Below are 250,195 nucleotides of genomic sequence, written 5' to 3' on the forward strand. Positions count from 1 at the left end.
CAGGAGCCTCTCCTTGGGGTGCTCCAGACAAGGACCACGCAGCCAAAGCCAGCCACACCGACCCAGACACTGCCGAGCACATCTGGGAGCCCAGCTAGCAGGAGCAAAGCAGCTAAAAACAGCTGGATCAGGAAATTAAAAGGGGGAAAAAAGATCAAGCTGCCACACTGGAGCGCTCCGTCAGGCTCGGGAAGCTTGCAGAACGCAACTAAAAATGCAAAAGGTTTTGTTTGCTGCGATTTGGAGACAAAACACGCCTAGCCTTATCTGAAAGGATTGCTGCAAACCCAAAGCAGAGCCTGTGCCTTCCTAAGCAAACACCGAGGAGACCAAGAAAACAGAACCAGAGACAGTTCATCGCAGCATTAGCTTCTCACAATTAAATCCGCGTGTGTTTGTCCAGAGCAGCTCGCTGAAATTTAAGCAAATAGAGGCAAACCTCAAAGAACAGGAGAAATCTCACTGCATCCCCGAAGTATGCAGCAGCGGAGATGTTGCAAGGATGCCAACTGGCAGGAAATGAGGAGGGAACACAGTATTCCTAAGAAACCTCCTCATTTTTCCCATTGATGATCTGCGCCAATCTAAAGGAGCAAGGGGAGGAGGGGGGGAGCTCAAACCTTTCCCCTAAATCAGGGTAAGAGGGAAAGAAAACACTGTAATTTCAAAATGAGCAGACCACACAGTAAAGGAGAAATAAAAATAGTAACGGAGAAAGAGAGCTTATATTCCCTCAGTCTTTATTCCCCCGGTCTTTCCTCATTTAACCGTTTGTTCAAAGCCGACCGGAGGAGAAGCACCAAGCTCCACTTGACAGCAGTTTTCTGCTCATGGCCTTGCCACGCTGGGGGAGCGAGGACAGCCAGGCGGCGATGAAAACTCACCTCCAGACCAAATCCCTGAGCTTTGGGATGAAGGAAACGCAGACGGGTGGTCTGCTGCTTTGTGCAGAGGAGGAACCGCAGAGGTGTGCCAGAAATTGGTGACATTTTAGGTAGAAGTACACTGTCCTCCAGAGGAAGCAGGAGCAGGTGTAATTAGTTTTCTCCAAGGCTGCCCCGAGCCCTGAGACAGTTTTTTGGGTAAGCCACAGTCCCACTAGTGACAAAACCCAGCAGCCGAGCCTGTTGTCCTCTCATCAAGGCTTCTGCCCTCGCGGGACTGCGTGGGAAAACATTTATTTAGCTATTGTTGGCCACGGGGAGAAGCGTGAGTAAGGAAGAATTCGCTGGAGCTGCTGCACCAGAGGTATGGACCAAAATCCAAGGAGAGATTAAAGTCTCCCAGGTGGCCTGGAGAAGACAACCGGGAGAAATGCCACGGCCTCGGCTGAAAGCTTTGAGAGGACTCCCCTGGAGGATGCAGTAAGGTGCTGGCTCACCAGGACAGGCAAATTTCCTCCAAAAAACCCCACTGAGAACAAGCTGCCCCAGCAAACCAACATCAGCTGTGAAGGGCAGCTTCCCTGGGAACAATAGGTGGAGGCAGCTAAAGCCAAAGCGATGAGGCAGCTCACCCCTCGGTAGCCCAAGGGCTGGTTTGGATCACCAGCAGCTCCGAGGTTTGGTGTTTTTATCGGCTTTCCCCATCACCCACTGGAGGGGTCCCCCAAACTCGTGGTGGATCTGGTGGGGAAGGGCTCTGCTGCAGCAGGGCAGAGCTGGGGGAGCTCAGAGAGCTCCAGGAAAGCACCAACCTCCCCCACAGGGTGCCACGGAGAGCTCGGTCCGGAGATCTCCTTCTGCAAATCCCATTTCACAAGCAGATGTTGCTCAAAACCCCTGGGGCAGCCAAGTGACTCCGAGCACTTACGCTGGGGCAGCCTCTGGTCCGGGCTGCCTGCTCGGAGAAGGAGCTTGGAAAATAGCCTCAGGGCCAGGCCAAAGAGTTTCGCTGACACGAGAAGAGCTCCAGCAGCTTTCCTCAGGAGAGCCTGAGCTCACCCAGCATGCCAGAGCCTCGCGCTGCTGCCACAGTAGGTGGTGGGGTCACCTCCTGCCACCTCCCCAGCTGCGTCCCTTCAGCAGATCCACAAACGCCCCTCACCAGCTGCACTGCTGACTCAGCTAGAGCAGCTGAACCCTCGCCAGAGGTGCTTCGAGCTCATTCACACCCCCTGCTTAGCTCGGGGAAGAGCAACCCACCAGGGACATCTCAAACACCAGCTGCCAGTTGTGCACCAAGCTTCTGCCCGTGCCCCATTTAGGTGCCCGCCCTGGTACCACGGGCACCTTCCCCTGAATTCCTGGCACGTTTCTTCCACGCCAAAAAAAATAAGCTATTTTTTTTTCAGAACTGTCAAATATCCTTAAAAACAAATCCCTCCTGGGAGCTAACCAGGAGGCACTCACGTGGCAGCAACCCCTACGACTCCGAACCCCGCTGCGACCGCGGCTGTCAGAGGCAGTCCCGGCACAGCTTGTCTGTTTGGTGCTACCAGCGCCAGCTTTGCAGTGGGGGGAATAAAAACAACAAAACGCTTTGTATACAGAAGCGTTCCAGAGTCGGACGAACACGCACTGGCCCGCTTTCCTGAATCCCAGCCCTCGCTCTTGTCACCCTTTGCGTGCGTTTATCCCCGCGGCCGCGGGACCGCGAGCCAGGCCCCAGGCTGGCGCGTGCCTCGGCAGCAGGGATCGCAGGACGGGGCTGATACTGCTGCTGCTGTCAGGCCCAGCAGGATTCTCATCTCCCAGAGGGAGTTGTCTTAGCAGTTAGCATTTTTTTTTCCCCCCGTTCTAGTATTTTATTGGAAATCAGCTGAAGCCAAAGCTCTGGCCGCGGCGCTAGCTCAAGCGCTCGGGCTGAGTGCTGGTGAGCGCCATGGGGAGCCCTCGGGGGGTTCTGCAGGGCCCCCAGCCCCATGGGGACACACCGCCGAGCTCCCCCAGGTGCCGTACCCCTGCTGCAAGAGGGTGAAACAGCTGCATGGAGGCCCACCGTGAAAGGAGCTATGCCATTGCAGCAAGGGATGCATCCTGCACATACCTTCAGCAGTTAATTAGGCCAGCTCCACCGACAAGCACCACAGGAGCTGTGGCAATGGCTTTCTGCAGGACAAGATAAGCCATTGGATTCATCCCAGTCCCCCTTTAAAAGCTCATTTCTAGCTGCTCTGCAAGCCATGGCTTTCCAGAAATCCCCCATCCCAATTCACCCCCCAAAATGCTTGTTCTCATGAAGGGGATCCCAAAGGAGCCCCACACCTGGCTGCTCTCTCTTTGCTCGGCTGTCTAAAGCTGAAAACTGCCCCAAAATCCTCTCCAGCTCCCTTCAACTCAGCCAGGGGAGCTGGCACACGCTGAACCACCACCTCCTCCTGGTGTGCCACCGGGCAAACCCAACACAACGCTGCCCTTATCCAGGCTGGCATCAGCCCCACTCACACTGGGAAAACCCAGCCACGGGCACTGCTCGATCCCTTTTCTCTGGGGTCTGCTCGCCCTTTGGCGGAGCCCCCAGGCTGGCGGTTTTGGCCGCCTGCAGCATCCTTTGCTTAGCTGCAGGCAAACTGCAGCAGCTGAAGGCAGCAAAGGGAGGCACAGCGTGGTTTGATGGGGGACACACTCAAAGAAACCTTTCTGCAGGAACACAGGCTGCTTGTAGACAAACAGATTTTAATGGACAGATCCCCTTTGCTTCTCGGTTTATGTTCACAGCTTGACTTGACCTCTGTGTACAGAAGTGGTCTGAAAGCTTCCCCAAGCCATTTATTTACACCTACAAACCACGACTTTCTCTCTTCCACTTAAAACACCGGAGCACTGCCAGCAGTGCCTTATTTTGCTGTTCCCCAAGACTGAAATGTTTGTTGGGTTTCGGGAACATTTGGGACTGGAAATACGGCCACCAGACAGAACCGAGCTGGGACTAGCCTTGAGGATGTGCCCTTCCTACAGCTGCATCCGAGCCAGGAAAAAAGGGAAAGACCTGAAGCCTGCTGGAAGATGGTGCCACGCAGTGCTTTCTCCTACAACTTTGCCTTCTCCTCCTCACCCTGTAGCTCTCCTTCACCCCATTTGCACTTTGCTCTGCTCGCACTCTGCTTCTTGTTCTGTGTAGGTGCCACACTCAGCATGACAGATCCCAGCTGTGGCCTCCAGGCACTTCCGCGACAGCATCGAATCACGTTTTTAATCATACCAAGCACATCTAAAAAGCCGTCACGGGAAGTTTTAGCACTCCATCTCCTAAGCCACTTTCCCCTCTGCTATCTAAGATATCCAGTACTGAATGGAGCTCCCGGAAAGCGTCTCACCAGGATGCAGGGTTGAAGATGAAAGTTTTCTTTTTCAGCATCTAACATCTGCACAGAATGCCCTTTTTGGCTAAAAACCTTACAGCTTATTCTCATCTCATAAGGGACTGAGATGTGGGGAAGGTCTGGAGGAAGCCAGACAGCCCGCACCAGAGGCAGAGCAGAACCAGAACCATCTCCCCAGCCCCCCTCCATCACTTCTCCCCACTCTCCTACCAAAAACTCGGGCAAATAACGAGGAATTTCTTACCACCCCTGCATTACACACGTGCACCTCTTGCTTTGCTCACCTCTCTAACTTCATGGGCTCCCTTTGTACATAGCTTAGCTGCTTTCTGATCACGTTACCTGCAAGTATCCTCACTCTTCACATACCTTCATGCTATCCCTGTCACATCCAGCCAGTTACTGCAGCAGTACTGACCGTGGCTCTGCTCAGGCTTTGCACCCACCTGCGAATACACCAGGATTAACCCACCGTATGGCCTGGGGTCCTCCCCGAGGGGAACATTTTGTCCCACACCTGCCTACGTGCCACGTCCCTGTGCCACCCTTCCCACGGGAGCTGCCAGATGAGCGAGGAGAGCCCAAGCCCCTGGTGTCACAGCACCCGTGTTCACATCACGCACCCAAACACGCTCACGCTGCCCCAAACCATCTCCTTTTGGTGCTCTCGTGCACACGAGGGTGACAGCTGTCAAGCCGGGCACGTGCACGCACACAACCCGGGGCTCATGGAGTAATAAGCACGGAGCACATTGCTGTGAAAAATTAGCCCTCGGAAATTCCTCGCTGCGGGGAATTCAGCTGGACACGGAGACCTTTCTCTGACATGAAATACTCAGCGCTCCCGCGGACAGGATGTGGTAAGGCTCTCTTCCCCCTCTCCTCCTCATCCGAGGAGCTGGCTGCAGATCCTGGCTTTCATTGCAACACCTTTATTCCCCCTGCGTCCTTTCCCAGACAGCGGCGCTCCCTTATGTCACAGCTCCGACCACGGGATGCTAATGCGATGGAACAGCTCCTAAAAGGTCAAGGCAATTAGCTGATGCTCTCAAAACGTCTGGATTCCTTCAGGATCCCCCCTGCTCTCTCTCCCGCTGCAGCAAGGTTGGAATGAAGGAGAGGGGGGGCAGCCGAACGCCCGGCTCCAGGTGCAGCCCACCCCAAACCCCTCTCAGGCAGCTGAGCTCCCCTGCGGGCATCTGCTAAAGCCCCCCATGAAAGCAGGAGCAATCAGGTGGTCATGACACATGGAACCGCTGTCAGGAAATTTCTCCACCGTGGTTTGAGGTTATGTATTTCAATATTATTTTCTTCAGGCTCCCTCTTCGTTTCTTGAAAATAATCAGTTTGCTCGGATTCTTGTGGTGAAAAGCTTCCAGTAAGTTCCAGCGTGGAATCCAGGCAGAGGGACAGATTATCTGCTTGCAGTAGGACACCTCACTTAGAGCAGCCTAATAACATAAAAATGATATATTTTAAGTCCTGCTCCCTCAATAATACCTTTTAATGTACTCAACTTATTTTAACATTATAAATAAAAGTGCTGGCACACACCGAGGTTTCTTTTGGAAGGGGGAGCGCCGCGCTCTCCAGCTCCTTAGCCTCTCCGAGGTTTGGTTGCCAACCTCAGAGCTGGAACTCCAAGTTACTTTAATAAGCAAAATATTCCATTTTCCATGTATTGTTGCTCTTCAGCATGGATCCAGTTCTTTGGGAGTGACGATGAGAAGCTGCAGATTTCTTCAGAGCAGAAGGCGAAGCTCATCAAAACCACACGGCAGCTCTGACTGTCGCCCGGGCAGCTGGCTCCGTCCTTCCCCAGGAGAAGGGGACCAGCTCCAGGGTGCTGTGCTGGTCTCTCATCTCCATCAGCTGCTGCTGAAGGGTTGGTCACTCCTTCCACACTAGCCTCCGTGCCACAGAAGCCAAAAGATAATTTCGAGCCCACATCCCTCTGCTGTTTGGAGTCCCAAAACTCTGGAAAACTGGAAATCCAAGCCCAAAACTTGGTACTTTGAGCTCATCTTTTAACGTGGGAGGTTGGAAATAGCCCTGAAAAGATACTATCAGTGGTGTTTTCCAGAGCTTCGTGAACGAAACTTTCTCTAGTTTTTGTTTTTAATAAATCTAGTGAAGATTGGAAGCTCCAGGGGATTTTTCCACAAGCACTAACACATCGCCTACATCCCCCTTGGATGCAGGTCTGTTGCTGCAGGGATGGCTCACGCGGTGCTGACAGAGCTAAGCACCTCGTTCTCCAGGAAAGAAGAGCCGAGAGCCTTCTGCTGGAGGGAAAGGAGAGAAAAGAGAAAAAAAAAAAGAAAACTTGGCAACTTTGAGCCGATTGGGGAGAACGAGGCAGTATCACTAGCACCCGTATCCACAGATGGCCGAGAATACAAATACCTACTCATAGCATGGCCCCAGGTGGACCAGCAACTCACGATTGCCTTCAGGCCTTCTGGAAGCAGGTTGGCTCCCCGGATAAATCGTTCTGCTGCTTCCAATGACTTCATCACGAAGAAGGGTGGCCCATGGGCTTGCGGGGATTGCTGGCAGCCGCGCAGAGCCGCTCTCCAATATTCCCTGGCTCAACCATCTCCCCAAGCCCCATTATCTCCAGTCGTGCACAGAGCTCATCTCGCTGCTCCATGTAGATTCCCCAGGCACCAGCTTCCATACGATAGGTTTTTCTTTTGCCAAAAAAACACTGAACAACATTGACCTCCACGTTCTGGCATCACCGCTTCTCATGGAACACGCGTCTACTTTCACATCCAACTAGGATAACTGAGGTTGTTTTTGTTGTAATTCTGATACAGCTGCATGAGTGAGGAGTCATAGACGGAGCTGTTATGGAGTAATTGACCTGGTCCGCTGCTCCCCAGAACGATGATCGCTAGCAGACCAGCTGAAGAGTGGGTGTGGAACTGGCGGAGCTAAACCAAGGGGTCCCCACCCCATCAACTGCTCCTTTCCCAAGGGCCCCGCGTTAATAAAACAGGGTGTGTCGGTATTACGCCAAGAAACCAGAGCGGGATGTCAGTTGCATAAAGCGGGCGAGCTGCTCCCGTCCTCGCAAGGGCTCGGGGTCTGATCCCAATGAGAGCAATGGAAAGATGCCCTGGGATGATGCTCTTCCAGCATCCACACAGCAACCCCATTTCAAACAAGCCCATTCAGGTGTGTCCACTCATTCCTTACCTTATCATATTGCTTGTGGCCTTGTGCTTTCCAACCAGGCTTACTTACCCAAAGGTCCTACACCGATCAGACTCACAAAGCACACAGCATACCCACCAGCGAGGGAACCGAGTTCACGATCAGCATTCCTTGGTGGGACCATAATATAAAAGCCACTCATCATCTGTAGTGTCCACCCCTGGAGCTGAAAGCAGAGACTTTTGGAACGGGCTCAGTGCAGCCGTCTGAGCGGGTGCAGCTGCAAGCCCCTGTAAGCTTCCCAGCCGTGCCGGTGACGGCCAGCTGTGGGCTGCTCTACTGAAAGCTGGGTCTGAGCAGAAGTCCAGCACTGTGGAGAAGGTAAGGTCCATCTCAGCAAACATTCATGTTTTGAAATGTGGCTTCGATCCAGATCAGGGAAAAAAAAAAAAACACACACACACACAAAAAAAAACAACCGAAAATCTTGAGCTTTCTGCAAAGATACAGCAAAGTCTAGAGGAAAAAAAAAACTTCAAGTGAAATGAAATATTTCACTTTACACTCCACATACGTGTAGAGTTGGGTACTTTCTTTTCACTGATACTGAAATAAAGAGAGCATAGAGCAAGGGTAGACCTGTGCGGTGCCAGGAGTTGGACTTGATCCTTATGGGTCCCTTCCAACTCGAGATATTTTATGATTCTATGATTCAATACCATTAGAAAAATACCGTACCGTTTCATTTTCAAATGAAATGTAACATTTTCAAACCAAGATGTCTCTCCTCATTCTCAAGACCTTCTTTTCCCACAAAAAGCAGCAGATTCCACTTCCCAAATCACGCTGAGGGTGCCTTACAACTGCTATATCTCGGCCAGCCCTCCAAGCTAACAAACACATCCTGATCCTATCAATCCTTGCGAGACTTCTGGAATGGTTTTTGTTTACAGAGGCAAGACCTACAGCAGGACACTCAAAATATTTCATATTCCGCTATGCTGCAGTGCCTTCTTGACTGGCATGTTCAAAAACATTTGGAATAGATATGACTGGGATCGCGAGCCTTGTCCTGTCTTGGGGAATCCGCACACAAAGCCAGGAGCGATAAGAAAAGGAAGGAAGGATGGTGAAGAGAAGATATTCTCAAGAAAAGCACTGGCATTGTCCAGAAACAGGAAAGCCTCACTGTGGGAACTCTTATCCTGTTTCATACACGTATTTGAACTTAACACTTCGCTGAAATCTCTGTGCAGGAAGGCTGAGCTCTACAGCAGCAGAACTAACATCAAAGAGTAACTCCAAGTGCCCTAGGAAAAAATAAACAATAAAAAACCCACACCATCAAGCAGAAATGCTCTCAAGTTCTGCTCTTCATTCATTCCTGCAGGCAAAACCAAATATACTCTGGTCTCACAAGCATCTTGCCCAACAAAAGTGAGGGGAGAAGGATGCCGGTGGCTGTATTTCATCACAGGAGATTTACAATATTTCCTTCTGGAGGCCCTCGCCTACATTTGTGCTACACTTACCAGCCTAGGATTTCCCATGGGAGTGTACCCCCACAAAATTGTCATTTTTACACTCAGCCCAACAACAAACATTTGCAGTAGGGAGTGGTTGTCCTGTCAAAGCCATCAGCAGTACTTGCAGCATCTCCTTATCTCAAAAATAAAGGCAGTGGAAGCCAAAACCAAGCAGGGGAGATGCGGGGCTAGCTGGCTATCTACCAGCCAGATACATTGCAAGGAAAGGTAAGGAAAGTCAACAAGTCATGCTAGCACCTAGAAGTTACCTGTCTTACAAGTATCCATATTGCTCTGGATTCTGGAGAGTCTGGAAGTCAAACTCATGTCAGTCCATTAAACAGAAAATGTCAAAGCAACACAGCAAAACTCAGTAATCTAGGTTCAGTTTGGTAGCAGATGATGATGCTGGTTTTAGTTTCCCCTCTTCGGAGGAAAGCAAGAACAGGGAAAGCCCAGAATAGATAGCTTTCTAAAAATTAAACCACTTGGGCACACAGTTATTTGACTACACATCTTTTGTTATTTATCCCCCGGCTGCTGCATGGCCTTTATAGCCACCAGTAACACACTGATGTACATGTAGACATCCACACACGGTGCTTTTCAAAATTAACTGTTGGGAAAACATCTGCAGCCACAGACTCCTATGCACGATCACACCACGCTCTGAAACTCCAAGCTCAGTAAAACAGATGGACGGACCTCCAGAATAAGAAGGAGGTTGAAGATACGCATACACATAACCCACACCTAAACTAGATATCGAGTTGCCCATGGTGATCTTGTATAATTCTTTCTGGAAGACTCACAAAAGAATAAACAGATCCTAGCTGGGTTGAAGTCAAGGGCATCTTTTGGACAACAGCAAATGGGACGCAACAGAGGACATTTGTGGCAAACAAAGGGGACAAAACCTATAGTCTCAATCCTTCCTCCCCTCCAAAAGCTTCCAAGAACATCAATCCCAGATCAGGCTCAGAGGGCACAGACTTGTTGACCTTCAAGATCATAAAAACTGAACTTCTCTTTGGGTAAATTGGCTCAGGGTAAAAAAAAATCTCTGAGTATTAAATTAATGGAGACTTGGGACAGCAGGTTGGAAGCCCTGACTTCACAAGCAATCAGCACCAGACTTTGAGGGAGAATTAAACCCTCCCCATCTCCTGCCCCGGCTTGGAGATGAACATCACCAGGGACTTCTTCCTTGGCTCAGGAGAAGAGTATGATAAGGAAAGATTTGCTCACGTGCACATTTTTGAGATCTCAGTGTGTTCAAACTTGGCTATACTTCGGCACTTAAATACGCTCCAGACCTGGATGGCTCAAAGGGACAGCATTGTTTGAAATCTCCAGACCTCCTGGAAATAAATGGAAAACTTTTCTACTTAGCATGCAGAAGGGTCAAGAGTGGAGCATGTGTGCAGTGCGTGAGTGTTGAGATGTACATTTAGGAAAATCGATTTGTGCATCGAAGTTGGAAGGGTCGGGGCCTGTCTAATCGCTGAGGGACCAGCTCCTCCACCCCCATCGCATAGCGGGGAGGGAAAACGGGGGGACTGCAATGTTCCACACGTGGTCCAGGAAAACCAAAGTCATCCAGTTGCCCTTTCCAATGCAAGATGATGGATGTGAAGTAACGCGTGAAGCCAGCACAGGATACGTCCCTCCTTGCAGCGAAGGGGAAAGGGGGAATTTGACTGACTCAGAAGTTTGCAGCCTGCTCTGCCATCTGCTCCTGGAACAGCAGGATCGTACAGCGGCCATCACACAGGGCTTGTGGAAAAGTTACAGCGTGGTGCCAATCCTCGCTGGCTGGAGTTTTTTGGGACTATATTTAGCCCTTTTGGAGAGAAAAGGGGGTGTTATTGGTTGTTACTAGTAGAAAAACATGTGATTCAATCAGTAATGGCATTCGGTTCCACTGGACCACAGCATCATGTGATTCCTTGCAACATCCACAGCTCCCCGCTTCTAACTTCCCAAGCAATTTTTAGCCTTATTTTTCTTATTCATTGCATGCTCCATAAAACACCGAACAAAAAAAAAAAAAAAAAAAAAAAAAAAAAAAAAAGACTCGCTGCATACCGAAATTTAGATCCACCATGCCCCATGCAGATCAGAGCGGAACAGCTTGGGATTGGAAAATACGATCTGCTGCACAACAGGATTTAACCCATAAATCTATGATTTCACTGGCACAGCTGCTGTTTTGTAACATCAGACCAGACATCAATAAGGAAAGAGTTTGCTGGCACTGCGAAGGCCTATCATGTGGCTCAGCTAATTAAAAACTGACCTAGTCCATGATCATTAAAATGTTGTAATCACATGCCTGCAAGAGATTAGATGTAGAAACAGACCTCCCCTTGCTCCCAGAGATCAGCAGCTGAGTAAGTCTAGCTGAAGGGCCTGATGCTCAACCCTTTTTCTAAAGGCACGGGCTTGGCTTTTCTCATAGACAAGGACCAAAAAGTTGAATGTTCCTTGCTTCCTCTTGCTCCAAGACTATGCTTTTACCAGACACGGAGTCAGTATCGCCTTCAGATCCTCTGCTCTCACAAAAAGAGGCCGCTTCCTATATCACCAAAAGCTTTTTACTTGAACTGGATCGCAGCCAGGGTGCTAAGGCTAATATATCTTAAGCAGTGCTAGAAAGGTGATTTAGGTAGGGGCGATAGCATCAGCTATAGGAGGACAGATTCCAGCCTTGGCACTCAATCCCTGACAGGTACCTGAAGACAGAGAAATTGATTTTCAATTCTCTTGAAAACTTTGCACTCCTTCTTACATTAATCTCTGAAGTACGTACACTCAGCAGAATGGGAAAAGTTAATTAAGGGCAGATGAAAGATGATGGAAGCAGAAGAATGGATAAGAGGGGACAGATAAGAGACAGCAGGCTCCTCAGAGGATGGTGAGAAGTTGCACTGGGAACCCACTGGCTTATGGGATTCCTCAATCCCCCCAAATCCCTGAGTCTGTCCGCTGCTTGAAACCGTGGCTCACAGAAGAAATTCCAAAGGTAAAAATATCTTCTCCTCAAATTGCTCGGATATGCCAAAACATTACAGCCATACCTCCTGTACTGGCTTTTTGGGGCTCTCTGCCTGCATTCACATTGTGAAGAGGAGGAAAACTCTCCAAATCACGAAAGTAAACAAAAAAAAATCATGCTCAGACACAGAGGTAACAGTTTATTTACCTAATTGGCTAATAGCAAGAAATACAAAAATATATTTCTTGAATTTGTTAGATTTTGATCATCATACTCTTCAATGTTAGGGTATTGGGTTGCTGTTTTCTGAGCCTCATTAAACTCACATCTCAGGGGCAACCTGTGGAGCTCACAGTCACACTGTGACCCTGCAAGGTACACAAGGCCTTCAAACAACCCAGCTCGCTGATTCAGTTTAACTGGGCATGTATTCTGTTGCACGCTCTGAGGAAGAACATTTAGTCAACTTGTCTCCTTGCTTTATACCCCTTCCAATGATTTTAAAATTCATTCTGGGGAAACCGCTCCAAAATATTAAAACGCTAACCCTTTTTCATTTCTCTTGCCTCTGGATTCCTTCTTATTTTGCTATGTCCCTTATGGGATGAACTTAATAGAATGGAAGACAATATTTCAGGCAAAGGCATTCAGCCGATTTATATAATGGCAAGATATTTTTCCATGTGTTTTGTATGCCTCTTAACACTTCTGTTTGCTTTTTTTAACCACTGTTGTGTAGGGAGCCAAAGGCTACATTGAGCAACCACAAAGAAGTTTAAGTACTTCTTCCCGATTAACATAATAAACTTAGAACAGAAAAATTGTAGAAGCAGCTCCAATTATTCCCTCTACTGTGGCTTACTTGGCATTTGTCAGTGAAGAATTCATTTCTTATTAGCTCCTTTCAGCTTCCTCCTAGCACCCAAACAGCGCTCCCTTCCAATGCCACGTTGAAGCTGAAAAGGTGCCAACAACGAAACCATGTGGCCAAAAGGCTACTGCATCTCCCAGTCCTGCTGGCCTACTGCTGGAGGCAGCACCGAGGAGGAAATGGATGATCCACTTAGAAGGTAGTGTAAAATTAAGCACAGTGCACTTATCCAGGACTTACTGGGTGGGAAAGAGGGAGTAAACACTGGGACAAGAGACTCTACATGTACTCAGTACTTTCACGTTATCTTAAATTCTTAAGATACTCCAAGTCTTTTCTTAAGAAGTTATTTGGAAGTCTGCATTCATAAATGTGAAGACTTGGACTACAGACCAGCATAGTCACCAGCAACACACTGCAAAAGCAGATGCACTAAAACTGTTTTGAATTTGTTCGTTCCCCTTAAATAAGGGCTCAAGGCCTTTCACATATTTCTATGGAATCAAAAAAAAACCCAACCACTACAGACATTTAATTGGATAATGGGAAATCCAGGTTCAAATCACACCCAGGGCAGTCAATCTTCAGAAAGCTAGAGCACACCAGGGCAAAAGGCAATGCTCAAAGATTTATGCAAAGAAGAGCACACAGGAAAGCAGGAACTGGCATGCCTATGTTGTGTGACAAGTTCTAAAAATTGGTCTTAATGAAGCTTTATCTTACATGTATGAGCTACAATACTGAAACATTATTGTCAATTTTAGACAGAAACCCATTGTTTTCTTTACAAAACTTGATAATTCTTTTAAATTAACATCAACTCAGCTGAGGCAGACGATGCCTTCTGTGGCCTGGTTTATGAAAAAACTGTTTGACTTGGGATGTAACTTGTATGGCTCTTTCCTCCGTTGCTGTACAACAGAGAATAATATTGTGGTACCTTCAGTTACCTGAAAGTGGTAGAAAAATCTCTATTGATAAATATAATCACCAGGGCATCCAAACTGAGTTGTGGGGCTAGACCACTTTTAAGTATACAAATTAGTATTGCATTCTTGTTTTGTTCTCTAAAGCCTGTTAAAAGCTGTAGTTCTCAGCTCAGTGCCAACGTGAGTGACATTATTTCTTGGAGAGACACGCATATAGACTGGCATCAAGTCAATATTTACCCTGGATCACAAGCATTTTATGTCAGGATTTCAACATATCACTCACAGGCAGTTCACAAACCTCCCAGAGTGTCTACTGAAGGAAGTGTCAGCTCCACGCCAGGACACTTCTACCCCACCGTGTGCCAGTCACAAGTGGAAATATTGCATCTTGCAACTGGGAAACTGGTTAGGGTAATGTTTCCTACCTCATCCTTGGATTATTTCTAGTCACGTCTCTCTGGACATACTCCATCTACTGCCTTGGCCATCCTTTCCTCTGTTAGCTCCATATGTAACCCACAGATCTTCTGCTCCCCACCCTCACGCACCCCAATCCCCTCTCCTGGAGGGGCAGCTTCCTCCTTCTCTCTCTCTTCCAATATCAAAAGGAATTTTAGATTTCTTCGCTTGGCTGGCTAGTCACACGTCTTCAAAGCTTGCCAGAAAGCTCCTTTCAAACCTCACCCAAGCAAAGTGTTTTTTTTTTTTGTTTGTTTGTTTGTTTTTTCCTCCTATTGCTCTTCTCTGCTATTTCCATGCTCTATGCAACGGACACATTGCAGAAAGCTACCTTACTGTTCTTGCACTCTTCTCCTTTCTTATTAAATGCAGTCCTTCCATCGTTCTTAAAGCAGAAAAGCACTTTAATAGAAAGACCAACTCCCAGGAGGCTGCTGGATTTACTGAGCATTGACAGGGCTCTTGGTGCTCTGCTAATACAGAAAAGAAAGAGGAGCTCCTTCTCTGAAACGCACATGATCTAAACTGGAGATGACAGGATTATGGCTGTGTTAAGCAGTGATCTGGCTCCGCACAACCCCCAGAAGATGACATGTTCCCAACCCTTACAGCACTTAGAGGCCAAATAGATGTACAGTATAAAACAAGCTCCAAAGGAAAGGTTTCTTGGAGAATGTTTTTTTTCTTAGATATTTAGGCTCCGGTTCAGCGTGTTATTTCAGCATCAGACCAGTCTCGCTGGACGCACCGAAGTTCGCCCCATGCCTTAACCTAGGAATGTGCTTCAGATGCACTGCTGAACCGTGACCTCCTGGATTATGTGGGGTCAGAAAACACACTTACAGCAGGGAAGACTCTTGAATCAGACTGATAGAGCACAAACCAAGATCCAACCTCCCAGCTGTGTTGGGCGTTTATTTTCATTTTACTCTTTAACATCTCATCACTGAATGGTGTCATGCAAGAACTGCGTGCGTACATCCAAGAGGCTCGCTCTGAGAAGACCCAAATGTGCAAAACAAGCAACTGAATTTAAGAGCTGTTTTTACACGGAGGACAAGCAGCCAGATCTGGAAGCCTCATTCAGTCTGACTTGTAGGCATTAAGGAGCTCCAAAGCTGCTATTACGTGACTGTGCCGAGATCTCCCTGTGTTCAGTCCCACTTTCGGCAGTGCTGACCTCTGCATTTGGCTGACCATTAGGTACAGACCAAATCAGCATCACAGGCACCGTGGAGATTGCATTCAGTGAGATGCAGCTCATCAAAAACAAGAGTCAAGAAGAAAGATTTACGTATCCTTTTTTATACTTGCAGAGTTCCTAACACCAGGAGCCATATACCAGTCCAGTGATATTTCTTAAGGCTTTTAATTCTAAATCCAGAACTATTGCAGACCCCAGTCACACCACAGTGCAACAACCTTCACCGTGCTCTTAAGGCAAAGGAAGTTCCCAAAGACAGAGCAACAAATAGCACTGAGAGCTCCTGATCTAAATAATTACCTGCTTTGAAGACCTCAAACACGAGAGAGGTTTGGTAAGGGGTCCAGTCCTTCAGTGCTCTAGATAACCATGTTATAAAGAGCTATTTACAAGTTTAGTGCAACCTCTATATTAAAATCAACACGTTTTGTCCCTCTGCATGTCTATTAAACAGCACTAAACCCACCCCTTACTAAAGGAGAAAAATCACTTCCATTTGTTCCTAGTACAAGTCACTGCTGCTTATTTTTAAGAACCTAGCCCCTTATTTGAGATTTTTAAAAATTTTCTTTTTAAAACCAAAAAGTTATATATATGAGACTAAAGGAAGTACACCCAGAATCCATACCGCTTCTGGGACCAAAAGGCAGGGAAAAAGCACCCAGCAATGCTTGAAAAGACTGGCACTTTCCCTGCTAAGTTGTTCTCATGTTTCTTTAGCTCTGCAAATAGCAATGCTGTTGCACAATACGCAAAATAGATGTGCTTAGAGACTTTTTATCTTCGAAAAGAATAAATGCGTTGCTTTCTGATAAGATCAAAAATCCACAGAATGGGAAAACTCTAGGAAGAAACTAAATGCTATAAAATCCTGGAAAATAATTAATAGATTTTTCTGTGCTTTCATAATAGCATTCACTTGGGTAACCATAAAAAGCGATTATTATGGTAATAAAAAAGGATGAATAATTTATTATAAATCACAGACAAACCATTCCCTTCCAGAATTCTAAGATGACTGCATGCATATGAAAATAATCTCTTAAATGTGCATGCTTGCTGTAACTGTTGGGACAGAAATCATCTGCCGATCTCTATAGTTTTATCGGATTTCTTTTCTCTTTCCCAAAGTTTTCCTAGGGAATTCAATTAAAGTGGAAGCATAAAACTGATCATATTGGCACCCCAACTGTATCTGCAAGATTTTTTAACCTACTTCTTATCATTTATTTAGCACAAGGTTCTGTTTTGTTGTCTGGGGCTTTTTAAAACACCTGGAAAAGGTTGGGGGAACTGCACACTGAGACCCTCCCCTAATACCAGCATCTCCTTCAGAGATGAAACCGATCCCCAGCATACATTTGCTTGTAAATCTCATCAGCAACAAGTGCTCAGAACCTCAGGCATCTTTTTATATGGACTCACCATCACAGCGACTGTAACCTGTGAAAATGCAGGGAATAAAGCAGCTCCTCTCCCCATCTCAGGTCCCGAGAGGGATGTGCAATACCCCCGTGGTTAGTAGTGTAGGGCAGATGTTCCTCGTTACAAAAGCCACCCTCTCTCCATATCTGCTACAGCAGTAGGCTCAACAGGAGCCCTGAATTATCATAACACAGGGATTACCACCGAGTACAAACAAGAGAAAAATAAGTGAAGGTCCTTCCAAAACAAACAGCCGTAATTCAGTGTTTGAGACCTAACAAATTACCTATCGAGAAAAGTAGAAGCTAAATCTTAATAAAGCGTAACTGCCTGGTTTGGATTTCACAGATGCTAAAAATGTTTGCAATCTGGAATTAAACTAGGCTAATCTGAACCGTAAATATGAACCATAATTTGGACTATATCTGTAACCCACTGGTTCAATTCACAGCTCATTTTTCTAGAGTTCAACAAGCTACACATAAACCTTAGAGAACGAAAAAGAATTTGGTTAGCGTCTAATGTAATCTATTAAGTCCTCACACACAGGCCATAATAAAATTCAATTTATTATAGTTTGTAAAATGTGATTCCCCCCGTGATAATTAAAAAGATATTGTAATAAAAGTCTTTAGTCCTCATGTGCTCACATTTGTCAAGATGCGATTTTTATCGGAGCAGGATTATAAGGACACGGAATCGCTCTTACAGCCTTTACGTGCGGACGCAGCGGGCGGGGAGCTGGTTCTGGTGTTACATCAAAAGCAGGAAATTGAGAGCTCGGTGCCCTCTGCGTGCTGCTGGACCTCCTCGGGCCACCACGGACCATCCGTGCTCCAGGGGCACGAGCCCAGCCTCTGGGTGAGGACAGCAGGGCATCATTCAGCGACGCTGCTGCCACCTGGAGATCTCTGCACCCCTTCCAACGCACACAGGTCCTCCGGCTGAACAGCAGGATTAATGCCAGTGCTCTGCTTTGGATTCAATAGCAAGCTCAGAGCAGAGCCCCTGGTGTGTAAGCAATGGGCAGAAGGATCGGAGGCGCAGTATTGGCCCTTTCAACCTGCACAGTTGGGTTTATTCAGGATCTTCTTGCCCGGTTTCCAAAAGAAAGAGTCTAGCAGCTTCCTGCTTAACTGAAGAGACGTGCATGCCAAGTCATCTTTCCCTGACTCAAGCAGGAACAGAAGGAGAGTTTCCTTGCACACGTTTCCAAGCCTACCTTCGTAGCCAGCACTCTGCCTGAGAAACCTCTCATCCTCTTGGCATCTTCCTGGGGCACAGCACCGCTGCTCCCGGGGCTTTTTCCTGGCCCATTTTCCCGTTCTGACACATACAGACCCAGCCCAGCCAGGGCTCCAGCCCCACGCTCACGCTGGGAAAACCCTGCAAGCTATCCCATCAGCTCCACGAGGCTGCTGCTCTGCGGGGTGCTTTGTTGTGCCTGTTCTCTGAGCCTAAAAAGAGCTTCGTTGCTTTTCCCATGGAGCCAGCGTGGATTTCCCTTACCGTGAGAAGAGAAGCAACAGACCACAGATGGCAAGGCTCACGCTGGAAGCTGCATCCTCATAAATATAAGCAGGGGCTGATGCAAGGAGTAAAACAGGACCGAATGTGGGGAATGCCATCATTGCAGTTTACTGCTTCCAGAAGGGAAGATGCTGCACCTCGCACACAGCCCTGCTGAACAGAGCCTTGCTGCCAGGGGTGACAGCCCCAGCTTCACTTCTTCTGAGCATCCTGGAGCTGAACATCAAATCTCAGCCGTACGAGGAAGCTCAAAGGGAACCAGGCTGCAAGGATACAATGCCTTGTCTAAAACACATCACTCTTCCTAAAAATCAGGCAAAACCAGCCAATTCCAGGAAGTACCTAAATTTAGCATGTTGTATTTAACATGCATTCCTCCACTTTGTGAGGGATTTAATAGATCCAGACATAACACATGACAAAAAAAAACAAAACAAAAAAAAAAAAACAGCTCTATTCTCTCCTTCCACAGCACCAGCAAAATATGGTTATAATCTCCTACAAGGTTTCTAAGTCTTATCCCTAGATTATTTCTAAATATGCTGAGAAAGCAATCACTGCCCTACCCATGCTGATCCCAGGACAGGTTTTCCTATACCAGCACTCTGCACATTGCTGCAGCCAACCTGCATGCCAAACCGCAACACAGACTGCTCCATAAGTTTCTGTTCATATCTAACTATATACAAAAATATAAAATCTCTATGTGAAGTATTTCAGTGCTTGAGGCAGGATACCTTTACTCAGACAAGTGACTGGAGAAGCAGAAGATGGATCAGAAGAACCGTTAACTATTTGGAAGAGCACCCAAGGAATCCAAATGACTGATTTATTTCTTTTTTACATAGCACCAGGAAAGGAAAATCATGCTAAGAGCTGCACAGGGGACAGCGTAAAGGTTCATCTAATTTGTGGAATCTACGGCAAACCAAGCACTACAACTTCACTGTGCATTTAAAACAGCCCTGCTATGATCTCAAGTGATAATGAAAAAAACGTGTAATACATCTATTAATGTTCAATCTTTCCCTTTGGCACTACTCTGAAATCATGTTCTACACCTTAATCTCCAGCTCCTCACACATTAGCACCGTTGCTGCAATCTGGATGCAAATCAGTGCTAGCCATAGCAAGTGAGCCAGAAGAAAGCAGGTGAAACCTTCGGGCATTTCACCCCCCTACTAGAGGGAATCAAGTCACTCCGTGCATTGAGTTATCAGATGAGAAAAATTTAAAGGAACGCGGTTGCTTACATAGTTCAAATTATCACTACTCCAAAGCCTCTACGGCCATCACACCACACAAAACCAGGGAGAAATGAGCGGAGCAATGCATGGTGACAGGGGGGACGTCATTTCTCACCGACACTGCGAGAAAACAGCTAGTTTGGAGCAGGATTTGTATCTCCAGCTCATCTCCGTGCTGCACACGAGAGGGCACTGTTCTGTAGGCTCAGGGGATGGAGGAGCACACGTTCATCGTGCGCTGCAGATGAGATTTGTTGTGCTTGCGCCAAGCAATTAGACCTTCTCTGGAGAATTAGCTGCGGAGCTGGAAGCAGACCTGCCAATTAATTCAGCATCTTCAAACACCTGAGGTGATTTGCAGACACCTTTGCTGACCAGCAATACCCATTTCCCAACAAAAATGCAAAAAACTTAAGCCATTTATCTTACCACATTTATCACTGTTAACACTTTTTGGAGGTTACAAGATCAGAGCCAACTCCACAAAGACACCAGCTCAGTGCTTATCAGCACGGAGATCACACATGGCATGAAGAGCTTCAAAAGCCCAAAAGGTCCAACCCAGGCTGGATAAGCAATGCAAGCTTGGCTGCGTATTTGAGGCTGAATCAATCTCTAATTGAATCCAGGGGTAAAACAACTGGCCAGAAATCAGTGTGACACCACAGGGCCTCAAACTTGTACATCAGGCAGAAAGGAGGTGTCAACACCCCGAGCGTCTTGGTCTGCTATCAAGTGCTCGCAGAAGTGGAAGGGACAGAAGCAACTGCTGGAGTCAAAGAGGCGAAGCACAGAGCAGGTGTAGGGGAGGTTACAAAGCCCACAGAGCTGTAGTTCCTCTAGACTAAATGCTGCTGAATTCATTTTAGGAAAATCATTCCAGCTTTACCTTGGCACAGCCCACATGAGCCATGCTTTTGCCTTTGTCCCCAGGCTGCCACCTTTCTGTTAGCTGCTGCCTTTGTGACAGCCTCTCCCCCCCGAGTGCAGGAGCACAACATTTCCTACAGCCCTCCCTCCCCTGCAGCTCACCCAAGCCGAATTAAGAGGAAAGACGTTTTTATTATTTAAACACAGGCATCCACCCGCCTCCTGTCAGGACCCAGTTTTAGGCTTCTTTATTTCTCCCGCAGCCCGCTGACAGATGCTGCATTCCTCCCGCTGCCGTGAATCTCTGCAACAGGGGAAAGGCAGAGGCAGACTGGGGCCTTGAAACATAAGCGAGGCAGGAAATTGCTATCTGATCATTTGGTATAAAAATAAATGCAAGTGCAGCTTCTCTGAAGACAATAACATTGTTCTCACTGAGGAACTGGGACCAGTGCCTTCATATCCAATTACCTGCACCCCAGAGCATTTTATTACCCCCTTCCTCACATTATAGCTTTCTAAATCTTATAGTTAAGAGGCCAAAAAGCCTATTTATCTAGTCATCGGGGCTATTTTTCTACAGATTTCCTCCTCGCTGTGTGCCAGAGGAAGAAGAGCCCCTCCCCATACAGAGGGTGCTGGTGGAGTTGGATGCCCCGGCCGCATGCTGCCGGGCTGGCAGGCGCTGGGGAGCACAGGGAGCCCAGCACATCCACATCCCCCCGTCCTATTTACTGAAGGGACTTCCCAGCAGAAGTGTTGTATAAAGCTTCTGGATTAGAGGCATCCTGCGAGTGCCAAGTCGATCGTCCAGTGGAGGCTGTTCTTCTCTTAAGTAACCTGAAGACGTTCTCCGTCCAGCAGCGCTGCGAGTTACCAAGGACAAAGTGCATGCCTGGAACAAATCTTTTGTCCTTAGGTAGCCTCTGAACTTCCTGAACTCATCCGAGCCTACGAATCGGGAGTTCATCTCTACATGCCACACTGAGGGATATTCATGTCTCCCTTGCCAATGCTCTGTATTACTATGGAGTCATTATATCATCAACTGCGTTTCTGAAAGATGTTTCAAACATCTGGTTAGCTTTAAATGCACAAAACCACATGCACGCATCAGTATTTTTCACGTTAATCTGCTTCTCCCGTGGTTATGAGGGAACGCTCCAGCAGATGAACCCCGATGACTCCTGATTGATGATGGACGTTCTGTTTACATTTCAGCTGACAACACCAAGGTATTTCCTCTCCAGCTGCAGCCAAAAACAACAGCGGAGAAGAACGAGCACCACCAAACCCCCTAATCACGAGTCACGGAGCCTGAGCCCGCTGTCTCTGGGCCACATGAGCTCCAGGGGTAATAACATCACAGCAGCAAACACCCAGCATCCTTCATCCCCACTCCGGAGGGATGCAGATGGATAACATTTTACCTATTGCTTAGAGGCACTTACCTCTGATCTGGAAACCATTTAAACCAATGGCCAAGATTAAACCAGAAAGCAAAGAATCTCCTGCTTACTCAATTCTGTTTTGCTTCTATTATCACAGAACTTGGCCACAAAGCAAGGTGGGCACCTTGCGGTCTGCCAAAAATGCACTGCAAGTTTAAGGGTCTCCAGGGATCATCGCTGGGATCAATTCCCCAGCTACACCACAATATAGTTCTAATCTGGTACTACACAAGAAGTCATCACAAATCCCTTATCTGACCTGAAAGTGTTTTTCCATATTTTTGCTATAAAAGGTCTAAAATATTTGCTTTCTCTAAAGGAAGTGTTTCTTTTGGTAAATGAAATAATGGGCATTGGGGGAGTGGAGAAGGGGGAAGATTCATTACCACTATGCCTCAGAAGCATCTCTTCTGATAAGAACTGAGAAATAAAATGGTACCTGCAATGTAGATGTCTTGAGGATCAGACAGATGTGAGAGGAAGGAAAAATCCATCAACAGTTTCCCTTGCCTTGGAAGAAAGAAAAGCTTGCCTGTGCTTCAGAGCTCCTGGAGCAAGGTACGAAACTGCCACAGGCTACACAAAATTCATTTTTTAATGACATCTCAGCATACCTAATAACAAACTATTTTACTTAGCCAGTCTTTGATCTGGTTATTAATTACCATGCTCTCTGACAAGAGAAAAACCCCAAGCCCTGTGGCTGGTACCACAATTTGCACCACCTGCTTCAGTCCTTTGGTGAAGGTACAAGAGAAGAGATGAGGCAGGCTGCACCGATGCTCCAGCCAACAAGGACACAGTCACATTTGCAAGTCAGTTTCCCCTTTTAGCATCAAGAAACACCAGCCCTTTCCACTGGAACACAACGGTATTTTCTAAGCTTTATGAACAAATGCATTCGAGTCCTGCAGGGACCATGATATCATCACACCAGCCATTACATTTCACCCAAGCACCGGCTGTGTAAAGTCCAGGAACTAAAGCCCTACAATTACAGCTTCATTTGGGTTCTGGCTAAAGCACCTGAGCATGCAGGCTTGATTTGACGAGCATCAGGAGACAGTAAATCCTCTGTGGTACTCATATTCAGAAACACGTGCTTTGTATCTAAGTCTGAATGTGTTGGTTTTAGCTTCCAGCTAGGATTTACATTATAATTTTTCCTTTTGTTCCCAAAGTTTTCTCCCACAAAATTATCCCAGTGCATAAGTACCAAATCACTTCATCTTTTTTTCCACAAATTCAGTAGATTAAGAGCTCTTAAACATCTCACTTTCCCCAGCTCTCAAATCATTTGCCTAGCTCTTTTCCAAATTGACTTTGTTTTTTAAAAGGGCTGTCAACAAATAAAGACGACCAAACCCACAGAGCTCGGTGGGAGAGCACAGGGCCCTCCTGCACACACAACCCAGCATCACTGCAGCCTCTGCTTTGCCAGCCCGGGACATGGGGAGCTCATTCAGTTACTGTCCTGTCCCCTTCACCAAGACATATATTTCTGCAGCAGAGTCACAAGTGCCATAGGTGCCCCTTGGATGTAGAGCTACAACCACATCAAAGCGCATTTTATGTCCATGGCCTGGGTTTGCCAAGCCTTCCAGACCGTGTGGCATTACTTCTTTGCTCACCACTGCACCCTTCCCAGCCAAAGCGTGAGCTGTACAAAAGCTTTATCAGCAGTAATTTTATCTTGACTTTAGGTTGCTGATGAGACGATGGAATAACAACGTGCCAAACTCCACAAAGCCCAGCTAGCAACCTCTTATTTCATAAGGGTTCCCTGATGATGACTTTTTTAATGTATCAGCCAATTCTTAATCCACTTGGTATGTGCGCTTGATGCTGTAAAAATGCTAATTGCTTTCTTCAGCTTCAAGTCCAGCACTTCCAAAAAACTATCTAAATGTATTTCACCTACCTTTGTCAACCAAATCTTAAAAGAACGGGACAGGTTCTGTTTGACAGTTGGCTTCCATTTATGAGGTGTCCACCAAAACCCACATTTGTTTAAGGAACCACAACTGGAACAGTTTATTAGTGCTTTCTTCTCCTCTACAGGGAAACTCTCAGGAAAACAGAGCAACCAGTCAAGCAGTACTGGTTGAGTCAATTGGGAAGCCCAATCTATCTAGGTAGAGAGGCAAGAGCTGCTTTTCCTCGTGCTTTGCAAGAAGAGAAGCAGAAAAGCAGATAAAAGCATCAATCAGTGCAGGGCACTCGGAGCAGAGAATTTGGGAATCCCACGAGATAATCATCACTCAATACCATCTCTCCAGAAGCACAGCCATTAACTGGTAATTACTTCAAGAACACTCAAAACCGAAAGGTAAATAAAGTCTTCATGTTTCCCTAATGTTGGGCTGTTCTCTGCTCATTTATCCAGCAAATCCAGCTCTTAGTTTAAGTCATAACAATCTATAAACAGACCGTGATTCTTCCCCAAGTTTCTCCACCGTTTAGCTCTGATGAATAACTTGCACAGGCAAAGCCAAGCTGCTACGGACAGCAACGAGTTGCTCCGAGCCTGGACTACCAGTGCCACTCAATTCATCACCCAGCCCAGATGCTTTCATTTCTGTCCCAAACTGGACGATGAAAGGCGTAGATAAATTACAAGTCCTCCCAATTTGCTCGCCAGTTGCCCACCAAGCAGCTATAAACATTCGACAAGTCCCTTTGGTGAGTAATCGAAAGAGAATTTGCAAATGGCCGTGCGAGCGCTTCAGACGTGGATTCTCTTGTGAATATTTACTCGCACAAGTATGCAACGTGATGTTGCTTTCCCACAAGTGTTCCTGCCAACGCAATTTTGCTCATCTGAAGCGGTTGGGGAATAAACAAAGAAGCGTGGTCAAAAAATACCAGCAAAGCAGATCAGCGAATTATAGATGGAAAAAAGTTCACGGAGAACGGTCCTGACGAGGAGTGGCTCGGTGCCTACGCGCCGCGTTACTTGCCCAGCTCTTCTGATTTCCCTCTGCACAGGAAGAGCACAAATTTGACTCCCTTTCTTCTCCCCTCCACGCTTTTGCAGCCAAACACGCGTTTTCCAAGTGGAAATGGTTAAATGTAACATATAGTAGTAAAAACCAATAAGAAGACATATGAAAACTATCACATAAATGGGTGAAGCACTTCGTGCAATTTAATTGTGTAGCCAGAACTCAGCAGTGCCTTGGTCTCTGCGGTCACCAGGGAATACCATAACTCTAAAGTGATGAAAAGAGTTTGACAATCAGTTTGACAAAAATGTATTGCAGTATTTCAGGCACTTCAAGAAGTGGGGGATGTCTCAGGTCACGCTTGGGGCTTTCCTCCTGCCACACTGCATCTGCAACAAGCTGCAGCTGGAAGTCAGCGCAAGCCCTCTTCACAGGCACGGTACTGAAGCTTGCGAGAGCGCAACTGAGATCAGCAGGGCCCTTTATCCAGCCCTAATCTCATGCTCCTCAAAAACATACATTGTTAATAAGATAAGGGCTCCATCTGAGACATTTTGCAAGACCTCCTTGTACCATCCAGTTCAGCCAGAACACCACAATATCCAGTCCCTATTTCCATGAGTCCCATCAACTCTCTGGTTCCCATATGCAGAAGCATCTTGGGGCAATTTAAAGATCTGGGACCTTTCTAAAGTGGTATTAAACGTGAAGAAATATCAGAAAAATCTTGCAACCTAAAGCACTTGTGATGAAAGAAAAGGAGCACCTGGTGCAGGTGTTCAGGAGAAGAATTCACAGTGGACAGAATCAGTGCATTGAATCAATATTCCTGCCCAGAAAGAAACAAAGAAAAATCTGTATTTTTCAGAATATAAAATAAAAACCTCTTAGGTCATTAAAAACTTTCAACAGAATAGCTTTTGAGCACACTTATTAAGAAGCACAGGCAGTTTTTTGTTTGCTTTTCTTTAAAGCAGCCATGAGCCTTACTCTGCCCTATAAAGGAACAGCTATTAAGTTCTGCATTGATATTGATCATTCAGCTTTCTTCTATCCTCCAAACATAACAAATTTGTCTTAACAAATAGAACGCTTGGAAGAAAAATCTGAAGCTTTTAAAAAGACTTGAACGTGGAAGTTTCATAAGCAAGCTTCTTCAGCAGCTGGTTCCTTTATGTCAGCATCAAGCCCGTCAGATAACTTCTTGATAGCGCAAACCCTAGCAGCAACCACACATTCCATTCACCCCACAGAAATTTGTAAAAACCTTCATGAAAGACTATTTTATTATTATTTTGTTTTAATCATTTCAGCACTAAAAAAAAAATAAATCAGAGACAGTAAAAGTGTTTAAGCAAACACGTGAAGCTTCAGGGACAGGGTTGGGATTTCCATTAACAGCATCCTCCAGAAGCACAAGTGGCTTTGCAACCAACCCATTTCATTTGAGCAGAGAGAACAGGGTTTGAAATTCCAGAGCAACTACAAGCCAGGTAAGCTGCTCATCTGTTGGAGATCAGAAGGTTTTTTCTTGCCCCTGCAGCGTGCAGACAAGCAACAGCCTCTACATGCTCAGCTGGCCAAGGCACACTCACCCCATGCTGCTCACCCAAGGCCACCTTGAGTCATCTCATCCACAAGTTTCCAAACATCAGACGCATCATGTCTCAACACCCAAAGGCTCACATGACAGCAAAAGTTTTATCTATTTCCTTAAAATTAAAGGATAAATCCCAAGCCACTGGGACAGCAGAGAAATCCAGAGCACAGCTATCGATTTAACCCAGAACCTCTGTCAGAAGGCAAAGTGAAGTACCCCTCCGTTTATTTATTTATTGTAAATCTCGGGATTTGTAGCAACTGACTCATGATTTCTAAGTGTGCGGGGCTGGCGGAGCCGCAAATCCTTTTGACTCATAACCTCAGTGGGGGAATCCCCAACTGGCCTTCCCTCCCGCCCCGCAGGGCTGATGCAGAGGCAGCTTTTACCAGGTTTATAAACACGTCTGGGAGAGAACGTGCCTCCCCATTCATTATGGCCATCGGAGACTGCTCTGAAACGTATCTATGGCAAACAGAAAGCTATTGCACAATAAACAACGCCGAGTGTCCCGCTCTAATACGGCCAGCGTTTTGAAATCGTACAAAGAATGCTGAAAAGATAAATATTTATGGGGTTTGATGAACTGCAGCACTGTGCTAATGAAATCAAGACTTAATTGTGCTTGGACCGTCCTCTGCCCAAAAGGAGAGAGACCTCACTGTAAATATTACTATTCAAAAGGAACAATTTATAGGCTGCCTCAATAGCAGGGAGAGATCAAAGGCAGATAGGGGAACCTTTTAACGGAGCTACAGCAAGAATTGGTGGAACAGCCACACTGACCCCTTCCTCCTCCTCACCGGTACCCTGCTACCAGCACCGACCTGCAGAGGAGCACCGGGGCTGTGCTGACCCCAACACCACACTCATTTCAACTCCATCTCCCCGACCACAGGAGTCGAGCCAAGGAAGTTCTCCTGCATTTGGCGACGGGGGATCGATTCCTTCCTGAATCTGCGATGGTTCAAATCCATGGGATTGCAGCAACGCCTGGTTTTCAGGCTCAGGTTAAGGACGGGGCGGCCGGTAGCACTGGGAATTTGGTCTCACCAAGGCACCGAAAGGGCTTTGGGATTCTGCAGCACAAGAGTTACAACCGCAGAGCAGCACCGAGGCGCAGCTCGTTTCCAGCGAGCCCTTACTGCGAATTCACGGGCTGGACTCTTTTGCAGACATCCTGCTTTTCCCACCCTATAAAAAGCTCTTCCAGAAATTCCATATAAACGCCTTTCACATTGCATTATATTCCCCCAGCAAAAACAGCCGGATAAGAAATGCCTGCCTACGAGCGTTATGATCATGCTTTTAACACGTCTGAACTTCAAAGAGACCAAACAGCAAAAAGCTGCTCATCCCAGCAAATATTTGCTCCGGCTCCTACCTCCAAGTGTCTTTCAGGTGTCTGATAATCAAGTTATGCCATGAAAAATGTGCAAATTAAAGGATTCCCCAACCGTTCTTAGGTGGCTGATAAGCTTCTTAACCACTGACCTTCTAAACCCCCGAAATGATCAGCAAGTGAGATTAAAAAAAAAAAAGAAACAACATATGGTAGCACACCCGAACACAACGGTCTTAAAAGGAAATAAAAGCTCTCTGTAGACTCCACATCCTCTAACTCCATTCTGCGAACAGATAAAAGCCACATTGTAGTCCAGTCTCCACCTAAACAGCGAAAGCAAAATCTAGGTCAGCGTCCTCTCCTAGGAACTGATATATTAATCAGTGGCGCTTCCAAAGGGGTTTTTGACTAATGCAGCGTTTTATATAGGAACTGGCAGCCACCACCTTTTGCAACTCAATACTCTCTCAAAGACTCCGAGAGCCAAGAGTTACACTCGGAAAGCACTTTTAAGCTGGTTGGAAAAACAAGGCTGGTTTCGCCTTTATTCAAAGGAAAAAAAGAAAAGAAAAAAAGACGAAAAGAAAAGGAAGAAAGATTACGCCATAGGTTGGTAACGGCAGCTCCAACGCAGATTTCCCTACCCTGCTCTTCCAAAGGGAGAGGTGACCTTTGGAGGTCCTCGAGGTCCTGCAGCGAGCAGCAGCAGACCCAGGAGCACAGCCACCAGCCCAGGACCTGCACCGTAAGCTGCAACCGTCCTGAGTGTGATGGGAACTGTGCAAAATGGGAACCAGCCACGGGAAGCTTGCTGGGGCACTAGATTTAAGCAGGACCATCTCTGCTGGCTGGAAACTCAGTTTCTCATCCCAGCTTTTCAGGACTAGGACTCAGGACATGGTTCCTCTTGGCTGCAATGAAGGAACTTCAATTTTCCTGCCCAAACAGTCCACAGAGACGTCTATTAGTTTTAACATTATTTGGTGGAAAAGAATCCGAGGTCCAGCGTGAGCCATTCGCTGCCTCCAGAGAGGCAGGGGGAGGCAAAGTGGTGGGAGGGGAGCCTTTGCTATCCAAAAAGAAAATGTTTTGTCTCCATTCCATTCAAAAGAGAAAAAAAAAATTAAAAACTCATTCTGAAGTCTTGTTTTCATTCCTCCGTGAAACTAAACCACATTTCAAACCCCTGCGTTTCTACAGAGCAGGAGTTTGCTCGCTGGCCATTGATAACTTCCACTCCATCATCAGCTCGTGCTGCTGTGAGCCAGGGCACCAAGGTTTGTCCCCAGCACGTTGGAAGCCACCACAAGGGAGAAAAAGCAGGGACAGCCCGGCCCTCTAGTCAAAAGCACAGATTCTCTTATCCATCACGTCTGAGCCTTCCACACCCCAAAACCTTTTGGCCTTAGAGGATGCAGGTTTTGACCCTGGCTGAGCTCCTGCATGTGCTGCAGCAACAGCAGCTGCATGATTTAGGGCAGAGAAATGCAAGAAACTGAGGGTCAAAGGAAGCAGGTTGACATTGCCACCCAAAATGAGCAACACTACAGCATCTGGGCAGGCAGATTTGGTGCCAAGTTCTGCATTCCCAGGCTGGGCAGGACATGTGCCATCTGTGCCTCCATTTTCACTCCTGTTTATGCAGTGGAAGCAACATTCAGGGTTTCCCTTGTTGAGGGCTTGCCTTGCCACATGCCACAGAGCAGATAAATCATGCTGCCTTCAGGGCAACAGGAGCCATCGGGGCTCTGCATAACCCCAGCTTCTGTTTGGTGAGGAACCCTCCTGGGACACCTGCACGGTGCTGAGAGGAGACACCAGGAAAGAGCTGCAGGCATGAGCTGAGTCCTGCATGTCCAATTGCAGCCATTTAAGGAAAAAAAATAAAAATATATGATCCAATTGGTTGCACTGTGTCTCCACACATGCCTGATATTGCTCCTGCTAACCAACACAGGTGCTGCTTTCTAGAGCTACAGCTTCAGCCACAGGAGATGCAGTAGGGGGAGGACAAGACTGGGGGGCCAGCCCATGGGGATGTATTCCTTCTCAGGCAAGCATCCTTCCTGCCCCATTTTATTTTTAGGGCATTAGAGGAGGAGTTTCTTGCCACATCAGGCTACACTACAGAACATATCCAACACCCAAATAGCCACAGCCACTTCTGACCTGCTATCACCCATGTGCATGGGCAGGAAAAAAGCCCTGATGGGGAACGTGCCTACCAAAAGCAGCAATGAAGCAGTTGCACCCAGCTTCCCGTCCTGGATTTTGCAAAGGGTTTTATTTTGTTTTTCTATTTGCATCAGTTTTATGTCCACGGTGCTGGTTTTATTACATGCGTCTCCCTCACTCTTCTGACCCAGTATCTCTTCCAGAGATTGCAATCTCACTGTATGAGCTATTTATCTAAAAAAAAACAAATAAGGAACATTTTCAGGCTGTGCCATTGCTTGGGAAAGATGTACTTTAAGTTAACAGCTTGAATTAATAAGCCAGTGAAACTTCAGATGACCTTCTTTGTTGTTCTTGGCACTAGAGGAAACATCAAGTCTTGCCTTTTCCTTTTCTTTGTTGTGAGCATGGCAGAAGACAGGTGAGCAGAGAGCTGCTTGCAGCATCATGTTCCATTTCAGTTGTGATCTCTAACAAAGAGAAGAAAAACCCCTCTCCTTCCCTAAAAAGGCTGCTCTCAGAGACAGGCTTTTACTGAACGATCAGCAGTATAATTATATTTTAACTGGGCTGCCCACAAAGGATCAGGGTACAAACCATCCACCGCATCCTTTGCCACAAAAGAGACTTAGCATAGAGCATCAGGGACAACCGAGGCACTATCAAAGTCACGTTTCAACAGGCTCCCAGTATTTTCTCCCAGCACAACAAGCTTTTTTTTTTTTTTTTTTTAAATTAATTTATTTTTCTCCTCCTCCTCTTGGTCAGCTCTCTGCAGACCCTGCCACTGGCTTGTGTAGGAACTCACAGACGAGCAAGGCTTTGGGATTTGGCTATTTTTCCACCTTCCTTTTATTATGTGCTGGAAACGCTCACTTTCAAACAGAAAGGACACTGATAACAGTGCTTAATCCTCCCTATCTGGGAAGGAACATGCCAATTCTTATCCTTAGTTAGGCCACAAAGGTTAAGGCATCTGTTTAGGACGTTTATGTGCACAGCCTGAGGAGATTTACTGTTTATTTTTCTATACATGTTTGGTGGCAGAGCTCTCCACTTATTGCAGCTGCAACGAGACGACACTGCTGGGTAAAGGAAAGCAAGAGACTTTTAGACAAAAGCGAGGCAAACATCACAACCTACTCCAAAGAACATTAAATCCGAGGAAGTCTTCTCTCAAACAATTTCCAAGGGGTTTGGAGCAGCCCCAGAAGCTGCTTTTCATCCGCAGCTCACAATGATTTTACTAGAGAGAACAAAAAGCCTTTTTGTTCCCATTTTCCAGATGTGGAGAGCGAGGAAGAGAGAAAGCTGATGCAGAGCAGATCGCAGTTACAAAAAAAAAAAATAAAATAAAATACAGCAATGCAGAGGGGAGACAAACAAAACTCATCCTTTTCACAAGGAGCAGCAAGGGCTTGCACTTGTTTCATTATTGCAACATCGAGAAGTCAATTTTCAGTGGGAGAAGGTTGCTGCTCTCTCCACGTGTAGAAGGTACCAAATAATCACGTAATTATTTAAAACGGCAAGGTGCAATTGTCCTCAATCGAGTGTACAGGAGTGCAAGGAGAGGGACAGAAGAGGCTAATAATAACATCTAGCAATAAAATAAAAAAAAAGAGACCCTCAATACAGCCACCTGCCAGCATTTGGAAGCTATAAGAGGCTTGCAAGCAACCCCACGCAGACGTACCTTTCGATGACACCGAGGAGCACTACACCAAGAGGGACGAGGTGTTGGGAGAAACAGAAAGGAAAACTGAGAGCTACGTTGCTACCAGGGAATAGCCCTCTGAAACCACGGCAGTTTCTACACTCTGAGATTTCACAGACCCAGGGCTGAGGGGCTGGCACCAAACATCGCTCAAACAAGAGGGGAAGGAGCAGGATGAGCTTCCCACCCGAGGCAGCCGCGATCCCTCCTAACCCGGAGCGTGCAGCACAGTAGCACCACTGAACCGAGAGGGAGTTAACCCAAACCACAGCTCAGCCTCCCACCCACACACACGCACACCAGGAAATCACAAACCATTAGCATCAAATTGAGGCGGTTTCGGGACACCGAGGGGAAAGACACCTCACTGACCTGCCGGGCTCACGCTGCTGCTCCAGAAGCCAAGGAGAGAGCTGGAAGGTGCCAAGAGCTCCAGCCAGGTCACCGAAAAGATGGCAAACTTCTCAAGGTCAGCACTAATCTAAGCACAGCACCTTGCAACCCAAAATCCTGGGTGCCAGGAGAGACCTTTGCAGCCTCCTAGGAGGAGGGAATTCACTGCATATCATCCCAGTCCCTCACTAGTCCTGGTGAGCTATGAAATGAGAAATAAAGAGGCAGCTCCAGCAGCTTCTGCCCTATTAAAGCCACCTGGCAGGGGGGAGGGCAGCCAGCACTCATCTCCAGCCTGGTGCCAGGTGGGGAAGCTGGGCTGGGCTCTCCCACCCCGTTTATCTCTTTCAGCTGCCCCTCTTGCCCACCTGGGAGCTCCGGGCCACCTCTGCAGACCAAGGGCAGTGCCAGGGTGAGGGCTGCTCTCATGCCTATGGGTGCCTCTGCCTAGAGTCACGCCAGGACCTGGTTTTCAGCCCTGCTCCCCGTCTATCCATAATATGGATGTTGTCCTCCCCAGCACATCTGCTCTGAGAGCCCAAGCAACATCAGAGCAGCTCCTGCAGCCCCTCACACGCAGCACAAGCAAGGTGCTCTTGCAAATGCTTCTACAAGCCTTGGCTAAGAGGAGCCGGGGTCTTCATCACACGCTGCAAGGAGCTACCCCAGCCCTTCCAGAGCACGCACGGGAGGCTGTGCATCCGTACACGGACCCCAACAGTGACCAGGATGCAAGAAGCTCAGACCTATGCTTGGCTTTTCAGTTGTGGGCCAGCAATTCTGTGAGCAAACACAAGATACAGACCCTAAAATGTGCTGATCAACTATCCGCAGCTGTGCTAAATCCTCCCCTTCCTCCTTCAGTCCATCCCTGTGCTAAAAGTGAGGCTGGACACACACCAGTGCCCGTCCACCCCACAACACTTTTCCTATTGCACCCCATGGAGCTGGGCTCCCCCAAGCCAGGCATCAGCTCCCCTTGCCCAGCTCAAGTTTTTGATATTGTTTTTCTCCAAGTAGTAATTAAAACAAACAAAAACCTGATCGTTAGTGAGTGAAGAACTGCATCTGAAGCATTTCCCAGCAGGGGCAGGCAGGTGCTTTCGGACAAGCACCACTGCCCACCTCCCAGACCAGCAGCTCCTGAAACTCCCTGGGTTTATCCCCCAGGCAGAGCACGGCCACGTGCTGTAAAGCTGCCTGATGTGGCCCCTCCAGCAGCTGTAACCACGCATGCCCACCTGCACCTCGGTGCAAACTGCTCTGCTTCAACGAGCAATTTTGCTGCTCATCACTTGTAAAATCCCTTACGACCAGCAGCTGTGAGTGTGTGCTGCAGCTGAAGCGTGTCCTTCTCTGCCAAGCTACCCCGTGGGGAACAGGCATGTTTCTCCTCTGCCTTCTTCCATCCAGTCTTCTTCATTTTTGCCCATTTTTTGCCTGTTTCTGTGTCCTCAGGAGTGAACGGGAGAGTGCTGCTCCCTGAGCAGGGCTGCGAGGCTGAAGCTCATGCCATGACAGCATGGGATGGAAGTTATCAAACACAGCTGCCTTAATCCTCTCCCAAAGGCAGCCTTGGAGTTTCTCAGAGCCTCCCTGAAATCCAGGAGGTGCCCTCACCAACGACCTACGGAGTTTGGGAGCAGCACCAGAGCCAGGAATGCTGCTCGGAGGAGTCCCTGCGGCTCCAACCGGGCTCCCTCTGCCTCATGGGTGCTCCCGATCCTCTCCTGTCCAAGCTTCCCCCTTTCACAGCCTCCTTTTTCTTTCCTCCCCTCCTTTTTGTCCATTCCTTCCTTCTTCCAAAGGCGGTCCTTGATGCCACCAGACCCCTTGCTGCGCTCACAGGTCCCTCACCCCTTGCTGCTACCCAGGACCTGCTCCCGCAGCTCCCTGCTCCCTGATAATTCATCAAGTCCCTGAATCACACCAGTACCAGGATGCTTGACTGGAATCCCAACCATTCCTAACAGAGACAGCCTCTGTAGCTGGGTCCTTACTTTTGAAACGTGCTTTCTTGTGTCCCAGAGCAGGGCCAGGCCATCCAAACACCTCCCTGTGGGCACTCTGCATGGCCCCGTTTGGCTTTAATGCCTAATCCCATTGCGAGAAACCTTTGTTATGCTCTGCTCTTCCCAAACCTTGCACGTTTTGCTGACTTTGACGAGTTCGTGGACGTGCAGAAACTGCAGAAGGACCCTGAGCAATCAGGCAGGAAAGTTTCTGGCAGGCAGGGACCCGCAGCTCTTCTCCAGCCTGGCATTTGCAGGCTGACTTCTGGGATCTAGTTCCTATGGAGAAACCTTTCACCGCGCGGTAACGGTGTCAATTCTGCTTCTGGAAAAGCAAAAAAAGGTTCAGAATTGCCAAGATTCCTCGTTCCCCAGCAAAATACGGCCAAGAGAAAGCCAGCTGTGACACCCCTACAAATATGCTCTATATGAATGCTGGAGGGTTGTATGGAAACTGGATAGCACACCTCTGGTATTTGCAGCGTATGCATTTTTTTCCGAGACCGAAGCCCATTTCAGGGGGTTATAAATCAGCCATAATAAAAATTATTTCTCAGCACAAAGCACTGCCCAGCAGTAAATTAAAAAACTTGTCTTTTAAAAATCATTTCGGGTCGTGCTTCCACAGGTTCCCCTCCTGAAGTTTTGTCCCCCACCTGCCTGGTGCTGCAGAGCGGGACCACGCTCCCGATTTTGAATGAAATTTTGCAGAAAATGGGCTCAGATTCAACTGCCTGGGCTTGACCCCCGGGAAAACAGCAAAGGGAATGCCTGCCCTTGGCAGGTCAGCTGTAATCACGCTGCTAAACCCTGCAGAGTGTTTGCATACCACCGAGATAGGTGTGCTGAGTAAATACTTAGGAAGAGCTATCTCTGCAAGCATTAATTGAATTTCCCAATCATTCCAGGCTCAGCCGTGGTGGAGAGCAGATTTTCAAAAACGCCCGGGGGATCTGGGAGCACAAACTACTGCGGGTTGGCGGAATCTGCATTTCTCACCCTGTTGGTGCCTTCAAATGACAGTTTTAGGAATCGGCACGGCTTTTTGTCCTCCTTTTCCCTGCTCAGAGATAGCAGCCGAGGTCCCCAGCCACCTTTCTTGTGAGGAAGAGGCCGGTTTTGCACTCCTGTAGGGGGGTTTGTAACACAGGGCCTCTTTCTGCTTACAGTTATATGAATTTCTAGGTTGCACGTCAGGCCATCCATTACATCTCCCATGCAGAGGGGAATCTTTGGGGCTACACTTTTCTTCCATGTGTTTTTTTAAAAATTGTGCTTTTATGAGGATAAACCAACACTCAGCCCTGTTAACTGTCGGGGAGGATTTCCTTCTCCATTCTCCTTCTGCCCACGTAGGCAGCGTTTTTGCAATGTCAATAGCCAGGTCCTGCAATCCCAACCCGCTCCTGACTCAGAAAGCAGCAGACGCAGGCTGCTGCGGGGTGAGTGCTGAAACAATCTCTAAATGCAGATATAAATTCCATGGGAGAGAGGACACTGAACGGGGACAGGGGTGGTGGCCCAGAGCATGATGGCAGCGAAGCAGCTGAGCTGCAAATGAAGGGACCCTGCTGAGGCTGCGGGCATGGTGCAAGGTCTCACAGCAAAAAACGAAGCAGAAACCTTGCACAAAGTGTGCAAAATGCCATATAACATAAATAAATACATAAATAAATAAATAAGAGGAGACAGACAGCAACCACAGCTGCACACCGAGCCATCCATCCACTAACAGGGGACCCCGGCCAGCCTGGCAAGCACTAGCTAACAATATTTTCCCTGTCCAGGTTTGCACGTCAGCCATGCTAGCTCTAAATCAGTGCATTCCAATTAAATTCCAATTAAAAGCCACCTAAAATAAGGAACTGCCATCCGCTTGATGGAAAGTGATAACAGGAGAGCTGCTGGGGCCAGGAGCCTGCAGGATGCTGCTCAGTCACCCTAAAGCGAGACGACGGCTGGAAGGATGGATGCTTCCAAAATCAGCCGTGCACGTGCCAGGCAGGTCCCCAGGCACGGCGCACTGGGAATTATTAAAAGTGCAGCCCTTGGCAGTCATCAGCAACGGGCAATTTTCAGCCAGAAACACCAGGAATCTGCAAAGGCACCTCTTCATGAACCACAATGACCTGCAAATTCCTCCTTTTCGTTTGGGCTTCCCATCACCATTTGTCTGCCCCGACATCGTTTTCTCTGCTCCTTGCTTTCCTTTCATGGCACACGACAACTTTGTCCTCGGCTTTGTCACATCCTTCCCACCTCTCCAAAAATAGTCTGATTTTTTCTGCTTTAGGTTTATTTTTAGCCATTTCAGTCCTGTCATCAAAGCAGAGGCAGCAACCATTTTAAAAGATGTTTATCTTGATTTAGGGGCCCAACTCTGACCTCACATAGCATGGAATAAACTGGGAGTAAACTGCCTGAAGTCCAAGAGGTATCGAATGTGTGTAAAAGCAGCACCATTCTTCCCAGCAGGAAATGTTGCCATAAATTGTCCCGGTTTCAGTCTTAACCTTACCGAGAAGGAGCTAAGCCCATCACATGCCTGGAAGCCGATTCGGTTTTGTAAAATCTGGCAAATCCGATGGAAACGTCATTTGCAGTCAACCAGCTAGCTCTGATTGTCTATTAGGAAAATCAGTGGGCACGGTTAAAAAATACAACGTGCTCTGCAGTACAGCATCGTTTGCAGAAAATGCTTCAGACACGTGAAATATATCACAACGTTTGTGTCTCTGGTAGCTGAGCAGCTTTATCTTGCAGGGCGAGTGCCACACATGTGCGCTAATTGCTTGACAAGACGAATTCAATCTCTTCCAAGCAAATAGCAGGGAGTTTGCAGCATCCAACCCCCCCCTGAAGTGGCCAGGAGGGACGGAAGGGAGCACGCCTGAGCTTTGTGTCTGCTCCTTTGCCTCTCGCCCATCAGCAAGAAGAGCAAACACTCATTTTCAACACGCTGCCTCTTCCTCGTCGTGAGCTCCGAGCAATTTCCAAAGCGCCCCGGCTCCGCGAAGAGGAAAAGGAAAGGATGTGCTGCAGGCTCAGCCGCCGAGGAACTATCCGGACTGAGCAAGCAGCTGGTCCGAGAGGCACAAGACCACACGAGGCTGAGCAGAAGGAAATGACAGCACTAGGAGCTGTCATTTCTGCAGCTCGCGGGACCACACTCCACGGCATATGTGCGGGGTGCTGCCCTGCGCGAGGCACCCATCTGCAGCGCTATCGGCACCAGATGTGCAGCGCAGGCAGCTCGTAGGCTCGCCCTCGGTTCAACAGCAGCAGCAGCTAGCACCTGAGGTGGGGTGGATTCGTGTGCGGAGCAAACATCTGCCAGCCTGCCAACGGGGGAGCCAAGAAGCAGCGGGGGAAAGGTTGAAATTCAAATAAAACTCAATCGCCAGCAAATGGGAAAGGTCAGACGGTGCCACTGCAGCGCTGTGTTTCATTTAGTTTTGGACGCGGTGCAAGCCGGTCTTTAAGGCAGGAACGTAATGCTGGTGTCATCGGATTTTTCTTACACCACACTTTTGCAACTGGCAGTGGAAATCGGGCCGGTCCAGGTCCCCTGCACAGGGAGCTGGTGCGTGGCGAGGCTGCTCGGCACATCCCCTCACAGGGCTGCACAGCACAGGCACGTTCTGCAGGCAGCTCCGGAGCAAGCCACATTTCTAAATAAATACAAACCTCTGAACAACAGAGGTTGGGAAAGCAGCTCCCGGAGAGCTACGCTCCTCATTTGGCTGCAGGAGCTGGGGAGCCCAGGAGAGGATGCTGCCCGTTAACCCCCAAATCCCTGCCCTGCCCGTCCTCACCTCTGCAGCTGCAGGGACCCCCACCTTCAGGGACCCCCACCAAAGCCCAGGCGTTTCTCAGCTCGCACGGTCAGCAACTTTGGGGCTCTCGGAACTTTTAAGCAGTGCCCTAAGCTTCAGAGCCTTTTTTTTCTAGGGGAAAACAGGCAAATTTGCCTTCTCCCGGGGATTTCTGGTCCCAAAAGAAGCAGTCCCAACACCTGCCTGAGGGGTCTTGCAAGGGTTTCCCTCGGATGAGCTGCAGAAAAAAATGAAAGAACAAGAAGGGAAAACAGAGCTGGAGAAGGAGGAAAAAAGCCATTTTCAGTCCCCAGCCCAGGGGAATTTCACGAGGCTCAGTCTGCACCAAAGCTCTGTCACATCTACAGCCCAGCACCTTCCCCCAGCCCTCCAGCCCATCACCAGTTTTAACAGCCTGGGCAAGCCTCGCAGATGCCCAGGATACTCTGCCCTGTTCCCTGACGCTTTTCAGCTGAAATCCACTTTGCAGCACTATAAAATTCCCACACGGGTCCATCCTTCCCACCCGGTGGCACGACGGAGCGGTGCTGCCCGTGGCCGTCAGCAGTGGCAGCAAGCAGATAAGGGGCGTGCTTGAGATGCAGGAGGCTTGGCGGGGTGCAGGGGGGGCAGTAATTGATGTGGATTTCTTCCAGCTCTGGAGTTTGCAAAGGTGAGAAAGCAGAACAAACAAACAAGCAGCAAAGAAAGGATCTCTGCGATCTTGGAATAAAATTAAGCCGGGGAAGATTTCAAAATTTCGGTGCTTGCATCACCCCTTTCTCATCTGCCCTTGAACAAAGACAGATAGTGCAACACCTCTGAAATAAGAAAAAATATTTAAAGTGTGATATAAGTGCTGCTAGCGTGGGGCAGTAGCACAAGATGTTTTATCTCGCTCACCAGGACCGAGGGCTCATTAATCATGCTGCACTATTCTGCGCACCGTATCTTATCTGCGGCGTGCTCCCTGTGCTCTCTGTTACAGGACATTTGTGAGCAGGAGTGACAGCACTAAAATATCGATTAATATGATTATATATTAAGGTTCGTCACTGAAATTGGTTTATTACTTACAACGATGTGAACACAGGCACTGCTCTGCCCCAGGAGGCAGCCACCTCCTGGGTGGGATCTGTCTGCGGAAGAGCATTTAGGATACGGAACAGAAAATCCTGCAACAAGGAGTAATTTAAGCCCGTAAGGGAGGTGGAGTACGAGGGCACAAGCAGGAATTAAGACAGAAGAGCACAACATCCCTTCTCTCTTGGGACAACGCTTACAGATCTTTGGAGAGCATGACTGATAGAAGACCCTAATTCTTCATCAGAGGCAGAAGAAATGTCATTTGCATGCTTTATGGCTCCCAACCATCTATTATTGTGCTTTATGTTTTGTTTTTTTTTTTTCCTAACTGAATCTCTCAGCAGGTGTTTCCATTCTCCAACACGTTAACTGTTGTGTGTGCTTATGATTCTTAGTAGTCTACGGAAGGAGAAAACCCAAATTCCTATCTCCCATCCAAAAACACATCAACAAATCGTCCAGAACAGGGCTTCTGATCCAGCAGGAGAAGTCCAGCTGACATCAACCTCGTGTGACACAAAGCCTGAAAGGAAGGAGCCAGCCAACCTCGTTACTCCTGGCGCATAGACACGGCCACAAAAGGAGAGAAGGGGTGGCAATGAGCTGAACGGGGCTGAGGATCAGTCTGGGGGGGCTTTGGCAGGGAGGTGACACGAGCTCTGCCAAGTTCTTGAGCACGGCTCTGGGAGGAGTTGAAGCTTTTTGCACCTGCACTGTGGAGAGCCGCCTGCTGCACCCACGGGTGCTGCACCCACGCCAGTCGCCACCGCTCCTATGGCACAGCAGAGCTCTCCGTGGATGACCCAGAGCATTTGAATAATGCAAACCAGGGGTTCGTGGGCAGAGAAACAGCGTGTTGGTGAAGTAATGACCTTCGAAGAGGTGGAGACTTATGAGTTATGAACCTATCACTGCTCCCCCCGCTGCCTCGCTCATGTATACACTTACGCAATGATTTATTTGCATCCTGCACGAAAACAAATGGATGTTTTACATATTTATATCATAAGATAAACCGATATTTAAACTGATCAAAGACAGCGGCAGATCTGGAGGCGATTACAGCAAGTGTTTTCTTAACTGAGGTCACGCTGCACTTGGTGCGGGCGAGGCTGCGGATCTGCTGAGCACATGTGAGCGCGCGAGGAAGGTCAGCAGATAGAGGCGCGCACGGAGCCCCGGCTTTCCAAGAGCGCTGACAGTTCAAGCAAAACTGAACCTGGCTCCCCGCGTCAGGCCTCGGTAATTACAACAGTGGTCAAGGGGATGAATACCGTACTGCTTGCAAAATTAAAAATTGAGTCCTTATGGAGCTTAAAGCCCTTCGTCTCCCAACGGGTGGCAGATCTGTCCAGCGGTTTTGGAGATCTCTCGGGGGATGCGCGGATTACTGGAGCCCCGGGACTATGATTTCATCAGTTCTCATCCCTCAGCTGAGCTGCGGTAACGGGCTGGACACGTCCTCTTGAGCTGCTGGAAGTGGAAAGAAACACCGTAGGCTGCAGGCGAGTGGTCTCCAGCCCAGCTGACAGGCGGTGACTTGTCAGCCCGCACCGCCGCGGTCGCCTGCAATCAGCCATGGAGCATGATAGATCTGATGGGTGGAAAAAGTAATTGCCAGATTGCGAGGCACAATGGCTTCTTTCGGTCCCAGATAATGCTCCTGCGGTTTTTCCAGGTGCGCATTCAAAATCCTCATAGCCAGGGCTCTGATTTGAAAAACTGCAAGCTGTCTGCGGCAGCAGAGACGGATTTAATCCTGCAGACCGAACCTGGCACGCCGCAGGCTGGCCTTGGAGGGATTTTCCTCTTCCACGTCTCAGGTTACGCACCGCTTAACCGCAGCGTTGGGCAGGTGCCCCCGTGGAAACGGGCAGAGGATAAAATGGATGTCACACTTCCACTTGCAAAGCCTTGCAAAGGCTGGGCAGAGGCTGCAAGACCCAGGGAGGACCGGCTTGCTGCAGCTTGGTGTCTCGCCATCGGCGTGCCGGGGGCGCACAGCCCCTCGGAGAGGCTGGGATCCCGCTCCCGGAGACATCTGGGTCCCCGCTGGGCCGTGCTGCTGCTCGGAGGGGAACGCTTCTCCTTCCGTTTAACGTGATGTGGAACTGGAAGCAGCGCAGTTATCTTCCACCCCCTTGTCAGCCATTTCCTCTGCCCTCTCTCCTTTCGGCACGGGGGTCACGGCAGGGAGGGCAGCGCCTGCAGCTCGCGGTGTCTGCGCAGGGCACGTGGCAGTCCCCAGGCTGCAGCACCCAAGCAAGGACATCCCTAATGAAGATCTGTAATGAATCTTGGGGCACGAGAGGGTCCTTTGCCCTTCTGCTCGCTCCCACCAGCAGCCTGAGCATCCCTCCCTCCAGCGTTGGTGGCTGCGATGAGAACACGCTCGCCGAGCCCCCAGAGAGCTGGTTATCAGCCTGTCTGAGGCGGGATGGGAAAATCAGCCACAGCTGGCTCCAAGGGGCGCGTGTAACCCCTGCTGCTGTGAGGTCTGGTTTAAAGCACAGAGCAAACAGCCTCGCTGCACATGGAAAAGTCCTCCAGACGCTGAGAGTTCAGCAACTGCAGGAATTTTTTGCAAGTCTTTCCCTTTGGTACCTCTGAAGGTGACTGCAAGGCCATGGACTCGATGGCCGAACACCTCGGTGACACTCCTGGGTGGATGGAGCCAGGTGCCAGGCAGAGAGCTAAGAGCCGTCTCCTCTCCCCTGCAGTCTCATCATCCCTGAAAAATGGTGAGGCCTGAGGATTTAACAGAAAAGCTTCAGACTTGTCTTTTCACTTCCTTTCAGCAGCATGAACAGGTTGGAGCAATCTGTCTCGCTGCGCATAGGTCAGCGTGACTGCATGTTTGCAGTCTCTTCACCACAGAAAAGCAATTATTTGGTCTATAAAGGGATTTTGATACAAAATATGTGAAAGAGCTAAGACTTCCTGCAGCCAAATTCCTGCATAATGCAGAGAAGAGCAGACTTCAAACAGCATTTCTCAGGAAATCTCATGTTTCCCGCCACCTACGATCACCAAAAAGGGCTCCCTACGAGTCTTCTTGCAGCACAATCCCAGCGTTGGCTCTGTGCATGTCCGTCTGCACCTCTCTCTACCCTAAATCCTGTTCTTGGGGAAAAACCCACTCCAGGTGAATGCTCAGGTCAGGCTCATTGCTTGGCCATACCTTGACCTGTTTGCTGAGGCTTTTGGAAAAGGTGTGCAGTAGCACGGACAGTTTTGGTGGGGTTTGGTGAGGTGGACACCAGCCCTGTGTGACGTGGCTGGAGGCCAGCAGGCTCCGCTCCCCATCAGCCAGGGAAAGCCCCTCGTATGCTCCATCCTTGTGTTTCCAAGACTTATTATCTCCAGACTACATAGGAACAGCCTGTGCATAACCGATCCTACAGAAACACGGCTTGGCTGCAGTGGAAGGAGGGTGGAAATACACCAACGACCCGGTAACGAAGGGTTTTCAGCCACCCAGCCACCATGGTTCCCCTCTCGTGTGTTCTTGTTCAGCCTCCGTGCTCTTGGCAAGTCTGGTCCCGTCTTCCCATCTGCATCCCCCCCAAACCACCGCAAAGCCCTCGGAAAAGGACAGATCTCATCCTTCTTATCTCAGCTTTGTAGACAACATTTATCTTCCCTGACAGAAATCAACTTGGTTTGCGAGCGGGGAGACAAATTAAAAGGCCGCGAGACCCAGGAGGGCCTGGAGTGTTGGAGCTCGAGCTTTTTTTTGGGGTGGAAGGCTCTGGGATCAGCATTTGTTTCCTGTTTGTCCCTTCACATGCGGTGCACTGTGGCCCTTCAACGTGTCAGTGTTTGGGGTAGACGAAGCAGAGCCAACGTTCACGTGGAGCGCAGACCTTTTGGGGCACAACCGTGCCGTTTGTAGGACGGGGGCCGCTCTGTCCCCACAGTCCCCCGCCCTCCCCGGGCCGCTGTGGCTGTCCTGCAGCCACGTTTCTGTTGGCTCCCGTGCCGGCTGGGCTGCGGTACAGGGATGAAATAATATTTGGACACGCTTAGTGTTAACAGCGAGGGCTCGCTCGCAGTAGCGTTGCGTGCCGGCAGGTTGCGCAGGGTTTCAGAAAGATGAAAGGCCGATTGGTTTGTCCTGCTTCACGGGTGGAGAAGGGTTTTGCAGTCCAAAATTCGATCTGGTAAGCCAGGATAGGATCCTCTGCCATACAGTGCCCTGCTCAAATTGGGAAACGCCACTAAAATGGTGGGTCAGGTCCTTAAAGCCTCGCACCTGTGGAGCAAGAGGGGTTTTGGTGGAAACCCAAATTGCTGGGCTGCCAGAATTGACCCCAAACTGATGAAAGAATGAAGGCATCCTGGGCATCTCAAGGTCCAGCACGTCTATCAGCTGGGACAATTCAATGGGTGCCAGGATTCAGACAGAGCTGAACTCCCCCCCTTCTGTGGAAGAAGTGTGGCAGCAGCTTCAGTGATGGCAAGTGAATCAAAGCAAATTCTTGCCCGAGACAGAGATCCTGGTTTTGTAGACTTGGCCCATTACTTTAGGAAAAACTCTGTCCTCCCACACCCTGCACAGCCTGGATTTGGAGTAGAAAGGGAGTGAGCATCTGTCTATAATGACAAGAGACATCTGACGTGCTGCCTCTGTGCACTGGTGAGCAACTGTGCTTGCATCAAATACCTCGTCTTGGTTCACCCACGGTCTGCACGGCTTCCTTCAGCACGAACGGACACAACACCCGGCTCAACAAACGAGCCCACTGCACGCTCAGCGCTGTGCCAGAGATCTCCAGCCAGGCAAAGCAGCCCAGGCTCAAAAAAACACAGTGTCCTGCCACGGAGAGGGTGTCTCCGCTGACCTTACTCTATCAAAGCTTCCAGGTTTTGTTTGCTTAAACTCTAAGTTCCTTCTTTATGGTTCCCTCGAGCTGACAGACTCATCGCCGCCTGTGCTCCAGAAGTGACCCAGCGCACCGAGATCAAATGGCCAGACAGACTCTGCGGAGGCCAAGCCAGCAACGCACAAAACAGGTCCTAGGAGGTGGTGAAACCAATTCGCAAGGAAACAGCCGAGAAGGCGGCTCCGGTTGTAAAAAGCCCCCGGGGAGAAGTTTCTGAGCGCGTTCCTTCAAGCCGAGCAGAGCCAGCTGAGCGGTGCAAGGAGCCCAGGGCTGGGTTTATCCCAGCAGCAGGTGCAGCGGCACGGCTCCGCCAGCCAGATCCGCCCGCATGGAGCACGGCGAGGCAGCTGGAGCCTTGGCACGGGCGGCCCAGCGGCACCAACGTGCTCCTGCACGCGGCTGAGCTCAGCCTCCAAAGCCACTCATCCGTGGGGCCTTCCGGCAAGGAGCTGCTCCCTGCCAAACGGAGCCATTTGCGCTTTTCCCTGCAATTAAATTAACATTTGCAGCACCGATCTGTGAGATCAGTTCTTTTTTTTTTTCCTACCATGCCCGTATCCATGGTGCACCGGCTACATTTCGAGTAGCACAGCGTTTTGCTTACAGGACAATTTGGCTGGTGGACTTTGGCAGCAGTTTTCCAAAGACTTGAAGAGGAGCAGGCACCAAACAGTCATAAATTGCAAGGGGAATTACGTGCACAAGTGCCTCAAGCTCCACGGAAAATCCCAGCTGCCTTTAGGAAGGGATTGATCTGAGACACTGCTCCGAGTTACCGCACACATCCCGCTGAGCTCAGGTCCAGCAGAGCCCAAGGTCCAACCTCTACGGAGACCTTCAGGGTCCTCAGAGATGTGGGTTTGTTCTCCACCGCCCTTTGAAGGCTGCCATCACACGTTTCACCTGCTGAAGCTGGGGTACAAAATTTTTCCCCGAGCAGCCTCTGGTCTTATGGCATTAAATTCACAGCTCGAGGGCTTGTCCTTTAAAACGTTTCCAAGAAGCCAACTCCGAGCAGTGGGAGTTCAGCAACTCTGCAAACGAAGCTGCTGGAGCCTGACTTCACTCCTGAAATTAGAAACGATTTCTTTGCAAGCGGTGACCTTAAACGACACGCACAGGGCAACGCGCTGAACCCGTCCCGGAGCCAAGACGAGGCTCCAGCTCTTCTGGTTTCCGTTCCTCTCCCCGATCCTGCCGTCCTTCTCGTGCTCGCTCCCTTATGCACTGGTGGAGCACGAAGCCAAGGGCTGACACCTCCAGCCCTGACAAGCTCCGTGCGCTCCCTTCCCACCCCACCTGCTCCCGCAGCGCCGGCCACATCCCAGCCTGGCCCCGACACCGTGAAAATCCTACAAGCCGACCCGAGTTCAGCTCCTGTAGGGGCTTCCACGGGCACATCTGCACAGAGGGAATGAATTAGCTGCTTCCCTGAAATAACTGGTGCACAAGACAAAACAACCCGCTAGAAAAGGAGGCGGTTGCCACCCGCTATTGCACAAGCCCAGCTAAAAAGAGGAACCAGCTCCAAGGCAGAACAGGACGGAGGGAGGCTGACGAGGATGAGGGTTGGGGTTGAGGGGCAGGGACCCCAAAAAGAACCAGCGGTCCCCTCCCTCGACCTTGCCAAGGGGGAGAGAGCACCGCTACCTCCCAGCAGACAGCAAATTGGGGAGGTGACAGAGCTGCTCCTCGGTGCCAGCCCCGTCCCCGTGTGCCCCGCGTTAGCTGCTGGGGAGGGAGCTGAGATCGCAGCCCGGCTGGATGCAGGCTGGGGACGCCTCGAACGCTCCTGGGAAGAGCAGCCCCGCTGTGCTGAACGCGGAGCTGCCATCAATTTTAGTGCTATTTTTCAGAAATTCCCACTGCTGATGGGAACGAAACCCACATCCTCTCATGGCAAGGTCTCCGTCCATTAGAGCAGCAGGAAATGATGAGGCACGCTTTTGAGGAACAGAGGCACTGTTTACATAAAGGGCCAGGGTAGAACAGAGAGAATAGTCACCACAGGGTTGGAAAAGAGGCTTTGGGGTGTGGGTTGGCCATTGAAGTGCTCAGGCATGGCAAAGCTGAGAGGGATACAGCTTCCCTTTAGGTAGGGAACACGCAGCGCTTCCCACTCACTGCTCTCTGATGCTTTTTAGGAGGCAAAGCTGTGGAGTGATGCTTTAGACCTGGTCCTGTTTCTTACAAGGGTCTCCACAAATGTCTGAGAGACAAAGCAAGAAGGATTTGAGTCTTCTCTACTGGTCTGAACCAAGAAAAAAGTAACACTGGGTAAAAATTATCCAAAAAATCTGTATTACAAAAAAATCATCCCCTGTTCACCAACCTCAACGGCACCACCAGCAACTTCCATCCCCGTTCCCCATCCACCTCCCTCAATCCCTGCGGACGGACCCATCACTCCCTGCCCTGCCATCCCTTTCCCCAGGCCCCTGTAATTTCCACCCTAATCCCCATCCCACTGCACCCTCTTGCCAGGGCTGCTCTGCACCCTCCCCGGTGTCCAGGGGTGGATTTACCCACGGCAGTAGCTCCAGGACACATGTGGGTGCTGGGCTTCCCTCCCTCCTCCTCTGCAATCACTTCCCAAGCACTTGAAGAGCCCCAAAATCACACTGCAGGGGTCAGCCAGCAGCACGCACGTCTGGAGGTCCCCCAGTCTTATTCCAGCAGCGTGGATGAGGAATAGGAGATGCATTTCCCCCTCCCTGCCCCAAGAACTTAATGCCTGGAGCAAAAGAAGAAGAAAACTTGGGGCCAGTGCGGTCATCAATACCCTTTGGCACCCAGCGCAGGATTCCTCAGCTCAGACCAAGCCCAATCCTGCAGCAAACCATTCCCAGCCTCACAGAGGCACAGTTCAGCCCCGTGCAAGGACACCCAAGGTGTGTGTGTGAAACTTTTCCATCACCTGGGCTCTGAGCAAGGATGCCGAGGCTGGAAGCAGGGACTGTCTCGCCGAGGCTGGGCAGGACTCTGCCTCACTTTTCCTTTGGAAGGGCTTTTCTTGTGTTGTCTGAAACCTTGGTTTGTTTATCCATCTGGTTGTAATTCTGCTGAGGTTTGGGTGTTTTATAGTTAATGAGAAATTGTTTTCTGCACCCCGAGCTATTGCGAGTGGGAGAAAGGGTGGGGGCTCTTGGAAGCTCACGGACAGCTGAGCAAAGCCCGTGAGGCCATTGAAGTTTTGAGTCACGGCACTGGGGTCCTCCGAGGGGCCTAGAAGAAGCCTCTGCTCAGCCCAGATGCCATTTTCTTGCTCCTTTTGCTCCACCAGGCTTCCAGCAGGGAGCCTGCTGTCCCACACAGACACGTGCCATCCGTCCCTCCCACTTGGCTGGGGATGCTCTCAGGTCGTGCATCACCAGTCCCCAAATCGCCCCGGGTTTGTTACAGACCCCAAAATGACTCAACGCTGGACCTGTGCTACAGTGAAAGTGAAGAATTCCTTCATTTACCAGAACATGAAGATTAATAAAACCATTACTGTGCTTTAAGACGGGCTCATAGGAACTGAAACACATCCTCGGCAACCCACGCATCGCTTTGGCTCCCTTTGGCTTCTCCCTCTGGGCCTTACCCAGCAGAAAAGTTGCCTGGTAGCACACGCAGCTCTCACAAGAGTACTGGAGCTTACTCAAAGCCTTATCCTGGGTGTTGTATCAGCACAGCCTGTCCTTTTCTAACCATTTTCTCCTCCCCATGGGTCTCCTCCTGATTCATATCTCCCTGCCTGTGGTTTCCTCTAGTTCATGAGCTCAGTGCTGCATCAAGATATCAGCTTCTAACTATTTGCTGAAGGATTCATTCCTCTCGCTGCCTGGCTTTAGAAATGCTCGTGCCCCTTGGTCATGGCTAGACTGAGTCATTTTCTGGCCAGACACAGCAAAACTCTGCTGAATGGACAGGCGAAGCCTAAGGACCAGCTTGGTCCTTAATCTGACTACAAACAAATCATTCATCCGCTGTGAATGAAGTGTTCCCAGCAGAGAGAGGGGAAAAGGTCCAGACTTTATTGCACGGCCTTTATGCACTGAAAACTCTTTCTCAGCAATGCATGCACTTCTTATGGTTGTCCCCCTCCTGTTTTATACAGCCCTGTAAGATGGCAATGTCTTTGGCTCGCTGGTTGCTCAGGAGAGACGCTGAATACAGCAGCAACACAGGTTGTGTAACCTCAGGTTTGGGGTCCTGAGATTGAGTGGCTTTGGAGAATTTTAATAAAACTGGCAAAATGCTGGAATATAACCCACTGGGAGCAACTCCCTGGGAGGTGCTCACTGCTGGAAGGGGCTGGGGAGGATGCTGGTGGGTCTGTAATCCTCCCTCAGCACCTTGTGCCACTGCCAAAGGTGGAGGAAGAGGGGACGGAGCAGGTGGCATCACCTTGCCACTCTTTGTGCTCATGAAAAATGTGTTGGTTTCAACCCTTGCCCAAACTGCAAGGAGTTTCAAATCCTCAGCATCTGCTCCCTTGCTGGTGAGCTCTTCCGAGACCTTCCTCCAAGAGCACTTTTGGCTCTCTCCTCCCCAGGGTCTGACTCCCACAGGACCCAGATTCACCAGTCCAGAAGAACCAGAAGGGAATACCAACAGACAAACACTGACCCGGCTTCATTTTGGCCGCCACTTCTTTTAAAACTACATAGGGCATCTGGGTATAGCAGAGTTATCACAGGAACAGAGTTAAGTCATAAATAACAGCAAAAGCAGAAAGAAATTAAGACGTGTGGGCAAAGAAGAACAGGCGTGTTTACAGCTGAGATCTGGAAGGAGATAAGGAGATGAAGGCAGACGCTGCTCCAGATGGCAGGAGCAGCAGGGAAGAAATGCTGGCACACGCAGCCCTGGGGCTGCTTTAAGCTGAGCATGTGGTGACCTGCTGTCTAGTTCTTTTTGGGGGTGGATCGTTGGTTTTTTTTTTGGCCAGGACAAAAGCAGAACCCACAGCAATGCAGCAGCGAAGAGGCACTTTACCCCAAAAGTGGGAAGGAGACAAAGCCCAAGGCAAAACCCACAGTAGTGCCTGAACTGTTTCTTGAATGCTCCTGGCAAACATTCCCCTGGTTCTGCTTCACACCTTCAAGGCAGTACCGGTGGGTGGAAGCCAAGGTGGGCTCTAGATGTTTTGGAGATAGTTTTTCATGTTTTATTGTTTTCTGGGGGATCGAAACAAACCTTCCATTCCTTATGCCTCTGGGAGCTCGAGCAATACGGCAGGGTGCTGCTAGACCTCTGGAGCTAATTAAATCCAAGCACCGAGCCCCGGCAGCCGGAGCAGGCTTGCTGAGCTTCACTGATTATGTCAGCGCTGCCTAGGTATCTGCTCAGCAGGCTTTCTGGCTCACAGCACGTCCTGCAAAACCCCCTGAGGGTCCGTCTCTGGATATGAAGAAGCCCAGGGCAGAGAGGCAGTGGGTTTGTGGGTTTTCCATACCAGCAGTGCCTCGATGGCATGCCCAGGCTCCAAGCCCCACGGTGCTGTCACCGTAAGGACAGGAGCAGGACACCATCCCCAGCGCAGGGCGGGCAGGGATGGAAGGAGCTGAGCCAGGCAGATCGCAGCCACAACCCCGAGCTCGCAGCAGGGAGAGGGAAGGCTCCTGGGAGAGCACCGGGATGCTTTTAAGGAACTGGCCTCAGTGACTTGCCAAAGGGAGGTTTACATCAGAGCCTGGACTGGGCCCATCCTCCTCCAAGCCCTTTCCCAAGCGACTGCTCTGCCTTACGCAGAGCAGGGACATGTGCAGAGCTCGAAGCTGTTCCACAAAGCGCATCCATGCCAAGTGTCCCAGTGCACCCCATTTGATCCGGCAGATCTCACCCACGTTTCCACTCACACTGAGCAAATGGTTTTCCAGATGGCACCACGGAGGGAGACAAACCCGGACGAGGCGGAGGAGCCGCGTGAGGACTTGTGCACGTGAACGGGGGCAGCTACCAAGTCTGCAACCGAGAGCAAGCGGCTTGGAGAGGAAAAAACCAACAGAATTAATAAACCTCCTTTTGTTCTGCTGGGACCAGCTGAAGGAGGTTGATATAAAAACGCGCAGAGAACTGACATGGAGGGAGAAGGCTCGCTTGCCTGCCAGTTGTGTTGTTCAAATCCAGATCGCTCTGGGTAAGAAAACAAAACCCAAAGCCAAGACCAGCCCCGCGCGGAGCTCCACGCTCACATCCTCATTTGCATTTCCCAAAAAAAACGCTGCAGTGCAGCGCCTCAAGGCCTTGAGAGCTCACACCCACCCCTAGGAGCCACTGGTGGAGCCTAGGTGGCCCGGCTTGGCCACCGGCACCCGGCCTGGCCACCGGCACCTGGCGCCTCAAGCCTGCCCCGCGCCCTCGGGTGAGCGCAGCTCCCGCAGGGTGGAAACTCATCAGCGTCCTCCGCGGCTCCCCGCTGATTGTTATTAATGATTTTTAATCTCACGCTAAAGAGGTGAGGCCGCCAGCGCCGCGGGTAACAGCTGTCTCTGATTAACTCCGCATCACGGAGTCGTTTTCGTTTGGAAGCCCACAGCCAACTATAAACTCCCTTTGGAAGGCCTTGGTGCCATTGTGTGAAAGGAAAAAAAAAAATGTAGAAATCTCAAGAGGAGATTAATTTATCATCTGCTTCTTGCTAACGTGTGTCCACAGGATGAACCCCTGTCACAAGACAGGGGAAAAACCAGCCTTTGTCAAAGCCAATCTGGAGATTTCCTCAATCCCCGAGGAAAACAAATATCTGCTAATCTCAGAGTCTCTGGGCCAGAGCTGAATATCCATTAGCCTGGGCTAAAGCCAAAACTTCAACTCTAGCCCTCCGCTTTTCCTTGTTTTTGTTGTTTTTTTCTGTCTTTCAGTGAAGGGGCGAAGGCGGTGCCTGCACAGCACCAAACGTGAGCCTCTCCAGCCCGCCTCCCTGCGGCACAGCACCAGGGCACTGTGCTTGGTGGTGGTCCCCTCCTGGGGACCTCCTGGCTCTGCCAGACCCCCCTGGGGACCTCCTGGCTCTGCCGGAGCTTGGACACGGTGCCACCATCCCGACACGGCCACTGCTGCCACCTCCCCTCGCCTGGGATCCCAAGATCCTCATATCCAGCCCCCTTGGCCCCGCTGTGCCAAGCTGCCCGGTTGCATGGGTAAAAACCGCTGTGGTTTGGGCCAAATTTTAACAAGGATCTTTAGAAGAGAGAAGGTGGTGATCGACCCCTCCAACACATCCTCCTTGGCCCTCTGAGAGCCAGGGAGAACTTCCAAAGAAGCAACTCTGCAGCGGAGCAGACCACACAGACGTAACCAGCTGGGAGAGAGGGCTGTCATTTCTTTTATGGCTTAGTTTTAACCTGCAGATGATAATTCTAGGAGGGGTGATAATTCATCTCCTTACCCTTCCTTCTGCCCAACCTTAAACAATATTCTCAGAGACAGAGAAAACAGTCCCCCGGGTAACTCCTGAGTCTGTACGCCTGCTTCCTACATCCCAGGACAGAGCCTTCAGGTGCAAGCAAAACCACCACCAAGAAAAAAAAAATAATAAAAAAATAAAAAACGAACGAACCAGAGATTTTCCTCTCCAAAGCTGTCACTTGTCCAGCCGACGCCAGACTCCAAGATGCTACCATGGCTCTGATATGTAAAACCTCCACAAGGAGACAGTAAAGGGTGACATAACGTGCCAGGACCCCTCTTCTCTTCTCACACCCACGACAGAGCCAGCTGGTAAGCACATGTGCGTGTCGCCAGCCCCTGGTGAACAGCACCACGCCAACCGTGCCGCCAATTTGGCGTTATTTTGTTAAAACCACAGGAGAGCTTCTCGTAACTCAGCGAGGGAGGATGGGCACCCACAACGGGGCTGCTGCTCCCGCTCTTGCTACTGCCACGAACCACAGAGCCCGAGGCACGGAGCCCACAGCCAGCCCCAGCACCGTGAGACCAGGCTGATAAAACCTCATCCACTCATCGCGTTTGTCGGGGAACTGACATTTTTTTGCATGAAATTTCAGTTCGTTTTGAACACAGCGGTTGAATAAGCATTTTTGTGTGATTATCTGTAAAGAAAGGCTCGAGGTTTCCTTCAAAATGATTAAAGTCTGATTTTAAGGGGGTGAGAGGGCTGTACACGTTGAAGAGTACAGACCTATACAAGCTTCAAGTCTGTTTTGGTCTTGCAGGCTAAAATTATTGGAGTTCAAATCACTACTATTTTTTGGAATAGCATCTGGGAGGAGGTTTAACCCCATGTATAAGCATAAGTAATTTAAAAAAGGGAATTTTAGTAGTTCTATTCTTCCAAGGAATATAACTCCTGTATTATTAACAGAATCTGGGATTACTAAAATGGTGACAGCAAAGTAGAATTTAATTCTGTTCTCACCATTTCCTGACTTCTGATGCTTTTCCTACCCTGGAGCATGAGATGTTGCAGAAGACTGGAGGGACGGATGGAGCAGAGGATGGGACGGGGACACAAGGCAGGGAACTTGCCTTCAGATGGCTTCCCTGCCACCACCAACTGATCCGCATTTTCCAGTTCTGCTTGTTCTCACTTTTTGGTCCGCACACGCTGGGAACAGAAACACTGGGAGTTCCCAGAGCCACAGCAAAGGGGCTTGGATTTTTTCCCCTCACCTCATAATTTGCATTTTTATTTTCTTTTTGCATTGCATTTTATAGAATTGTTTCCATCAAATAGCAAAGGAAACATTGGCTGCTGATACCTGGATATAGCCATAGTGCCTAAGGAAAGCTGGACGCTGAAGGGACCCAGCAAATTAACTCGTTCCTGTTTGAGCAGAAAGCTGGCACTGTTAGATGCATCATTGTTAAACACGAGGGGCCTAATGCGAAACAGCAGCAGGAGAAGAATTAACAGCCAGTTCCTCGCAAGCTTTCACTGGTGTTCCTGTTTGATCCTTAATTTATGCTAGGGCCAAGCCATGCGAATTGCAACAACCATTTGTAAGGCACCAATTACTTGGCTCCCGAGATGCAATCAAACAAATGCTCATCTTCCATCTAGAACTACAGAGAGGTAGGAAATAAAAGAGATTCATCTGCTTACCTTGCTTTCTGAAACATCCCTGCCTATCCCTGCGAACGCTCACGTGCAGGTGATGTTTATTCTCTAGCAGGTGATCTCACAGGCTGGTGCGCTTCCAAAAGTTTTCTCAGAGGGACGTGACAAAATCGCCTGATCTTGAACTACCAGGGGTTCAGAGTGCAGGGCTCCCTGCAGATTGCTCACTTGTGAACCAAACCTGTTCTCCAGGGGGAGAGCAAAACTGCCTGGTGAGGACGACTGGAATCAGCTTTTGTGTCAACGTGCTTTTTCTGGCCATAGCTCCGCCTCAGAGGTGAAAATAAAATAAATAAAAGCAGTTAAGAAACAATTGGAAACAGTTGATTTCTATTAAATTCCACGGGACTTTTCCTGAGCCATTGTTTTCAAGATGTGTCCCGTCTTACAAGATCAGACGCACAAACAGGTGCCCAGAGTTTGGTGAGCACACAAAACCCCTTTAATAAATCACACGTGCACGCGCTCGATTATCTACACACGACTGGTTTTCATCTTTGTGCATTTGTCAAAACAAGAATGTTTTCCAGGGCAAATATCATTCCTTTTTCGAAACGTCCCATCTGTGGATTGCTGCGGAGCACGGGAGAGGTTTGCTTTTCCCGGTTACCTCCCCAGACCCCGTGACAGCAGCCCGTAAACACCTGAAAGCCTGCTGCTGGCAGACTGATCCGAAGCTCCAGACAGCAAATCCACACCAGCATCACGTGTCCTCAGGGTATGAGGGCAAGTGAGAGAGGATGCAAACTTCATGCTCTTGTGGACGTGGCTAAGGAGTCTCTGAGTGATGCAGGGAACAGACCGGGAGGACTCCGTGTATGGCTGTGCGGGTGTTGAGCATTTCTCTGAAACCTCAGATTAAATTTGTAAGGAAAACCTCTCTATTAGGCAGAAAGGTGCAGCCCCACCTGCCCCTGAGTTTCTGTGCCAAGGAACATTTTCCAGACTAAGATGTTATAGCTGGTCATTTTGGGCTTATGTCCTGTTTATCTAAAACCCCAAAGAAAACCATAAAACCTGGTGAAAATAAATCTATACTATAAAGCAGATGATATATTTAAAAATAAATAAAAAAATCCATGCTGTCCTCATTCTGATCTACCCAGGATGTCAGATCTACCCGAGGCGCTTTGAGGCACACGTGTAGGAGCACTCTGGGTTAGGAAAACGTCTGCCAAAGAACTTGTCCAGCAAAAAGAAACCCTTCAGCCTGATGTACCACAATCAGCATCGTAACTGTCCCCATGAGAAGCATAACTGGGGTGCAGTGAGAACAGAGAAGGGATTCAGTGCTCGCTGTCTCAGTCTAAGCTTGTGTATCTGTGCCAGAGGAAGCACATGGGTGCTGCTAGGACTAGGGCAAAATGTCCCCACGTGGATGGGAACAGACCCAGAACACAGGAGCTGTCCCAAGAGTCCCTGACAATCCTTCTGAAGGGGCATTTTGCTCTAGACATGTGATTTTCCTTAATTCCCCCTCCTGAGCCATTCTCAGCCCCCGGGCTGTAACAGGAAAACACGTTCCTCCACAAGCACTTGTGGGTTATTCCCAGTCTCACACCTTCTGCTTTATTTACTAAATCTGCTCACCCTCTCAGGGAAGTGAAAATCACCGCAGGCGCTTTGCTGCCGTCTGGAAAAGGATGCAGGGAAGAAAGGGAAGGATTTGCTCTGTGTCCAGCTAAGCATAAGGTCCCTGCATCCTCAGGAAATAACTGCTATTACCTAAATTTCCTAGGGAGGCAACAATGGGCTCTCCCAAGTCCTCCATCCCTCTCCTCCTCCTCCCACGTGCCACTTGCCTTTCTCCCTCGTAGACTTTTTGAGGCAGGGTGCCAGGACAGACCACAGCGGCAGCACGAGATGTTAAACAGGGTGGGCTCTCGCTGCCTTGTTTTCTGGCCTGAGGCCACCGAAGCAGCTGGAAAGGAGCAAGCTGTTTATTTACCACGATGACTCTGTTAAGGTAAGAAGAAAAGGCGAGGAGCCCAGCCAGGGAGCGAGACCCTCGGCTGTCACAGCACTGAGCCCGGGCTGCTGGCAGCTGACATGGGGGAATCTGCTGCCAAGCACAGCCTTTGTGACAAAGGCTATAGGAAGCAAAGGTACAGTGCAGTTAGGGCACACTTTGGGAAAACAGAAAGCTCTGCTGGGGGGTACTGAGAGAGCAACCAGGAAAAGCCAGGGCTAGAAGTGTAGGAGACTGCCAGGAAAAAACTAAGTAGTATTTTGTAGTCAAAGAAGTCTGTTCCTTTATTTTCTGTGCTTATAAAGATTATGAAAAACAAAATCCACTGAGTGCTGTGGAGGACAGAGCATTAAGGTTGCTGCTTGCTCTTGCTGTGTATTCACACAGTAACACACAAATCTTGGCACGAAGCATGGCTTGCCATGAAAACCTCTTGCCACAACGTCAGGGGCAGATGAGAAGCAGGGTCCCCACATCCAGTGTTTGCAGAGCATAAACAGAAACAACAGAAAGTGCCACTTCCACGGCTTCTTTTGCTCAAGAAGTGAAGGTTGAGCCCCGAGAGCTCAGCCCCAGAGTGAGCTGAACACAAATTGGTTTCCGTATTACCGAGGCTCTGAGAAAGCTGGAGAAGAACTGGACAAAAGGCACGTACAACTCCTTTGTCCTGGTAAATGCAAGCAGTTACTAACAAGCTCTGCTGAAAGAAATGCCATTTAGCCTGCAGTGCGACTTCATCCAGGGACAAAATGAAAAAAAATGGCAAAATTGGTGCCGAGTCTGTATCTCCTGACACTACAATCCATTTTCCTTTCCATTCAGCACGCACATCGCTGTGTGGCATCTGCTCTGATCGCTCACTTTTTTACTGTGTAATCACCAATAATCATTTCTATGTGCTAGGACTATTAGGCACGGTTGTAAAATGATTTCCTACCCCTGTGAGACCATGCAATCGGATACCTTGTGTGCTAACCCATGAATTTTATCTACTTCAACATATACAGGGGCCCGAGGCCTCGAGGAAATTAACAATCCAAACAAATTCTGCTGAGGTTTAAAAGATGAATTATTTTAATAATACCGAACTTACATTAGGTTCTGGTTTGGAGACAGCTCTCTGTAAAATCAGGCAAAATGTTTCATACAAAGAGGGATTTGACTGAATTTCAGCTCAATTGTCACATGGTTTTCTGTCTCCTTTCCCTGCATTGCTGATTAACAAGATTATTTATGTCTAAGCACAAGTTTAGCCTCTTTTCCTCATCCAGCAGCCTGTTCTTTCCACAGAAAAATGAAAGTTAGTGGCTTAAAAATATAGATAAAAAAACAAACCGTTATCACAAGTGACTTTTGCTTCTGGCACTTCAAAAGCTGTTCCTCATTTTGTTTGCTTTGCTTGCTTTCTTGCTTTTTTTGTCTCCCTCTTCTTAACAGAAGACTGCAAAGGTCAGACCCTACCATGATCTATATGCCTTCTGCAGCACTTGGCAGCCAGAAGCAGCAGACAGTTCCTTAAGAGAGGTCGCAGTCCAGCCTTGGTACGATCTGTGGTGTAAACAAGGCAGGGGAGCCCTGACTCACAGCCTGAGTGCAAGGGAGCAGGCGTCGCTCCCACGCAGATCCCGGAGGCAGAGCAGCAGGGGAAGGTGCACAACGCCTCATAAATAGCAAAGAAGTGAACCGAGCAAAGGGTGGGCGTCGGATCATGCAGGCCACAAAGGTAAGGAGGAACTCGGCTCTCTCACACTTTTAGAGAAAAAATCAAATAAAATAGCTCACAGGCAAGAAACATTCCTATGGGTGACAACCCTCTCAAGCTCCTATAAGCCCTATAAGCCCTACCAGGTGGCTCGTGCTCCTCAGATGCCTGCCCAGACCATGCACACGTGTGCATTTGCCTGTGAGCAAGTGAATATGAGTCCTGCAACCAAATCTAGAGAGCAGCAGCTCTGAAAGGACAACACAGACAGTGCAGAAAGCTCTTCTCTGTTGCTGTTGGACAGATCTGGTGACCTCCATAATCGCCGTGATCTCATGGAAGTCAGGCTGGGGGTGAAAGGCAGTGTTCGTGCAGGAACTACCCAGCAGCTAAAGCCCAGCCACAGTAACAGCAGCAAATCCCCTGGCTCAGGATTACTTTAGGAGTTTCCGAAGGTAAATACACCACAAAACAACACCAGGGGAAGAAAGGGAAGGACTCTGGCTTGCAGGAAGAACAGCACCACTTTGGTGTGAAGAAGTTGGTTTTCTCCCTAGCAATTCACTATCATCACCAACACAGTTACTTCATGGTTAAAAGCGTGGGTCACAGTATTTGCCTGCAAACAGGGCCATGTCCCTTTCCCAGTTACACGATGCGAGCTCCAGCTAATCCAGTAGAGGTTTGTTCTCAGCTGGCGGTGGTGCTGTGGGTGAAGCACGGCTCCAACCTGGCTCCCAAATGAGAGCAGACGGTCACTGCAGGGAGCCTGGCCACCCTGCCTCTCTCTTTTGCCCAAAAGCACTTCCCCTCGCCTCGGCTCCCAGACAAAGCTCCAAAAACTAAAAGAAACCAGCTCCCCCTGCCCCAGGCTTTCTGCTTTGGTTTCAGTCTGGCAGTAGCTTTTTAGGTTCCTTCTAGGAAAAGAAAAAGCCACCAGTGGTAAATCCAGCTCCTTCCAGGCTCTCTGTGATGAAGCAGCAGCTGCCTACACGCGGTGGTCCTCCCTGCTGTGTCCTGAAGTTACCAGAAAACTCTCACACTGCCCACTGCTCCTAAAAGCTCTGTGAATATGAGGACACTGGCATATCCACTCTGGATTATCAGCATTTCAGCTCTTCTTGGAGAAAAAATCTGTTTCAAAAGCCCCATGCTGCAAAGCACGACTGAGGTGCACTAGTGCACATGTGATGCACTCTGTGATGTGGACTCTGCACAGGACAGGACGGGGAGATGTGCAGCATCTCTGAGATTCAGGCTTTAAATTATCCACATCAGTGATTCAGTTTTCCTACCTATCAGCCAAGCTAAGACCTATCTCCTTGGCAGAAAGGAGATCCCAAATTCAGTCCCTCAATCACCATCTCTTTTCTGATGACACTCAAACCTGAATAGAACCAACGACAGGACTTACACCTGAGGACACCAACATCCACGTGGCTGTAAGCACTGCACCTTCATGTGGCCAAGAGCCTCATGGGGTACACCCCAAATGCTGGAGAGGAGGAACAGGACAGAAGGGCTGGGAACCGTGCTGCATGTGAAGGGGTCGGTGCTTTCGGTGGTCCTCACGCTGCACCCTCACACTGGTGTGATGAGGCAGGGCAGGGGGAATTCCGTGCTTCGTGAAGGTGACGAAGGCAGCCATCAGTCCCGTGAACTCTGGGAAGGACAAGTCTCCGCAGGACAGCTGTGCGTGTCTGATGTCCTGCCAAAGGCGTGTTGGCGTTCGTGATGGAAAAAGATCTTCAGCACTAGCTGAAATCCAAACTGCGGTGTTGATGAATTACAACAATATATATCTGCAAGACCCTGTTTTATTCATGTATAAACCAGGATCACAGAACAAAGATAAAGGGAACTCAGCTGAATTCAGTCAGCTGTTTCACTGAGTGGCTGTTTGCATAGCTTGAAGTGGAAGCCTCATTTCTGGGAACACACGAAGCTAAATCAAAGGAAAAATTTGCAAGTGGATTGCAGGAAGCAACTCTATACTATTGAGAGAATGGACTAGGTAAAACCTAGAAGGGCATGGATGATCTATTCATGATGAGAACAGACACAATAGCCATATAATGATGGTGTTGGACAATGAAGTAGGTGATCTGCATTTAGTCTTTTGTCCAGCTGAAAACTGCACATGGTGAGATATTGCTTCAAGCAGCTAAAGGACTGGGCTTAAAATACTGGGAGGAGTTGAATGACTTACTTAAGTTGGTCTTGGCTTCATCTCCCTACCATAAAAACAAGTGAATTTAAGATGCAGGATAAAAAGAGGTAGCAACAAGTGCAAAAGAAATAGAAAGTTTATGTACGTTAGCTGTTTATAGCAGGAGAATGAGTCAGTCTATCCCAGCAGTTTTCATTATGACCCAGATTAAGCCTTCAGTGAATCTCCACCTTGAAAATGGAAAAAGCCTCTGTATGTGATATATAAATAGAATTTTTCCAGACACATGAGGACAAGAGCTCAGACTAACTGGGCAGACATCACCCACAATGTAAAACTACTGTCAGGTTTTCTTCTTATTATTATTACTTAGAAACTGACCTTATTTATGGCAAATGTTAAGAAGTAGAATCACGGTTGAAAGGGAAAAGTTGTATATGTTTACTTGCTGCAGGATTCTTTATTTCATACACTCCAACGTGGTGCAGATTGCTGGTTCCCCCTCTGGGATCGATAAGGCTGTACAAAAGGAGAGTTCATCTGTCATGTGGCCGACTCTGCTTGATGTAAATCCCCAAAGAATTAGTAACCCAGGCAAGGATGACAGCCAGGACACACTGAATCGATGGTGACTACACTATTCCGAATCCGGGCTTCTCCCATGGGGGCCTGCGTGGGCATTATGGACGATTGCCTTTTATCCCAAGCCTTGTGTCCCTTCCACAATCAGTACAGCTCCAGCCTGCTACTTCCACGTTCCTTTCGTCCTATGGCTGACTTGCCTAGAGGATTATTGCTTCCCTGGATCCAAGAAAACATCAGTGAGGGAAAGGGAAGACAGCTGCTAACGCACACCAAAAAGGAGCCAAGCGTGGAAATACTTCCTGCACTCTCAAGAACCCCCTCGGCTACAGCCTGCTTGCAAAGGGACTCATTACCTATAAAACTGAACTTCATTAAAGACAGCTAAAGGAGCTCTGGGCTTTCCCTATAAAAATGCATTGGATTCCAGGGGTGTCTGTGATCCCTACCAAAGCCCAGCAGCTGTCCACAGCTGCTCCCTCCATCAGCCATGCTTTGAGAAGGTCGTGCACAGACGAGTTGGAGTAGGGTTGGTGTGCTAGAAGAAGGCCTCTGCTAAACAGCACTGAGTAGCTGGAAGCAGATTTATGGAACTTGCCATAAGAACTGCAAATGGAAGGCAGCACTGCATGGCCTTGATACCTTCGATCAGTCTTCAGATGGGGGTGTTGATTTTTTTTTAATTTTTTTTTTTTACTTCTTTGTTTTTAGTGCCCTGGCTCTAAGCAACTGCTGAAAAATTGAGGCCAATAGTAAAAGAGAAAAAAACAAGTAGTAAAAAGTCTCACCAGAGCTGAAATCCATGACACATGAATCAAACACAAAGTTGACCGTAGTAGCAGACAATAGTGTTAGCTCAGTGAAGGCTTCATAGAAACAAGAGACAGTGCTGCAATGGGAAACACAAGCATGGAGAAGAAAAGGGGAAACGGTAACTGAAAAGCAGAGGTGCACAAAGCAGTAAGGAGCCAGGAAAAGCAACAGAAGCACTCAGCAGAAAGTAACTGGGAAAAACTCACAGATTGGTGCAGAAAGCTTGGTGTTACTAATGGCAGCTGGAACTGGCAAAGATGAAAGTTATTATGGACTAACATCACGGTGAGTGAAAATGTGCAAAGAAATGTAATCAGCAGGCACTACTGCATGAACCGTATCGGCCTGGGTAGAGAGAACAGCTCCTGAAAGTGCAGAATGAAGCAGAAAGTTATTGTCACCTTAATTCAGAAACTGGGAGGTTGGAAGTATTCGCCATTTGGGGAACAACAGAGCAAGGAAAAGAATCAACAGATTTGTTATACTCACAGGTTACTGCAAGAAAAAATAATGCATACACAAAAAATTACAAGAATACATTAAAAAGGCACATTTTCCATTAGCTACAAAGAAGGATTTTTATAGAGATGTCTGATGCCAAATGTATTTCTGTGCTTGATGCATCAGCAGTGTTCTGGCAGGTGCCCCTAGAAAAATAAAGTGCATGTTTGTGGGTATTCAACACTCTCTTCGAGACACTTTCCTCAGCCTGTCACTTGGGTTGAGTTCAGCACCAGAGGTGTTTCACTGGAAAATACAACATATTTTTGTTGGTGTATCCAGGAGAGTTCCAAAGTCTACAGAGCTGATGCTTACATCTGGGGAAAATCTGCAGAAAAAGCATGACAGAAGCTCCAATTCACTTTGGAAAGAGCTGGAGCTGCTAGGCTGAAGCTAAATTCCAAGTACTGGAAATAACGAGAAGATATCAGGCAGAGCAGAGCTTGGCTAGAGGTACCCGGCTGCCACAACAGACGAGGAGGAGAGTCAAGGATTTCCTGGAATGACAATGTGCAAACAATGCTGCCCTACTTCAGCTGCTCAAATTAGCAGCCTGAGAGCGCTACTGTACAAAAAGCTGTCCCAGGGAACAAAGGATGCTCATCCTTGCCTGAAAAGGCAAGGCTTCAGTCCTTCTGTGCCGAGAGATGCCTCCGGAGAGGGTATTGGCACGGTCCCTTGTCACCAGTGCAGGCAAAACCAAGACCTGTGTATGCATACCTTGGTTCCATAGAACTAGCACGCCCAAAGTGTGATGGAGATTTTGGCCACAGTAGGTTTTTATATGTTTAAAACCAGAAATCCCTCCTTGAGGACAGGCCAAGAAGGACCGCAGAAGCACAGACATGTATTTGATGTGATAGGGAAGAAAAAGCCAAACGAGAGGAAGTTTTCTGAATGGATAGGGTTTGGGCAAAAGTCAGTGTTCATCAAAGCCAAGAGAAAAGGATGTTGCATTAATCGAGACATGATGAGATAACAACTTGGACAAGAGTTTGAGCTGTGAGGAAGAAAAGGTTGAATAGTTATGGCTGAAAACACTTAGTATAAAAACAGGAAAACAAAAAGATGTTTATTGGCCAGAAATAGAAGGAAAATCAATCCACCACCTGAGTTGTATCAGCTAAGACAAGTCCTCCCAGGAGACCTTCCTTCCCCTCCTACTTTGTGCAGCTTCCTCCTTCCCTTCCCAGCTTTCTGTTATCATTTGGATGTGTATCTTTTCTTATGCAAAGGACTTGAACAAGGAAAACAGAGGGCTTGTAAATCCGCCTGCCCGAATGTGGCTTTTTGATGTCTGGAGTACAGAGACATGCTGCTGAAATTTATGGTTTCCAAGGAGGACTGAGAAATTTATGTTAGGAAAATGTGACTGTCATCTTAGTTTATCTCCCAGTTTTGTAATGGAAAACAGGCTTTCTACAAACACATACACACAAAGCCCAGCATGAAACTGTTTATGAACTGGAGTGCATTAACCAAGAACCATTCCATAAAGACTGGCAATAATAATATTAATAATGCAATAAATCACACACCATCTCCAACATCACCAACCACCTAGCAGAGGAGAAGGCACCCCGTTGAGAAGCAAAGCAGGAGCACCTCCTCTTCCATCCTTTATTCTGCCTGTATCAATTCAAAGAATTTGGATCCTTCGGGCCAGCAGACTGACCACAAACACCCTGCAGTCCGTACAGAAGCTGTTGTACATTACACAGGCAGCAAATAAAAATGCAGAGCAACACCAGACTTACTGAGGACGCTTCAAAGCCTTAAAGTGACAGCTCCAAGAAAGCCAACCCCAGGCACGTGGATTACCTGAATATGTTCAGTCCATTGCACTGAAACAGGCAGATAACTAGAGCAACTCAAACAATTAGCTGGAAGGAGTTAAGCCATGAAAACAGAAATGTCCTAATTTGTATATTAAAGAACAGACAAATTTGCATTCTTTCTAAATGAGTGTGCTTTTCAGTCCTTGGCAGTTCATTTGGAGTTTTGAATTTACGGCAGGAAACAATATAGATTATGCTTCAGACAGCCACAGTTTATTTCTTGAGACCATTTGCAAAGAAACCTAAAACTTGCATTAAGATAAAGAGCATCTAATTGATCTGGTACCGAATAATTTGAATTCAATGCTACCTCAATTTCTGAAGCTTACACCAAGCCATTTCAAAGTATTTAAACCATTCTGCAAGCATTTAGACAGGAAGCTTTTCTATACTCACCCTGGAGGAAGTGATGGCATTATTGATATATGTCCTGCACTATATTAAATGTGGCTGTGGAGTTATTTATGTGCTTTTCCTGACTTCTTTTGACACAGGAGTTGATTGCAGTGCTGTATGATTACGTCTGCATCTCTGAATCTTTCTTTCTCAGCTGGAAAGTCTCAAGTTCCAAGCTGGGATTCCCTCTCCACCCCCTTCTCATATACTTAACTCTCCTTCTGCTGGAAGTGTCTAGTAAACATCCACAAAAAACCTCTTAGGTTCCACAACAGCAGAGAGGGAGGAAGTGGGCAGGCTGCATTTTAAGAGAAAAAAACACATTTTCTTAGATGCTCCCTGATTTTTTAACTGTGCACTGGAAGAAAACACTTTTAAATTATGGTCTTTTTAACTATGGACCCTTAGAAATCGATCCCAAAGGACTGGGTATTTCAAGTCTTCTTTATTTTTATTTTTTAATTGTTTTTGTCTTGAATACTCTTTCTTATGATCTTTATCAGCCCTCCTCTCCTCCCTCAGCTCCCAGACCACCTACAGACAGAAGCATTGTTCATTAGTAAGACATTTGCTGTCGGCTAAAAACAAGCATCTGTGTACTAGAACCTATCTCATTTCTGGTTTAGGGGTTGCATCTAATCCAGCACAACCCTCATATGTTGGGAACTATGGAGCAGACAGGGGAATATGTGCTCCTCCAGCCACAGACACTTAGGCAGAATGAAAGAGCTGCCACTGGCACCTGATTTCTAAGCCAAAGGCTATCTACAAGACAGTCCTGTGACCTCTTGCAGCCAGGCATGCCTGCCACTACCCATTCCCTATTCAGGATTTTTGCAGATCAACAGAAAGATTAGAAAACAGCACCCTACAGCAGAGCTCAGGTGGCCGAGAAGGTTTTGAGTGACCCTGGCACAATGTGCTAGTGCTTGGACGGATACTAAAAACCCTCTGGTGACTGGCTTGTGTGTTTTATTCTTGGGTTTAATTTTGAACAAATCACCAGATTTAGATTCAAAAAGGAGTGTTTTTGTTTGTTTGTTTTGTTTTTTCCCCAAAGATCTTGGCTATAAGCAGTTAGGTGTCTCCCTGCTGACTGCATAGAGCAGTCCCATTGCTAAGACTATTTGGATATCTCCTCACTGCAGGTTTCAGACACTGCAGGAAACCAGGCCATCAGCAAAGCCCTCAATCTTTTCCACTTTTAACTCGTACATTTTAATTTTCTGGCTTTTGAATTTAGGATATTTCAGACATCATTGGGCTGTGCTTTATAGCATGTGTGTGTTGGGAGAGAAGACAGGCAATGTCCTCAGAAGTTTCAGAGTCCAGAGAATGGGTTTAATGACTATGTCCTTTACTGTGTAGATACATTTTTGTGAGAATGGTCACGCTGCAGACTGTAGGAACCATGGGCATCCCCTGGGATAACCCTTGTACACTTATCACTGAGTCCAGGCTTCTGGAGATCAATGTGTGCTCCCACTATCGCCATTAGGCATGCCACAGCATCGTGTGGCTGCGTTTGGTGATAGCCTACCTTCTCAGTGGCAGCCCATCAAGAACAGAAGATACCTAAAGATGAGGAATCCGCCTCTCTTGACAGTCTGTTCCAGTCATTAATCTTCTTTCACACTTATTGTCAAACACTGTGCCACATTTCCCACCTGAATTCAACCGGCTTGTGGTTCTTGCAATTCCCTCCCTGCCCAAACCGAAGAGCTCATCACTAGTCAGTGTTTTCTCCCCATGAGGAACACTCTCATTAAGAGCTTTTAAATCTTACCCTCTATTTGCCCAAGTCTGTGCACTGATTAAAGCAGCAAAGATTTAGGGGACTCAAAGCCAAGTCTGCAACTGTGAGGGAGCTCAAATCCAAGCACATGCTTCTCCATCAGGTTCATTCCTGCAGAGCACAGAGAACTCCATACAGTGAATCTGATCAGAGAAAGGGTGCAGGTAAAGATAAAATAAAAGCAAAACCACACAGAGAAAACCTTCCTCAAAACACCCAGCCACTTATTACCTATGAAGCTTTGTTAGGCCCAAGTGAGCCACATTTGCTGAAAGAAAGGAATCAGAGTGGAAAAGCGTGACAGTCTGTGCAAAGACATTCCCAGGGGGCAGTTTCATGCATGTAAATATTCCTACAAAAGTTGATTTTCTGACAGAAAAGATTAATGCCTTCCATCTTTTACAAAAGGGGAAGAAAAAAAAAAAAAAGAAGAAAAAAAGGAAAAATAAGATTTTCACAAAAACTAAGGAGCTACAAAAACTAAGGACTTTTGACACAGAAGAAATCTGCATCAAAATGAATGAAAATGTCAGAGGTGGAAAGTGGGGAGATGCACTCTTCTTTTTGCTGGATGTCTGAAATTCCGAGAAGAAAAGTGCTAGAGGAGCTCCAAGTTTCATTATAAAAGTCAGCTTAATGAAACACAAAAGAATTTCAGGCAGAGCCCAAAACCGATGGGATACCCTCAGATGCTTACAAGCTATTTAAAAACATAGTAAGGCATAGTAAGATGTTTAGAAACAAGGCAAAAGGCTTACACAAATTACAAAAATTAAAAGAGAAAAAAACAAAAGCAGAACTTGTAAGTCTCCTTCTACCCTCCACCCTGCCCCTGCCTACCTCCAAAGCTGCTGTTCCTGCGATAAAAGGAGGATTTTTGGTCAATACTGTATTTCAAAAAAATGAAGGACTTCTCTCTGTGGACCACCTCCCTGGGCTGCACGTTTAGCTGCTGAAAGACAACCTGGATGAATGGAAAGGGAGGAAGGGATTCAAACCAGATCAACAAACAGTTCGTTTCTCAGCTGTTCCTTGATTCCTCCCACCTCCTCTTTTATGAACATTTGGGCTTTTTTGTTTTTCTTCTGGTTTTGCTGAAAAGAGCTGGGAGCCCATTAGAGCAAGGGGATTAAGAGAGTTGAAGTAGGATTGAGTAATAAAATTGCTGTTAAATAACAGCAATTATGCAAGGCAGATGGCCCCAACGAGAGAGCACAGTTTCAAGCGAGCAGGGACAGGAAGCAGAAGTAAACTCGCTCTGCTTTAGAAGCCTCATTTGTGTCCGATTAAATCATCCCAGCCGCCGATTGCTAGAGAAGAGCTGCCCCAGGAGGGTTAGGACAGGGGGCAGAGAGATGTAGGCATGCATTTGGGGAAAAAAAGGCACTAAATGGCAAGTTTAGTTGATGTTTAGCGTAGGCTGGAAGTTTGAGCTGAGCTCTCTGTGCAGCCCACGGTACCACCTACTTGGGTATTAACCTGAGTGCCTGCAAAGGAAGTTTTAACTTTGCTGCCACCTGGGAACACCAGGGCAAAATCTGGTTATTAAACTGAAAACGTTAATAATTAATGGCAGTCACAATTTCCAATTGTGGCTTTTTTTTTTTTTAACCTCTGAAATAAGGCAAGGAAGGGAGCTACTTCTCTGTGCACAAGGTAATGTCTACAACTGCTTTTTCTGTTAAATGCAGTACAGAATCCAGCAGCCCGAGGGTGTATGATTTATTATTTTTTAATTGAAGGTAGCTGGCCAACCTCCTCTGGTATGATCGATGTAGCAAAATGAATATTTTTCTTCTTGAGATTAAAAATAAACGCTGTAGAAGTGGGGGAAATAAAAAACATCAAAACAAAGTAGAAAGAGGGGAGAGGGAACTTTTAGCCCTAAAGTAGTAAGAGGTGAGCCAACCCCTGGCAAACTTAAGCAACAAGATACCCAGATAGATATGAGTGTATACACACATATTTCACACACACATACACACCCACCCACACAAAGTCAGCTAAATACCCTTTTTTATTAGTCAAATGGTGTTGGCCAGCTCCCCATTTTTCCCTGCTTTACCAAGAAAGCCTATGGCAAATTTAATAGTTTAGCAATTAAAAATTAAAATAATTTAAATATACATACAGGAGATTTATAGATTTATTTTCCCTGTGATAAAAACATAAGAGTAAAGTCCCTTTTATTTCATTTGGCTTGCTTTAATTCTCAGATCCTGATTTAATGCACTGAACAGTTTGGCAAGCAAACCCCAGTGCATCTTGAACACAAATCCCAAAGACTCCTTAAGGAAAGCAGAGAACCAGTGTGGACAACAGGGGGTTTTACTGTTTTCAAATTAAATACCATAAATATCCGCGGCACAGTGAGGGACAATGAACAGACTGTCCTTAGAGCTGGCATCACAGTGTAGGATGGAGAGATGTCAGGCTAAGTTAGCTTTCCATCCAGGTTTTTGTCAATCTGTTTCAGAACTGGATAAAGTTTCCATTAAATAGTATGAAAAATCTGGAAAAAAAAGAATGTTTACTGGAAGATTATATAGCACACATTAACTTATGCTCAACCCAAGCTATTGGACAGAGATGAAACTGGATAGTTTGCTTACACATTCAAAACCACAGATTAACCTGAGGGACTAGCAGAAGCACAGAACTTTTCCCTGTCTGCTAGTTAAATGAAAATACTCATACTGATGAAAAAATCCTAAAAATGTCATTTTTTGCACCAAATATAAAATTGTATAAAGTTTAATTAAAGGACATTTTTCCTTTGCCAAATATAAATTTTACAAGTTTTTAATAAAAAAAAAAATTGAGAAAGCTTTCAAAACCAGAATTCACTTAAGTTTAATAAAATGGCAAAAAGGCCAAGAAAGGAGACATACACTCTTGAATGAAACGTCCCATGTGAAGCTGTAGATGTGGAAAAAAAGAGGTTTTCTTCCAGTTTATCACACTACAGAAGACTCGATTAGAAGTCCCCAGCCCCTTTTGAAGGAGGATGAGTGTTAACCCCTTGCCCTGTGTTTCCCATCACATCCTGCCCACTTTGTCTTAATTCCAGCTCTGTACAACTCCTCGCCACCCTTCCATGGGCTCCTGCCTCCACTTGCTGGGCAGTTAGTCATACTTTTATGGGGTATAAAACAAGCTCTAAATACATCAAACCTTGTTTTAAAAACAAGGAAATTAAAAGAAATTAAGTATGTCAGTTCGTAGCAGCACATAAAAGAGCAATCTCAGTTTACCCCAAACACCACTCTAACTGATTGACTTTCTTATTCCTGGCTTCATTCAAGGAAATGAGGTTTGACTGTCGAGTACTCATCTAAACCAGCAGGGCTTACAGAAGTGCTCTGGGACTGCAGTGGGTGAAAGAAACCGTCTTACTTCGTATAATGGGAAACAGTTTTTGCTGAGTTATAGCTATGGCTCCAAATTTTTCAATGTCTAGGTAATTAGGAATTCAGAAGGAAAACTGATTACCAATAGAAGGTTGTGCAAAGTGAGATTCTACAGCAATTCTTTTTTCTTTAGATATTGGTTTCCTCACTCTATTTTCTAACATGAAACTCCAGAGCAGTTCTCTGAAGCCAATAATAAAGTACACAGCCACCAGAGCATACCAGACACATGCCAGGTTCTCCATGATGGAGACAAGCACTAGAACAACGTCTTGGCCAGCATTCTGTGCTTTGTAGGCAAACCATCAACACTGAAATGCCTAAAAATATGCCTAATGAAGGCATTACAGTTTATTTGGGTCGCAGAAGGGTGCTCATTTTTATAGTTTTGTTTTTGCAAAGACAAAACATGTAAAATTAACATGGAATAAAAGAAAGAAAGAAAAAAAAGAACCCACATCCTTACTTTTTTTAGACCACTTTCTAGTTCTACAACCCATCAAAACACAACACTTCGATTAATTTTTAGATCAGGACCACATAAGTCCATAAAAAAAGGTGGATGCTCCCTCTTTTACGTGGGATTCAAGTTGAACAGATCTGAAAGATGATTGCAGTGGTACTGTACTGCACATGCAGCCACAACCACACGCTGGGAATTTTAGTACATCAAGATAAATGATGAGATACTGGCGATACTGAAAATAACCAATGGGACCACCAGGGTAACCAGATGCTCTCTTCCCCCAGAGGCTGCACGCCTAAACACCATTACACTAAACAAAACCCATCAAAATAGCATTGTACAGGTCACAAGATGAATTAAACTACCCAGCTGATTGTACTCTAACCTTACAAGAAATGTCCTCCTGAAGACTTGTGGTCATGTGTTCTCAATAGCTGCCTTCTGAATAAAAGTAGTATGAGGAGAGAGAAAAAAAAAAAAAAAAAAAAAGAAAATGGTTAAAAGCAGCAGAGGCTGTGAATAACAAAAGGAGACACAATGAGAACTCATTTCTAGCTGACCTACCAGAATGGTCAAACAGTCTTCGTGGGCAGAACTACCTCCATGGTGACCCAGCACTGATTCAGGGAATGGAGAGCCAAGAAAAACCCTCACTGCTGCTGCAAGACTTTCGCTCTTTGTCTTAAATACTTTTAGGGTTTCTTATTGTTGGCGTGTTTTTGTTACAAAGATCTCCGTATGAACATGCTATTCACACTTGCACAGAACCTCAGATTTTTCATAGTTACAAGGATGTCCCAGAAAGGAATTCAGTGCTGAATTTCTCTTCTCGGGAATGACTTATTTGTACATGACACAACCTGTGATGTCTAGAAAACACATAAAACATTCTTGAAAAGAAGTCATTTCCTCCCTGGACAAAGCCGTAAATCCTCTGACAACATAAAATCTACAAAAACAGAACAGGGACAGGGATTACGCATAGGAATACCTGGCTTGGTGTTGAAGTCTCTTTTCTTTGAACTATGAACACAGCTTAGACTACTGTAAACATTGACATAACCGAGAAAAACTCATGTCTCTAGGAACATGCGGTCTGAACATCTGAATGCACAGGAGGGCCTTAACGAGGTGCTCTCCTTACCTATTGATTTCAATTGATTTGTACACTCTCCATTCCACACTGGTGAAGATTTCCTTCTCCTGAAATCTACTGAGTGCTATTTCACTGCATGGCATGCATCTACAATCACTTTTTTTTCGCAGAAGAGACTTGAGCATGCATCAGTCTAATGGCTAAAGGAAACCTCTCCTGAACTCAAGCTGTTCCTCATATGCTTGATCTTCTATGTGAGCTGAAAACGCAAAGAGAAGAAAATTCTCAATCACAACACAAAACAAAGACAAATATCCCTACGGCTTCTATTAAGTGTATGTGTGGAAAGGCACTGTAGCTAATATGAGTGGAGCAAGACAGTGGTATGGGGCAGCATGCAGCAGATTTGCCATCTCAATCCTTTCTCAATGTCATTTCCAAGTGATAAATTATTACTGAACAACCATGCTAAAATGTACAGGCCTTGCTTTATTTTTAGGCTTCCATTTGGATGCCAAACTCTTTAAACATCACCCAAGTCTGGGAAACACTATTAAAAAAGAAACTGAAGCGTAGCCAAATTCTTAGCCTGTCACAAACATTGTATTCAATAGCTGTGGTTCGGTTTGCATTGTACTTGTGCGTCAACAAATACCCTAGAGAAAAGTGTGAATTTACATAAAGTGCAGTACTTACCAGGGATAACATTCCCAGAAATTGGGTGTGCACAACCCTTCTTTTCAGAAAAATGTTACCCCGAATTCAATCATGTAGGATAGCTACATCCCATTCATTAATACATTAAATTATGAACCATATATTGACAATAACCATAAATCAACTCAGTTGAAAAAAACAAACACAAAACAACCCCTCCCCCAGTAAATTTCATACTTTTCTAAGGCATGCATGCATTATTACGATAATCAGGTTCTAGCAAACACGTATCCTTTCTGTGCTATCTTAGCAAATTTGAAAAGGCATTTTTTGTTGAAATCAGTATCACATTTCCCATAAGTTTCGATGGAGAGAGGCTTTCACCTTGCTGTTGCAGGTTGGATAACAAGACAGATATCACGAGTTTTGCAACCCAGCTTTTTATGGTTGAATTCCAAACTGAGGTATTGCCACAAATAGCTGGACAAAGACGACAGGAAGTACTAAAATGGAGAGAGCTCAAAAGAATTGTTCACATTTGTTTAAAAAAAATGATTTCATAAATTCATCGTACAAAATAGGATTTGCAGACTCAAAAGCTTAACTATCACATTTTCCTTGTACTGGAAATTCAGATAATAACATTATCTACGATTGATATCTTCCTTACAGACTTAATCTTACTTCTCGGTTGACAGCAGGGCTTGCCAGATAGCATCTGTCTTCAAATACTTCAGAACTACACTGTCACACCACAGTCCGGTCAAACTGTACTCGTTCCTAAAGTAGAGAGCAACTTAGAGCTGCACTATTCATAAATACACATTTATTTTTCATTAGAAATGCATAATTACAGCATTTAAAAGCATTTTCCCCTAGAAAAGTAGTTAAGCAACAGTACAAACAAAATTGTTAGTCTTCTGCAAATACATTTGTCATTACACTGAACAGAAAACAACAGCAAATCGCTAATACTTGCAGTTATGGGATTTTTCTTTCTTTTTTTTTTTTTAAATATTTTCCATTTTTGTTATAAACACCATAGCAAATAAAAAAGCTGTTTAAACAGTGAAAAATATTTGAGCTCTTGATCTTCTATATGTGGTAAAGCAAGTATTGCAAAGCAGCAATACACTTCCTAAGATATTTGCAGACATTCAAATGGCGTATTTCACAGAAGAAATGACAGGATGAAACATTTAGTCTCACTGTTTCGTAATTAGTTCTCTTTCCAAAATTATCTTTTTTTTTTTCCTCTTTAAATATACCTAAGAGCAGGCCGTGTAATTTTTCTGAAGGGCACATTCTCAACAGCTGCAGTGACGTAGCTCCAATTGCAGTAAATGGGTCTGACTTATTCCAGGTGAGCACGAACAGATCATCAGAAACCCGTGATTTGCAGGAGATGTACGAGGTGTGACCAGTAGTCTACCAGGCATTTCCATTTTCCCGTTGCTGCATGAGGACTACAGCACTTAACTTCCCGCTGGGGTTCACTGGCATCTCGGTTCACACAGCTTGTCACAATTTTCTTATTGAATTTGGATTGCTCCGTGTTCTATCTGCATTTCTGGTTGGATTGCTGATTGAAGGGTATCGGCGCCCTGTAAAAGGAAACACGAGATCAGGAAATCAATATCAAAATATTTTTCACTGACGCAGCCAAAGGAACACGAATGGATTATACTAATACAAAGTTTCTGTGTGTACCAGTACAAAATCATCATGAGTAGCAACTCTGTGCCAGAGTTGAAGTGGGAACGTGCTTCAAAAGGCACCAGAATGACCAGAAGAACAGAATGGCTTCGTACAAAGACTAAGGAGACCAATGTCTTTCAGGCTGGAAAAAAGAGGGCTGAAATAATGAAATCATTAGGACCTATAAAATCACGAGTTGCACGGAGAGAGCAAATAGAAAAAGTTATTTAAAATTCTCTTCTCGGAAAGGATCCACCTCTTAAAAGAAACAAAAAGAAAGCTGTTTCTTGCCCAACAGGTGCTGATGCCATGGACGGTCTTCTCCCAGTACACCCCATGTGCTGGCAGCTCAGGGGCTACGAGCTGGAGCTGAACAGTGCCAGGGAAGAAAAGTCCATCAAGGACACTCACAGAAAGGCCTGAAGGAAGTCCCTGAGTGACAAAACCGTGGTAGGGAAGGACAGTACAATAATCTGTTTGCCCCATGCTTGTAATTTTCCCTGCTGGTGGAGGATACGGTCTAACAAACTGCTGACCTTACCCCTGCAGTCACTCCTGCTCTGTGTGAAATGGGAATACTGCTACCAAACTGACTTTTTTCCTCAAAATTCTTCCTAGAGGCCTCAGATTCTACTCGCTTTCCAAGCAAAAGCAGTCCTTCATGGAAGAATTTAAAGACAATGAAACAGCTTGAAGAAGTCTCATTAAGGATGAAATTGCCATGTACTTTGAAAGTATAATCCTGTAGCAAACTGTATTTTTAACCAAGTTAGTCAGAGTACAAAAAAATGGATTATCGAGCACGTCCCTCCTGTACAGCTATAAAATGAAGAGCATTTAAGAACAGCTGTATTGGCTTGGATAAAGTCCATCACACCCAATAATCCTTCCCCTGATAGCAGCCAATACCACGAGCATAGATAAACTACAAGAAAAGGGCAAGCACTTAATGATATTTTCCTGCACACTCCCACGGATTCCAGAGATCTGCCCTTGATGGATTTTCCCTCCATAAATTCACCTAATCGATGCTTTATATAATGTCCTGGATACAGAAGTGTTTCTGGGGAGATAGTTTTTTTTACAATTAAGTCTTGCCCGAAGCCTAGTATTGAAACCTGATGAACCACAAAAAAAAACAGGGATGGAAACTCAGCTGGATTTTCTGTCCTTTAGCTTTTATTATACCATCACTACTTATTTATTCAAACAAAACCGTTGGAGGTTCAAAGTTATAAAGCATTGCTTCTAAACTAAGATTTTGTTGTGAAATTTTTGCCCCATCTTTTTCCTTTGCTGCCAGTAATTGCACAGCACAATAATTTTTCCTATTCAACTTTATAGGTAATTTGGCATTTATTTACACATCCAATAAATTAGTGAGTAATTATGATTGCTAAATTTGTTAGCAGGTAAGTTTTAAAGTGGCCATCAAAGTTTTCTTTCATATTAGAAGGAAACTTTACTGAAGTAAAATAATTCCCAAATAATAGTCATAACAGCAATACTGAATATTTATCCAAAGTTCAGGCCAGAAGTAGAAGACAGCCCAAAGAGATTAGAAGAACAATTGAGGTTTGGAGTTGTGCTTTTTCCAAAGCTAATGAAATCTAACACCAATATATGAAATTTGAGCACAGAATTAATCCAAATATTCTCTGCTGTCATCACATTTTGTACTTCTAAATTCAGCAAGTTGGTATAAGCAAGTATACTGCTGAGACACAAAACCAAGCTAAATCTAAGTCTCGAAAAATAAATCTGGTCTCAAACTATGCCTCTGTATATGCATTTGCAATTGTATGCCTGCAAAAAAATGCTGTTATATTTATAGTTTGTGTTTATATATGCGCTTTAAGGGCATGAAGAGACTTTTGGAATACCAGCTATTAATAATTCTGTCTACAGTTAATTTGCAAATGCAAAAATCATGCTTCATATACTAAATTGAAGTGTGCATCACTATCTGCTTCAGCTGAAGTCAGAGAAGGGATTCATTTCAAATAGCCTCACTTTTACCTTCAGGCAGAGCTTTCAAGAAAAAGAGGTGCGAAAACTGGCGTCTTGTTTCAGACATTCAATAAAATTCATATTTGTGGTGTTTCAAGCATGGAATTTGCATAGGGCATGGCATCCAACTCAAGCAGATAATTAACTCCTCTTTACAAAGGATGAATTGATAAATAGATTCAAAATCACTGAGAACATCTCAGTACCTTGGCAAAGAAGCGTATGAAAACAGATAAAATCGTTTCTACAACCTGAGAGATCCATTTAAGACTTTTGCCTTCTGATAAAAGATCTTTCTAAAATGATGTACGACTATTTCAGCCAAAAACCCTACTGGGTTATTCATATAGCTCAGGGTAACGCAAATACCAAGTTGGTTTCTCCAATTCATTAACAGACCCTTGGTTTTCAGTTTGTGTAAACTGAGGAAATATTTATGGTAACCTTATTTTTAGTCTGTTTTTCCTTTCATACTCTTCTTATTTCACATTCCTTTTCTGTTTCTCTCCAGCTTTGTATAAATCTGTGGTTAACCACGATTTTAAAACCTAACACGGTGCAAAGTGTCTCTGAAGAGAAAAGTAGCTCCTTTGGTGGCTGCCAGCTGTGTGGGAGACGGATGCTGATGTTTACAACCCTAACCTCCTGCCCATCAGAGGTGGGAGGCAAGGAGGGAGGACAGGCCCAAGGAACAGACCCAGTCTGTGGACATTAAATTTGAGAATTTCCAAGGCCTGGGGTGAGGATAGCAGCATGTCAGGAGAGAAACACCTTGCTAGCTGATGCCTGTGTGCATTATTAATTGTGTGGGACCAGCAATGCATTTGGTACTTGAGGACTTTACCAAATTAGGCACAACCCCTGCAGCAACACTCTGGTTGTGTGACAACACAAGTGACTATGAATAAATTACTGAGGAGGCTTGAGGATACTGGTAACAGAGACAAACGTAGGTAAGGGGGAAAAGTGTCTGTTAAGGACTCACCTACACGAGGAGATTAGTGTATCACATGCTCGCGTGCCAGGCAGCCTACTCCTTTTTGGCAGGCAGCATCATTTTTCTGAAGAGCACTTTCTAGCATCCATGTGGGGAGTCAGCATGGACTGGGGCAACTCAGCAATATGTCAAGCAGCAGCATCTTTTGTTTGAGGGTGTAATTTGCTATTGGAATAGCTAATGTGCTCTAACTTCATACACCAAACTGACCTGTGGATTACCCTTCCCGTGGAAGAAGCACTCGGCACCTTAGTTTTGTGCACAGAAACTTTGGGCATGATTCCCTTGATTTCTTTTGCGATTTTTTTTTCCTTGAGAGACTGAATATCCAAAAGTTTGCATCCAGATCTGAATTCTCTACAGAACTGGGAATGTATCAGACAAAAATCCACTCTAAAATTGTCTGTTGAGGACAGCATTATATTCTGGCTAGCAGGCAAAAGTATTTTTCAAAACCACTAGGCATTCTCTAGAAAAGGAGCCCACTGCAGTTGGGCTCATGGAAGAATGAGTAACCATCTTCAGAAAAACTTCAGACAACTGTTTTAAGTCAGCATTCTCGTACTGTCACCAGACATGGCTTCAAGCTGATAGGAAGCTTTTTCTAGGCTCTGATACATGACAATTCAAACTGATTTTTTTTTTTTAAATACACCTCCTCCACCTTAAGTGAGACAATCAAGTGTTCACTTACAATTGCAAACATTGCAGCTCCTGTGGGAAATCCAGGCTGTGGATCAAAATAGCTGGAAAACTGCTGTCAGAAAGGGAATAACATTTTTAAAAGAAACCTTAGTCTGAAAAATACTTTTTGGAGAGATTCCGAGTAAGTTTTTCTCCATGTGCTGTAAACATAGTTCTCAGCCTTCAAGGGTGCAGAAAAACAGTGATGGCCAAAATAACTATTATCTTAGGGGCATTGAGCAAAAACATTGAAGCAGGAATAGTCAAAGACCATTTCATACCTTTAGGAAAATTATGTCTGTTATACATCGTTATTTTATTTTCTATGGGTTGGAAATAAGATCATAAACTTATTCGACACCATTCATGCCTTTAAGAAAATGATGTTTCTTACTGCAAAAGATTTTACAATTTTAGTTTGGAAACAGGATCATAAACTTATTTGGACTGCAGCATTTGTAAATAGGTATATAGCTCATCTGCCAGACATTTCAACCAAAGTAAGTACTTTGAATGATAAATATATAGATATATATAGTATATACATACATACACACACTCATACATACTTGACTAGTTGCAGAGTGGTCTGTCACTGGTGTGAGCTGCACATATTGGACTTGGATATCGCTGCCTTGGAGTGGGGATCCATCAACACCTCCTGACGCAGGCTCCGCAGACGCAACCGCTATCAGCTGAGCGCCCTGCAACACCTGCGAGCAAAGCAGTGGAGAAAGCAGCTTGTAAACAGCCATGATCAGTAACGCGTTATGAAACATCTAACTTAAAACAGATGCAAAATCAAAGACGACTAAAGAGAAACACAAGGAAACTTATCTATCAGTAAGAGTTACTTTAAAGCACATGGGTTTCCCAGAAGGACGTGGGACACACACGGAAAGATTCTCGTACAAGATGCTCGCTGCACTTTGCCTTACGAGACCTGGATTCTTGCAGCTCTTTACTGGAAGGATTAATAAGCACCGCACCCAGAAATGTTGAACTCTCAGATGATCCCTAGCACGAAACAGTCTGTATTCTACACGTACCAGCACTAGCAAAGAAATAAATCATCCTGGAGGCCTACGCTAAATATGTCAATTTTAATATTAATATATATTTTTTAAACACTAGAGTAATTTCATTTATTACCACATACAGAATGAGACAATTTTAACAACTAAGAACAATTAGCGTGCTAATCCCCCAGGCTAATTGCTATTATTCTCTGGCAGCACCCAATTCCCCTGGTTTTATTGTGAGTCCTACCTAAGGAAAAACATGACTTGTAGACTTAAAAAGCCCTGTGGGGGGGAAAAAATAAGGAAGCACTGCTTTTACTACATGATGTTGTAGTTGGGAAAACCGGTCTGCTTGTTCTCATCAGCCTCAGATGGACACAGGCAGCACCATGGGCTCAGGACCTTCGGTGCTCTGGTTCCTCGTATGAGCAGGCGGTGGGAAGGCAGCAAAGCTTTGCAGGCAGGGACCACTGGAGGAAGGTGGTTTAGAAACCTTTCTGCTTGGTTTTACGATGGTAGAAAGCAAGGGGGAAAAAAAACAGGCACATTTGGCTTCATTTTTATCCTCCTTGCACCTTCAGGTTATCAAGATCAAAGGGCAGAAGGCAGGTTTGTTGGGGGGAAAAAAGAGCTTCTTGCTCAGTTTTGCTTGCTTAGGCATGTGCTGCCTCCTTGCCTGGAAATGCCGTGCTCCTACGGCTGGGAAACATTTCAAAAGATTTCTCAAATCATTTTGGGATATTTTTATGGCAAACTGCTCACATCTAGGAACTCTGGCTTTCAAAAGGCTTAATAGTTACTGCCCTCGTGATAAATGACATCTTCGTAGGTGTTGAAAAAGATAACTGATGAAGGATTAACAATTCTGTTAATGATTATTGCAAATACCAAGTGGGATAGACCGAGCAGGTTGCACTAAGTGTGTGATAATGTCAATAGCACACAACCATCTTCCTGAATAATATTTTTACTGTTACATAAATACAGACTCGGAGCCAAGATACTTACTCTCACAGCCAAACGCATTCAACTTTTGACAATTTATTACGGCAGTGTTTATATTCCTATTGCACATGAAGGTGTAGATGTATGAATTACTGCTAATTAGCGCTCATGGTCTCTGTGAGCTCATGTGCTCTCCACATCTGCATTTGGACTGGTCAGGACTGAAAGTCCCCTGTGACCTCCAGCAAGCAAAGAACAGTTGATTCATCTAAAACCACTTGCTTAAAAACGTTATTGTTATCAGATTAATTTTAATTTATTCCTAAAAATGCAAATCAGAATGAAACTCATGTATGTAAACAACATTAAGTCCCCAAACTCATTTTGAAAATGCAGCTGAAATACACAAATTCAGTTTCCATATGCTGTGAACAGCGTATTTTTTTTTTTAACTAAGGTATTCAAACCACAGCAATAAAAAGATGTCTTTCAAACGAAGGGAAGAGAACAAAGAACAAAAATAACATACTTAACAAAAGTTTTTCTTAAAAGTATGATTTCTCAGCTGATCGGAGGGTGGGTGGCCATGAAGGAGTGGGCAGACCAGAACTTCTCCTGGGAGTGTGGGAGGCAGAAAAAGGTGACCTCTATAAACGACCTTTGGGGTGTTGTCAGCATTTTATAGGGATCTTGGGTGTTCTGAGATACAGCAGCACCAAGCTGCAGAAGGATGCTACGTTTTGTTTTCACAGGAGTAAGCAAAATTCTCGTGTCCTACAGTGTTTACTTTGGAACTGCATGGTACATATTGTCAGAACCACATCACGGTCTGTCCCATTGACCAGGTTTAAAATGTGTTTTATCTCATTAATTTCTGAAGCACAAACCTCAGAAAGGCTATGAACAACTGAACCAGCCCATCATTCTTGTATACAAACTGTTTTACAACAGTGAGGGGTAAAACTTATAACCAGCTTCTGCACTTTTTATGCTCTGCACTTTTTAAAAGACCTCACTTTTATAGTATAAAATCTGACTGTATTCAAGAATAGAGCAGGGATAGATACATGCACTGTGCTTGCCTTCCAGCTGTATAGCTTGAGAAAAACAGGTTGATAAATTAGAGAAAGGACAAAAAACAATTTGCAGCTGTTCAGTATTCAAGAATGGGAGGCAAGTGGGCACGTAAGACAGACTCATTGCCAAACTGATTGGGGTTGGCAAACCAGGTGATGGGATCTGCGTCGGATGTTGCACTATGTTTATCCTCCACCAAATGTCTTCTTCATTTATTTATTGTTTCCTACAGCTACAAAACATCCGGCTGTGGAACCGGATCTCGGTTTTTAGGGAGCAATGAAAAAAGAAGCACGATGACAGCACAATGCATGTTGTGAAGAAGAGACAACAAACTCCATCTAAAGAGCTTTTTAATGCTGGATTCACATAAAGCAATCAACTGTGGAAGACACACCAAGCAGTGCGGTTACTTTGGGGTTTAGGGAAAGTCATTCTTCTACCAGCATATTAGTTACAGAAAGAAAGCATGATAGGATGCTTGGATGCCAGCAAAAGAACATTTTTTCAAAAATGAGAACCATTTTGCTTCTTCAGGCTGCTCTTTGTTTATTTGTCATGCCCAGTCTACTTCTTGTATGTTTAAAATCGCTTCCAAAAAAAAAAAAAAAAAAATCAGTCTGGACTTCAAAAATTAAAAGCAGAAATATCTAATGCTGAAAAAGCCTTCTTCGTGTTCTCCGCCTCACACATGCTAACATTAATAGTTGTCTTATGTTCCCTTAAATACCACCTAGCTTGTGTTTGTGGCATAACCTGCACAGCTCCTGAAAATAAGATACAAGTGGATGAGAGCAGAAGGGAAGAACTGTCATCTTGATCAATCCTCTTTTTTATATATATAATTTATTTTTTTGTAAGAGTTTCGGAAATAAAGCTGGGTCTGTGATCACAATGGCACAGCACCTTGTGTTTAATCTGCTGAGCCAAAGAGGGATCAAACCAAGCTGAGGCTCAGCCTGCACATTTGATCCCTCTCCATGTGGCTGAGCACCTCTGTGTCGAACGTGACACAGTGACCTACAGCATGCTAAAGATACCACTTCACTAATCACTTTGTATTCATAAGATAACACAATTTACAAAGAATCCCAAGTGTACTCGGACAGGAAAACCCAACTGAACTGACATTAAAGACAACAATAAATTACATTTTCTCTAGGCGCTACTGGCAATTAAGATAAATTTATGATATTTCTCTCTTAACTTCAACATAAGCTAGAAGTTTATTTTGCTGCAGAACTAAGACTGAAGTCACACTTCCTAGTTCCCACACACAGAAGTATTGAGAAATGTTTTGTCCAGAAAAAGCCTAGCTCTGCTTGCATTTGTAAAACATCCTTCTTTCACAGTATGCAAAGTGCTTTATAAAAACAGATATCCCCATTTCTTTAACATAGAATGGTCCAAGAGGAAGAAATTCTCTCAAAATCACATGTTGACAGGCGGAGAGACAAACAAATGTGAAAAAGGACAGAGTCCATAGAGAGGTTTCACGTGGATCCAAACAAACTCCTCTAATCTGCAAGCCCATGCTTACCCTGATAAAAACAGGATTTAACTTCAGCCCGATAACTTCGGTCAGCCTCATTTAATAGTTTTGTTCTGGTTGCAAATGCCACAGATTTTATATGAAACTATAGCAAGGCTGCAAAAATTAAAGACATAAATGGATCGACAGCTGTATGTAACAGCATGAGTGGAGGAGCAGGGAACAGAGCCTTTAGCAAAAGGGGCAGGTGCAAGTATATGGCTTTTCTTTGGCTGCTCACTCAGCTCCCAGACCAATACTTTGTAATTAACTTTGTAATTCCTACCTGCCCTTGACCTTAAAATAAAGGAATTGTGCCACAACAATTAGCAATCTGCCCTGAAGATGAACTTCTCGTCCCAACTCCACTGGGCTTCCCTAACATCCTGCCTCCCTGCTCCAAAGCAGGTAACAGAATACAGTTAAACTGAGAAATAATAAACTTCACTTCCAACAGAAGCCATTAATTCACGCTCTGAAACACACAGAACAAGAAGCTTGATGGCAGCCCTCCCTTTCCCACAGGCACAAAACTGACATCCAGTTTCCCTCAAGCTAACTTGGGCAGGTGAGAGCTCAATCAACAGTAAGTCCTTACAATTAAGGAGCCTTTTTCCTTAAAAAAAATATATATGTATTTTTTTAAAGTAATTCAGGAGAATATTTGGAGAAAGGACGTGTTTGGTAATTTGTCTGATCTGATCTTCACAACCCTTCGTGTCCCAAGCCTTGCTTCCTAAAAGCTTGCCATGCTCCCTGGTGAAGACAACCTGCCCAAATTACAAGCACGGAAGAGCCCCTTCCCTCACTATATCCACCAGCTTTCAGAGTAAGCAAATGTTCCCTAACACCTTCAGAAAGAAATTTAAGTGTATTTCTGTTAGTTTTGATTTTAAATGGCCCTAGAAATGCCAGAAGGAAAAGTCTTTTGCTCAGATGTTCAAAATGAAGTGTGAACTCCTGGCATCGCTAGCGACTAACAGAACCGCAGTCTCTTTGACCACAAATTTATTTTCCTTCAAGTTCTATGGCTGTCGATAATACAGAAGAGCTGACAGGTTGGATAAAATGAGCTAAGGGACAGACAGATCCCTCCCATGCACTCAGTGCATGCCATGCCCACACACACGTTACCTGTCCCTCCTTACAACAGTTTTAACTCCCACCTATCCAACTGTGCTCCCACTGATCTGAACCTCTGTGTTGCTTTTCTGCTTCCCCCCTTTATTTTTTTTCTATCATTCTCTTTTCAAAGCCTTGATGGTGAGGAACATGCGAGACACTGAGCCTGGAGGTCCCAGCTTTCTATTTTTGGTTCCCTTTTCAGTGAGTTGCTTGCCATGTAAAACGTGGTAATAATAAAATTAGTAGTAATAATGAAAACCAGCGAGTTTCTCTGCTCTCCTCCTTTCCATTTTTGCCCATAACTAATAGTTCCATTCAACATTCAACTGCCAGGGCAGGAAATAATATTACTACTAATAAAAAAAGATTAAAATATAATAGGTTTTCCTTCAGTTTCTTCCAAAATCTTTCAAGCATAGTTTCCAACCATGGTTTAATTCGTATCACATCCTCTCCTGATTTTACTTATCATTGACAATTATTCTTCTAGATGCCCAAAACTTTTAAATTCATTCTCTAGACCCCAACCTGCAAAACCAGAAAGTAATTGGTTTGGGATAGCTGAAGTTTGTTTACAAAAATGAAAAATAAAAAGACATTCCTCAGGCTGGTCCTTGCCAGACTGAGCTTGCTAAAACACATTCTTGCTACTGTTGTCGTGTGCTTTTTTATTAATTTAGGCAGGCACATATGTTTGCCTACCTATAAAAATCTCAAAAACAAGACTCGCTGGGATTTTGGTGTCTTTTTGCCGTAGTTTCTTTCCATTGCTGCTTCAGGAATGCAATAAAAGTGGTCATTTCTTTAAAAAATGAGACTTTGAGTCACTGAAAGGGTGGTTGTTTATAGAAGGTTCACATCTGAAAATCCCGTAACATTTACAGACAGCAAGCACCATTTCAGCAAACCTTGAACAAAAGAAAAGAGTTGTGCATAGGAAAAAGGAAGGCCTTTGATGGCATTTGCTAGCTAAAACATTGATAAAAGGACAGTTTGGGCATAAAAGTGTATGGATAGCAATGGTTTTAAATGATTCCTAGAAAATAAAAAATAAAAACCTGTCTATCATCCTCCTACACTGTCATCATTGATGGTAATACCATGTGAATATATTCAAAGAGCAAGCACAGCTCCTTCCTCCAAATGCTAGGAAGCTCTGCTGATTAATATGTTCACTTAACTAAGATTCTTTTAAAGAATCTGATTCTTTTAAAGATTTCTTTCTGGAGCCTTAAGGCTAAGAACATCCACTGTACAGAGTGCCAATAAAGCATTTCTTTAGTAGGTTTACAGGTTTATAGATGTGTTTACCTGGGGAAACTGGGCTCTATTTAGCTGCAGGACATATATCTTTGTTATCAGAAAATCAGTGAGCTCCTTGAAAACTCAGAGGTTTGGTCTAATCAAAGGCTCAGTCACCTTGGCGTTTAATAAGGACTCCGGAACAGATGATGCAGAACGCCAAAAGACTGGAGCTGATGGAATAAAAGCTTGCTTCCTTTCACAAAGGCTTTTTTGGTTCCTAATTCCACTTGATGAGTCAGAGAAAGACCCAACACTAGGAAACAAATCCAGTATGGAATACACTACAGTCTAATGGAAATTTGGTAATCTGTCTCTTTAGGCTATTGGTTCAATTTAACCAAGGCCAACTGTATCAAAAGGCTCTTACCTGACAGTGGCTGCTGCTGTTATTTTGGTGATTTTACAGTCCAGTTCCAGTAAAATCAGCTTTAATGTATTAACACAACAAAAAGGAGTGGCAGCACGAGAAGGGATGACCTAACCTGTTGTCAAAGAAGCACTCACCTCCAAGTTAAGATCAAGCAGTATTACCCGAAGACCATAGCTACATTTGCACTGCATTTGCCTATCCCACACATACAGAAAATCAGAATGTGTATGGTCTGATAATGTATTATCTTCCCAGAACAATAAATTCCCGTTGAACTTTTAATCCTTCAGAACACGGAGTTGACAATCTGGACCCAAGGATCGCTACATCCTGCTGCATACTTTCCGTTCTATATTTAAAATTAAACAGTATTTTGATAGAATTATAAGACAGTTTTAGGACTAAGTTTTATCTTCCAAACTTTAAAAAAATATATTAACAGCAATAAAAGGCTGGAAGTTCCTCTTCCAAGAAGATAAGGAAGACAGATGGCCCCCAGTGTCTCAGAGAATAGCTGCAGCTTTTCTCTTTCAGTAACTAGTGATGAGAAGCACACAGAGGTATAAGTCAGTGCAGGGAAAACGCAAACCTTCCTTTAGATCACTTACTGGCAACCCTTTCTTAAGGGGAAGCCTCTAAATACATGGCCTCTAGCCTTCTTAAGGTGTATTCTTACTTGTGGTGTATGTCTGACTTTGAAGTACTGAGATAATAATAAGGCGAAGGAGAAGGCCAAAATATATACCACTGATGTTTTCTGTAAATCATTACGTATTTTAATTTCTTATTTTTCAAGCCAAAGTTACTCTAATTATCATTTCATTATTAGCAGCCTCACCACAAGAAAAGAAAGCCTCTGGGCTGCCATGTGCACTCCAATACTGTTTCATATCCAGCCACCAGAGAGCTTCCAGAAATTCACAGGTTTTTTACTGTCACAGAGGGCTGAGTCATTGTCTAGTTTGTCTTACATAGCTTAAACTAAAGATTTTTACATAAAGCAATCTCCATGAAAAGCACAACTGCTTTTCAGGCTACATCTCATTTAGAGGACACCCCATCTTTATTCTAAATGCTTCAATTAACTGAATACCTCGTAGCATCTTACAAACTGCCCCATCTTCTATGCCTTCCCTATATTCCTTGCAGGGAAAGACATGGGAGGTGAAAGAATATATTGCATCCTAGCAAGCAGGCCATCGAACCTCCAACATTATCACTTCTGCAGTATTTGTTCTTAGCAAAGCACATTGCTTTGCATCTGGCTTTATTAAAAGGCAGCTTGAGTCAATCATATCTGGTAATCTAGGTCAGAGTGCAAAGATGACCTGTTACTTTCATTACTTAGCATTTAATTACACTGCCATTACATATCGCTAATTATTAATTTTCTTTTATACCTTTCATTAAAATACTGAATAGCATTAATCAAAGATATTTGTGCGAAAACACTAGAAAATACAAATTGGAAGGTTTAAAATTACTTTTGCAATGTATCAACTAAATTATTTTGAATAAATTTAACCCTGACTACAACCGCTTGTGATAGAGCTACATTTTCAAATGATCACAAAGAATTACGCTGTCAGTCAAGCTCACAGAAACAAATAAAGTCTATTTTAAATGAAATAATGCTAATTTACATGAAGTATGCTAACATGTTTTAATTCTTTACCATGTTCTAAATTCTAAACACTTTCTTGCAACTGGGAATATTTATTGAACTAAAAACGCACCCATCATAATGTCTGTGCCCAGATGGGCTACATCAAGAGATCAAAGTGACTGATGCCAAATAATCACGGATTGGGCTACACCGAGAAGAAAAGAAAAAAAAATACAAGTTCTGATAGAGCCACTGGTAATGAAGTGATGACCAAAGTCAGAGTCCCTGAATCAAGTATTTGCATATTTGCATTTTCCACCCCCCCCACGCCACCCCAAAATCAAATTGCCCCAGTTACCTGTCCTCAACCACTGCAGTGTGTATGATAAGGGCTTTGCAGAAAATTGCACTGCAAGAACTTCAGTTAAAGTAATAAATTTGCTTTAACATCCCTATTTCTTTTAAAATAAAAGCATGTTTGATCTAATGTAACTGGAAATGATATAAAAAGGATTCGCTGCTCCTAAAGATTGTGATAGCATTCTGAAGGTAAAGATCTAGTTCATAAAGCTTAACTCTGAGTCATTCTTTACCCCAACAACCACCTGTACCTAAATTTGCTATTTATTTCCTACATAAAATGTGCCAATACAAAAATAAATTCAGCATATATAAAAGTCTAACATATAACCGCTCAGAGAGAGAGAGGAACACTCCCTGCTGTGTATTTCTAAGTGTGCTGAATTGAACCATGCAAAATGTGACCTTAAATCTGTCAAAACTTCATTAACTAACACCCCTGCAGAGCCATATAACCCAAAAGCACCTCCTTTAAATTCCCCAAACTAAAAGCCATGAAAACTGAAACTGATTTCAGCTCTACCAAGTGTGGAGAAATGAGGAGAATAATTCCAGCCTACATTTTTATCAGTGGCATTATTTCCTTGCGTAACAAATAATAAACCATCTCATCTGCTTGTGCTTTGAGCACATAGTACAGCGCAGCTTTACCCAGTAATGTCTACTCTGAGATTCCCTTAATGTGCCTGTGCAAATCCAGGAGAAATGCACAAACGCAAACTGCAGCTATTGTGGTTAGTTAAACAAACTTGACAGAAATCTCCGTCTTTTTGGTTAAAGTGGTTAGATTGGGCTAGGTAGGTGATGGCAAGCTGCAGCTCTGATAAGCACAGAGGGCTGAGATGCACAGAACTGGATCGAGTTTTTGAAGGGAAAAATGTGCAAGAGGTCCATCATCTTTATTAATATTCCCTGTGCAACTTTCTCTCTCTGTAATAATTTACCATAATTTACAAATAAATAATCTGGAGCCTTTGGAAAGTGTTCACATATAATTTGTTATATAAACTGGAGATACATAAGGGGCAGGGAAAAAAAACAAACAAACAATAAAAACAGTTCACATTGTCTTTTTTTTTTTCCCAAAAAAAAATGAACACCTGCTCTCACCAGCACACTCCCCTCAGCCATTTCCAAAGCATGGTCCAACTCCTGTAAGTGATCTGCATGCAGACTCTCCACAGACTAACAGCTCCTCTGAGAAGTGGGTGGTAATGAAGAAAAAAGGTAATCAGAGTAATTAAAGCTTTATCTTTGAACTATTACGCTGGTTGAAAGGGATGCAAATTTAATTACTATGAAATAAAAGCCTAAATCAAGCTTTGTATCATGCGATCTAAGTACAATGAGATTGTATGAAGTCTTATGTAAGTAGTTCAAATTTACACCAGCTTTTTTTTTTTTTAATTCATTGAACAATCAATTCCAAAGGTAAAATGACAATACCATACCCGCCAGCATCAGAAAATGGATACCAAAGCAAAGAAACGGGTATAGTCTCAAATGCTTTGGGGTCACATCTCACTGACATCAAGTGGGGTCCTTCTGTTCATTTTATGTAGAGCTAAACCCAGGCCCCATAAAATGATGTAAAATAAACCAAACCAAACCAGAGACTTTCACTGGAAATACACTTCAAAACTAGCACATGTGTAAAACTTGATTATAATTAATTGGCAGTTCAGCTGCAGATGTAATTTCAGTAAAAACTGCCTGGATACGGAAAGAAGAGTTACCTCATCTCAATGCACTGTATCGAACTGAAGAGGGTTGTAAGGAAATCTGTGTTGTACGTGACTCATCCTTTGTATGAAGATGCTCTCAGGAAATCACCCACCGAGGGAAGCTTCTCAAAACAACCCTGTGGTTAACTAGCAGCGCTCTTCAGATGGTGAACTTCCCAAACTGCAATCTACAATCTTATTTCAGCTGTTATAAAAAGACATTTTTGTGTATATTTACCTGCTGGAGTTCCCTCAGTCACAAAGTCTGGGTATTTCTTGCTCACCTTCTCCTCTAAAGGTGAGGCTCTGGTTACTCAATCTCTATTCTGAATCTCTTTTTAGGTTAATCAGCATGTTCCTTTATTCAAGCTACACAAGTGCGTATGGAAATGGGACTGCCAGATTATCAACCCACCAAGAATTATTTCCTACATCTCAACCACCTTTTGGCAAAAAAAGAGAAAAGGCAGAAATACATAACCAAGCATTTCTGCTCAGCTCAGCCTTTTACGTTCTGCTACAGCTTGCACAATCTTTTGAGTTAATTCACTCTAAGAATGGTAAAAATTATTCAAATCTATACAATTGCGACATTTTGCAATGAAATGACTTACTATCAGTAGTAAGTACATTCAAATCGATGGAACTACTTCCAAAAATAAGATTTTTCAAGAGCAGACAATTATGTGTCCCTCCAATAATTCACTATTTTGAGAATAGTAAAGAAGCTTTTGGCGTAATTTTTTTTTTCCAATAGAATGTTATTTTTGGGCTTTAGTCAACATACAACTGAGTGCTATTAAGAAACGGTTGGACAGTTCAGAGAAAAATACTACAGTGTCAAAGAAATCTTACTAAGCTGTAGCTGCCGAGTGCAAAAGCTCAAGAAAAGTCAGACGGGGGTGACCCAGACTCCCTCCGACTGACCGGCACTGATAAAGGTTATTCAAGTGAATAATAAATGGTGACTCACACAGCATCTGGCCGGTGGGAAATTTTTTGTTGTGACATAACCTAGCCAAGAGGGAGAGGATCACTTAGTCCTCCAGGGCTGTCTTCCTTTACATTCTTGTGTGACAAGTCCCCGCTAGCCTGTAAACGTAAATATGGCTTTAAATGTCACCCCGCTGGTCTCGTCCGCCAGCCCCAAATTCCTGCTGGGATTAGTTATGCTTAAAACAGAAGGTCAAGATAAATGCTGAAGTACTTAGCTTTAAGACAAACGTATACCACGAAATTCTGCTAAAGTCTTCAGCCAGCTTCAGCAGAAATAACATCCAATCCTTTCATAAATAACTTCAGAGCAGAATTTGGGCTCTCGGTGCTGCTGAGAAGGTACATCCCCACCAATGAGACCAGTAGTAAATATGCCACTTAAAAATAACACGACCGGATCGCTGAGGATCTACCAGAATCGCAGACATCTGTTATTTTGCTTGAAAACGTCTAAAACAATTTATCGGTTTCCACTCGGAACAGGGACTTTGCTTTGATTCCAGAAAGAAAAGACATTCGGGGGGGAACTGCAAATGTTTACATCATAACTGGCAGCGACTTTTTTTTTTTTATATTTTTTGGTAAGTACTAGCAAAATAACATCTGAAAGTTTGGCTTTTGTTGCTCGGGTAACAAAACACTGCTCCTACCATACACTGCAGCTCCTATGAAGTCGGAGAACTGTGGATGGGGGAAAAAAAAGCACATGTGACAATGGCACAAAGCCTTTTATCCTCGGAGGAACAGAAGAGCTATAGTATTGCAACGTTCAGCAAAAAGTCCTAAGGAGAAGAAAATGAATGTGCTACCTCCTACACTTTAATTACGAAATGATGTAATCAGCTCCATTTGTATCAATCAGAATCAGAGGCGCACAATGGCTTCGGAGGAGAAAAAGGGCAGGAGCAGCCACGGGAGGAGTTAACTGTAACCCTGCCTGAGCCATAAATCAGGACTTGGAGACAGGTATAAGCAAGTAGCTGTCAATTAAAGAACGCTCAAGAAAGAAAGTGGCACTCGTGGGAATTGCCGGAATTACATTAATAAGTTTCTCACAGAAGACACAACGCCGCAGCTATAACGAGCCCCTCGATGAGCCCGGGACGGAAGGGAAGACGTTTCCCATTTGCATAGGCAAGAAGGGGAGATGGAACTTGAAAGTCTCGTGGCCTTGGGTTTTGCTTTTTCACCCCAATCTCAAGGAATGCCAGAGCTGTAGGACACAACTACCAGGAGTTCTGCTCGTGTTATAGCAGGGTGTAAATGTGCATGGGCAGTGCAGAGCCCAGAGCCACGGTTTAGGGACACGGACACTGAGAGAGAAATGGATATGCAGGTCATAAAATTGCAATTACTTTCTTAGCAAGTGTCAAGTGTCTTAGTTAGTAACACGTGCGTACTTACGTGCTCATCAGCTTATGTTTTGAATTAAAGTCACATCAGGTTGGCTGTTAAAGGCAGCTGCTCGCCCCGACGGCTCAGCGCGAGGAGGAGGAGGGAGGGAGGCAGGCTGTGCCGCCGCGCTTGACAGAAGACCTCAATTTCTATCCCACAGCCTCAAAGATAAGTGCTCTATGCAAACGTGCTGCAGTCAAATCATTTCCATGCACGACACCCTTCCAGTTATTTAAAAAAGAAAAGGATGACCAAGAATGAATACATTCAAATACAAGGCCCTAATCTACCCACGTACACAGAAAGATTAAAAAGAAAATCTTTTTGAAAGTCCCCAAACTGTAATACAGAAATGTTAAGCTTGTAAAAGTGGATGCTTGCAAGCTCCCAATTCTCTTCTGACACAGAAACGCATGAGATTAAGCTACTTCTCCACACCCAGAATTTAGGCTACAAACAAACAGGAGGTGGTTATTTTAGAATGAAAACCATACAAAACACCTGGACTTCTCACAATACCTGTACAGAAGATTACAGGATAATGGTAAGATGAGAATTAACATACCCAGCTGGAGCTCTAATCTTGGCTTTTATCTAACTGTAAAGCTCACGTAAAGAGAATCCAAAATAACAGGAACTCCATCTACATCACTGAAATTATTAGCACTGAAAAAGACAGCGTCACGGTAAACAGCTCGGTTTGTTCCAAGGAAGACCAAAAGTAAAAGCAGATGTAATATGTATGGTATAAGCTCTGTATCATGTTTCATCTCCCCCCCCCACAAAAAAAAATAAAAAAAATTTCATGTCAAAAATATTTTCAGACAATAGCTCTCAAACAAAAACAATTAGGAAAAGATGATTGATTCCTTTTATTAAGCTGGACGTTCTTTCTTATAAGCACTGTCATTTTTAAAACTCCAATCTTTTTGACAAATCGAATAATATGTTCGAGGAACACAAATCGCCCTCCTCTGATTTCAATCGCAGCTCACAGATAAGACATCAGCTCTATGGACTCCACGGGAAGCCTTATCGTTTCTGCTCAGCTCGTCCATCAGAAGCGCCCTGCTCAGCCAGGCAGCCTCACATGTGCTTTCTCTTCAGCCGGAGCACTAAGTGGACAAATGTTTATAATACCCTGGAGAAGAGCCTGGGAACTGGTGCTTCTTTCACACCAGCCTTCGCAAGGCTGGAAACATGTTTTTTCTAATTGAAAGTCATAAAATGAAAATGAATCCTAACAGAGTGGCAGTTTGTTTGAGTAAGCTGCGTACTACATGTTACGGTAATGCAGATGAGACTTTCTCAATTTTGCAAATGAATTCTTGGTTCCTGAATTAATTTCCTCCTTTATTTATTTTGCTCAAGTTGGAGCCAGTAACCTGACATTTAAGAATTATACAAATTCTTTAAAATGTGAATTGCCAGCTACATTCCAGGTTGAGAACACAAGGGAAATCCTTTTTTTTTTTTTTCATTTCCCTGATAGTGATTTTCAAAATTAATTTTTTTGCTTGCATGTATTAGCCCTCGGCATGAAGTTCTGCAACGCTGGGAAAGCATTTTCAGAGAAACTAATGCTACAGATGATAACCAAGACTCAGCTGTTTAAATTCTGAACAAAGAAGAATAAAAAGCGGTTGTTTATCCACTTCACTTCCTGCACTGCTTAGAAAACTATATCAAGTCATTCTAAACACATTAGGTAACACACACACACTGTTCTGCTATAAATCATTAAAATCGCTTTGTTTGGGGGGAGGAAAACAATTGGCACAGTAGTTGAGTGCCTGTTTTCCCTTGTGAGTTAAACTTCAACCATATGTCTACTGTCAGGGCAATTTTACCCTTCACGAACACCAGGCCCGGGACTTCTCCAAGGTTTTGTGCTCTTATCTGTGTCCGCTGTCGTTTATTTGCCCATTCTTTCCCATTGTTTGCGTTCGTTTTCCACTCCAGCGCTACCCGTGGCAGGTGATTACCGCGGGATGTAATTACAGCAGCCACCCATCGGTATCGCAGCCCCCAAATCCTTCCCCGCTTCGCTGTAGGGCCGAGGGTTTCACCCAGGTGGAGCTCCCAGACATTAATGGCCCGTGGCTGAACTTGAATCGGGGTCTCGCACACGGCAACGAATTTTGCTACCAGCTGAGCCTCCAGGCCAGCCAAAGGTCTCTTCTGTCTGAAGGGATATCCAGAGAGCATTTGCATACATGTTCAATTTTCCGATCATCGTTGGGATTTTTTTTTTTTTTTTAAATACATTTTTTGAGCATCTCTCAATTTGATTTTTTCTATTTTTTGGTGAGAAAAGGGAGAGGAAGATGGAGTGTGAATTTGAAGCAGACTTCAATGAAAGCTCTGGACCCAAAGCTATTGTTTTCTTAGAGCACACATCTGGTTTTCCCCAGCATACTGCCAGTTCTGTAACTCCCTTTAATACCCAGCTGGGATAATGTAAAACTAGCATATAACCTAAAATAAATGCTAGAAGCACATTTTTTCGTTCGGTAATACTTGTATGCATTAAGTTCAACTTGCCTAGTGTTCTGCCCACATACCGAAAAGTTTGTCTCAATGAAGGGGGAAGAGGGAGGGGAAAATCGCGCCCCGACCCAGGCACTGTGCGTGTGGCCACGCAACTGGAAACGACAAGGAAAGCTCACCAGAGCGGTATAAAATCTTGCTTTTAAAAGGTTAAAATTACTTCTTTTTTTACAATCGAAAGGCGAGGTTTTAAAGCACAGACATTTAAAATGCGGTTTGCTCATAACATCAGAAAGAAATTATCAAAGAGTCTAGCACTAGCATGCTGCAGGAATGTTCCCCGGGCTGTTGACAATCTTTTCCCTGACCAGCTTGAAACTTTCTTCTTTCTAGTCCATGGGAAGTAAAACGTCTGGTTCGAAATTTTTTTTTATTCTTAGGAAACTAAGCATGCTGCCGCGCATGGAGGAAATTGCTGAACAAAGAGTGCTGAACCTACAGACCACTCTTTTATATAAAAGCATCTTCTTTTGGTGACTTTGATGGCCAAAACATAAATCAAAAGGCAGGCAGCAATAAAAGTGACAGCCTGATAATGTTCTCCCGAAGGCTGCTGGTAGGTAAGAATGAAGCAGGTATCGCAGCGAGCTCAGTTTGAAAGCAATTGGTAAAATGGAACTAAAGGAGCTTAAAGAAGGGTCCGTAAAAGTTATTCGCTCCCCCAGTCCATTAATGCATGAATTATTTTGATTTAGACTCTCAGATTTTTATTCAAACAATAATTTTACATCCTACAGCCTAAGTCTGACTCTGTATGGCTGGCTGTTCTTATGGAAATGAATAAAGGGCTTAAAATGAATTCAGCATTTTAGAAAAAAAAAACATTTGGACTTGATCAAATCTGGTCCTGATACAAATTACAGTACTTACAAACCAGATCTGCAGTCCTCACGTGGTTTCGGAGACTGTCTTGGGAACATGAAACGCCAAGATGCTATTAATACAAAGATTCCATATAGCATGCACTCTAAAAAGCATTATTTTCATGTCTCATACAGAGCAAGCTTTTTTTTTTTTTTTCTGAAAAAATCAACATTAGGCAAACAGACCCAGACCATTAAGGCAGCCATCCTGAATGACCCCGCTGCCGTGTACCAGGCAGGGGGACTGCCGGCACCCACTGAGCTGCTCCCGCTGAGCAACAAGCACAGGCTCGGGCCCTAAAAGCACGGCTAGTAAGGGAATTTTGGAAATATTTCCTCTTACATTTGTAAATCCTTCCCAACCACCGATACGTTCTTGGGAACCTATTTTCTTCCCAGGCACCAGCTTTTGCTTTAGAAAAATCCTTGCATCTAGCTGCAATCACAACAAAGTGCGAGGACTCCAAGTGGCATACCACAAAAGTTGTCTCGTGACCTCCATTACATTCATGTTTCATGCTTTGAGTTGCTTTTATGGGGGAACGGGAGGAAATAGGGGTTAAGGAGAAGGAGGTAGCAAGTGCTGCTTAAGTACTTTCCACAGCAAGAAGATAAAAGCTTAGGAAAGAATAAAGGGGTAAAACAGAACCTCCAAGTGGGCAGAGTATTTATAGCTTACAAGTGATTCCCTCTGATGCTCTACTTATTTATTTACCTACCGATGTGCCTACTGCATTTTCCCACATGTACAATTCAGAAATTACATCACACAAAACACAAAGAAACCCGTTATATAGGAAAAATAAGCCACAGAGGAGATGAGCAACGAAATGCCTCTGGAAAAGACTCAGTTAAAAATGTCTTCTCCTTTCAACCACAGTCAGCTCAAGAAAACTCTTTAGTAATTATCCATCTTAGCATTTGAGATAAATAATTAACTATTACACGTTACAGTATGTGAGAAGCCAGTGTTATAAAACAGCAATAATGGTTAATAATTCGATTTTAAAATTTCAGTATTGGCAGCCAGGATCTAACAGGCACATGGTGAACAGCTAAACTTTAACAGTTCAGAGAGTCTACGCTTTGTGAAGAATGTAATCTTCAAAATACAGGCAAATGAACATTTCTAGCCATGTTCATAACAACGACAGCCTCCTATATATGACCAACCAGGGATTTCATTTAATTGCCCGAGTGTGCAGACAGACAGCTGGAAATAATGAGAAGAAGATGGCTCCGAAGTCGAACGCACGAGCTACGCGTGGCGAACGCACAGCACCTTGCGCCAGCAGGTTTGCCACGTGCAGATCACACTCAGCATCTTCCCCCTGCTAACACAGAGAAGAAAACTTCTGCATCACCCAGGGGTGAGCCTCTGCCTGCAGTCCCCAGATTTTTTTATTAGGGCTCAATGATACAGCGCTTTGCTTCTCTGCACAGCTGGGGAGCAGCCCTGAGCAGAACAGCGAATTCGGATTTAGTTTTTGCCTCTAAAAACCAGACAAATCTCACTTGCCCTTTCAGCCTGCAGCTTATCTGCAGAGTTTTCAGCTCTTCTGCCCTTCTGAAGCTCTGTGCATCTCCAGAAGAGCCGTGGCAAACATGAGCACTCTTCTGGCTAATGACCTCCTGGATTGCTGGCCACGGGTCCACGCCAGACTTTTGCTAAATACTGTACGAATGCCAAAATGTCAAGAGGTAGCTCAAGGAAAAAAGCAACAGCTTTTTTGGTGAGATACCCATAAATAACACTTACAAAAGAAATACTATAATTTGAACCTTTGACAACCTCTGGTATTTCTATACTAGGTTCAAAATGTGTCGCAGTGCTGATTCCTGCCATTGTAAAAATGCTCTGCCTTTGTGAACCAAGCTGCTGGTGACATTTGCTGTGGTCTTTTCTGAGAGCCCCACAGCCAGTCCTACAAAGAGCTCCTTTGAGAGCACGAGCAAGCTCCGCACAGATTGATGCACGTCTTCGAACCGTTGCAGATCTCATTACATAAAACACAGCTCCAGTTGCTGACATTCATAAATGAATTTCTAGTGCATTAGGGCACAGGAAAACAGTTACATTACACAGTTCCCTTTGGGCTTTTCAGGGTGTGTAACGAGCAAGGGGGTGAGACAGCAGCCACCTACCGAAACAGAGCAGCTCTGTCGCTTTCCTCATGCAATATACGATGCTGTCCTGAACAAATCCCTTTCTACTTCTCAACAATAAGCAAAACTATAAATTAGAACCCTTATTAACATTACCACTGCCACTGGTTACTTCTTCAAGACAGGTAACAAGTGCTAATCTTCATGAAGGCGAAGGTTAAATTAAAAAAAAAAAAAAAAAACAAACAGTTAACATTGCAAAAAATGTCTGAAATTTCTTATCTTGTTAATTACAAGGAAATCAGGAGTACTTGGACACTGCAAACAACAAAATGGCTCTGTACTGAAAAGGGATAACATGAAAATTACGTAGTGTGGACACAGGTACAATGATGGCCCAAAATGAATCTGAAAACGTTCATTCATATGCAGGGAATGTGTATCTCAGCCTTCATACACATTTCAGCTATCTATCTATCTAAAGAATCTGAAGTAAGGATGCAAAGAGACACAAATTCCATTAAAAAGATTAAAAGAAAGTTCAAAGCGACCCAATCTATTTGATTCTCAACAGACTACCTTCAGGATAAAAATTATGGTGGAATATTGATGACAGTCAATAAAAAATAATAAAAAATCCAGCTGCTAAGCACTGCTGTTACTCTAGTTATATGAAACATGGTAAAAATGTATTACTGTATACTAAGATAAATATAGGGCACAGTGGATAAGATTTGTATCTTGAAAAATAGCTGAAAAATTGGTAGACGTGTTGATGAAATATTAGATTCCAAGATAATTCAGCAGCAGATAGATCTGCAATTATTTTTTGGTGCCAGATTCATTAAAAACTTAGAGGGGTGAGGGAAGTTCTGCATTGAGAAACAATTTGAAATAGTTAAAATCTGAGAAATTACCCTCATTTCTACACGAGTTATAAAGTACATCAGCAACTGATGTACTTACAAGCAGCAAGAACTTCTCCTCAGACATACAGCTTGAAACACTTGACCAGGAGCTGGTGGTGCAGTTAAAGCAATGCTATCTTTCAAAACCTTCCATAGGAATATTTTAGATAGATAAAATTCAACATACATCATATTCATCACTAGAGAGGGAAAAAAGGAAAAGCAAACATTAGCTTTATTGTTTTTACTGGGGCTGGAAATTAGATTTTGGATTGAAAGGAAAGGACAAACAGTATTGGGGTCTTATGTCTAAATCTCTTTGCTCGTTGGTGGATAACCGTGAAGGGTCCCGTCCAAGGAAAATAACGAGCCCGACCCAACAAACCAAAGGGTGAGAGAGGCTTCAGTCTGCGTGATATTAAGGACACAAATCATGTTAAATTACGTGCTAATAAAGAGGCAGCTCCGAGCTTCACAGTCCACAAATTTCTCAGGCTGATCCAGCGCTCTCGATGCTTCTGGCCCTGATCCTGCCCTGGGCTCATGCTGAAGCACCAGCAGGTTTTGGCCACCGAGTGAGCACAGCCAGGTTCACACCCACTGCAGCACAAACCCCATGCCACGGATCCTCCGTTCCCCGTCCAGGCACCCCATCTGAGCAGCTCCCTCGAGCATTTTTTTTTTGCAGACCTGGACTCGTAAAGCCCAAGCAGCCCGAGCACACGCACAAATGTGACTGCAGCTGGGCACATCCCTCTTGATCCCCCAAGTCTTTTGCTGCTCGCATCGCTTTGCCAAAGCTCGTCCCTTCCTCAGATGGGTTTGCCAGCAGCAGCAAACCTCCAGAGCCCGACAAGGCTCCTGCTGCTCCTGAGGACACAGAATTTGTGTGAGAGGCAGAATTTACCTCTGCAACCGCCTGCTTAGCCAGAAAAGGCATTTTTCGACTTAATTTAGCAGGCCTGCCATGCAGACCACGATGGAGAAGAGCAAGAGAAAGAAAAGCTTGTTCTGTTTTTTTAGAGAGCGTAATAAAACCTTCAGCAAATTGATTTACAAAACATGCCATGCTACTTGGAAAGCCAAACCAGTTTTAATATCGTGATGATTGAGTGTATTTAAAAGGCAAATGAAAGGGAAGAAGAGTTTGCTTCAATATGTAATTAGATAAAATCTATCTGAGACCACAAAAGTACAAAAGCAAATGAGTAATAAGCTGCTAATCTCCCAGACATTTCCAAGATTTTACTCACTCAATGGTAACAGAAGTGAATGGTCCCAAAATCTCTTTAATAGGATATAGTTACTGTTGGTCAACTATGACTAACACTGCTAAAAGCATTGGATTAATAATTTTTTGGAATTAGACAAATTTTCCTGCCTTTAAAAGTTATGCTTTAAATTTCTTTAAAAGCAGCATTGTCTATTTTTATAAAAAGCCAAGAACCCAAAAGGGAGAATTTTTATTTAATACCTACGTCGCTGTTACTTTCTTGATTTACGGGGCGGCACCATTACCAAAAAATGTATTTGAAAAACTTCAGGATTTTGAAATATCTGGCTAATGGGTGAATAATTGCTGAGGAAGTCGATGACCTAAGTCCCTGGTATCCCAGGTAAATAGGAACTGCCCAGATACACAATGTTCCCAGCAGAGAGGCCAAGACTATGGAAACTGGCTCCGGACAAGCTGCGTGTTTTCGGGAACGCGATGCAGAGGAAGGACGGGTGGAAGGACTCCTATGGGACGTGCTGAACTGAGGGAACGTTCAAAGCCTATGAAAGATTTATTATCTAACGAAACCACCTGATTTTTTTCTGTGTAGAACGCAACGCGTTTCCAATTTAAAGAGATACCTAAAGGGTGTTAGCTTCTCTTCAGAAATATTGAGAGGGCTGTCATCAGAGTGAAGATTTTTGCAGCAAACTGGGAAAGCCTTGCAGACACAAGAATGAGAAAATACCATGCAAATAAAATGACAGATCCATATAAAAGCCTTGACCAAATACTCTGAAGGACAGACCACCGAGCCCAATTCCTAAAATTGCTTAGAGAAGAAGTGAAGAGAGAACAAGCCACTTTTTCCCCCATAAACGGGAAAAACCTTCAAATTTAGGTACTTGACCTAAACACTCCTGTTTTACAGGGCATCCACAGCTACAGTATCAGGTTTTGCCAATATTTATCTTTGCAATTGAAAAAAAATATATGTTTTTCTTCCCTGCATTAGCAAGAAACCCAACACTTCACCACATCAGCTCTCCCAGTGGCCAAGCACTGTGGGCAACCCAGGAGCCCCCAAAATCCCCCCAAGATGGGCACTCGGGGGCTGGCTCAGCACAGACCCCTGGGGACCCAAAGCCAAAACTCCAGGTGGGTCCCTGGTCCTCTCACCTCGTTTCCAGAGCAGCAAACAAAGCCCTCTTACCCAGTATCTAACTAAATGCTGCCAAGGATTTTATTTTATTTTTATTTTTATTTTTATTTTTTACAAACTTTGTAATTTATTGCTCTGCGTTGTTTTATTGTAATCGTAATCTTTTTCATTAGCTTGTAAATTAACGACGTGAAAAAAAAAAAAAAAAAAAGAATAAAAAGCAAGGATGAAGAAGAGATTCCAAAGTTGTCATGGATATTTCTGTAATGAGAATGTTTTGAAAGCAAGTATTTATTTTAGCCAAAAACAAATTGCTCTATGTTCCCCTGCCTCTTTTACATGCAGATGTAGGCAACTGCTAGATGAATGGAACATTCTGCAGCTACCTAACGAGAAACAAATATTTCTATTGCAGTTACGAAAATTAAACCCAAACTCATTAGAAGACACAAATAGCTGACTTCAGGCTATTCCTGCTAGGGTTTGGTCAACATTTTCAGCAGGGATGCGAAGAATCTGTGGAGTACTTCTACAGCCTTTGGACTTCAGCTGGCCACAAACAAGTTTTTCTCATGGAGGAGTGGATTTACTGTACAGGGACGTGTGCCTTAGCTAGAATCTTCATTTAGGAATTTGCACATCAAAAAATACCATCGAAAGACTACATGAAAAATAATAGCTTGTGCAGACTGTAAAGCAAGCCCACAGAAATCATGGAGTGCCGAATTTGCCATCACCAGGGCAAATTTAAATTCTGCCCTCATGGGTGGGCATCCTATTAAATAAATGAGGAGCCTCCTTGGATGAAGATTTTGCATTCCTGCTCCTCAGGCACGCTGAACCTACAGCCCATTGCTGGTGCACAGCCTGCCAGGACAGTTCAGTATTAATGGAGAAAATCCTAAAAAGGACACTTCCTAGCCTATCAGTCCTTATTTTTGTGGCACACTGAAGACAAGAGGGGCTCTGAATGAGGTAGCAAAAATGAGACATGGGATAAATATCAGGGGAGTTCCAGTGACGATGTTAGCAACTGATAAAGCTTCCCCCTTTTCTTTCTTTTACAAAACAGGTGACAATCTTGAAATAGATTGACGTGCTGTTTTACATCACTTGTTATGTTACGTAGAGCAATATGCAATGCAAATACTTTTACAAAACATTCAACAATGGCTGTGGGTAAAAATATCACAACAAAAATAGTAAAGACACACATAGTATAATGTTAAAAAAAAGCCTGTCTGTTTTCATTGGATTTTATCCCCTTTTAGGCTCTCCTAAAAATCCCAACCGTCATAAACCAGCCATTGTATTTCAGACAACCATGTATTTTGCTGAGCATTGCTGTTTACTACATTACACACATCTGTGTGTGCGTGTGTGTGAATAATTGAAAATAAACAAGCGACTTTGTCAGCTAAATGAAAAGTCGCCCGAAACGACTGCGTTTGCAACATAGCAAAGGAGAATCTGAAACATAAGAGGGAAATCAAATGCATCCCAAAGGCTTTGGAACAGAACTGCCACAGCCGTGTCAAGGCCTTCTGTGCACCCAGAAGCACGCGACGTGAACACGGAGAAGCCCATGGTGACCTGTGCCACGTGTCTGAGTACTCTGAGGTTACACGTGAGCGTGCAAAGCTGTGACCTTCCCTCAGCTGGCTCAGACTGATACGGGCACGGGACCGAAGACTTCAAAAGAATTTTCCCTATGTTGTTCTGTGCATAGCAAAATGCATTTTTGCTAATTGCCCGCAGAAGAACTGGAGGGGTTTTCTGTTATTAGTCATAAGCTCCTCTGCAAAGGAGGAGGGCTCAGATGTGATCTGAAACACAGCAGAAAGGAACCAAGCCATTTTCCTCCAAGAGCAGGAAAGCTTCTTTTTGGCTTCTTCCCCAGTAAAAGCAGTACAAAATCTATCATGAATAAGAGCAAAGGCTCAAAAATGCAAACAAGAAATCCAGAATTCGTAAGTTCTTATCTTTGTTCCCTGTTTTAGGCGATCTTGGGCAAATAATTGCTTCCATCTCCTTGCCTGTACAATAAAGTTGTTACTGCTTCCTCATGGAGACTTTTGGAGAATTGGCTGACATAAAGGCTCGAAAGATGTAAAACAAGGGCATGAGCTGCTACCAGCAGCTACAGACATCTGGCAGCAACTCCACTGTCAGAACTGCACTTAAAAACAGATTTAAAATGGGGAAAAAATCCCTTTCTCTCCTGGAAGTAGCTAACTAATTCATGTATGCCCCCGAATTTCCTCTGTGCATTGTTTTTCTCCATTTTCATAGGATCCTATGAGTCTGTGCGGCATCTGAGATTTGTCCGTGGCTATGTACTTAGCTATTGTTGGAAATATTCATATAATTACTGCCTGGGATTTCAGGTTTGCCATTAACCACGCTGCTGATTTGTATGGCAGTAGTCAAAATTCTACTGCTACACCGTAGGTGCACACAAATTTGGGTGTTTTTGTACTGTAACTGATTGCCATTAAGGAGAAATAGCAAAGAGCTGTATGTAGAAAGGGTAATGTGCAAAGAAAACGCCCTCACTAATTTGTGCACTTTTGAAATTATAACACTAGGACCCTGTAACACTGCATGCTACCTGCAGGCAGTCCCTCGAGATTCTTCCTGATACCTGCTAAAATGCTGAAGGTGGAGTAACATCAAGTAACATTAACAAGATGCACTGCAACGATGGCTGAAATGCAACATCTATGGCTTTTAAATCACACACCACTGGGTAAAAATAGTTTTGCTTTAAACCTGATAATATCTCATAGACTATTTCCAAGCTGATTTGTTAGTCCTACTTCATTCAGCAGAAGGCAATTCCGATGTGCTAATTATGAATATTTGCACAGCACTTAGCTCAAAACTGTACTGAAAAATGAAACCAACACAAAATCTGTGCAGACAGAAAAACAAAAAGCTGACACACATGCATATATCTATATATACACACATAACAAAAAGATTTTCTACTGTTTTTGATGCTCTTACATCCATTATATTTGCTGAATATTTTGTGGTACATTACTGTCTGCACAGTGGTACCTTCAAAAGCTTGCTTCTAGGAAATTTTTTTTCTAGGAAGTTTCTAAAAAGCACAGAACTTTTACCTTAAAGTAATTAAGCCCAAGGAAAGAGCCCAAGATTTTGAAAACAAAAGATCCGTTTCGTTTGTGGAATCTTTGCTTAATTTAGCATATTTTGTGGTCTGAAACTTAATTTTCTCTCCTCACTGCTCTGCTTACAACACCTGGTCTGTACAAATTCTTCTTTTCATCGTCTTTATTTTGTTTAGCCTTTTCTCTCATTTTCCCATAGTTTGAGAGTCTTCATGCCTTTTTCCACAACAACTCTCCGAGAGCAAATATGTCAAGGTTTATAAAGCATTAGCTCTAGCCAACACCCAGTTCATATGTGTTTTATGGCACTGTGTAGAAAATACTTTGTAAGAAAAAAAAAAAAAATGGGAGTTTTATCTCCTGCTTGATTTCGTTCTTTGATATTATTTTCCTTGTTATAGGTGACTTGCAAGAATAGCAAATAGAAGGGCAAAACTCCAGCAAAAGATGTTCTTTTCGTGACAACAAAACCCTCTCCTCTCCCTCGGCTCTCCCAGCCCCGGGAGCACTGCTTAGCACGGCTCCAACCTATGAAAAATTAGTAACAAATGCTTACGTTTGTCAGAGTGAAAATATTTCCAATAGTCCGTGTTTTATAGGATAAATGTATATATATGCATACTTAGATGTATTTCACTAGCTTGCCCAATTAGGGAAAGTGGTTCAATATGCTCTTAATTTCTCCAAAAAAAACCCGTTTAATATATATATATTTGTTAAGTCCTCCTGTTGTCAGCCATGCAGATTTTTGCCAATTTGAACCAATTTCTGCCTCTTTGCAAACCCCCTGGGGCACTTCACACACATTTCATTTCTGGACGCCGAATGCCGAGCGGACACAGAGCGGACTTGAAGGGATTTCAGGGCGTATTTGGGATCGCTTAAACTTTGAACTGATAAGGCAGAGAGAAGGCAGCAGCCTGGAGCGTGAGTACTGCAGGATTTTGTCAATGCCATGGAAAACAAGACAAGGTAATCCACCTTTAAGCACACCTAATTTCAAATTTGCATTGCTTGACGTGCCACACAATAGTTTCAGGGAAAACCACTGCAGCAATATGTACGTACCTCGGTAATACATCACCCCGAGCTGACATATCGCACAGTGACAAGCAGTAACCAGATCCTGGATTCGGCTACTAACAACTACTGAGCCTCCAAAGTACAAAATATTAAGAGATTACAGTAACGAAATTTTTGTAGCTGGAGCTGAAAATTCCAAGGGCTGATCCAGCTCCTGTCAAATCAGTGGCAAAATTCCCAATTGTTTGAAATGGAGTAGCATGAAACAAAAGCATGAAGAGCAAGATAACTGATATTCACAGATCAATTTACTCTGAAAAGCAGTTTGGCTGAGAATACGAGTATCAGACGCACAAGTTGGGCCACTTGAGACGAGCTGGGGAAAGCCACGATGCCCTCCCCAGCAGTTGCGGGAGTGTGATGCAAGCCCCAGAATTACGGGGCAACAAAGGAAGTTGTGTCCTGCCCGAGTCCAGGGAACCCATGCTGCAAGTGCGTAACTAAATGCTTCTGCTTTGCTATCTGCACCTCCTGATCGCCTGTCTTCAGAGAACATTAGGAGAGCTGCAGCCCCGGGTGAGTTAAGGCAAAATATGTACATGCGTGCACACACACAAAAGCTTGGACCTGTTTTTTTAACTGCAGAGTGACACATCCCGCAAACAGTGGGTTTACATCAAGGGTTTTGTTGCTGTCCCATTGCCTACAGAGACTAAGCAAACCGAGTGGCACTTCAGGTCGGCTGGAATTAGTCAGTCATGGCTCAAAAATGCCTCCTCTTCCCGTGCAGAGCACGTTGTCCTGTGTTTGGAAATATAAACACTTACGAGTATCTATAACAGGACACAGAACAAAAAAATTTAAGTGAATAAACGACATAAGTCCCTCAGCATATTTCAAATAGCTTTTATTAAATCCAATCTAATTAGACTCAAAAGTGAATCGAGATATATGAATTAAATCCACTTGTATTCTGTAAAATACTGTCCACACATGGGCTTATTACAGTTCAAAATAATCCACCAAACATCTAACTTTGGGTTAATTTAGATAAGCTTTTAGAAGTATCTTGTAGCGAGAAGCCACGCACAAAGGTTCTCTCTAAAGGATGAGTTCAGTAGAATTATCAAAGGTATTCTCATACGCAAATCCACAGTTTTGGGATTCTGCTTGTAAAACATAATATAAAAACGAATCTATTCACATTTTTAACACAGACTGAAACACACCACCATCACCTGCTACAGCCACGTCCTTACTGCTGGCAACGTTTACTAAATACTTGGTGCAGGCACCCCCGGACATAACATCCACCCAAGCAATCTTCATTAAATGTAATGAATCTCACACTTGCCCTGTTATTGTTCAGTCTTCCAAGCCAGCAAAGGAGTGCCAACATTTGTAAAAATTACATGGGAAAGTTTTGTGTGTTTTTTTTTTCTCCCCTGTAATAAATCTGACCTTCCAGAGCATCATCACAAATGTGACTGCAATCAAGGTCCACAGCAGGCATTTTTCTCTCTAATGCCATCGCATTTCCCTCTTAATTAGAGAGCTGTATTTGTTGTATATAGTAAACCCGTGTCCACTGGCTGTAATCCTCTACTTTTGCTCTGTCCCCCTCGGAGACTGCCACAGAGAAGGCCTCCCTCACATCGCCAGCCTTTTGTAATAACGCCTGGACCATGCTGTGCTTTGATACTTTGGAAGCCGGCCAGTTCCAGCTGTAACTCTATTAGTCCTGTATATTACCTCCATCCAAACAAATCTCTCGGGGTATTCCCCTCGCTCCGGGAGGCGAATGTTCCTGGAATGTGGAAACCGATGCCAAAAAAAAGCCCAGGTCTGGAGTTAAAACCAGCACTGTCCATTTTATGAGAAAGAGATTGACTGTGCCCCCGAGATAGCAGCGTGGGTGACACACGGAACCGCAGGGGACCTACTGCTTTCTTCCTCCGTCCTTCACACCTCCAAAATGTGAGGTTCAATAAAAGAGGGAAGGGAAAGTCTTGAGGCTGTGTCCTGGAGTGTCACTAAACCACAAGTACGCAGCCCACTGCTCTATAAATCATCCGATGTCAGGGGTGCACAAATTGTTAACGCTATGGCGATGCGCAGTAACGCAGAATTAGCATGCGGATCTCCAACATCTTGAATTGATACCATCTAAAGCACAACACAGCCTTCCAAGTGTTAAAAGCAGAGGGAGCCAAGAGCACTTATGTCTCACGTTTTCCATTTATCAGCTTACATTCTCTTTTGAAACGCTGCCAAAACAAAATCTAAAAAAACTCTGGCTACCTAAAAACCTCCTACAGTGAATATCCTAACATAACCATCAAGTACGTCTACACATTTTCAACAGTCTGAGAAATTACTGAAAATTTAATTAATAAAGTCATTAAATGTTTAAGCTTTCCTTTTCTCTGAGGAAGTTGATGCCTGTCCCTAATGAAGAATTATTTTCTAGGAGATTCCTGGGCTCTGTTTCTGGTTACAAACACTTGTAGCTAATGGCAGTAAGAAATAATTACACAAAAAAATGTTCAAAAGAAAGGCTTCGTTTAAATACATTATGGTCTCATGTCAACATGTTTTGTTACACAAAAACTGGAACAAAACCGACCTCGTCTTTCAATGCATCGGTGTACACAAACACACCGGCTGAAGTCAGGCAGGGAAAACACGCAGGTTTTGTGTAGGTTGCGTACTGCTGATACCCGTACTCACTTTGACAGCTGTGTCTTAGGGATTTTCATTCACTAAAAGGCAAAGGCTAGACCCCAAAGCACAGGGCTGAGCCGCAGCTCTCATTTATCTTCCTCTCTCTGAAGCTGTAAGATCACTCGCCTTCCTAGGCACAATCCCCACCTTTTAACTTCCACCTTTTAAAAGAAACTTTCAATGTCATCGTCAATATTTTTTACAAGGAAAACATTAACATAATTTTAAATATTCAAGGAATACGAGTGCAAAAGCAATCAGAAACATTCCTTGTCCACTATGCAGAAAACCACAGGACAGACAAAGCACAATTGCCTGCTGAGATCGTTGCTGGAAGAGGAGATTTGTCCTGCTCTTGCTGTCCTGGGCCTCTTTTGGCCAAGTTTCACCTTTGCCAGACTTGCAAGTGATGTACAGTTGTTTTCTGAGACTTTACTAGGGTGTTTCTCGGAACTAATAAACACCAAACCCATTTTCTTGACTCATTATGGCTTAAATTTTATTTTCCACTAATTCTGGTAGGGATGGGTTTCCATAAGGGATTAATTCCCTGTGCTACCTAGGCTCTCCAAGATTTCTGTTTCTGTTTTAGCATGCAATAAAGGAATACTTTTGCTTGCAAGGCACACTGTCATTAGAAGAGAAGCTACAAATTACGCTGTCTATTGCAGTTGGTATCATTCCACTTTGAATGGCAGATTATTACCAATAGATACTTCTGGAAGTTGCAAAGCAGAACATTTTTTCCTATAGGATTTTTTTTTAATGCATACAAAATAAAACATTCCCATTTATTTTAGTCCTTTGTTATCCTGCTTTTCAAAAGAACCACTTCGTGGAAAAGATGGAAGTTATTAGAATTTCTTTTTTTGTTAAATTTTCAAGAACACAAGGTTAAAGTTGAAAGATGCCACTGCTATTGTTGGCTAGCTGTTTGTGAGTTGTCTGAAACAATATATGGAGAGATCGTTCTATAAAAATGGCCTTTCATTTGGATAACTGTAATACAGACTTGTTTGGCAAGTGCTTTCACGGGAAAACATTTAACAAATATGATTTTTTCCATAAAAAGACACAGACTGAAAACAGAGATAAGAGTATCCATGTCTATGTGTAAAAAATATATATTGTAAAAACAGAAAAACAAACAAAAAATGCCACTAAAGTCCCTTTAGCTCCTCTGTAGCCCTCCTTAACAATAAGTACCTTTGAGGAGGTGCTTGGCTTCTTCAAAGCCTGAACCCAGTGACTTTGGTGACTCTGGATACGGTCCAAAGCTCATCTTTTCATTTAATGCCAAGTTTTGAACTGTCGCTTCAGTACAGCAGACAGACACAAAATACCAAAGAAAAAACTTTAGCAGTTCTCTAGCACCCTGCTACTGTTATTTTGCCCTTTTAAATCCAGCTGCAATAAATCTCCAAGCCCCTACAGATATTGGTTAATTGGACCTTAAAATTTGGACACAAAATCACTGCTTGTTTGGATCGGTTTTCTTTGTGTTACTGCGGTGATGTTTCAGGCAAATGGTGATTTAATTGGTAAGTAAATTTATTTGAGCTGAAATTGTATCACGCTGAAAACAAAAATTTAAAAGGGAAAGGGGCTTCAGCCAAAGGGAATCTTTAACTCCCCAAATTTTACCTGTTTGTGAGGGCTAGCGTTCCCATCAAATGGAAACCCTCTCCAATTCCCTCAAGGACTGATGGACTAAGGATGACGAGGAATGACAAGTGTTGTTCTTAAGGATGCGAGGATAGCTTAAAGATAGGGTCTGAACTCTCTTAGCCTCCCCTTCTCCCAGCTGTAAATCCACAATATCGCAAGCAAAGGCAGTGATTTTTTTTTCTTTAAGCAGGCTCAGTATTTTCAGCTAGTAACACATACTACTCTGAAAGCATTCGGTCACAGTTGTGTACCAACAAACCATGCATAGCAAGACTTCATGTTCAGTTGTAGATCAAGGAACTGAATTTTGTTTCAACTTTATTTCACATAAACTGTGTTAGGCAAATCTTGTCTATGCTTCTATTCCTGTCCTAACAGAGTACAGGAATAATTACAGACACAATTAGAACTTAAGACTCCTTACTCTGAATTCTCTGTCCTCAGTTATTAGCTCGTACATCACCTGTACATAATTGCACACATTACCATCCACACATAATTGAAAATGAGTTGATAACCTATTTTTATCTGCAGAGATAAACAACACTTACAAAAATAATTCTCTTCATTCCCCTGAAACCTAGTAGCTACGGAAATACACAACATCCAAAATAAGCATCTCCACTTTGAAATGAATTACTTTTAAAATTTTTGTTATGTATTTGAATATGGGAGGAGGAAAGTTTATAGTCTGAGCTCTCTTTTGGGTAAAATCTACCCCTAGTCTGCAAGTGCAAGTTTGGCTGCTATGGGTTTGCTCACAAGCTTGTTATTGTCTGCCTGAGGTCTGTGATAAAACAGTATAAAAGGAAGACCTGAGCACAAGGGTCCTAAGCACAGCTGATAAATTAAGCTGTGGTATACAAGGTTACTACCCAAATCTACAGAGACCCCGAGCGTCTGCTCCAAACCGTACAGCTTCACCTTTGGTGTCCTGCCTGAGGCAGCTGGACGTTGAATGCTTCTTGCCTGAGAGCATTTAATACAACTTACAAAGAGGGAACTATCTAGGCAGATGTATCCAATTCCCCTCAAGTGATTTAACAAAATTAATTTAATTCGTCATGAGTGTTTTGAATGATTCCCCCCACCCCCCAGAAAAAAAATAATAAAATAAAATACCAGAAATCCAGAACTTACACACAAGTTAATAGCAACAGACCATATCTACAAACAACTTATAAGGGGGAAAACAGTCCTCAGTTCAGCTGATGTCATATTTACTAGTGAAAAAAAAAGAATATGTTACAGCAATTCACAATACTTTCAAAGCGTACTGTTTACAGAACATATTTCTTCTCAAGTGTATCTAAATACAAGTATAAAGATAACTTCTGTTGAGAATGGTAGCTAGTCAGAATACTTGCAAAAGGGTAAATCTGTAGCCACGAAGTCCTTATCATCCTAATATTAAGAAAAACACTCTGGGATTTTAAAATAAATTTCCAGGATCTATTTATTTTTAATTTAAACTCAAAGAGATGGATGGCATAGAGCAGAAACTTCTGTAAGACAGTCCAAACCAACTTAGCAATACTTAAGAGAAGCTCAGCAGCAGGTGAAATTCATCCCAACAAGTGTGAATTAACACCACCCAGGCTTACAAGTTAACTATGCTCATTCAGGGAAAAGAAATGCAGATGAACAGAGGTTGTAATGCCAAACTAAACAGATGTGGAAGGCGTGGGAAAGGAGGAAATTACAAATATTATGCCATTTTTCAAAATGGTGTTTAGTACACTGCCTTTATGTATGCGTTCAATTTTAGCTTCCCCATCTTAGCAACAAAACAGGAGAATAATAAAGAAAGTGGCCCAGTGAAAAGTGATAAAATATACCATAGACCTAACGGCTCTTTCATGTGGAACAGAGGGTGGAAAGTTTACAATCCCCAATAAGACAAATGGGCACGACAGGCTGCATTTGCTGCACTCTGGCACTGACCAAAAAAGCTCACCTTACATTTTAGTGACTTAGGTCAGCATCGTAAGACACTTTTGCTTTTTTGCAGCACTTTAATTAGCTTCCAAAAGCAACCTGACAGTTCTGCCAGCTCTTGTAGCAGGCTTGTTTTATGTACCCAGTACCATCAGCTCCAGTTATCAAAGATTAACTTGGACCCTGCAGAGCCGAGAGATGCTGCTGGAGCCTGCTCATTATAAAGGAACTGCTGCTGTAACGCCTGAGCACAGTAGGGCGAGCTTTGGATAAAGAGCACGAAACTGCTAAAGGGAAAAAAAGTTGTTTGGATAAAAAAAAGAATATTCTTTACATAAAGCCACACTTGAAATTCACATAAAAGGTTTCCGTAACATTTAACTTTCAATTTTGTTCATTGCTTTTGCAAATTAAGAAAAATTCCAAACTGAATTTGAGCCACAGATTTATATTTTTTTTTTAAATTAAAGACTTCATCAGAGAATTCAAAGCCATGTTTAAGTGCTGTAATTGAAAGTTAAATTCATATGCGACAAGTACATTGGAACGCACTAAAGAGTGTTGCATATCTTTAGCAAAAGAATGTATGCTGACAGCTAAAATAGCTAAGAACAATATTTGTTAATTTTGGTCGATATCAAAACTTTTTAAAAAAGCAGTATTATAAACTTCAGAGCCTGTCAGATGAATGCGCAGCACCCCCAACAAGAAAATGGGAAAACTAAAAGGCAGTTACTGGACAGTAGAAAAGTATGTAAATTCTTACCAATTTCAGGCTCCCCACTATCTCAGGGCGTGATGCACAATCTAAACTAAGTGTCAGGAAGAATTCCTCACTCTAAAATGGCTCATCTATAACATTCCTCCTGAAACGTGAGCACTCTCTTTACAGCAATTCACTATCTGCTAGCTAAAATTTTCAAGATGCTCATTCCAAATACATATTTTTTTAGTACTTTGCTGAACGGACTTAAACATTGTCAACAGAAATAAAGCAGACACAGCTGGAAATGCAGCTTGGACAAAGAAAACAAACACATGATATACTCGAGCTTTTAACATGCAAAATTCTTAATTCAATCAGCCTCTCCTTGCCAGGCAGGTATAAGACAAAATGCAGTTTTATAATGTCCGTCTAAAACTGATAAAAACTAGAAAACTTTCATCTTGAAGTTTAAAAAAATCTCATTCTTCCTATATACAGTATGTATTTTTACACTAACATCTAAATAATGCTTTTTCAAAACCCTGTAACTTCGCATCCTACAAACATCAATAATCAGACTAAAACCACCAAGACAGTCCATGGAAAAAAAATCCTCATCTATCAGTAAAATCTGCAGAAAGTGATTAAAAAATCTGTTGCTTTTTTTTTTTCTTTTTACCCATCTGTTTCATATCAGTATCTTTTTCAAAATCCTATAGCCTAGACTAAGACCAGCAGTAGTAAATTAGAGTATATTTAATGTAAGCTCATATATTTTACTAAACAGACAAATCCTACCTCCACCCATATAGGTTTAATTTAATTTTATTTTTTTTACAAGGTAATAATAAATAGGAAAATACTAACAGAGAGTATATATTCAGCAGGGTATTTTTGCATTATTTCCTTTAATCCATTATCCTGTGGACAGTTTTTGGAGCATTCTTCAAAATAAAAAATGTACGTTATTAATGTAGAACGTTGCCCAGGGAATATATTACATAAGGGAGCAGAAAAATAGTCAGCATACATTTTTGCAGGTGTTTTCTACTATTCCTTAACAAAAAAAAAAGAACATCCAATCTGTTCTTCTCTTTGTCAGGAACATGTTAAGCTTTGCAGCGATCAGCGTTAGGGAGGATATAACCAGGTGTTCCCTTTCTGCATTTAGGCAGGTGGCTCTAGGATATTCTTCCCAGCATAATGGACAGCTAATACAGAAAATTAAACTAAAAAAAAAAAAAAAATCACTTACAAATTACAGACTAAACCCCAGTGATATCTTTTGCCAGGATACTTTTGGAACAGAAAATGCTTCCCTGCAATTGAGATCTGTAAGCCACAGGGCACTTTATGTGTCTGATGCACCCTCAGGGCCATGCGTGGTGGCACGGCTCCACGTGTACCACGCTGCTGTGGAGAGGCAGGGAGCACTCATCAGGGCAGTTTCGTCATCCTCAAAACCCCCCAGGAATGCCAGCTTCTGAAGGAGAGGGCTTGGAATACGCACACCTACAATTTATCTCGAGTTAACCTAATTCCTGCAAGGCGAGGTCTGTCTCTGCAGGAATGGTGCAGGTGCTGTAAAAAGCAGCGACATTTGTTCTTCAGTTCTTGGAGTTGCAAAAAAGAGCAATTCTACCCCAATTAACTGAACGCAGCCTTACACGTGTTGAACTAGACGAGCTTTTCAGTAATACAGATGCTCTGTGCCCTAGCGTATTCTAGTAGCTGACAGAGAGGCTAACCTTAATTAAGAGATTACTTTAGGAATTGCTAAATGACTTTTCAGCACCCTGCTTTTTCAGACACCTGAGCCTTGCCAAGAGCAGTCACTTAAAGGCCTTCTGGGTCATAAACGAGCACAGCAGCTCTAGAGCTGCACACCTCAGCCAGGAGGCTCACACTGCTTTTTTGCTGCTTTTTTGTGTTTTGTTTTGTTTTTTTTTTTTTTTCCCCCTTCTGGAAAAGCTCAACACAAGCAGCCAGGCTGACTGCGAACACATACAGGGCAACATGCAAACCGACCTTCCAACAGCACCAAAGGAGCTCCACCCCATCAGCAAGGAATAATGTGCCGATAAAAAATATGATCTGCTTCTTTGCCTGCTATGGCTCTTCACAAAGGGCTTGGTCATTAGTGACCTTAAATCACTGGCATGAAATAATATGCTTATTAACTAGCTAATCCAATCTTCTGGGTTCCTGATCTTTTGGCATTTTGCTTCTGTAGCTAGCAAAGATGGCCCAGCTGGTAGAAAGATTTTGCCCATTGTTAGGCTTTTTTCCTCATGTAAATATTCTGTACTTTTTTTTTTTTTTTGATGTTTAATAAGACTTGCAATGACCAAGCCCTTCTTCATTGCCGCTCAAGTCAAAAGGACGCATGTGCACTGTTTGTATTTTGCTCCTGCAGAACATCTTGGAACTTTGGCAGTTCTCAATGTGCAGAGGAGCTCCTGCTTTCTCAGATGTGCTGGGGAAAAAAAAGAGAAGGTGAAAACATCTGAATATTTCTTGATCTGTACAGCTACATGTTCTGAATCGTAGACTTTTACTGGAACAGGCACCAAGCAAAGCTGCTGAGGGCTGCTAGTGGAGTTGGAGCAGTTGCTGTCACTGAGCTCCTCTCATGTTTTACGATCCAGCTCGGCGTTACAACTGTTACTAAGATCCAAGGCCAACACAATCCCCAGAGGCAGAACGCATTGGAAGTGTAGCTGCTATCCAAACGTCTCCCTCGGGGTGAACTTCTCTGGGCCTTGAAAAATAACTGAGAAGAAACTCAAAGGCCCATGCAATGCTCTAAACGTTATCAGAAGACAATCACCAATGAAGAGGCAGATACTGACAAACCCATTATAACCGCTGGTAGTAACAAATGATGCTGACACTGGAATTGATTGGGAACTGATTCCAAAGATGCTGAGATTTCAGGGCTTTCAGTAACTTTGGTCAACCAGGTTTATACAGCAAAAAAATGATTCTGTAAACCTGCTGCAAATTCTTTGCTGCTTTACTCTGCCGTACCATCGTTGTACGGTCAAGGATGTCTGCATCATACGTCGCTGGTGCTCTTAGATTGGCAAGGAAGGGATAAAAGCATAGGAGAAAGCAGCTGGGCTTTGCAGGATTGTATACATTGGTTTTCTGACACAATCCTTTGCTGTTATCTCTCTGGAACCCTGCTTATGTTTAATGAGAGGAAGAGGACTACACAGCTGGAAGGAAGCAAATCTGCTTCTTGAGCTCCTTGATCTCACTGAATAACGTTCCCTTGCCTCATGTTAACTCTGAAGAACAGCATGAAGGTGGCCCACCCTACGTTTCCTAGGCTGCCTGAACTCTTTTCAGGAAGTCATGGAAATTTGGGTTTGAAGTCAGTGTCAGAACTTGTTCAAGAGACCTATACTAGTGTAGCATCTCATTGTTGCAGGTTTGGCAAATGAAATATCTGTGGACAGAGGTCTTGCTGCAGTACAAGGCTCTCTCCAGAAGAATAAAGGTACTCACCACCCTTACCTATCGCTTGGCTTTTCCATGCTCAAGGCAGTACTTGGAAACCACGAGACAGTAATTTTGCCCCACTTTAAAAGGACCTTAGAGGTTGGCAGTGACAATTGCAAGCCTGATTTCCTTGTCCTAGTGGATAAAAGAACCTAAAGTGATGTAAACAGCAGAAAAATCTCAATGCATTACATCTTCATAGGAGAGGTAAAAAGAAGTAGATGTTGCCCGTTAAGCCCCTGGCATGTGGCACAGGCAATGACAGAGCTGACACCAAATACAACCCCACTGTTTTGCAGTATGAGGTACATGGACCACAGGGGAATAGACATACAGATGGATTTTCATGACATTAAGAATAACATGTTTTACAAGGGAAAGTAAAAACAAAACTGCTGTGCAAAAGCAAAGGCCAAATTAAGGAGGTATTTTGGTTTCAGGCCTGGGCACAGAAGAAGAGGGGCCAAATACTTTTTCTGAAATTAAAAGAAAACTTTCTTCCTTTTCTAGAACCATTAACTACGTTCTTTTCCATGTAAATTAAGTCCAACATTTACAAGAAAAACATTCAGAAAATGAAATACAAATTTGTTAAAATAAATCATCTAGAATTATTTGTAATAAGAATTTCTGCATAGGAAGTTACTCATTTATAAAAAGCGACTCTTCTAGAACCCTAAGAAGTTTATTTTTAATACATATTTTTCAAAAAAAACCATACCTGGTACACCTGGCACGCAACCAAGTCTGTAAGAGCGTCCAATCAAGGGGCCCAACAGAGAGACAGAGGCACAAGGATGGGAGCTGGAATGTGCCTGGATCTTATGAACTTCCTAACCCCAGCATGGATGTCTAAGGTTTGCTGGCTTTGTTTCGTCTATCTCACCGGATGCTTTCCTTGGCACCGATACAGGTGAGTTTTTTTGCAGTCAACCAGACCGGTCTTCAACTATAAAATTTTGAACGCTTGTGTTGACGTTAAAGAGAAGAGCTCTGACTAAAGCTTTGGCTGGGTTATTAAATTCTATATCTTAAGAACCTAATAAAAGACAAAAATAGCCTTATAAATATTTATAATTTATTCTTATTACATTTTATTTATTACTGCAGAAAGTAGGAACCATGGAAAATTGCACTGAAGTCATCAAGCTCAGCATATTATATGTGAAGGGCCATTTTTTACATTCTGGAAACCGATAAACAGAAAGAATTCTAAGTAAATCTTTTAAAGCTCCTAATCCAAGACAAACATGATGATTATGATTGCAGAAAGCTCCTGCAGGGCATTTGTAGGGTACTCTAATAGTTTCATGTGGTAGAAATAACCCATCTCGATAGGACAGCAGCTGTAGTTAAGAGCTCGAGCACATCTGGTTATTTTACACATCCAAAAAATGGCTTCTTGTTCAGACATGCAATGACCACTTAAAAAAAAAAGCAAAACAAAGTATTTTCCCTGTAAAAATGTTTTCACGCTGGAACTCTGAGCAGTACCATTGCTTTTTACAGTGGAAGTAATGGTTTTCATTGGCGCACGCTGCTACTACACCCCGCAGAATTACGGGGCTTGCTGCGCCTCCTCCTGTGCCAGCAGCTCTGGGGAGGATTCAAAGCTGCTGCGAGCTGCATTTACTGCAAGGACTCTAACCAACAAGTGAAATGTCAGATCTGCAATGTTTGTCACTATTTGTAACACAAAACTAAGCTTAAATACATTCAAGAAGGTTATTTGCCACTTGGTCTTAAGCCCCACAGAGAGGACCAACTTCCTCGAAATTCACAGTGGAATTTGAATCATGGCCAAATTTTGCCCTCCAATGCCTGCTTTCATGGTAACTGGTTTAGGTTCCTCTTGCTGAGCAAGAAATAGAAACTCAGATCATGATGCTGTTTAGTAAATTTTGATTTCAGTCAGGAGATTCCTTCATTTTCTATAACCTGGAGCTCTTTGCTACAGGCACCATTATCCCTTCCAGATTAAGCTGATTTTGAAGCTGCTGAAATAAACCAGAAGTGGCCAGCAAATGAAACAACAATGAGAAAGCAACAAGCTTAGACTTCTCTCCTCTGACTTCTATGTACTTAACCTGAGTTATACTCTGCATACTTGAAGAAGGAAGAGGCTTTTTTTGTGAACCACCTTCGTTCTGAACTTTTTGGTCTTAGCCTCCTCATAACCTTGAAAACCAATAATGATAAAATTCCAGAAATACTACAGAGACCACAAGGGCACTTAACTGAAGTGTACTGTTACAGATATGACATTTAGAATCAGGCCTGGAGTTGGCTGGACAGATTCTCTAATATAATAAAAATAGCCTTTTCTTTCCCACATTTTACTATCTGTCTTTGTTTATTCAACCATTCAGCAAACCCAGCTGGATCACAGACATTGTCATCAAAGAAACATTCTAGGTCAGCCAGAAGTGGATGCCAATTGTCTAAAAATAAATAAAGGCTTTGTCACTGGAGTATAATTTTAAGGCCCTTGTAATGAATAATGGAGAAGAAAATCTTTCCAAGGAAGTGGGATACACTGATTTTAAGCAGAAAGATTTCAGAGTTAATCTGAAATTCACAGTTTTTATGCATTCCAGATAACCTAATTTTATTTTACTTCAATAAAAACGGTACATAGAAGACCTTATTAAGAGGTTTGATATTGGTTTTAAATACTTAAACAGCTGCAGAATACCTTAGAAGAGAGATGAGACTAGCAATTACCTACCACATAGACAGGAAAACAAACACTGCGGTGCACCAGTTTTCTAAGGGTCATGACACAGCAGCACTGGGATAGATTTTACACTTTCTAGCTTTTCAAAGATGCTCTAACAACTACTTCAGCCCTGTAAGCATAGTAATTTACTTGAAAGCAAGTACTTCTCATCTAAAAATAAATTTCTCTACAAATTGTTTTCAAAGCTAGCTCCTCTCTGGAGAAATACAAAAGTTTTCCAGCTTACATTTATCCAAGTCTGATCAGCAGAGACAAGATTTTGTCTCAAATGTCTATCGATGAAGACAGACACTACTAAGGGATGTGGAAACTCACTGTAAAATTAGAATTTTTGCTCTATTTATTGTCTTCATTAATTCCTACATAAAGCATTTTCCAACCAAGCATTTTCAGCTCAAGGTGCCTTAAGGGACAGGGGTGCTGAGAAGATACATTTGAGGTTTGCTTCCACCCCGTGGAATTGTGACATTACTTTTTATATTGGGCAGCTTGAGATGTCAAACAAAATTCCTGTAAACATGAGAGCAACATGCTACAGGTATGTACTCACTCTTCCTTGGATCAGACCAAGCTGGCTTTGGATAATCTCAAGTTACCTTTTCACTACTGCATTAACCCACTGGAGAATCCTGAAGAGTTAAAAAGTGGTGCTGGACACATCGAGAACTGAAAAAAAAATGCACTCAAAAAGAAGTGGCATTCAGATGAACAATTTCCAGATTATTGTTAAGTCAATCTGTCAATTCACCAAAGTTAGAAAAACCAAGAAAGCCTATAGGCTTGATGTTGGGTGCTGCAGTGTCAGGATCACTTACAAAGAATTAGAAATGTTGCCGTTTCAATTTTTATTTTTATTAGAAATGAATGGGTTTGCCTCCAAATCTTTCAGCTTGTTAGAATCAATTCCATCTGGCAAAATTAATACAAGTTTTACTACGAACACAATATAAGATGATAATTTATAAGGCTGCAATTTTAAAATCATTAAGCCAGATTCTAGACATGAATTCTAGATTCTCTTTGTTTATCTCCCTTTCACACACAACAAAGGAAGAACGGGAAGGTAAACTTTCCAAGTCCAGCAACGAAAAAAGATTGCAGGTTAATGTGAACCCTTGCCCTGTGATGGAACTGACTGCACATTGTATGAATCCACGTTGTGTGAAGCATTTTGTATGCAAAATCTTTGGACTGGCTCAGTTATTATGGCAATAAAATCCTACACATTCAACTTTATAATGCAGAAATGTCACATTTTTTTGCAAACTGTTAGTGGCTATACTCACTCCTTCATACTACCAGTGACGGTACATTTTCTAAAGTTACGCTTAGCAATAGCAGGCACAGGATTTGAGGAGTAGTTTTGGCTTTCAGTTCAGCACTCAATAGATTATATGACATTAAGGGATGGACTAGATCCCCAAGAACCATAAATCCAAGTCCTAAAACAACAAAGTATGTCAATATTTCTTTTAGGAATGAGAGTCCCTAAATTGATCTCCACCGAGATGTTTTTCTCTTGTTCAGTATTTTGAAATCATCAAGATAAAATGTCCAAAGAATGACATAGGAACTGAGCAAGATTCAAGTGAATATAATCCACTGCTTCTTATAAAACCGGGGAATTACTGAACACTTTGCTATACTTTTGGCATTGCCTCTGTGAGATATAAGTTCTCTTATGGTTCTGACATCTGATATTGCTGTAACATGCATTAGAAATGATGTTACATCTCTTCAGGAGGAAATCCAACCAATTTCTAACCTTCCAAATGTTGCAGAAATTGTTCATAATCTAATGCAAACTATCCTGGACAAATCTTTTTTTTTTTTTTTTTTTCTAATTGGTTGGAACTCTACAGTTCCTTAAAATAAGCTTCCTAACAAAATACCTCTTTACAGTGCTCTAATTCTGCAAGTGTTACTACAACTCAAAGTTTCTTACATTTCTGAAAGCATTCACGATAAAAATAGTCTGAAGAGAAAAAAATTAAACGGGGGGAAAAAAAAGAAAAAAAAAAAAAAAAGGTTTTGCACGTTTTTCTCATCAGGTTGGATCCTAGTTTTCTATTTAAGCTATTCCAAGAAAGAAATGATTCACACTCCCCAAGTTTAAATGCTGAGAAATTTATGGTATCTTCCATCCTCACCCTGCCTGATCCAAAGAGCCTGCAAGCAATGGGAATTAAAAGCCACAGCAATGACAAGAACGTGAAACCAATGCTTCCCAGCCTCTCTGGGAGAACACGTCGGATACTTGTGACCACAAACTTGCCTTTGTTTACTCTGTTGTGAAATACTTCATATTCTGATCAGTTCTGTGGTTGCAAGAGGCTTAATGAATACAATCTGCTTTAGCGATAATACACAGACTGCTGTGAAGACAATTCCCTGTAAACATTGATATATAAACAACACCATAAAGATATAAAAGATAAAGGCTGTCTGAAGCTACTCTAAGAACAATATCATAGTATTGACACAAAACAAGTGAAAATATTTATCAACAGACCTATCCCTTCAGAAGGAAGAAATGAAAGCAGTAAGGACTCGGCAATCATCATTTTCTCCTGCTGATGAGATCCAACCAGGCAGCACTCAAAGTGAAAGGTGACAAGATCACGCCGGTTGTTCTGCACAGCTGCTATGTCCCTTAAATTAACAGAGAAGCTGAAGAGGAAAATGTAAGGATCTGGATCAACCTGGCATTGTGTGTGGGGCAGCCGGACTTCCACCGCCTTGCTGCTGGCCTGGGAAGCTCAGCAACGTAGAAACACATTAAAAGATTTAAAGAACAACTTTAACACAACACGCAATAGTTACAGCCAATCTTGTGTTTAGCAGTTAAACATTGTTCTGTTAGTGTAACGTGCCAATGCTTGAACCTAATGGGCTCTCTTAAAGCACTGGTGTTGCTCACGTAATGGGGCTTGCTCACTTGTTCCTTGCCTTGACATTCATAGTTTCATCCTCCAGCACTCGCCTATTTGAAATATTTTCTGGCAAAATCACTTTTTTTCCTCCCAGGAATGGTGCATCTATCTTCTGCTACTGTATACTGTGCCTGCGTGGGTCGGCTCTCACGCACGAGCACCAAGCATGCTCATGAGACATCCCTGCTGCTTGCAACTGCTCCTTCCCATTGCAGACCCAGTGTCATTTTCATGAGACAAAAACAAAAATATTATTAATGCATTAGTCTCCTATCCTTCAGTCCAATGCTGACATCACTTTCTGTACAGTGCAGGCATTCTTGTTTTCATTATTCCCTTGAACAAAATGTCAAGAGGTGACATTCAGTGCTTCATCACTGCTATTCTGCAACTTTACAGTATCTCGCACAGCTCAGGGTGCGAGGTTTTTTTTCATTGATCTGAGGCTACCGTAAACTTTCTAGTGCTCTCTGAAGATTTGTTTTAATCCTCGGACAGCCATAATGCATCTTTTTTAATACTTGTTTTTGAGCAGAAGAAATGAAACCCCAAGTTTGCTACCTCTAAATAAAATCTCTAGTCACTAAAAGGCCTACTGAATTCACACGCTGACACTGGAGATAAGTTGCCTCAAGCCTTCTGCTGTAATTAATAGCTTTTACTACTTTCTGCAAGATCCCATCCTCTGTGGTAGCTCTGGCAACTACAGGCCACATTGTGTCTGAATCTGGACGGGGGTTTGTTTGTGTAGAGTTGTTTTTGATCAGGTTGACATGTACTAAATTTAACTCTGGTCTTTGTTCCACTGTGCTTTTGGCTAAAACTCCAGAAATAATGTCTGCAAACAAAATGTCTAAGAGTTTTCTGTTTCATTGGCTAATCATATATCTGCAGTCAAAAAAATAATCTTTGTATTCTAGTGGGATATCACCCATTTGCTCTATTTGGCAATACCAGTTAGTGGCTGATGGTCAGCTGGCCTCTCAGAGACAACTCATGAAAACTTTTCACATGGCTGTATTAAGGCCAAAACCTCCTCCTCTGTCTGACGGTACCAGTGCATAATTTATTTAGCAACTACTACCTACTGGTTCCTGGCCTTCAGTCCCAATTACACAGAGGTAAAAGAAGTGCACAAAGGCTTAGGTCAGCTCTGTACTATCACAGTCCTGGGGCTCCCTATGGTGTGTTGTTTTTTTTTTTCTTTTTCTTGTGTTTTTGTTGTTGTTGCCTTTTTGTTTGTTTTGGTGTGGAGGGGCTAGGGAAAGATTTTCAATCAAGTCCATAAGTCATTTTTACCCATCAGCATTCACAGCCTGCTGGTTCAGACTATTTCTTACGTAGGAACCTCCTGCTTCGGACTAAAAGCCTTGTTGTTAACATGACCTTTTCTCCACACCCCTTGTTCTTCTCTAATTGTGTGACCCTGCAGGATCTGACACACTACATTACCATTTCTTTCTCTCTTTTTAAACTCATGTGTTGCCTCTTCTTCAATCTGCTCCTCCAGACACCCAGACACAGCCCCCCGTTCCCACACTCACTAGGCCAGCACCTGCCCAGCCCAAGCCACGCTGTGAGCCCAAAGCCCACAGGAACTCCTTTGTGGCTTCTCCTCACCCTTGTGCCCCAGTTCACCCGGCCTCCAGACATCTTCCCCTCATCCTCCCAGTCCTCCCCCAGTGCAGGAGCTGACCTCCACCCCGAGCATCTCCTCAGCTTCAAGCACACGCCATCTTCGGCCTACTCCGCGGGGCCCTCTCCTCCACACAAGCTCTGGTGTCCATGAGTCAGTCAGTCCAACTCCGGCATATTATTTATCTCCTTTCCTCCCTGCTGAGGACATATCCAAATATAGTGACAGTGCTGCTGAGACTCAGAAGAGATTTTTCTAGCACATGAATGCAGCCGACACTGCTGCAATGACCGTGCGCCCAGTCAGTAAATTCTTCTGGCAGGCCAAATTGCCCCCCTGGGCTGTCCGTTGGCCATCACTGCTATCAAAATCACGCTGTAATTTTCAACAGAGCATCTCCAGCACTGAGCTGGACTCAGATGATAATCTGAGAAAACCGTCACTTTTAAAAAGATTAAAATCCATATAAAAGTGGAATTTTGCTTTTTATGGGCCCTCGTTACAGGCCTCCCATCTTTGTGAGGAGGCAGAGTTGCTGGATTAAACAAAACAAAATGTTTAACACACACAGAGCTGGGCTCCAGCTCTATGATCCATGTGCTTCGTGGCTTCAGGTCTCTCCTCCTGTGGCGTTTTGTATTCCAAACCACGCCTGCAGCACCAGACCCGTGCAGTTTCTGCTACAAACTGAGCGCCTTGCTTTGATGGACAAATTCTACTGCTTTGAAAAGCATTTTGCTGCTGAGTTTTTTTTCCATCAGATTACAATCGCGATCTCATCTCTTATCATGCTAAATCACACTAACAATAAAAAACCTTCAAAATTGAAAAAACGGCTCTTGAAAGTTTGATTAGTCACAGGATTTTCTATGATTTCAACCTCTTTTACTACATTCTGCCCATGAAGGTAAAAATAAATCTCTCCCCTGTATTTCAGATCTTCCTGGAATGCAGCACTGCTCTAATTTCTTCAATCCAATTTCACAGTTACATTTTTTTTCCCTTTCAGTTGAAAGAAAATTGCTAAGTGCATCAAGTGTGTCAAAACCAGCTACTGCTGCCCAACTGCATTCCTTTTTGTTGTACTCAGTCCATTCGGGCTTAAACGTTCCTGAACACCTAGCACATTTCAGCTCCAATGCATGTTGGTTTAAATCCTCCATTCTCCCACTGAGGATATCCTCCGTTTCCTTTTTATGCCTGGTACAACATGGAATTCAATGATCCCATGAGATTTCTGAAAGACTGTATGTGTTCATTTGTGTGTTTTGATATATATATATATTTATTTATTTTATGTTCTGTTCCAAGTTGGCAGCCCAAAATAACAGCATACGGTTGATAACCCTCTACACATATCTTGCCTTGAAAACTCAGCTCGTAAAGGAGCTGTCCCTAATGCCATACCGTGCTGGTCAAGGAACATTTCAGTTCTGCTGGCTGAAATTAAGCATAATCATTAACTCTAAATCCATCACCTTTTTTTTTTTTTTCTGAGATATGTACAACTGGATCACATTTTAAGGTTTATTTTTTTACACATTGCACAGTGATATAAAGCTATAGGATTCGATATGCAAGAGCACGATAGTGGTCTGTTACTTGGAAAGCGCAATGATCTGGCACAATTAAGTTTGTTTTAGAATATAAATATTTTAGAACTCCCACATTGCTATCAGGAAAGGCTGTGCAGGAAGGATTGACTATATAACATGGGACTGACTTATAATGAATAAAGATGGTATCAACAAGGACTGATTCAACAGAGACGATGGTAACACAAAAATAACAAACCACCAAGCAGGAAATGAAAACAAAAAAGTGATGCTCCCTTATGTTTTCTGATCTCAATTACCACTCGCTCTCAAATGTTGTAATTTTTACATGAAGTCATAACTTGAGATCACATTTATGGTGTTGTGCCAGAACCTTTGTGTTCCTGCCCACATTGGGATAAAAGAGCCGAAAGCCTGGCAGAGAGCAAGCTGCTGAAATTATACCTGGCAGTCACGAAGGAACCCGAGGGACTGAGTTGCCCAAATCACTCTGAATTTGAGAAAGGCTGCTAGGCTTTTGAAACCAGTTGAACAAAAGTGGCACGAGCATACTTCAAAGGCGCTAGTGCAGTATATTCATGAAGTTTCAGCAAAAAGCACAACCAAGAAGGAATGTCAGGCCAGGAAGGAGCCAGAAAAGCAGCCTTTGATGGGGCTATGAGAACCGAGACCAGGGGAAACCAAAGCAAAGCCAAAATAAGAAGATCCTTAAAGAGCCAAACTTTTCCTGGAGCAACTGAAGAAAAAAGATGCCAAAGACTATCCTGAGGGAGAAACAAGTCCCTGATTAGACATATGGAGACACATGGGGAGTAGAGAAAGTCTACTTTTTGACCTAAAAGAAACAGTTCAAAAAGGCTTCAAAGAACGGCACATAAATGATGTTTTTATTTAAGCTAATTCTTAAGATGTTGCCACATAATCCTGAGAATAGAAGATCCATGCTGTTTTTCGTAGAAAATAAACCTCCAGAATCAAAATAATTCTAAAGCAACTTCAAATTTCCAGCTAAGATGCAATTAATATTCCAATATAAGAGAAGTCTGTGGAAAACTGCAAGTCAAGAGCTGGCTTCTGTCAAGCTTCTGCCCTCAAAAACAAAGCTTCCTTGCTTCCTATCAAAATAAGAAATAGATGCTTTCAAAATAGAAAAATAAGGTTTATGCTACTTTTAGTGGATACATCTAATACAACTATTTAAAAAAAAAGATCTGGGAACTCCTGTCCATCTGTATTTTTCCCCCCCTTTAAAGTATCTTTCTCAAAACAAGTCTCTTAGCTACAAAACTTCAATCTTTGCATTATCTGTAACAATCACAGATAGGAAGTAAACAGCATAAGGTTCGAGTAACTTTCTCTCAGAGTGCATCACACGCTCAATGCTTCTAAGGGACACAGAACTGTGCTGAGCATGGTCATAGCTGAGAAGTCATCTTTATTTCTTTTTAAAATTCATCTCCCATGGCACCTGCAGCACAGCTACGTAGGCTACATGCTTGGGAAGACAGATTTATATGCGTTTATTCTTCATTTCACAGGCAGAGGGACCACATATGTTATTAAATCTAACAGACAACTTCAAAAAGTCAAGATCTTGCTGCTTACAGAGCTGGGCACAAATCATTCCTTCTGCTAAGACACTATCCACAACAATACAGATAGTGTCACTTGAACCATAAAATGTAATGGCCCATAAAACTAAATACATCAAAGGCACACAGAAGACAGCTACCATTATTATTTCTATCATTGTGCAAGTTCACACTTTTAAAAAAGATTATTCTAAAACAGACTGGATTTTTTTTTAAACAATACAAAATAATTTTGACTTTCATTTTTCCCCTTTGATATATTTTGTTTTAAGTATTGAAAAATTAAATCATTTTTGTGCATATGTATATGTTTTCACCCCCATATATTCAACACGTTTACTTATTATTCTGCAGCTTTTCTCAGTGAAGCAAAAACAGAAAGAACTTTCTGAATCGGGAAAGCGAGGAAGTCAGGGAACTTTTTAGCTTTCAGCTTTTGCACTCTGTCAGGTTGAAAAAAGCGAGGTTTTTTATTCCATTCAAACATTTTGCACCAATTTCTGCTCTAATAATAATTACAGTAAAAATGCAAACAGATGACAAATCAATTTATCATCTTCATAAAATGTTTTACTTGAAATGGAAAATACAATTCTCAATAAATCCAACATTTGGAATTAATATACCATTTGTATGAATTTAGAAAAATTTCAAAATAAATGTCAGTTGTTGTACTGACATCAAGATCTGACTTTAATAAAAAACAAACCAATTAATTGCAATGGCTGAAGTTTGGGACATAAGTTCTTTTCTTGATCAGTACTGTTTGCAAATGCTTGGAATAACAGCTGCTGGATGCCATGTGTCATTACAGAATTTCATCAGGGGAAAACCACCAACTTGTTAGTTGCATTTTCCTGGTCTGAGGAAAACAAATTTAAGGAGACATTGTTCACTTTCAAGGGATAATTTAAATAGCATGGATTTTTTATTTTATTTTATTTTTTTTTTAAGGAAATATACTTTCGGCTTTTACAGTTATGCATTACTCTCAATTAAAAGGTTTTTCATTACAGGAAATTCTTAGGACAGAAAAATACTGATTTGTCTGAAAATTTAAAGTAGTTAAGGAGAGAAACAATCAGGTAGGTCAAAAGCTTTCTCAGTCAGTATTGACATTTGAGAAGCTCAATTCCACTGTTATAATTTCACAATTTTTATAGACTTTAGATAGAGGCTGAAAGGAAAGGCTCTTCTACTTAATATTTCAGGCTGGGAAAAGTTATAAAATGAGCAATAAATGAACCTATAAAACAATCTGTCCTAGTCTGATGTAATAGAACTGGAAATAAGATTAAAACTGGGTTAATAAGCATGGAATGTCCTTAATTTACTCTTGAAGATGCTGGCTTCCAACACAACACAGAAGTCATCAGCCTTCACCAAAGCTAACAAACCCTTAATTTACTTATTGTTCACTATAGTGTGATTGCACACTGAAAGTGCTACAGGAAACAAGGACTGATACCCAGGCACTAGTGCTGCTACTGCTGGCAACAAGATCAAGAGCTGTAACATCGTCCCTTTGGTCAACTACTTTGCAGCATTCCACAAATTTTTTTTGTTCCTCTGACTCTTAGATTCGCTGCAAGTTTCCATCACAGCTTTCTAGAAAAACAAGGGATACTGAATTGTTGTACAGCGCAGAAGGAATTTACAATTCAGTGATACTGCAGCTTCTAGCAGTGTAGCAAGCTATTAAATGTGCTGCTCTACTATAAAAACATATGTCCAGAGAAAAAGAGGGGCCAATTCTGAATTCAGATGTTCTGATTTTATAATGGCGTCATTCCTTTTTTGTTAACAGTCTGTCTCGATCTGAACTATCATCGGTGGCCAAAACTCTGCTCTGGTAAAGGTCAGTGACAGATTTTTTTTAAAATCAAGTTTGACAGCAGCCTCAAAATATATTCCACTACACTCCCGTAATAGTGAAAAGTACTCTACTCAACACATGGAAAACTACAGCATGCGTGTATCATCAATAAAAAAACTCCAGAAAGTCACTGGGTACATCAAGACCTGTATTCTTCAAAGCAAATGATGTAAATTAAGCTTTCCCAAAGGAAAGGAGAATTTCTAATGAAGACATTTGCAGCTGATGTACCTAGTAAATGCTTTTACATAATCGTATTTTCTAAAAGAACAGATCAAAGTGTCCCTGAACAGTTTTACCTACCCATTTCTGGTTCAATCATTCAGAATCCTGAATTTCCTCAACTACTGCTAATCTACTCCAACAGCATACACAGACCCAGATGAAGGCCATCGTAATTTGGAGAATCTATGGAAGAAGGATCTGTTCCTCAGGTTTTGGGCTTCATTAACTTCACGAGTGATTTTTTTTGTTGTTAAGAGTCCAGTGTTGAACTTATTGGACACCAAATAATAGTAAAACTCTTAGCATCACTTGGAAAAGAATTCAGCCAGTGCAAATGTTCCTGACAGTTCCATTCCCATTATTCAGGATTAAGTCATATTTCGTTTAACTCGGAACAGATGATTCACTGATCACTCCTTTCCCCATGTTTCTGATAGAATCTCTGAGGTATCACCACTGACAACGAAAAATACACACCAAAAGCTAAAATTATTTGGTATTTTCCTATACACCTTTGAAGATCAATGTCCCATTCCCAGGTACTACACAGATACACAGATAGAACAGATACTTTTTTTAGGAGACCTGCAGTCTGGGTTCATACCAAAATGCAACCCAGTAGCACACAGGTGGGTGAGACATACACAGAGGGAACTTTGTTGACAAAAACTTTATCTTTGCTAATGAGTTTTGGCATATTTCTGTTTGCAACTCCTTTCCATCTCCATACAAGCCCTTTTACCAATCAATACGGTCTCTTTTGTATATTGAGCTATTATAAAATATATTAACCTTGAAGGAAAACACAATCCCACCACCAAAGCCAACAACAGAAGTCACTGTGCCGTTGGTGAAACAATCTCATTCATTTTTCAGAGCATGGTCTCTGGTTTGGTGTTTCTTACAGCCTTCTGCTCTCTACATGCATACCTCCTTTGCTCACACATCCAGCACAGCAGATATCCTACCCTTGACACACACACTACAGTCTTCCTACTGCTATTCATGCAAAATGCTTTAATATGTGCCTTTCTGTTAATAAATTCTCCCCCAAAATTGCACAACACACCTGGAAATGAAAAGTACCGATTCGTATCTTTTTCAGTGCTAGTTGTTTCCTCTCCTTACCTACTGGCACCATCGACATTTTGCCTCTATCTGAGCCTGATGCATTAAAGCAACTTATACAACCCTCATTCTCTTGACCATTGAAACCGAGGAACTGACAGCTTTGGAGTCGACACCGCAGTACCAGCTCTGCAGCAAAACACAGGTTGTGTTTTATTTCCAGGACTAAGTGAGATGGGCTGGATTTGAAGACAGCACCTCCTTCTGTGTTACTGCTGCGGGACAGGTACCTCATTTCAGTGTCATTACCAGCCACTTGTAACAAACCAGTAAGTAAAAAATCACACTAACATGATAAATAACTTGATTATAACACTTGCTGCTGGTGAACTCTGCAAAGCTTGTAGGGTTTAACACAAATATTTAGCACCATTCCAGAAGTATGGAATGATATGTTTCAAAACAGTTGTAATAATAATAATAAATGAAGCAATATATAAAACAGACTCATTCATAGGTCCTGGTTGGAGCCCAGGGTTTCTATCAAAGAAAAAGAGTATCTGTGCGTGAAGCACAACTACTGCTTTTTGCTTCCAGACCAGTCAGAAACTGATAGCTCTAGATGAGTAATTGATGGAGCCTGTATACAACAATTAATCCCAGCAGACTGGATCAAATAAAATCAATCAAGTTAATAATTTAAAGTACTTATTCCAGAAAGAAGACTTCTGTTCACAGAACACAAAAGAAACGTCTAAAGCATGCTGCTGTGGATGATTTTCCAAATACACTTTTTTCCAAATGTTACTCTCAGTAATACAGAAAGATTTTCAATACACTAAATATATTTCAGATAATTAAAATAGCATCTGAGCTCAGAACTGAAAGCTGTGCTGTTGATGCGGGATTTCGGTCTCTCAAATAAGCCACAAATTGGTCATTTTGTAGTTTTTTAATGTTAGAATCTGCATGAAACGAACATTAACTGTTAAAAATATCCAACTGTAGAACTAAATGGTTTGTTCTAAGTCAGCATACAAATCACAAAGGGATGCTCTCTGATCATCCTTCTTCAATTAGGTATTTGCTCAGCTGCTTGAAAAAATTTTAAGAATTTAAGAACTCTGAAAAAGTGGACTGAAAATATATTGGAACTATGGAAAGGATTAAAACCAAACAACAGACATGCAAAGTCTATCAGCTGGTGAAATCTCACTGTTTAACATTATCTTGCAAAAGCGCTGGAAAGTCCATGTAAGCCACACAGGTTTTTGTCTAAAAGATAAGCTTGCTCTTCATTTGCAAACGAGTCACTGTGGTTTAATTTTAAAAAGGGATGGCTGTTGTGGCCATACCCTTCAAAAAAGTAAACGTTTTAAAAGAGAGAACACAGAACAGGGAAGCTGTTTCACTTTTTCACACATTTCAATTGGTCACAAAAGATGTAATAAGTCATGACCACCATTTGTGAAACACCAAAAAAAATCCCACAGATCATTTAACGTAGGCAGACAATACAGAAATCTGGAGACAGGTCTAAATCATCAAGATTTACTGTTGTACTTAACGCGGTGCAAAGTTTAACTGTGTTTTAATGGCCTGAACTCTATACCTGCCATTTAGCAAGCTGACAACACATACACATGCACGCAAGTATTTTGTTTTTCATCGGGATGAAATGAGATCTCTCCGTGCCGAGCAGATAAGCAATCATCAGGGTCAGCCAGCAGCAAGCAAGTAGTTGCTATCCAGCTAAGGATATATAAAATATATGATGTCAACCCATCACGGGCACTGACAATCCAATTGTACCGTTCATCCCCCAAATTTTTCTTGGGCTGAAATCTGGAACGTGGGACAGTGATTTCTGAAAACACACATGATGCTAGGGGCATCCCTCCTACTTCAAATAACTGAGCAGGGAACTATTACAACATGCAAAGTGATGGGATAAGGACCTATTTGCAGCATAAAGACGGGGCTCATATGACATGATGAGAAAAATCATAAATGAAGAGCATTAAAAAATAAACAAAACAAAAAAGAAATGATTTCTGTAGATTAGCACAGCAAGATAGCTTTGTGATGACTGCTATTCTACAAGCAGAGATTTTTATTACCAAAATCTCTAATAAGAGACAGCTTAGACCTATGCCTTCTATGAAGGTAGAGAAAATTATTTTTCCTTATATTTAAAAGATTATCGCTTCATATCTCATCTCTTCTTATTAAGTTTACAGCAATATTAAAACAAGATTTGGGTGAATAAAGAACATAATATACTCCAAAATAGAGAACATATTCTTTGGAGCATTATAAATGCTCCTGTCTGCTTGAAAGGAATTTTAATGGAACAACCCACCCTCTTAGGAGAAAAATAAAAAAAGATGACAGAAAATATTATCCTTTTCCAAAACCTTCATTAAACAGCCTTGCTTTACAACCACCAGATCACTCTACGGACTCTCGTTCAGGGACGGTATCAAAGTACCTATAAGTGATCCACAAATCATCTTTATTAATTTTTCCACCAACCAGAACACTTACACAAAAAGAAACAAATAATTTGGAAAAAAAAAAAAAAGTAATATTTTTCAGTATTAAAATAAGCCAGTTTTAACACATCCCTGCACACTTTACTACTTTTGATCAGTAAGCCAAAGAAAAGCAACTAAGTTTGTGATGTGAGAAAGGTAGGAGTGCAAGACTCGATAGGTCATTAAGATATTGTATTGGGAGCTGGGACTTCTGAACAGAAGACGAAAATAGTTGTGTGACATAATGTCTAAATCTCGAGAAGCGCTAGGGAAAAGCTCTATGTTTAAAACACAGACATTATATTCTGCTCTTAGAGCCAACTATCTGCTGGAATTTACTATTTGCTCCCAAAACAAATCTTTACCTGCGTCACTGAAATGAAGCATGAAAGCAGGGTCAAATTTGAATCTTCTATTATTAATGGAAAGCTATTTCCTTCATGTTGCACTTTGCCAAAAGCTGAACTGACTAAAAAAAATGCCATAAATACATTAGAGATTTTGCTGCTCAAGATTTTGTTTACTTTGCCTTGAACAGAGGATTTTTTTTTTTTTTTCAGCATATGAAGGTAGGCTGGGTCCCAAATTAGAAAAGACCAAAAAAAGCAAGGCAAAGCACTGTGCGGCTGCTGAAGTGTAGTAATTACTGATCATCAAAACATGGGAAAACGTCTTAAATAAGCTGACTTGAAAGGTTCCTTACCTGAGCCGCATCCTTCTGCTGCTTTGGCTTTGCACGGCCAGCCTCCTACTTTCTGATTAGGGAGACTCACTTTGTAATAAGACTTTTTGTTGCAGCTTGCCTAAATTACACTTGTAGATTAAAGCAGAAGGAAATGGTTAGATTTGAAATGAGAAATAGCAATTTGAAATGTTTACATTCGTCCTACATACGCAGTTGAATTAGTTCAGAGCAGCCCAGCGCTGCATCATGCGGAAGAAATTTCTCAGTCTGCTGGACTAGGCCCACACTCCTTAAATCTGACAGGACAATCTCGAGGCAAGATTTGAAGTTTACATTTAGACTTTATCTTGTTCGTAATTCAACTGCTAAAACAAGAAGGGCTTTCGAAATCTCAGGCAAGTATTGTGGTACCCAGGGAGCATTAGTGGACTTCAGAGGAGACCCCGAGCAGAGGGCAGGCCTGCCCAAGTTTTCCTGAGCCCACATCTTAAAAGAGATGCTGAGCAGCAGAATGACAACAATTAATGACCTTTAACAGACTGCAGCACATGAATAGCTGCACACCAAACCCGAAGTGCACTGTAACAGCAGCTTAATACGTGGTTTATCTCCAAAGTAGCAGTTCCTTTCTTCCATTCCCGATAAACTTGGTTAAGCCTGTTTCTTTCTTCCATGTTTCCTTCCTTTTCAACATGTAAAATCTACTTGGATATGTACTGGCACAACAAAGCACTATTTCCACTATTACATTTAGAGGAAAATGTCACCACACATAGATCAGTTCGTTCATGCACTAAGGGGACTGACTGCAATAGCTACTGCTTGTGTCATCCCACACGTGTGCAGTGAGCTTATCTTTTATGATTACTTCATCACCACATAATAACTGCTTTAAAGTCGAGGGAAGAAAATGCAAATATATGTTAATTTTCAAAAAAATCATCTGATCAATCCCAACCCAATGTGAATTTAAAAAAAAAAGTTAAGCCAGCATTCAGGATCAGCAACCACCCAATGAAAAATTATTTTCCTTAGCTGGGGATATCATAACGGTAAATAAATTCATGTAAGTTGTTGTTATTAATAGTATTAATTTAGCTGGGTAATGGTGCCACTCCTCCCAAGCAAAACTCCAATGAAACAAAACCAAAACCAAACAGAGCGGTTGTATATTTTCTGCACGTCATCACAGAGATTCATCTTGTCTTGTCTGCTCTCCCACTGGCTTAATGTAAATTTGAATAATAAATGGAAAACAGGCAAAGACTCTAGAAGTCCTTGCTAAGCACTCTGAAAGCACTCTGAAAAGGAGGGAATATTTATCCATCATGATGAATGAAATCGGGTTCAATTTCACGAATACCAAACTGCTCCAGGGACTGCCAATGTATAGCCGTTACATCTTGGAACAGAAAAATGTAGTAATGAACATGTCTTAGAGTGGAAAATGGAACACCTGACTGCCATCAGGGCTTCAAAGATGACTACATTTGAGAATGGGCCATGCTGCTGGAAAAACAGTTTTCCTCTTGACCCAGTTCAGGATAGTGTTCCTGGGGATGCATCAGGCCAGCACGAACATCGCCGGCTTTCTCTGTAAAATAAAGCAGTACCTTCTGGCACAAAAAAGCACAGACAAAACCAAATACAGCCAGTTTACTAATGAAACTTGTGACCCAATAAAGTCAGCAGGGATGTGATACTGCTGACTCTCTGGTATAAAAGATATTTTTTTACTGCCTTCCCAGCAGAACGCATAATTAATCAGTAAGAAGTTGGGGACAGAACAACGGGAAGAAAAAGAACTTAAATCTCAACAAGGTGAAGGAGACAACAAAATTATATCAGCGACTAGTTACCCTTTTTGTACACTGCTTAAAATTTGCCAGGGTTGCCCTCCTACCCCCTTTTAAAAAAATATTTGTATAGGAAAGGAGTTACAAAGCAACTTTTAGCAGTAAAAGTCATGAGAATTGCTATATGTGGGCAGGTTAATGCACTGACACTCCTACTGAAATGAAAAAAAGAAAAAAGATTTCTGCCTTTTCTTTACTTTGAATCTATGAATAATAAATAAAAAAAAATAGCAATCACTTTTTTGTAACAGAACATTAAGGATCTTTACAGAGAAAAATAAAATACTTTACATGTTTTGACATTTAAAACCATAAGAATAAAAACTGAAGCAACTTTCCAGTCATTGTGGCTTTCAATATCTGCTACAGCTTTCTGCAATGTCTGCAGAACTTAGCCATTCAATAACTCATTTCTGAAATTCCACATAATTATCCAGGAGAGAAATACAATTATACGCAACAAGTAAGTACACGTGCTCATCGTGTTTGAAAAAGTACACTCACTTCCAGGCTCTCCAAGGCAGCTGAAAGGCAGAAGGATCGCTTAACTCAGTGACACAGACGTGGACAGAAACGGTCCCCTCCTCACTGGATTAGAGTTTAAATCTTACCAAAACAGAATCCCTGGATTTACAACACAAGTGGTTTTCAAAAATGGTACCTCATCTATAGAGCAAGGCCTCATTGACTTTCAGTGAGCTTCTAAATCACTCAGCATTTTCTCTGAAAGTGGATAAATTATGTTATGTAGTAAAACATATTTGGCGTTTTCAGTGAAAGATCAGAATTATTTTTGCATTCTGCAACTACAGAGAATGTATTTTTCCATTAACGTATCGTAAGTAGCAGATCCCTTTCTGCAATTTGGCTCATAGTTTCTTATATTTTCTTGATTGCCATTATGGAACTGCATTTTCCCCAGTATCATCTCCTATTATTGAGTAAAGAAATTCATTGTTCTGTTGTCAAATATAACAATGTGCAGTAAGCTACTTGTAACAGAGCCACGATGACAAGGACCATGGAAGATCAGCTGCTATGCCAATGGACAGCATCATACCCTGGTTTACAATTACAAAAGAGGTGCAAACCTTCTACAAATGCATGTTAAATTCTATAAATTCAGTACCTAAAATCCTCAAAGTTTTTTTTTTTTTTTAATTTTTTTTTTTTTTAATCCATACAGATCTGTAAATCTTAATATACTTAACTGTTTTAAGATTATTTTTCTTGATTTTCATTTCCTAAAATACCTGTTTAACTAAAGTACTACCTTCTCTAGAAGACTAAGTTTTCAGAACTTAGAAGTCTGGAAGTCTGGCATGTATTTTGGTTTATCTGCTAGCAAGAAAAGAATTTAAAGTGGAGAACAGCTCTTCTGTAGGCTGCCAAAGGAGTGTATGTGCAACAAAGGACAATCCTCATGAAGAAAAAAAAAAAAAAAAAAAAAAGGAAACATTGCAATTAAAACGCTCGTGCTAAAGTTTAAGTAATCTTACTTTATCCACAAGTACATAGTGCTTCTACATCAAATTTGCATAAAGCACGTTTTGTTCATTTTGTTTCAAAATCATTCTGTTCATTTTTGCTCCTAAAAATACAGCCGACCTGCAAGACTTCAGTACAACCTATTACCAAAGAGTCACTTAGAAATAACCAGTTACTTTTTCAAAACCATACAGGCAGTGTCTGAGTTCCAGCTGCACTATATTGGGTCTTTAATTTTGTTGTTTTTCTTCTAACAATCCTGTTTGTTTCTCTGTGCATATTATTCAAAGCAGATGTGCTGAAACAGGACAAAGCTTTTTCAATCTACTACTACAGCTGGTGCAGAACGTAAGGTCTTCTTCCTCTCCCTCCTTCGCACACAAGCACACACGCGTGCACACACAGACCCTATGTCAGCAATGCATGCAGAAAGACTCACGCTGTGAATGTGTCTCTGTCCCCATGGTACGACAGTTTACAAGGTTGATGTCGGAGCAGCACATTCCCTGCACTTCAAATTTCCTCCTCATTTCTTAGTTTTTGCTGAGAAGGTAGCTGACAATCATCTTAATACTACTGCCCTCTACTGCTTAAAAATTAGGGCCAGGAAAAAACACTCCTACATTATAATCATTCTTGACCAAAGAATCCCAATAACAATTCTTAGTATTTTTAAATCCAGAACTTTTTAATTAGATCCATTATATGAGAATTGAGAACTGTGAAATACGGTTCTTTTCTCTCTTTCAGATAATTTGGTATTATTGAAGTTGGTAATATTGATAGAAAGTGCAGTATCTATTTCCAAAGGCAATCAGAATGCATATTCAGAAAATACTTTAGACGGTTTCTCTCCCAATGAAATAACATCTGCAAAACGCATAGAAGTGAGCAGAAGCCGAGTTAATATTTCAACACATTTTTGTTTGTATAACTGAAAATCACGCCCAAGTTACGGACTAAATTGGACGTTAAAAAACCATGGTGCCCTCGCTAAAAGCCAAGCGTGAGCATCTCAGTAATTATCAGGGAGGTCAAAAGAGGCTTAACGTAAGCTCCTAAGTTATTTCTTCTACAAACAAGCCTATTCTCATTTAGTTTGATCTGATCGCAAGTAACAGTCCCTGGATTTTACGTGGAATTATTAGAATGAGCAGGGTTTCTTCTGAACATTTGGAACCATTTCTCTCCCTTTTCCATCACTCGAAGATTTAACAGCTTGCCCTTCGCTTCAGACTACAGCAGAGTACAGAAGTAGGACAGATGTTTCAAACATAGGTGGTGAGGTCATATCTCCTCCTGCGCTGTATTACAGGGTGTGCTGCGTGTATTGAAACCAGATCTGAACAAGACATCAGATTCATTCTCCTCCTGAGGACATTAAAGACAAGCCTTCGCTGATCTGTTTCTCATACCCGTGTATATCCTAACTTTTAAGGCCCAACAGCAGCTAGCTGCTACTCTGCAGCACTGGAGTCTGCTGTATTTTCTCCATCACAATGCAATTTTGCAAGAATCTCATTTCTGATCGTGGATTCATGAACTCTCTTAACAATCATCACGCATATATTGAGGATGCTTTTCTAAAGCTTACTTGGTGAGCCACCTCCACAGCCCTGCACCTGAACTCTCCCAGATCTCAAAGCTGCCCCAAAGCCCACAGCAGCAAGGTCAGAGACAAAGTTCAGTAGGAGATAACATCCAAATGCCTCATGGAGCAGCAGAGAAATGTGTTAGTGTTATTAAGGTGACCCCCTCGCTCTCTAGGTATACGTAACTCAACTGTTGTGGATCCATCTCAGTGCACCACTGATTACAAATTTATCTAGAAGAGACTGTGTCTACAACTATTTAAGATGTCAAGTTTCTTTCTGAAAACGGTAATGAATCAAGAAGCAATTCTACGTGTTTATTTCATACACACAGGAGGAAGAATGAGAGTACAAAAGCAATTTACATTTGCTAGCTTTTTGCTGCTAAACCCTAGGTACTGTTTGTTCTGGATTCTCCTCATTATTCTAACTTACCTACAGATACTGATACTTGAGATTAAGTGAACTAATGCTGCTACTCTTATTAATTATTTGTTCATTGAGCAGAACAAATTATCAGCTCTCCAGTAATATATATGATCTTATTTTAGATTTTAAAGTGCATTAAATTTTTAATTTAAAAACTAAGGCTGTTAGTTGAAGATCATTTGCCTGGTGTCATTTTAATTAATTTCTACAATGGAGAAACACTGGCTGTGCAGATGTAAAAAAAAAAATGAGTGTCTAAAACATGATATCAAGGACTGTCAAACTGCTGAAGTCGGCCTCTTCTACCCCTCCACACCCCAATAGATTTCCAAACCGTGTGGCACCACGTCAGCACAGCTTCTGCAGGATGCACACTCAGCACCTCCTGGGATGCAGAACATGGAAGTTCACAAAGGAAGAAAATGATGAAGTTCAGGAAAAAGGAGGCCAGGTGATCAGAGGAAAGAGAGAGACACATCAGAAAACTTCTCCTAATTCACAAGTATAAAATGCCAAGCCCACAGAAATCCCCACTGGTCAAAGGCTTCAAGTGTTAGTTAATACGAAGTCTAATTATTTTTGCAGTTTGGTATTTTTATTAAACGTGCATTGAAATATGAAGCTTTCAGCTAATAGAACACATGTGTAGGTAGAGAGTTTTTCTTTTTGGCATGATTTCATTAGTTCCATGAACAATGATGCCAGAAAAACAAGATCTAAATTCAGTGCAACTACCAGGACGGACGATTCAGAGTGGGGTTGGGGGGGAGAAAAAGAAATCAACAACTGCAACACTCTGCAGAGAAGCTACCATTTACTGCCAGCATCACAAGGCGTAAAACATATCTATCACCTTGGAGGGTTTACTGATAACATTTCACAGCCAATTTATGCCATTTTTTACCTCTGTTCTTATGAAGTTAACAGCTCCATGCTTTGCAGCCCCGGCTTCTTGTAAACCTTTAAGTTGTGGTTCAGAGCAAAAACCTGCATCAAGAGGCAGACCTAAACCTCGTCTGAACAGGCAGAATATTTGAAGGCTGGGAAGTGTACGATAATATATGGGAAACAGAAGAATAAGATGAATTTTCAAAGGGAACATTATGAAGCCAAGCTGAGACCTAGTACTATTAATAAGTACATATTGGTCAGCTAAGAATATTTGATAGCTGACTAAGGTCTCAAATGTGACACATTACTCACTTTCCCTATTATCAATATTTTTTGGTGTCCCCTGGCAGAGTGCACTGGATTTCCTAACGAGGAAAAAAAAGACCGTCTCCTGAAAAGTAATGGACAGGTGGGAAAACCACAGAAGTCCTTTTGATCACAGGTCATGTACAGATGACTGCAAGCTACTGGATTGTTTGACTTCCATTACCACCAAACCGTATCATATGACAGGTTTTTGTGCTCTTATCCCACTGTGAGTGCCAAGGAAAATGTATTAGTTTCAACTTCCATTCTTAAACCACAAACAGAATTTAGTTTAACTCATTTTCCTTTGCACTTTTTTTATGAGCTAATAGCTCAAAAAAAGGTCGCTCGGCACAGATCAGCTGATCAGCAGAAGCCAGTCGAGCCACAGAGCTCCCCTCTACCCCCTGGCATAAAGCGCACGCAGCTGCTGCAAGGAATCATGTGAGTGCTACTCATCCACTTCACTGCAAAACAGCCCCACAGGGCTCCAACTGCTGCTGAAGGTTTCAATGTCAAGCAAAGAAAGGAGATAAAATCCCCTAAATAGTTGCTTGCTCCTATTTTTTTTTGGTCCACTGGAAAAGCGTTAAGCAGCAAGTGCTTTTGGAGGTGCTTAAAGGTTGCTGTGGATTAGTGCAGATGCCAGCTGAAGCGTGACAACGCCAGGCTGCCAAGTCCCACGGGACAGCAGGTACTCTTCTGCACTAAAATGCGGCTGAGAGCATGATGAAAAAAATAAAAGGTTCCTTAGAAAAGCTGGATTCGAACTTCACTTCCTACATCTACAGCCACAACCACTTAGTACCAAATTATCTCTATCGTATACACGGTATGTAATAGCACTGATGCCTTCATACAGATAACCTACTGACGTTGATTTCAACAGAAATCAATTAAATCCTGCTCTTCTTCCCTATCTTGTGTATACTGTCACACACTTCAATGAACAATGCACCCATATAGATATACCCACATGTGCACACACATTTACAACCAAGCCCTTTGAGAACACCGTTTTTCCAGTGCAGCTTTATTTTCCAGGTACTAATGCAACTTGGTCAGATGATCACCAAAACCCACAATTTATGCGCATTTGGGTTTTGTAAGCTTTTTTAACTTCATAAGTATTTTAGCATGAGACACAGCCGAATGTTATTGTTGTATGAGAGGACTCACAGGTCCCTGCCTAGCAAGGGGGATTTCCAGGAAAACATTTATCATCCAAGCATTTCTCTCAAAAACAGCCTGGATTTGCAACAATTTTCTAGACTACATTATTTGTTTTTATGTGAGAGATGCAATTTGTGGCATACTTGTTATGAATATGTATTATTTAATACACCAAATTCAAATTAATCCATACATGTCATTGTCAGAGATATATACCATCACCCAATATTAATTTTCTAAGACAACATAATTTAGATAGCAGTATTTTACTCAGAAGGAAAAGTGAAGATTAAGTTCTAAAGCAAAGGTTCTGACATGTCTCCAAAAAATCACCTTTCTTAGTCTCACTTCTGCAAATGTATTCTTGATTAAATTCTCAATAACAAGCATTTGAAGTGCAGGGGTTTTTTAATCTTGATTTTTTTAAATACAGATTAGATTGCTTCCCCATATAAAACACTGTATGCGGTCAAAAGTTCAGAGTACCAATAACTTTTCAAGGCCTTAGAGTTCAAGAACCTTTGTGGTCTAAGCCTTTTCAATTCAGTGCAGTACTCAAGTTCTAGCCATATGTCTCACAGCTTATTATTATTCAACACGAACAAGAAGAAACATAACAAAATTTTTCAAGTGGCCTGGCTAGAAAGCTTCCTACCAGAATATTCTTGTGCTGTGGGTATTGTAATAATTCAGCATTTAGTAAAGCATGTCTGAGATCAGATGTTAACAATTTTGCCAACACCTGACATGGAAATTCTGCTAATTTAAACATTTACTGACTCATCACTCAAAGCAAAAACTTTTTTCTTACCTCATGTATACATAAGCACCTAATAAAGCCATGTTATCAAAAAGAACAAAAGCAGATGTGAAAGATCAGTTTCTCCCAAGACAGCCATATAATGAAAAAATAGCTGCTTAAAACTCAGCAATAAATGTTCTTAGGTTTGCACAGACTGCAGTCCACATCTGGCCACAGTGACAGTTGATAACACGGAAAAGAACATACTGTACGTAATATAATCAATCCCGTTAGTAAACATACGAGTGAAGAGGCCAAAGAAAGTATAAAACACAGGGATAAATTATATTGCAGGAGGAATGATATAAGTTTGGTCAAATACTTTTAGTCCACAGACAAAATACTAAGTTTGTTGTCTCATTTTGCAAGTTTTTATTTAAACAAAGGCCAGAACAGATTTTGTTCTCTAAAACAGACACCAGTAATGCCAAATCATTCCAATTGCAACAATTATAAAGTAAAATGCTGCTTAAAACTCAGCTCTGTTCCTACCTGCCCGTCTTGACCAACATGAACTTGATGTATCTGTAGGTTTCCCTGTAAAACAAGAGCATTGACAATAAATACAAGTTGGGAATTCAGAAAGTTCTCTATCCTGAAAAAGGCCTGTTTCTCATCTCATTATTAAACAACTTCAATATTAAGGAAACCTATTAATTTAGGAAATTCTTCTGAGGGCTATTTTGGCAATTCAGCTACACTTCAATGCTTGGCACTTTAACCACAGAGGATAAACAGACTTTTAAAAAAGCGAGGAGGTTTTTCAGCACCCGCATGTTTTCATTTTTGAAAGATAGTGTGTAATGTACAGCACTTTCATGCAAAGTCTGATTGTATGGCCTTTGAGGTAAGATTTTCATTTTTACTTATTTATATAAAACTGAAAATGTAAGTCAAAGCCTTACTAAACTAGAATTAGCAGTGTAGTATTTATTTGTATGGAGTGCTAGTCACTGCCTATGCTAACATGTTTTTGATATCGAGTTTTGATAAAATAAAGGCAAATATAGTTCTACTACAGGCATTACATCTACTACAAAAAACTCTGAATCATGTACTTTAAAGGAAACTGTAGCTACAAAATCTAAAAATGAAAGCAGTGTCATTACAAACTGAGTTTTTATTCGTATGCTCAGAGATGCCTTTTTAAAAGCACACAGATTAAGAAAAAACAGTTACTCTAACACCAAGACTTGCAGTGAAATACAACATTCCAGGAAAGAATTTTAGTTCTTTGATTTGCATATTTTCTACATTTTCTTTTACTGGCAACACATTGTCCTTTTTGAAGCTGTGTACATTGCAATAAATTCAAAACCAGATGTCTTCATCTGTCACAGACAAATGTAGTGCTTAAAATTCTTACATACAAGAAACTCCCAACCAATGGACGCTGGTGTTTAAACCTCAGGATCATTTACAACTAGTAGCTGATGAATCCGATATTTTTTTTCCAGGGGCTTTTTAAACTGCTTCAACTTCATTATAGCACACTATGCATTCCCAAAACAGTCTGATCCTTCCTTTCTTCTGTAGGTCTGACAAGCTCTGTCAAGACTACTGCCTTTAGCTGTAATATTTATATAATATTTATTATATTTACTCTGCAGTACCTCCCCCTGTGTCATCAGTATTCCTCCTCACCATAAGTGGTTTTATGAGATGTTATTTAGGGTACTTTGGAAATGGATTAAACTAACCCACAAGCAGATATGCTTAATGTTGAGTTAAAAAAACTCTACAGGGAAATCATACAGAGTAAATATTGTGGTCTGTATTTATGCTTAACTTTATTTTGCTATTCCTTTTTCATATAAACAAACTCTAAGAGCAAAAGACATCTGACAGCAGCCTTTGCCATTAGGAGTCTCTTTACATTCCTAAATAACCAACAAGACCCTCAACTCAGGTAAATTAAGATGGCTTCAGTTGTTCTGCCTGAGTGGGAAAAAAAAAAGTTGAAATTGGGGGGTTCAGTATTGGATTTATCCATTTCTATTCTCCTGTACTATTTTTACGGAAAAAAAAAATATGAAGTGCAAATACTGCACTGCCAGAATACTTGATCCATAATGAAAGTAAATTCACTTCAATACAGAATTTATCTTAATACATGTAGTTATCTTAATAGATGTAGCAAACAGATTTATCTTAAAAGATGTAGTTTGACTGTAACACACTTATAGTTTTTCTGTAACACTCTGGAAGCACTAAAGGAAAAAAGGTCAAGGGAAAAAAAAAAAAAAAAAAAGACAAATAGCATATTGCATTTACTGCTGGTGCACACATTTTATCCTGGCTCCAGCTCACTTCTACCCTTGCAGTCCATGTAGCATGCTGCAAGAGTTCCCAGAGGTGCAGTTTTAGAACTGGGACCCTACGTCCAGGCCACTGCCTGCTCCATAGGTACCCACGTTTTTGGCTCACCTCACTGTCCTGCGTGATCTGGACTTGCTCGCCTTGAGGAACTTGGGCTATGTGGAGATGTCCCTGCGGGATCCACAACAAAAAAAAGACACCAGGAAGCATCAGAAGAAAACCAAAACTAGAGGAAGAAACTAATAACTTGGATTCAATACAGCTTAACATATTCTCAGTTGTAGATGTAAGCAAAATACTTACTAAATGAAAAACATTAAAAATTGCTTTCAAAAAGTGTAACCACATTTCACCATATTTTCATGCAAAGTATAACTGAAATGAGTTTTGAAGAGAAAATCGTTCATTTTCATGTAGGAGGAAAAGGAAATAGACACAATAAATAACATTTATGTAATTAAATAATATTTCTCTACAAAAGAAGCATCTCCAATTTTTGACTGATACACAAAATATAGGACTAACTTGCTTTGGTAGATTAGCTCTCCTAAACCTGTGTGTTCAAAACAAGAAACCCATTTAAAGAACTTAGAAACTCAGTTCTCAAAACAGATGTGACAAAACTACTCACAAATAGTTACTCTTAGAAGGTATCTGTAAGAATCTATAACTCTTTATAAATTCACAAAGTTATGGTGAGGTACAGTTCCATGCTAACAACCATCTCCCAGGCTGTTATAAATTGGCACAAAGTTATTAATTTGAATGCAGTTCCACTGGCTTATATTAGCTGAGAATCTGCCCTAACGGTTTTAATAAGGTTAATGCTTTGTGTTGCTGGCCATACCCGCCACTTCAGAATGGTATCATGCCTATCATTTGATCAAAACGTGGATAAGAAAGTGGAAGGAATTCCTCATGCACCCTGACCAGCCTTGAGAAGTCATTGCTACTATGATGTACCTGAAGGGAGATTGGATTCTAAATAACCTCCTTCAGGGTTTATAAGGCTTTGTGTTCATTTTAATATGCTTGCATGAGACAGAGATTAAAGATAATCATTTGGAATTCTGTCAAAAGCTCTTCTTATTTTATAACGCAAGAACAATTGCATGTGATTTTCAAAGAAACACAGATCCCTCTATTTCAAACAGTTTCATTTCCTTTGGAAGGAAACTGTCTATTTATAGGGAGAAAAAACATACTGAAAGTATCACTCTGACAATAGAGACTGTATATAAAATTAGAGCACAGCCCAGTCCATGTTGAGATTAGAATCACTTTCCCTCCTTAACATCAAGCTCTCAGGGCTCCCAGGAAAAAAACACTGAACATCTAAAAGATCCATTTATAGTATTTCCAAATAAGTGATTTATTTTTTTTTTTTTGTCTGGGGAAAGGGGGGAAGAAGGTGACTTTCTTCACCTTTGTATCATGCAGCATTCCAAAAAAGAACTGCTCACTCATCGTTTGCAGATACATTGCTGGCCTTCAAGGACAGCGTGTTTAGTTTGTCCACAAATTCCAACAAAATCTTTTTGAATCGTAACTCTTGAAGCCTATAGCTATTCAGCAAATCCTTGGCATTCAATTCAACAGTATAGATGACTACTCCCCTACTAATTGCTCAGACTGACCTATACACATCATTCCCTTGAATTGAAAAAGCAGTACCACTTTCTTCTGCTTCAGGGACATCCCCATATTTAAGACAAATGATGACAACACTTAGGCCATGGGTTGCAGTGGATAAAGAGTCTTTGATAAAGACTCTCGTGGTCAACAAATGTCAATATTTATAATTTTCACTTATATATGCGTATCTGAATGGATACACATGTAAAGGGCTCAGCTAACAGATGTTCAAAAATACTTTAAAATGCAGTTATTTTTAAAAATGAAAATAAATGAATCTGACGCTACGTATCAAATGTGGTTTTGTTTTGAAAGTCACTGTCAGAACTACTTCTTACATGTAACTTGTACACTTTGTAGGTCTGCTATTATTATAGTAACTGTGCAAGCAAATGGCCAAGTAGAGACTTGACTACTTAATTCTAGTCAGAGTAATCAATATGCATTTATCTGTAACAATTTTGTGAGCAAAGCCCGCACTGAGATTTTTGCCAAAAAAAACTTTAAAAGTTGTGGGTTTTTTTATAAGCCTTCAATGTTTATTTTCTGAAAATCATGCTTAAGAACTGACGATAGGTCCTTTCTTAAAAATAAAATAAATAAATTTCAACTGCAGCAAAGTCTGCAGTAACACAGATTGTTTAAATAGAATAATGTAGAAAAGGTTGAGTACATACTACTTGGACTTGTCCATCTTCTCCTATTTGGTGGATCTGGACCTGCTGAGCATTGGCTAGTGCATAATGTAGTGCCTGGGGCTGGTTCTGTTGGATCTCATTAGAAGCTGAAACTGCACTCTGAGAACCCTCTGAAAGAGACAAAAATGCAGCTCTATTATATTTGCAGATCTCGTGCCAGCAGCCATGCAACAATGCATACTTAAAAACCGTGGAAAACAAACGCAGTCAGTAAGCAGATGCAGCTCATTTATACCTTAATATTCTTTATGCATGGTCACTGCTCACCCACAGATTTGCTACAAGTTCCAGTGGAGTCCCAAAGGTTATTTCGTCTCCAAGAAAGCAAACATCTAAAAGCTATCTTTTGAATCTAGATTAAGGGTTCTGCAAATGTAAAAGTAGTACCACAGGAAAAACACACGCATTTCGTAGGCAGTTTAACACTTTCTTATGTGCACCTGTGTAGCTGAGAAATATTACTGCTTATTTCACTATAATACCGTGCTCTACTACTAGTAAAAAAAAAAAAAAAAAGTGCAAAAATCACCCTCTAAATCATCTCACAGCTGACTCCCACAAAGTCAAATTCTATGATAATGTCTCAGTTTCCAAAATCCCCGATCTTTTTCGCGTTGACACATACAGACTTTCTCTCCCTCTCCAAATACCGAGGACAGAACATGAGATGTCCCAGACAGAGAGAAGCCTCAGCACTGCAGGCACGCTGTCTCAAGGGAGAAAAAAACAAAACAAGCAGGTCAATTAACAAAAAAAAAAAAAAAAAAAAAAAAAAGCAGGTCAATTTCTGGAGTTGGATGAAATTTAAACACTACCTCAAACTGGAAATTAAAGGGTTCTGAAAGTGCTCCTAGTGAAAATGTATGCAGAGGATAAGACCAAAGGACCTGACCACTTTCTTCTGGTCACTGTGTCTCTCACCAGGAAAATCATCGCATGATTTCAAGAGGAAAACAACTTGCATTAGAAGTTGACATACTGCATATTTATTTATAGGCAAAATATTTATTTATGTAAGAGGCAAAATGCAAGTAAAAAGAACTAAAATTGTTTTCTAATATACAACCAAACTTTTTTTTTTTTTTTTTTTGAAACCTGGAGTTTTTATGCATTTGGGGGTCAACGATATTGAGACTAATAATGTCTGTACTAAGAGGTTGAACTGGAATAGGAGGGAGAAGAGGCTGATTGTGTGGAATCCACCACCAGCAGGTGACCACCGCGGGATACCCCTTTTCCTTTTAAGGGTCAGGAAAGGCAGCGGAGCTTACAGGACAATGACACTTCGGCAGCATGTGACAAGTTCAAGTACATACTGCTGGGAAAATCCTTGAAACATCCCAGTATCATGCAGATTAGTAAAATTCAGCATGAGTCCCAGTTTTGTTGTTTGTTTTTAATCTGAGACAACTGGGAGAACAGGACGGTCGTAACAGTCTTTTAGAGTAAGGAATATGAAGCAAGGCTTTTTATATACAGTATTTCTGTAATCAGTTTAATGGTTTTCTTTTGCTATGCTACGAAAATATATCATACGAAATCTTTGAAGTGTTACATTTGTTTTACAATTTTTCGAGAGTATTTATTGCTCTGACCATGACTTATGCTGCATGGTAACATAAAACACATTAAGATCTAACACGCAGTAGCATTCAATACTACAGGGCTTTCAAACTGTCCAAATACAGGAAACTGTAATGAAAATATTTAAGAAACAGTGTCACTCTACTTCCATTGTAGATAATTTTCTTACAAGATGTTATGTATTGTTTAAATAAAGACTACAAGGGCCTCATCCTGCTCAGAGATGATTGATGGCTGACGTGTTGTTTTTTTTAAATGCGATGGATGGTTACTGAACCAACACACCAGGTTCTGGTTTTCATAAATTTTTAATACCTCTACTTAATACCCTAAAATTTATTCTGGAAACAGAATGTTACTTTCAAAAGACTGAGCTTTATCCAATCATACAAATATTTTACTGGAAATGTTCTTTAATAAAATTATCCATTTGTGCTTTTTTTTTTCATCATGTCTGCAAATGTTTGTGGAAAAACACAATTCTGAGTTTAAGTCTGACCATGGGAATTGGACACTAATTCAATACCACTGAGCTAGTATTTACTTATTTGTTGAAAAGTTGAGTCGCCTAAGAATTCAACTAAACAGCTGTAATTATGTCAACAATCTGCAAATATGTAACTACAACCAGAGCGCTAATGCACTAACTCAGTAAAACATAACAAGTCCATGTTTTTGCTATCTATTTAATACCTTACATTTGACTAGTAGGTAACTCCAAAAAAATACATCATTTCTTAAATATAGCCCAGTCGGTTACTGTACAATCCTGGTATTTCCTGCACTGTTGTACGGTATTGCTGTGAAGAATTCAGGACTGGATTAACAAATCACGACTGGTACAAAAGTCCTGGCTGCGGTATGAAAAACTGCAGTGGCAGCCAAAGAAAAATGTGATTTGTTCAAATTCTGATACTAGATCATTCTGCAAGTTTCCTTATGCAATTAATGCTTATTTTTTATTTCATAAAATAGCATTTTGCAAGGATCCTAAATGGCTAAGAATGCCCACTGTAACTCATCTTGCTACTAAGAGGCTACTGCTAGTCCGTACAGCTGTGATTTCATCCTCCCAGTCTCTACTAAGTAACTCAACAGCTGAGCTGCAATTCACCATCTGGTCAAACCACGGTGTCCAAATACATCATCCTTCATTTAGATGTGTGTGTGTACATACATAACTTCAGATATTTGAGTGTATGTATAGATATGCATATACATCACTAACCGCAAAAGTGGACTTGGGACACAAGGCAGGTTAGATACTTGCTTCACTTCCAGATTTAATAACTTTTTTCACAGTACTTTTCCTGTAGCCTCAGCTACCACTACACAAACTGCAACGCTGTACTTCTGAGCACACGCTAAGATGCATTTATAATTAGTATTCATTTTCTGATTGGGAAAGTGATGCAATGGAGTGAAATCAAAGAAATAAGCACCAGCAGGGAAAACATGTATATATTTACATATGTATTATATGCACATATTGAAATGCATTTTAAACTTTATTTAAAAACCATCTTTTGCTTCACAGATGCCAGAAATTATTAAGCTGTTCTGAACTGGGAAGAGAAGATATGCACTGAATACAGTCATACTGTACATCTTACCTAACCTACTAGGGTTACCTACAAATAGTTTTCCAGTTTGATTTCAGTGCAACAGCCACAGTCTTCCCTTCCTCCTCCCCCCCGCTTTTTTTTTCTTTTTAGGAATAAAGAAGAGGATTGAGCAGTGTCTAAAAACACATCTTTTATATTTGTTTTTCTCTAGATATCTGACCAGACAAAAATAATATTTATCCATTTTTAAACAATCTTCATTAAAAATAAACACAAACATGAATAGCACACAGCTTGAATAAAGGATACGTCAACAGTTATAAATCACTCTCATGTAAACTATCTGGCTTCACATTTACAACTTTGATATATTAGAGAATCCCTGGCACTCAGAAACTGCACAGCTGAACTCTTGCTGTGAAGTCTTCCATTGCACTACTCAGGGGTACTTCAACATCAGCCGAATGGTGTATATAGTGCCAAGACCAAGCTCCAGACCTGGGGCATCCCCAAAGCACCCTCCGTGAGAGGGAAGAGCTTTGGGAGCTACCCAGACAACAGAAAATGCTGCACTGACCACTTCACAGGTGGATAAGTTGCGATACAGGAGATAAAGAGAAAAAAGTAACTGCTGAAATATTCCTTCCTCAGAAACTGAAATTGGACTTTTCACATTTTCCATTTATTTACTGCGTCTGCTTGTGAGTCAAAGAAAATTTAGCCTCAGTAAGTCTGTCTTGTCAGACAAACGCTCGGGAGTTGGCAAAATCACCCTCCGTAAAAGTTACTCGTCACATTTTTCAAAGCTAATCTTTCTCAAACATTTCAGAACAAGATTAGATTTGTCAGACAAATGTAATTTGTAACTGTTTCAAGAGTATGTGTTTAACTTTCAGCTCAGATCAATTTTAAAAATTCCTCACTTCAAAGACAAAACCTTTGGCATTTTATAATTCCTTCCTATTCTCGTTATGCTTCATATTTATCAGTTGAGCATCTGGCTTCTCATTTTGGAAGGAAACGTAGGAGGTACGGATTCTGCAGCAGACAGGATTCAAGTTTAGTCTCCTTTCTTACGTCCTGTTACTCAAACTGGGTTTACTACAGGCCTCGCAGCTCCATGCTTCTGCGTACAACCTACCTTGTGTTTTCTCACTTGCTTGATATCATTTCCTAACAAGGAAAGGTTAAGGGGTAGACAGAAGTAGTCTTCAAAAACATGAAGTAGGATAAAGCCCCACTACTGAGCAATTCACAGAAATAAATCTGTATCCTGTAAGCCATTATCGCAGCCTGACTCAGGAGTGCTCCAGCACTCCAATTTTGCAGAGCAGCGTTGAAGATTTGGCTGCAATACCCATTTTCGCGTGTGACATCTTGGCAGAGCTGAGCCCTTCAGCCCAAATCTACATGTAAATCCCAAAGTCATAGACCTAATTAATAATTCCAACATGGAAAATTGCGATAACAGCTTTAACAATCTTAAGAGAAATTAAAAGAAAGGGAGAGATGGCACTCTTCAATTAATCCTCCTCTCAAAAAACTCATTTTTCCTCCCTTCCCTCCGCAGACTGCTAACATTTTTAAAAAGAATATCTAGCTAAATTATCATGGCAGCCATGTGTACAACTCCTATCAGAAAAAACGAGGGACAAAAGCACACATTAAAGACTAACACGTTGGCTCTGAGAGGAGCAACTCACTGCAGTTAATACCTCAAGTCCGACAAAAGGCAATGGCTTTGAATGAAAAAGACAGGAAAAAAACAGGAAACAAATTCTGCCTGAATTTAACCGTCTGCTACAACAACTTTATGCAACCCATAAATCTTGTGGCTACTGTAAATCTGCATAGTCAATTAAATGTAGAACAATCTTAATGGATGTCTTTGAGGGTGAAGGACAGAAGAGGCATTCATTCATCTTTTCCCACCAGCTTCCTTAGACATGTTTTTTGTCTGCAGATCACTTCCTCTTCAGCTCTTAACACTCGAACAGTATCACAGAAGTACAGTGCTAAAAACTTGTCAGGTCTATGTAAGGACGATGTGCTCAGCCTCTTGCTTTCCATGGCATTTCCACAGCTAATTTTTCCTTATGATAAACAGAAGAGGGAGGAAATCTGTTATCATTTTTAACTGCACAATGCAAATCAAAGCCACACGCTACATAAGACTTTTACGCACAACGAGCATAAAAAGCCTCAAAGTTTTGACATGTCCGACAAGTGCAGAAGAAGAGCAACCCTTTTTAGATGTAAACATTTCAGAATTATTTATTGTGTGTGCAATAACTCAATGCTTCTAAGAACCACAAAATCACAGAACAGATGAGGTTGTTAAGGACCCCTGGAGGTCACCTAGTCCAACCTCCCTGTTCAGCTAGCACAGGTTGCTCGGGACTGTGGCCAGCTGCAGATGGAGTCTCTGCAACCTCTCTGGGCAACCTGTTCCCATGTTCAACCAACCTTAAAATTCCTCAGAGCCAGAGAAGCAGAAGTCAGGTTGCAGAAGGGGAGTTTCAGACTGTTGTTTTTTTTCTTTTAATTGCTTCTGAAGAGCAGCTCTGTAAAATCAAGTCCCCTAACTCACAGGAGAAGTCCAGCAGAGCAGTGAGCATGCTGATTTGACACTATTTCAAGAACACAAATACTATTTAAAATGATACGTAGAGATGTTCAACAATTTTTCGCTGCCAAACAGAAAAGTATGAAGCTATTTGAGACTTTTAGCACAACATTTAAGGAAATATTCTGGTACACACCAAGTTGGACTCGATGATCCTTGTGGGTCCCTTCCAACTCAGGATATTCTATTATTCTATGATTCTACATAGGAGAACAGCGTTTCTTTACAACATTTGAAGAAAGTGCCAATAACTTCCTGCTGATTTAAACATGCATTTTTACAGTAAGGTATAATAGAAAGCTACCTTGAAAAAATATTGAAAAAAATATTACTTCAAGCCAAATAACTGTCTTGGGTTGGAGTCTTTTCTGGTCCACCTTTTGGTCCCAACTTTAACACAAGCTACAATATATTACAAGTTCATAATCAGAAAAACACTACCAAACTAAGGAAAAGGTTCATGCAGGGAATGTGGTGTTCATTTATTCACACTCAGGCCCTCAAAATTATATTTAAACATCCCAATGATGTTTTCAGAATAGCTCAAATGAATGGCAGACACCATAATACTATGAACTTACTCAGGGCATCTGTTGATGGCAACAGAGCATCTTTAAAAAAAGTGCTTTGTAAAGGCTATGGGAAAATCTTCTAGAGTATGCCCTAAACCCTCCCTGGGAAATTATCAACATTTTGTAAATCAGAGGGCTTAAGTACTCCTACAAATAGGTGAGGTTTATCATATTTAATCTGGGGGTGCAATGTGTTCCTTAGAGCCCACGAAGATGTTATACCAGAATCTGTGCTGCACATCCGTGCATCCTTTGCAGCCTTGCATCTTTTTGTGTAAGCACAACACAGGAATCGTTCACAATAACTTATTTGTTCGACTTTAAGTCCTACCTTTTGAGAGAGCTGCTGTATTTCGCCAAACAGATGAACAACCAAAAAGCCTGTTCGGTACGTACCGACTCGGTGGACCCAAGCACGGGTATTCTGCTGGAGGGTGCAGCACCCAGGAGCTGACCTTAACAGCTACAACTAACAATAGTGGGAAAGACAGATTCTCAAGTAGCTGAATTCCAGACCATTCAAGGCTCACCTTAACTTGCCCCCTGAAACAAACGCTACCATAAAAACTGTCTGGGTTCATATGTAACACTTTAAAAAGCCATATTTGACAGCTATGTTGTCATAACTGTGAAATACAGACCTCCTTTACTTCAGAGCTGTGAAATATTACTTCTCTTTCCTGCTAGCTGGCAGCAGGAATTCTGCTATATCCACTATACAGTGGATATAATAAAGAACAGATGCCTGTGAATTATGATGCTGTAATTCCATCGAGGGCTTCCAGAGATGTCAAACCACAAAGGCAAAGTCTGAGAGGTTCACAAAGTTACCTGAACAGAGCAGTGGAATTACAGCCTTGTCATGCAAAAGTTACCTCCTCAGACAGTGTGTGAACCCCTGTGGTTGCCTTTTATCTTTTCTTCTTTTCCCTCATTCAGCCCTTAATCCCAACCCTCCTCCTTTTCCTCATACTTCTTTCTTCAGGTGAAATTCCTTTCCCACCTGATTTTGGAATGCTAATTAGTTTTTAAAGGACCGCCCGGTTCGGAGAAGTGGGCTGTTTTTCTACTTTTTCACAGTGGGTGTGAAAGCAGTGGTGAATTCAGCTAACATCTTTATAGCCTCCCAGAAAACGACGCCAACGACATTCTGAGTAAGAGCAATATTTTAAAGAAAATTAACAAAAAACTCTGAATCCATGGAACATTTTCATGTACCATTACCAAAGGCAGCTGTTAATGCTATTGCCAGTACTCTACTTTTGGCTGCACAGCTTATGTATATATATATATATAGTCCTGCAAATGACATGTCAAGATGCCTTAGCTGACCTTCATCAGATTTAGGACCAAAGACGTAATCCTAAGGACCTGCAGTCACCAATGTGCTATCCTGGGGACTGGGGAGCTGAGATGGGTGAGTGAGAGGCCCAGGTGGCAGAAAACCTGGGTGTACAACCCAAAACACCACGGTGACTTTTGCAGAACCACCTCCTGCATGTCTGTACCATGCTGCTCCTGCCTGCTCAGACAGCACGGGTATCTGTACCCATGACAATTCATTCACAAATTGGGTTTGTGAAACTGCGACCAGTCTACAATGAAAACAACTGCAGTTTTCAGCTTAGCAGAAAACAAAACAAAACAAAAAAACCACCACCTTACAGCCTTCTAAAGTCAAGAACTCACTAAGCCTGATTCTGTGTTTTACGTCTCTATAACGGTCTCCCCAAATCTCCAAACCAGGAGATTAAAGACAGGAGATTAAAGATCAACATTTTTTAATAATAAATCTCAACAAAAGTCAATGGGTACAGCCTAATGAGCTCAGGCCTATAATATCAACTTACTACTGCATTTTTATTCTAAAGAGACTGAAAATAAAAATCCCATCAACATATATAGCTTATGGTTATCATTAGGTTGATTAGTTGTTTTAATTTGAGGATTTTGGATATGATTCCCAGTTCCAGCACATAAAATTTTCCATTGAAAGCAGATTTTGGCATTCTTTGCATGAGATACAGTGGTTAGTGTTAACATGCAACCAAAAATTTTATGCAGGCAAATAAACTTACTTCCTTTTCTTTGGGCTCACTTCCAAAACACTGTTTTTAATATATGCTGTACAAATGTCCCATAACACTGCTTTATATTAAAAGCATGAGCCAGAAATGTCCTATGAGAACACTTCTTAGGTCAGTATTTTTCATTTGTTATTATTATTCATGCCTACGCACCTATGTGGAAATATAGAATCAGCTACAACATATTTAATTTCTTCAGAGGAAAATATTTTATGAACAAAATTTAGCACGTCCTACTAAATAGTGTTAGCACACCGAGGAAGATTTATTCACTAGACTCCACTTATGAACATCAGTTGCAGATAAATATTTTGACCTTCTACCCAAAGATTAACATGGTAAGATATATATATGATGCTGCACTTTGTGAATTCTTTCAGTTAGCGCGTGGGGAGGGACAGTCCCAACCACACTAGTGAAGCCAGGAGCTCAGAGTATGTACAAATCAACAAAGCTAAAATCTCACGCACACCAGAACATACTACACTTTAATTTCTGACAAATCGCTATTTTACTACTGTTTTAGTGACAGTCTCCCTTCTCCCTCTTCTCTTTATGAGCAAAGACAAACCTCTGACTTCCCTTCTTGGATCAACAGTGCACCTCAGCCAGGAGAGTGACTGCAATTTGTAGGTGAAACAGTATGGTATGTTCATGCTGCAAGGGACCGACTATGGTACAAGCCCCAGGAGGCTATCAAAGATTCTGAACGTACCAGAAGGTGGCTGGCTTGCACTGAAGCCCGCAGTGATTTAACTATGAGTGGCTGGCTTCAATTAGAAAACGAATACTGCAGTCACTGCTTGAGGAGCACTGCAGACATATGTTCATACTGTAACGGAGAGGCCTTCTTGCCAATGATAAATGGTACTTCAAGAAACATATGCAATAATACAAAATTCACTGAAAAAAAAAAACGAATTGAAAGCGTGGGTTTCTCTATTTATATTCTTTACATAAAAATACTTGAATTTGTCAGCAAAACATGCACCTGTTGTAACTATAGCTTAAGAAAAAAATTGTTGCAAGGTATATTAAAAAACAAATCGCATTATTACTATAAGTTTCCATGTCTCTGGAAACTTTTTTATTTTTTTTACCTGAACCACCGTAAGATGATGACGAAGGTGTTCGCCTAGAGAAGCTTTTCACGGCAAGACTCTGGCCTCGCTGCTTCCGCCTCCAGGCTGTTCGGCATTTGGAGTCTATGCTTTGCTTGATTCGATACCAGTCGGATTCTGTGATTCCAAATTTATAAAATAGATGACCTATAATTAGAGAGAAACACAAAGGGATGGAAACTAGCACAGATTTATATGTATTATTATGTATTTTCAGGAAAAGGCATGGATGACACACACTGTCATACACACAAGGTTAACAAAATAACAGAGCAGCTCTGCCTAAAGAAATACAACGACATTAAGAAATATGCCACAGCTATATAGTGGTGAGATTTCAACAGCTATTCACAACATTAAGTAATCATACATATGTACACAATTGTGTATTTAGAAGTGTCACCACCACGAAACTTCCCAATCTACTCTATCCAAGGAAACTACTTTTATATTTCAGATAAGCAACACTGAAACAGAAGGATCCAGCCCTCCTAAACCAAAACTGGATAAAGTTTTATTGATTGCTGATAGTGCCCATGATATTTATGCACAAGTACGACGCCACATAGAGCTTCACGTAAAACAAGCTCTTAAAGCTCAGTGCAAGATTCATCAGAATCCAACAAAAACACAGCACAAAATTCAAATCTTCTGAAAATGTTGCTACTACTCTTCAGTCATGTAAAGAGCCACATTCTGCACTTTCCAGCAGTTAGTGCTAAGTTGCCAAACTGTTATAAAAAATAATGTTGACTTGTGAGTTGAACTGCTTGAGTATTTTGAAATGAAGCTCATGCAGATCGAGTCCCGCTGCCAACTCAAACCCGGTTCATTAGTGTCTGCAACCTCTGCAATCGAAGTGGAAGCCTAATTGTACAAGAAATGGAGGAAAGCTATGTTTTTGGGTCCAAAAATACTCACTTCAACATCTGGACAAATGGTTTAAAATTGAGAAGGAAATATGTCGTACATCGATAGCTTTTTCAAGGCACTCCTCATACTGCTAGAGACTTTTACCGTTTTATTGTAAGCCTTACAGTGGCTTCTATTTTGCTTAAAGCATTTTGAGTTGAGGACATTTGACAGTATTAAGAGAAATTTGTGATTCTCACAACTACAGAAAAAACACACACAAAAAATTAAATCCAAAGGTTCAAACTGTGAAGTAAACTAGAACTATCCAAACATTCAACAGTCTTTACAGTTCCATTACTTTTAAGCTTTTTGGATTTAGATCTGCGATAAAGCAGTTAAAAATCAATCCAAAGCTGTAATATTTGTTTTTATTCATTGTGGCTCTGCTTGAAGGACCCCTTAAGATTCTTGTATTCCTTTTGGTATCAAATGTTTTCCGTACGCTGCAAAATAAAACCATCTTCTCAACCTACTGGGTTTGCAAATTTACTCTCAAAGAGGATCCTGAAGTACTTGAGTGAAGCAGTTAAATGCATGCTTAAGCTGTCGTATAGCCCTCTGAATGGGATACAGGCTGTTCACGTAGGACAACAGATTTGAAGCTTAGGGCAGCAGAATGCCAGGTTTCCACTAACTAGGAGCTCTGCACTTTAACTGAGCTGAGAGTCCTCAGAATCGGAAATTCACAGGTAACGGACCTAACATAGGCAAGAGGAATGCTGCGTCTCTCAATCGTTTTTCAATCACCTATTTTTTCATGCTCAAAGTTATTTCACTAGAGATTTGTTCCAAGAGCAATTAGAACATAGAGGAGGAAAGCACTGGCATCAAAAAGCCAATTCAAAAACTCTTTTAAAAGCCCAAGATTCCTCACTGGCAAGTGACGGCAGGCACGTTATTTAGAGATTGCTTTGCAACCCCTGCATTATGTCTCCAAAAGGAGGGTGGGAGTAGGGAAGGAGGAAAACCAACCGAAATTATCATCTGCTGCTGTGCAACAGTTTCCTTTCCATGGGTGTCAGCAAAAGGAAAGCACATACTGTACTGTAAATACTGCGACCACATTTCTCCGAGTGCAATCTATTACTAATATGCACTACACAGAGAAATGGGTTTATAAATCTTTGCAGTAATGTCCAATAAAAATAGTTGTGTTTTAACTCTTTCTATGATTGCAGCTGTCAGTACATACGCAGTACTTGTGGAGTCCTACATAACCACAGAGCATATGACTGTGTTATTTTGAACAAGTGTCCATATTTTATTCATAAATACATTTTAATGGCTTTCATCTTGCAGGCTGCTGTTAGAAAAGTGACTGAATTGACTGCAGGTCCAAGAAAACTCTCACAGTAAAGCAGACTAGCTAGGAATTTTAACTATTACAGTGTAATCCAGGGGATGTTCCAGGGGATGTCACTTTATTCAAACAGAAATTAATAGCGGTATAAATTATTTAGGACATGACAGCCTCGTGTGCAGTGAGCTCCTCATACTAGGAGACCCAATGCCTATAGGACAAGAGCTCGAGAAAGATGATGTGTGCCTGGTGAGACATAAAATGATCCAAAAATTGCTCTATAGATGGAAGACAAGAAAAGGCACTCTACTTATTGACCACAAAAGCTGTAATTTAATTAACGTGGACAGAGAGACCACCACCTTCATGGAGAGACTGCAGAGGGGATAACAGACGACAAGCTAAATGGGGCAGAGTCAGAGAAGTCAATTTTAGACTAAAGAGAGCCAAGGCATCAGGCACAGACTGTCAAAGCCAGGCGTATTTCTTTTCCCTTATTCATGAAATTCCTACTTAGCTGTTCCTGGGGTCACAGGCAGAAAACTGGTACAGACGACAGGGCTGCTGTCTGCACAGACCTTCCCCAAACTGCATGCTCCGTCACAGCAACTGCATGTGCAAATCAGGCATGAAAAATTAGCACTTAAATACAATGATAGTTGACACAGAGGTTAAATGAATTTCAGATGTCGAGATCTATCTAGCCGATACTGTAATCTACAGCGTTACTCTATTAACGGGTTTTTAGCGGCTACGTTTCACAACAGTCCACTGAGAGCTGATGGAAAACCTCATGCTATTGACAGCAGGGTGTTTTTGAAGTACATACACGTCCTGAGAACAAGCTTCACCATACCATTAGAAATATGAGTTACCTAGGGTAGAGAGATCCATCCCAAAAACATGTGCAAACAATATTTGCAAACGTAAGGGTGCTGACTTTCTGTTTTCTCCCCATAACTGATCACATGCACGAGAGCTTTCAGCTTGGGGGCTCGTTCTGAGTCTGTCAAATGCCAAAAAAGAAGTCTGAAAGGCAGGAATAAGGGAAGATACTGCCAAGGAGACTTTTAACTTGGGGAAGTCCTTATTGGAAAAGACAGCAGTGCTTCAGTGAGGAGAGATTTGACTTTTTCAGAACATTTACTAGTCAAAAGCAGCATGAAGCGTTGTAATTTGTGAGCAGCACAGTATCCGTGAGCCACATAACAACCCTGATAAAAACACATTAAAATACGTTCAGCAATATAATCCAGCACTTTGGCAAAAAGACAACAGTGCTTGGGAAGACAGATGCACATATACAAGAGTGAAGCAAAGGATTTAGATCGCCTAAGGATGGCTGGTTATGTTTTTAGAGATCTTTTTATTTAAGACAATGGCTGGTTGCTGGTCACATCCAAAACAAAGGATGTGCTTGTTTTTAAATACTCAATCTCCGAACCTTGCTTTCTTTGGGAACCTCTCTTCCTGGAAAAAAAAAGAAAAAAAAAAAAAAAAAGCTTTCTATGAAAACACACCAGAGACTTAAAATAGTTCGGTTATTTTAATAGATTGCAAGAGCTTGAGCAACTTCTATGAGCAACATAAATACCAGCAGCAGCTTGGGAGACAAAAAGGTCTGCACGAGGAATTCACAGAGACACGGAGCATCCAAAATGCACAGAGGAAATCGCTTTGGATTGCAAGAACCAACACTCAATCTTGCTGAGCAAAACCTGAGGAGGAAAGCACGTGTGCATCAGGAAAATTAAATAAATCAGCGTTAAAAGTAGCAGGTGCATCGTGCTAAATGTAGACCCTAGATTAGAAACACAGCACTAGTTCTGGCTAGGTTTTTGCTGCAGTTCATATAAAGCTAAAAGAAACAATAACGCTAAGTTCTAGAATGCTCCTTGTGCACCACAGAATAAATCTTTTTGTGGTTTGTAGAAAAACAAGCTGGGAAAGACAGTGAAGACGAGTTAGTGTAAACACAGAGATCATCAGCAATGATGTTTGAAATGACCGTGCCTCCCCAAACTTTGGGGCAGCTAATGTACAAAATGTTTGTTTCTCAATTTTCACTATTTATTTTTTTTTAAGAGAAAAGAACAGGACTAATTAAGGAAAAAGTGAAAACAATGTTCCTGAGAAAGTAATCCTCTCTTTCTTAAAGGTCAAAAGTCAGGCAGCAGACAAAGCAATCCGCAGAAACCATTAACTTGTAAAGAAATTTAATTAAGAACAAATTGAGGAGGAAGAGAAGGCATTTGTAATATCAAAACCAGACAAGAAATATTCTATCTTGATACCACACTCAATATCAGCCTGCTAAAAAAACAAGCTTCAGTTAACAGCTTGCAATTAGATATTGCCGTGTCCCACTGCTTCCCATTCTCCAGGAAAAACATTTTTTTTTAGGAAAATTAAAAGGTAAATCGTTCTATTCCTGGACTTGGCAGAATTCCCTTTGCTGCCCTTTGTACTGAGATGGCAGAGATTCTTCCTCGTCTATTGTTACGTTTTGAAAGAATAGGGAAAGTGTTACCCACAAGGGTTACCCCTGGAGAACCTACAAAATGTGTAAAATACAGACTTCTACATTAATGTGCAATCCGAACAGACTTGGTTAACTGTTCTTTCCACTTTCAACTTCAACATTATTTTTAAAGTCTACAGAAAAAGCAAGAGGGTGTCACATTCAAAATTCAAATTCAAGCGATTAAACTGATAAAGGGAATCATTTTTTTAATTGGCAAGAATAAGATGGATATCGTGAAAAATAAGGGCTTCGGATTTTGCCTGCACTTAATCATGAAAAGGGGTGATTATTTGGGGTTTTGGCTAATAAAACACATTTTTTCACATAAGGCTCATACATTTGGAGTTCTTTTTATTAAACAAATAGCGTATGACAATGAAATCTGCTATACTAAATACTTGAACAGCGGAGAAAAAATTAAGCACCTCTGAAGTTCCTTCTTGCGCCTTCGGGCTTCAATTCCTCATATATAATTATGGTCATGCATTGGCCATATTGAAACAATTTTAAACGAGTCATTGTTTACTCCTCTGACAGCTGGGAGGAGGCAGGGGGCCATACGATCCCCACGGCTGGGAGGTGGCTCCTCTCTGAAACCCAAAAGTGCTTGGGGCTGGACAAAGGGATGGAGAAGTGGAGGGCATCCTCATTCATAGAAAACTGGTCCCATTTCACCTGGTGGATGGAAGAATTTCGGCAGCTTTTCCAGTGCCATGTGCTTGGTGACCATCAGTCAGGTCCCCAAACGAGCCCTTTGCTCTGTTCTCTGTTTCCACTGTTCTCAGCCACAGGCTAAATGACATCCAAAAAGAGATGAGGGTGTCAGTTAAAAAAAAAAAGGGGAGAGGGAGGAGGGAAAAACAATTCAGCTACCAAACAGTGCCTGTTTTCCATTTCACTTCTACAGTTCCTTTAACTATTAAATTCAAACCTTTCAAACAGCTCTAAGTATATAGACTATCTGCGACTACAGCATGCACCCTTTACAATACAAATTATATCCACGGGGTACACATGAGAAGTCTCAAATACAACTGAAATCCTATTCTACTACACAGCTAAGGAAGGGTTTACTAAACCTTCATTACCAACCACTGTAATTTAAACAGTCAAATATTGAAATATAACTGCTAGGTGCTGGTGAAATCTGAGCTTTTTAAAGAAAATTCCAATCGTCAGCTTTTAAGGAGAACATGCCCCGTTTTCCTAGGTGCAGAAGATATGCTTTAAGAGGATTTGTGTAAATAAGATCCCGTGCAAAGTGGATTATTCTACCGTACACTTCAACTAAGTTAAAATAATATATACACCTCAAAATTGCATGTTAATCAAATCCCTTTCCACCTGGACAACAGAAACTCAACTCTATACTAGAGATCATAGGAGGAGTCTCATCTTCAGTAATTTTAGGACAAAATGTGTTAAGTGCTAATCTTACAACAAATACCCACAAATGTTTACCTACGGTACGAAAATTAAATCTGTCATGGCAAGAAAGTAAGGAAATTCCTAAATACCATTAAGGATATAATTTAAAGAGCAGGCATGTACAAGGTAAACACTCCAGATGTAAAAAGTCTCGGTGAAGTCACTGGTTTGCAATGTAAGCCTGTGATTATACAATTTAGGGAGTAAGGACTAACATTAGGGACACCGAAATATACGGTCTTTGGAGGAGCGTATTGCTCAGCATAATTCTGCTGGCTTCCAGATGCCATCATGATGTGGGGTTATATAAATATATATGTCAGCCCATTAAGGAACCAGATTCTAAGTATTGTATTTCCGTAGCTTTTACGAGATAACTGGAATAGAAGCAGAACTACACTACAAAGCTCTGTAAACTGAACTGACATCAGCCTTACAACGTCCCCTTCCCACTCCCCAAAACCACAGTAACAGAGGTCTTACAATTACCCAAAATGTATCGGACCAAATTCTTCAAGCAATGGGTTCGGGTGCCTTTTAGGATATTTTTATATATATATATATATATATGTATATATATGTATATATATATATTTTTTTTTTTTCTAGTGTAAGTGGAAGCAGCATGTTTTAGTTATTTCAGGAAAACTAACAACTTATGAGTTTTTGATAATAAAAAATGAGCTTTTCTCATCTCAGCTGCTAAAACAAATCCAAGTTCAAATTCAGTATCTGGCAGGTAGGAACACATTCTGTGATGAAAAGGGTGCATTTTAATGCACCACCATTAGAGAAAGAAAGAGGAATTGTTAAACTACAATCAGCAACTATTTATAAAATACTAATTACGGTGTTTAGACAATCTACTGATTACAATTCTGTGCAGCTAGACACTAAACCATTTGGAGGAACAGGCAAGAAAGTTTTCAGAAATAATGTCAAATTAGTCTATCACGTTTGAAGAACCATTTCAGAAATCAACTTGTTTAAATAACTACCAAACAGTGTAAGAGGTGTTTGTACATAGAGGCTGGTGTCTCAAATAACACATTAAAGTGAAAGTGGACTGTTCCCTGCCTCGATCATTATAACTTTGCTCCATCAATCTGTCGCTGCATATCCGACAACTTGTTGGATGCAGACAGAGCTGAAACCACATTTAATTTTTGCATGTCTCAAGCATACCAGTTTAAAGGCTTTCTGCGGACAAGACACCTTTTGGAAGTGCTTGCTACAGGTCTTTCTGCTTCAGCAAAATACACTGCCTTCAACATACAGATTGGTGCTGGGTGTGTTTTGTTTGCTTTTCTTTTTAATCAGTACAACCCAAAAGGCACGAGATTTCTTCCTCTGTTCTTACTCTGTAAAAATGCAGATAGAATATCTTATTTTAAGAAAATTTAGGGCATTTTGAAACCTGAATCTCACATGAGAAAAGGCAGCACCCTCTCCATGCTAACATGCAGCTCTGGCTCATATTTTAACACACTGTGTTCCTCTAAAGAGCTAATAACTAATTTAAGCCTGAATGCTATCTACTAACATCCAATTATCAAAATAGTTAATCTTAATTTATTAAAAGATAATTTGTCAGAATATTTCACTAATATTTGTTTAGAAAATTTAGCTGAGTTTTTTTTTAACGAATTCCAGAACAAGTAAAAATATTAAATTAAAAACTGTTTTAAATGCCCTTTGCTCTACAAATTACAAAGAACCATCCAAGTCCATATTCCCTATCAGAAGTTTCAAGAACAAAAATATGTATTTTTTTAAGCATTTAACATCTCCAAATTCCACCAATTCCTTTGCTAAAGCAGAAGAGGTCCTACAATTGGACACCTTTCCACCTTCCTGCAAAACCAACCGGTCTATTTCTATTTATTTTGCCAACTGCAGAACCTGTCTTACTTTGACTCTCCAAAACAAGCCTGACTCTTTGCCATAAGCATGCAAATAATGCCATCTAGTGGAGCATCAAACTTACCACTCTGGCATGAGACGGCAGCGTTTTTATCCGTGCCTGTGTATGTTTGCTCAATCTCTGACTCCCCTGCAGCAGCGCCAAGTGCTACAAAAGGTTAGCAGAGCTGCAGAAGCAGAGGTCTGCTGTGAAATGGAAGGGAGCGAATTAGTCGCTGCAGGAACCGAGCATTTTTGATGTTCCTGGTTGCATGCTGGATCACACTGCATGCAATTTCCAAGCAGTGTTACAGCGGTGGCCATAAGGCATTCCCATAGGGATCTTCTGATTACGTTTCTCTGCTGGTGACAGCATATTAACAGCTGTATATACGTAACCATTTCATAACTAGTGCAATTATCAAGGATATGAAATGCTTATAACTCCTTAAATGAATTAACAAACTCCGTAAGAAAATAATTCTGGACCAAATCAGAGGGTTTATACTCTGAGAATAGAAAAATCTTTATGTTATCTACTACAGACTTGCTACAGCTCACAAGTTGCATGGAAGGTACTCCAGTGTGATAATAGATACACGACACTCACTTCTATTTTTCTTTTCTCATTTTTAAAAGGAAACACATTTCTTGCTCCGAAAAAGATTTTGCAAATCCAAAGACAGAGCAAATAAAACAAAATACCTTGAAAAAAAGACAGAAGATCTATGTTTCATTTCCTCCCAAAATATATATATATTCATGCAACATTTGGGTCCCAGTATGAAACTGAAATCACATACTTCATATATCTATAGCAGTACAGCTAAAAATTGCAATGGCAGCATTCCATACAGACTACACAAGCATTTTCATCTGCAATGGCTTTTCATAACGATTAGGACCTTAAAGACGCCAACACTTGTTCAATTACCCTGCCACTAACAATCTCCTTCCAAATAAAAAGCCTCATGCGCTCACGATGACTATTACCTTCCTTCCGCATGTTAAAAATGCACATATGGGATACCGTGCTTTGGAGACTTCAAAAAGAATTTACCTTCTAGTTTTGCACGTTCAAAATCTCAGAGCATTCATTTATGATCAGACTGAGCGAGCAAAGATCTTACTTTTTCTTTTACTTGCTCCTGGGGAGAACCACTCCTGTAAGGTTTATCAGCCACCATTTGGCTTTGGAAGGGAACGTACCCAGGTAAATGATGTGTTTATTGCCAAGGGATCAACTTACTGCTCGAAATCAAAGGCTGATGCTGAAAACAAATGGAATCACCCAATTTGAAGCAATAATGCTTCGTAGAAATAAATGTTTCTGATGTTAAGGAGCCACTGCCAACAATCACACGTCGGGTCATTTTTGATATCCACACAGCGTTAAGGAGAAATTGATGAAACAGCTGTTTATCTTTTACACAGCAGCACAGTATAATCTGACAGAACCCAGGGCAAAACCCAGGGAAAAAGGAGGGTTGTTGCTTTAAAATCCCCCTTCCCGAGACATCCCGTTACATAAGCCCTCGCCACAGTGCCTCAGGATCCCATCTGGATGGCAAACGCCACCACACGTGCCGCCAAGAAAAACTCACTTATGAATCAACAACGAAAATTTCTCCCCTTCCGAAGGAGCTTGTGGGTTTGGAAAGGCCTGGCACCACAGAAACCTGAACGCTGCGGGAATTTATTTACATTTTACTTGCAGGCGGATCGAGGCATCTCCCCACTTCACTTTTTAACCCTTATGCAATGAAGAAAAGAGTTCAAAGCAGGAAAGGAAAAGCTATGCAACTTTCTGGCGTTCCGTTTACGAGCCTTTGTGAAATCACAGCTCTCCTTGAACGCGGCAATGAGCTTTCCAGACGAATGTACATTATTCTTGCACTGATCAATCCGCGTTTGGTGGCTGAGCTGCTTTTCCTCTCAAAATGTCAGGGATCAAATACTTTCTTCGACTCTTCGCGTCTTCTAAAACCACACCATAAAAATTCACTGTTGTCATTTATAGGCCTTCAATAGTAAAGAAACTACTTCTTGACTGGAGCTTACTGAGAGTTCATTGGGACATTTTATTTACACAGGGACTGAGCCTGAGTGGTAGTGGGTAACCACCAGCCTCCAGTACAAACGGGGACACCAAAGAAACTCCACATCCTTCTGAATCAGACCCCAAGGGACACCACCACTGCACGCTGCAGCAACTGTCCTGCAGACAGCTGTAACCCTGGAGGAGTTCCAGTGTGGAGAAATTAGTCCAAAGCTAACAGTGATTAGTACAACTGCGATGCGAAGACTCTTCCTTCTCACTTGTAGCTTCATAGCTGGGATGGATCCACAGTGGTGGTGAGGAAGATCCCTGGACATCACACTAAACGCTAATTACAAATGGTCCAACATCATAATCCTTGCTGACATCAGGGTTTGAGGATTTTTATTATGAATCTACAACAGCTTTTGAAATCCACATAAACTCCCTTGATTTTCATTAGGAAAAGCACAGCTCTCATTTGACTAACTTATCATATTTGTAGCAAGAACTTTTGCAGTGGGCACATCTTTTTACTAATTACACAGTTTGGCCCTTTTTACAGTACACCCTCCTGAAGCAACGTTTAATATGACTGAGGAAAGTTTTTATGTTCGTAGACCGCTCCGAATGTTTTTAGCTGCCTCTCAAGAAGTGAGGAGCAGGGCACTTCAGCACGTACTTGAAACGAGTCTGGCCAAAGTGGAAAAGCATTGACAGGATGGAACAATCGTGCTTCGGCCATAAAGAGATGGTCCAAGTGACCTCATGTGTTAGTTTTCTTCTTTCTCTAGAGCCTATGAACTCACAAGTGCTTGACAGCACATTACGCACAATCAAGTTCTATGCAGTCACAGTTGCAACTGACAGACTAAGCAGCTGCTTACGTTCAAGAATGGAAAATTAAATTCATTGTTTTTACAATGCAAGAACAACAAGAGAAGTGTGAGAGGGGGATAGGAAACACCCTGCCAACAATTTATTTCTTTTTCCCCCAAAATCGCCACCTTTGCTTCAGTTTATTAAAAAGTAACTGGCCAGGAAAGTAATCGAAATCTACATAAGTACCCAGGAAAGAAGAAAACAACAGCCAGCTTTAAATTATAGCGCTTACATAAAGTCAGTAAGCAAGTGCCAGCATTGATGCCATTTATGAGAACTGCGGTGCCGAGATAAACTCAATGGGTTCTCATATTATCTTCTTGCCTAGCCTCAAAAGAGGTTATCACTTCCCTCCATGTGGCAGCATTTAATTGATTCACAAAGCAGCAGCTATTTGGAACTGAAGCCAGACTTTTGCAGCTCTCAGGAAGACAATGCGTTTGCAAAAAGCGGCACTGCTGCATCAAGGCCTCTCCTAAGGGTTCTGTACAAAAAAAATAATGCTTTTTGGATATAAGAAAAGCATAACAGAACTGATTTCTTTCACCTCTTCTCAATTAGAGATGTGCTGAACTCTCAGACTCTGCTTCTCGCTCTCTGCTTGAGGTATGAGATGGTTCAACACAACTGCAAACTCCTCCTCTCTTCCGAAGTTCTCACCATAACACAGCCACCACTACCACACAATTCTGAACGAGCCATGAGACAGCTTTTCCAACATGTCAGATGGATATTGTCCACTTGGTGAGGATCAGGGTAGAGGTTTTGCATAGCGCTTAGCTCAGGAGAACCTGCTTCAGCTTCCCCATTTGCCGCAGGCATGATGCTGCAGATTTGGGCAAATCCTTGTTTGCATATATTCAACCCTTTGAACTGTAAGATGAAGTTTGTCCTACCTCTAAGCCGTGATCTGGCAGTTGAGAAATGCACTATAGCATCTAATAACACCACAGTCCTCAAAGGAACAGGCTGAAGCGAATTTATATTTCCAGACTGCTGCAGCCCACGGTATTTATTACTAGGAGAAGAAAATGTTGGCAAAAAGTATTTCCAGGGACCACAGGATTAGCTCATCCATGTGGATACAAACCACACAACTTCTCTTCAGAATACTATAACTTGGAAGATTAATGTGCTCTATAATGAAGAAACAGAGGCACGGGTTAAACAGAAAACATCAGCAATCCTCAGCAAATTACTAGCTTGAGTACTACCACTAACCCATTCCTCTTACCCCCAACCTCCAGGGAATTCAGAGCATGACGGATTCTTGAGTGAGCTGCTCTGTCAAAGGAGATCGATTGAAAGTACAATTAGCTACGTAGTCACAACCATCCAAGTTAAAAAAAAAAAAAAAAATCAGTTTCTGGTGCTGATAAAATATTATAGATAGGACAAAATGGCAATTTTTAAAAGTTTGAAGTTTTCTTGAAGTTCTCCAGCTGCCTCTTGATGGAATTCAAGATCTAGCGGTGTCAACGACTGCTGATAACCAAGGCTTGTGGCTATCTCTGTTGCAGCGACACGCAACAGCGTTTTAAGCCACTGTATATATACTATATATTCTGGCAGGTAGCAACTAGTACGATGTTCATAAGTCAGACACATGTGAAGCCAGAATTATAAACAAGTAATGAAAGGAAGACAGAGAGCAAAATAAGTATTATAGAGATTATGAAGGGCTAAGGGGGGATAAAAGAATGGGCATAATTTAGAAAAAAAAAAAAAAAATGCCTTTTGCATTGCTGTAAGTGGAAAAATTAAAAAAAAAAAAAAAAAGAAAATGCTAAAGACATTCTGTACTTATAGTATACACTTTCAGTAACTGCAATGTTTATTTATATAAAACATCCTATAATAATGACAAGAGTCTGCAGTATCTCATAAAACAGATCGACTGGTGAGAAATATTAGAGCTAACAGCTTGTCTACGAGTTGCAATTTATTACCTTTCCTCCAATACTTAAAAGCATGAGGATGTTTATGGAAGATGGAACAGAAGTGTGGTATATTTGTTCTTTACCCTGCACTGTTATTAAGATCAAAATCTTCATTATAAGCAAATGAGAAGCTGAAACAGTAGTGAATTCCTGTGATGAGGGGATTTTACATGACAAGTTACAAGTTGCTTAAACTGACCCAACGTGCATCATGTTTGGGTTATGGGCATGGATATATATATACAAATATACATACGCTGATTTAAGCAGCATACTCCACACAATCAAGCAGGACTCAAATGTGTTTCCTATTAAACAAACGTGGGTGGTCTGCCTCTCCATCTTAAGCAGTGTTGTGTCAATGACTTTCGTAAAGCAACACAGTGCTTAACTCTATTTGAACAGCTTTCTGAAGAGGACGGAGCTGTATTTCATTCTTCTGTCAAAGTGTATTAACATCTCTTTCAGCTAGTAAAATAGAGAGATGGTACCGTCTTTACTGGAAGCAATATTACAATACAACAGAAATAACAAGCTTCCGTTACCAATTTCTTTATATTCTATGATTTAAAATGCATTCGAAAAAATGTAAGTTGAGCCACATGAAACAGAATATGCATCATTTACTTTGTAGTTAAAATTGAGATTTTGTCATGAAATATTTTCAGATAATACTTTTGTCCTATGCGATTTAAATAACAGGGGTTTATTCTGGATGAAATAAATGTTAACTCATGAACTGAAGTCTGCAAAAATTCACTCTACAAAGTAGTCCTGGAAGCAGACAGGAAAATTCAGCAGAATAGTACTAACTTGGCTATAACACTACTCATATATCTTTCCGTCCTTTACCACAGTGCCCTCTCCTTTGTGGGTACTAGTCTTTCTTCTTTTTTCCCATTAAAAAAAAAAAAAAAAAATATGTCCCTATCATGAGAGTTATTTCAATATTCCTAAATACTTCCCTGAGCAACAGAGTGTATGGAGCCAACAGAGGATCTCTGGTGCCCAATAACACAACAGAACCACGGGCACAGCCTTCCCTAACACGATTACTGAATGTATATCTCTTTCCCCCACCCAACTACTCATTTTGCATTTAATTTCTAGATACCGAGCTTCTCTCCTCTCGTCGAATTTGGCCAAAACTGACAGATATGTTAAAAAATGATGAGGGAGAGCCTGCAAAATAAATAAATGCAGATGCAAGAGGCCTTCACAGAAATGATGTACGAACAGCAAAGTTACACAGGGAATAACTAACATCATTTTCTTTTCATTTTATTATTTATATTTTAAAAAATAAGGATGGGTGATTGTTTTTTTTCAGACTCATTTGTGGAGATTGCTATAAAATCTCAAAAGGGCTAAACCTGTATTTTTTGCTATACAATGAAAAAAAAAATTGCTGATGTTCTTATATTTCACCAGAAAATGTCTACATTTTTAGTAGGGCTGAAATAATGAGCTACTTAATGACATATAGTGTGTTTAAGTCATTTTGGTTTCTTGCCTAAAAACTTTCAATACCACTACCACCCCACAAGCAAATTTATACCACAAATGAAAACTTTTACTTCAAAAGATAAACTTTCATCTCTCCTGCGGTAAACCCTACGCAGTACATCAAGGATTTTTCATAAACATACATCTCTTCATTCTCTTAGCTTGTGCATATTATTCAAAATATTTTCTATTAAATATAGATTTGGGTTGGTGTTTTCCTTCTAGAGAAAGAACAAATACCCTTCCACTGACAAACTTAAAGAAACCTGAAACAAAAGAAAAAAAATCCTTTACATTGGTTTGTGCTTTGCTAGCTATGATTGGCAAAGGCAAGGCTGATGACATTAGATTCTTATTTCAGCTTATAATTAAATTGCTACTTTGATGCAACTTAAGCTAAATTTATTTAAGTTTAAAATAATGCAAAGTATGACTGCTCAGTGCAAAAGGAAACCACATTGTTAGGACAACAACATAATTTAGTTCCCATTCTAGCGCTGCACTTGGTTTTTGGTATAATTTATGGAGGAATGATCACCAATAAAAACCAGATGGTCCGGGGACTGATAAAGCAAAGCGGACACAACATGGCAGGGCTCCTCTCACTACCTCTCTGACAAATGTTAAAGGATAAAATCATGGCACAGAGTTCTGCCACTGAACTGAGCACAGCCAGAAGCTCCTCCTTGACAGTCAGGAGGCATCCACTTGCATGGCAGCAAATTCCTAACAGGGCCTCTGCAACCAAGTGTTATTTTAACTTAATTAGTCGGAGTGATAACATAATACACATATGTTACTACAGCCTGGTCTTCTGCTGCAGGTATGTAACGACAAAAAATGGCCTAATGCAGCAGACTGCATGGCTTACTACCTGTTAGTGTCCCTGAAATAGCAAACCACCAGAAATGAAAACAGGTCAATAGGACTCTATTTCTGCAGCTCACTTCAGTGTAAAGAAAGCAGAGCAGTATCATCATCAAATATTCTTCCATGTAACTATCAAACACATTGCCCTAACAGAAGCATAAAAACAAAGCATCAGATTCTTCAAACACCAATCAAAATAAGCTCTCTGGCTATGTTCTTAAGCCTTAATTGGCATTTCAAATTGGCAATTGCATACAAAACACTTCAGTATAACAAATTATTCCCTCTCTACTAATCCATTGGTGACCTACATAAGATGTGACTATAAAGAGCAAGATTTACTGGCATATAAAAATCTAGTTCAAGTAGTAACGTTGGTCATTTTTAGACACTCTCAATTCTACGCTAACATTTCAAGTTCTGTTTCCTCTACACAGCACGCATAATAAAGGTTTCACACAAGCTGAAGATTTGTGTCAGATACTTGGATGTCTGGGAGGCCTTCGCTTACCTCCTGTGCTGTGAAATATTTACACCATAACACAGGGAAGGGACTTGGCTGTCCTCATTAATGTATTCACTGAGTAATCCCCTACATCAGAGCGAGATGCATACATCCAGATTCTTCTTCACTCCTAACTAGGGGCTATGCCTACCACATTCTATATGCAAAACACATTTAATTCCTTTCAAATTGCCAAAAATTGCATCTGCAATGTAAGTAATATCTGTTCATTACTGCATAATAGCTTTAATAAGCAAAAAACTCAAGCACACTGGAACTACATTAGCACTGTGTGCTATCAACATGCACTATCAATTAGCACTGTGTGCTAATGTGGTTATGAATCCGCAGACTATGATACTTAATCTCTCCTTTAGAAGAGACTGCAAATTTCCTCCATCTCAACGTCAGCAAGTCTTCTGAAATAATACACAGAAATTAAAAGAAACTGAGATGCAGGACCATATTATTCTGAATACTTGAGCAATATTTAAAAATAATATAATTTTGTGGTTTTTTTTTTTCTTTTAAGACCTGTTCCATTTTAGCCGAAGTAATATTTGTCAGCTAGATTATTTGCTACACTTGGTGTGCTTGCAGCTGGTAGTTGCAAATAAATCTGAATTCAGATTTCAAGATCGAGGAATTTCTGGCCCACACCAAGCTAAAATAAAGCAGTCCATTAGGACTCCTTCATAAATAAAAGCTAAAAAAACATCTGTTTGGCAGCAGCGACAACAATACATGTCCCATTCTCACAAATCGTAGCGTAACTGCAAGTAGCCAAGTTTGTCTTACCTATGCAGAATAACCTCAGAAGTTTCAGTATTATACTCACAGCGAATTCCGTAAATCATGAGAGGATCAAGCTGCTTCTTCCCATGCTTCCCCTGGCCCGAAAGGTTGGAGATGGCCTGGATTTCCCGATGGAAGAGGTAATCGAGCAACGTCAGTGCCATCTTCTCGGCTGTGCGGCAGTTCGTGCTGATGTGCAGCATGTCAGCAGGGGTGATGGGGCAGCGGACCCGCATCTCAGGATTATTTTCATCTCCGAGCCATGTCCCGTTGGGGTAATCCTCTAGAAACAGAGATTGTGGAAATTCTAATTGTGGCACAGAATGAAAATGTCGAGTTCAAGTTAACATTTTGTAAGTTATCACGAACTCTTTCAATTTTCTTCATAGTCACCACAAGCTTCTTTCAAACCTATGGCAACTGATAGGTTCACAAGATTAGCTGCGGGTAAAAAGTTATTCTCAACTCCACATCAACAGTGACCAAAAGCAATTGCCATTAACATTCTGGCCTACAGAAGGAACTGGTGCAATTAGCCCCGATGTCTAACTCATTCTCAGATATCTTTTTAAAGTGTCTCATATTAGAAGCTAGCAGCTAAAGGAGCACGTTGTATTCACAATGTTCTCATTCTTTAACAAGTTAGTCATCTCCTAAATCTTAAGATTACCGTAACCCATAACATTCTCAAAGTATAGCTAATTTCAACAAGCTAGAAGCTTTGAACCACATTTCTCCCCCAAAAGAATCAGATAGAAGTCAGCTTAACCGAGATTAGAAATTAAAGACATTACAATCAATGGCGTGCAGTAACTTTTTTGATCACTTACAAAAAGAGTATTTTAAGCTAAAGCAATCATTCAAAACACAGCCAGAGATCCCAATCACAATTTTGTTTTTCATTTAAATTTACTGGCCAGTAGTCTATATTATTTCCAAAACACACAGCTTACCATGGAACAGTCCCAGCATAAAGATAATGAATCAATCACTAGTCATCTCCCAAGTGCATCTTTCCTTCTAGTCAACGATGAGATCATTAGCAGCACAATATATTTAATTTTTACTCATTGCCAGAACTACACTTCTCTCTGGGTGTACACACATACACACTTATCTATATATATCTCTCCAGAAGATTTTTGAGTTTGCCCCAGTGACTCAGTTTGGGGCGGGGGGGAATCTATTTATTTCCTGAGAAATAAACTTACTAATTTTTGGTGGCAATGCCAAAAGTTAGTGGATTCAAGACTAACCAGGAACTAGAACAGAGCTCATAAAGATAATCCATCACTAATGGAGTGCAGGATGCAACACACAACACAGGATGATACGCTTATTCCAAATAAAAGCAGAATTTTCCATACAAATCTTGACAATGCTAATAGGAACTGGGAAGAACAACATCCAGGATGCTATTTCAGTGTTCAGTGACACAGACCATTTGGATTTGATTTATACGTTTGCTCTTTGTGGAGTAAAACACAAAACTTCCCAACTTTGGAGTCACTCAGTCCTTCCACACCAGAGCTTTATAGAATTTTCTTGCCATTTCACTACCTTTAGAATGGTAAAAATGTGAAAAGAAAAAAAAAAACACACACACACACACATTCGATTCCATGACTAACCGTTCACAAAATGGCTTTAAAGTGGAGTTTTAGGGTATATACAAAGTCACAAGTTCCCATTTTCCATAACCTTTCTAGTCACTTAGAAGCGACACGATTCCAACAGATGAGCCCTTTCCATACTGAACAGGACTCCCAAGTAATCAGCATCTTGGTTTCCAAGAGCATGTAAAAGTTAAGTAGCCTACATTTTACTAGACTACAAGCCAAAAATGTGCAGTAACAGATAACGTAAAAGCAACTCAAACACAAGGAACACTTTTTCAACATGACCTTCAGGTGGGGTCATACCACATGTCAGATGCAAGTTTATTGCAATGAATAATGACAGCATGAAGCAAATGTTGGATTATGCAATACCAACATAGCATTGAAAATAACAGATTGTCAACTACAATAATGTGTAAGAAAAAAAAACATTTATCACTGATACATGTAGCAGCTAGTCCCTCAAACTTTTTTGTTGTTGAAATCAGGACTTAATGCTGTTCTGAATATATTTTTATACATTTGCACTTTTATATATACGTGTGCGTATATGTATATAAAAACCTTGTACCACCCTTTTTATTCTCAGATATGCGATAGGGCACGCTAGTGGTTTTCTGTTCACAGTATCAGGTGCCATCAAAAAAAAAAAGGTGGTTCCCATTAATTACGATTTGTTTTGAATGCCACTGTCTGGCCTCACCACAAGTCTGGTTAACATTATCAGGGAAAATAACATTCTGTTCCTGAAGACAAATTGACTGTTTGATAAAAGTTTGGACAGAACTGGCAAGCAAAGATGTCACTGGTTAGAAGTGAAAGTTTTTCCAAAAAAAAATCTGGGAAGCCTGCATAAAAGATTGTACTTGCCATCAAAATCTTATTACCTTACCAATTCACGCACTTCCTATTAGATATAAGCTAGTAATACTTACGGAACATTTTTATCTGCAATTGTGTTTAACGAATGCTCTCAACCTACATGAACCAAAGATTTTGCTAAATAAATCAGTGGGGTTTTATTGTTTTGTTGTGTTTTTTACTGGCGCCAAGTTCAGAACATACTGTTTTTACCACATGCAACCATCCTTTTTTTTTGCTAGCAGCCTGGAAAAAAAGACACTACCTTGGTATTCTGACCTATGAACCCAAGCTCCATGTGAAATTCTCTCCTGTATTTCAGTCCTGCTTCAAAAGCCTCACCTGAAAGCTCCCTTTTGTCTCTATATCCTGAAGCAGAAATACAAGTAATCTTTAAAAAAGAAAAAAAAAAGCAGCTTGTGTGAAATTACCAGTGGTCATTACACATATCTAGTCAATGTTTACTCCAACTCTTCAATTCATTACAAACTAAATCAGTTTGAATGCCATGTTAATTCATTTCCCTATGTTAGAGTGCAGTCTTCTAAATGAAATTCTTCCTGTCAAACTGACCTGTGAAACAATAGCAAAATGCTGATGGTAAAGACATGATTCAGAAGAGCGTGGTAACATAACAAAAGATTCTGACTACTACATGTATGCACACAGTCTTCTCCCCACCTCTCTCCTTCATATACATTTTAGGTGACATAAAAATATCTAAGGTACCATTGCTCAAGCCTTAAAAGCTGAGATTCAGACCGCTTTACAATCTTTTTTTACTAGGGGAACTTGCATGTAAAGTTAAACGTTGTTCTGCTTTCTCATTGCAGCTACCTGAGGGCACAAAAGCTAAAATACTCCTTACCACAGAAGATGATCTTATTCATACTAAGCTGTCAATACATCTGGCACTTTGCATACAGCAAATACGATGATATTGACACCAAAAATAATGGTGAGAAGAGGAAGCATGGGGCCAGTTATGAGGAAGGCAGAACTGCAATGGCATTTGAAGTTTCTAGCTCTCAAACCTCCTTTTATGTCTACTATCACGATTCTTTACGTGAATTATCAGGCATTATATATAATATCTAGATAGAACCTAGACAAGTCAGGTTATTTAGTACATGCATTGTAATAGTCAGATACTAAGTGAGGACTCCACAAGGCACTGTACAACCACACACAGCAGTACAGCTGCTTCTAGTCTTTAGAGACTACCGAGAGACAAATAACATATGAAGGGCTGGGGAGGAAGAATACAATCAAAGAACACACTTTTCTTAAAAATCATCACATGTTCATCTGCACACCAGTGTAAACACACCCCTTTTTGTTTTGCCCTGCAGGATTTTTCTTTCATTTATTTTCCTAATGGCCTCATTATCCCACTTAAACTCTGGAAAGGAGCTACACTTTGTGCCTATGTGCTTTGAGGAAAGGTACCTCCTTGCATTTCTGTATGCCACATATTGTACCATCTGAGAAGTGGCTCTTGATCATTTCTACTTCAAGTGTTAAAAGTCCTGATGTTTCTATCTGATTTGCTCTCTGTTCTCAGAAACTCATTTCAATGACAGACAATCTAAGTTTCTAACTCCTTTTCACTGTTTTTCCAAGATCTGAAAATTTGCCTTTATCTCCATTCCGCCAAATCCAGACTAGTTTGCTTTTCAATGCCATTTTCAAATTATTTTTTTTACCGTATTAAGTCCATTTCTTTTATCTCACAAAACAGCTGACCATTCCTGTAGTTTCAGCAAGCACTTGCGAGGAGATGAGAGGGAGGAGGCTGGGGCTGCTACGCAAAGAAGCGCCATTACGGAAACAGTACAATGGAGCTTTAAGGTTAGTATCAAAAACCCTATATCCAAAGAACAATAGCCAGACAAGAGTTACTGTGGATTTCAGGCTTGCTTTTGATGCATGTGTGTGTTTTCCCATGTCAGGAGGTGGCAGACCTTTCACTGTTGCTCACGCCTTTCCCCTGGGACACATTCCCCTAGTCCAACACAGGAGCACCAGCAGTAAGACAAGAAGCAAAGCTAGGCTCTCTCCGCTCACTAGGTGTTGTCAATCATTCCTTTAAAACAAAGAAAGACAAAATAAAACACCTGCCCACATAAATATTTGAATTAACACGTTCCATTCTTCGGTGTAGCTGCATTTATTTGACTAGCAAGGCCGGGTGCAAGCCTCGCATTTGCAGCAGAGAAAAAATGACTCTGCTACAGAAGAAAGAAAAATGACTTAACCTCAAAACAAAAATAAATCCCTGTTTCTAGAGAAATTAAGTAATATTTTGGCTGATGTGCAGGAGATTCAGCATCTTTTTAAATAAACTTTTGTCAATTAGACTGAGTCATTTGCCCCGCAAGAGTTCATGGGCTAGTGATTAACGGAGAGAATACGGCACACGGACTTTATTAACTAACGATCATTAAATAGTTAAAAGCAGGTTTAAGCAACAGAGTGACTACATGGTAACATGCTATATGGTAACATCCAAAGCTAGCTCTGTGACTTAAAGCTTGTATTAAAAAAAGGTAAAAGAGCTAACTTTAAGGCTATGTTCACCAAAATCTCAGCACAAAGAGCAGCTGAGACACTAGGCTGTGGTAATAAGCAGGGTACAGCACATGCATCCATGTTACATCTGTCACATAGTGGTAAGCTATGCCATGACAGACTCTGAAAATATATCCTGCACTCATGTTTTCTTCTGTTTGCTTTGAAACACAACACACAGCAAGGAAGAACATACCTGTGCATGTAATACCAAAGCATACTTGTGGAAGTAAGTGCTATGGCGTGCACAGAAGCCTCAGCCTAACATCATTGATATTACTCTTTTGTTATAAACAAGGTCTCAATTTTAGTATATGGTTAAATCTGAGCGAAAAATAGGAGATAAATTCTCTGGCCTTCCATGAACTATACAGTAAGTTTATTTAACAGAAGTAGAAAGTAAGGACTATGTGATCACCTGTCCTTTAAAATGACCAGCTAAAAAAATGCGATAAAATTGAGGAAATTAAAACCCATGGATTTAGAATTTGCTTTTTAAACCCCTAGAGAAAGAGTTTCATGTCAGCAAATCACATCTAATTTAGTTTCCTCACTTTGTTTGTTGCCTCTTTGCTATATTTAACTTCACAGAGGGGACCAGAGTGTTAATGGCAAACATCACCAAGAGAGACACCTGAAAGAAACCATGATTCATGTGGTTGCTCCCAATAATCCTAAATATCAACACAAACCAATTTCTGTATTTTTCTTCGGCTTTAAAAAGTCACTGAAGTTCTGGAGGCCTGATCAGTGTATTCACATCAGCAATATATAATATTGTTTTATGGTGTTAAAGGTTTGCTCTGAAAACTCATTCACATTGTCTGTATCTGGTCATAAGGAGCCCAGCAGGAAGAGCAGAAGTGCTGCAAGTGATACTATAAAATGCAGGATTTGATCTTAACAGTGAACTGAAAATCCTGTAGGCAGATAAGTCTTGGCCACTTAGAAGTAGCTGTTTGGAATCACACTTGGAAATTTGTGAGCTCTATTTAATACTACTATTGTAAAACGACTGTTCCACATGCAAAGTTGAAGAGACAGATTGTGACTAAGCCATTTTCTTTGGAAAAAAAATATTCATCCTTTAATTAACATGCTGTGTAGACCAGTTTTCTTTCTCCAAAAATATGTTTACATTCTACTTCTAATTTTTGGATAGTCTTGAAATGCACTAAGAAGAATGTCAAGAAAGCAGATATGATACAAAACTATCACATACGGTGCCAAACATCTTATGTCCGTTTACCACATGCAAAGTTCACTGAACCGAATGCTAAATGAATGGATCTTGCTGTTTTATTTATATCAGTTAAAAAACAGCTTTCAAGGAGCTGCTTAAGAGCTTTTTACATATTTGGACAGTGTGTTGCACATACTAAGGACAGTATGTTTCTTTCTTAGTAATTTCAAAGCCTTGGCTTTAGCTTAGACATTTCAAATAAGATTTGCTTTTAAGGCAGCACAGTAATGCTGAATGGGGCATTCTTATGCTACAAAGATGAGAGGTCCTACTTTCTTTCATATTAAAAATAGGACAGTAACTCTATTGTCAAAGGAACAGATTTAAAAGGCTAACATAATGCGAATTGATGTTTCAGCAACAGATGCTCCACTTGTCTGTACAGTAGGTCACAGACCAGATATTTTAAATGTAACCATACTCCAAATATGTAAAAAATACTATTATAATACTCCTTATATCTTGAAATCCCTTCTATCTTGAAAGCAATATATAGCATTAACCAAAATAATGCTCTCATCCTAACTCTTAGAGATAGGTGTGCAAGTATAGAATAATCAGTGCCTTCAGATAACTTGTTATCAGAATTATTTAACATTTGACCTTTGTTCCTAGACTGACACAGCTGTTTAAGTTACCATTTTTCTCCACATAAACTGCAAAAAAAATATAAAATATTATAATTTCTGTTTATACCGGTATTCTAATGGGAAATTTTGAATAGCAAGTTCTTGCAATGTTTGCCAAAATAAAATTCAAAGCATTCAGAGGAAACAGAAAACCATCCAACCACCACAAAACTAATTTATTGAAAAAATAAGTAAATACTTCTGGACATTATCTATTATTTGCTTTCTGCTGTTTGCACACGTTTAGTAAAATAGTAAAACTATTTAGCACAAGCTCAAGACTTATCAGAAAGAGCTCTTCACAAAGTGCTAAGTGTGATCTTTTATCTGTGAATACCATGCAGTTCAAATGAGAAATCACAAGTAAGCAATGACCACACTTCGACTGTTTCCTATAAATCCAAGTGCACAATACTCTTAAATGACAAACAGTTGCTGTGGAAGGTGTTATGTAAGTATAAAAAAATAAAATAAATAAAGGAACACCTTAACCCTGAAATTTTATAATCCCAAAGTAAGGCAGGAGAAATGGGGAGATTACAGAGAAGCAACTGTTATTTCCATCTCAGATGTTACCTATTGAAAGGACATGAAAGGTTCCATTTAAGTGTTGATCATTTGAAAAATCTACCCACCGTTCTTTACAAAGCTTACTTGCTCATAGTCACTCAATCTTGCTTTTCTTCACCTAATGTTAACAGTCTGCAGTTAAAAACTTCAGACAAACATATTTGAGAATGTTAGAATATTTTTTAACAGATTTGTGGTGAGTATGAAGTGCACATGGCTGCCAGGTTATAGCTTAGTCAACTGAAAACCAACCCTTGACAGGATTACTGCCACATACCAGTACTAGAAAATTTATTAAAATCAGAAAATAACATAGGTACTTAATATCAGAGGTTTAAAACTTCTGTAATTTAAAACTACTGTGGATCTAACGTTCTTCTTGGTATTAGTTTCTGCGGTAGAAGACAAAAATCCAGAAGAACGCAACAGTATTGGAACCAAAGTTTTCATGAAGAGAGACGACACATGAGGCCTTACTTACCACGTAATCACCAGTACTGATACCTTCAAGAAATACAAAGACCTAGAGAATCAATTCACAACATAAGTTCTGTGAAAGAACACGAAATATCAGCTGTAGCATTTTAGGTTGGTGGAATCCAATCCAGAGTCTCTACAGACCTATATAAATGTACAAGAAATCTAGAAAGCACAGAAAAATAGTCTCTCTCAAAATAACTAACACTTTGACCTGTTTCCTTCTATTCACCACCCTCAATATGTAGGAAATACAACATCTGAAAACTGACTAGGGAAATAGGAAAATAGTGTCAGCTTGTCATTAAGTCACACGACAAACTCCCACCCAAGCATTCCAAAAAATCAGCATGTTTAGTGTATAAAACTTAATGGCTCTCCCACTCCAAAACCTCATCAATGAACCTAATGAAATGACTTCCTCTATTTTCACTTTTCATAATTCATAGTAAATTGGAGGGTGTCTATTTCCTAAGTCACACAATTTGGCCTGCCTGAGAAGCATCACCTCCATTCCAATCAGAGGAAAACAGATGGATAAACTATTTAACACACACAACTAAATGATTATAAACACAAATGGACAAATGCGTTTGCTTTGTGTTTTTTTTAAAAAACTGTTCCTTAAGATCTACAACAGCTGATTACCAAAACAGCACACACAGAGACACAAAGCCCAAATGATGATGTTTTAAAAATGTTCTTCATTAATCAGTCGCTCATTGTTTTTAAGCCTAATTAGAAAACTCTAGATACAAAGAGCATGACTTTGTTTAAACTGGGAATAAGCTGTAGCAAAAACTACAGGGAAAACATTCATGTCAAAATTCACTGCACTTTCAAGAAGAGCAAAAAACACATCCATCAGTTGCTGACAGTTCCTTGAAACAAATCTTAGTGATACATGTTTGTTTCTTATTCCATTAAACGTGAAAGATGTTTAATCCATGCTGGGAACAAAAAGTTAGGACAATGAACAAGAAAACTTCCCTAAATTTTCAAACAAAGGTTTCCTCCAGATTGAAGAAAAACCCTACAGTACCTCAGGAAACACAGAATGAAAATGATTGTTTTTGTTATTTACATTGTTTTCACCTATGAAGTCTTTTCAGAAAGCCAACCTCTGTCCAAGTTGTTAGAAGATACTTGCACGGTAAAGTATTTTGTTTAGAAGTTTGATGTGTCATGCTATAACTCATATTTGGTTTTATTTTTTCCCCCAGAAAATATTTATGCTAAAGCAGAAATGTTCATATATTTAGAAAATGGCTATTACACAAGTGACTCCTAAAAAACGTGGGAACAACACCAAGAATTGGGCCCCATACTTTTGTATTAATTGGTTATATTGCCTTTCTATTCCTGAAAAAATAAGACCTTCTAAACTACCATACAGGATTAAATGCTTTTTGAGAACAGCCAGCAGAGAGCAAATGATGCATGTATATAAATCTCTTAACTAAATTCAGAAAATACCCAGACGTTAATGCCACGTTCAAGGTCAGCTAAAGACAGCTATAGGTATGGCTTCGTTTTGCTTTCTAGACACAAGACAACAGGTGGGATTCCTACTGAGAAAAGGGCTGAAGTACGCCGTTCTTATCCCCTTGCATTTTAGGACCAATTGAGATTCCTTTGAGCAACCCAAAGGCATTCAGAATTCTTTTCCAGACAACGAAAGCAAACTGATGGGTGCTGTAACTTTTACCTTTTACTGCTGAAGAAAACAAGTCTGCACAACAGACCTATTATTCTTCATCACTTCCTTTATTAATAATTTAATTTGTGACATACTGCAGGCTAGTTTGCTTAGCATTCCTTCTGTGCAAGCGGTCCTCTCTCATCTTCGTGAGGGCAAGAAGAGGTAAGTGTGGGGGATTACTAATCTGATTTCTCAAAGCATTCATCAATCTCGGAGAGATTTCTAATGGATGACTGTTCTAAAGGTCTGAAGAAAAATCAGATCTGAAGACTTTAATGGATTGGCTGTTTCTGCAAAATTTACATATACAACAATTGTATAAAACGCTAACATCACATTTGTCTGTGCAAATCTGTGCCAAACAACCAAGTCAAAAAGGGCATTATAAAACAAATACTCTCCTAATGTTAGAAACTTTGCTCCTGACATAGCTGACGCAGAGCTGTATGAAATATTAACAGACTCCACAAAGAGTTTATTGTCATATAGGAGTCCTGCCATTCCAGGCACGATGGTACCAAGAACACTCAGTTTCCACTTGGGATATTCACTTGCTGATTAAAATTATATAAATATTCTTCAAATTTTCCTGATTTTAAATTTAAGTCAACACAGGCAGTGTAAAGTCTGATTATCCACCATAAAAGTTTCAAAGTACTTTCCCTCTCTAGAAGCATATGGTTTTCTACCTCACACAGCTTTAAAGCTACAGAAATAAACCTTAAAGAACAGTTCTGCTATAAATACTGAGCTATACGTATGCTTTATAGTGTTACAAATACAGCATATTCTGATGTTGGTGTTACTATCAGATTTCTCTCAGAAATCCATCAGATTTCATTAAAATTCCACAAAGTACATTTCCAGGAAAACAAAAATCTTGATAAATAAATACTTCAATTTCCATTAAAATAATACAGGATAATAATTTGCATTACCTTGAGCAGTATCTGCACCATAATAATTTCATCATTTATATTTGTGCTATTCATCCTATCAGTCATATTAAAGCAGCAAAAAATAAAAAATTTGAAAGCCTGCTTATTCATCCTTCTCTTTGCCTCCTCCATAGAAATATATAACGTGCTTTACTGGTCCCATTACTGGTACTCAAGCACAGAAAGCAACATCTACTTCCAAAGATCTCAGTGAGCATGCCTTGCATTCAGCCAGCTCCTATAACCAGAGTGTTCTGAATTTACATTCCACAAACTAGGGAACAATGCAAGGAATACAGTTAGATAAATTAGACAAAACAGAGAGGGTCAAAGAGCCAAAAATATTACTAGAAACGTCTTCTGACTGCTGCTTCCACTTGACCAATACAACTCACACCTTCCCCATACTGATTTCACCAATTTGGGAGACAATAGGTAACTAGAAACCAGCTTGTAAAAATGAACATCTTAGGATTTCCTAGTTATCAGACATTGATCGAAACTTGAGCAGAGAAGTTCCAACTATTCCCTAATCCTATGAAGCAGATAATTTAGACTAGATCCTTCAGATTGCAGAAAGCATAGAATAAATTTCCTCATGTGATATGTTCAAATTTATTGTAAAACAATTTATCGTAAGTTATCTTCATCTAAAATTGAGAGTCTCTTATCCCATCTTATTTGTGATTGAAATATACCAAGTAATATTCATTTTGATATTTCCAACCACATATATTGAAATATCTTTATAAGGCTAATTTAAAATTCACAGATTTCACTAAATGTGATTTCTGTGTCCAAAGTCCTACAGTAGAAGTTTCAGAAAAAATGGACACTACACACTATCCTGTTGAGTGTTCATACGAATATCCTTACAAAAATTGTTTACAGTTGCTAAAATAACTGCTTTACATTAATAAGCATTAGAAGAGTGGACTTAATTAGAGAAAAAGAGTCTTAATTAAAAGTGTTTAAGATACAAAGCTATACTGCTATAGCGAGGCAAACTTTTTTAAATTTTACAAGTGATTTTAATTAACTATTCTGCCTGTAAAGGTGGTATAAATATATATATAATAATTCAGTTTATTAATCAGTCCTAACTGATCTTGTTGTACTGCCTACCCATGCAAGGTTGGACTTGCGATGCAATCTCTGAAGCTCCCACTTAAATCTTAGTTCATTCCCCATCACATTGACTTTGCTCAAGTAGCCTTGTACTTAGATAAGCATACCTTCAGAGTTCAGCGTAATAAGTGTCACATTGTTCCCGATACTTTGGCTTCCTAATTGTCCACTGTTGGAAACTGAGTCACTGGCCTCAGAGCCACTCTCTCCGTCTTCGTTGTGACTGTCGTCATGCCCTGGGACTTTCACCACTATCGTGTTCTGCCTACGTCCAGGAACAGCACTATGGAAAAGAAAAAAAAAAAGTATGTAACTTTGGGAAAACATAATCCTTGATCAGGAAAAAAAAAACACATTATAAGGGAATTAAAACACTATCTGACAAAATTAAAAGCATTATAAAAGAGTACTCCTTTAGCAAGCCTTCTCCTGTTTATACCTATGGGCTATCAAGCAAAATAAAATTGAAGGAAAATAACAGAAAAGTTTTAGGTGCACCATCAATAGAAATTGATGCAAATTGATGCAAATTGTCCCAGTCCCATGTGCAAAAGTTATTTCAATAGTTAGTAGAAACATATTATTTAAGAAAATTGTCTAACCAGAATCTCCAGTTCCACTTAATTGAAAATTTCCTTTAGATAGTACAAAATTTAACAAGCCTCACTGGGCTCCTGTGTATTCTTTATTCAGTTGGTTAAAAAAAAAAAGAATATTGGCACATCCTCAAGTGATTATGCGTCCATGTAAAAAAATATGTAGCTATAGGCACTCTTTCAGTTGTCAGCTCTTAACTAACACTGAACTAATCCCAGATCCTCCAAAAATGTTCTCTGCACATCAACAGTGAAGCATTGCTGTGTACCTTTACTGCTGATATGGGGTTTCCCCAGGCAGCACTGTCAGCAGGACGCATTCAATTAGTACCTGAATTTATTCTACTTCCACCACCACCATTACTTAAAACATTCTTCATTTTCCCTTAGAGTTGCTGCAGACTACCACTTACCTGTCAAAGGAGGGAGTGAAGGGGGAGGATTCCTATAACTCCTCCCTACGTGGAGCAGTAGAGGGAAATGGGGTTATTTAGCCTCGAGAAAAGGAGGCATGGAGGGCACCTTATCACTCTCTACAACCACCTCATCCACAACACTTGGCAGTGCTAGGTTAAGGGCTGGACCTGATGATCTTGGAGGTCTTTTCCAAGTTATGATACTAACTTGCTAAGGATGTCCAGAGAATCTGTTGCTCTGCTCAATGGCTCTTCCTGCCCGACCATCTTGGCTACGATTGAATTCTGCCGGTCGTTGTTCAGTATTACTGTGGTCTGGGGGACAACACTACAAGACAAAAATCAGAGAGGAAAATGGAATGTGAAGGAGAAAACCTTTTAAATAATACATTAACACAGTCTTATTGTTCACACAGCCTACTTAAAGAACAAGGTTTAGAGGCAGTCTCTGTTTTTCTCCCAGCATCGTGGTTATGTATCAAATGCAAAAGCTGGTAATCCATCGCATTTGACATCTGTATCACTTTAAGTACTCATAATTCTTTCGGAGGACGGACAGCTTCAATGGAATTATATAAAAGTCCATGACCCCTGGAAAAGCGATAAAGAATTCATCAACTTGAGATACACAGGAGGAAGGCTGCAAACCACAGCTTCAAAGAGCCACCAAATTCTTTTGAAAAGTCTGAAAGTGAGCATTTTTAGATATACTACAGCCAACTTACACAGTAATGCAGCATTTTTAGTGGGATAATTCCTAGAAAAAAAATGGGAAAGTATTTATTGCATAATCAGATAACGAGCTTAGTGTAAAAGCAGTATTGTTTGCCAGGGCTGAGGGCTTTGGGGGCTTGGGAGGGAGGGTGGTACGGGGGGTATCAGAGCAGAACATGAACAGACTAACTTGAAATAATAACAAGACTAAATATTTCTTGTGTGCATTTCACATACAAAAAAAAAAATCTAAAACAATAGAAAAGCAGTTAGTGTGTGAAGCAGGGAGAAACCAAAATGCCTTCCCTATCACAGGTGATGACAATGCAAAATAAAATAACCAGAGAAGTGCTGCACGCAGAAAGTGCACTAAGTCTACAATATATATATTTAAAAAAAAAAAAAAGTAAATACCAAGTAAATAATTGTCTTCATCATGCAGTTTACCATTTAATTTGGTTTCAGGGATTACCACCATTATTCCCACACCACTACTCTAAGTAAGACATCATTTTGATATTTAAGACTGTTTTTACTGTGGTCATGGTAAACTTACAGAGAGAAAGAACTTAGAAGAAAAATTTGCATTTTAGTGACAGAGGCAGCTTTCTTCTTTCTCTTTGCTTCACATGGTAAATATTCCGCTAGTGTTTTTGCTGGTCCAACATCTCAAACACAACCGATGGGCATTTATTTTTCTTAACTGTATTCCTTGGCTAATTGTCAAAACGCAAATACGAAAGACAAATTGAACAAATCTGATGACAGCAACTCTGTTTATTTCAGCTGCAACAGAGCGCCTGCTTGCGTGAATATTCATGGGTCTACATAGGACTAAGAGCTACAATATCCAACACTATGGACCTACAGAAAATAAACTATCATAAGAGCTAACAATTAATGGATCTCAACTTTGGCTCAGCTAAAATGGCTAACCATGGTTTTTATGGATACAAAAAGTCCAAGGGCCTTAATGCTCTGCTCCCCTCTTCCAGAAATTCTATCTGTTGCTAGTAACAAATGGGATTCCTTACGGAGTGCCAATGATCTGTTGGCCTGCAAACCTCGTGAAGCTCTGGAAGATGTTTGTCTAATCATGGACAAGTACAGAGTGTACTATAGCTTTTCATGTGTATGTGAAGTTCAAATTCTTAAGCAATAAATTGGTTGTTTTTGTTGGTTTTTTTTGGTTTATTTTAGTTGCTATCTGCAGTATAAGGGCTTATGATGCTTTACTAGTCACCTTTCAACATGAATTTTTATTAAGAGAAAATATGTACGTTACTAGAGACGGAATTCTCCTACTTAAAAAAAGGCAACTTCTATCTATTTTCCCAGTATCAGCACCAAACATTTAAAGAAAGAAACACACCAAATACTTGATAATATGCCGATATGTGGCAGTGTTGGCAGTTCCCCCAGCCTAGCAGCAATCTGTGTTTTCGTCACATTTCCCAAATCGCCCAAATAGCTTTAAGTTTTTACAGGCCAGTTTAAAATGTTCAAAAATTTTATACTTCCTTTTAGACATTGTTCTTTATCACCATCTTTCTCCCGATCATTTCTGAGTGCCTTTTTAAAATGTCACTCACCAAAGCTCATTTTTAATGAGCGCACTGAATAATTAATTGCAGCTGTAGAAATAAATTCAATAAAATTCCATTTACAAACTCCCTCGGCTTTTGCTCATATTAAGTTTATATTTGGGGAAAAAAAAAGTCTTAGCACTTAAAATTGACATAAAAATAAGAAAAAGGTGTTTTTCTTGTTGTTGTTGTTTTTAAATAGCGTTCATTTTTTAAGGAACACAATCTGGAGAGTTAAGCCAGATGGCATATAGCTAATTTAGACTAATTTAGAATGAGGAAATGTTTTACTATAAGCCACCAGCACAGATTTACGCGCTCTTCAATGCATCAATGTATGTTTCAAGATTGCTTACTTAAATTCATAACCTTTTTTTGTTTTAGGGGTAAATTTGAAGAGAAAAACATCCATGAAAACATCGGCTCCCCTCTAAGCATTAACCTTTCCTAGTTAGTAGAATAGATTGAGAGCACAAACCCACCACCACAGTTGTTTGGGGAGGAGCCACTAACAAAACATACCATTTTACTGACACTTATTTTCCTGGCTAAACAGCACAAAGGCAAAAACAGACACCACAAACACAAGGAAAAATCTCTGTAACAGGACACAGCAACTGCCAACTTGTCCATCAATTGTTTTACATTTGGAAATGAACAGAAACGAGCAAGTTGTAAGGATTCGGAGAATCCATAAACCAGTTTGGAGAGAAAACTGAGTCACACAAAGCACAGTGGTAGAGAATAGCTAAAATAAACATCCATTTGGAGATGTTCAACACAGCACAATGCATCTACAAGCTCTAACTAATCTTTCTCAGGGATTAACCTGAGTAGGAACTCTACATCTGGTTTCAAAATAACTGAATGAAGTTTCTTGTCTATTACCAGGAATCGTTACGGGGTGGATAAAACATCTCCTGTGCTCTGTATCTACTAACACACAGGCTCTAGTAAAAAAAATAAAAAATAAAAATTGATTCCATTTTGATCCCAAAGGAGAATTAATTTATGTTTAATGCTTAATTCTGAAAAATGATGCTTCCTCCAGGAGCGTGCACAAGGAGGATGCAGCAGCCTTTTTGTTCAGATCCTAAGCGTTAACCAAGGAACCATCTTTCTGGTCCCCGTTCTGCACACAACAAGAAGGGCCACAGGAGCTGCTGACCAGTTCTGGCAATGAGGCATCACCAGGCCAAAATTTTGCAGAGCTGATGCTGTGAAACTTGAGCAGCTACTCCTCTGGAAGAAAAAGAAAGTAACAGTTGGGACCAATACAAAAAGGGGGCCAGTATGCTTGCAAAAATGAGAGTTTCACAGTACTCCTTAGACTCCAATTTCTACACAGACAAAATGAATATCCACAAGATTCCCTGCAGATACGGGAATGTGCTTCCCAGTAATTTTCCTGTTAGGTTTTCTATTCTCTGTTTTCAGATTTGTTTATTTTAAAGAGACAGCAACAAGAAATCTGCTGAACGTACACGGCTTTAAACAAGGAGTTCTATGTTAAGTCAAAACCCTGGGCCAACCTTAAACGATCCGGTAGAGGAAATCATTAAAACTTATTACAGCCTAATGTATCCTCATATTGGATTACTCTAATTTATTTTCTCAGAGCCCATACTGCAGATAAATCAACTGTAATCATTACTTATGTACTAAAACACAGATAACGAAAATCATGGAGAAGGGGGAGGACAGCTTCTGATACTCAACCCGATCCCAAATGAAGCAATTCTTTCTATCAGTGCTGCCAGTACTATATTCATGAAGATGATGGAAAGAAAATATTAAAAGGGGTCACAGGGAGTGCTTCAGAAACCCAGTGTTGTTGCATAGGCTTCAGTAGTTTCCATTTATGTTCACATATTCCTTTCCCCATAAGCATTAGAACTTGGAGAGACTGTTCTTGGACACAACTGAGTAAAAAATTTAAAAGGCATGATACTTGTAGATAGATTTATATTTGGGGATTTTTTTTTTTTTAATGCCATTAAATAATCTGTTCAATTACTGGAGAAAATATTCCTAAAAGAATATATATGCCAGATAAGGATTTTCAAGTGTGTATATTTAACCTCTGGCTTTTCTTTTTTTTTTTTTTTCTTTTTTCTTTTTTTAATATAAAAGAACTTTCAATCTTTTCTATAAGAGCACTCTTGCCAAAGGTAATTCTCAATATGGAAAAAACGTGTGAGTCAGATATGATCATTAGTCTTAACTCTTGGCATTTTTATTGCCAATAACCCATCAATCACATAGAGCGCAGCCAATGACATAAAAGAACTTGCAGCAGTACCAAGATGACGATCTGCTCCTCTTCCCAGACGAGGCTCTCACTTAGCAGGAGAGAAAAATAAAACAGAAGGAACTCATTGGCATTTCTATGTTCCACAAGGTACAAGATAAAAAGGGCTTCTCCAAATGGATGTGAATGAGTTTCGGAAAAACAGACTGAATTTCTCGGATGAGAAGTTACTGTTCTTGTATCTCTGCACACACTACTATAGCCAGTTAACAGAGTATTTATAGCAGTCCTCAGGCAGTTCAAGAAAAGAAAGAGAAGAGCCCTCTGCTCAGACCATTTCTGTGTCTCCTTTGAGTATGTGAACATCTGCAAACAGGTAAAGACAACCTTGGAGACAGAGCTCAGCTCACGGACATTCAACCAGCCACATCCACCTGAACTGCTCTTTCCTGTCTGTCCGTATCAAAACGCTCTGCAGGTACTCCAACACCCACACCGTGCGCGCTGCGTATCTGTAAGGCAAGGCTCACGAGGGTATAATTCTCACCTTCCTCTGGCGTATATATTAAAAGGAGATGCAGAAGGAAAGGAGATTAGGCAGAAGGTGGAGTTACTGCTGGCAAACTGCTTGTTCCAAACACAGCCTCAAGGAAAGCAAGTCTGGGAAAGAGACCTTGAACACTAATATTTTCCATTTTACGGCTGGAGACTGCCCTGTTCTGTTTGTTTGTTTTTTCCCCTCTTATTAACACTTGTGTTCATCAAGAACACCCACCCTGGATCTTTTCATCACTATTAGGAAGATAATGTTACAATGGTCCTTCCTCTTCCACCTGCTGCCTTTGCCTTCTGCACATAACAGTTACGACTCTCTACCCAAATAGGAATGAGAAAACTGACTTATTAATTTACAGTATAGTATACATGAAAAAAGGGAAAGAAAAAAAAAAAAAAACAAAACACAAAGCAGCAAAGCATACACAAAATTACGCTGGATTTACACACACAAAAAAAAAAAAAAAAAAAAAAAAAAAAAAGAGGAATGCAGCTCCTAATGTCCTAGAAGAGAGCCACAGAATCACAGAATCACAGAATCACAGAATTTCTAGGTTGGAAGAGACCTCAGGATCATCGAGTCCAACCTCATACCTAACACTAACCAGTCCTCCACTAAACCATACCCCTAAGCTCTACATCTAAACGTCTTTTGAAGACCTCCAGGGATGGTGACTCAACCACTTCCCTGGGCAGCCCGTCCCAATCCCTCACAACCCTTTCAGTAAAGAAGTTCTTCCTAACATCCAGCCTAAAGCTCCCCTGGCACAACTTTAGCCCGTTCCCCCTCGTCCTGTCACCAGGCACGTGGGACAACAGACCAACCCCCACCTCACTACAGCCTCCTTTAAGGTACCTGTAGAGTATGATAAGGTCGCCCCTGAGCCTCCTCTTCTCCAGACTGAACAAGCCCAGCTCCCTCAGCCGCTCCTTGTAAGCCTTGTTCTCCAGGCCCCTCACCAGCTTCGTTGCCCTTCTCTGGACTCGCTCGAGTGCCTCGATGTCCTTCTTGTAGCGAGGGGCCCAAAACTGAGCACAGTACTCGAGGTGCGGCCTCACCAGAGCCGAGTACAGGGGGACGATCACTTCCCTAGCCCTGCTGGCCACAGTGCTTCTTATAACTCAGTCATTGCTGATATGTATTTGGTACAATACTTTTACAATGTGTTCCAGAAGCAGGAGCAGTCTGATTCTAACTTCAGTCCAAATTTCTTCATACAGTTTTTATGAACTACAGCTCATATCATTCTAGATGTCCAAAGTGGTTACGAGTTTTAAAAAACAAGTCCTATTTCAGTATGATACATTGTCAAAAAGCACTCAAAATGACTAGTGATTTTCACAGAATCACAGAATTTTCTAGGTTGGAAGAGACCTCAAGCCAGCAACTAAATCATTCACCAAGCTGAAGAACAGTAAGATATCTACTATAGGATAGAGCACACTATGGGGGCACTTGAACAGTTAAAGTTTTAATGTCCCTAAACCATCCAGTCACCTAGCCATAGCCAACTCCCAGAAAAGCAGCAGCATTATCCATCATTTTCAGTAACAGCCCAGTCGTCCAAAATTATCTTTGGATTCTATGCATCTGGAATATCACATAAGAGCAGACATTATAAAGATAGCATTAATGATTAGGTCACATACAAACACAAGCCAAAGTACACCAACCATCACAGGAGAGAGATTTGTGTATCTGAAAACCAAGAAGGCTGTAATCAATTTATAATAAAGACAAAGCAAATGCAGCATTCACTAAAACATACTGTTAACATTTTAAGATTTAACACAATGAATTTCCAGCTCAAACATACGAGCTAGATGTTTTCCAAGTTACAAAACATGTCTCTGCAGAGCTTATGGTACTCAACCCTACCTACAGAGACAGCCTCTGAATTGGCTGACAGGCTGAAAGATGAATTACTGGCTTTAAGACCAATTTCATCGACCAATTTAAAAAGCTGTTAAAATGTGTTGTGGATTATTCTGCTCTGAGAAAAGCCACGCTTGTATGACCAACTGTCATCATTCATAAACGCAAACATCCATTCCCACAGGCTCACCAGCTAACCAACAGCCAGGCAGTGCTACAAGAGACCCGAAGAACCTACCTGCCACTTCCAAGCCCAGCTTGGTACTTTGCAGGTGTCGTACAATCTGCATGCACATAGAAGCAACTCACACTTTTTTTTTTAAACCAATTTCTCTTATTCTGAACAAAGACTGTAAAAATTAAATGCACAGTGAAAGACAGGCTATGAAGCATCTTTGGACTAAGCAGATACAGAAAAGCAGCAAAAACCAGTGCAGCCAGGCCATCTTGCAACCAGCATAGATGGGACTGAAAAATCCTGTCACCAGAAACGGCATTAGACTTCTACTTTTAAACACGGACTGGAAAAGGACAGGTCATGACTTTTAATTAACAGGTTCATACGAGGCTCTTAAGAGATAAATGTACTCAAAAACATAAGAGCAAAGATTTTTTCTTCAGATAATTTAGAAGGAAATTTACAGCTGTTACCCTTCTTTGAGCCTTTATGTCCTGAACCACAGCTAGATTATGCAACCTGCTGGGGATTGTATTAAACGTGAAACAAAACAGGGTGATCTCTAAGCAAAGAAGCAGTCGTATTCGGTAACAAAGTCTGTGAGCCATATTGACTGATCTTCAGCAGAGACACTGTGAAAGAAATGATTTACTGCAGCCGTAGTACTAAAACAGAATTTACTACCTGGTTAGAAATCACGGCATGAAACTAACGCAAAGGTTGAACTGACAGTCCACACAGAAGCAAGAGAAAGCAATGAAAAGGCAGAAAGACTGAGAGCTTTTAGCTCTGTGTTAGATATACGCTTAGTGGGATTTTTAGATGTCACTAGGCAGGCTGGGCTTTTTGCTATCTGCACACTTCAACACAAATACCTTCATGAATTTGGCCCAAGATCAAGAATAATTCCAGGAATCTCTAAACCAAAGCAAAGTGCACTGCCTAAATACAAGAATTTCTTCAGTAACCTTCCATGCCCAATTAGGAGTAGAAAGGTTGGCAAAAGATAACAAGGATACATCAATAATTTATCACAGTTCATTAAAAATGTGCAGAACGTGAGACTTGTGAAAAAAATTATGAGATTTATGAAAAGGAGATTGTGGTGGCTTAATACTTTAGGAAAAGTTTACTTTTCCTTAGTAAACACACACCTAGTCTGTGATGCTGCCTGTACTAGGTACGTTCCAAACAGAGTAAAAAGCACGTTTTTTCTGCAATTGCAAATGCGCAAAGTACTGAAAGTGAAATAAGAACTAATCTAACACACATCTTATAACCAACACATCAAATGGCTCTATTCCTATATTCCTACAAGCAGAAAAGAGGAAAAAAATAACTCATCCATATATATATTATAGAAAACACCTGCAATGCTAACACAAAGTGCAGCTAAATAAGGATGTGTCAGCAAGGTTCTTTGTGTAGAAGGGCAAGAAAGGAAACCCCCGAGCAGTCAAAAACCTGCCCATCCACTGAGAGTGCCAGCATGTGCAATCAAAATAGTTTAGACCAATTTGTTAATTAAGCTCTGTTAAGCACCCTTCTATAAACTTTTATAAACTACAAACAATTGTGCAGATGTTATGGTCCAAAATCAAACTCCAACTATCCTGGTATGATCCATTATTACACAGATGGCTACATTTACATTTCTTTTTCCAAGTTGTCTTACAATTTCTAATATCTGCATTAGAATAATCACACTAAATGGGCAATTTCAGTCTTCAGCTTCATGATTGTGCTGCTTGGCTTCACATTTAAATCATATATTATTTTTTTTCCCTCTTTGATAGAGACTGCTGCATTAAACAACAGCAAAGACAGGGGAGAGAAAAACCAAGGGCCAAGCAGAGCAAAGCTCACTGCATTAGAGATGAAGTTCAGTAAAAGTTTGCAAGACACCTTCGTGAACAAAAGACATTAAGAAGGCCCAGTGAGCACTGCATTTTCAATGATGTACAACCATGAGGGACTACATTGCTATTTTCACTTCTGCAGAAGAGGATTTAAACCAACACCGCTGTTTCCAGCGTCAGAGGCCACCTAGAATAAGCCTGACTTGTGTGGCTCGAGAAGTTTGGGGGTGAAGGCAACAGTGTTATAAACTGGCTTTCAAGAGAGCAGTTACAGTGAGTGAAGCCTCCACAGTCATCAGATAAACTGCAAAAAATTACATTAGGTTCCTGCAAACAGAACTAAAACACAGAGAGACAGTTCAAAAATAATTTTTAGTGTATATTTCTGTTTTTCTTGCTTTCTGTAATTACCCCACTAGTTATATCCACTTGTTACTACACACATTTTTATAGAAAGGCCAAGGATGCTGCTACTCTGCGAGCTGGTACTGAATCTTCAAATTCCATATACGCTAGATGGCTGTCAAAGAAACACCACTCTTTACTTTTATAAATAATATAACTTTTAAAAGATATTAGGAGCAGATTTCCTGTCTCAAACTCCACCCTTAAATATGGAACAAAGAGACTGAGCTAAAGATATGCAAAAATGTACAGTTCCCCAGAAAGGAAAAATTCTGTTTGGAAAGACATTCAGATTCCAAACTGTTTTTTACGTTTGGAAATGTATCAGTTAAATAACATCTGCTGCCAAGTAAGGCAGATGGAAGACTGGCTCCTCGCCACCTCACCAACCTCACCGAGACCTTGCGAGATGTACGGCTGTTTCATCCTGCTGAGGCTCTGAATCCATCTACAGCTCTTTTCCACCTTGCTTAAAGCAAAACTAGGGACTCTCCAAAAAACACTGTGGGTTATTCTTTTTAAAACTATACTGATGTATCATTTTCCGTAAGTAAGAAGACGGGTCGTTCTTGCCAGCTTTTTAAAATAGCACTACCGGTACATTAATCTGGTGTGAACAGGGATGCAAAGTACTTTGAATCACATCTTGGAAATGAAATTTGTCCTTCCAAAGGAGGAAGGAAATTCGCCCCCTGCGATCACAGATTGATGAGGTGCTCCCCTCTTAATTTGTTCTTTTCGTTCTACTCTTGGAAGCAAATACCCGAAGTTACAGCAAAAATTTCAAGGGAGAGTGCTCCTAAGCACTGGATTTTTGAACCCTAAGCACCTCCAGACACTAACGTGAAAAATATTTCAACTCTCAAAACTGGAGTCCACGTGAATATATAAGGCTTTTCTGCCCCCTTCTGTTTGTTACGTTTGATATATTACTTTGTAAAATGTATAGTATGCAACATATGCTTCCATAATCTGGTGTGCTGTGTCAAATGCATTAAAATTTACAGAGCTTCACTAAATAAAATCCTAATAATCTTTTTCACCCATTTTACAGCAGTCATGGAGTAAAGACTAGTCCCTTTCATTAAAAACAATAATTCTTTGCAAATGTTTATTTAAAAAAAAGGAGCAGCGTGAGCCATACAAAGGCATTTGTCCTGAAGCAAACTGCAACTGATGTACTCTCTGCCTTTATTTCTTCAATGCAATAGCTGGCTGTGTTCACAGAACCGTAGAATTAAGGTAAATGTTCTGCTCTCCGCAGCAGTTATCTAATATGACCTTATGGGATTTGGCAACGGCGTAGGTCAGCCTACCTTTTAATACTTCTATAATTGGTTTTAAATGTTCTTAGATGTTAATTACACTAGTAAATGTCCCCCCTAATCCATATAAATAACTCAAAGCCTTTTTGATCTCCATGTACGCCTCCCTTTTTCATTCTCAGATACTCTTACAATTAAAGGGTGCTGATTTCTAAAATGTCTTGACACGAGGGGCAAATTCCCTGTGCATTCAGCACTCTCATTTCTTAGCTTGCTCTTAAGAATAGTGATATATTGCACCACGAGGGGCTCCATGCAACTGATTTTCTGTTTTTGCGCCATAAATTTCACTGAAGTCTGGGATGCAGAACGAAGTTGCTGTATATTAGCTAAGTGGGAATAAATGCTTACCCACATGTGGCTCAGAACACACAAATTATTTCAGATGTTTCAAAACTCCCCTGTTTAAAGGATTTCACATCTGTCACGTGCTAAGAGCAACAACCAAGAAGTTTAAGATATGATAACACTGCAAATTGTCAAATACTAAGCTTCCCAACACATCTGCAAGATCGAAACCCTTGTCTAAAACAAGAAGAAAGCTTATTACCTAAATTTATCACCTTTATTTTAAGTGCATATTGCTGAAAATCTTAGTTATTGTATTTTTTTAAGAATTCAAAATCATACCCTTAGTTTTGTTTTGTTTTAACCTCATAGGCATATTTTAATCACCATCATAATTTCAGAAAATCCGCATACTTTGCATCTATTTCTCACACAGAAATTATCAGTCGCTACTTGCTAAACTATCATCTGAATCACTGGACCATTACAAACAACATTTCATCAGAAACCATTAAGTTAAGAATATATGGACTGGGAAAAACAAATCAACACAGTTCAAATCTTGGTCACTTCAAAAAGTTTTTATAGATTAAGTCTATATCCATGAATTATTGAACTCTCCAAAACACAGCTGAAATGTTACTATTAAATTGTTATTTTAATTCTATAACTGACCTTGTATTCTCAACCTAAAGGCTATCTGAAAGTTATATACTGTTTCTGAACTTATCAAATCCCACCAACAAATTACTAAACACTTGGCTCCTCAGTATCTTAGTGCAACAATAATGGAATGTGAAATTCCAATGAGAACACTGCTGTACAAACTTCTTAAATACAAGACACCACTTCTCCCTAGTCCTGCATGAATTTTAACTCCCAATAGTGGAGGGATTAAATGTAAGATACACTGAAACCAATGATACATGGAATTTGGAGCACTTGTTAATGCTCTGTAACAAAACTCCAGACAGGCTCAACCAACAGACGAGCTTAATTTCCAAATAGCTAAGTCTCTAGCACACGCATCCAAAACAAGAATGATGATTGTTTGCAGCACTGCTGCTGTAGATCGTACCCAGATAAAGCAAATAGCAATAAAAATCAGAGTCATGAGAGTCCTAAAACTATTTTTAATATAATCATGTAGTGGTCCTAACTGCAACGAATCACCGAAGTTCACTGAATTTGTAGTGAGTACTTGTACCTGAAATGCAGGTCTCAATGCAGGTAAAAAGATGTTGATCAGTATTATTACAACTGACGACCAGAATCAATCTAAAGATGCTGAGGCTAAGAAGTTCTTTTGAGAAATTAGGAGACTTTGGAAAGCATTATAGTATTTTTCAGGGAATCAAACATTTAAGTATTTTGTTCAAACTGCAGAAGAAGAAACTAACACTATGCAGCTCTGGATAAAAAGATGTCAGGAAAGATGGGCTGCCATCTAATTGCAGAATTCCATTATTTGATTAGTTCAGTTTTATCATCCAAACTGATTTTAAGAGAGAACTGCGGTTTTCAGATAAACATGTCTACTATACCTCCAGCAGTTATGTGGGGTTTTCAGCCATTCTTTTACAAATTTCAAGCCACAATTCTTCCAGGCTAAAATACAGCTAAGCATTGGCTGGCATTGTAAGGAAGCAGTAGCTAATTTTCGTCTTTTAAGAAAAACATAGAGATTGCATTTCATGCATTCAGCTTGAAAACACACACAAACGCACGTGTAAGCAACCCTTCTATCACCTGGCTTTGCAGTGAGAGATTTAAAATAATAATAATAATAATAGGTGGCAGAACTGAAAACAAAAGCCACAAAAGGAAGGAAAATAACAGCATTTTGAGCCAATCAGTGCAATTATGAATGGCAGTTCAAGTCCTAACTCCCTTAGTCAAACTTCAACTTAGTCTAAAATGCTATTTTTAAGCTTATTTGCTTATATTTATGTGCAATCTTAAAAAAAAAAAATCGAGATTCTAAACAAAATCTTAAAGAATAAATATGCTCTAAAGTCTTGATTTAAAAAAAAAAAATTATGATCTTTAGATATTGTTATTGTTAACTTTGTTCCCTAACCGGGAGCGCGCCTGAGATGACCATGGTGACAACAGGTCGCAGACAATCCCAGACAATTCCCCACAACCAGGCAGGACCCACACAAAAGCCGTTCAATGCGAGGGCAGCACGCTCATCCCCAGCTCTTGATGACACAATCCCATTAATTATAACCAGAACCCTCACTGGCTGAAGCTCCAGATATGACACTCCAGCCGTTAATTTAAAACAAGTTTGTTTGCACACAATACCATTGACTGACAACAGAAAGTGGCAGGGAAAGTTTGGTAATTTATTGATACCGCAGGGTCCAGTCCAAAACAATGACAGAAGTTCATCTGTGTTTTTGTCAGCCACTCCCAGACTTCAAGGCCTGTGCTGAAGACTCCGCTGGAAAGCGCTCGAACACAAGATATTCCGAAGGATAAGTAAACACTGCTTGCTTACAGAAAGTGACAGGAATTTCTGAAGACCTGATGAACTCCAGAATGTTTCCAGAGAGCCTCCTAACACATTCTGATTACCACCCCAAATAACTGACTGTTTTCAAGATATTATCAATAACAACTGTTTGTCTTTTTTTTAAACCTGGCTTAATTTTACTTTTTTTTTTTTTTTTTTTTCAGGCTGACTGTTGAGCTGTCTTGGGGGCTGAATAAGCTACCAGACAAATATTTTTCCAGGCCTAAGTTCAGTGCATGAGATCAGGCTCACGGCAGGCAGAATAATGTACCTGCAACTTGAAAAATAAACCATCTGCCATACATCTTGCAGGGTACTATAGCCCTCAATAGCCCTTTGTTTCAAGCCGTAGTAACCTTAAAAAAATCCTTTCTGCAAATTGAGTATCTTCAGACTTGAAGCAAGCATACTTCCACTAAGGGAGAGTTAGCTTCTAACTTTACTTGAAGGTATTAACAATTCAAGAGGTTTATAATGCTAATCTATTTATCAATGAGTTTAAAAGGGAATGAAATAATAGCCATGAATTAAATTCAGAGAGTAGTTTACATTGCCTAATGAGTTGTAGAATCAACCAAAGAAAATGTGGAAAAGAGGTTAACTACATATCCCAGAGCCTCAACAGCCACCATTTAATAAAGGAACTTAAGAATGACTATTCTTGTTAAAAGCCAGGAGTAGCACAGTTTTGCCATAAGGATTTTTATTCATTTTAACAAAATGCAACAAAAATGAAAAAGCTATTCAACACCTGACAGCATGAAATTAGATTGGTTAAGAGGGTTGCAATTCCTAGGAAAAAAAAAAAAATATATATATATATATGCACAAGAAAAATTCCGGCATTTGTTTTTTATACTTATACTTGGAATAGATTATTTTTCCCTTTTCCCCTAAAGGCTCTATGCAGGGGGCAACAATACTTTTGGGAAATTCAAAACGAATGTCATACTGTAATTTTTCTCCCTACTCCCACGCTGCTTTACAACTTCATTTAAAATCATCTCACTTTTCAGTTTTGTATTACTCACCTGCAGAACCACTTGTAAACAACGATACACCAGAAATACAAATCTGGAACTGCAAGCAGAGTGGATGAACAAACCGCATTCATCAAACCTTACTACGCCCTGTTGATTAATCTTAATCATAAAGCAAACACGTTAACAAACTACATCTACAAAAATTAAGCAAGTTCTTACATCCCATCTGGTACACAACTGCATCAAAAGCCTTCTCCTGTAAAAGAGATGTAAAAACCTTGGTTTGCACCTTAAGACAAAAAAAGACAAATGCTGTTTTCCAGAAGCAGCTGACTTAAACTACCAACACTGCATTTAAATGCAGTCAGGTCTATCCGAAGCAGCTTTATTTTAAGAAAGCGTCCAACCCGTTACCAAGTCATGCCCAAGAATACCGTATCAGGCCCTTGCACAAATACTGAGTGTATTAAACTCTGCAATTCCATTTAACTCTCCAGTTCCCATTAAAGACAAAAATATATGAAATTCTATCTCTATGCTTAGTGATCGGTATCCTTAATCGGTCAGCCACAAATGCATGTAGTAAAGAACCAGATGTATGTGGTCTGTATTTCAACTTTACCATAACAAAGGATCAAAGAAAATATTGGAACTAAAGAAACTCTATTTACATACGAATTTCCATATTTCATCAGAAACATTTTTATCTTGAAGAAAATAGCAATTTAAAATTTAAATCCTCTCCAAAATCAATACATTTCTAAAACTGTTACTCTCAGTTACATAACGATAAAAAAAAAAACACTTAAAAGTACAGTAGAATTGCACAATGTAACTTTTGCAGAAAATATCCAGAAAAACAAATGATGGAAGGTTCTGTGAAACCAAAACAAATTCCTGTGTTATCTAAAGCAATCAACCTGAACCATTTATACTTGGGCTTACCCACGCAGAAAAATGATTAATGGAAAGATGCTGACAAAAATAACAGTTTCTGGACTGAAGTCTTTCAGATGAAATATTTTCTTTAAAATGCGGATAAAAGATTTTAGCTGCACTGTCACACGCTGCGTTCATCAACTTATAAATCTCAGGACCTGGGCACATGCTCCGTTTCAGACTTATCATTTGGGGCTGCCATTCCGACAGGCAGCCGGCACTGCACCAGCTGTGCTATCGAAGAAGCTTTCGGCAGCTACTGGAATTTCTGACCATGGCAATACCTCATAAAGAAAAGTAATTAGATATTTTTAATAGCCGTATTGCCAGGAAATGTTGCAGACGGAGGACGAGAGACAATCACTTCCTGGACAGGGAAGCGGGGCCGTACAAATGCTTCACGAAGCTGGAAAAGCTGGGATCACTGGGACAAGGCACTTACTCCCCGCACCGACTCATTAACTTACGTTGCTACTGTTCTTGGCTCTTTTCAAGCTCCAAGTTTAACACGACCCTGTGCAATCTAAGGATTTGTGTTTTGAAACCTTCCGATGGTCTTTCTAAATAATCGTGGAGAAACTAGGCTTATTTAGTTCTGCTCTTCATGTAATAACTCACGGAAATACAGCACATCACATCTCCAATTCTGCACGACTTTCTTTAAAATGTTTTCTCCTGTTAATTTTTGCTGTAGCTTAAGCTTCTTTCTAGGAGATCTAAAAATTAGCCTGCTGTTCCTGAGTATCCCAACTGCTCACAGAAATTACTCTTTACACAGGCCCATATATCCTTTACTTTCCTGCATACCTGCACTGCAAGTAGCTGGAATATAACGAAGTACCGTAACTGCAGATCAGCATCAAAAACAGGAATGAAAGAACTGAGCACGGTCCAGCATAAGTACACCTTCACGGACACAAAAAATCAAGAGCAGTAGACAGTACTCTAATTTCTGAATACAGCATTTCATAATTTTCCAAGAAACATCAACAAGCCTTCAAAGTACACATACCCAGAAAAGGATGCTGGAAGATTTCCACACAAATCAAGCCTCGCGTGCGTAATAGACAGAAAGCAGAGTAAGACTAAAACGTACTGCACTTCTGTCCTGGGAGCTAAAAACATGGGGTGGTTCCAGATTTATTGCAAGTCTCCTTGAAAACTTCTGCTTCATTTCCCTAACAAGAGTTTGTAAAACTTGGAAACAATAGCTTGGCACCAAAAAAAGGTACAAGTTATCCCTGTAAGTCAACATATTAAGCTTTCTAGAAAAGGCCATTTATCATTGAACGCAAGTCTGACAACCATTACCAAAGTTACACTGCTGCCTCCATAACACAACTGGATGGTCAGATGATATTTTATCGACTCCAGCTCATCAGCAGCCAATATATAACAGCACCACACACATTTTAAGACCCCACATCATAGTCACAGTGCTCAGATGTGAATTTACCTGTTGCACTGCAACTACACAACTCCCCCACAAGGTGAGCCAGAAAAAAGCCCCTCTGTCTGAGTTGTCCTGGTTTTCATCACTTGCTGACCTGCACATATTTCCAGCTGACAAGCCTTAAGAAATTCATTGAATTTTAAAAGCACAAACACAATAGAGCAATCAAACTGCATGAATTTATAATGCACAGTCCACATGCTTCACTGTGTGCACTGCTGTAACACACATTTTGATCGTATTAAATCTGCACTAAATTAATGCAAGCAACTAAAACACCAGAAAAAAAAAGTTTAAAAAAAATCACTCTAGAGTGGAAGGAAAGAGATCACAAATCTAAAGGTATTTCTTGAAAAAAGGTAAGAGTCTGATGTACTGGCATCTGCTTGACCTATCTTAAGTACCTACAGCATTTTTGTTTGTATTATTGTGGCAGAAAAAGGAGATGGGGGTTGATGAATCTCATTCAGATGCAGAATCTATTATCCAAAACACTAACTGTGGCTGGCAGCTCTCCACTGCCATCTGCAATGGAAGGGGAAGAGGAAACAACACGGAGTTGATACAACATAACAATCCACATAGGTTGTGAATCAGAAACAATGAACAAGACATGGAGGCTTTTATGAATGAATGAGAGACAGGAAATTCAGTGAAACATTCCATCCCTTTGAAATTGAAGTGTTATTAACGCCAAAAAGACCTGCAAGTTAAACACATACACCCCTGTTTTCTTTTGAGTCACATTGTCTGCTACAAGAACAAAAAGCTTAGTGAAAACGCTTGTGTAATATTTCAGTTACTTGCTCTATGAGCCAAACAGTTATTATAGGTACTTAATCTCTTTTGATATGGAACTTAGCTGTAATTGACCTTTTTCACATATCACAGGGAAACTCCAAAAGCATGAGGTAATGTAGACACGGGACCTGTTTAAAGAAAAATTAAATGGAAGAAGGGAAAAGGAAAATATCCAGTGATCAAAATGATCATGGACAGCATAAGAAAAAAGGCCAATAAAGGAATTCTGGAGTACCAACACTGTATGTGGACATCTAAAAAGGAAATTACTTTTGGAAAAGTATGAAAAACGTGAAGTGTTCCTAACTAGGCAGGTGTCTGTTACAGCAAAATAAGCAGACTTCAAATCTACACTGAAAATAAGAGATATTTTAACTTTTAAAAAGAGATCAAGAACCACATCAAGTTCTTTATCCTTTCAGATTTTTCAATACTGATTTGGTACATTTCTGAAAACTAGACTCTGTTCATCACAAGTAATCACTTTCGGTTGTGGGGTAACAGGCAGTCTGCATTATACAACAGGTACAACTGCACGAGCAAAGTGTTCCCTCTGAATGTAAAATCTCCAACTTTGAACTTCTTGTGGTAGCAAGATTATACTCCATCCTGTTTCATAAATGCATGAACTGCAAGATACCATAAAATGTGACTATGAGCTAAGATGCACTCTTTAACTTAGAATACCTATTATACAAATAGCAATACGAGAAGTAAATATATATATATATGTGCAGCAGTTAAGTGTATGGTGGTATAACAGAAAAAGGATAGTGTTTGTGGTTTGTTTTCTTACCTCACATGGATGCAACTCAACATAAAGGAACTAATTTTTTCTATAGAGATGTAGAGTAGTGCACCTGGAACAGTGCACTGAGCAAAACGTATCAAAAATACATACAAAATATTTTTCAGCTATTAACAAAGTTCAGAGTGAGTGATGAAATATCAGAAGATTGAAAAACAGACTGACAAAAAGCATATTAAGTTCATGTATGTTGACTAGAATGGTATGATGTGAAAGTTGTCTATGAATATTATGCAGTTGTAATGGAAAATAAAAAGTCATTATTTAAAGAAGTATTAAGTTTTTCCTAGCTGTAGAAATATGAATGATGGAAAAGTTGTAACACAAAAAAAGTCTCTTGATCATCATATTCCTCTGGCTGGAATAATACCCATGGTAAAACGATAGGCACATCAGTATTTAAGATATTTAGAACCATATTAGGCAACTCATAAAGGTACTCCAGGTCAAACCTTCCCTTTCATCACAGTGGATTAGATTATTTAACAGATTTTCCATCTCCTACTTCTAACCCCAAAATAAACATAAGTCCTATTCTACCAGGAGTCTTTAGAAAATAAGCACATATAATACTCTGCTGTATTTCTGTCTGATAAAAGTAAAATGAGAAGCAATCAGAATGACGAACTCACCAATTCAAAACAACCACATAAATAAAAGTAAAGCAAGTCTACAAAACCCATCTAAAACAGATGATGTGACTTTTCCAGAGATGGATGAATCTGTCTAGTTTAATTCAAAACTAAATGTGGAAATAGTTGCAAACTGTCCGTGGACTGGTGCGACATGATCAGTCTTATTCTAAGTAGAAGTAACATCATGAAACTGGTACAAAAATTACCTCTGAGAAAATAATTCTACATTCATAAGCAGCACACCAAGTTCCTGACAGCTATAAAGAAAGCTGCAGAGCCTGACGCCAGGGAAAAGGATTTAGGTTATTTTAAAAAGCACACTGATGAGTAATCTATTCTTTTCTTACCATCGTACTTTATTGCAGGTCTGCGTAGCGCCAAGAGGAGAACCTGCCACCATGGGGACTTGGATGGGGCTGTGCTGTTTGTTCATGACAAGATCCAACTTCTCTTCCAGTGATTTACAGGTAGCCTCTAGTGCCAGCAACTTTGCCTCAATGCTATCCAGTCGCAGGCATATTGTCTGATTAATGGAATACAGGAATGACTAGAAAGGGGAGAATACAAGAGAAACTGCTTTTAAAGACTTACACGTTTATCTTCAGCAACATACACGTAAGGAAGCTCCAGATAAATGTGACTGGAAAACAATTCTAAAGGAACTAGCAATGTGCCTAGTGACTAAATTCAGCCACATACAGAACCGATGACATTCAGGAGCATTTTAATATTCTCATAGTCTTTCAGATCTTTATTTAGAAGCCAAAAGCACCCAAGCCAAACACATTTTCACCTAAGCACTTTGTTACTATGATTCCTTACACCACAAAATCATTTTAAATCACATGCCAAAGCTTTTCATTCAATATATTTAAAAACAAAAGTATATAAATCAATGAAAGCATCCTTCTGGATAAAATTAAATAAGAATTTCTTTCCTTGTCCAAACAGATACATTTGGATAATTACAGTGGAATTGTATCAACACAAATCACTTCAGGGACAATAAATGCCACTCACTTCAGTTTTCTCCTGAACAGCAAATCAAGAAAAGCAAATAAACAAGCTTTGTTTTCCTAAGCAATTTTATTTAAAAGAAAGCACATTCCACTTGGTTCCCCTTGGGAAAAAACAGGCTATTGAAGGGTAATGGTACACACACTCTCCTCTGCAAACAGCAACTGTGCCATCTTGTGGCCCTCAACTACAAATTACACCCCATCGAGCTGCTTTGCAGTGCTGCTTCCCCCCTGCTGTCTTAATGCAGAGCTTTAGTTTCTATGGCAGAATTTCTAGACAAAATTACATACTGCTTAATGTGCATGGCAGTAAAATACAACTCACGCGCCTATGCTCCAAGACAAAAACATTACTAAAACACAAGAGAGAGCAGCATGGGAAGTTCTGCAAGTACAGAAGAGCCTGAACCAAATATAGCTCAACTCTTAGGGGAACATTCTTAGCTTAAAATAATAATCTTAAACATGCTGAAAGTACCTGCATAGTGTAATAAAAATATATTCAATGTATTTAAAATATACTTACTACAATACCTGGGTATTGTCATTCAATATATCAAATTTATTCTTAAGGGTTGAGATTATTCACTTCATCAAAGAAGATGGAGCGATGTTTGAGCTACTAGAATTATTTCTGATTAAATTTTATATTGCATATGAAATTTTTGCTAATGATTTTCTACCAGGAGATTAGCCAACTATGCAGATTTTAAAATTTATGCAGAAAATAAACACACAAACATTTACAGGGATACATTTCCAGTACTATGTACGAGCATTAGTTCATTTGATATCATTTCCCCAAGAAAGCTAATTCAATTGGCATTATAAGTAAAAACAGAAAAGGGTATTATTTTAACCTTAATAGAGGGATCCTGGCAGTTAATTTCTATCCGCTGACGTTTCAGAGTAGGCTCTACGTCATCGTCTGTCACTTCATGATTCTCCAACACAACTGCAAAGAAAAATAAGCATGGGCATAGCTTATAATACAAGAGGTAAAACTTGGATTAAAAATATATTAAATGGACAAATCAAAAAATATGAAAGGAGTTTAGTTAACATATTGTATATTTCTATTTTTTTTTAATGCTTTCTCTTAAATATATATGATAACTTACTTCTGGCTTCTGAACCCTCACACTCTGCAAAACTGTAAGCAGTTCTAATTCTGCATGAACGCAGGATTTCTCCCACAGAATCATAGAATCATTAAAGTTGGAAAAGACTTCTAAGATCATCTGGTCCAAGCTTTACCCTAGCACTGCCAAGTCCACCACTAAACCATTAATTTCTCTCCAGTAGCGATTAACTAAACCCTGAAAATTTTCCAAAATAAGTACTTGGTTATGCAGACCTATTGATCCCAAACGCTTTTAATCTAGAGGTAAACACTCTGAAGAAACAGTAACAGAAGTGTTCTGAACTTAGAACTGGAAAACCTCACTGGTAAAAGGAGGACGTACAGCCCTGAACAGTGTCAAAGTCAGAGCATCACCTGAAATGAGCCCAGGTTCAAGGTCCTTTATGAAATCGAGCAAAGGAAAGCTTGTTTAAGGTTGACCACACTACAGGTGATAATCCTTGGATGCCCACCAAGTTATGAACTAGGCTGGGATAGGTAAGTCTCACGTTCTCCTCCATCTCTTTGGGTACATTTCTGAAAGAACTTTTCTGTTCTGCATCAGAAAAGTATTTTTAAATGTGTTTGTGTTTTCTGTACCTGCAGTTACTGTTCTTTCTGTCAACGCTTACTCACTTTTACATGACAGCATTGGATTAATGCCTGCAGTTGATTTCAACATGTTTTCCCTTAGATCAAATTCTAAGTAAAGGAAATCACCATGCTTGCTTTCAGAAGTGTTTTTCAAATTTACTGTCATTTTGCTATAAATCCAAAGAATTTTAACAATGTTTGAGAGAAGATATTTTACAAGTAAAACAATGATTCATAATAGACGGGTGATAGTTCATATTCAAGGAAAAGTCTCAAACATGGATTTGGTCTGAAATAAAAAAAAAAATTCATTTTGGCATATAGAGTTTTGGCAGTAGTCTACCTTTGAAGAAAAAAGTCTCTAAAAGAAAAGTAAAAAAAAAAAAAATAATTAACTTGATCCAAAGGGTACTAGAAATACATAAGTAAAGATGTCCAAATTCAGTAGGAAGTCTTAACAAGTGGCTCTTGAAGTAAGTGCAGCAGCACTTTATATTTTTTTTAAGAAGCATCTCAGCAGTGATTTCCACCTTGTAAATGGGTAATCCTAAACATTATCTTTCTCACGCCATAGCTACCACCCCTACTGTACCTGGGTTATCTGGAGTCAGGTCTTCAACAGCAATCTGAACAACATCTGCCAAGTCCTGTTCTGACATCATTCAGAAGCAGGCTGCGATGTCCCGTCACACACCACCGCAGGCCCCCAAAGAAGTGATTTTACGAGACATGCAATCCTGAAAAACAGCAGCAAGAGGAGCGTTAAGACCTGATATAGCCATTTGGCATTTATTTTTTCATCTTTCCTCTACAAAAGGAGAGAGAATTCTTAAGGAAAGTGACCGACATATAGAACGAATCATACAATGGTGTGAACTGCTACTTTAATACGGGCATCACCCATCTCCATAAACTTTCTACATGATGAGTAGGCTGAGAGCAGGAGCTTTCCTTTCTCATTCACCTTGCTGCACTTTCCCAGTGGACAAGGAGACCAAGTAGCATCAGAGACTGGGCAGCTCATCAGTGTAAAACACAAAAGAAAACATTTTCTTTTAAAATGATTAAAAAAAAATAAAAATTAAATGTCTACAAGAACATTCAAAAATTGCAGGGGTTTAGTTTGCAAATTATTCCTTAGCTCTGGGGAGTGATCAGACCTAAGTGTTGATGTTGCAATAGCATATGAAGTTCCCAGACCACACTGGCTACTGCAGTCTGTACAGATGCATATGAACACAAAGTCCTACCATGAGGAAATTTTAACGGGCACCTAAAATTCAGGGAGAACAGAAAGCTTCTTTGCAGCTAGTTACAAGCAGACTTGAAACAAAACTTCTTTTTTTGGGTACTGAACCCGCCTGTTTTTTCCACAATTCAATTCTGATGAAAGGATTTTCAGAATACGGCCCTGATTTCTCAGCCCTGCTCCCCTGGAACCCTCTGTCAAGGTTATTTATTAGTGTTTTAAGAGAAACCTTCACCCTGTAAAATTGAATTAAAATCACTGGAACCATTTGTACCTCTGCTTTCCCACAGTCATAAAAGGATGGACAACGAATACAAGGAGATCAGTCCTTTTTTTTCCTTTCTAACCTGAAGCAAAAAAACCACTAGAACAATAATTTAAGGTTGACCAGTGGAAATGGTAACTCATCCCTTAACATCGACGCTGAATCACCTCCAGCTATGCATAAAGATTTTCCTCTTTCCCTCTTCCACTCGAGCACAAGAAAGCCATTAAGCCAGACAGGTGGAGCACGAACTTTGGAAGAGGGGGACAGGAGGTGGAGAAGGGTCTGCGTGTTGTAAGAGCCCAGCTCCGGAGGACTCCCCACGCATCGCAGTTGTTTACTCCAAATCCCAGTGCTGCCAACACTGAGTCATCTGAAATTGGGATCGTGGTGAAAAGCTGTCGGGGCCGCGCAGAGCGTGGCAGCCCGCCCGAGAAAGCTGGCAAGGCGTGCGTGCACATGGATGCCATTTTGGCAAATCGCATTTGCCATTTCTGAGAAATCCTGGTAGGCGGCCAGCCCTAACATAATAAAACAGCTGTGCTGGAGTTACTGTTTCATAATGGCACACACTGCAAGGAACACTGCCCTGCCCTCCATGTGAAGAGGGCCACCACTCCAAACAATTAAAATGGACAAAGTAGAACAAAACCCAACTTTTAACACTTTGTCTATTTACACCATGCTAGGCTTCCCTGATGCTTCACGCGTTGCTTTTTAACCAGCTTTATCCACAATCACACCACTACCTAATAAGTCATTCCAAAGGATTTTTGATTTTCTTTTTCTTTAAATCTATTCTAATACATATTTAGCCTTTCAAATCTCATTCTATAAAGTAGTGAAATGAATTAAACCTTTCTGCAACACACAAACTAATAATTTCACACTTGTGACCTCTGTTCTCCATCTCTTATGGGTCATAGTCTGACAGTATTCGACCACAGATCAGAAAATAAGTCCTGAAAGATTCTGTCAGTCTTTAAACAACAGCACACCAACCAAACTGGGACTAGGAAGAGAGCTATTACACATACACAGCAACAATTCTTCGTAACAACAGTATTTATTTCCATTTCAACAAATTTTATTACAATTTCAGGAAACCATACACAGCAATGAGCCGACACTGGGACAGAACACAGTTCTGCAGTCACTCCAGGCTGAACACAATATCCTTCTGCTGTCACCAGAGTCAGTGAGCTCCTGGATCCAAAAATGAGGAGAAAAGAGGTATTTGTTGTTAATGCTAGACGGGAGGGTCCTGAAAGCAATGCCCAACTGAGCTCTGCTGGGTACCGCGACCACAGCAGCTACCACAACTTGAAAACGTTCCTCTGAAAACTTCAGAATTTCAATTCACAACAGAAAATGTCAGCAGCGGGCTATTCTGATAAAATTTAACAGGATTAAAGTTACAGTTAGAATTATATTAATACCTTTAAAATGCCTCAGTCAACAAATTCAGAATAACAACTTCTCCAATACATTTTCCACATATTTTACTCAATGAAGTATTTACCAGCATTTCCTGAAGCAGAACACTTCCTTTCTCAAAATTTATCTTTTTTTTTTTCCTTTTTTTTTTTTTTTTTAACCCCCTCCCCTTTCATTCTCGTGGCTGCAACCCCAGTCCCCATTAATTCTACACTAAATGCCTGTACATTGGCATTGAGAACCCAGTGCTGAAATATTACCTGGACCAAATACTAAGGTATAAGAAAAATAAATGCAAACAAAGCCGGGAAGCTCGGGATAAACCCAAGAGGAATGGCCAAACTCCCCGTTTCCAAAAGCCTGGAGCGGTGCTGCAGCCTCCTGCTGCACTACAGCACTCAGGCACCCTCATACCTTGAGCCGTGTGTGATACAGCTGGGGTAGGTCAGATAAAGCGCTCCAAATATCTCCGTGAGTGCTCTTACTCAGAACTGATAGACCCAAGACAGATTTAAGATAGCCTCTGTTTAATTAAGGAAATATTTGTAAGCAGCCAAATGAAATTCAGGGCACCTGGATTCTAGATGAGTTTATCCACGCGTGAGTTTAATGCAATTTAATTAATCCGTTTTAAAACATTCATTTAGAGTAATTCTTCCGAGCATTCCCTTGTAAACAAACCTATTTGCTGGAGTATCTGATGGCTTTACAAAATTGTAGGGCACCAGTCCAAGGTGTACCATCAAAATCAGCCAGTGACTTGTTAACATACGAAAACGTGCACCAAGCAGAAATCTCCCTCATACTCACTAGTGAGGGCAAACACTGTATTTAAAGCTAACAATCAGTATTTCTCCAACGCCCTGCTCTGCACAGTGTTTACTTGAACTCCTCTTCTTTGAGCAGATAACTCGTGCCTGCCTGGTATTTCTCAGTGTTATTGATAAATGAAGAAAATTCTGTCTTGCTCAGCAGGTGAGGAATAACCTAATAAAAAGCGATAATATAACAGCACGTAGGGTCAAATGCAGGAGCTCCCAGCCTCCTTTACACCCCAGTTCTCTGAAGCTACAGGCTGTCAAAATATGAAGTCAAAAACTATTTTCGACAACAACCAAAAAAAACACATTTTACACTTCTTTACTACCACTAAAAACGATGCAGGCGAACTCTAATCATTCTTAGCTTCTGTTTAGCTTTTGTCCTTAAAAGGGAAGTAAAAACAGTGTTTTATGTAAATTTTAGAGTAAAACTATGCCACAAGCACAGCAGGTTAACAGCTTAAAATTGAGTGTAATATACGTGCATATTTGGTTCAGCCAGAGATGGGAGAAATTCGGCCCTCCCGAGACATGACAAAGTCATCCCCTACCTAGGAAAGCAAGGACAGGGGCCATAACAATCTGCAGGTAGATACCTAAAATAAGTACCAATAACAACTACGCTATGCTGATGGACTCCAGGACCAGCTTAAAATGGAGACAGCAACATACAGAAGGGAAGAGCTGCTTCAGAAACGAAGGATCTTGAAATTTCTTTGGAGAGCAAAATCTCACAGGGAGGCAGAAATTCTTGAACATTGTTGTGAACACATGGTAATTATTATTGGTTGTATGTATATATGCACCTGTATACATCATTCCACCTGGTACAAGGCACTGGTTTGCCAGGACGTCTGTTTCTAACTCTGCTGATGCGCTGCCCTTGGCCACAACCCCAGCACGACCCAAGCAGAACACAACCACCACGATGCTGTGTGCTCAGCCCCACTCGGCACGATCCAGCTCAAAAAACCCAGCAGTGGCTGTGTGGTCAGATCCACCAGAAATTCAAACACAAGCTCCCCGTGGACCTTGTACAAACACCACACTGGCACAGCTTTGATGGAATTATTCCCGAAGGAGCTAGGAAGGATGTGTTAACACCTATGGCAAGTGCACTTTCAGGTGCTTCGACACGTAAAGAAGCCTGAATCCAATTTTACCGACATACGATCCCGTTGAACTTAGCGAGCCTGCCCATATGGGCTGGATATACTTAAGTGCTTGCAGATTCGGGGCCCTAAAGCAGAGGTCAGTTTCCTGCATCACTGTGAAATTACTCAGGATATTGGTCGTTAATGCGAGGCACGACTTGTACGGCTCGAAACCCAGCGAGCATGAAACGAGAGCCACTCAAACAGCGCAGGCAGTATGCAGAACCAGATGTCCCACGTTTTATTGCTTGCGCCCAGAGATGGAGAATCTTTATTGATAACATCCCTCCAGAAACAAACACTTTGGTTTAAAGACCAGGCTTCTAGAGCCCTTTTCCTATGACCTACATAAACGTCCCTCCCATTCTCAAAGAGCTTCTACCCGTGAGTGGAGGGGGGTGAGATAGGCAGCCCAGGTGTCCTTTTAATTTTGTCTGTACCCATTTGAGATTAGCAACTTCTCCCCCAGTAACCTCTTCATGCATCTGTCTTCCTGCAATACTTCAGGCTGACTTCGGGAATGCCAAACAAATGCCTAACGCAACCTGAACTATTTGGGGCAGATCTCAGCTCTCTACGACAACTACAACACTGATCAAAGTATTTTGCTTCTGTGCCACAGCAAGATCCAAAACATCGTGTGGATGTTAGAAATGGATGTGGTTTTGGTGAGATTACCAGCACGCCTTGAATGCCTGCAGAGTGCTCTCTGACTAACGAAGGCAGCTCCAAAGCACACCTGAACTCCTCCCGACCCGTGCAGCCATGGACCTTCCGACAACAAAACCAGCCTGAGAAAGACAGTCCAAGTTTGGTCCTGTAAATTTGCTGTTCTGAAGTACCACTCAGTAGTCCTAGAAACTGGCAATTTAATAATTTCTAAACATCTCGAAGGGCCTTTATTGAGAAGTGACTAGGAGCTGGGGAAGGGGGTGGGAAATGAGGACTTCCTCTGGAAAGATGACGTTCCAGAAGTCACTGGTATCTGAAACATCACCAGCTACAACACGAATGAGCCTAGCACTCATTCAGAGCAGGCAGCACCCCAAGCTCTTGCACCACGCTCGTTTCCACAAGCAGCAGGGCAGAGCAGGACAGCAAACCAGCTTCACCCACTGCTACTTGAAAATCTGCAGAGGCAGCCGAGAAGCTGGCTGAGAAAAGCCGCGGGGTCCTCTTCCAGTCCCAGGAATCCAGCTTGGAGGATGGGTACAAGCAGTACAAATGCCTGTTTTATTTTACAGACATACAAACACAGTCTTGGTCAGGTGAGTCTCCTCCGCAGCACAGGGATCTGTGTGATGGTCATGAAACTCGGGTTCTTGCACGAAGGACCACGGGACCACGTTATCCCCCAGCAAAGACCCAGAGACTGAAGCGAAGTTCATCACCAAATCTTTCACCATAAACTTGCTCAAGAGACGATTTTGGAAAACACAATTTCTATCAACATTGAGTTTCATTACTTCAAGAAAAAAAGTGCACTGATAACAAAACATTTTGAAATTTCATCAGCACAGACAAAAATCATTTTGAGAAACTTTAATTTTTTTTCCCCATATGAAGTGGAAGCCAAAAAGCTAAAGATCTTTAAGACCACACAACCCATTTATAGGTGCTTCCAAGCTAATGCTACTGTGTATTTGTCTAATATTTGAGACACTTCCTGTATAACTACTGGTTCAACTCAAAATGATTTATTTTTTTCCTAAGAAATACAACTATGGGCAGACTAACAGATCTAGATAGCAGCTATTGACACATACAGACCATTAAGGGACGCCCCCAGATCTTTATTCTGCAGGTTTAGGTTTGATTCCTGCAGACTGAACCTTGAGGACCATCCCTAACAACAGCTAGAGAAGTACATCGAGTGCAAAGAAGGAACACGCCATCAAACGGGGCTAAAAAGGACATTCATCCACTCCTGAGAGTAACTCTAACTATGCTTTGAGGCTGAGGACAATTCAGCCCAACCAGCAGGAACCTGCTCATGTGTCTGAAGAAGCTAAACTTGCCTAATTCACCAGAAGATGGAGAAAAATATGCTGTGTGCATTATCCAAATAAAATGTACTGGTTTAAAATTCAAGTTCTCTCAAATGTCAGGAAATAGCAGTGAAACTTCACTCTGGAGGTTCCTAATGCCTAGAACTATAAGGAATACACCCCAAAGATCAAAAAGAGGACCTACAGCTGCAGTGACAGCCCGTAGGTCTATAAATACTTACATACTTGTAAGAGTAGCAATCAAATGGTAAACTAACAACATTAAAAAAAAAAAAAGACTTAAAAAAAAAATGTATAGCCCTGTAAAGCAACCCAGTGAAATAAAATAAAGCAATTACTATCTGTTGAGCAAACAGCCCCGAAGAGGCATAGCTGGGCTTTTAACAAGGGAATATAATCACACGCACAAGACAGGACTGATCTCGATCTCTGGTCTTCAAAACTGAAGATTTTTTCCTGTTATTTAGGAATCGAAGCACATCGCCATGCTCCAGCCGAAAGCTTAAAGCATTATTTGTTATCAAGGAACAGCAAGGAGCTTATTGAGGAATATTTCAACAGAACATATGGTAATTTAATATTTGCATCCCCTTTGGAAAGTGGAAAATAAGTAACATAACAAAAGGGTTGCAACTAAAAATAACAATTTTTAAAAGCTATCAGATGCTGCCGGAAGAGAGGAGGAGGTGAAAAAAATTACAATATTACAACACTTGCTAAAATTTGCTGAACAAAATGACAGCTTCTGAATATTGACCACCTACATGGTGACTTACACCTGACAAAAAGCATTTGCGTGTGTTTCTAAGACAATTTCATTAACTATTTCAGTAGTAAGGAGCAATCCCTGAAGTTTACCTCCTGCTTCATACCTTAATTCTCTCTATTCTACTACAATTGTTTGCCTAGATTTTTTTCCGCATATCTGTCAACCTGTGTTATTTTAAACTGATTTTCCTTTTGCAGTGCAAAGTATACAGCTGAGATCGAAGGATGGGAAACAGATTTTAAGGAAATTAGCACAGCTTTCAATTTATACCTCTGAAAGCCCCATTTTTCCATTATGTTCTCCAATTATTTCCGCATCACAAAGTCATTTTTTCTCATTAAAAATAATTCTCTGTTCCCAAGCAAACAGCTTAACAAACAGCATCTCAGCATATTAAATTTTAAACGACCACTGGAATAACAAGGCTTATTTCATTCGATGGAATTACCTGAGTTATTTTCGAGAAACCTTGGAGAATATTATTTGCTCTAAATAGTTAAAGACATCGGTAAAGTCAGAGTGTTTCAAACTGAAATCACAGCAGTAGGCAGATCAAACTAGGCACTGGCTGGCACTCATCTTCTCCGGTTTAACAACATCCATGCTTCTCCAGCATAAAGAATCAGAGAGTTCTGTACTTAAAGCCACGTAAAAGATCGCTGAGAGGCTTTAGGTAGCGCACAAATGGCTTTTATGTTCCTGGAAGCAGACAGGCTGCAGAAGTGACCTGTCGTTGCCTAGATAAAACAAAAGCAACAGCAACCAAGCCCTGCCCCTTGGCCGGCAGCCTGGTGCTCGAGCCACGCACAAGCCTTGAGGAACACATGTGCAGCTCCCGCATCGTGGCCACATCACGTTCCTGACAGCATGCTACGCCAGCATGGCTTGCTGAAAAGCCCCACTGGTGGAATTCAAACCCAAAGAGGTCACTGAAGGAATCATCCCATCCCCTGCTGCTCTGCAAAGGAACGGCGCTGCTGAGGCCACTTCCATCTGGCTGACCCGCTCCGCGTCCAAGGCTGCTGCCGCCCTCCTGCCAAGAGGCTGGGCGCACATCTGCTGGCAGATCTGCGTGGTGGAGCACAGATGCTAAGCCACAATTCTCTCCTCTCATCGCCACATCCACTCACCGTTGTAGAACCAGCTCTTTAGAGAGGGAAAATGAACGTGGAGCAGGCTGTGGGAACGAGACACGCACCTGGCCCTGACCCTGTCCCACATACTGTGAGATACCCAGCTTGGCGCTGCCTTTTTGCAGGCAGAGACGCTTAAAACTGGAAGATTACAGGATTATTACGGGATTAGAAAGTTTCCCTTTCCCTTTGCAAAGTTACTTTGCTGTAGCTTTTGAAGGTTTTGCCCTGGAGAGCTATTCAGCCCAAGCACAGGAGATGCCCAGGACAGCACCTGCACCGACACACGGGCTTGCCAGGACCCTGAAAAGCACCCCAAAGATTTCACTTCAGTCTGCAGATCTTTGACGTCTGGCTCAAGCTCAGAGAAAACTCGTGCACAAATACTTCATTCTTCTGTATTTGTCTTATCTCAAGCAGAAACTTGATAACAAAAGGGAATAAATAACATTTCCTATTTTTTCCTACAACGTGCGCTACTGGTCTATGTACTTGAAAAAAATTCTGGTCTAGCACTTCTGGTGGAAGAAGCCGATGCTGTTACAGGCTCCTACTATCAGGAAGCACCGTGGCCAACAAAAGATCTACAACAACAAAAAAGGTAACCTGCTCACTCAGAAGTCTTAACAGATTTCCCTCCTGCAACCACTTAGAAAAGGAAACATCCAAGCTCCCAAAACAGACCTTAGCACTGCTTTAAAACACAGGGATAATGCTATCACGTTTTCAAATTCTTACCAAAAATATTTACGAAAATAATGTGAAGAGCATCATGTAAGTAGAAAAGCACAGATAGGTCTTCTTCTGAAATACTTTTATCACTACAGTCTGACCCTGTTTTGCCATTCCCCCTCCCTCCTGCAGAGGAAAAGGTAATTTCAGCATTAAATGTGCAAGAGTATCAGTGGGCTCTTAGAGCTAAGGTGACACACGTAGCAGACGTGTTCATAAGGAGCAGGGAAGCAAGTGGTGTTTTTCTTTACAGTTTCTATGAATTCACACCATGGGAAAGCAGATGTGCATTATTTTTTCAGCATGAGATAAGGACGCTCAAATTTTCAGAGGAAACCTTGACCATAACTTATTTTTCCCTTAAGTAGTTTGGGTTTCTTCCCTTTAAGTAAAGGTTTTTTTTAACAAACAGGAACCGAGATAAAGGAGTTTTGTCCAACATACAATGTCATAAATTATTTTATTTGAAGTCCCAAATGCAAAGGATTTTATCGAGTTAATCTTTTTGTGCATGCCCGCTTACTGTCTTCTCATGCAGTCTAACAAGCGGCGAGCAGAACTAAGCGCTTAACAGTAGCTTTGAAAAAAGCTAGAACTGCAAGGAAACAAGTGTTTGACGTGACTTTTAAAGACATTTTATTATTTTTATTTTTACTTGAAGAAAAGAGTGTGATTTAGCTTTTAATGAATATGTAAAAACCAGAAAACAAATAAAATTACTTCAGTAGATAACAACTATCAGGTTCCAAACTAGAGGAAATCAAATCTGTGGGAAAAAAATTTATTGGCAAGGTTTGGCATACACAGACATTTTGTCGTTCTAATCATTTGATTCACATTGTCTCCTACAAGTAGCTCCTGCTGTTCTGCTCAACTCACAGAAACCGTTTCTGTAGATCTCTAGGGCAAGAGCTTCTGTGCAAAGAAATGCCCATCTCCTCCTTCTAAAATGAATGTCATCAGAGAGCTTTTAATTTGCTTGCTAAGGAGCATCATAGGGACTTCAATTGAAGCCATTCTTCAGTGAAAGATACGAGGACATGCAAGTTCTGAAAAAATAAAGGACGTGTATTCTTCCTGCACAAATGATGCTTTACAAGTTCAGGGCAAAGCTGAAGACCAGAGATGAGGTGAAACCCTTGCAAATGTGAGCGTGTTACTGTAATTAACGTGAGTCTGAATCCCACAGCCGAGGACCAATCTGCAAACTCAGGGTAAACCCGAAGTAGCTCTCCCTGCTACAAGGAGGTGTGAGCTCATCTTTCCTCACCTCATCTGTAGAAAACCATGTAAAACGTGTATGTTGTCCTGTGCTAAAAACAGCCCAGGCAGGAAACACAAGCCCTCCTGCAGCACTCTCAGCAGAGCACGTGCTGACGGAGCCCTGTCAGCTATGAACGTTGGCAGTCGGCGCTCGCCGCGTTCCTGCTGTACTCCCAACACACCCCACTACTCCTTTAAGCCTTAAAACCCGTTCTATAACCACACGATTAATACATGGCTTAATAATTAAGGCTCTAAAGCCAGTTTCTGTTATGATAAAAAAAATATAAGCTAAAAACAAAGACAGAAATTACAAAATATTTTCATCCTCTAAAGCAGATGGAATATTAACGCTTCCAGAATCCAAACACCATCTTTCACTCTGTTTGATAAATTAGCTAGACGTTCTTCCTAACATCTTCTCATGCATTACTGAAAACTGAACTGCTGCCAAGAAGCCATTTAATGTATGGAGCAAGGCTCTTCCAGTTCCAGGATCATGTACTCGTTATTCTGGTCAATTTTTATGGACAACCATTTCACAGGTACACTAATATTTCCTAACCTAGTAAATCCATTGCTTCAAGAGACACCATTACGATGTTATTAAGACAGATTTTTTTTATGCTTGTTTATTTTAAAATCTTATTCTAAGTACTCAAAATCCTACAAACACATTTTATCTTTGCTTCTTGACAGGCTGAAGCCAAAAGGGTACTGCAGCTCAAGTAACCTCACGCAAAAGGCAAAAATATATATATATATTTATCATTTTACGATAAATTACCCCATTATCATTTTACTGCAATTGAGAGCTGCCCCAGCTGAAGCATTCAATTGCTAAAGCCCCTCCAAACTTGTTTCCTTTCAAAAAAAAAAAAAAAAAAAAAAATTCTTCCCTTGAGATCTCTAAAAATAAACTGATAGTAGAATATACCCACAGCAGGATAAAATTACTATATTTGGTAGCGTGCACAATTTCCCACGGTACGGGGAATTAAAAAAATAAATAAATAAAATAAGAAGAAGAACCACTTGAAGATACAGAGGGACGAGAGATGTGATGGGGGCTGCTCTACCACACCTAGCACGATCAGGGTGCAAAACCCCGGCCAGGACCATGACAAACCCTTTCCTCTGACAGGGGCAGGGCACGGCAGCCCCTGCAGCAGCCCCCTGAGGGGAAAACACAGAGGCAGGGGCTGGGGCTGCCCCTTCCCTCCCCCGTCCCCCTGAGAGCCGGGGGCGCACCCCGGGCTGGGGAGAGGCCTCGGCCGGGCTCCCCGGGGAGAGGCAGCCGGAGGAGGGCCCGCGGAGCCCCAGCACGGCGCGGGGACCGTCCCGCTGCCCGGCTGAGGAGGAGGAGGAGGCCGCGGCCTCCCCCACACGCCCCCCCCGGGGCCTCGGCCCCTCCCCGGAGCCGCCGCCCCGCGGGCCGGGTGCTGGCTTGGCCCCGTGAGGAGGCGGCGGAGGGGAGCCGGAGCCCCTCGGGCCCGCCGGGAGGCCCCCCGGGAGCTCGGCCCCAGCCGGCCGGCGGCGGGGCGCCGCGGTTACCGTGTGCGGGGCCCAATTCTCGTGGTGTTTGTCGGGCGGCTGCGATAATGGCGTCCTTCCTCGCGAGACGGCTCCGGCTCCGCAGCGCGCAGGCTCCGAGGCGCCGAGCCCGCTCGGCCCCCGCCCGCCCCGGCCGCCCGCGCCTGCGTGCCGACCGACGGGGCTCGCAGCCGCCCCTCCGCCGCCGAGCCCGCCGCGCCGGACTACAAGTCCCAGGGGGCTCAGCGGCCGCTCCTCGCTGCCGGCCCCGCCGGGCAGGCCGGGAGCTGTAGTACGCGCGGCTGCGGCGGGGCGTGCTGGGAATTGGAGTCCGCAAAGCGGCAGGCCCTCAAGGCACACGGGCACGTTTCACACGCCTTTCTTCCACCTTACACGTACCTTACTAACATTTTACCCACTAGTTACTCAGCCCTTACGTGTTGCTCACACCTTACTCGCACTTTACCCACTCGTTACTCAGATCTTACATGTTGCTTGCACCTTATGCACTCCTTACACACTCCTTACTTGCACTTCACCCATTTTTTACTCAGTCTTTATATGTTGCTCGCACCTTACTTGCGCCTTACTCACACTTGAACCATTCGTTACTCAGCCCTTACGTGTTGCTCGCACCTTACACACTCCTTACTCACAGTTTACCCATTTGTTACTCAGAACTTGCATGTTACTCACACCTTACTCCTTGTTCACACCTTGCACCTTACACACACCTTACACGCACCTTACACACTTCACATCTCACACTCCTCACACACCTCACACCCCTCATACCTCACACACCACATACCCATCATGCTCCATATACCCCTGACGCACCATATACCCCTCATGCTCCTCACACCCCTAAAGTACGTCACACACCTCACATACCTCAGACACCACATAGCCATCATGCTCCATATACCCCTCATGCCCCTCACACACCTCACACACCTCACACACACACACCACACACAATGCCCTCCTTCTCTCCCCAGTGTCCTGCTCCCCAGACACACACCCGGCCCTGACACAGCCCCGAGGGCTCCCCAAGACCTCCTGCTCTGACTGGGACACCACCTCTGGTGCAGACTCTGCCAGGATGTCTGACAGTGCAGCAAAATAAACATTTTGTGTGGCAGTGCCCCCAGCCCACGTTCACATACTGCTAGGCACAGCACTGCAAACCCTTCTCTGGCGGTGTCTCAGGGCTGTTGCAAACTCCAGTGTCACCTCTCTTCTTTATTATGTGTTTCCAGGCCTGCCAAGCAAAGTAGCTGCAGCATTTGGCCGGTGCAATTGTCAGCAAGCAGCTTAAATACGTATCTGCGCCTCAAGAGCCTCCCGCAGGGAGCTGTTCATGCACTGACACACTGCCTTTCCCTACGCCTTTCGCTGGTCCTTCCACTAAATCCCTCCCTGCTTAAACAGATCCTGAGCAGATGATGGGATGATCTGAATGTGAGCTGTCACATTAGGGAGAAAAATGTCACCACGCTCAGAACACTGATGAGGAATTTGGAAGTGGGAATTTGCTAAATTAGCTCAGCAGTCTGATTTTTCTGTTGCCTTGTTCCTGCATTTGCTATGAGAACAGAATGACTGGGCGAAGGTGGAAAACCTTCTGTTAACCTTCTAGAAATGACAAAAATATGCAAAAAGCATGAAAGCAAGCACGGAGGAGGAATGTAAGGAGCTCTTAAAGAAGATAAAAAATAGATTACTATTTCCTTATATACCACAGAGATGCCCAAACAAGACCATCACTATATGTCATTTTTCAGCCTCTGCATGACCAGCAGTGACTTTCAGACTTTCACATTAAAATGTTCCTCATTGAGAAGCTTAATTCAGCTCTGCAGTGTCACGGTATGTGATTGAATCCATTCTGGTTCTGCAGTAACTGGCTGTGCCAACATCTACAGACCTACGGTTTGGAGTCGATGCCGTAGCTGTTGGGTTAGTGAGCTGAAGTGCTGTTCTTGAGCATTGTAGATTTATTGTGTTTAAACTCAAGTTGTCCACTGCAGGACTTTTTTACATGTGTAAACAGTGCAAGCCACAAAAACACTGGTTTCTCAAGTGCTTCAGACCCCAGGGAACAAGCAATTCCTCCTGCTCATCTGTCCAGGAGCTATGGGGAGAACCAGAGAACAGAACATCTTTCAAGCAGGGAAATTTATCCTGACACAGGCATGTGCCCTGTGCCTTTCTTAGAAAGACATAGGAGTAACTGCTTAAACTGGTGCTTCCGGTATTAAAGAATTATCACAAGCCTAAAAATTAAGAATTGGTACTTTAACCCTTGCCTCTGCTTCCAGATTTGCAAATGTTCAACTGAGTCCATGAATTTATTTAGTGTGTTCTTCTCTTTCACAAGCAGATTAGGAAGTTCAAAGGTTAAACTACTTTTAAAGTGACTTTTCACATAGAATTATTTCATGCTTTGCTGCACAGATTTGCCCTATAGCACATTTGGCAAACTCAAGCAATTTCCAGGTCCCAGCTAGAAAAACAACTGTAGAAATGTCAGTGAACGATCTCTGCTGTGGAAAGTTGATAGTAAAAGCTTTTGCCATCATAATCTGAATCCATCATAAAAACTGTAAACTGTCCTGTTTCCTCATCAATACGTTCCCTTCCAGAAATTATTAACTTACATTCTGCTAAGGATGTATAGCTCCTCTCTGTATAGCCAGAGAGCTCAGCTAAAGTAACACAAAACAGAAAAACTTTCATTGTCATAAACCAATTATGCTATTCACCTGTAGCCATTGAAGTAACTGTAGGAAATTCTGGCAGGATCCAGCTGACATCTATATCTTTAATCACAACATAATAAAAATAAAACAGCAATGTAGCACTAAGACAGGATACAGCACTACCTCCTGCTGGAGAGTCAGGCTGTTCTGATCATTGCAGCGATCTCAAATTCCTTTACTTCTTGTAAGCATTTTGTGTTTTTTCCCTCTTTACCAAAGATAGTGCTTTAGATTTTTTCCTCTCATTTCTTCCACGGCAGGGAGAGTTCCCTTTTAAAATGTTAAATTACACCAATAAATCATGACGAGACCCTGCTATCACAGCCTTGCTCCCCTTGAGATTCCCACAGACAGGTATGACGAGCTCTTCACACAGCAAGATGTACGACAGAAACACTGATAAACAGCAGAATAAAGAGGATCTTTCTGCTTACAACCTAAGAGCAGAGACCTACTCTGTGCTTAAACTGGAAAGGCCAAGCTTGGCTTTTAGTCTTTAATTTAGTTTTTAATTTACTGTACCAACACATGAATGCCTTACCTAGGGATAACCAAGCACTTCCCACGCTTCACAAAAGCTCCTAAGCTTTATGAGCTTTCAGAAATATGCTCACCTGAGCATTTGTGCAATAATGGATTGAAATTCAGTGTAGGACCCCTTTAGTGAATGAGGGCTTCATGTTACCATGGAATAAAAGATTGCTTCTGAGCAAGCACCAGGAAGAGCCTGATACGCTTTAAGTTATGTTCTGATTTAAACCATGTTATCTTCTTCAACTGCCCATGTCAAATCTCCTCTTATATTCTCTCCCTCTTATAAAAACAAGTAAGAACTTTGGGTAGTAATACATCATTCATTTTTTTATATAGAAGAAAATACATGCTGTTGACTTATTGTCCCTAATTAAATAACGAGGTATTTCTTTATTGTTTTACTTCCTCACCTTTTTCATGCTCATTTTTCAGCCTCTCTCCCTCTTGCATTTTGTATACGTGCTAAATTTTATCTTTCACATTATGAAGAATCATTTGGTTCCAGGAAATATCTAGCTTATTTTACCTTTGTATCAGCATTCATTTACTATTGTTTCCTAAGGAACTTGCTGTTTTCACATGTTTTTGTGTGGATCAAAATAAGATTAGTATCTCATTCATTGGTTTCCTTTTTTTTTTTTTTCATGGCTAGAAGAAAAAACTTACCATAGCATCAAAGGTAAAAAATTAACACACTGTGCACACAATTTTGCAGCTGCATCAGCAGTAGGAAAACAAAGGTTGCCAAACAAAGCGTTTGTTTAAACAAGTGACAGGCATTCATAATTATACTCACTGCTGAGCATGAGAATATAGAAACAAAGGCATGAAGAACACCGAAGATGTGATCAGGACATAGAAGTAACTCCAGAGCATTTGCCATAGGAACTTTGTAAGAATAACTTTCCTTTCCACAGATAAATATCCTGTGCTATCCTTGATCACATACTATGCTATTACATATATATAAATACAAAATAAAACTCCCTTGTAAATTCCCCGTTTATTCAGTTTCTGGTTGAGTTACTTTATTACTTTTCTTTATCCTAATTTTCATAGCTGGAGAGGGATGGAAACAATGTCCTTGTGAACACAGGGTGAGCTGTCTTGTGCCATGGTGGTACTTAAAGAAAAGTGGTTGAAAGAATATAGAAAAATTAGTATACTTTTTTTTTTTTTTTAAACAGGGTTAATACTCATCCTATCTGTAAACTTGCTGTAGCATCTCTCAATTATAAATTGATAGGAAATCTCTGCTGTTGAAACCTGTTATCAGTTTTCTTCATGAGAGTACACCCTTCCTCATCACTGATTCTTCAGATATCACATCCATTTTCAATGCTCTCAGAATTAGTCTTTAATTGTATTTATTTATTTATTTATTACAGAAAGCAGGTGAGGATTATGTGTGTTACTCCTGAATCTACTTCTTCTAGCTCTATGACTTATGGCAAGACACAGACATTTTCTGTTCTGACTCTTACCTCTCTTTGTTTCTGCTGAGTAAACTACATTTCACTCCCTGAAGATACTCCTAATTTTCGTGAGTGAGGATAGAAGAAAAGGCTTCTTCTTTCTCGAATCAGGGAGAAAAACATTGTTCCCCATTTGGTTACCCAGTTGGTCAAAGTTCACAGTCGTGTAAGGTCATCTGTGCCAGACTGAGAAATAAGATGAGAAGGGCCAGGCATGATCTCAATGTTCTCTTATTTATTTACATACTGTTCCATCTCCCTGTATACATCATGGAAAAAAAAAAAATGATAGGAGGCTATTCCCCTTCTCAGAAATCTGTCATTCTAACAAGCTCTGTGTTCGTACTTTGCCCATCTGTGATCTTCCCAGGATCGTGCTCACAGCTGTTTCTGCTGCCCTTTTACCTCTGTTACATGGCTGATATCTTTGCCCAGTATTTGCTTGTTTGCTAGCTTTGTTCAGGTTTGCTGCAGCCCATGTTTACTTGGTCGGGTACCATTATCACCATCAGTCTTTTTGAATCCACTGAGATTATCTCCTAGTCCCAGACCCACATTTGTTTAAAATTATTTGCAATGTAGCCTGTTTTTCAGGTGTTAAAGGTAAAACAAATTAAGTGTAAATCTTTATCAGTGGTGGGAGTCTCATCAGCAAGTTTTATGTAACAGTGCATTTGCTGACATGCAGGGCAGTGGCGTTGCCATTCAGAGCAGTCCCAACGAGCCAGATGGGCTCAGGAGTTGTAACAGAGACAAATGCAAAATCTGGCATTTGGGCTGGTGTATTCCTATGCCTCAGCACAACCTAGGGACTGAGAAGCTCTGGAGAGAAGCACTGTGGATCCTGTCAGCCAGGCTGAGCATGCATCAGCAACGCACCTCGTGGTGCTGAAGATTAACAGCTCAGAGGGTTGTGTTAGAAAGAGCATGGCCAGCACATCAAGACAAGTGACCATTCCCCCTCTCCTAAGCACTTGTGAGAACACGTGTGGAATGCTCTGTCCATTTTGGGGCTCCTGTTGCAAGAGAGAGAACAAAAAGCTGTATGGAGCAGAGGTGGTTAGGGGGCCAGAGGAATCAATCACATCAACAAAAGTTCTAGCAAGTTCTGGACATGAAAGAAAAGCTCTCCTTAGGCTGAAGTAATATGTAACCCATGGGAAGCGCGTGCCAATCCACAGAGAAACGAGTGTTAAAGCCCACAGAGAAACGATCTGACTGCTCACAGCTACCCCAGGTGATATTTTTAGCCACTGCAAAGGTTTCCCACGGACACCTCGCAGCTTCCTACTCTTTGATTGATCATCCTGTCAGCTGTTATAAAACAATAACTACATGAGGAAAATGTTAATTATGAAATCACTTTGTAGCTTTCTAACTATAGTAAAATTGTAAGCCTATTTTTTTTCCCTGGAATTTTTGGGTTTGGCTTGCCAATGTTGCAAGTAAGGCAATATTAGCACAGGAACACCCCTGCAAGCATAATGCCAGGAGAAACAGATTTCTTCAGAAACTATGGCTGAAATATTCTATGGATCAGGAAATGAAGAGATTTTTTCCTCTGTCTTCTCTGAAGTCTGAATTCCAAATGGTGCAGAGACAGCACGCTGGGCATAAAGATAAAATATATTGTAATATGGACTCCTGTGAAAGGGGAACTAAGTGCCATGAGGCCAAGAAGCAAAGCCAAAGTCTGGAATTGAAAGATGGGAAGAAGAGCAGAACATCTCAGGTGTAACGGCTTCCCTTCACTTTGTTAATGTGCTCACATCTGTTTATACTCTGAGCTGTCTAGGCTTTGCACTTCAGCAAGGAGAACACGTTTCTCCCCAGTGGCTGCACTTAACTTCCATAATCCTTGTCCTAAAAGCAACAAATTTTTGCTCCCTGCTGGTTCTGAACTGAGCTTGGGGCTTCACAGAAACAGCTGTAAATAATAAAGTACATAAAGTGCATCGGCCGCTTTTCTTTCAGGAAAGAAAGCTGTTGATTTAGAGTGATTTGAATAGTTCTTCAGTGGAATCAAAATGTTGATAAGGTTGTGCAGAATTAAATGAATACAGAATGTACATACTGGCAACCCTCGAGTAAACATCAGAAAGAAAACAAATATTGATCCTGTCTGTCCAGTCTGAAGGCCCTTACAGTAAAGTCGGATGGGTAGTGACAGCAAGAAATTTCTCAATTTTCACTTCTCCAATTTCTGCGAAAATGAAGTATGTACATTTCCATTGTATCCAGTTACACTCCAGGTATGTGATTATCCACAATTATGAGAAAACCAGAAGGCTGATTTTGCCCTTTTTTTTTTTTTTTTGCAGGCAGAACCCTTGGCTAACAATGGCTTGCTCTTAAGACACCCTGAAGCAGGCAGCTGAAGTAATAAACAACAACCATTAAGAAAGACTCTCCGACATAGCTGGTGTTGGAGTAGTAACTAACACAGCCTGCCACTTTAGGATACTAAAGAGGATTGCCTAAGCCTGAGCCTTGCACTTACTCACTGGGCAGTAAGAAATGATAGATACACATGTATTTAATGAAAATGTCAATGAGCAAATAAGTTTCTAATTCAAAATACCAGTATTTGTTATGTAAAAACACCTATTGAAAAATTATTTACATGTCATTGTATGGATTAAGAAAGGCCTGATTTATGTCAGAATGTCAACAGTCTCTTTTTTTCATTTCTGCCTGCTCTGTCCCTGATAGCTTCTGCAGCTTTCACAATGTGCATTCCAACGTGCTTAACGGAAGAAAATGACCACATGAATTTTACAAATACTTATGTAAGAATTATTAAAGGCCTTACAAAGCCTGAGGCTGAGGTTGCCAATTATAAGTCTTAATGGCCTTGATGAGGCTCACCAGGAGCCTCCACCACGCTCCCACCCATGGCCCGGGAGCCCCTTTAAGCTCAGGCTCAGCCCTTTCAGCTTTGTTGCGGGGGTCAGGCTTGGTGTTGCTTGTCTTCAGGCTTGCCTTTGGCCCTGTCTCTAAGAAGGACTTCGGCCCCCTGTCGTTGCTTGCATTTGGCCCTGTCTCCTTTTGCTCCTGTCCAGGCTCTCAGGTTGGACCTTGGACCTGCTGCTTGCTGCGTTTGGGACTGCTGATGGACACTGAGCTGTGCCCAGCTCTGCCTGCTGCAGTCAGCCCCTATGGGATGGCATCCAGCTGGTGAGGGCACCGACTGTGCTGCGGTCACTCTTAGCTCAGAGGGATGCCTCTCGTTCCCTGGTGTGCCCAGGCACCCTTTTCTGATGTCTTTCCATCTTAATCCTGTGGGGCCTACAATAATCTGTAACACTGCAAAGAAGTCCATGGAAAATGAATTGCTTGGTCTGCAGTTAGGGCAGGAAGGCCAGTCTGGTGACAGAAACATCCCAAAGAAAGTGGGAGTAATTTAAATACAGCACTAAAGAGCTACAGAGATCAAAGATCTAAAAAATCTACAGAGTTAAAGTGAGTGGGTAACGATGGCTCCTTGGGTCTGTTCCTGCTTCTAACCTCTAAGAAATGATCCTTCTTATGGGACACCTTATAGTTCAGGAGTTTCTTCACCTTGATGGTGCAATAGGAGCTGAAATGCTTTTCTGTGGGAGGCTGCTCCGCCTGTTCTGCTGGAGGAGGCTTTTTATCTACGAGATTTCTGCAAATTCCTCAGCTTGAGCGGTCATCGCTCCTCAGATCACAGCTGTCAATGATAGCAACTGTTAGCTATCAGCATTTGAAAGAACGTATGGGTAAAGAAGTGATAAGAAATCTCTCCTTGCATACAAAAGAGTGGGTTTTGTGACCCTTTGGTATTCTTGGAGCCACATGAGAGAAAGCCTGGAAAGTGCACAAATAATTACCAACTAGCCCAGCCTCCAACTAAATTAGAGCCAATGAAAAAAGCCACTCCAGGGAGAAGTTGAAAATTAACTGTTTGGTTAGCTCCCTCTCTCCAACCAGAAAGGGGTGCTCTCATTTTTTTTTTTATAAATAGGCCTGGAGATCCCTTGAAGCTGTATGTCCACAGCATTTTTTTTCTCTGTGTTGATAGGTTGCTAGACTCCAGAACACTCCTCTGGCTGTTTGATTAGACAAAGTTTTCAAGTGCCAAGGTGATAATAATGAATAACGTGAAGACAAATACTCTGGTGCATTTATACAAGCAGCTGAAAACTCTCTGGAGTCCACCAGCACGACTCTGCAGCCTGGCTACCTGCACTCATAAAGACAGGAATGATGCGTGTAAGTATTTCATTTTATTACGTGTATAAGAGAGATGCAGAGGTACAAAGATAAATGTGATTGTTGCTCTTTCGTCACATAACTAAAAAGGGAAATTTGGGAATGTGACTGAGAGATTAAAGGAAAAAAAAATGAACAGAAGGAGAGAAACTAGAGATAGAAATACCTTACTTTTTTAAATAGACTTAAAAACAATTTTGTCATGCAAGGTTTTGACTGGCTCCAATGAAATCTGTAATTATACAGACTCTGGGTGACTTTGATAGACACTACAATGTTCAGTTTTGAAAATAAGGCCCTACAGAAGTACAAACCACAAAGCCCTTGAAATTTGGTGTCTAGGAGACCTACAGTGAATGACTTACTGAGGTGCAATATGTGCATAAACTAAGATGTCAAAGGCTTAGTTGTTTAAAAAGCTGATTAACTTATCTTCAGATATGACTTGTGGTGAGGCCAGCCAGGGATTACATCTCTACTCAGTCGTGTGAAGATAATGGCAGCTGGAGCAATAGTACAGATTAACGTTTTACATCTAAGAAATCCCTTTGTATCCACTATTTTTCCTCTGCAAAAATATTTAGCTTACTTTTTTCAAAGAATAGCCATATTCCTCCTTGAAAACTGCAGTGTGATTTTCCTCTATTTAAATTTATCAAACAATAAAACTTGTATTTACTTAATGAGAAAACAGCTGATTTTATCTTACGTGGCAGCTATAATGCAAAGCAGTATGGAGACTAGCACAAGGCTTTGTTTCTCCTGATAGTTACAAGAAATTTTCAATAACTGTCAGCGTTTAACAGCTCTACACTTGTAAGGACATTTTGGAAGGTGACACCACAATACTTTCTGCCACAAAGTGACCAGCATTTCAGAAATACTGATAGATTAGCTGCCTAGTACGCTGTGCACTGCGTATACATTCCCAGACATGGAAGCTGTATGTAAGATATAGCATGCAAGTTTCTCTATCACTCACAGGAAATAATTTAGAGCAGTTTTTATAACTATAGAATTTATACGATATTTGTCTGAGTTCTCAGTCTAAATTTTCCCTTTTTTACTAATCAGAACAGAAAATGCATGTTTTATTCTGAAAATATAATACAAAATGGGTATTCAATCAAGTAACATAATATAGCATTTTCACCTTCATTAAAAAAGTACCTTTAAAATCTGTAGATGCCCAATTCTAGAAGCAAGATTAGCATTAGATTTTGTTGCTAGTGAAGTGTCCACAAGAAAGTAGCATTAACATGTTCTTAATGCAAAACTTAAATCACTTATGCAACCATGACAGTATTTTTTCCTTTTCTGACCTGTTTAGAGTACTTTCTTAGTAATACAATAACAAAGGCTTCTTAAAGTTTCTCTGTTATCAGTTTTTTCCACTTACAGGCATGTTTAGAAACTTGTTTTTCATTAATAATGAAAAATGAAGACATTCATCTAGTCAAAGAAAAGTCCCACAGTAATATTTATAAAAACAGTGTTTCAGCCTTACAAAACAGGCGCTTTTTTACAAAATTCAGATTAAGTGTATTAACTAGGTGTATGCAGTAGCAGCTTTTCTAGTGAGTTCAGATTAGATGTTCTAATTAGAAGCCTATACAACTGTATGTAAGACTGCAAGTCCAATGGCTTCCAATTGCAGAAGCCATACAGAAAATATAAATCCAGACCCTTCATTAAAACAGTAATGAAACCTAAAAATCAGCAGCACAGAATCCCTATGCAGAGTTCCTCACTTTCCTACTTGTTCGGTATTAATATACCACAAAACCTTAAGGCCTATAGAATTTAAAACTTCAAAACTTAATTACTGTTAGTGTGACATTTCTCTTTAATTGGTAAAAGTATTATTCTAGGAAAATTATTTGAAATCCTTTGGTGAAGTAAGAAGGCAAAGTGGAGAAGGGCTGAGATCTCTGTCTTGCCATGTGATGGAGAAACTCATTATTTCAGGGGTTATCCATGGTCCATCAGTCCCCAATAAGGGGCTAAATGATGCCGTGTTTTTTTCCTGTGAATACTGGTCTGTTGGGAACTGCACTGAGAAATCAAAACTCAATTTGTGCAACCAAACGTTCCAGGAAGAGCTCATACAAGGCCGTTCGATCACAAGACCACTACTGATTAAATTAACTACAAATGCTAACTGTTTTTACTCACATTCCTCTTCAGTTTAAGACAGATGCTATTGATTACTTAAATCTTTCTCTATTCCATGACATTCATGCAGGAAATGCCAAAACAAACCGATTCAGAAAAACACCATCTTTAGAATGGTTGGTTTCAGCTGCCAGTGAATAGATGCTAGCTCTGAATAAGCCAGCCTGTGGGTTCCTCCATCTGGTGGCTAGACCCCGTGCATAACATGCGCTGAAAGCAAAAAGCACATTCAATTACATTCAGCTCTGCACAGATGACAGCATAAACAGCCCGTTCAGCAGCAAAGACTTGGAAAAAATGGTCCATGTTCTGAAGCCTGGTAAAACTAGGCTACTGAGCTCTTAAAGTCTTTGTTATGAAGTTCGTCATTTTCACTACCATTTTCTGAATTTCATCTTTTACCTTCCCCCCCTACCCTTCCCACTCACAGGAAAAAGCTGTGTGGTGATAGCTCAGACTTCTGCTATGACAACAAATAATACAGAAAACAATGCAAAGACTGATACTTCCCCATGCCTCTTCTGGATTCCCATTGTGACCCCACGAGTAAAACACTATTTTTCTGCAATTCACTGGGAAAGAACTGTAGAAGCAATTCTGAGATCGAAGGATATATGTAACAGTTTCTAATGATGTGGAATACTGCGTGGATGCCTGTAGTAAGCTCTGTGATATCTGCTAACGATAGATGGAAGTAGTAGTTTCAGACACCTTTTAACAAAATAGACAAGGAGTTGCTGGAAATGTTCTCCGTAAGGATTTTAAGGCTATGGAGTACACCCTCATCCTAATATTTATTGCCAGAGCAGAACTGAAAGGCTTTTTTCTTTCCTATCCTTTGAGAAGAAGGTACAAGAAAAGCAGAATCCTTCCATTCATTTTTAAATGCCCACAGACAGCAGCGACACACGATCCAGGTGTGCCATCTCCAGGACTGCACGTCCAATTGCAGTAACCAGACGCGAATTGTCCATGAGGTACCTTCTAAGCCTGCCTGCATAATTTTAGCAAATGTTTTTATACGGAAAAGATAAAGCCCCTATTTGCTTTACCTTGCCAACTGAAATTACCTTCTTCTTATCTGGACTTAGCCTCAGCCACTGCCTTCTCATCCAGGCTCCTATCTCAGCCAAACATTCTGGAAGCAGAGAAAAGCTCAGCATTTCACAATCTGCTGCTGCTTTCCTGTTGAGCTTAGAGTACTCTGTCAGTTGCATCCGCTTGATAAAAAGCATTGGACTGTTTATCAATAAACTGGCCTACATCACAGTCCAACTCTGACATCAATTCAGCAGAACTTTCAACACCTTGTCATGATGAACCACAGCCAACCATGGCTGTTATCATCCAAAATCTTGATTCATACTAAAAAGCCTCAAAGAAATCAACCTATCTTGGATTTCCTCTGTAATATTCAATCCAAGTGGCTGAAGCAGAGCCATGGTCCTTTAAAGTTTATATGGTTCTTTACTAAGTTTCAGTAATGTTTGTTTTTATTTTTCTAATTCAGAATGTGTTGCTATGGAAAGCACGGCTGCTCGATTTAGGACAAAAACACATTTCCTTCAAGTGGGTGCGGTTTCCCAACTGCCCCCACAGTCCTGACCTCCCTGTTCTACTTCAGAGCAGGGTGAAGCTTGTTTGAAAGCCCCTATATGAACAAAGCGCTTCATTCAACAGCTCTTTTTTTTTTTTTTCTCTTCCCCTTTTTTCCTTTTTAATGATGAAAACCTTAAAGAATAAAACCCACTAACGCTGAGTCACTTTATCCCTCATTCTTGACAGCTACCTGAATAAGTTTTGGTACTCTTTCTTCTAATTTTATATCCCATATGCGACAACTCTCTCCTCCCCACAATACTTGAGGGAATTTCAAATAACTGTACGCTATTTTGGCTTTGCCAATCTAGATTTAGTAAACCATCAAAAAATGCTTTGTTTCTTTAAATCAAGTTCACAGTAGTGTAAATTGGCAGTAATTCCTTTCATTTAACTGAACTTATTCTGGATTTTTACCACAGAGCTGTCACCTTCAAGATGCCTTCTTGGAAATCATGTTATAAATTATAACAACCCAGTAATATACACAACCTCTATTTTAATCTGGATATTTACTCCCACTCTGAAACTTCTGATACTTGCATCAATGCTAAGTGAACTTTCTAATGATTATTCAAAAAAAAAAAAATCTGTTGAAGTATCTATAGCAGCAAATAATTACAGAAAACATTTCAAAGTACAGAGCCATCCAAACAGTGCCATTGTATCTGCCTCAACTGGGAAAGGTAGGAAAAAAGAACAATGCAAATATAAGAAGCCTTCAAATACTGTAAAATTAAATGGAACATCACTGTGTCTGGCTTGAAAGGTTAAAAAAAATCTGTTTGTAATAGACCTCTCTTCATGGGTGACTCGCATCTTGGTCATTTTTATATGCAGTATTTACTGTAACTGTTCTGACACTACCATAGATATGCACGTAACAAAAGTAAATAACAGACAAGACCCTTCCTCAATGAGCTGATGATACATGAGGCGCGCTTGAAGTACAAACTGCACGCTATCTTAATTCTCACATTGCATTTACATTTGCCCATTTAAAACAGACCTATTAGATAAGATTTTTATTTTGCTTTCCACAGTGCTTCTATATCACTTTAACTCATCCCATAGGCTAATTGACAAATTTCTGGTTGTTGGGTTCCTCTTATGCAGACAGCATGCTCAGTTCAGGAACAAGAGAGGGCATAGATGAAGCCTCCCAGGTGGTCCAGAAACAACAATTTTGGAACACATAAGAACAAAAGAAACATATTGCAATTCTGGCTGCTGTTGTTCTCTAGCTTGCTGCATGACAGCCATGCCTGTCTGGCATAAAACACCTCCCATAACTGGGACGCTGCCAAGGAAAAGTTCTGTTTCTGAAACAGTCTAGAAAAGATGATTTTGGCCATTCTTCCTGAGTGCTGGGAACACGGTTTAGGGCTTATGTTTCTTTTTGCACCTAGTTATTGCTTTTGTCTGTAGTTTCCAAAACAAATAGCACCTCTCTGCCACTGAGCTTGTATTTTGAAGGGTTTTCTTCAACCCCCTAGAGATTTATTTTTTTTTATTAAATGTTCAGGCTTTACTGAAATTTATACTCAGAAGTAGCATGCACATGTAAACTGGATGCAGCATTTGTGGATGATTCAGAAGGGAAACAAAAGTGTTGTGGGGCAAAGTTATTTCTTCTTAGTTTTGCAGCTGAACAGCCAATTGTTTCTTGCACGCCTATGCTATGAGAGTTTTCCTTTGGCTGTGTTGTTCAACCCACAAGAACTGACTCACTCTGCTCAGCTTAGTAGCTCTATACTATTTTTTTATATTTTCAAGACCTTGCAGGATCAAATCCTCAAAAAGCTTGACAAAGTTTGGTAATCTTAAAGACACTGTGTAAAGCAGACTAGTGCAGTTTTAGGCTTATTTTTAATTGCTTTTCCCATACATAAAAGTGATAGTTACACAGAAATCAGGTTATGGTTTCTGCAACAATAAGCATCTATACTGATATAGAGTATAAATAAATTAGTTAATATGTTAGACATGACTTTTAAGTGGCCCAAGAATGTTAACTGCGATTCAAGGACACGTCACAGAAGAATGGAACGTGAAGAAATGACAAGCTTGTTCTGTTAACAGATAAGAATAAAGGCGTATCTCTTGTTTATACCCAGTATTAAAATTTCTGAAGCTTTTACAGTGTTCCCTGCTGCAGTGAAATATGAAGCTCATGTGGGCTGTCCTCACAACCAGAAGCTAACTGCTGCTCATAAGCAGCTTCAGCAATGAACGCATCTGACCTGTGCTGAATACAAGGGCATAAGCATAAAACTACTGAGCTGTTATTAAGCCTGAATGAATAATGACCTTTAGGACCAGCAACTGTTTTCAATTTTATCAAGTACCTATCTCTTCTTTTTAAGTTGTAGGAAGAAGCTGTGTGTGGATGGTAATAAGCTTAGCCATCCTGAAAAGCATTGACAGACAAATGAAGAATTCGCTGTGTTTGCAACTGAATACTAAAAAAAAAATATAAAAAAATACTGCACTTAACAGAAAGCGTACCTAGATGTGGGTGGAAGTAAAATGAGCTTCAAACCCAGATTCAAAAGATCTGAATACTTGTATATGATCACATTGCTTGTCATTATTCATCTCCCGATGACAGGTCGTGTGATCACGTAGCCATTCAAAGCAAATCGCTTGCCAGATTTTGACCTCTTTTTACTCAGTTCAGGGGTGTTTTATAAATACTGTAGTGTGGATGCAATGGAGACTTCTTACACGGTATTGCAATCTCCAAAAGGTAAATAAGATTTGCAAAATGTTTTTAATAGACTAACAAGTAAATATGATTCAAAGCAAGTGGTAAGATGTCGAGTTGAGCATTCTGCTCCTGCCTGCCCAGTGGACCCAGCCAAAATCGTAACACTTACGTAATCCCTGTGCTATCACCAACGCTATCAGCTTTCTGTGGACTTCTCTTGTTTGCTTTGTGTGCCCACTGGTAGCTGTAATAGAGAAAAGGTGCATGAATTAACCAAGGTTTTAACTAACATTTTATCTAAGGCCTGCCTCAGGCAGTTTCAGACAAATGCTAGACGAATTGGCCCTGCTGACAATCCCTCTAGCAGGCGTATTTTGACTTTTAGCTTTTGGGGCGCATACAGGTAGGTGAAGTGGCCATAATGTTAACTTTTCAATGCATGATGTGGGATGGCACCACAGGGCTCCATCTGTGGGAGAGGGATCAGGCTGGAGGCCTTCCTGCCTTCAGCTGGAAGAAACCGAAGCCTGCAACTGGCGCAAAACTAACTAAATAAGGCTATTTGCTAATATCCTAAGGCGTGTACGCAAGCCCTCGCAGTTTTTACCTCAGAGGAAATACATGTTTTGGACGAGTCACACACATGGGTTAGCTTGACCATATGGCTAACACGCACCCACAGGGAACCACAGTGTCTTCTCTAGCACTACCCCAAGACACAACTCATGTAAAAACCCAGTATTAAAAAAGTCCCGGCCCTGCAGATGCCGCTTTCCCCGCTTGGCTTCGCCTCAGGGGCAGCGGGTGGCGCTGAGGGCGCCATGGCGGCGGGCGGGGCGCGGGGCCGTGCCGGAAGGGGCCGCTCCGTGCCGGGCAGGGCGGTGGCGGCGATCGGCGGGGTGCCGGGCGGTTCTTTACGGTTCTGTACGGTTTTGTGTGGTGCCGAGCGATGCTGCCGCTGCTACGCCGAGCCCTGGGGGCCGCCGCTTCGTGGCGGGGGACGCGACGGTGCAGCTTGGGTGCCTGCTGCTCCTACCGCCTGCGGAACGCCCGTGAGTGAGTGCCGCCGCCCTCCCTCATGGGAGGCACGGGCGCCCCTTACTCCCTTGCCTGAAGAGAGCAGGGCTCAACCCCGAGCCCCTTCGCTGTCCCTGCCCGGTTCCTTGCCCCTCTCCGTGCCGCCCCTGCCCTCCCGCAGCCCGGCTGAGGGCTCCCCGGGCGGGCGGGCAGCGCCCGTTCCCCCCTCCCGGCCGTCCCCGGGCCCCTCAGGGTTTCTCCTCGCAAAAAGTTTAGCCTCGCTTTGTCTCCGCTTCCTGCGTTGAAGCATCAGGAAATGGCAGTGATGGTGACAGGAGGCGGCTGTGGTGCTCTGGGAGGATATTTTGGTCCCCCGCCGCTGCCTTACCTGCGTGCGGTGACCTTGTGCAGGCCGATAAAGTTTGCCACTTGTTGAAGGAGCCAGTGAGTGGTTTGATAAAGTGAGTGGTTTGATAAAAAGTTCAGTTTAAGGTAATTTTTTCACCTTGTAAAGGGCCATAAAGCGGCTGTGTTGAAGTGGCCAGCAGCACAGTGCTTTGGAGCCATGGTATTTTGGGGTCGGAGGATGGATAAGGCACAAAAACCTCTGTGGGACATCAGTGTCTGGGGGTTGCAGGTGAACAAGTGCTCCCCAAATCCACATAGCGCTCGGTTGTGTTTTTAAGCTGAATAAAGTCCCAAGGAAACCACGTAAATGTGTCTACCCTGCTCGTGAAAGCTTGAAAAGCCCAAGCTGACCCCAAAACTGGTAGTTTAGCATTTTCCTGGTGTCGAGATCAGCTTTAGATCCCAACTGCGTAAGAAGCTCTTACTCAATATTGCTGTGGGTGCTTCAGGAGCACGGCACCCTCAGCACTGCTGTAACCCCTGAGCACGGGTACGTAGGCGAGGGACTGGCACCTTCACAGGAGTATTTCTGCGTTGTAGGAGTCATCCTGGCTGGTGCCCTCTGACGTAGGTTAATGGCAGTGGTGTGTGAAGAAAGCTGAAGCAGTGTGGTGAGGCTCTGGCAAAGTTATAAAGCAGAAGCTACCTTAAAGCCCATTTGTAATAAGAGAACAATTTTCTGACAAATAAAGGGGACAACTTCTTCGAAGAGCATTTTGCAAATGGAAAAGGTGTCACCCCAGATACTAAGATCTAAGTCGAACTAAGGCACTTCCCTGTGTAGCTCTGAGTCACACAACTGGCATGTTTTTCTTTCCTTATTTTTTTTTTTCTTTTTTAACTTTCATATGCATCAGTTGACTTGAATTAATCCCTTGGAGCCAATATGCCAAACCACCTTTTCTTGCCAAAAATTCTGAAGTGTTTAGTCTTAAATTCTGGAATTGTGCGTTAGAGGCTGACTTGATTCTCTTCATTATCTTCCAGTGCATCCACTTTGGCAGAGTCCACTTTCAATTCCTGGGGGCAGTCGACAGTCTCCTATCAACATCCAGTGGAGAGATAGCGTTTATGACCCCTTTCTGAAGCCTCTGAAAATCAGCTACGACCCAACAACGTGTCTTCACATCTGGAACAACGGGTATTCATTTCTGGTTGAGTTTGATGATTCTACTGATAGATCAAGTAAGCAAAACTCAGATCTATTTAATGTGTTGTTAATGCTTCAAGTGGAGAAATCTTTGCATGCTGTAAAGCCTTGGGTTCAATAACAACATCACAAATGTTGAAAATGGTAGAAAGCTTTAGCTAAACACAGGTTTACAGTGATGGGAACTGTAATACAGAAGTTCTGTGTCTAACTTTTACTGTGTGTTTATTACCATGGCTGTTGTGCACAGATCCTGTTGTAGGGTGAAATTTATTCTTACTACACAAGCCCTAATGCCCAGCCTTTTGATAAGGTCTTGTAATAACACAGCTTTGCTTACATGAGTCAATCTTCAGTCATATATGTGTGTATCTACTTAATTTTAAATGAGGTTCCATCATTCAGCTTTATTAAAGTAATCTGCCACTTATCTCTTTTGCAATGTTAACAGATATACTTAATGCATGTGAAATAACTAGTAGCAAAATGACTTTCACTTGGAAAGCATACATCCTTATCTCAATAAGCTTTTGTAGGTTTAAATAATACTGAGCTGTGACCACAGGGAGCAGGTGCAAGTGTTCCTGTTGCTATAGTCTAAGCATAAGTCTGTGCATGTAAAATCCAATTATGCATTCCAGCAATTTGTTTTGAATAAGCACTCTGACCTGAGCAGCTAATTTCTTTTTAATGCTCGGTAGAATTAAGTGATTTAAAATCAAGATATTGTTACCAAATTCCAGTTTGCTGGCAGATTGTTCCTTTTGAAACTTGTTTACTGAAGTATGTTACTATTATACATAAAGAGGATATTTTGTAACGGTAGGTGAAGTGGTAGTGGTTGGTCAGGGATATTGAGAAACACATGATTCATGTCAATTATTCAGCTTGTCTTGGAGGGAAGAATTGTGGGACCCTGGGCAAAACTGAACCTGTTTGTCCAGAGGTATTTATGTTTAAGATGATGACTGCTTACCATGAGAGATACTAAAACTTCTTACGGGATTTTGCATTGTTCTGGGGAAGGATGCTTTCAGTGTGCTAATGGACAAATGCTGTGTCCCTAATGTCAGTATTTTTGGTTGATATTTGGGCAGAGGCTGATAAAAACAATGCAGCAAAAGCAGTAGTGGTAGAATGCATGGACCTTTCAGGGACTTGTGAAAAGTGTTCTTGTTTTTATCTTTTTTATTGATTTTTATTTATAGCTGTGCACCCAGGAAGTATTCTCACCCTTGTTCATTTGAGGGCTATGATAAGTAATGAAGAAGCCATCTGTTTTTACAATGTAAACTTCAAGTGCATTAGTCAGAGGAGAGATTAAGATGGAGATGCACTAACAAGCTCATCAGTGATTTTTGCTTACTCATTTTAGCTCTGTTTTGCTTTTAATTTAAGTCTTTCACTTTATACAGCCATACCCTGCTATCTGTTGATGCATTCCTGAAAAGTGTAATGGTTTGCAGTTCCGTGGATAACAAAGTCATTTTTCTCTGCAAGAATTGAAGTACTAGAGGGGAGTTGCCAGCAGGAGATTAAGAAACGTGCAATATTTAAATACACAGGAACAGTATTTGTGACAAAAAATGCAAGCATAAGAGTATTGAGACTGTCAATTAGAGGGAGGCCTTTTAGAGGCTGAGTATTCAGAGTGCATCACAGCTCTGAAAGATCTTTTCTGCTTTATTCTCCGCTACTAAACACTTGAGGTAAATCTTTATGTGAGCATTCTTGCTGCCTCTTTCTGGATGGCTGCCTTTTCATCATCATCATCATCTTCCTCAAATGAATTAAAGCCAATGAAGGGTGATGATGGCTGATGATGGTATTGAGCAAATCAGTGATAGAGTTCCAAAGTGATAGAAGCAACAGGTTATGGGGTGTTGCTGTATAAATGGCCTGGTTTCCAACTGCCTGCCTCTCTCTCTGCCACCTTTCTCTTTACTATTGCTATTTCTCATTTTTCTTTCTGCCAGCTTCTGTCTAACAATAATAGAAATCTAGAGAAGGAAGTTTATGAATGAACAAACAAGAAAAAAGCAACAAAATTGAAACAGAAGATGAAAGTGTGCATCCAGGATAGACAAAAAATGTCCAACTCCTCAGATGAGGCAAAACAAGGCTTTGGCAAAAGATGAAGGTAGTGCTACAAGGGGGTGTTTGCTTTTGAGCAGAACGGGATGAAAAAGAGGGTGTGGAGAAGGTATGTACAGAATGTGGTCCTGTCTGTATGCATGGCTTCCTCTGCAAAGAAACAAGCAGCTGATGTGATTTTTTCCTCTTACTATTATTTTTTTGTTTGTTTTTTTTAAATCTTCTATTTTGCCTTAAACTTATCAAAACTGTGGTAAATTGAGAGGAAATGGAAGGTGAAAATGCTGATAAAGGGATTGTAAGTTCCTGTTTCTTTCTTGTCACTTTCTACTGCCTGCTATAAGAACTTGATTTTCTATATACGTGTGCCTGTGCCCACCTTGTGAGCAAACATTCAGGTGAATGTGATTATTCACATGAACATATGCACAGATGCAAACACACAAGTGACTAATCAGGAATTGATAGTGTTAGAGCACAGAAGCCTTAATTCTGACTTGGAGCTGTGAGCGTCATCTCCATCCCATCACTGAAAGTTACCTTATTCCACTGTGATTTTTTTTTAATGATGGTCAGTTTTGTATTTCTGTTAAGAGCTCAGGAGCAGTGGATGAGGTTTAATAAAATGTCGATACGCATGACTTGTTTGCATAACATGCGTAACTATCTAGTTAGAATTTCAAAACTTCTGGCATTCAAAAAAAAAAAGGGGGGGGAAGCCTTTTAATGCCTCTCATTTTTTTCTCCTTAGCGTTAAACTGATTAACTTCTTTCCCGAAGTAGTGTTGGGATTATGTACTTTATACAGTAGTTTGCTATTAAACTGAAGCATGTTGTACAGTTAAGTAAAAATCAGCAAACTGTTCTTTACAGCTACGTATTTGTTATTAGTCCTTTGGAAGTAGTTACAGTCTCTAATTTACCAGATGCTCTGATGTAATAATTAGCAGGAAGACTTTGCTGGGTATTCCTGGTTCAAATAGGAGGAAATGAGTGGGGGGAAAAAAAGGACACAGAAAAAAACAGGCATAGTTTTTTTTTTTTCATTGATGTGTTTACAAAATCATGAGGCTTTCACTAAGATAACTGCTTCAATTTTTTTTTCTTTGAGCAAATTTATTTGAAGGGGGACTTTAATGTGCTACTTGTCTGGACACTTCTAAATCATATTTATTAGTGTATGTCTTGTTTTGTTTTTTAGTAATCGTCGGAGGTCCCTTGGAAAACCAATACAGGCTAAAGCAGTTCCACTTCCACTGGGGAGCTATAAACGAGTGGGGTTCAGAGCACACAGTTGACAGTAAATTTTACCCAGCAGAGGTATGATGAAAAATCTTAACGTGGATACCAAAGTCTACATCTCAGGCTGTCTGTAACTATTGTGCTTTCTTGAAAGCTCTGTGTCTGTAAAGAATTGCAGCTTACTCTTAAGGATAAAGCCTAGTAGGTGCTACAGCTCATCTACCTTTGTGTTAGTAAGCTCATATTGACTTAATTTTCTGGAGGAGAACTTGGGCTTAAAGTAAACATTAGCCCCGTGACTGAAAGTTTCAATAATGTTTTCTTCTCCCTGAATGCCCACAGTGGTAGCTGCGGGACAAGCCAATAGCACACAGCAAAGCATAATTGCTATTCAAGCTCTGTCAGGATGGAATGGCACAAATTGCTTGCCTTTCCTCCTTTTAAAGGGGAAAAGGATCACAAAGCAGACTTCTTCACAGTCAGGACAGGTATTTGTTCTTGCTTAATGAGCTCCCAGGTCCCAGCTGATGTGGTGCAGATCTGGTGGACAGCAAATGCTGAGGTAAAATGCACAAACTCACATCTTGTGTTGTTTGTTTGTTTGTTATTTAAGTGCTTTACATCTGAACTGCAATAAGCTAAGAGTTCATGTGAAGTGTAGGATCTCTTCTTGACAGTAAGGTGAATGCACTGCATGTCACCTGATGTCTAGTGGACGTCCAAAACTTCCAATCCTTGCTACATTAAAACCACTTTGCTTATTATTACTGAACATGGTTTTATGCTTTCTAAACATTTATTATTACTTAAGGTGGTTTATTATTAATAAAGGTTTATTATTACTACAGGAAGGCGTCCCTGCCTGTGGCAGGGTGGTTGGAATTAGATGACCTTTAAGGTCCCTTCCAACCCGTACCATTCTATGATAACTTGCAGCACACTTCAGCACAGCTGGGATTTTTAATAAAATCTCAGAAACCTTCTTTCAGTTATTAGATAATACAGCAGGAGAGCTGGGTATGTCAGGAGCCTGGAGCACTATGGAGTTTGACAGTTTAAATTCTGAACTGGCAAGACGGAACAGATCATGTCATAAGAGTAGGAAGGAAGAAGAGAATCAGTGAAGGAAAGAGTTTCCAGCAGATATATCTAAGGAAGGTTTCCTGTTGTAAATCTGATACATGCCAGAGCTCTGAGAGCATGAGGAGTATCACAAGTACCTGTAAGAAAAAAAATTATTAAAAAATATACATAGTCATCAAAAAAGAAGGGCAGTACCATTGTTTTCTAATAACACTTTGGTCTTCATTTTTGTGCTCCCTGATTTCTGTAGTAGCTGACTGCAGTGTTGCAAATTGCCCAGGACCGAATGTAGCAAAGATCAAAAATCAAATTTCTTGATACCATTGCCGTGCAGTCTACATGTGCTGATTTCTCATTCATTTGTATTTCAGCTGCATTTGGTACACTGGAATGCTGTTGTATACCCAACTTTTGAAGAAGCTGTGATGGAAGGCAATGGCTTAGCTGTTATTGGAGTGTTTTTAAAGGTAATTTCACTTTGTATAATAAGCTGCAATGATACCTTCTTAGTTTTAATTTGTTAAAGCACAGTTAGTAAAATATACCTCTAGATGGCTTTTTTGATTGTCTCAAAGTTCTGATTAAGGCAGATGTGTAGAATGTAATGCATATTCATCTTTTGTAGCTAGGAGCACATCATGAAGGGCTGCAGACCTTGGTTGATGCCTTGCCAGCAGTGAAACACAAAGTAAGTGTTTTCAAGTATTCCACCATTTATCATTCAACATAGTTAATGGTTATTAAACATAAATGATAGTTTAGGCATAACAAAATGCTAGTAAATGCTTTAAGTGTCAGAAAGGGGGCTGATTGGTGTATAGGGTAAGTTATTGAATATACTGGAGAAAAATGCTATTTTTAAAGGATGAGATTGTATACTTTCCAAACATATTGGTTTAAGAAATGGTGCTCTTGAGATTGTATCCCCTTAGAAGAGCATGTACGTGTTTAATATTCTCCTCGTTGAAGCTTTCTTTCTTCTTCTGTGAAAACAGATACCATTTTTTCTATTTTCTTTTTTTATTTTTATTTTATTTTAGAAGGAACTTTCTGTGTTGTGTAAAGTGGTAGTTTGTTTCTTATGTAGTTAAGACTTCCTGATTTTTGTCTGGTCTTTGAGGAGATAATATATTGTCTGCTAGTAAAATTTTAAAAACTGTGAAATTTTCTGCTAAGGCAACGTGATTTTATCTTCATAGCTCAGTTCTGACTTCTGCCAGGAGAGGGAGTGCTGTGGCTCTCTGATCTCATACACAAGCAGTTCATGTTCCTCCAGGTGTTGATTCCATTTTGAAAGTACACAGAAAAAAGACGTGTCAAAAATATTTCTGGCTTGCAAGCACACTCAGTTGAAGTTGCTGTACCATTATTTATTGCAGTGAGGCTTGTTTTTACTGCCATAAATATTTGTTTTAATTCAGATATAGTGGAAACCCAGCTGAACGACAAACAAGTTGGTTCAGTGCAAAAAGAGACTTAAAAAATCAGTAAATATACATCCATTATGGAAAATATAGTATTTTATAGCATCTGGATTTGAAGTAAACTCAGGATAAGGTCTTTAAAAATAATAATAATATCAAATGTTAGTTTCATTGAGCTGCATGTGGGCTTCTCTGAAAGGATTCTTGTTTCCAAAGGATGTTGGTCACCCAACAATTCATCAACACTTGTTTTAAAATGTTTGAATGCCCCTTTTGTCTTGCCAGCCTCATCACTTGACTTAAGCACCAAGCCTTAGGAAATATCATCCTGGTCTGGCAGAGGAGGAAGGACAGTTGATAACTGCTCTGTCTTCACGCCTTCCTTTCTCACATGATGAATGAAAATTCCCACCCAGAATCTCTTATCCAACTTTCTATTTTAAAAAAAATTCTTTACTGCAGTATTTCTTATTCTCAGTGCGAAACTGATAAAGCCTATCTCAGGATAAACAGGATCTTCCTTCCCTGCATTGCCATTATATCCAGGAAATACCCCAGGAGTAAAATGTTTGTGTAGGAAATCATGGGTTCTGAAGCTCCTATATCCTGACTGTATCTCACTTGTGGGAGCACAAAGTCTTAGAGACATGAATAATGGATGTGGTTTAAATAGAATTTTAGTCCTTTTCCCTCTCCCTTCTGCCTAAAATAATTTAGTGGAAAAACAAAACCAGTATTGTTTGTGATCTTTTAAGCATATATTCTCTGAATTTATTCCCTCATTCATTCTTTTTATGTTCATGTTTGCATCTGACTCTCACACAGATGCAGTCTGTTGCTTCTTTACACACCTTTTTTTTTCTGTGCTGAATTCCTAGTGGCTTGTGTGGAGAACAGAAATATTTAAATGTTTACTCAATAGCTGCCTCTGCCTCAAATCCAGCTTAATAACTTGTTACAAGTTTTAGGTTTTAAATTACTGTTTTATGTAGATTATTACTAATATTCACAACACATAATTTTGCACATGTGACATGTACAGTATTTAATCTTATTGTCATGATCTTTAAGTCTTCTGTCCTTTTTCTTTTCTCAAATTGCAAATTTTAAAAGTAAGTTCTTTCTGGGATTTAGGACACTGTTATTGAGTTTGATGTCTTTGACCCCTCCTGTTTGATACCTTCGTGCCCTGATTATTGGACCTATGCGGGCTCTTTGACTACTCCTCCACTTACCGAATCAGTCACGTGGATAATTAAGAAGAAGCCAATAGAGGTCGATGAGAATCAGGTAAATCTCTTTCTAACATTTAATGCCATGCCTGTTTAGCTGTCTGCTGCTGCAGATGCACAGAAGTAGCTGCTTCCCAATACTAGTAACTTTGTTTATACACAGAGATCAGCAGCTGCTTCACCCCAGTATTTGTGTGTGGTGGGGTATCCTGACCTTAAAAACAGATACTGAAAGACTTAAGACCTCAGCAGTAAGCAGTTTAAGATGCTTTTCCAGGTTCCCAAACAGTTGTAGCCTGATCTCTGATGAACAATGCCTTGTACTGGAAACCATGCCTTAAACTTATAAGGTTATTTACTAGAAAAATGTGTGATTTTGCTCTCTTTACAATAGTGCAGTCCTTTTTGTGGTAGGTAGGGAAGAGAAAGGGCAAATCTTGTGAAGTTCTGACTTCTGCCCTTTTGTGCATATCCCTGATAGTGTGGCATTGGCATAGAAGTCTTGCAGAGCCTTCAAGGGCTAATTCTCTGTTCTTCCCGTGGGCAGGCTCTGAAGCTACCAAAGGGTGGCAGCTCTGAGTCATTCACATGCCATTCTGACAGCCAAAGATAGAACTCCCATTAGGTTTTTTCCTTTGCCTTTTTGTAGGCATGTTTACTTGGTAGTTGGCTGTAATGTCCTTGATTTATTTATTTTTAAATACATTTATTAAACTTCCTTTTAAAACAGATGAAGGTTTCAGCAAATGCTAATTCACAGAAGTTAGTTCAAATGGAGGAGCTGATGATCAGTAGTCTGTTCTGACACCAGCCCTAAATTGTTATCATATGCCCTCTTGTTTTTAATTTTAGTACTTTGTTGTACAATGTGATGTTATTCCTTGGCATGAAATAGATGTAGAGATGAATAAAAAATGGTCAGAAGGAGGACAACTGTATTTGTTATTGGTAGTTTTCAGGATTTTTTTGTCTGTTCAAAGAAGTGGAATAAATAGAAAGGCCTTACAGCATGGAACAAATCTTGGCGATGGTTGCAAATAAGTAAAAAAGAGCTATGATCCTATCTACTTTTTTTTTTTTATGGTTTGAGGCACTGAAAGAAAGTTTCCTCTGCACTGTCACTGTGTTTTCTATTTTTATTCTTTTCTTTTTTTTTTTTTTTTTTTGAGACTTTGGTTAATAATGAAATGCAAGTGGAATCACAGGAGGCAAAATACTTTTTTTTAATAGAACTTCTGCATGCAGCTACACCATCTAGGAAGTAAAATCTTAATCCTGAAGAATAAGCATGTATGTGATCTTAATGCTTGTGTATATATAAAGGAACAGGATGGCAAGAACTGAGGATTGTAAGACAGCAAGGAGAACTGAATGCATAACTTTTTTTTCCAATTCAAACTTTTACTCATTTTCTTGCCTCTTCCTCACTCGTTCTTCTATGGCATAGAAAGATGTATAGTTGACTTAATGTTGTATTGCCTTTGTGAGCATTAAAAATCTGATCTGCTGCACACTTTAATCCCCAGTTGTCAACCACTATTGAGAACAACAGCTATGCAGGTTGTTGCTTGTTGAGATTGTCTCTTTTCTGGGTGTCAACATATGCAACAGAACTCCAGGAAGGGTGCAAATTAAGAAGTTGGGAGAGATTTAATTAAAGATAGCATAAGTTCCAATGTTCAAATGGGAATTGGTTCTAAGACCTAACACATTTGAAATCAAGTTTGCCTAAAGATGATCCACAGCTCCTCTTCTGCATTGATAAGGATGATGACATAATCTTTACCAGCAGATGACAAAGAAGTCCCAGAAGGCCATGCTAAAGTTTCTCAGAATGGGAATGTAATAGTACCTCTGATAATTTCCAAGCAGGAATGACTGTGTGTTGTCATGTACTCCAAAAATTCTCCAGTTAGCAAAGTCACAAAATTGGCCATTTCTCATTCTCAGCTGGAGGCGTTTCGGATGCTGCTCTTTACTTCAGATGGTGAAGAAGAAAAGAGGATGGTAGACAACTTTCGCCCTCTTCAGCCATTAATGAATCGAACTGTCCGTTCATCCTTCCAAAGCAGCCATGTCTTGAATATGGAAGCACAGCACTCGGACCATGCCCAGCAGATCGGACCATAGATGGCCCATGAAATGCCAGTCCAGACTGCAGTAACTAGGTTTTACTTTACTTTGTAATTATTTTTTCCTTTTTTGCAGCGTGGGTATGCCATGCAGTTTCACACTTAGCTAGTTTCAGTTCTGCTAAGTGCCATTTTTTTTCTTTTCTTTAGGTAAACGATAGAAACTCTTAGTATATTTACTCACTTGAAAGCAGGGATCAATGAGGAACTATTTTGAAAGTTAAAGGGGAAAAAAAAGGCAGGAGATCTTCTTCTTCTTTCTGTATTCTGAATTGTTCTGTCTTTTCAAAAGCTCTTTCAGTGACTTGCATGAATTAATAGTCCCAACTAAAAACACTTTAGCAAGCAGATAGTGTGAAGAAGAGAGAAGTCTATTAATCCTGATAAAGCTCCTTTGTGGAACTGCTTCAGAGTTTTGGGAAGAGAACTATCATCTCTAGTCACATACACAGAGATGTTTTGTCTTTTTCCTTTTTGTTGTTTTGAGGAAAAAAAAAAAAAAAAAAGAGTTGGTGCTCAGAATGACAAGAGGAGAAGGAAAAAACTGGCTTACAGAATCTAGCCTGTTCCTGTTACATTGACTGTAAGACCTGTGTTTGATATGGATGATACAGACTGTCTGCGCTATCTGTACCCCAAGCCAGATGCCTTTTTCCAAAACCTTGTAACAAATGGAGAAGCTTTTGATTTTTGCAGCTTTTACTTTTCCGTGGTGATAATGTGCCAGGAGAAGAGATCAGGAGAAAAGAATTTGCCGGTATCTCAAGACTGGCAAGAGCAGCGAATTACGTGAAAATGTCCTATGGAACCCAGGAAATTGATCACATCAGGGGAAAACAAAATTGGATGGATACCAGCTGATCCCCTGCCCTCTCTCAGTGGGATTTGGGGGAAAATTTTAGTTTTGAAACCTAATTCAGTGCTAGGAGAGCATGGACAAAATGTGGCATTCAAATACCTGAAAGATTTTCTTCAGCAACTTGTAGAGCACTAGTGCACTCTTTCCACAGTTCTGTCTTAAGCTTCTCTTAAGAGATACCTGCCTTCATGACAACTGGGGACCAGGTTATATTACAGCACCTTATGATAACAAAGTTAAATGATGGTTGAAACTTACTTGTGGACCACACAAATTGTTGTGTAAGTTGCCAGTTGTGGAGCCTTATGCTAAAGTTCTGGTCCATTTGACACAAACGTTGTCTACCTCTGAAGTATACTACTAGCCATGATTTTCTTTAGTGCACCTTTCTCAGTGGCTTCTTAAGCTTTACTGTATTTAACAGTGTGCCTGTGCATGAACTTGTGTACAAAATGTACAGTCTCATTTTCTGATGAGACACTTCTGTCTGTAAACCCACGATACAATCTTAATTGGTCCGCTTCTGCCATTAAGCAGCACTGGTTGCTGGTGTCACTCAGTACGAACGATTCCAGGACCCTAGCTTGTCAATGATAAATTCAGAACTTCGAAATCAATGCTTTCCAATTCCAAGTGTTCACTTTAAAAGCACTTTAACACTTTTCAGTGTGACCCTAATGATTTTAAAGCTTTTGAATCTTCTTGTTTAACCCATTAAGTTCCTGCATTTGCTTCCTTAATAGCTCTACCTCAGGCGTTTGCTGGATTGCAACAGTTGTGCCTTTCTCCTGGGCAATATAAAGTGTGCCCACTTAACTTTAGGGTGACTACAGAGTAAAGACAAGAAAATCTCTCTCCATTCCCTGTGTAATAGTGTGTAAATACGTACATCTTCACTGCGTAGTATATTTAAAATGGCAGGACGTATCTTTAGTTTCATCACATTTTCAAAACCCTTACAGCTTAGTTGAACTATACCATGTATGTCTTCAGCATCATCAACCAGGTCTTTTACTGTGTTTCTGGTGCACAGAACCATATCAGTAATGGTTTTTCCAGAGAATGACAGGTTCTAAAAACAGTTTTAGAAGAGACATCTGCAGATGTGAAATTAGGAAGAGAATTCTTTTACTTTCTGTCTGAGTGTACTCAGGATCTAGTCATTGGTAAACTGGAGGTTTTCTTTCAGTGCCGTTCAAACGTGTTGTGTTTTTTTTTCTGAGCAGGACCCCTTGGAAAAATGGCAGTGATCAAGAACTGGCTGCCTTGCAAATAATCTTGTATGTATTTGAGATTTTTGTTTCCCATTATTAGCAGTTAAGATGACTTTGTATTTTTTTCCTAACCTTTACATTTAAAAATGCAGGTGACTCAACAGCACTAAGCTAGATATACGTAGCCTGCATCAACCAAAATCTTTAGAACTGCTGCCTTATAAATACTGAGGTGGATACAGTAAAGGGAACTGAAATAAGCTCTGTGAGATCAGTGAGAAACCTACTATTTGCTTTACTGGTGGAGGAAAACCGTTGGGATTATAAAGGGAACAACCTGGCCTAATTTGGATCATTTGAACTACCAGCTAAAAACATACATGAAAATCTACCGTGCTTAAAGTTGCAAGTTAAGACAGCATCTCTGAATTAGTACATAAACTCCCTTATGAGGAATTCTTTTCTTGTGGTTATTAGTTTAAGTCCTTAAAAACAGTCAGACCCTCCCTATCACAAGGGAATGGCTCTTTTTTAAAAAACTTCATGCAATTGCTCAAAGTTTTGTAGTTGCCTTGGTAATTTTCACAAAGTTTTTCATCTGATCTGCTGAGCTTGTTTCACCAGCTAACACAGCTTTGCTGGCCAGTATGTCAATGCAAAATGCACATTTTGTTCTTAGGGAACTACCGTGGATAAATGTTTAATTTTCAGATGTTTTGTTATGCTGTAGCATGCTCATATTCAGCTAAGTTCTTACTGGTCATGTTTGCTCCATTGAAGGAAATTTCCTTCCTATTTGGGTAAATCTCTTTAGCATGTTAACCACCATGCTGATGTCTGAGATGTTGTTGAATACTCTGTTGTCAATGATCTAAGACAGAAAATTCTCGTAGAAGTTTACTTATTTTGTTAAAGTATTGTCATGGAAGTTTTGTTAGCTAATAGGTATATTATCTAGTCATACAGTTAACTTATACTCCATATATTTATATAAAATCACATCTAAATATTCTGATATAAAATGAATCAACTTCAGTTTCAGCACTGAGTTTTGAGTATGTGTGGAAATGAGGTCAGCATAGAAAAATTTAACTGGACTGTGTTACAAAAATAAGTGTTATGGGGATTTTCTGTTACAGTTACTGGGCTGCTTAATGAGTAGGTCTTGCATTGACATGTTAGTGGTTTAGAATCTCCGGTACAGATGGACAGTATCACTGCTGCAGTGCAGATTCTTGTTGAAATTAGCAGACCAGTAATGAAAAGAGAAGGTTTCCTTCATCTTTTTTGTTTGTTTTTTTAGTTGTTTTTCTTATGTTTGTATCTTTTTCCTAAACTTTTATGTTACAATGACTGTATTGCCCTTGTGAACGCTAACTTCAAGGAGAATAATTCTGCGTGCATGCACGTGTATACAAAATTGTAGATGGGATATAATTCTTTTGCCTTATTCTTCCAGTCATGTATGGGGAAAAACAATTTGGTTGAATCAGTGGATGTTAGCTAATATTCGTAGTGACTTTGCACAACTGAGTTAAACTGTTTGACAGGTGTCTGCGTAGGAATCTTCAGGCTCTCCTGTTAGATGGTACAATAGAGAAGGGTCAAAACAGGCAATTGTATTTGTCATTGCAATAGTAATCGCTTCTGTTACTTAATACTGTACTGAGAGACATTCCTGTGGCAATAAGTATTATGAATTAAAGACTGTAGAGGAAATCATTTTGAGGAGGGCTTGTTGAAATGCGAGTAGAAGGCTTTTGAGCATAGGTCTGTGTTGGTCAAACCTCCTTTTAGTATTTAAGTACTGCTCCTAATAGAAATCTTGTTCTTAGCAACTTCATAGATGGAATGATTTTAATTGGCATTGGATATTTGATCCACATTCCTACATTCAAGAACTTTTTCACCAGTGCACTTCAGGTACAAACCAACACGTACGTGCAAGCAGTCTTTTGTTGTCTTCTGTTCTGGATGGCTTGCATTAGTATTCTTACTGCAAGTCTGACAGGAGTGTATCTTTTGGCTGTGAAAGCTGTAGAAATTAAGGTTGCTTTGATCTCACAAAAGTTTGCTGGGTTTTAATGTACTGGAATTGTATGCTGCATACTTTTGAAGGAGGGTCCCTTGGTCTGTTCAACTTCATAGTCAATAGTGTTTGTTTTAAAATTTGAATGCCTTAATTTTGAATGTCTTAACTTGTATGTGTTGGCACATCTCTACTTTTTCTTTCCTTTGTGTATCTAGTTTTCATGGCAGTTATTACATTGTATATTTTAATGTATGTAATCTACGTAATCATAATTGACTAAAATAATTGTCTTTGTGGCCAATATATGTAACGGGGAATGCTTTTTATTCTCCTAGGATACAGGCCTTTTCTTTTCAGTTTTTACTTGATGGAAAGAAACTTGTAGCTGCTGTGTTTTTAAACTGTTAAATTAGTGTGCAACTATGCAATAAAGAAACAGAGAAACCTGTGTCTCTATTTCATTGTGTAACTAAGCTCTCCAAGCTAGAAAGTAGATTTTCTGTCAAGAAAATAATATAATTCATCCTTCAGAATGAGCCAGTTCATTATGAGCGGAGTCTAATCAGATGTCAGACATGGTGATACTTCAGTCTGTGACAGCCTGCTGAACCGTATTGTAGTTGCAATGAAAGAACAATGACCTCTGTGTTGCAGCTGCACTGATGGAAGGATATCTAATTGTTTGTTACATTCAGCTAGATGCAACATGCTGTCTAAAATGGGATTGCAACTTTCTAAGCTCTTTACTAAGCTACCTTGTTTGATATTTAGTATTAAACTCGACCTAAAGAAACTGTCGGTGAATTTTCTTTCTCTATTGTGTAATTAGTGTTGATAAAACTGAGTGGTCTGATGTGTGGTATAACTCAGAGTTTCACGTTTAGTGGTTTTTGTAGTGCTTCTACCATTAGATTTAAGAATGTTCTTGAATAACCTTTTTTTTTAAAAAAAAAAAATGAATTTTACTAGTGATAATTGACTAATCGAGTAAAACAAGTAGTAATTCATCTACCTGACTCACAGCTAGCCAGGCTTAGGGTCTAGGTGTCATACAGATATGTTATGCTAAGCTGAATTTATTCAAATAAGTTTCCACTTCTGATAGAAGAGTTAGGAGGCTGTGTTCCTGGTTAAGGAATTCAACCCTAAAAATAGTTGCAGACAATACTTCTATGTAAGGACTCCAAAACTGTGGTAGGCAAGCCATTTCAGTAGGAAGAAAGATTGGCACAGGTTAAGAGTAATGCCAACTCCACTAATACTATTTAAGGGTTCAAAAAGCTAACACCACTTCTTTACCTGGCAAAAAAAAAAAAAAAAAAAAAAAAAAAAAAAAAGCTTAGATGCTCTTGCAGTAGCATAGCAGCTTGAGCAATTGGTGAAAGAAGTAGCTTATTTGGTTCCAGTAGGCTGTCTTATTTTGATCAAGGCAGGTCTACTGATAAATGGTTAACAACATGCACATTAATTCTAACAAATGACCAATTTACTTCTGGTGTTGGTAGTTATTTGCCTTTCTGACAAATAATTTTTACTGACTTTCTTTTTGATGTGACAGACCTGAAGTACCTGAGTATTAGCATATGGAGAACTGATTGTATAATCAAATCGTCTTCAAAGATTGTGCAGGATGACTTGAGGGCCTGAAGAGATTTAATGTTTGCAGTTAGAACTGATAATACCACTACTTAGCACTTGTGAAGCGCTTTGAAGATGTAAAGCACTATCTGAACACACCTTAACACCGCAACTGCGATGGAGAAACAGTTGCAGAATTAACTCTGGTTAATATGCAGTAGAGCCAGGTATGTGTTGACTTCAAATGTGGCAGTTCAGTGGCAATTGTGCTAGTACTCCACTGCTTCTTGATCCCAGGATTTCCAAACAGAAATGATGTCAAAACTGAGCCTGAAGCCTGCAAATTCTTGGCTGCCAGGCTGTTAATAAATTCCCATTTTGGAAGAATTGGATGCAGAGAGAAAAAGATAACTTGGTCCCATTGTTGTGAAAGCTAGTGGAAATTTCTGTGACTTAGCTGTAATATCAGGAGTAAATTACCAATTGGCAAACAGTTGATTTATTTGTCTTCAGGTAAAAACCTAGTCTAGAGCGCTGGTGAAGTAAATCTCTTGAATGATTTTGTTCACTCAAGTGTGCAGCTAAATTTGGAGCATGCATCTTGCTCCAGTTCCAGTCTTGTCTGCTGGATCCTCGTGTAGCGAGTCTTAACACCCAGGCAATCCTGTATGTAGTAGGCACTTGTTTTTTTCCTAACTGTATAGGCCTATGAATGTTTTGCCTAGGATAAATGAGATATGATAACAAGTAAATGTTGGTAAATCTTACTTTGTAAAATAATTCGTTTAGATTGCAATCATATAGCCTGAATGACAGGGCTAATGTTAAGCTAGTAAGCTGAAAAAAATACTTGTGATTTCAGGAAAATTGTGTGATTTTGTCCAGTGTATTGCTGTGTTTTTTATTATTATTTATGATTACTTTTCATAATCTATACGATCTCTTCGGGATCCCATTTCTCTTTGAAAACTAGAACAATGTGCTCGGTGCAGATGCAATTTTTGTCTATGCTTTCTCCCTAAATAGGGATGCTTACATAAATCGAGGAGCGCCTGGGTCCTTATGCAGTTGTGGTGAGCAGCCAGTAGGTGTCAGCTTCTGATAAGTGCTTTGGGATGCTGCTTGAGGATCGAAAGGGGTCACGATGCCAAGTACCTGTGCAAGTTACCTGCAAACGTTACTAAACTGTTGCCTCTTTCCCAAAAATGCAGATCTCATGGTTCTCGGAGGTGTCTTCCAGAAAACTTACTGACCCACCCCAGTGCCTGTGTTGATGGGTG

General features: G+C 41.5%; 2 protein-coding genes across 6 annotated transcripts; one reads left to right on the forward strand and one right to left on the reverse strand.

Annotated features, from left to right (window-relative positions):
- Positions 1 to 69,919: 69,919 nt before the first annotated feature.
- Positions 69,920 to 216,054, reverse strand: BANP (BTG3 associated nuclear protein). 5 transcript variants are annotated; one of them, XR_014618824.1, is made up of 15 exons: positions 215,978 to 216,054; positions 204,184 to 204,328; positions 202,735 to 202,829; positions 201,203 to 201,402; positions 181,887 to 182,006; positions 180,774 to 180,949; positions 168,972 to 169,211; positions 152,303 to 152,470; positions 142,748 to 142,878; positions 140,544 to 140,615; positions 138,609 to 138,653; positions 76,337 to 76,480; positions 71,647 to 71,982; positions 71,063 to 71,158; positions 69,920 to 69,980 (listed from the first exon to the last, which is right to left on the reverse strand). XR_014618824.1 is itself a non-coding variant. In XM_084294627.1 (13 exons), exons 2-13 carry the CDS (start codon positions 204,251 to 204,253, stop codon positions 71,911 to 71,913), a joined length of 1,524 nt encoding a protein of 507 aa, XP_084150753.1. In that variant the 5' UTR covers positions 204,254 to 204,328; positions 215,978 to 216,054; the 3' UTR covers positions 70,298 to 71,910. The 5 variants fall into 5 exon arrangements, 3 of the variants coding, with proteins under 3 accessions (XP_084150753.1, XP_084150751.1, XP_084150752.1); XR_014618825.1 differs by having other exon boundaries at positions 71,063 to 71,982; XM_084294627.1 differs by lacking the exon at positions 69,920 to 69,980 and having other exon boundaries at positions 70,298 to 71,982; positions 140,544 to 140,606.
- Positions 216,055 to 224,845: 8,791 nt separating this feature from the next.
- On the forward strand, positions 224,846 to 243,433 carry CA5A (carbonic anhydrase 5A; the record flags this gene model as incomplete). Its single annotated transcript, XM_084294945.1, has 7 exons — positions 224,846 to 224,966; positions 233,863 to 234,060; positions 237,321 to 237,439; positions 238,816 to 238,911; positions 239,070 to 239,132; positions 241,003 to 241,158; positions 243,051 to 243,433. The coding sequence occupies 7 exons, from the start codon at positions 224,846 to 224,848 to the stop codon at positions 243,228 to 243,230; spliced, it is 933 nt and encodes a 310-aa protein (XP_084151071.1). The 3' UTR covers positions 243,231 to 243,433.
- Between the last annotated feature and the right edge of the window lie 6,762 nt (positions 243,434 to 250,195).

Source organism: Netta rufina (assembly GCF_964035555.1).
Source record: "Netta rufina genome assembly, chromosome: 13".
NCBI classification, from domain to species: Eukaryota; Metazoa; Chordata; class Aves; order Anseriformes; family Anatidae; genus Netta; species Netta rufina.

What these genes read in the sequence shown, in the direction of transcription:
- BANP (XM_084294625.1), bottom strand. Translation starts at nt 204,253, where the DNA reads ATGATGTCAGAACAGGACTTGGCAGATGTTGTTCAGATTGCTGTTGAA. An exon ending in CCTGACTCCAGATAACCCAG is followed by an intron (nt 202,830 to 204,183) that starts GTACAGTAGGGG and finishes TTTTCTTTGCAG; the next exon opens with TTGTGTTGGAGAATCATGAA. An exon ending in AAGATGGACAAGTCCAAGTA is followed by an intron (nt 140,616 to 142,747) that starts GTATGTACTCAA and finishes TTTTTGTTGTGG; the next exon opens with ATCCCGCAGGGACATCTCCA.